The sequence below is a fragment of the Triturus cristatus genome, chromosome 10 (assembly GCF_964204655.1).
Source record: "Triturus cristatus chromosome 10, aTriCri1.1, whole genome shotgun sequence".
NCBI classification, from domain to species: domain Eukaryota; kingdom Metazoa; phylum Chordata; class Amphibia; order Caudata; family Salamandridae; genus Triturus; species Triturus cristatus.
The window spans coordinates 1,195,164,703-1,195,435,642 of record NC_140593.1 but is presented as its reverse complement, the minus strand read 5'-3'; the positions used below and the strand labels follow the sequence as shown (position 1 = coordinate 1,195,435,642).

General features: G+C 45.8%; 2 protein-coding genes across 5 annotated transcripts; one reads left to right on the top strand and one right to left on the bottom strand.

Moving 5' to 3' along the window:
* The first annotated feature begins 62,467 nt into the window (after positions 1–62,467).
* Positions 62,468–206,359, top strand: LOC146797025 (catechol O-methyltransferase-like). Of its 4 annotated transcripts, XM_085629628.1 has the most exons (6): positions 62,519–62,648; positions 118,892–119,000; positions 166,880–167,165; positions 168,127–168,320; positions 197,313–197,444; positions 202,607–206,359. In XM_085629628.1, the coding sequence occupies exons 3-6, from the start codon at positions 166,892–166,894 to the stop codon at positions 202,784–202,786; spliced, it is 780 nt and encodes a 259-aa protein (XP_085485754.1). In that variant the 5' UTR covers positions 62,519–62,648; positions 118,892–119,000; positions 166,880–166,891; the 3' UTR covers positions 202,787–206,359. The 4 variants fall into 4 exon arrangements, with proteins under 4 accessions (XP_085485752.1, XP_085485755.1, XP_085485754.1 ...); XM_085629626.1 differs by lacking the exon at positions 118,892–119,000 and having other exon boundaries at positions 62,468–62,648; XM_085629629.1 differs by lacking the exon at positions 118,892–119,000 and having other exon boundaries at positions 62,473–62,625.
* Positions 206,360–231,432: 25,073 nt separating this feature from the next.
* Positions 231,433–250,398, bottom strand: ABT1 (activator of basal transcription 1). Its single transcript, XM_085629616.1, has 4 exons — positions 250,228–250,398; positions 245,613–245,850; positions 233,739–233,914; positions 231,433–232,770 (listed from the first exon to the last, which is right to left on the bottom strand). Exons 2-4 carry the CDS (start codon positions 245,842–245,844, stop codon positions 232,375–232,377), a joined length of 804 nt encoding a protein of 267 aa, XP_085485742.1. The 5' UTR covers positions 245,845–245,850; positions 250,228–250,398; the 3' UTR covers positions 231,433–232,374.
* Positions 250,399–270,940: the final 20,542 nt, after the last annotated feature.

The following is a 270,940-nucleotide window of genomic DNA, read 5'->3' as shown; positions in this document are numbered from 1 at the left end:
GAATTCAGATCAAATTCTACTTGTTCTTAAACAATTAATTATGAAAGGATGGAATGGAATTGATAAAAAATTTGTGAATGATGACTTGCGTGGTTTTTGGGAAGTTCGGAATGAACTGAGTCTTTCAGACGAGTTTGTTTTACGGGGTGACAAAATTGTACCACCGAAAAACTTAAGGAATAAAATAATTAGTTTAGGCCACGAGGGGCATTCAGGAATCACTCGCACCAAATTGCGTCTAAAAGAACTGTATTGGTGGCCTAAGATTGACTTAGATGTAGAAAGGTGTGTAAGATCGTGTGTTAAGTGCGAAGTTTCGGATAAAACATTGAAAACTTTCAATCCACCTTTAGCTTCTCCTAGTTGCCCCAATTTTCCTTGGGAAGTTGTAGCTATTGACTGCATGGGACCAATTTGTTGGCATGATAATTCGCAGAAATACATTTTGGTACTCGTCGATACCTTTTCACGATGGTTAGAAATGTGTGTTGTGGATACCATCACTACCAAAACAGTGATAACATTCTTAGATGATATCTTTTTAAGAGAAGGTTTCCCTAAGTTTATCTTATCTGATAATGGTGTACAGTTCAAATCCTGTGAGATGAAAAATTATCTGAGTGCTTCTGGGGTTCAACAGAGATTCACAGCATTATATCATCCTAGTGGCAATGGTATTGTTGAGAGAGCTAACCGCAGTATTAAGGGTGTCATACAACTTGCTAACAAAGGTGACCTATCTTGGGAAGAAGAATTAAAAAAACTCCTTTGGGCCTATAGAAGTACTATTCATGGTACTACTGGTAAAAGTCCTTTTTCCTTAATGAGAGGGAGGATTCCCCATTCAAAGATTAATCCAGGATGGTTGAATAAAAGTGGGATGGTTTTGTGTGATATTCCTGTTGTAAGAGAGAATATCAAAGATTCTCAAATGAGAAACAAGTCCTATTATGATTTAAAACATGGTACTAAACAAGTTAATTTACAGAGTGGTCAATGGGTTAGAATTAAAAGTGCTAGGAAAGTGTCTAAGACTGAAAGCAAGTTTAGTGAGCCCAAATTGGTTGTCAAAGTTATGAATAACACAGCTTTACTTCAAAATGGTGAGGTTTGGCATTGTAGTCGTCTGGCACCAGTTTCATATAGTTCTGAATCTGAAGAGCGGAACAAATGCAAGAATTTTTGGTGGCTAGATACATGTAAATTGTCACAACATATTGATGATTCTAATCCAAATGATGAAAATGTTAATCAAAGGATATCTTCTGATGTTAATTTGGAGGTTTCACAAGATTGTAGTGTTGTTCCAGATAGTGTTCCTGTTCCAGAGGTTCCATGTGATGAAAATGTTTCTCTGGGGGGCAATCATCAAAATGTTCAGGATCCTGTTTTACCACAAGTGTCTTGCGATGAAAACATTGTTAAAACGTCTAGTGGTAGAATTGTCAAGAAACCAAAATTGCTAGAAATTTTTGATTGTACTTAATAATATGTAGATTTTAAGTTACATTTATTTATTTATTTATTCATTTTTTTTTTTTTTTTTTTGTTTTCATTAAAGAAGGGGGATTGTGTAGTATATAGCTTTAAGATGTATAAGAGTCATACAGTTCTAGATTGTAGAATGTATTGTGTGTGTGAGTTCTGTAGTAAGACAGTTCTGCTGTGGAGACTGTCAGCGTTGGTGGTGTTATTCCCGTGTGCGGGGGGCTGTAATAAAGAACTCATCTTATACCATACTTCTTGAGTTGGACTTCATTTATGAGTATACTACAGTATACTACACAGGCCCTGGCCTCCAGGGGCCCTGGCACTTTCCTTTCACCACCAGCTGCACTTGTCAGCAGGGCTCCGACCTGGCCAGGCGCCCCGCCCCCGCAGGTCGATGGGCCACGCCCCTTCACACCCGATGGGCCACGCCCCTTCACACCCTTCATGAATGACTCCGCTTGGCTCCATACTCGCTAATTGGATCGCCTGCAGCTCGAGGTGCGTAATCTCCATTAGCCAGGCTGATCCCGACACAAATAGACCCGGCATGGTTGTGTTTCCTGGTCCGTCACAGCGCTTACACATCCGTTCCAGGCGCCTCCCCACACACTCGAGCCATCCCCGAGGCCTGCACTCTCGTTTCTTCTCACTCACAACTTGAACATCCTTATATCACTGAGGTGCCCTCCATTAAGGGGCGCTGTGGGGAGACCCCGTGGGCACAGGAAAGCCAGCTCCATGAGCAGAAAGAATTTCCATCGGCCTCCTTTATAGGGGTCACCCGGTGAATGACGTCACAGTGGGTGTCCAAACCCAAGCAGACGTCATCAAGCAAATCCATAGTCTGGAGGCTGAGTGGTGACTCTTAGCGATGGAAAGAGGGTAAAAGGAACGGTCTTTTCTCAGCACAGGATGACCCCTTTAATCTGCCCCCCGGTATGTTTGAAAAGCATGCCTCTGTCGTTGGGTTTAGTTACTGTCCGTCAGGGCTTTAAGTGGCATGGAAAAACTGAGGGCGGGGGTCTCTCCAAGGCGCGTGGCTGGTGAAATTAAGGGCGTGGCTTAAAAACATTTAAGGCTGAATATCTCTGTTTAGCATAGTGTGCCGCCGGACTAGTATTTTGCTGCCAGATATATAACACAGCACGTAACATTACACCTACAACAAGCCAAGACGATTGGCTTCGTCAATGGTTATTTGCATAAGATAAGTAAGCAACAATTATGACTTCGTTGTATATAATGCTAAAAAAAGCTTTCGTTTTTGTGGGAGAGGGTGCGGCGTAAGGGTTAGAGCTTCCGACTTTGCAGCAGGTTCAAGTCTCCGCGTCGGCTCACCAGCCTATGATTCTGGGCAAATAACTTAATCCCCCCCCCCTCTCTACCAAAACAATATGAACATGTCTATGTACTGTCTTGTAAATCGCTCCAATACCTTCGGGTCCAGTTCGTGCAATATAAAACTGCAAAACAAAGTTACATCAAAAGCAGGCGACTGCTGCAGAGTTCAGATTAAGGTAAAAATAATGGAGACCACGACAGGGACCCGTGTCAGGACTTGCTTTTTAGAGCTGCAAATGCGGAGTACCGGCAGGACCCGGCCCACTTAAATCCCTGCTGTCTGGCAACACCGCTGAGTATTAATGTTATTTGGTAAAGAGATGAGTGGGCGAGGCTAAACATGACGATGAAAATTAGCGCGTTTATTCCATGTTATTTTCCGTGACATTATCTAGGCTTAAAGCCTCGGCCCATTTGCCACGTGGTTTCCCGTGATGTCATTATGGGCCTCAAGGTCACGCGACGACATTCTTAAGCCGATTGGTGGTTTTAGAAATATATCAAATCCCACCTCTATTTGCCCACAAACTGTTGGTCAGCCCCCAGGGGCGCCGAGCAGTCTCCGCCCCCCGTGCTACTGCAGTGCTGACCCCCGTCCCTGGCTGCCCTGAGTGTCTCCTGCTCCTCTCTGCGGCCCGAGGTGACCCCTGACGTCCAGACGGTCTCTCCCGCGTGTGGCTTTCTGCGGCCTGAGATGGCCCGAGCCTCGCGCCGCTCACCCAGCTCGCTGTCTGTTGCCTTCCCTGGCCCACTTTCACTCGGGTTCAGTGACAGACGTGTTTGAGATAGACGTATATTTATTTAAGCATTTGTATGTAGCACAAATGGATCCCAAAGGAGTCAGAGCGCCTCACAGCAGACAGATGTCGTAACACGGACCAAATATTACCAACTGTAGTTACATCAACTCCAGAATTACAAAATTGTAAATCGTTTCAAAAAAGGGAAACAAGCTGTATAATAGGTATACACACCAGTGAAAAGGTTGTAATGTAAGCACCTGATGAAATGGAGGTAGAAATGCAGTGCTTAATTCGAGCTGGTGGGTTCCGGTTCTCTGCTCCTGCAGTTAATTGTCATCCTGTGGCACATGTCACGATCTGCCACAAGGTGGCGCTGTCTGGCTAATTTGGAGATGACCACAACAACAGTCGCTAATTCAATATACATTATAAATGACTATTCCCTGCCACCCAAGCCATTCCAGTAGCCGAGGGCCTGGGATAGTGTTGTCACTCTTGGTGGGGTGTGATGGTTGGTAGTTGTGTTGTGACTATCAGGGGCAGCGCTGGCAGGGGCAGAGTGTGGTGCCAGCTGCAGGGGCCTCCTGGTGAGAGCCCTGGCACTTATTATTGTACAAATAAACTCTCTGGAGGTAGGGCAGGTCGTGCCAGAAAGTCAGAGAACGCGCTCTCAGTGGAGAGGGGTGGCCTCAGCGGCTTCGCCAAAGTATCGTAGAAGGAGGAGGGCTTAGAGCTCCGTTTTGAAGATCGCCAGCGAGGTGGTAGTGTGTAGGTTAGGAGGTAGTGACTTCAAAATTCTGGTTGCGCTACCCAAGAAGGATTGCGCCAGCAGTTGTTCCGTTCTAAAGGTTGGGGGTTCTAGCGGCCAAGCTTCAGAGTTGTGCAGTGGTTTAGAACCTCCTGAAGCTTGCGTCTGTCCGTCCGGTAACGGGGAGTGGATGTGTGTAGGGCTTACGGGTGATGCCAGCAGGCTTGTGTACAGCCCTGGCTTCCATGGGAGACCAGGAGAGAGAGAGACGCATAGGTGTGATGTGGTTACCCCTTTTGGCCCCATAGACGGGGTGTGCTGCTGACTCTAGGATTGATGTCAAGGGGGTGAGCTGGATTTGGGGGCGACCAGTTAAGGGAGAGTTACGATAGTCGACTCTGGAGAGCTCCAATGTACGAGCGAGAGATTTCAGATCTTGCCGTGGGGTGTAGCAGCCGATCACCCATAGAAGATGCAGTTGATAAGGCGCATTTCCGGCCAAGGTGCTGACCTGAGAGTGCAAGTTGAGGCTGACCCGGATCTGACCCCGCCGCCCCCCAGCACCTTGAGACCCTCACGGGTGAGTAGCACGCTTCACAATTCCCTGATTGATTGATTGAAGTTGAGCTTCTGGTCTAAGACGACGCCTAGGGACTTGACACTGTCAACGATGGTGGGTTTACTGTTGAGTATGTTGAGTGTGTCCACCCAGTACTGGAATGGAAGTGTTCACTTCGAAGGGAAGATGGGGAGGAACTCAGTTTCAGGAGGGTTCAATTTTAAGCGAGGAGAAGTCACCCAGTGTTGAAAAGAGTTTATGGTAATTGTGAGGCTCGAGACGTCGTTTGTTGAGGAGACCTTTACAGATAGTCTGGTGTCATCATCATATTGATGACAGACAATCCCCACTTTATTAAGGAGGACTCCACGAGGCTCGACGTACAGATTGAATACGGTTGGGACAAGGATAGACCCTTGAGGGACCCCATGCTCGACCACCATTGGTGGCGAGAGACCGTTCTCAACTTTTATCCTTTGCGATCTGCCCAGAGTAATGATTCAGACCATTTAAGAACCCTGCCATCAATGCCCATTCGACTGACAAATCCCACCTCTTTTTAACCACATAATTTTGGCCTGCACCCAAGGGCGATGCCTGATCTCTCTGGTTCCTCCTGCTGCCCTCCGTACCTGGCCGGCCGGAGTGGCTTCGGTCCCCTCTCTGCTGCCTGAGGTGACCTCTGTTATCCATTCTCTCCACCCGCGTGTGGCTCTCAGCGCCCTGAGGTGGCCCGAGCCTCGCGCTCATTGACTCAGCTGTCTTTCTGTTGCCTTAACTGGCCTTGTTTACTCTTGGGTTATGTTACAAAGGTGCGTGAGACAGAGGTATATGAAAGCCTCTTTACTCTTAAGTTGCAGGATACAGTTTAGCTGATAGGAGCTGGCATCCTTTCTCCTCAGTGCGGCTCAGAGAACACTCTCACCGCATAGTACCACATCACATGAAACACCACCATATGCAGAGAGAACAGATGACACCGGACAGGAAGCCGCTCCTCCCTCCTTGCACAGAATGCAAACCCAGAACAGCAAGCAACACAACAGAAATACCTCCGAGTAAAACACAAATGGACACAAGGTGTTTGTACCACAAAACCAAACCTACTATAAGGGTTACGTGCTGTCTACACATAATCCAGGCACTTCACACAACTGGAGCAGCCACAAAGGCACACAAGATACAGAATTGTAATGACATGAGTTCCTTTCCTGTTGTTACAACCACAATACGGAACAAAGCACCCCCTTGAGGCACACAAGTGCAGCAAACACAATGGCTCCCTGCCTTCTTATTTTGGCATGTTCCTTCACAGGGGGCAACACAACTCCCATGAACCCCACAACGGGCAGCATGACCACAGGCCTGCGCTGTTTCCATTTGACAGACTCTGAGAATTATGGGCTACCTAAGGTTTAGCATGCTTCCCATTAATGTATAGACCCATAATCACCTCTTTCAATCCAAAATGCTGCACATGTATATACTTAGAACCCAAAGCATTTTGCGACTCTGCCCGTCATCAGGGGAACATTTATCGCAGCTGTGACAGAGCAAAAGAAACCATATATTTAACCAATTATATCGCAAAGCATTATTCTGTTTCAGTTCTCACCCTCAAGACATATTTACCTGGTGATGAAAACTAGTATACGCAAACCTAGAAAAAAACATCCACTAGGTCCCATTATTAAATAAAACAATTTAGATTTTTTGTAAAACTGTGGTGAAAGATATCCAACAGATTTGCTAAAACCAGAGAGTAAAATTAGAAACATTCTGAATTGAAAGCTTTTAAAAAACCTGCCAAAAATAAAGAAATGATCTTCAAAAAGCTGCACAGCTCAGGCTACCTCACTGATGGGTAGAATGTGGTACATCAATATGATGTTTATACTCACTGAAGAACAAAAGTATAAAAAAAATTTCAACAGACTTGAAAAAAGAGATTGAAACAAATGATTACATTGATATATGCTTCCTGAGCAATCTTTCACATGAAAGAGGAACAAAAAAATGATGCACACAGTAAACAGAAGTGATTACACTGATGCTTTGTGAAATACCCAAAACGCACAAAAATATGCACAACTTGGCACTTTGTTAAAAATGCAATACAACTGGTGGTATCCTATTGAAACTGGAGGATTGTATGTGTGAAGATAATAACAAAAAGTACACATGTCATCAGTAAATCTTTATAAAAGTGTACTTCACGAAGAGGGAAAAGAAACCCTGGAAGAACTGTTATTAAAGAATGTCGATCAAAGGAAGGAGATTTCCTTTTACAAACTTGAACCTGTACACTCATATTTCAAATTTGGTAACCAGTTCTTCCTGCAGACAATTGGAGTGTCAACAGGGTGGAATATGTCCCCTTCAAAATGCAAATATTTATATGGACACATACAAAGAAACTGAAAAAATACTTTGAAATGATATCTCGAATAGCCACATCATAGGATGTTGGTGATATATAGAGAGCACATATCTGGAAAGGTACTATGAGCCATTTGAAAAAAATTGACGAATCCCTTAACGGATGTGATGACAGCATTACATTCACTCTTAAAACTGGAGGACCTAAAAAAGATTTCCTAGACATAAATATATCATCAAAGATGAGAAATGTATGATGTCCTGTTTATGAACTGAACAGAAAAATACTAATAAACTAAGAGAATTAGAGATGTGTGAAAATTTCCTTGGAGAAATTACAAAAGGAAAAATATACAAAAATCACAAGAACAGGTAAAAAAAAGTACAGAGTACGCTCCACAAAGTAAACCTATTGAAGAAAAAGAACAGAGAATTTAGATAATCCTACCTTGCTTCAGACAGAGTATCATTCAAATCACCTGTAAACACCGGAGTCTATTTGAACCCGATGAATATCTACAAACGTTAAGAGAAAATCCACCAATGGTGTTTATTATTCTAACTCAAAAGGTGTGTAGAAAGGGGGTAACCCGATGGACCCGGGTATTGTACGGTACACAAATAATAGTCACAGTGGTAAAAAATCATGCAACATAATGATTCCGAATTAATCGTAGAGAATCAAGAAGATTAGACATCACCATAAAACATTACCATCAATGGTTGTGATTTTATTTCATCACGTAGTCATGAAAAGCAAAGATAAATCAAGGCATAAACACATAAATGTACAGTTGAACGTTGTTTAAGGATTGGTGCACAATAAGCAAGGTGATAAGTGCATGGGAAGGATTTGTGATGGTGAAGGGAAGGTGGTGTACAATATTTACATCAGCAACACAAATTTCCTGCCTATCCAGTCCGAAAACCGGTAAAACATGTTTTAGAACTCATAACACAAGCAGAAAGACAGATATATAATCTCTGTCCTTGACAAAATGAAAGAACAGTGTCGACGTTTCGACCCCTAATGTTATCAGGTAAGTCTGCGGCTGAGCAGGGGGTCTTCATCAGGACCAGGATGTGGTGTGGGGAAGGGGTGGCACCAATGTAAAGCAGCAAGACACGTTCAACTGTACATTTATGTTTTTATGCCTTGATTTATCTTTGATTTGCATGATTATGTAATGAAATAAAATCCCAACCATTGATGGTAATGTTTTATGGTGATGTCTAATCTTCTTGATTCTCTAAGATTAATTCGGAATCATTATGTTGCATGATTTGTTACCACTGAGACTATCTCTAACTCAACAAACACTAATCAAGGCAGAGAGCACATTGGAACTTTGACAGAGTTTTTGGGGAGATTAAGTGAGCTATTGCCCAGAGTCACATGGGGACCACTTTTAATTTTGGGTCTGGGCCTATATTCTGTCCCAGTCCGACCATGAAGCCAAATGCACACACTATTCCCGGATTCAGCTTTTCAACCATAGGAGCAAGCAGCAAAATACAGAGCCCCTCATTTATGAAAAGGGACGCATCGCTGCGAGAAAACAGCGATGCGTCACTTTTCATTGCGCCCTCCTTGCGACACCAATGATGTGTCATATTTACTGTATGACGCATCATGTCTCAAGGAGTTACAGATAGTCAGTATTTCTGACGGATCTGTAGGCGCAAACATGACGCATCGCTAGGGTGTCACAAAAGTGAAGCAACTCCAGTAATGGGTCATTACACATGGGCAAGTCCCATGTTAAATGTGCCTGCATCAATATACGCCTGCCATGAGGCAGGCGTAAGATATTGACGCATTTGCGTCCTAGAAGTGGCACAGTGAAATGCGTCACTTCTACGACCCTTTCTTGCGTTGGAATGCCCCCCCCTGCATACATTATACCTGGCACAGGTATAATGTGGCGCAGGGGTTTACAAAGTGATGCTTCTACCTAGATGCATCACTTTGTAAATATGGTGCAACATGGCGCATTTTTTTACGCCGCTGGAGCGTCGCAAAAAGTGACGTACTGACGGCGCAAAAGTGACGCAAGGCCTCATAAATAAGCCCCAGAGGGTGTGGTAATGTTTTCAGGTGAGGCACATTTATTACACAACCAGACCCTGGCACGCAGAGGACTTAAGTGATGTTTCTTTGTTCCTTGAAATCAGTTACTCTACAGGCATGGGGTTTTGCAGAATTATGAACAAATCCTCAGAGTAATTTTGTTTCAGGAATCTTTCATGGGACAGTAGCCAGGTAGTCGGTGGCAGATCTATTACCTTTCACCACATCTGGGTTTTGCTCAGTGAGCACCCTAGGCAACACCAAATTTGGCATCCCCTGCCATTCGTCCTCTTTAACTGTGTGTGTGATGAAAAAATGACAGGCGTAGTGGGAAGGTGAGGGGGCAACAGAAAGGAGAGCCATGAGAAGACAAGCATTGGCATAGCTAATAAGTCTCATCTATGCAAGAGCTATTGGCTTTGGCAACATGTTTTAGCCATGTTGTACACCAGTGTGGCTGCTGTTCAGCATGGCTAAAAGTGGCATGGATTAGGGTGGGGTAGATTGGCATAGAGTGGAGTAGGGGTAAACTGGGGTAGAATGGAGTGGGTGGGATTGGGAACATTGGGGTGGGGTAGATTGGAATTGGGTAGATGGAAGAGGGGTGATTTGAGTGGGGTACTGTGGAGTGGGTTGGATTACAGTGGGGTGGAGTAGAGTGGGGCAGGGTAGAGAGGGATGGGGTAGATTGCAGTGGGGTCGGTGGAGTGGGGTAGAGTAGGGTAGAGTGGGGTAGGTTGGAGTGGAGTAGATTGCAGTGGAACAGATAGGGGTAGATTAGGGTGGGGGGCCCTTTCTGCTCCTCTTGGTCATTCTGTCTAAACATTATACTGTTTCAAAACAGTTTATTCTTTTTCAAAGCAATATAAGACAGTACAAAAAAGTATTGAAACTGTACAAGCAATAGAAGAACTAATGTACACTTAGAACAGTCATTTATAAATGTACTTTAAATAAATAGTTGATTGTACAGATGAAACAAACCGCAAAATAAAAATAAATAAACAAAGAGCTACTGTGATTGTAATCTACATTAGGATAAGGTTATTTTTCTCACAATAATAAAACATTTATTACATATACATCAACATATATTCATCTTCTAGTTTAAAAAACAATTGGAAAAAAAGGGGGTTTTACGAGGAGAACCAATAATGGATATTGTTGCATCTTGTCTAGTAAAGGGTATCCAAGACCACCAGCTATGAACAGATGATAAAGATGCATTTTTCTACTTGGATGTAATTGATTTAGAAGCAAAAGATAATAGTCAAATAATTTATGTGAAAACCAGACATTGAATGAGTTAGCATATGAAATTTAAAGGTAATCAATTATAAGACAGAGTATCAGATATCAAAAGTATTTTAGTAATAACATGCCAAACATCAGTCCAAAAGTGAAAACAAATAACACATATATCACGTTTTAAAGAACTGTCAGTTTGATTACAATGCCAACATAACAGATTAGCCAGAGGTTTGGCTTTAAATAAGGTATAACATGTCCTTTAAACAGTTAAATAAGATCAATATATGTGTTTGATATAAGGCAACAGAAAGTCAACAACAACAAAAAACAGACTTTTCTGCAGGTGTCTAGAGAAAGTGTTTAATAGAGTTCCATTTTCCAAAAATTGCTCATAAAAGATACATTTGCATCTCCAGCATTCTAAAGCTTTTCATAGATTTTAGAAACTGTATGAGTAAACATAATAAAAATGTTTAAACACAATTCTGAATCAGAAACGTGTGCAATAGGTATATTCTTTGGGAAACTTTTAATTATAGAATTACATAAAAGATGATCACATGTCTGAATTATATAGAAAATCATATTTATAATAATCTAAAGAAGGTAGCAGAAATGTACACTGTATTTCTGAAAATGAAATAAAATACATGACTTTCTCAAAAGTCATCTAAAGAAATTATTCTAGGTGCAATCCAAGATTTCCAAAATTTAATATTATGCTAAAATGTTATCGCGGGATTGTGCCAGAGAGAATTTGTGGGGGAGGCAGAAATAGATAGATGGAATAAATAATCAAAATCTTGTAGTTAATATGATAATTGTAACTGTAGTTAGTTGACTTGATAAATGTTTAAGTTTTTATAAATGTATTAGAGCTAGACATGGACAATAATGCTGGTAATGAGAACGGATGTACTACATTTTCTTCAATTTGAAACCATTTAGGTGGAAATAAAGGATCAATCTGCCAAAACCATAAGGAGACTTGTTTTATTATAAAAGATTTATGGTATTTATTAAAATCAGGTCCACCAATAATTTTATCAATTTCGACTTTGGCATAAGCTGTTCATGGGTGCTGGAAATTGGATTATGGGTTAAAGGAGGTGAAACCCTACTTAAGCTGGAAACACTAACTCTGTCAGAGTGAAACTCATGCAAATCCTACATTAACCTAAACATAAACATAATCCTGTGCTTAACCCTCTGGTAGCTTAGCATAAAGCAGCCAGGTTTAACTTAGAGGCAATGTGTAAAGTATTCATTCAGTACGTCAACCAGTAACAAAGTAGAAACACAACACAAGAAAAATCTAAACCTTATTTGAGAAAAATAGAGTAAAGGTTAGTGAATTCTATGATACCAGAATGACAAAAATCTAACCTGCAGAACAGGAGATATGCATTTTTAAAGTTTTAAGTAAAAATAGTGCCTAGAAGCACAAAGCGCCAACTGTGGTTATCTGGTTCAGGCTGACCATAATGGAGCGCGGACCGACTACTGGGACCAAGTTCGGACGCCTGAACAAAAGTCCCTTAAATCCTGGTTGTGGAATGGTGGGAAGTACCACATTGAGGATGCATTACTCAGCAGAGGTGATGCAAGGTCCTTGCGTGAAGATGCACTGTGCAGCAGCGGTTTCAAGGGAGCTGCTGTGGTGATGCGAGGTCCAAACGTGGAGCTGTGTTGCGTAGCTGCAATTTCAATGAGCTGTGGTAGCAATACGATGTATTGCATGGAGATGTGTCATGCAATGACAGTTAAGAGGAGCTGCGGTGGTGATATGATGCGTTCTGCATTGAGATGCATCACACAATGGTGTTTTCAAGGGGTTGTGGGCTGCGATGCAAAGTCCTGTGTCAGGAATGTGTCATGCAGCGGTTCTGATGCGGAGTCTTGCGAGGCGATGCATCGTACTGCGTTGGTTCTGCTCGAACCACAGAGGTCAGGCAAAGCACCTTCAGACCCACTGCCAAAGATGCAAGACTGGGGTGGCCCCACTTAGGGGGATGGCAGAGTCCAGGAGCTGGGTTCAAGCTTGTTGGGGCCTGTTCTGTCCCTAAGGCTCTAATCAGGAAGCCAGCTAACTGGCCCTTGGAGACACTCTGGTCCTGGGTTCAAGATGCAGCTCCAGTCCTTCACTCAGGCAGGAGGGCAGTAGGACAACAAAGAAGCAGTCCTACCTACAGAGAGGCACAGCAGTCTTTCTGAGCGTTCCAGAGGTGTACTGAAGAGTTGGGTCTGAGGGTCCAATATTTATACCTATGGCCAATTTGAAGTTCCTAGTTTCCCCCCAGAGGTGTTTGGAATTTCCTGCCTCCCTGCCCTGGCCCCAGATTGTCTGGGTTTAAAACAGACTAGTGTTAAACCCTTTGCGAATGTGCTCAGGTAGAGCCTTTGTGATGTGCATGTGTGGTAGGTGACAGCTCCTTCCTCTCATCAAGTCCGAGATGGCCCATCCTGCCAACACGTATGGCCCTTTGTTTTACTGTCTGGGAGCAACATGTAAATACCAACTGCCAAATACACTTAGACATGTGACCCAGGATACAGGCAGCAGACACCAAATGGTTAGGACAAGAAAATGTAAACTTTCATAAAGTGTCATTTTCAGAATTGTGACTTAAAATCCAACTTTACCATTAAAAAGGGGTATAAATTAAAATTCTTTAGACACCAACCTCAATATTTCTACCTGATCCCAATTTAAAGTATCACTTAGTAAATGTAATAAGTTTACCCAATGTTATCCAATGACATATGTATTAAAAAGGACGGTTTAGGCTTGATATAAGGTTTATTTTTCTAGGTTGAAAAGGCAGTTTAAATTACACACACAGGCTTCAATGACAGGCCCTAGACGTCTTTAAAAGAGCTACTTAAGTGGGTAGCACAATCAGTACTGCAGGCCCACAAGTAGCATTTTATTTACAGGCCCTGTGTACATGTGGTAGAGCTTTACTAGGGACTTATAAGTAAATCAAACATGCCAATTGGATGTTTGCCCGTTGTACCATGTTTAAAGAAGTGAGCACTCACACAGTATCACTTGGTAGCTGTGGTAAAGTGCACAGAGTCCTAAGGCCAACAAAAACAAGATCAGCAAAACTGGAGAAGGAAGGCAAAAAGTTTGGGGGAAGACCACCCTATTGCTGTTGGGTCTAACACTGTAAGTTTGTCGTTCCAAACTAATTTAGAGATAATTCTGTCTAAATTCTTATAAAATTTGAGAGATAATTGTGAAAGAAGCATAGAGAAATATATCATTTAGCAGCAATGACCATTTTAATATATTCAATTAACCCCACAAATTAAAATATAGTTATGACCATCAATAGATGGTACGCCATTTTTTAAATTAAGCAAACAATTCAGATTAATAGTGTTTGTGTACGGTTTGAGAATTGAATACCAAGATATTATTTAATTTTCTCTTTTTTCTACCTGATATCTGTGTTATTTAACTTGTCAGAATAATGAACATTTACAAGAAAAACTCTGTCTTATTATTCTTTAAAGCAAACCCAGAAAAGATAGAAGTATCATGCATGGGATTTAGAACAGCAGGAATAGATGCAGCTTGGTTATTATTAAATAAAAGAAAGCCATCAGCATAGGCAGATGTTTTAAGACTAACGTTTTTATTAATTAAGCCTGTATTTGCATATGGGTTTTGAATGAGAGAAAGAAAAGGCCCTACGGCAAATAAAAAAAAGAAGAAGAGACAATGGACATCCTTGTCTAGTTCCCCTAAAAAAGTTAAATGAAGAAGAGGAATGACCATTAATACAATGTTTGCAGAGGGGTAAACATAGAGAGCTGAAACCTTTTAAAAAAAGGAGTCACCAAGTTACAGGCTGACAAAACTCAGAATAAGAAATCTTTGTGATTTTTATTAATTGCCTTCTCAGCATCAATTGCCTGAAGGCCAGAAGGCAAAGGTAACAAAAGCTTAGCTTCTATTCCATGACTTAGAAGACTGTTCTTCATAACCAAGTGTCTACCTTTCATAAAACCTGGTTTGGTCTGTCTGAACAATAGTATTCCAAATTCTTGATACTCTAGTGGCTATATATTTGGCACATATTTTACAATCTTGGTTTATTAGTGAGATACGGTGGTAATTGGATACTACAGGGTGATCTTTATCCATCTTCGAAGGTACAATTATTGATGCTTCTGTAAAAGACCTTGATGCAATACTAGTAATGCTAAACCCAGTAAGTACATGAAATAAATAAGGTGGGAGATGAGTAGTGACGTTTTTTAAAAATCAGCAGGGGTACCATCGTGTCCAGGGGACTTTCTTGGTTTCAGGGAATTACCAGCAGCAGTAATTTAATCACTGGAAATTGGTGAGTCTCGATTAGACTTATCAAATTGTGAATGGAGCATGACGTTATAATAGTTCAAAAAAGAATCTTTAATATTAATATCAATGGTTTTGGTTTTATTTAATAGCGAAGAATAGATTTCTAGAAATGTCTATAGCAGAGAACGCAAATTTTCCATCCTTCCTACAAATAGTATGAATTAAAATGTTGTCTTTTTTGATAGCGAACAAACTAGCTAATAAATTCCCAAATCTGTTTGCATTAAAGTAATGTTTAGCTTTCTCATTTGATATTTGCAATCCAGATCTTTTGATAAGTAAGGAATTATACATAAATCAAACTTTCTGTAACTTAAGCCTAAAAATATAATTAGTGGAAATAAATAGACGTTCAATGTTTGCAATTTCTTTGTCTCAGATATTTCAGAGTAAAACTGCTTGCTTTCGTAAGCCATGATGGACATTGTTATACCTCCTATATATGATTTAAAAGCATCCCAGCATATAATAGATGTAGCATCATCAATGTTGAGAGAAAAATATTTTTTAACCGCAGCCAATCTTTTAGCTTTATCATTTTTAAGAGTAATGTCAACATTCATAAGCCATCTAAATTTAATGTCAGCCCGGTTCCTCAGAAGCAATGCTATCAAAAGGCCCTCCTTCTGGCGGCACCGAGTCTGCATTTTATATTTCGCCAGAGTATCAATGTGGCCAAATGGGGGAAGGGAAATTAGGGTGGGTACTGCAGGGAAGGAGATCTGGAAAGAGAAAGGTTAGTCAACAATTCTTAGTTCTACTTCCTTGATGAATTGTGTTTATGATTCACACAAGAAAATGCTGGTTGTTTCCACTAAGAGAACAAACTCCAAAATTTCAGTTCTTATTTTGAATAACACAAAGTTCTTCAAACTCCTGAATCAAAAGCTGTAATAGTTCTTTTAAAGGTTCATTGCTAATTCCCAAAACTCTAAAAGTCTGTATGTCCAAAATTAATTCTCTCCTGAGGGGAACTAGGACTTGGCTCCGAATGTGTCTCTCATGCTATGGTTGAGGGATTTCCCCTTGACCAGCCCCTAGTGCAGGGCTAAATGTACACCCCCTCCCCCCAATTTGCCACCTTACTGATGTGTTGTTTTTCCCTATTGCCTGGAAGAATTCCTGCTCCAGCACCAGAAGGTGGTACCTCATCCGAACATCTGAGGAGGGTGAGCAGGGACTGAAAGCACGCAGAGCCAGAGAACACAGTCTCAGGAAACACATGCAGCCTTGATCTGCGCAAAGACCAGAACAGCTCTCCTGAAACGAGAAAAACGTTTGGGTCCTTGATGTGGCAGCTCATTTCAAAACCGAACACGAATAGCAAGCACGGCTGAAAGGACACACCCAGTTTAAATAGAGTTGTCGTCCCCGAAGGCAGTGCTCTCAAGCATGTTTTTGAATTTGCATGTGCTGGAAAAAGGAAACAACAAATGAGTCATTGGTCAGCACAAGCAAGTGAGTGAGCAGGGTCAATACAGCTCAATTGAAAATGTTCCAGAATTGACACCTGCTTCCAAAGGAAAACCGCAAATGAGCCATCAGAGACAGTACAAACAGCTGAGCAATTGTGGTCAGCAGGTCACTTGAGCATGTTCCAGAACTGACACATGCTATCAAAATGAAACAGCAAATGAAGCAGAGTCAGCAAAAACAAATGAGTCGTGGCATGAATGTTAAAGCTAACAAAACAATGAAGACATTGCAGTAATAATAGACATTGCGTTGTTTAAGCATTGGAACATTATTGGTACATACATGCTGATGGGATGGGCTTTTAATACTTGTGGCAAGGAGTTTGTGTAATGTATCTACATAGAAGATCATAGTATGGTCTGAAATATTAATATTCCCTACTACTGGATTACGAATTGAGAGGCACAGATATTCAATATATGAAAAAGAATTATGAGGATTAGAAAATAACATAAAATCTTGATGGGTTGGAAAACTGAAAGCTTTATTTAGATCTTGGTGGATGGAATGGGGAACAACCTTTACAACGCAACTTTTACAACGCACTACCATTACAACGAAACTGTTACAACGCGAGTGCATTGACAACGCAGGACATTACAACGCAAGTCTTTACATCGACTTGCACTAGATGGCGTGCTAACATTAAAAATAATAATTTACTATCCCAACACCTTCCCTACTGTTACGTGGACTGGAGTTGGAATAGTAAATTACACTTTTTTAATGTTAGCACGCCATCTAGTGCAAGTCGAGGTAAAGACTTGCGTTGTAATGTCCTGCGTTGTCAATGCACTTGCATTGTAAAACTTTCGTTGTAACAGCATGCGTTGTAACGTCATACATCCGATGGAATACTCAGTCACAAACATGATGTATATCCTATCTGCCGTATTATGATCTCCGTGGGATATAATGGGGGCATATTATGACGAATGGGATATCTGTCACTTTCGTGATGGAGTATTCACCTCGCCAAGATCTAAATCAACCCCAGAGTCTCCAAATATCAACAAGTTTGCCATTCCTAATCAATGTTTATAAGAACTGGAAAGCTTTAGGGAGTCTACATTTAGTAGATGGTGGTCTATCAAGAAGAGAGTCACCTATTAAATTAAAATCACCACCTATTATAAGGGGAATGTTGCCTAGTTTCATAATTTCTGTAGTGATATTTCTCCACAAAGCTTGGTCATCAGCAGTAGGGCCATGATTATTAACTAAATGTAGAACAAATGCATCTAATTTGACCTTAACATCTAAAAATCTACCGTCTGCATCAGGACACGTATCTAGTATTCGAAAAATGGAGCGTTTTGGAAAATAAAATTGCAACTACATTCTTCTTCCAACAGTAGGAGAAGATATAATACCTATTTCTATTCATAAAAAGATAAGATCTTATCCTCAATATGAGTCTCTTGAATTACACAAATATCAGCTTTATGAAACTACTGTAGGGGTGAATATGGCTGGGGTTACGATAGCGATCACCCACAATCTCACACTGTTATCCCTGTTGAATAGATTTATCACGGTGCTGTCAAAGTTGGGGGTATTCAGGCTTCTCCCTATAGATAATGCAATCCAAAGGACCCCACAAAATGATTCTGTCAATACCTCCCGCACACGCTCACTTATTAGCCATGCTGTAAAACACATTTTTTAAGGAAGTGACTTTTTTTCATTTTTTCTTTTCTTTACTTTCTCTCTTCGTTTTAGCCGCCAACACGTGTTTCGTCATGACGGGGTGTACCCTGGGACTACTTCAGGGCTACAATTGCAATACAAAATATAGCGTACTTGTTGCAGTGTGTACGTGTATCAATAATTATCACAATTTAGTTATTGACATCATTGTTCATTTCAGACAGATGTTGTCAAATATCTAAAAATTGTGTGCAGGAGATATTGACAGAAATATCAGCTTTATGTCCAGCAACATAGTCTAATATTTGTATGCGTTTAACTGGGTTTCTTTAACCCTTAACAGTGAAAGAAATACTTTAAGCTGATTTGAATGATGCATAAAGTAGATGAGTAACAAGGAAAAATGTAAATATTCTGGAAAAATTAGACCACAAAAAACAAATTAGCCCTTACAAATAGTACACAAACCAAACAAGACAAACAGTACAAAAGAAAGTAAAGAAAGTACAACATAAATCACAATTTTGAGGCACACCTGCACATGTACAAGAGTAGCTAATATACAATCTCTCAAATAGAATATGTAAAAAAAAAAGGTCTGCATATTATGAATATAAAATGTATAGAGCGCTAACTTAGCCCAAGGGCATCAATGCGCTATAACAGAACAATGTGCGGACAAGACAGAAACACAGTCAGACAGGGGTAGTTGTAAACAACCAGGTCTTTAAAGCTTTGCGAAAAAGGGAATGTGACACCTACCCGGAGATTTCTTCCGGGAGGGAATTCCACAACTTAGCTGCGGCTGACGAGAATGCTCTACCTCCCCATTTCATCTTTTTGAACCTTGGTACTATGAGGAGGTTTTTTCTCGCCGATCTAAGCTCCCTAGTGGGTATATAGCGCTTGAACATGGATTTGATGCCCTCAGGTCCCAGACCATAGTAGGCATTGTGAGTCAAACAGAAGGTTTTGAAAAGGATTCTGCGAACCAGTGGCAGCCAGTGGAAAGAGAAGCCGATGCTGAGTGGTACTTTGGCAAGTCCATTACCAGTCTGGCAGCGGCATTCTGCACCAGTTGTAGGCGTTGCACCAGTCCCTTGTTAATACCCAAATAAAGAGCGTTACAATAGTCCAATCTGGACATTATTAACGCGATGACAGCTTGTTTACGGGAAGCAAATGATAGGAACTGAGACATCTTTCTAATGGTTCTGATTAAGCCAAAACAAGTCAACACTGTCCTGTTAATCTGTAAACTCAAAGAAAGGGAATTGTCCACTAGGACTCCTAAATTGTTCCCATGGGAGACAAGACTTGGACAGTTACCTAGCGAGTCTGGCCACCATTCACTGGACCAGATATCCAAATTATTCCCGAATTTTAAAACCTCGGTCTTATCACCGTTTAACTTCAAGAAGTTTTGCATCATCCATGAGGCGACCATCAAGAATTTTTATTGGCCCTTAGATAGGCACTGAGGTGAGAATTTAAGTACTTTGCTAAGATCTTGACAGGAAATGGCAGAAGAGAAATCGTCCGGTAATGTTTTAGTTCCATAGGTTCCAATGAGGGATGTTTTAGAAACGGCCTAATAACTGCAGCCTTCCAAGCCATAGGATATTGCCCCTCTGAGATGGCTAGATTCATGACCGTGGTAAGGTGGGGTATAATAGCTTCTCTGCCACTTTTAAGCACCTTCAGGGGACAGGGATCCAAAGGGGATCCAGAGGTGACTCCTTCTAGTAACTGGTCAGTGGTCTCCAATGATATGCTAGGAAACATGAGCAATCTAGGTGTCTCATCTTCAATAGCACTTTCATTCTGATAGATTAAGGGCTGAGTGGCTGATTCCCTTTTTAGATTGGATGCTTCCAGCTGGGTATAAATGTCCGAGATTTTGGTACAGAAAAAAGCAGAAAGTCTATCACAGAGCTCCTGCGAAGCCTTTGAGGAATCTATGACCGGTTGGGAGATAAGGGAATTAATAATATTAAAAAGCTCTTTGGGGGATTTAATCGACTCTGTTATTTTAGAGTAATATCTTCCCTTTTCCTCCATTATAGCTGCCTTATATTCTTTCAGGCATTGTTTATGCTTCTCTCTGCCTGCGGGTGCTAGATCAATACGCCATGCCCTCTCTTGTTTCCTACACATCTATCTCAGCTTTCGAAGTATGTCAGTAAACCAAGGAGAGGATGGCTTTTTTCTTGCTGTATAATGTCTTTTTACAGGTGCTAGGGTGTCCATGACTACTTGCAGCTTTTTGGATAATTCTGCTGCAGCCCGACTAGCATCCAAGTGCTCTGGGAGCTGGAAATTTTAGAGGAGGTTCACAAAAGCCTCTTTTACTAATATGATTGAGATTCCGCCTTTCAGCCATTTTCCTATTTCCTAATCGAGTTTTGGTTGATGCCAAAATCCTTAAATTAAACAGAATGGCGAAGTGGTCTGACCAGGCGAGTGGAAGAGGCTCTCCCACCTTAATTCGTTCATCATTTGTAAAAATCCCATCTAGGATGTGGTCTGCCACATGAGTGGGCGAAGAAACTAGCTGAGTAAACCCCCAGCACTTCATACTTTCCAGCAACATTTGTGTGTCATGACTTAAAATATTATCCAGATGGAAATTAAAATCGCCTAGAAGTGTAAGATTAGCACTATCTAAGTAGGCCTCCAGAAGATTACCAAAATCTTGACTGAAAGAGGTCCTAGAGCCAGGTCGGCGATAGCAAAGAACCCCAGAAAAACTTTCTGTGGGATGGGTATTTATAGAAAAATATAACGCCTGGTACTGATCCAGAGAAGAAGTGAGTGATTCTGAACGACAGATGAATGGGTCCTTGTGCAGAATACCCAACCCTCCACCCAGTCATCCTATCCTATCAAATCTAGCTAAACTATAGCCAGCAGGGATTGCTTTTGCTAGATCGGGGCCTGAGCAATCATTGGCCCAAGTTTCTGTTAGGAACACCCTATCCGGCTTCCGTAGGGAAACAAAATCTTTAAAGGCCAGTTTGTTTTTAATTAATGATCTAACATTAATGAGGTAGCCAAGGATCAACTCGTCAGAGGGGGGCGGAGTAGTTATGTCCTTATTAGTGACAGTGCACTCCCCTCTTGACCAGACCGGACAATGACCACGGAAGAAGCAGTCCGGAAAACCATTCCCGACAAGGCTTTCCGGGTCCAGTGTATGGTAACATGGAGTTTCAGCCTTACAAAGATCTAGGAGTTCTTTTCTAGAGTACGTAATCCCTACCTTTGGGGCTGGCAGGAAAATACTAGCATCCCTGGCGGAAGACGCGGTCTTGGCGCGGATGGGCGCAGACGGGCTTGCTTTGGCGTGCCGCCGGCGCGCAGGGCATGCTATTTAAATAGTTTTCGCACACTAGAGCGCTGACCGTCTGTCTCCGCCCCCCTCCAGCTATTAGTAGCTAGAGTACTGCAAAACCTATTTTCAGATAAATCTTTAACCTCATATGTATCCATGATGATAGAATTATGGTTATCAAGCTATGATCGAAGATCTTCAGTATGATGAAATGCTTTAGAAATAATGTCTTTCCAAATTGGTGTAGTCGTCAAAAAGACCACATTTGAAGCCACAGTTTTTCAGTCTAGGTAATAACTCTGTGCATCCTTTACAAATGGTTACTGTTTCCTTTGCAAATTATTGATGTATAAAAAAAATGATCCTGCCGTTGACTAATAAAGAAGGAATTTCACTTGCAGACTTTTTAATCACTACTAGATGGTTATGATGTAGAACTTTAAATATGACTTGTCTGGGTTTGTGTTGATTTTCTTTGCACTGTGAAGGAAAACTTTGGGCCTTATTAATCTCAATCTCTGAATTTCAAATTCAGGAGATTAGGGGGCCCATTAGGATGGCGGGCGGATCGCCCCCGCCGGGCCGGCGGTAGCCACCGCTAGCCCGGCGGGGGAGATCCGCCCGCCATCCATGCCTGAATGACCCCCCGCCATATTAGTATGGCTGAGGGGTCCGCAGCGGACGGAAAGACCAACCGCCGCTTTTCCACCGGTCGACTTGTCGACCGGGCAGAAAAGGGGCATGATATGGTGGCGGTGTCTGCAAGACACCGCTATCCATATCATGATTCAGGCAGAGGTTCGCCTTTCCATGGAGGCGTTGCCGCCATGGAAAGGCATGCAGTCTTTTGTGTTGGGGGCCTGTTGCCGGCCCCCGGGGTGTTGGAGGGGTGGGGGGTGCACTTGGGAAGTACCCATGGTATCCCCCTACATTTGCCTGCACAAGGTGGCAGGCACCGCGCGGTGCCTGTCACGTTGGGCATGCAAATGCACAACATGCATTTTTTACATTGCAGCGTGTGCTGCTCACAGCACCGCCCGCTGCAATGTAAAAAATGCGGGATGCGACCGCCATGGTGGCAGTCGCATCCTGGTGGGCATGGCGGGACCGTCGCACCTATTGTGGGCGGTTCCTTTTGCCGTTGTGGTCCGCCCGCCATCGTAATGATGCCCTAGGTTGCAAGTTCTTCAAATAAAATCTGCCATCTGGACCTTCTATGTATTCAGATAAATTGAAAATTCTGAAATTGTATTGTTGTTTTCCGGAAGTAATTTATTCATAGGAAGATTTTTTTTGCTGTGACGGGAAGCAGTTGTTCCAACATAGTTATATTGTATCTGATTTCAATTTCGTTATCAGAAACTTGAATTGACAAACATTTCTTTGCAAATATTTTTAACCTCCACAGTATTATTATCCGCTTTAGAAAGCATAGCCTGTGTTTCTTCCAAGGTTGTATTAAGTGATGCTCTGGGGAGTCAACAATTTTAGATTTATGAGGAGGTAGAGATGCTGTTTGTTTATGCGTATTATATGTAGCCAATTGACTGTGTCAAAAACCAACGAGGAACGAGGTCATGACTTCTTTCAGCAGAAGGACAAGACTTGTGGAAGTGTGCTTCTCTACAACAAGTAGCATTCTTAGAAGAACACCATCAGGAGAAGGCAACGAGTAGGGGGACTTAGAAAATCTTCTGGGAAATGCCACAAATTGGTATTGAACCTACTATATAAAACTCTCAAATAAATAAATAGATAAAACAACTGAGCAAAATGTTCCAGTGTAGGGGAAAGCTGAACCTTGATCTCTTTTCAACCAAAAATGTGCCGGCCAGCATACAAAACCAGGTTTGAGAGGAAATGCATTTTGGTAGCATGGTAAGGGACCTTTGCCTATTCTTGTCTGCTGCTTACCCTCATACGAGGGTGGTCATCAGGTTGAAGAGAAATCCTTATTGGATAAATATGATCGCTCCATTGCAAAGGCCAAGTCCTACATCCGAATCCAGTATCACTTTCTATGTCGGCATAGATCCCGTGCATCACGAGTGATACCGCCTAAACATTCCCCAAGACTTAAGGACTTATTGTATCAGACCAGAGTAGTTTACACCTACAAGACCGCCAAAGCAAAATTGAAAGGTGTTTGTGTCTGGTGCAAAAACCATGGTCTTCACCCACTCCCATCTTTACCGTGTCAAATGATGTGGTATCTTCTCAACTTGACAGAGGCAGGTTTGCATCACACCTCAACTAAGGGGCATCTCTGAGCTATCTCACACTTCAGGGATCAGCAGACCGCCCGTCTCTCTGGACCAATGGAAGATTCTAAAGAGTTGATCTGAGGACGTCAGTGCTTTTTCTCCTGTATGAGACCACCTGTGTTTTGGCAACTTATTACCCGGGGACACTCGAATTATGTGATTATTTATTTATTTATTTACTTGAGTTTTATATAGCGCTGGCTAGACCCGGAGGTATCAGAGCGCTTTACAGAAGGACATAGCGAGTTACAAGTTGCAAAAGTATCACAATAGTTGCATAGTGGATAAATAAACAATACAGGAGTAGATTAGCGAACACGAAAGTCAGGATAGGAAAGATCAGGGACAGCAGGTAATCCACAGGAAGGAGACAGCAGCGGGGAAGAAAACGAGACAGATGTCCGAGATCCGGCTGGGTAGGTGACGGCCATAGCGGTGTGCCAGGGCCAGTCTCCCCTTTAGCTGTCGGTGCAGCTCCACCGGGAAGCGGCCATGTATGCGTTTAGGGCTCCGCCAGAGAAGAGTGAGGATCAGGATGTGATTGTGCAGCTGCTGCATTTTCTGCTAAATTAAAGATTTGCCACATAATCCATCATCTGCTGCATAATCTGCAAAAAATAAATTTCTAGCTGAAGCAGCTTGAAAGGTTCTAAAAATGCAGCGACACATGTTGTAGCCTAATGGAAGGTCCTTGGCCAAGATGGACTGGTCACCTTTCTGTTGCTTATTGCTATATTGGGGTGTTAAACTTGTACTAAGGAGGTGCAACCAATGCCCAAACCGTATAAAAGTAACGAAATAATGAAGTAATATTATAACAAAATGTGCCACATTACGCCGCAAGATTTGCCTTTTCTTGCTGCACAATTTACTCAACCCTGCCGCATAATTTGGCCCTGGCCTGCCGCATTATTCCAGTGTCCCTGCACATTACTATCTTACTACAGTTGATGAGAATTCCTTTCGAACCAAGCAACAGAGCAAAAGTGAAATCCTTTTTTTGGAAATGGCAATGACGCAAGCCAGAAAATTCAGCTACATTTCGTCCTTCACAAAATAAGATATTTTCTACAGTTCCAGAAAGACAGAGCTATTTTGAGAACCGACTGCCAGAAGGCGGTAGTACAGAAAGACGCAGCAGTTTGTCAAGCAGTTCTTAGATGTTTTTTGCCTCTCTCTCTCTTTCCCTGGGCCTCTCTCTATTTATTCACTGCTTCTTTGCCATTTAATGATGAAAATGGGTATAAGTCTGTGTATATATGTATATGTATGCATTTGGTATGCACTGCTTGTTATCCTGATTCAAGCATTTGAAGCTCTGAAAGAGCCTGTGCGAGAGAAGAAAAAAGGTACTTCTCTGTGACACCATTTCTTCAGACTTGGTATCTTTTAGATTCATCTGCAGCCCGTCCTCCTCCCGTTAGAGTCTCACTTACCTAATATTATTCCACACTTGTGATAGGGATTCTCAGGCATGGTGGCCTCTCTAGCAGTAGTGGAGGCTCAGCTCTCACCTTATTGGCTGTAGTTTGCATCTTTTTTAATGACTTGGATAGGCTACTAAAGAGGCAGTGTTTGAAGCCTTTCCGGGCTGTGATTTGCATTTTGTTGCTTTTGATATATACCACGAGACACCGAGCTCAATGACTAGGAAGATTCAAGCATGTTTATCTACGAACGATACCACCTTTGGAGAACCATTATTACAGGTAAATAAATGTTCTTGCATTTGAATGCCTTATGCAACGATTAATCTTCATTCAAATCCAATAGCACTTCGTGGAAAATGAAAACCCTTCTCCCATAACCAAGGACTATTTCCTTCTCAATAGTTACAAAACACTAGTGGGAGCGAGAAAAATCTTAGGGGAGCGATTACGATCCCGTTCGGAAGGGCTCCGAATCGGACTCAGGCTTGCCGAATCCGATTTGGAACCCTTGTTTCCGACCGAATCGTACCCAGTTCCGAATGACAGATTACGAGGCCCGGAAACGGTTCGGGCTGCCCAAATCACTTCTGAAAGGCATTTGTACAGGTAGAGCCTTTCGGAGCCGATTCGTACAGCTCTATGCACGCGGTTTCCAAGCAAGCGATTATGATGACAGATTCGGACAGCCGTGCCGATTTGGTTTGCCCAAGATGAAATGGCTGCCGGAATCTGTCTTTGGGGCCCGTAGCAGGCCCCCCATCACCCGGGGCCCTCCAAATCGGGCCTGTGGGGGCACCCAAAGGACACCCTTTTCCTACCATGCACAGTGTGGCAGGCATCAAGGGGTGCCCGCTACAGGGTGCACGATTTCCCCCAGAAACCCCTTTCTTCAATGGGAGCCTGTGTTCTCGTTCGGAACACAGGATCCCATTTAAGTCACTGGTAATCTAACTGAATCGTATCCGGAAGCATCCGGATGCATCAAAATCGATTGGTCGGACTCCCCCAATCCGAGTCGACCGGAAAGCATTCCGGAACTGATTCGGTCGGAATGCTTTCCGGACAAGATCGTAATCGGCCCCTTAGGGGTCTGGTCTATCCTGTGCACTTTTCTGTCTGTCTGATAGGGCTATTTCCGCACAGTGGCACTGTGTGTTTCCCTTTTAAGAATGTAAATGTCTCAAACAAATACCCCAGCTCTCATTCCCACTTTTTAAATGATTGCTTTTTATAGCATTTTTCTGAATATCTGTGCACCCCTTTGGTCACCCTATAGGCGCTGTCCCAATATGCCAGTGATGCTCCAGTTAGCAACAGAACCCACTTTATTGAGAGCCATCCTATTGCCCCCATCTCGCTCCCTTTCCAGCCTCCCACATGGTTGAGCCGCTGAAGGTCATGTGACATCACTTCAAAATAACAGCAAATCACCTTCTTGTTTGGTCACTTTGAGGCCACACCTCTCACTGCGGATTGATAAATTCATCCCACCTACTCCATATGCTTAAGTACTTCCACCACTTGCTTCTTATTCCTGAACCGACAAATTGAAGGCCCACCGAAAGAGGATGTTTGGGCTGTCATTTGAAGGGTGGTTACCAGTATAAGGAATTCCTTAACAAGGGTAGGTCATAGCTGTGCCTCTGGTATGTGGTTGTGACTATAACAGTAATCTCTTAATTTGTTACAGAATAAGTGCTGGGGCCCTGAGTTTTGCTCGGAACCCTGCGGCTGGCACTATTGTATGTCAGCGGGCCGAATACCAGGGATTGGTGGTCTCGAATCCACCTCAGGCCTCTTCAATGCACCATCAGACATGCTCTGCCTCTTTATCTCACTCCTGCAGGTTCCTGCTTTCTTCCTTTGTGACATTTATTCTTCCTCCTTTTCTCCTTGTGTGTTTTTCACTCTCATGCTCTGGGTCAAACTGATGAGGAAAAATAAGCATTGGTCCCCAAAAATGAGTGCTGGTGGGCCCCACCTACAAGCAGGGGCTCAAATTAAGTACAGAGAACATTGGATAACTGAAGCTTTACAATTACAAAAGGTGGTCCTGCGCGATTCATCGACCCAGGTGCTTGAGGTGACATCCTTGGTTGCAGCTGCCTTCCTTTCTTTGGCCTCTTTTCGTTTTAAGAAAGATTGTGCGACTCGCATTATTCATTTAATTTAGAAGGGCGATTGCAGCTTCAGAGAACCCTTTCTCCAGGGGCCCAGGCAGGCTGAACCTGTGTTTTTAAAGGCCTGCTTTAGATATTCCACCAAGAAGTGATTGCTGCAGAATCCTCTGTTTTTAGTTCTTACCCCGACAGCTCACCCTGTCTGTCCATCCTCAGTTTTATAAAAGCATCCATCATAATTCATATTGTGTGCATGAGTGTCATTCACAGCTTGCTTGCGCCCAGCACTGCGCACAGGCGGAGGCGATGCTCACCTCAGCCATGGTCTCGTTTCTCTGCACGTAACCTCACTTTGCTTGTACATATCCTCCTAAAAATTGTGTTCAGTGCAATTTTACTTTTAAACTTTTAATGCCTATTACATATGTTTGCAACCCAAAAAAAAGGCAGGCTTGACTGAGCCAGACCCATTAACTTAGCAAAGGCTTGTTGTATTTGCACAAGAGTTCCCCTCGCCTATGCATGTGCTCCCCCTCCTCACTCCACACACCTTTCTTTCACGAAGCTGCACTTCCCTTGGACGTCTGTTGTTGTGAGGAGTAAGAGGGGCAGAGTAAGGCTAGAAGAGTGGAAGCGGGACGCGCAGTCATGGAGGAGGCCTTGACTTAAAATGAAGTCGCCATTGGTACTCCCCCCCCCCCGCCCGCCCTTTTTTTAAAATAAATTTGGGGATGATGCCCTCTGGATCTGGTTTCTTTCCAACAAGTAGGTGTTGATTGAGGAAGGTGCTGTGGTGCTTCTGGTGTCTTCATCGACAGTCAATGCGCAGTAGCGTAGTAGACGCGTAGCAGTGCGGCGAGCTATGTGTGGGGCATTTGCAAAGTGCTGATGTTGAGTCCCTTGATGTTGGATGTGGTGTAGCGGATGGTGTTCATTGCTCAGAAGCGATGGGTGTAGCCGAGTGTGGTAGTGGGTGGTGTGGTGTTGGACGTATCTTTGACTGGTGATTGTACGCAGCATGGTTTCGCGTGAGAAGGTCTTGTAATATGTCTCATGTTGTGGTGATAAGTGGCGGGCTGTGGTGTGACGTGAAGTGATATGATATGGTATATTAGCTGGTGTGCTTGTGTGTGTAGTATCATACAGAGAGATGGGTAAGCCATCAAATTAACAGGGAGAGCCGAGCCAAGAACAGCTCCGGCTCCAAGACTGCACACAAGCCGAGCCGTGAAACTATTTGGCATGGAAATCATAATACAAACATGCAAAAAACATGATAACCTCTCCTCAAAATTCAAAAAGGGTATTTCTTTAACACGTGGAAGTGTTTCACCCTAGTACATCAGATTATTTCTCTGCTTTTAGAATTATTAATTAAAAGTGACTTTTAGAACATGCACTGAGAAACATTCCTGCCGCGCCCTGATGACAACGCTATTAGTGAAGTAAGAGGCAGGCTGCTTGTCATGTGTACCTTGTACGCTTCTTATTATACTTGGAGCAACATGCAGGGGCGTAGCTAGAGCTTCTGGCGCCCGGGGCTATCCCTCAGATTGCCGCCCATGGCAGGTAGCGGGAGTTAGGGGGTGCTGGGTAAAAAGAACGGCGAGCACTTGAAAGAGGTCCTAGAGACACGTGATATCGCCGCTAATAGTTACCTCGATCATGCAAGTTACATGCACATACATGACTCACGCCAAGGCTACACAGTTGAATACACCGGCAGTACAAAGACATACAATTGATGGACGGAATGCAGAACAAATCAAAAAATTCACCCCCAGTCAAGAGATCAGGGTTAAATCCATCATTCTTTTGCTCACCATGCAACCCCTGTTTAGACTTGGTCATATGCAAATCAAGACTGATTTGCATATGGCTGGGTTCAAACTGGAATGGCATAGGGAGCAAAAAAACTAAGGCTTTAGGCCCAGATCTCTGTACTGAGATGAATGTGTGACATTGTTCTGCATTCTGTCCATCAATTGTTCTACAGTTCTACAAGTACAGAGGTATCAAGGTTGACTTGTTTGCAACCTCCAGCATATTTAACCAAAAATATGACCAGATTCCTATATGCAGTGGCAATGTGTTGGTCTGAATAGATGTTATTACACCTTCCTAAATTGAGGCTATTAATAACTCATCACAATTTCTTTCTGCTTTTGAGCACTCCTCAGGACTTTAAAAAGTTCATGATTGTGTTGTATGACTGTCAGATGCTTGCTAACCAAAATGATTTCAGATCTGTGCTGTGTTTATTCTCAATTGTGGCTGCGACTCTCTCGGTGATGGCTCACAAATATGACTGGACACTTTCAGTTTCATGCACACTGCGTCCCCTGTCCAACTTGAGTACCTGATTTCCCACAGCTTGGTGTTGGCTTTTTGTTCTTGGGAGATTATTGATGCAGGAGTTGCTCGCTGTAGAGCCATTGTCTCCAGCCTGGGTCAGGCTTGCCCTCACAGCAGCTCACTTGTAGTCAGTGTCCAAGGACAGTCAAAACCTTGTCTTGTTGCAAACCATTGCAAACCTGTAAGAGGAACATGTCCAGGAATCAGATGTCACTTTAAAGTTTTAAGGTCCCACCTTCGTGTGTAAGTGGCCCTAACATCCAGTGTCACACTGAGAAAGCATGAGTGGTTCTTGCTGGCCTTTGGTGAGAGAAAGTAAGAAACCTTTGTAAAGGCAGCTGGTTTCCTTTCCTTTCTTTTGCACCCTGCATTCTGAGGAGTGACTATGGCTACTCTAGAGCCATGCATGTAAAACGTGACTTGCATTAACGTAGAACACATGCTTGTACATGCTGATCTCTTGTGATGAGCCTACACACATACTAGACCCAAAACTTCACTTATAAGGTGGTGGCTATGGAAGATCAAAATAAGGAGAAAAGATACCTATTAGCATGTATTTGATAACACAAGTAAGAAGAGTAATGGTTTCATTCTCAGGAATGTTCTAAGATGAAATTGTTCCTATCACTTGTCGACAACACCAAAGACCGCAATCGCGAATTTCGACGTGAAGCAAACTTCAGTTTCTTTATCTCCTGCTGTTCGGTGCTCAGAAGCATGGCAGGCTGTCTCCTAAACCAAGGCTAGCTTGAAACCTATGGTAATTAATTCTGTATCTGGGACCCCATGCTTCTTTACCCCTTTCAGTTCTGAGTTTTTACTTGGAGATCCATAGATAAATTTAACCATACATAATAAATAAAGCTTCTTAGGGAGTGCCAGTTTTCCTGTTAGAGTGGGAGTCAAAAGCAAACCAGCCGAATCCTGGAATGGCTTAGGTTCCTCTCACAAATTAAGTTACTGAGGGAAAGAATGAAATTTTAAATGTGGCCGACAAATAAGCAAGAAATAATCTTTGTGAGATTTTTAAAAACCGATGGAAACTTCATAGCTTTACTTGATCATCCATAGGGGATAAAGGATGTAACGCACATTTTATAAACCCCTAAAAAACACCAAATAGCTTGTTTTAAGATTCAGAGGTCTTCACAAATAGGGTTAAACCTAATAGTGAAACATAGAATCCTAACAAAACCAGGTGTGAGAACAATTGAGAGCTCCTTTAGGCATACATGACAGTAGACTCACATAGCCCCAACATCAGACTACAAGTGTCCTCTGCAATACCGGTTGTTTTGTGTTCAGAAAGTTACAGCCGGTAACTGTATGCACACAAATAACAGAAGGGAGTAGTCCTTTAAAATCTAAAATATATTGATATATGCAGAAGTCGATCAGTGAGTCAAAGTTGATACAAGCATGAGTGTACATCAGTAAAAGTTGCAAGGATCAGGTGCCTTTAAGCACACTGTTGGGTTCAAAACAGAGATATTAGGATTACATGCATTAAGAAAACGATGAGCCATAGGCGCAAAAATCTGGTCACAAAGTACTTGCTGCATATTGCGAACAGTTAAGATTTTTAAGAAGTGCTGTAGGATTAATCTTAAAAATCTAAATCGTTGTGGGTCAGAATCTGACCATCCTTATGAAAATTAAGGTAGATCACAAATTGCAACACAGTACTACTGGAGAAAATTACAGGGATGGTGGCCTGCTGGGGTCAGCAGACCACCATGTCTGTAATTACTTTTTAGTCAATTACATTTTTTGTGCTAAGTGGTGTAATATGCCAGTGGTCAAACGTTTTGATTTACGATTGCAAATGCAATAGGTCTCGCAATTGTTTGATTTAGAGCTATTGACATTGCAAATGTTATTGTATATCTGTAATAAAAAAAAGGTAAATGAAGCCTTTAAAGCATGCAGTTTAAATACATGTAACAAACAGTTTCCATTAAAATGATTGTGAGGGCCCCTGAGCAGCTGTACTGTACAACTTCCTCCTCCCCCGTCACTAGCAATCACCTCAGCGGCCTGCTCCAAATATAATTACCACTCTCCTCACAGTCAGATTTTGTGCACAAACATTTCTCACATCATGTATAATCACCTGGTTAATTATCAATAGTAGCCCTTTTTCCCTTCTTGGGCCTCTGTCTTCGGGGGGGCTGGTGCTTGTCCGCGCTTCATAAAGATTGTCTGTGCTTCGCCACGTCTTTGTGCTCAGTCGCCACTGCCTCCTCATGCGCCGCTGCCTCCTCATGCTACTATCTCTTACAGTGAGCCCTAGTTCTTAGGCCTCGCAGCAGTGGCTGCACGATGTAACTAACTTGTGTGGTGTGCGGAGCAGGCCCTTTTCTTTTCCTGCTGTTTGGCCCGGGCTCTGATACGATGCTCCCAACCTGCCTTTCAGTTCCATGATTCATGTGGCCACATCCCGACATGGAAGGCGTAATCATCATTGGCACGGAGAGCAGTGGTGTAGCGAAAGTTGAGGGGGCCCCCATGCACAGTACACGGAGGGACCCCGCTCCGGATGTAACATAGTTGCCAAGGTTTCAGATTGCTATGTGTGACATTTTCATAATTTCAGTGTAATTATGAGTGACATTTCAACGACTATGAGTGAGATACTTTCTCGCAAGCAAATCAAGTAATGAAGATAAGGGAAACCTATTAATATCAGAAATTACACCCATTAAAGCACATCTGCTAATGTTTCAGATTGCTTATGTGTGACATTTTCATAGATTCAGTGGATTTATGAGACATTCAGTGACTACATTTGTGACATTTAAAGTGACACTTTCTTGCAACCAAAATCCCACAATGAAGTCCATGGAAACAGACAAATATCAGAAAACACACTCATTTGTGCAACATGAAAGTCACACTCTACAGCAGGTGCTTTTAAAGCTATTTGTTAATTTCTAATTAATTAGCATCCTCCGCCCCAACCGCAGCTCCAGGTGAGGCTGAACCACAAGTAACAAAGGGAACTCTGTGACAAAAGCGGCAACCCACTGAGCTATCCACATACAACACAGGTCTGTAACATGCTGGTAGACTTTCTTTATAGCAGGCATATTAACTGTCTGCGCTACTTTATGGTGAGAGTGAAAACTATCAGTAGAAAACAGTATGACCTCTGTCCAGTGGGATCTTTAATCACCCGATTTATATGTGACTTTCACTTAGCAAGTCTCTTAGTGTTGCGAAAATAAAACCTGCGGCTTCGTACTGTCAAGCAAAGATATTAAACTCTTTGAACTAATAAATCAGTAAATCAACTGCTAGTTTAATTAGACAAAACTACCACCTTAGATGGCTCTGTATTTACAGCACAGACAACTTTAGTGTGGATTTGCACGGCGCTGTGCTGTGCTGGGGCCCCCTCCCCATTCTCGTAACAAATATTTTAAAAGGCAGGAATAAATTATATTAAAATGTGCCTTACTTAGTCTCTTGATAGAATGATGCTGCTGGCGGACCCTGGAGATTGCTTGCCTGTCTCTTCTTCAGTCAGGGCGAGCAGCCTGCGCCGCCTGCTCCCTATGGGACTCATCCTGTGAGTGGTGAGTCCAGGGCACAAGTTAGGCTCTGCCTGGGCACAGCAACAGCCCATGGCGAGTTCAGGAGGAGGTGGTCGGTTCTCGACTCGAACACCGGCTTCCTTCTTTTCTCGGCCTGGCCATGCAGCAGAACAGCAAGTAATTTCCTGGGTGCTTGGGGCCCAGCTGGCGGGCAGGAAATTGAACATCCTGCTACAGGTTGGGCCCACCGGACACGGCTCCTGCCCAACCAACAGTGCGTCCACGTGGGACCTGACAGACTCCGGCTCCTTTGTGCCTCCGCCCGTCTTATTGGGGGCCGCAATTCTCCTTCTCTCAGGCGATGGGCAGCGTGGGTAACGTAACCTCTCTAGTCTTGCCAGGTCCGTCACGTCAGCGCGTGGCGGTGGCTCGCGTTACTGCTGCATTTTAGAGGCACTGCGCAGGGGCTGTCCAAAACATGACGCCCAGGGTCGTCATTCGTAGCGCTTTCGCGCGCTGCGTGATTGACGGCCCTGGGAGCCACATACAAGGTTATGCCGCGCACCGCACCACCGCCACTATGCTAGGTGGTGCGTGCGTGCACTGCAGGAAGCCAGTGCGCTTGCAGGCAGTTATTGCAGTCACATGTGCAGACAGCGTTCCTTCGCGACAGACTCACAGTCGCGTGTGTGGGGTGGGTGCTGGCCGGGTCGGTGACGTGTATGTCAGAGTGTGACAATAAATGCTGCCGCCGTGTGCCACCAGGGTCGCGCAACCCTTGGCCGCCACCGCCCCCAAAATAGTGCCGCCTGGGGCGGACCGCCCCCACCGCCCCCCCCTAGCTACGCCACTGATACCACCTAAATAACCCAAACATAATGCAATTTTTCTGCCGACGTTCATGCATCTGTTATGTGTGGTAACTTAATATTAGATGGGCACCATACAACTAACTCTCTTTAGGGCTTTTACCTGCAAGCTGGACAACTTTCGCCAGCCTCTACATTTCTCCCCTGTTCTCAGTTAGTTTTTAGCTCTCACCTAGGCAGCGGTTCAACTGTCTCTTCGAGGCATGCTATATTCAGGTATAGACTTTAAGCTCCACCCAATTTGCCCACCCATCTTTTCAATTGCTCGCTGTTTCTGTCCTTTGTAAATAGTGGCTTTTGATTTGTGAATATGCTTAGTAGTCCCTCCTTTTGTCATGTTGTAACCTCAAATGAGGACTGCCCCTCTTACATATGTTGTTACTCAGTATGTTTTATTTGCAGTCTGTGAACACTATTTTCTTACATGACCTTCTCCTACCTGCTGTTGCAGGCACAACACATTCTCCCACAACTTAATGACTTTTTTGTTTTGCAGCGCAGCACATCGTGCTTGGACCTTAACAATGGTGGCCCGCCCCTTTTCCTTTGCTGTTTGCGGCTCCATTTTTGAAACATTGTATGTTTCTTTTTTCCCAGCGCTTCATGTTTTTATTTTAGCAATGATATTTTCAAAATGCGCAGCTCGCCCTACTTGTTTTTATTAGCAATGGTGGCCACACATGATATTTTCAAAATGCGCGGCTCGCCGGACTTGCACCTTTTGATTTAGAAAACATGGTGTTTTGTATGCAACACGGCACACTATAACAATAGTGATTGGGTGCCTTTCTTTTCGTCTGAGTAAGCAGGCAATGGCAGCCGCACAACTTTTTTTTCAAAATGTGCGCCTCGCCCCACATGCACCTCTGCTGAAACTTGATGTTTTGTAACAAAGTTTTTTTGCAGCGCGGCACACTTTAACAACAGTGGCGGTAAGCAAGGGGGTGGGACTAGTCCATCGCTACACCCTGTAAAAAAGTCCAAAAATTTGGGCATCATCTTTGATGATAAATTATCTTTCATACACCATGTCAATGCAGTGGTCTCCTCATACTTTTATGCTTTAAGAATAATAAAGAAACTGCTACCTTTCATTCCAGCTAATACCGGGAGAAAGTAAATCTGTGCTCTAGTCATGTCGAAAGTTGACTACTGCAACAGCCTTTTAATCAATGCCCAAGAAAGAGTCCTGGGCAAACTAAAGCTGGTACAAAACACAGCCGCTAGGATACTATCGGGCAGCCCCAAGTTCAAGCAATACACAGCATAGGACCAGACTGTCTAAAGACAGCCTTCCGAGCCTATACACCCAGCAGACCCTTGCGCTCAGCAGATGCCAGTCTGCTGATTGTTCCCAGAACTAGGAAAGCCACCTGGGATGACAGAAGTTTCATAGTGGCTACATCTAAACTATGGAACTGTCTCCACCTTCAGATTAAGGCTAGTCCCACGCTGATATCATTCAGAAAACAAATTAAAACTTGTCTTTTTAACCAATACATTTTTCCGCCAGCATTTGCGTACCTCCAGCTCACAGCGCCGAGACGCCCATGGGTATTTGTTGCGCTCTACAAGTTGTTAAAAATAAATAAAATAAAATAAATAAAGAGGAGCCCTCAAAACGCACCCGAGGACGCTGCTCCCTGCTCTCCTCCAGGGCAGCCAACGCTGCCTCAGAGCACTGCCAGCGCCGCAGCTCCTCGGCATGGCATGACCACATACCATTATGTAAGGGTTCTTTAAATAGAGCAGGCCAGCAACGAGAGCGCTTCCTTCCTGATGCCACCATTACCTATCCTGAAAGAATAAACATTGGTTACCTTATTGACCTTGAGTGATGACATTAGCGAGGAAAACAGCTTCAAAAGCACTATTTTGTGTCGCGCACATTGATGCCTAGCCTGCCTTTAAGCTTCTAATAGTAAGGCCAAGTTTCTCACAGCTTAGCCGCTTAATCATTCCTCTCAGGTTCCTGGGTGATCTTGTGCAAATTTTATATATGTATTCATTTTCTTTCTAACTCAAAACCCTGGGGATTACGGGGCATATTGACAAGGGCTTTATATCCGCTTTTTTGGCTTACACAAAGCCAAAAAAGCAGAGATAAAACCAGCGCCCTATTTACAAGAGGGTGCTAACATGCATAATCGCAAGTTAGCACCCTTTTCCCCAACGCCTCACTTTGATTCTCCAATGAGATTCAAAGTGGGTGTTACTGGGTGTACCCAAGATGGACTACCTTGCAAATATCGCTGATGTTTACATCACGATATTTACAAGGCAGCCCACATGATTTTAGCACACATTAGATTTTGGCAAAGACGTCCGTTTTCGTCAAAACCTAACGTCTGCAAAAATCCTGACTTAGCCATCCCTAACATAGGGGGTGGATTATGCTGATACGACCCTGTGGGTCGTATCAGCAAGGTTATCGCCCTTTTGCAGGGAACATAGCTGGAAAACCAGCGATGTTCCCTGGAAAAGGGCGATAACCTCGCTATCTCTGGAATCTTTATCGCCCTGGAGTAACGCGTTGTTAATAACGAGCTACCAGGGTGATAAATACCAGAGATAGCCTGCGATAATATAATTATCGCTAAGCACGGCCAGCGATAATTATCGCTGGCGGTTGTTAATATGCCCCTACATTATTGCTTTCAAACAGTGAAACTATTGATTTTAAAACAGATTCTTTTTTTCCCCTTCGTACTGTGTTTGTGTTCATACATCCACTACACTCCAAATGAAAACACATAGATAAAAGACATTATCAGTTACAACGCCAATAGCTCTAACTCTGACAAATGCGAAACCTGTTGCATTGCAAAGGCTTGTTCCGTTTGTTTGTTGGTGGTTTTCTTTTCTTCTTTCATTTTTCATTCCTTCTTTCTCTTTCAGACCCTTTCTTTCTGCTTTTTCAACTTTGACCTCGCAGAGTCTCTCTCTTAAGGCCAGCGATGGGCTATTTGCATTTAGAGGAAGCAGCAACTCTTTGAAATAGAGAGGTGTAAACCGAGTGTTGCAAGGGGAAAAAATGATAGGCTAACACAAGCGGTTGAGTACAGCGCTCACCCTGACCTCACATATCTGAAGGTGGCCTCTTATATAATAATTAAAACAGGGAGGCTAAGTAAAGAAAAGTAGCTCAGGATCACACAACTTGGTCGAGCTGGGATTGGTTCCGGATTTTCCAGCCACTAGACAGGTATTTTTGCATCTTTTATATAGCGCGAACTCGACCCGAAGGTATTGGAGCGCTGTACGTGAGCACCGTATGTACATTACACATTCAGGCACGGGGAGATTAAGGGATTTGCCCAGAATCACAGGATGTGGACGCGACCTCGAGGCTCGAACTCTGGTTTCCAGCACCAAAGTCGGCAGTCTAGTCTAACACCGAAGTTTACCACTGAGCTTGGGTTGCAGACAGAATCCGCCTTTTATTTTTGGCAGTTTTACCGAGAGCAAACCTTGCCCAAGAACAGACATAGACTACTACAACTTTTTGTTGTATGGAAATTTGCGCGTCACCTTGTTCCAAGGCCGGCATATGTGCCCCACAGGGCCTCATCACCTCCCATGAACATTCGGCTCATTTTGGGCCCGAGGTTCCAAGTCCACCTCGAGCCGAGCCAGAGCCAGGCTTCTGGCTCCAGCCTCTGTAGCTCAGCACATCCAATATTAGAGGCGGCTTGCATTGCGTTTTGTTAGACTGTGCTGGGGGAGGGGAGCGATAAACCTGCCTCCTGCCTCCCTTCTCCTGGCTTCGGAGTACGGCAACCATTTTCCGAGCCCGCCACCAGCCCGCTGCGCGTGGGAGAGGAGGGATTAGGGCCAGCGTGAAAGGAAACAGGATTAGCGCTCCGTGATCGCCTGCTCACTCGAGGCACAGTGAGAGCCGGCGTGAGGTCACTCCCAGCCCTGGCCCTGGGTCACCCCGCGCTGCCTGCCCGGGGTCATCGCCTCAAGGGGCCCGGCCTCGCCTCACCCTGTGCCCGCAGGAAGCGCGCCAAAAAAGGGAGCACCTTTTCATCTTCTTTGCACCCCAAACCATTCTATCACGTTTCAAGAAGGTTTCAGAGGAAACTGAAGACGTGGGAGCTGTGAGCTGCAGGCTGGTGGTTTTGGGGTTCCCACACCCCCTTTTTCACTCAGGAAGTCCGTTTCAGTCTGTAACAGGTATGAACCGATGGGGGGGGGGGGGGATCAGGGAATAATGTAACATTTGTGTACGTTGTAGCGGTAATTATGATATGGTAATTGCCCGCTACTGAAGTTATGCATCTGAAGGAGATGGTGTGTAAACAAGGTGAGGGCCAATTATATAAGAACACGCTCTCTCGGAGCATTAGTGGCTTAGAAAAGTCCTTCAAACAGCTTAATTTAGAAAAGCTAACGTGACCTGCGTGCGTTTGTCTAATGTACCTGTACACACCGCTGGTTGTGAGTATGCTGTACCTGTGCCGCCATAATGCACTCCTTGGAAGCAGCCAATCAGCAGTAAAAGCCGCGAGACTCGCAGCATTATTACATCACACACCTCGGGGGCATGAAAGCAGGCTTTTATTGCATGTTAGTGCCCTCACTGTAACAATTCTCATTGGTCAACCCAGGGATTGCAGCTTCTGATATCAGCTTAATACAGGGTGGCCCTGCCCAGCGCAGCAGCAGGGGTTTGGTACCTATTATGATTTTCAAGGGACTGCCCAAATTTCTGGGGACGACTATAGACATTTTGCCATCTCGGTCCGTAATTCTTTGATCTTCTCTCTCACGATTCAATGACATTGTAGACTTTCCCCCCCAAAATCCACATACTTTCCCACGAATGATGACACAAGCCTTTGCCAGCCGTGGCAAGCCTACATAAGTATCACACCCAGGTGCAGACTGAGTCAGTGCAGGCAAAAGTCCATTTACAGCTCTCGATTTGTAAGGGTCCCATTGTATTCAATGGTGAAGCCACGACTATGACAGGCATCTGTCCTTGGTAGCTCTGTTAGCAGAGAGGTCAGACATTGAATGGGCACGAAATGAATACTGAATATGTATTTCCCCTTCGATAACCTGTCGAAGTTAACTTGTTTCACTGCTACTGCCCATACATTATCTGCCCCATGTAAGGGAAATGTTCGTTGTTACTGCGTTGTGCCTGTTTGTGTGTATGTGTGTGTTGTAAGCGTGCCATCTGCTGCTAGTGGTGTTTCTCTAGGGTGAACGGTAGAGTTCTACACTGCTTCTCCCCAACAGTCCCTCCTGTGTGTACGGAGGAAGCTTGCACTGCTGCTCCCCGTACTGCTTTTTCTGTTATTAGTACATGAGTGAAGCTTGCCCTCTGCTGCTGGTGGTGTACCTCTAGGGTGCACAGTAGAACTCTGCACTGCGTCTCCATAGCCGCCCCTCCTGTGTGTGTGAAGGAAGCTTGCACTGCTGCTCCCCGGCCTGCTCCCCTTATTCTTAGTATGTGAGTGAAGCTTGCCCTCTGCTGCTGGTGGTGTACCTCTAGGGTGCACAGTAGAACTCTGCACTGCGTCTCCATAACCACCCCTCCTGTGTGTGTGAAGAAAGCTTGCGCTGCTGCTACCCGGCCTGCTCGCCTTATTCTTAGTATGTGAGTGAAGCTTGTCCTCTGCTTCTGGGGTGTATCTCTAGGGTGCGCAGTAGAGCTCTACACTGCATCTACGTAGCCACCCCTCCTGTATGCATGAAGGAAGCTTGCACTGCTGTTTCCCGGCCTGCCCCCCTTATTCTTAGTATGTGAGTGAAGCTTGCCCTCTGCTGCTGGTGGTGTACCTCTAGGGTGCACAGTAGAACTCTGCACTGCGTCTCCATAACCACCCCTCCTGTGTGTGTGAAGGAAGCTTGCGCTGCTGCTACCCGGCCTGCTCGCCTTATTCTTAGTATGTGAGTGAAGCTTGCCCTCTGCTTCTGGGGTGTATCTCTAGGGTGCGCAGTAGAGCTCTACACTGCATCTACGTAGCCACCCCTCCTGTATGCATGAAGGAAGCTTGCACTGCTGTTTCCCGGCCTGCTCCCCTTATTCTTAGTATGTGAGTGAAGCTTGCCCTCTGCTGCTGGCGGTGTACCTCTAGGGTGCACAATAGAACTCTGCACTGCGTCTCCATAACCGCCCCTCCTGTGTATGTGAAGGAAGCTTGCACTGCTGCTCCCCGGCCTGCTCCCCTTATTCTTAGTATGTGAGTGAAGCTTGTCCTCTGCTGCTGGTGGTGTACCTCTAGGGTGCACAGTTGAACTCTGCACTGCGTCTCCATAACCACCCCTCCTGTGTGTGTGAAGGAAGCTTGCGCTGCTGCTACCCGGCCTGCTCGCCTTATTCTTAGTATGTGAGTGAAGCTTGCCCTCTGCTTCTGGGGGTGTATCTCTAGGGTGCGCAGTAGAGCTCTACACTGCGTCTACGTAGCCACCCCTCCTGTATGCATGAAGGAAGCTTGCACTGCTGTTTCCCAGCCTGCTCCCCTTATTCTTAGTATGTGAATGAAGCTTGCCCTCTGCTGCTGGTGGTGTACCTCTAGGGTGCACAATAGAACTCTGCACTGCGTCTCCATAACCGCCCCTCCTGTGTGTGTGAAGGAAGCTTGCACTGCTGCTCCCCCGCCTGCTCCCCTTATTCTTAGTATGTGAGTGAAGCTTGCCCTCTGCTTCTGGGGGTGTATCTCTAGGGTGCACAGTAGAGCTCTACACTGCGTCTACGTAGCCACCACTCCTGTATGCATGAAGGAAGCTTGCACTGCTGCTCCCCGGTCTGCTGCCCTTATTCTTAGTATGTGAGTGAAGCTTGCCCTCTGCTACTGGTGGTGTATTGTGTTGTATATAGTTAATTAGTTTTAAGTATGCATATGTCTTTAACAGAGAATGCTGTCTCCAGAGTTCTGGAGTCGTGATGTTTGATGACAGAGGTAGATTCCTCCCGAGTCAGTTGTCTGCTGGCTGGAGAGGGAACACCAAGTGCAGTGTATCCTGTGCGCGCAATAAACTCATGGTTCATAATCTATGGCTGTGAGCATCTTTGGAATACAAGATATCAATAGGGTGTGCAGTAGAGCTCTGCACTGCTTCTCCCTAGCCGCCCCTCCTGTGTGTGTGTGGAGGAAGCTTGCACTGCTGCTCCCCGTGCTGCTTTGCCTGTTCTCAGTATGTGAGTGAAGCGTGCCCTCTGCTGCTGGTGGTGGACCTCTAGGGTGCACAGTAGAGCGTTGCACTGCTTCTCCCTAGCCGCCCGTCCTGTGTGTAGGAAGGAAGCTTGCACTGCTGCTCCCCGTGCTGTTCCCTTTGTTCTTAGGATGTGAGTGAAGTGTTCCTTCTGCTGCTAGTGGTGTATCTCTAGGGTGTGCAGTGGAGTTCTGAACTGCTTCTCCCCAGCAGCCCCTCCTGTGTGTACGGAGGAAGCTTGCACTGCTGCTCCCCATGGTGCTTTTCCTGTTCTTAGTAGGTGAGTGAAGCTTGCCCTCTGCTGCTGATGGTGTATCTCTAGGGTGCACAGTAGAGCTTTGCACTGCTTCAACCCAGCCGCCTTCCTCTGTGTGTGAAGGTTTGCACCGCTTCTTCCCGACCCCCCGCCTGTATGTATGTATGAAGGAAGCTTGCACTGCTCCACCCCATGCTGCTTTTCCTGTTCTTAGTATGTGAGAGAAGCATGCTCTTCGCTGCTGGTGGTGTATCTCTAGGATGCACAGTAGAGCTCTGCACTGCTTCTCCCCAGCCGCCCCTCCTGTGTTTGTGAGGGAATTGTGCACTTCTGCGGCCTGGGATGTACCCGTTCTGTGTGAGACATGCTTGCACTGCTCCTGCCTGTACCCGTTCTGTGTGTGAGGGAGGCCTGCACTGCTGCCTGTGTGAGGGTGCCGTGTGTGAGAGAGGATTGCGCTGCTGCTACCTGTGATGTACCGGGTCTGTGTGTGAGGAAAGCTTGCAGTACTGCTACCTGTGATGTACCTGTGCTATGAGTGAGGGAAGCTTACATTGTTTCTAACTGTGATGTACCAGTTCTGTGTGTGTGAGGGAAGCCTGCACTTATGCTGCCTGGGATGTACCGGTTCTGTGTGTGAGACATGTATGCACTCCTCCAACCTGTGATGTACCAGTTCTGTGTGTGAGGGAAGCATGCCCTGGTGCCTGTGTGAGGGTTCTGTGTTTGAGGGATGCTTGTACTGCTGCTACTTGTGATGTACCGAGTCTGTGTGTGAGGAAAATATGCACTGCTGCTACCTGTGATTTACTATTTGTGTGTGAGGGAAGCCTACACTTCTGCTATCTGTGATGTACAGGTTCTTGTGTTAGGTGAGCTTGCACGTCTGCTGCCTGGGATGGGTCAGTTCTGTATGTAGACATGCCTTCACTGCTCCTGTTTGTGATGTACTGGTTCTGTGTGTGAGGGAAGCCTGCACTACTGTCTGTGTGAGGAGTCTGTGTGTGAGGGAAGCTTGCAATGCTGCTTCCTGTGATGCACTTGGTCTGCATGTGAGGAAAGCCTGCAGCGCTGGTACCTGTGATGTACAGGTGCTCTGTGTGAGGGAAGCCTGCCCTTCCGCTGCCTGGTGTAGCAGTTGTGTGTGTGAGACATCCCTGCACTCCTTCCTCCTGTGTTATACCGGTTATGTTTGAGGGATAGCCTGCACTGCTCCCACCTATGATGTACTGGTTCTGTGTGAGTGGGAGGCCTGCACTTCTGCTGCCTGGAGTGAACCAGTTCTGTGTGTGAGACATTCCTGCACAGCTCTGACCTGTGGTGTGCTGGTTCTGTGTGTGAGGGAAGTTTGCACTTCTGCTGCTGAATGTACTAGTTCTGTGTGTGAGACATGCCTACACTGCTCCTCCCTATGGTGCACTGGTTCTGGGTGTGTGGGAAGCCTGCACTTCTGCTGCCTGGCCCTGGGGTGAACCAGTTCTGTGTGTGAGACATTCCTGCTCTGCCACGACCTGTGGTTTGCTGGTTCTGTGTGTGAGGGAAGCTTTTCTGCTGCCTGAATGTACTAGTTCTGTGTGTGAGACATGCATGCACTGCTCCTACCTGGGGTGTACTGGTTCTGTGTGTGTGGGAAGCATGCACTTCTGCTGCCTGGGGTGAACCAGTTCTGTTTGTGAGACATTCCTTGACTGCTTCGACCGGTGATGTACTGGTTCTGTGTGTGAGGGAAGCTTGCACTTCGGATGCCTGTGATGTACCAGTTCTGTGTGTGAGACATTCCTGCACTGCTCCTACCTGTGATGTACCAGGTCTGGGTGTGAGGGAAGCCTGCAATTCTGCTGCCTGGGGTGTACCAGTTCTGTGTGTGAGACAAGTCTGCACTGCTCCTATCTGTGATGTACTGGTTCTGTGTGTGAGGGAAGCTTGCACTTTCTCCTACCTGTGATGTACCAGTTCTGTGTGTGAGTGAGGAAGGCACTTTTGCTGCCTGGGGTGTCCCAGTCCTGTGTGTGAGACAAGTCTGCACTGCTCCTACCTGTGATGTACCAGTTCTGGGTGTGAGGGAAGCTTGCACTGCTGCTTCCTATGTGATGTTATGTTCAGGTAATTTACATGTGTTCTGGAGGCTGTTTCAGTGCCTCTCGCCAGGCCTAGGGCAGCCACTTTCTTTACAGGTAAAGTGGTCTCCATGGCCTGTGCTAACTCTTATGTGAATGTTAGCCCACAAAGGTTAATTTTGAACCCAGTGCACACTTAGAATGCAAATACTAATACAAACCCAGGCGTACTGTTATTGACTACAGTGCTTAATTTGAGCTAGTGGTTTCTGGTGCTCTGCACTGGCACATAATTGTCAACAGCGGCACTGATGGCAGCCTGCCATATAGTGGCGCTGTTTGTCTAATTTAAAGGTGAGCGGAACAACTGATGTTTCTTACTTCAATATACATTAAAATTACATTTTTCTGCTTCCCAAGCCATTCTTATAGCTTTGGGGGCCTTGAATAGTCTGAATTGTCACACTCGTAGGAGTGAGGGCTAGTCGTTGTGTTTGTACTGTGATGAAGGCCCTGACTCTTATGTTTTTTACTAATGAAGCACCAAGTGATTACTATTATATTGTCAAAGTACATGCATACAGGGAACTGTGGATTTTCTGTTCTTAACTCAACATCTACCTACATGTGAGGAGGTAACCTCATACATGAATGCACACTCTCGGCACGCCTTGCCCTCCTAGGTGCCACACAGCAGACCCCAGCACGGTGCACTTTGTCTCATCACCTTGGAGCAGGACGAGTCTGCTCATCACTCATGCCGGCATCTTTTGTGTCCGTGAAGGAGGCTGTAGGAAGCTGGCTCTTTATGTGATATATCAATAATCTGACATACCATGTAAAGAGTCCAGGGGTTCCCTTATAAGTAGACCATGGCTTGCTCTAGCAATCCCATCCCAAGGTGCTCTACTAAGAGTAGTGAGGTCAGGCAGCCTTAGGCTTAACACAGAGGAGTGCAAGACATCTGAGAATACACGCAATAATCAATAAATGATGCACACGGCTCAATAAGAAGACCCACGCCAATTTATAAAAATAACATGTATCTTTATATGTATTTAGGCACCAGATCAATAACGAGCATTTACAATGCAACGGTCTCAGCATTGTTAAAGTTAGAGCTATTGGCATTGCTCATGACATTATTTTTGTTTATGTTTTTGTTTTTAAAACATTTAAAGAAACGGCATTGTTATTTACAATGTCAATAGCTTAATCACTCTCAAATGCGAGACCTATTGCATTTGCACCCACACACAGAGCCACACACACACAAATAGAGCCACCCACACACACAGAGCCACCCACAGAGTGCCACTCACATAGAGCAACCCACACACAAATAGAGCCACCCACAGGGCCACCTACACACACACACACGCAGCCGGACACTGGAGCACCGAGGGAGCCGAGAGCAGGGGGAGAGGACGCCATGAACACCACCGCCTTTCTCCGTGGGCTTTAATCCCTTTAAAGTAGTAAAAGCAGAAAACTGTGTATAATATGTTGACCGTATATTCTCATACCAGAAGGCTTTCTCAGTGGGTTCATTCACCTGATGCGAAGATCAGCCCTGCAGGAGCACGTTATAGTCCCAGTGAAATAGCACAGGTGGCTGATGTACATGCAAGCGTGACGTGGGTGTAACCTGTAGACCATATGTCTGAATTAGGGAAAGTTCTTCTAAAACATTAAATCTCGCAAGCGAGACCTAAAAAGGCATCGATTCCTCCAATTCCCACGACTCTCCGACAGGAGTGACCCCTGCTAAAGACACCAAAGTGACCTCAGACAGCGTTCACACCCGCAATCTTACCGCAACGATGTGCTCCTCAAAAGCAAAGTCTTCCGCAACGCCATCCACATACACTGAGCCGCCATGTCTGACCTGTCACACAGCGCACACACGCCAGTCAAACAGCACCTCCTCCGACGCAAAGCAATGACGCACTCCCGAGACCAACTATTCATTACACTTACAACTGCTACGACATAAACCAACGCCGAAGCCATTCACTCTCTCCAAACAAATAATAAAGTTGCCATTGCAAAAGCCGCCACTCGGCTGAGCTAAAAACCTAGGCGAGCTGCTGCTTTTGACAAACAGTAAAGTTATAAAGGCTCAAGTCTTATCCGCAGTTGCATATACCGCATATCTTTACAAACTGTGCGAGTGTGGCCACAATTTTACACCTTGAATTAATCTAAAATTTTCCAGTCTTCTGCAGTGATTCATAAGAATATACATTTTCTTACGTGTAACTTTGTGACTAAAGTTGATATTGACTGAATAACTTCGAATGTGTAGGTTACCGACAGTTTTCGACAATACGAAGGAGGGAGCGGAAGGAGGTAAAACGTCATTTTAGAGTTAGCGGCCATCGCAGAAAGGTGTTTGTAACAGTGCGGCTAACTCGGTCATAGTCATTACCTTGCAATTCCAGATTTCCTTTCATTATGTTAACCTTTAAACTCTGCAAGTTTTTATTATGTTTTACAACGCTTTATTCAATAGAAAGCATACTTGTATGGCTTAAAATATATCGAATACGCCAGAGATAATCTATTGTAACCTCGTTATATATTTTTAATAGAAATACTGGTTTCCGAGGCATATACATAGGCATAATTGTTAATTTAAAAAAATAAAAATTTGTGAAAGAGATCCTCGGACACGCAGAGTGCCACAGAAATCACAAAGCAAAGGAAGGAATAAAAGACAGCCGGGTAGAAGAGGCACTGGCAAATACCTACGTGCACAGCCTGAGAGGACAGGGGGGAGGAGACCAGAGCAGCAGCCGAACACGGGAACCGAGAGCAGGGGAAGAGGACGCCATTAACACCACCGCCTTTCTCCGAGGTCAAGCAGAAATGCCTCGGAGAAACGCAGCGGCGTTTTCGGATTCGGGGGCGTGTTTTTCTTTCTCTCCTCTTGCCATTTGCTGGAATGTTTACATTCCAGAGGAGAGAAAGAAAGTAAAAAACACGCCCCCGAATGCAAAAAAGACGGGGCTTCTTTGGAGAGACAAAGCTCTTCTCCAATGGCTGACCAGCATTTAAGAGGCCAGCCAATGGAGAAGAGGGAGGAAGAGGGGCGGGTTAAAGCCCCACTTCTAAAACGTTAAATCTTGCGAGCGAGACTGCGCAAGCGCAGCCTTCGCTAGCCGAGACCTAAAAATCAAGTAAGTACGTTTTTCAATGGAAATTCGTTTGTATTCAAAAGTCGACATTTAGTGCATTTTTTCAGAAGGTGCAATGTTATTAAGTATGGCATTCAGGTACAGTACAGCGACTTACGGGCTTCATCTCCTGGTTTTAAGGGAAGTGGTGGGCAAGGTCCAAGTCGGCACCAGCAGTACACCACCAGCGACACTAGGGCGGCTGGGTGCAGGGGTGCAAAACAGTGTTGGGTGCCCAGTGTTAGTCTATGGGGATCGGTCATCACGTAAAGAGGCTGCAGGCTTGGACTCGGAGGCCAGTCGACCTGAACAAACAGGGGGCTCTGGGACATGGGGACATCTTTGGTCCTCTTCTCCACTCGCCAGGGGCAACGGGTGCAGAGGTGTCCATAGACGTCGGGTTTTTCTTACTGGGAGGAGTCACAGTAGAGTGGGCCAGTGGAACAGAAGCTGCAGGCGACATCTGAGTGTTTTCACGAGAGATGAAACTACAGTGGACTCTGTCGGTGGAGGGCTAGGGAACTACGTAGCGTTGGCACCGTTGGCCCACTTCAACTCGGGCGTTGGGTGACGGGTGTGGTGGGATCCTTAGGCGTAAAGTTTTCACAGTGTTGGAGCCCTCACAGGTCTCTTTGGAAGCCTGCAGGATACAGGGAAGCAGGTACGCAACTTCACAAGAGTCCTTGGGTCCTGGGTAAAGTCTTGGCAGGTCTCCCAGGTTTTCGAGTCAGGCCAGCTGCAGGACAAGTCGGCTTTTGGTGCAATTGTCAAAGTCAGCAGACAGGCTGGCAGGGTTGGTGCCAAGTCAATTGCTGGATCTTCTGTTCTTGCTCTTTCTGACTCCTCACGTCTGTCTTCTTCTTTCCTGTCTGCAGGATCTGATTTTCTGGTGCCAGGGGCTCCCCTAAATACTGAATTTAGTGGGAGTGTAGGGTAGTAGCCTATGGGATACCTACCCTTGAGGTCACTACGCCCTCTATATGACCACTCTCTGTGGGAAGTGGGCATAACCCTGTCCCAGAGTTCCTAAGTTTGACATCACCAAGATGACCAACTAAAATAGTGCAAGAAGAATTTCTGAGATAATAAGCAATCGGAGAATGTAAGCTGTAAAAGCAAATACCTTTATACACAGTGCTCCATATATGGGACAGACCGCTCAAACTTGCGATTCTGCGTGTATGCATTATTTAACCATTGAGGTCCCTAGCCTGTTGTGTGCCGATCCAGGACAGCCCTTTTAAACATAGTCTGGTGTTTCCCAACCGTGGCACTGGGTCTGCACGCTGCCCAAGGGGAGTTGCAGCTGAAAAAAGAAAGGACTCATTTAAAAATCTTCCCTCGCTATTCTGCTTTTAGAATATTTATTAGAAGTGAGTTTTTAAATGTGCACTGATCAACATTCCTGCCGCGCCCTGATGACAACGCCATTAGTGAGCTAGGAGGAAAGACAGTTGTCCTCTGTACTTGGTATGTGGCCTGGATTCTTATTATAGATGGAGCAACATTTTAGGCTATTAAACACTAGAGGGTTTGTACAGCGCACATGCTGAACTCACGTATTTGAACGTATTCTGATATATGGTAAAAAGCACTGGCAAAGACAATAGGTTTTGCCCTTGTGACAGGTATCAGTTTTTGTTTTTCCACAATGTTTTATAATAGAACATGCTACTACGTTTTTTGTTCAATTTTTGATAATGGTAATTTTGAAGTTTGTTTTAAAATTAACCTTTGTGTTTTTTATTTGCAAACTGAAAAGTTTTTTTTTAATGAATAGTTAATTGTACCATGCAGTATATAAATACATACATGTGGTAGATGGTTGTACGATAGAAGCAAGCATGGTTAAACCACATGTTCCTCTACCACACCACTCATGCGTCTTACCCACGCATTCCTTTACCACACATGCCTTTACCATGAAATTTCATGGTATAGGCATGAATGGTGAAGTGGTATGTGTGGCTAAGTGTGCCACTATCCCTCCGCACCTCCTCCCCCTGCGATGTTCTTTAAATTACCCTAACCCCTTCCAATGCCCTAAAACCTACCCGACCCCAGCCCTAAAAATGACCCCATCTACCAATTTCCCTCCCCCTGCCCTAAGGCCTAAAACCCTGCCCCTTTACATACACTACCCACCCCCAACCGTCCCCCAACCCCCACGCTGTCCCTTAAACTACCCCCACCCCTTACACTGCCCTAAAACATACCCCGACCCCCAGGCCTAAAAACTACCCCATCTACCCATTCCCTCCCACTGCCCTAAGGCCTAAAACCCTGCCTCTTTACGTACACTACACTGCCCTCTGCCCTGCGCTGTCCCTTAAACTACCCAAATCCCTGCCACTGCCCTAAAATTTACCCCGACCCCCTTCAGCCCTAAAAACGACCCCATCTACCCCTTCCCCCAAGCCATAAATTACAATCCCCCTACATACCCCCCGCCCCAGCCCTAAAAGCTTAACTACTCCCCAAACCCAGCCCTTAAAGCTACCCCAACTCCCTCCTCCCCTGAAAGCGACCCCCAGACCCGGCCCCGGCCCCTCTTAGTTGTCCGAGTCCGCCTCCCGTCCCGACGCTCCTGTTAGCAGTCCCTGCCCATCCCAAACACTAGAGTGCATTTGCCTGAACCAATCATATGTGTGGTTTAGGCAAATGCGTTGTTCGGGTTAGCGTGGTTACGCTTGCGAGCTTTCGGAACTCGTGGCTCTGGACGTGTAGTTTCGGATGCTACCTGTGGTAGATAGAGATAGTGTTGTTGATGAGATCTTTTTACTTTTAATGGTTTTTGATTTCTATGTAAACATTACAACAGTGATATAGTGTTTGTATGATGTTGACACTCCTAAAGTAAAACAAGCATTTGCAATGTAATCGGTCTCGCATTTGTGAAAGTTGGAGGTATTGGCGTAACAAATATTATTTTTTAGTTATGTTGTTTGCAAATAAAGTTGCGAAGTGTGAAATAATGTATGGATTAGTTTGTGAGCTAGAACGCGTCAACGGTCTATGAGTTTTAAAAAAAAGTAAATAAATACATCTTTAAAAGAAGGCCCGCTATGCTTAGCTGCAGCAATAAATCATGTAGCATAGCACGATGTGCGGTTATTTGTTTACAGAATTAACTGGTAGCTCTGCCATAACACAAACGTCTGACAAGTTAATTCCCTCAGTTACGTACACGCAACCACTGTTTTCCTCTGCCAACTGATTGCCGCAGCGCCATTTATTGGTTTGAAAGCAAATGTTAACAAATAAATCACACCCAGCTTGCTGCTGCCCCACCTGCTCTATGCGGCGCTCAAGAAATGAATGGGAGCACACAGAGGACTGTTGTACTTGAAAATAACTTACCAGCGTCACGTGATGGAACATATGCCCCGAATTTTACCAATGCTCATCACATTATATGGGGACTCCCTGGGGAGCAGGGGGGCTCCGACCGTACAATGGGCAGTGACTGCTTCACACACAGCTCGAAGGCAGGCAGATAAAAGCTAGAAATAAATACAGCCATTTGTTTATGTTTTGGTGTTTTGTAACAGCTGAGCATGGTAGGTGAAAAAGAAGCCAACAGAGTGGCCCCAGCTCTACTCCCCCCTCCAGCAGAACTTGGTCAGGTGTGGGAAGTGTTCAAAACAGTGGTGAATGAAAGCCGGACACAGTATCAAAATGTTGTCTAACGGAGAGTGGTAACATTTGAGCGGTATCCACGGCACCCTACTTTCAAATGTAAAATGTGCATGACTACAATTATGCAATTGCACCTAATTTTAGCTTACACCCACTTACATAGTGTGATGTCACATAACATATCCCCCAATTATTTGTAGTCTGTAATACCTACAAACACAGACAACAACAAAAACAAGCACACACACTACCTCCTTGCAAGTAATAACAAGCAGCGATGGAAGTGAAACGCTGCATTTGTGCTTTGAGGGGGAGGGGGAGGGCAGCAGCAGCAGCCTTGGCGATGAGCTCCTTGTATCGCAGCGGCATCTCTTGGGCTCTCGCCAGGGATCAGACTTCTTAGTGGCCAAGGTGGAGTGGGGATCCCCCTGGGAGAGGAGGAAGAAGGTCGGGCAGAGCAGTGAATGCTCCTGGAGGAGGAGGGAGGAAGTGTTGCTGTCTGATTAAGGCAATTGCTGTTTGTGCTTGTAGGGTGGAGGAAGGGCTCATAATTCGAACCAGGAGGGTGGAAGCAAAAATAAACTAGCAGCGACGAGTGGGTGGTGGTGTGGGGAGGGCACCGGGGAGATTAACTGATTAATGGAACAGTGAGCAGCGACAGGCAAGAGATAAGTAGGAAAAAATGAAAGCGGCTGACTTTGAAGCTCAGAGGTTGGCTCCTCTGGTAGGCTAATAAAAATGAAGCATGTGCATGGCGCTCTCTGAAGAAAGGAACCGCAGCTGTCAGCTGATTACAAGCTGATGCAAGCAAAAAAGAGTGCTCACAAAGTGTAATAAATAACATGAAGAGTAAGAGCACATGTAAATGGCAAATTAACCAAAGAAAAACGGGTATTTACGAAGAACAGTTGAAGGAGCCAATTAAAAAGATGGGCGTTGCTTAAAGCCCATATTCTAGATACAGCATGTCTAAAGAGACATCGCATGTGCTGCCTAAGCGAGACCTAAAAACAATGCAACCGTTCTTGGGGTGGTTTGTGAACTGGCAGTATTTACTTTTAATGTTGGCTCGGTGTTTGTGATCCCTTACACCAGTTCATGTTATTGTATATACTGGGGGAGGCTTCATAATGAGAAAGGTGCTGGCAGTTCATAATCCACCCCATTTGTGTCTCAGTTTACATTCTTTACTTTCAATGTTGCCTCAGCCTACATTATGCTCTAAACCTGTTTCGTCCTACTATACGTACTGGTCGACGCTACAGCATTAGAGGCCAGCTACCTGTTCATTAAGTGCTACATCAGCCACTAAATGTAAAGGTATTTCCTGTTAATGTTTTTTCCTGGTGCCCTTTTGTTTACCAAATATCAGTCTTAAGGAGGAGACGGCTGATATGTCCTTTCGCATTTCTGGACACAGTGCTCTACAAGCTCAGTCTGTTTTATCTTATGAATCTGCCGGACAAACGAACCGATCTATCCCACGTACGATATTATTACGCAAATAAAGTTGCATATTTTACCTTGTTTATATAGAGTGGACAGTTACACGTATACCTGGGAGACTTCAAAGTATGAAAGTGCATTTCAGTTTTGGTGTCTCTCCCAACATATCATAATGTTGTTTCATTCACACTGTTTACAGCCCCTTCACTGTTGAGACTTCAGCAACTGTTTTAGCACAAGATACGATCCCTTCCCTTTGAAAAGTCCACCAGCTTGTTACAGTATTTTAAGAATGGTTGAGGTTTTTTTTTTTACTTTGCTGTGTCAAGCAGACGCATTGGCCTTAGGGCTTTCGTGGTTAAAAAATAAAGCGGCAAAATCATGCTGCCAGGAATGTATCGCTTAAGTTGAAAATGACTCCATCTTCGGTTTTGAGAACAGCGAGCTAAACAAATAAAATGCATGCAGTTGCTAATCGTGCATAAAAAAAATAAAAGCGGCAAAATCACGCTGCCGGGATTGGATCGCTTACATTGAAAATTACACCAGCTGTTAAATTACAAACACTTTTACGCCATAAAGGATCCCCAATGTGCTAATAATGCAAGTCTTGAGTTCAGGTATTGAGAATTCCACTGGAAAAAAGGTAGATAAAAGTCCTGTTCGTCACCCCTCTAACTTTACTAAGATTCTCTTTCATCCTTTTGTGAATTTAGAAGCCCGCATGATATCCTTCATCGTGGCAATATTTTAAAGTCAATAGCTTCAATCCCGATGCTTTCCCACCTTACGGCCGATGATCTTAAATCGTACAATTCAAGAAAGTATCTTTACAAATTTAAACGAGAATTTACCTTCACCACATTGTCAAATAATGACATTACGAATAAGGTATTTGAATGCAGAACACATTTTGCAGAATGGGGAATTGAGATTAGGAAATAAACTAATTTGAATTACCAAACGTTATTGATCCCGACGGTGGAAACAAAGAAGAAAGCGCTGCTTGGTACAACTCCAGCCAAGAGCTCCAAACAAAATATTCCACTGTTAGGGGAGCTATTGGCCCCCTTTTTAATCCTGTGAAATCATCAGTTCTCACAATCGCAAATTCAAGTTCAGGATGACGCACCTGTGAACAAATCCCAAAGATGCAAGTTCTAATGGAGGATTAGGCACGGCTCACAACAATCCTCACAAAAGTAAAATTGGAAGCTGAGGACTAATGGTCGAGTACCGCTGCCAAATCTCAAATGCCCATAAATCTATGTTCCAGGAATGCGTACGGCCTTGTAAAGTTTAATAATTCCGCCAAGCCTCAAATACCCATACATCTATGTTCCTAGAATGTGCATGGCCTTGCGAGGCTGCTGGAAGACCAAGACATCATATCCTTTTTGCAAACCTCTGAAATCTTGATGTTCCTGGAAACATGAAAGGATGACAATACTCCAATTATTGGGTACCAACAATTCACAATTTTAGCCCCTCCTACAGCTCTACAAGGCCATAGCAAAGGATCCCTCTCAATATATACAGCCTCAGAACTGGATTTCTAGGTCCAAGAGATTAATCGACATCTGACTTGACGGCAATGTGTAAAAATACATTTTGATTCTCCAATTCTTTTATTGAACATCTATTTGAATAAAAGGAGATCTACAAAAACAACTCAGCTTGTCATCATGCAGGACATTATCAAAACACTTGCTTATCAATACCCAGTAGCAAGGCTAATTCTTTTAGGCGATTTCAATACCCACTTATTCTCCATAAAATCAAGTTGTGTCACAGCTCAGTCTTGTTGTGATCTTTTACAAAAACTAGACATAATAATCTCGAATGATAAATCCTCAAATGAACTGCCAGCAATGCCGACTTATAAAAAATCCATGCATCATTCTATAAAAGACTATACTATAATTTCCAATTTCTTGGCATTCAATATCAGTGGGTAATTTGTTACACCGTGTGTTGGAATTGATCATAATCTTCAGGTATTAACATTAGACTTACCCGTACAACTTCTACCGAAACCGAATACGCTCCATCAAGTGACATCGTCTTTTAATTTGAAAAGGCTGGTCTCGCAGTCAACGAGACAGCCGGATATCATACATTTGTGGAAAATCAAATCCACGCAACTTGCTCTGGTGTACAAAATGAAAGACCTAAGGTGGAGAAATGGAATCATGTCTGCAAATTCTTAAAGAAAATGTTTCGGCTAAAAACAAACAAAAGGGGATACCTATTGTTACTACCCACAACAGGTGGTACTCGTTTAAGCTGTACCAACAATGAAGGCCTTTAAGAAGTATTTATCAATACTTCCTCTTCAAATACAAAAACTGAAATCCTTGAAGGGCATTCAGGCAACAAATATGGAAGGCAAGCAGGGCATACCATGAAGAGCTGTGGAACAAGCTACCTCAGCAAAATAAATGACATCAAGGTATTTTGGGGAATTATTATGACCTGGGACATGGTGGTGACAGAGGCAATAGTGCCAACATCTCTGAATCTGTCTGGGCGGCCTCCATCTCTGACCTGGTATACGACTCGAATCGCCTGCAGAATATGGAGCACAGTGGAAAACATTTTATTTGGAAACATCAAGTGACCAACGGGAACGTGGGGACGACAGAAATCTGTACAATCTTAGGAGTTCGTGTTCACATACAGATATATCATCATCATCTGGAACTTAGTCAATGAACAAGGAGACTATATCTGCCAATCTCGGAGGGATTCGATCAAATGGAGCGCCGGATCCAAACGGTCTTCCCAATGCCATTTTTAGAGTAATCCAGTCCTGGGGTCAGAGGTATTGACCCCATTATTCGAAGAGATTCTACTGAAGTTGGTCCCAGCCTCATGGCGAGGGCCCATTCTACAGCCCATATATAAAAGTGACCCTCTGACAAACCAGCAACTTATTGGCTTGTGGCCCTAAGAGAAGTTGAGGCACAGGTGTTTGCCTCTGGCGTACTAGAAGAATTGGAAGAGTGGTCATCATCACATCACATGATCCCTATTTATCAATCGGGATTCATATAAGGACAGTCAACAATTACCAATTTATTGACCTTTGCCGTTTTGGCCAAGAGAGTAATTTCCAAAAGGCAGCAACTGTAATCTGCTTTGTTGATCTAAAGGCGTCCTTTGACACTGTTCCGTGCGAGCTGCTATGGAAGCTGCTAGGGGCTTGGGGAATGCCTCGTAAACTTCTTGACTTGGTTATCCTCCTCTATACCGACACATGGGTTCAGGTAAGGCTGGGGGATGGCACCAGCTTGACTCGGCGAATCAACACCTACAGCGGCCTCGAGCGAGGATGTGTGCTTGCACCGTGTTTATTCAACCTCTTTATGGCCGACCTATAGCAGCATCTGGCTAAAGTTAATAGACACTCGCTTAATTTGCAAATTGCAATTTAAAATACCTACAATAGGCTGAGAATACCATATTACTCAGCCATGCGCCTATAGGTTTACAGTGGTTAATTAAGTCTTTCGATGAATACGTAACAGCTCATCCCCTGGAGCTGAATATTAGGAAAACTAAAAGAATGTCAATGGGGCCGCCCACCCTCCGACCACGAGTGCGGCAAGTAAGGGGGGGGTCAGTTAGGAGTTACAAACACCTAGGCATTTTATTTGATGATAGAGTCTAGTTAAAAGGACATTTTTTGTATTTTAAAAGCTAAATCTGCCTTCTCCTTCTTTGCTTTTAAGTCATTGTGGAACAATTTAATGTGCCCTACCCATGGACACTTAGTAAAAGTCATGAAGGCTGAACTGGTTCCTGCGATAACCTACGGCTCAGTCATCGTTCGAGGTCTGGTCGCTAAATTATTGGGCCGGCTCCAAATCAAGGCTTCTAAATCTGTCTTCAAGATTCCAAAGAACATTGGCCGTGCAGAAATTTGTTTGGAGTTTGGTCTACAAAGCCAAGTCTTAGTGAGACGAGCTGGCTTTCTAAAAAGCGTATACGCTTTGCTTCTATCCGAGCCTGCCTCGCGAGCTCACCTGTGTTGGCAAGAAATGAGCGACTCTGCTTGTGCATGCCCTTGGAGATCTTTCATCAGGGTGCTGCCACACTCTTGACTACCAGCCACCCAGGCTTCAAGAGATTATTAAAGTTTCCTTTAGGAATCTTTTAGAATGAGCAACAAAGCTTCTCTCCTTTCCAGCTGATAAAGATGACTTGGCAGTCATAAAGTATGCTTGGACTGTAAAAAACTGGAGGTCCGGCCTTACCTGCGGTCACACTCGGGGGTGGCTCCTCTGTTGAGGCGGAAGAGCGTAGCCCCACTAACCAAACTGCCCCCAGATATGAAAAAATAAAATGGTAATAAACTTCATTTATTACCATTTTATTTTAACAAACCCCGTCCCGAGCCGAGCGGTAGGACGGGGAGTGGTTTTCTGGTTTCTGCTGCTGCCAGTCAGGCAGCAGCCGAGAGAAGTGATAGGCAGGACACTTAGGTTTAAACTGTGCATGTCTTTTTGGCCGGCTGTCTTGCGACGGCCAGCCAGACATGCTCAGTTTAAACCTCTCTAACTCAGCTGTCTTAGGCAGCTGAACCAGAAACATCATAGGGCTTCGTGTCCTCGGGAGCTGCGAGAGAGGCCTCTACCTCCAATCCCACTGCTGCTTTCATGCTGCATAAAACCAGCACCAGGATTGGTGGCTGCAGCTTCCTGGTCCCGCACTGGAGCCGCCTGGACCCGAGTGAGGAGAACGTCATGCCAGGATCGAAGGTAGGTGTATTTTTTTTAATTTATTTATTAGTAACTTCTATTGTTTTGCCTCCCGCCCTACTACCATCCTTACATGCCAGCCGCCACTGGTCACACACTCCACCTCGCATGAGGGATGCATTTCTCAAGTTAAGACTGGGCAGGTATTCAACTAAGGACGGTCCCCCGAGGTGGCTGTATCAGTGGCCAACAACCTGTTGCAGACTTTGTGGTTATACAAATGAATCCTTATTGCACATAGTTTGTGTTTGTCCACACCTACTACAAGCACAACAAGCACTGTTAAAAGCACTGCTCTTAAAAGCAGGTGGAAGAACTTGCCGCCAGGCCGCTATGCATTGTTTGTCGGGCAGGTCAATACCTTTAATCTGCCAATGTATCAAGTTGTTAACCAAGGCGGTCAGCATGTTGACATTGAATTCTAAAAGGCCAGCCTTTATTTTTGGGAAACTTTTAGCTGTTGTATGGAAAATGTTTGACCTTTGGTAATATGGATAGGAAGACAAGTGTTTTAGTACTACCATGAGTATGTTTTATTGTTTTACTATTAATATGCACTAGATTAATGGATTTTTGTCACTGTGAAAGTAATAGAGTATGTTTTATTGTTTTACTATTAATATGCACTAGATTAATGGATTTTTGTCACTGTGAAAGTAATATTTAACCAGACTCTCTCATCATTGGGTGTAGGAATTAGTTACAAAATCTAACTGAATTTGGTTATTGTTCAAATGACCTATTGCATCATCTTTTAAAATGTCTACAACGAAATTACAAACTCTAAGCATTTTAGTGTCATCTCGCACCGACTACAATCGGTATTGGTTTTAGGAGTTAATTATTGACTCATTTAATAATGTCTAGACTGTACTGTAAAAAACGTCATCACTTTAGCGTTAACCTGCACTGATGCTGATAATGAAGCGAACACATTTATTATTTTGCTCTAACTATCAATCTTGAGCGGTGTTGTTTTTAGGAGTAAAGTTTTGTATTATTTTAGATTGTTTAGAATGTACTGTAAAAATTGAAGCACCTTAGCGGTACCTTACACTCAATTCTGGCTCTGATTGATAATGTTTTTAGAAGCCAATCCCCATGGATTGATGAATTTGTACATTTTTCTTTATTAGACGAGATATGTTTGTAGTCAAGCACTTAAGTTTTAGCCTGGTTAGATTGTGGCTGATGTATAGTCGTGAAAAGGTTGTTTTTGTACAAAGTGTTTACATTATAATGATTTTTATTAATGAGACAATAAAAAATTATTTTTGATTGTGACTCCAACTTCGGTTTAGAAAACAACAGAGTTGCACAAAAACATGCACGCAGTCGCTAATCATGCATATTTATTTGAGAGTTTTATATAGTGCTGTCTAAAAAACTAAAGCAACGAAATCACGCTGCAAAGAATGGATCACTTACATTGAAAATGACCCCATCTTCAGATTTTAACCCCTTCCCTGCTCATGACGGAACCGTTCCGTCATGAGCCACGGTTGGCGTGTGCTCATGTCATGACAATCCTGTTGGCGGCCGCTCCGCCTCCGCGGCGCTGTTTCCCCGCCTGTGCGAGGGGACAACGCAAATGGGCGGAGTCATGACGGAACCGTTCCGTCATGAGCACAGCTCAACTGTGGCTCATGACGGAGCGGCTCCGTCATGAGCACAGGCCCACCGCGCTGCCCCCCTGCCCCCCCCCAGCGCTGCAGCGGAATGTCCGCAGCAGCGAAGGGGTTAAAAAACAGAGCTACACAAATAGCGTGCATGCAGTTGCCAAACACGCTGTAGTAAGGATTCCCTTAAATACGTACATACATTGTTAAGTTAGCATAACCACGTTAGATGTTAGAAAGCCATCTTGCTGCTTTTGCGCACGACACTGCGTTCACATGTTATTGCTTAAACAAACTGCTGACTCGAGTTTTGCCTCACACGAGAGCAATCTGTTGTTACCATCCAGAGCTCTGCGCAGCGACCTTGGTCTGTACATGATGTGACAAACAGTCTGGGTTGTTAGACAATGCATGTTTTTCACTCTAGGTTGATCGACCCACTATTTAGCCATAACACACGGGCAGCTGCGAATTCCTGAAAGTTGGTGCTTTTAATATTGCAGACATCATGTTTAATATTCAGACTGAAGACGAGCCTTCCTGCGAGAAGACTTCTGATGCTCCTGTGATGTGATTTCACTAAGCTGATCTTTGAGGTATGGGGTCCCCTATTCAAGCCTAAGAGACCTTCTATTAGCATAATAATAATATTAGCTTCTTAGTAAAGGGAAGGTGGTAGTATCCACTGTCATTATAACATGATCACTCCTTTTATATTCTATGGTATTGTAACGATGCTGATGGTTTTGATTATAATCATTTGTCTGCTTGTATTAGCCAAAGTACTGCATCTTAGGACACGTGGTCTATAAAAATAAACTCTTTTTATTTTCACCGTGTCTCTGTTGATTCTTGTTGTGGACTGATGTGAGAATAATATACGAACAGGTATTTCCGATTCCCACCATTCCTGAGATTATACTGAGTCGCTTGTTCTGGGTTGTCTTTTCATTGGGATCGCCGAGCTAAATCTCGGATAACGAATGGGACACTTATGCTAGCCGGATACTGGGTTCTGGGTTCTGAGGTGAGTTTCTGGTACACCACAATTCACTGAGGTCCTGGGGTTCTACGCATAGTTCTGTATATAAGCAGAATCCCTGCAACAACGCCTAAACACACACAAAAAAGTAGGACCATAAAAGGCGATAGAAATGTTCAAAAGGAGTACTTGGTCCAAGCTCCACTGATAAGAAAATGCACAAAGAGAAAGATGAACACAACAGGAAATAGCATGCTGCAACCAACAGCAAGCAAGGAAAACAGAGTGACGAGCATACAAGCAAATGGAAAGTGAGGGCGGGCTGTAAGCCCCTTTTAGGACTTTTTTTTTATTACAAAAGATTTCAAAAGCACTCTGCGGGCGAAATCTAAAAAAGGGAGCTCAGTAAAACAAAGTAGCCTAGGATCACACAACTTCCTCAAGCAGGGAAGCTGAGATTGATCCCAGAGTTTCCAGTTTCACACTGTGCAATTCGGCCACTGGATTGGTATCTCTTTCTGACATCGAAGCTTAATGCTGAGTTTAGGTGACAGAGAGAATCCAAATTTTAATTTCGGCAGTTTCACATGTAAAGGGCACCTGACAATAAATAAATAGTATATTCCACCTTTTTTTGTTAGCGGGAGATTTGCTTGGATTTGAACCCGGGTCCCTTCGATGCATGGTTGTCAGCTGTAGCCACAAGCCTCCCCAACTACTCACGGGCACACAGCAAACCCCTGAAGACCACGTGGCGACCAGATACCTTCCTCACCTAGAGTTGTTTGCAAACTTAGTTCACAAGCAGAACGTCATGCCACTTTCATGTTATAGCTAAAGGTCACACCCCCGTCCCCTCATGTTTTGGGCCACTCCATGGTTTCTGAGCAAGGCCTGGTTGGATATGGCACACCTGACTCCAGGGCTACTTGAAAGGTAACAACAGTGAAAGGCTGACGTGCCCTGGGGTGAGAGGGGGTGGGCGAGGTTAAGGGTACTTACAACAATGCCAGATTCTTTTTCCAGTCCTGTTTTTTTTTTCTTTTACAAATCATTGTTTCTAGGAGCGTAATTCCAACTAGCTTGCGTGAAATTAAAAAATACTACAACTCCCAGAATGACCGATTCATTAAACGAAAGACCAGGACTAAAATTGAGGTTTGCCACTGACATGGAGTTATTAGTGGCGGCTCCTCCACTAAGGTGGAGGAGCATCGCCCCACTGCTTTTTTGCAGCAGTGAAAGAAAGGAAAAATAAAATGTTAATAACTTGATATTATTATAATTTTATTTGTTCCAGCTGCTGCAGCATGAGAGCGGGAGGGGCTGCTCCGCTCACAGAGCAAAGTGAGGGGGAGTGGTAGGCACACTGATGTGCGCATGATGCTTTGGCCGGCCATGGCTGGCCAAACAGTCATGCGCACTTAGCATGTCGTACAGCCTGGGTGAGGAACATGCCCAGGCCCACAGTCCCCGTCTGATTGCCGAGCTACAGCGTTCAGACCAATCACAATGCTGCATTGCAGCATTGCGATTGGCTCAGGGGAGCCTGACTGCTTCCTGTTTGGCCGACATGGAGGAGAGAGACTACGTGGGAGAAAGCGGTGAGGAGGTAAGTGTCTTTCTTTGTTTACACCTTCTTACCCCTTTCCCCCCTGCCCCGCAACCCCAGATCTGTGCCGGCTGCCACTGGGAGTTCTCTTTGGTATAGCTGCAAGTTAATACTGCATCATAACTCGCATGTTTAGCCAGTCTTGCTTTTCAGGTAACAAGTTGCATTCTGGGTCTTGTAGTTTAGCTTTTAGCACTTTAAGCATTGAGTCGGATATACCATCTAGCAATTTGTGATTTCTGCTTCAATGGTTGACGGCGTTTAACGTGACATGGCGATGAAATTCTGCAGTCTAGAAGATTGTATCCACAGGTCGAAGTGGGTGGGATTGGAGGTGGGATTGGAGGCGTACGACGAGCCCATACCGTGAACCTACCTTTGTAAAATGACAACCGCCCCAGGGCGGTGAATTCCAATAGTTTTAAATACTTCAGCGGAAGTGTCAGTCAGTGAGTCTCCTGTGCTGTGAATCCGAAGAGGAGAGACGGCTAAACAGACCTCACCAGGGTGGCGGCTTGCCCGAAAGAAATGTAAATGTACGCTCCGAGTTAATCTGCAAATGCAAAAAGTAATCTTCAAACGTGAAGGACGCTGGAGGGCCTGGACTGGCTTTAATTGATCGAATCGCTCAGGCTTTATTTGTTCTTTTTGAGCGGTACTGCCCAGAGTTCACAACTAGCTGTGAAGTGCGTGCTTTTAATTGTAATTGTATTTCTATGGCGCCTACTACACCTGACGAGGTGTTGAAGGGACAGTTATGTAAACAATTGCATTACGTGCATACTGGGTGTTACTTAAATCTATTTTTTGGAAGCACCATTTTACCGAAAATTCTTTATGCGCATTTTGCAGCAGTCTTTCTTATGCTTTGTGTAAAGCAAGTTTAAAATCAGGACTTGCATATCCACAGTGCTTTCTGTCGCATGCTGTGACTTCGTAGCACTAAAAATGCAGAAGTCACTAATCTCCACTGCACCCACCAAGATTTAATTCTCTGGCTACATGCAGACCTCTTCGGTGTATTAACTAATATAGGTTTCATAGAAATACCTCTAGCCAGCCTCCCACAACATGCAGCAGGATGTGACGTCAGTCGCACCGCGGCAGGATTAGGAATCAATCACCGTTTCTGACGAAATACTCTGGCCCTGGCGCGCACTATTTAATTCATAAGGAGGCCGTGCACCATTTAATTTATAAAGAGGAGCAAGCAAGCCTCTTTATAAATTAAATGGTGCACGGCCTCCTCATGATTTAAATCAAGCAGCCACCCGCCCAAGCTGTGTGAGGGGGCCCCCGAGCGAGGGGGCCCCCCCGCAACGCGGGGGCTGCGGGGGCCTGTGTTACGCCCCTGTTTCATAATGTACTATATATAGCGCATTGAGTAACATCTTTCTAAATGTATTTTTTTAAAGATTATTTTATATGTTGCTACCTGACGGTGAAAGAGCTAAAGAACTTACAGAATATTTTTCTTTTTTTGCCACATCTTTGACCCCGCCCCCCGCTCACTGACCCCGCCCATTGCATGCAGCATCACAGTTACTATATTTCTTTTAATGCACGTCTAACGCTGATTGTATCTATCTGTTGCTCGTGTAGTCCAGTTTTTTCCTTGATCGTGCTCGTAGTTGCCTACAATTCCCAGAGTGCATCTCTGGACGAGCTGTCCAGGCATCTGAACACATTAGAGCCCTCGGCTCGGAATGGGGAGGTGACTGCACGGAAGGTGTAGCGGGGGAGGAGGGCGGGACAGGGTGTGGCCCAGAGGGAAAGGCAAGCACGGTGTAGTGTGACAGAGAGACGCATCTGACTCCGGTGTGGCGTTTATATCACGACAGCGGCCGGGCTCGCGCGAGGGGGCCGAGGAGTAAACACGAAGAGGCCTTATAGATCACCTGGCGCAGGTGTGACACTGATGGGTGCCGCGGTGAGTGTGCAGCGCACGAGGGGTGCTTTATGTAGAGGTGGCGTCGGGTCATGGGCAGTGCGCTTGCTGAGAGTGTGACATATGCTTGTTGCTGCTGAGAGGGCGGGGCTAAGCATTCTACTGTACTTACGGCACGCGGGAGGTAAAGTAACTACACTATGTCACGTGCACCGATGGTTTAAGAGACCGGTCTGACGGGACTCTGCCATTAAGTTGTCCAAACCAGATACTACGCCATGCAAACAATTCGCAATCGTGGTGAGGCGGGTCTTCCAAAACAATCTGTTAACAGCCCAAAAGTTTTCTTTTTGACCAAGTTAACCAGGCGGCTGTGCGCCCCCGAGGACGCTGTGCTCCGCTTCGGGCTGTTTGCTCAACAACCTACTGTATTTTTGAACTATTAGTTCCGGTTTACTTCAGTCGCTTCAGTGGAACAAAAAACACCAGAAAACCAATGATTTGTGTAAGAAAAGCCAAGGGCTGGAGCACTGTGCCTCTTGGCACCATGGGGCCACCAAGGAGCTTTCATTCTGATACCGAATATGTCTAGAATATGTACCCATAACTGACCATTGTGATACGAGCCGTTCTCTGGATGCAGGGAAACACTGCCCTCTGCTGCACAAACAGAGAAATAACCCATAGCTGGGCATATGTGCCACGAGCCACATCACTTGCCCTCGAGTCTTTAACGTGGGACATTTTCATCCAGTTGTGGCTTTTTAGCAAACAACATTTTGCTTTCTTTGATTTGTAGTTTAGTGTTTTGCCCTTGTGTGTGTAATCTTAAAAGCACAAGCACGCATAGCATTGTTGACTTAACATGTCACACATGACATGGGGTCGTTTGTCCAGTATTCACACAACACTTGGCATCCTCCTACTTCCAGACCCATTCCTATTACAGGAAAAGAAAGACTACAACCCCCAGAATGCCAAGTGCTTCGGCAAATAAGCTAGTGTCATTGAAAGTACGGTGCATGTGCAGCTGGCATGTGGTCCTTTATCATGTGACGAGCAGCCCTTGTCCGCCAATCCACGGCCCATACGTTATAAGGTATCAATATCAAGAATCAAGAATTAACTGTCCCAAAACAAAGAACCCCGATCACGGGGTTCTTTGTTTTGGAACAGTTAATTCCTTCTTTCTGCTCTTTTGTCTCTTTACTGGACACTATTCTGTTTTTTCAGTGAGTGGGCAACTGATGATATACGTGGGCATACTGGTGAGAACCTGCCAGTAGACTCCCTGGTGTTGCGTACGTGAGGTGCCCACTTACTCTTTCACTTATTTTTAGGTCTCGCCTTGCTATCGCGTAAGTGATCGCAAAGCGAGACTATTGTAAGGGGCTCCCAAAAGTGCTCAGAAAAGCGGATTGCATGGCGAGCACGTGCACAATCACATGCATCGTGCCGCCATGCAATCCGTTTGGCATCGCACTTCAAAGGGTCCGCTCCCCCGCCTGGAATGCGCCCCCCCCCCCCGCCAAGCGCGCGCGCCACGCACCGCCGGGCTTGTCTTGTTTACCACAGTGGTATAGCACACACTATTTCTCTTCTAACGACCTTGAATTTATGGGAACCTCTCGTGATCACACCCCCCAACAAAGAAAGAAAATACTCGTACTTCAAATCGAAGAACATACTGGTAACCAATAGGATTCAAAATAGACTGCAGAATATTTTAGATTGATGGCACAGTCTTGTTTACATGCATCAGCTAATAACAAAAGTTTGCCTCACCTCTCAGTCACATGCAGAAACACGAATTGAATGCTGGTTAATCTGTTTGTGCGCCCATAGCAACACAGGTTAGGCCGCACGGTTGCTGCTTTACTTGTTTTCCTGGTTATTAATTAGTACTTTCCGGATCTACTTCTCTTTTATTTATTTTTGCATAAGGTGGTAATAGTGACTTATGCACGACATGGTGCACAGCTAATACATATGACCTGAAGACCAGCTGGCCGTTTTGCACAATGGGAATACTATACATTTGATTCTGAAGCACATTTTCAACGGTCAATATGTTTTAATTTGCTGTAAGGACAGTGCCTTTGCTGGGCACAAGTTGTTTTCCTAGTGTCTTCTGAAATGTTGGGAAAATGGGGCTTATAACTATTGTGTACAGATTATTTTTATAGTACAGGGTGGAAACAGTAAACACTGAATTGCTATATCGTGCTGTTGTTTGAGTTTAGCTTGCAGTACGTCTGGCTTTCTTTAGCTAGCTCTCCACCTTCGGTTTTTCCTTAAGTGCAACTATGGTGTGGAATAAATCAGAAAAAACCCATTTAACACAGTTCCCCAGTTGGGGTTAGCGTCGCAAACCATAGCTTGCACAACCACTGTGCAAACTATTTATCCATAGCCGTGTCATTCATAACGTTAATTTGTAAGGTCCAATGTTTTGTCACAAGTAAAATTATTTCTGTCATTTCTGAAGTAATTTGTGACTGATAGTTTTTGTGGGCATCCCTGGTGTGCAAGCTATGTAACTAAGGAATTTAATAGACTTTGAGTTTTATTTCGTAATCATAGCTACATTTTAATTGTTTTTCAGAGAATTTCTGATGCTTGTAGATATGTACATGAAAGCTAACCACAACCTGGCTTTAGCTGTTTTTTTCAGTGAATTTGTGGGTTTTTAATGATGCACTACGTCTAGCATTTATAAAAGCAGCCCTCTCTGTGGGGGGCAACACCACTGCACAAGACCGAAGGCCATGCTCAGTAGGGGATGGTAGTAAAGCCTGACCTTTGACCTGGCTGTGTGTCCAACCCGGTGTTGCCCACAGGGCCAGACTTACATTGAGGCCCTACACTTAACCCCGGCAAGGGGGCAACCCCACTGTGCATGGCCATTGACCTTGAGCAGCATGGGTTGGCCGCTGGGTCTGTTCTTTGACCAGGGCTTGCACCCAGCCAACTTTCACTGCACATGGCTGTTTGTTCTGCTCAGCTGAAAGGCCTCAGATTGACTTCTTTCAAAAGCTCTTCAGGTTTTGCTGATTGAGGCCCTTGGCAACCTCCAAAAGGTGCAGACAAGCTCCTTGAATCAAGCAGCTGATCTGCAAATCCTGCAACAAAATTCACTTTTTATAAATTCATTTTAAGGTTGGCAGTCCATTTGTTTGCCCCACATGGTGCTCAACCCACATGCATCCTTCTTTTTATTCTCCCCAAGATAGTGCTTGATACCCTGTTTTGGGTTGTGGCAGCCAGCCAATCAGAACTGGTTGATTTGCGGATGCTTCTCTACAAATTTGCAGTGGATGACATGACAAAAAAACTCCCTCTTCCAGTGATATATCTTTATTTGTATATGGAAAATCAAATTTCAAAGCTTTATTCGACAGCATGTCATAAAAGCATGTTTACATCCTAACAATATCATAAATATAATACTATTTTTAAAAACAATGTACAATTTTTAAAATTACATTAAACCATGGTGCTGGCGAATAGTTCCGATGAATTAATACCATCAATTTAAAAAGCAAACCTTTGTAATAAAAGTAGAACAATAACCTTAGTGTCAGATACTCATTGTCCAACTTCTAGCATTTTTAGGGTACGCGAACGTATTATATGGATTTGTGCATCTTCCACTGATTAATGGTCAAGATGTGTCTATAATTTAACCCTGTGAATCTTGTCCAACACAGTTTCGTAATACAAATTCCTCAAAAACTACTGAACGGAAAACACACCTGTAAGTAACGTTATAATTCCATACCAAAGTTTGTGTAGTTCCGCTGAGAGTTTTTACTGTAGCGGAAAACAAAATTTCCTTTGGGAGTTAATTTGAAATGCTCATTTTTTAACCCTCCCCTTATTTTTCCCCACCTGTAGGATATGCTCAAAACATGGTTTACCAAACCTTAGCCACTTTTGCCATTTGATTGGAATGTTTCTTGCAGATTTGTCAAACGGGGCCAAAGTTCTAACCAAAGCAAAAATCGCTTTTTTGGAGTGGAAAGTCAGACCTAACCATCGCTCCAGCGTTGCTGATATAAATACATACAGTGGCTTTCTTTTAAGAGGGCTTCAGTGCTTCACTATCTTCATTGTGAGTAGGAACCTCTTGCTTATGGGCACCTACCTAAAAAATAGTCCACTTCAGTGTTAGCGCCGGATGGCCAATCTCTGTTTTCATTTTATGTTTTTTTTTTAACATTTATTTTTGTGACTTTTTTCAAGACTGTGGCAATTTTTTAAAACATTTTATTACTTTTGAATTCCTAAAGACATTTGCATATGTTTCCCAAAAAACATAAAATAAAATGTGTGATGGCCAGATGCACTGGCTTTGCTATTAAAAGTATTGATACTCCAAACACACATAAATGAGAGAGCCATATGTTCACAAAATTGACACTGCAATGTGTGTACGGCTTGCTATCTGATTTTGTGACCTACCACATCATTTACATTTAAAGACGGCCCAGAGGAGAGCAGTGCAATTCCCTCTTTACAGAGCCGCCGCACTGCTTCATTCTGACTTCCATCCCTTCCCAGATCTCCTCATGAGTCACTGAATCTGCCTGCTCCTTTCCTGACTCCTGTTGATGTTCACAAAGTCTCCCTTTCATTCATTTTCTGACCCTCCTGCTTTCTGTGTCTGTTACTGCATGTCATTCTCTGCATCTCTCTGTCCAAAAGTGCTCTCCTGTATGTCCTTTTTGACCCTCTTTGTTCTGTCACTTGCACAATCGTTTTGTAATCTGGACACACTTGCCACCATGTAAATCATCCCCCATTATTTCTGTCCTCCAAATTCTCCTTTTTAGGTCGAGCCTGGGCATTGTATGTGCTGTCTGCGAGGCATGCTGTATTGAGGTAGGGACTTGAAACTTCGCCCACTGTCTGCCCACATTTTGGATTGGCTCGTGTCATTGGCTACTGTAAACTGTGGCTGTTCATGGGTCAAAAGGCTAAGTAGTCCCTCCTTGTCTCCTTTTGTAACCTCCCATGGGGACACCCCCCTGTTACGTGTGTGGTTGCTCGGTAATCTTTAATTACAGCCTCCGAGCTCTATTTTCTCAAAATAGCTTTGTCGCAGGACACGCTTTCTCTAACGCTTTTTTGTATTTTTATAGCTTGCATTGCCAATGCATTAGGTCTCGCATTTGTGAGAGTTTAAGCTATTGGCATTGTAAATGACGATGCCTTCCATTATCTGTTTTAAAATCACCACATAAATAAAAGGCATTCTCATTTACAAAGTGAATAGCTCAAACTCCCATAAATGCGAGACCTATTGCATTGAAAATGCTTGTTTGTAAGTGTTCTTCACTCCCATGTTGTGGGGTAGGATCTATATTTACGGGTTGACTGACTGCAGTTCATTTTTTGAGACGTTTTGAATTGGAGGCTCTAGGACTGGAGTAAACTGGACATGTTGCCGAAGATTGGCTGGAGGTAGTTATCCCCACGTCAGAAGCCTGTCCTAAGATTGAAAAGTTATTGACTCTCTGTAGTAGCTCGGAATCAACCTTGAGACTTACAGACCACTGCTTTGCTCAACACTAAGCGTTTAACTCACTGAGTCAGGTTGGAGGCTTTGTGGCATTATGCCAGGTCAAACATAATGCCAGTTAATCTCTTCACAGTCGGTTTAGTTGCAACTCATTTGAACACTCATGTGCAGGAAGTGAATCAGATGAGAGTGCGGAGATGTCAGATGTCCAGTCTCCACTCTGGAAAAAATGCAGCCGAGGCGCTTTAACTCACAGCTATACATTTACACTGTGATGTTATTTCAATATTCAGGCACACGATCGCATTCTGTTGAATAGCATATACTGTGGATTAATAGTTTAGAATATTATTTGCCACAATTGTTCAGTGTCACCAAAGAACACGTTTTACATCATGTTGGTTGCCTACTGTGTACGTTATGTATGTATGTGCATGATATTTCTATAGCGTGAACCTTGCCAAAAAGCAGCAAAATACGGCTGGGTACACTGATGAGAAAATGGTGTGATGTCACTGTTGCTTTTATACCTCACTGCATTCTGGGATTTGTAGTCTTGGTTCATTTTTTAATTATTCCAGTTAGACCAACGCATCTGATAACAATGATAGATAAAAACAAAGCCCAGAAACAAAAAAAGTGGTGCCCTGGTGACATGGTGCCACCGTGTCAACCTACCAAAGAGGGTGACGCCTGCAAAAAGATGTTGCTTTAATATGTATGCTCTCATACTTCATGCCACAATAAAAAAACGCAGCCATCTATGGATTGCTACTGTGGGTTGGTTACGTATTACCAGGGCCGGCTTTAGCACTGTTGGCGCTCTGTGCGACAATACTTGTTGGCGCCCCCCAATGACCTAATTCTCCCCAAATTCCCTCACTACCACCCTCTAACAGTGCCCCGCAAGTCTCCACAACCACTCTCTCTCCTGTGCATTCCTTTTGTTTTATAGCTCTACTTCACCAGAGGAGGGTGCCAGAAACCTTTACATCACGCACACATTGTACAGAGAGAATTAATCATATGTGTGTAAATAAATGTATGGAAATGTTACATGAGACAAAGAGGACTCCAAGGTGCAGGTGTCACATGCCATCCATACTGGTAGGCAGTATGTTATAAGAGTGCTTGGTCTGGAGAAGCACAAACTCACAATTTAAAACCTAATATCGTGGTTAGGCGTTGATTTTACTAATAAGAATCGATTTCTACCCAAATGAACCCCTTTTGGCAACATTAGGATGATGAAGGATACAGGGGAAAAATCATACCGATCTAACCTGCACCCAGGGCCACTGGAGTTATACGGCTGTGCGGCATAGTTCACAGTATTATAGATTTGCTGTAGTTGCCACATATTTCCTTATCTAATGCGTTATCTGCTAGCTCAAACAGTTCAAAGGTTACTAAAAACGCAGCGACAGATGTTGCCACGCGGTGGAAGGCCCTTTGCAGAGGTAGAGTGGCCACCTTTCTGTTGCTTATTGCTGTATTTGGGCATTAAGCCGGTACTCGTTCACTGCAAACAATGCCCAGACAGTATTTACAAGTGTACAAATGACAGAATAATGAATACTATTACAATATGTGCCGTTGCATGCCACATAATTTGCCTGCTACATAATTTACTCAGCCCTCCTCTGCCACATAATTCCCGTGGCCCTGCCCATACCTTCAGTTTGCATGCAGTTCTTTGATGGCATTTGATAGCTGACTGTAATATTATAGGATTGAAACTTATAAACTGCAAGTAACAAAACCATCTCTCTGACAAAAGCAGTGACCCGCTGAACCATCTACAATGAACGCCCTGTAGTGATCGGCCTGGTATACGCGATTTGCAGCAGGTATATCAGCCCTTTGCACTACTTTATGAGAAGCCAAAACTTCCACTAGACACAATTCCATCTCTCTACAGCAGGCGCATTATTCACCAGAGTTATCTTGCCGCTTTAATGTTGCCTCAACACTGCTGAAGGCATGGAACTCTGCAGCAGGCGCTTTTACATCCAATATATATTTAAACATTCGGCGCCCCCTGGGGTGAGCGCCCGGGGCGGTGGCACCATTCGCACTGCCCTGAAGCTGCCCCCATATTACCTAAGCTCTACATACCCATTTAAACGGGCAGCGCCTTCTGACAGCTTCGCTGCGCACACTAGCAACACGAGCCTGGTGCCTGTGGCTAAGAGCATCGGATTGATGAATGGTGCGGGGTGACTGCGGTGCCAGGGTAGGATTTCGCTCCCCCTCTTTCTTTTATTAGTTTGGTGCCTCGTGGAACTGCAGCGCGGGCTCATTGCAACGCAAACAACTGGACTGACGCACCTGGGAGCAAGCCACAGTACAAGGAAAGCCCGGAACTGGAACGTACTGCCCTGACGGCGTGACGTCATCCAGTAAGCAACCTCATTGACGATGGTTCCTTAAATTGAAAAAATACAATATTATTGTAGTATAGTGCTACTGAGAAGTGCCGACTCTCTCCGCACTTGTGCTGAGAAGTGCCGGTGCTTTCTCTTTTAACTTACAAAAGTTTAGGGATCCAGTACTTGCGAATTCCGGCCCAATTAAAACACTCACGATTGGACGCTCAAAGGGACACCATTCCCGTGGCCCTACTCATGGTTAACAATTCACACCTCAGCTGTTACTCACTCGACACTTTCGCATCTGTAGGGCCACCAAGCGATGGGTGGAAAGTGCGAGCAGGCCCTGCGGACTCAGAGATTGAGGCGAAGCTCGCCAAGCCATGAGGAACAGTAAGAGGACCCGAGAAAGTCACTGAACAAGTGAGCATGGTCGGGGCACCATTACTGAGTGACTGGCACAGTACTGAGTGACTGGCACAGTACTGAGTACTGAGTGACTGGCACAGTGCTGAGTGACTGGCACAGTGCTGAGTGACTGGCACAGTACTGAGTACTGAGTACTGAGTGACTGGCACACTACTGAGTACTGAGTGACTGGCACAGTACTGAGTCGGGTAACAAACATTTGCTATTTCAGCACCAAGGTGCCTTTAAGGATGAACGTGCGCCTTGCACATGTATGTAATGTTATGTGTGATGCATATTTACTAGTAGTGCACTAGATTCAGGCTACACATAGGAACAGAGGCCTCGGGTCTTACTGCGAAACTTCTTTGCACTGATTGGGGAGTGAATGAGGGCTGCTTTCAAGAGGCGGAAGTGGGAGAAGGAGAAGAAGGGGAAAAAGCAAGTATTTTTAAAAGCGCCTGCATAAACTTCTGTGGGATACAGGGGTGAGACGCCCAAGGCAAAGCTGCAGACCGCGCAAAGCCCGTGACTCGAGGGCGGGCAGCAAGTCCTGGAGCTGGCAAGGGTTACCTACTGCCCCATGCCACACTGCGGGCCCTTGGCATGGCTGGGAAATAAATGTGACTTGACAGGACAGACAGCTGGACTTTGGACAGAAGAGAGGACACTTGACGGTTCTGATGGGATCCAGGCATCGTGTCTACTAAATATCTAACCCGTCTGCGGAGGAGATCACGCTCAAAGTGGAGAAAGTAGGGGCGTATCAATGCCCATTCAGAGCTTGGCATCTCCTTCGAGTAAACAGTTACACTGGTTGGTGGAAGGCTGTGATCGCCATATCCTCTTTTCCTATAGTTAACAACGAGGTGCACTTCGAATGCCCATTCCATCCTTGGCTTCTTTGAATATAGTGCACTTTACATGTCTTTTTGAATTCAGCACCTGCATGTCTTTGCAGCTAGAGTATGCCACAGTCAGGGCTGCCAGAACGTTCCCAGGGCAACTAGCAGCACCCCCCAGCAGTGAGATTTCCCACCCTTATCACTTTTATGAACTGTTTTGGTTCAATTGGGCCAAAGGAAGCACACAGCTGCAACTGCCGGAGTGCGTTGACTTGTGAGATGCAGACCCTGTACCAGAGATGTTGGTGCTTAGCACGTGTTCGGATCTCAGTTGCACACTTTTACAGGCATGAATGAAATGGGGCCGTTTTTGTTTTCTATCCCGAACATAAAGGGGATGTACAGCAGGGCCCCAGTTACAAGTTCACTGTTACCACCTGTTTAGAGCGAGGGGTAAATGGTTGGGGGGGGGGGGGGGGGGGGAGGGCTGTTTCTTTTGCTTGTGAGGGTTTGGATGGGCAGTTCTCCTTTTAGTTCAGCAGGAGAAATCTTCTGCTCCACCCCATGAGGACTGAATAATTCTAAGTCTGGACATCTGAGACAACTATACTTTTTTTTCTATAGATTTATATAGCGCAAACTCGACACGAAGGTATTGGAGCGCTTTATATGAGCACCAGTTACCTTACACAAGGACACATTATTATTTTTTCTTTTTTTTTTTCTTTATTAATACTGAAACTTCCTGTAGTTTCCCCAGTCGATGAAAACCTCACATTAGCTCTTGTGTCATTATGCAGATCCGCTAGGAACTCCACAATCCCCTTATCAATACCTTTGTCCCTCATGGTCTGCCACAACCTCCACCTGTTGACACAGTCGAAGGCTGAAGACAGATCCATGAAGGCAAGGTGAATTGTTCCTTTATACACAACGGTATATTTATTCAATAAAAGAAACAGGTTAAGACATTGAGTTATAGTAGAACGCCCCTCACAAAATCCATATTGAGAGGTCGACAGGATCTTATTTTCATTCGTCCAACTTGTTAGGCGTTGAAGTATAGCTCTCCCCATAATCTTCACCATCGAGTCGATTAAGGATATTGGTCGATAACAAAGAGCACTTCCCCTGTCTCCCTTCTTAAAGACAGGAACTATTGTTGAAAGACCCCAAGACCCCGGGCAACCCAATAAGGCCGCGGCATTAAAAACAGCAGCCAGAATGGGAGCCCAGAAATCTGGATCAGATTTGTAACGATCCGGCGGTATTCCGTCAGGGCCTGGCGCTTTATTGGCAGTAAGACCCATTATAGCGACCAAGACCTCATTTTTATAAAAAATAATGGCAGTGCTGTCCCTATCAGAGGGGACAGTAACCATGGTTTCATCTACGTCTGAATAATACAGACTTTTAAAATGACTCTCCCATTCCTCTTTGGTTATACAACAAACCAGTCCATCTCCCGGGTCCTCAGTCAGAAAAGGTTTCTTTACCAGGGCCCAAAATTTGGTACTGCTATTCAAGGTAGAGGGATCAAGCAGTTCCTCCCAGGCCTCTTTCCTCAAACTCCTTGCGGGCAACAATAGTAGCCTTATATTCCTTTCTACAGAATTTTACACCCTCCCTATTCCTCGGGGATGCTGACAAGGCATCCCTCAAATTACGGGCAGCTAGAGTACAGTCATGACTGAACCATCTCGGGCCTATATTAGATCGGGGTTTATTAGGGACCGATAGAAACGCCGATACCTTTTCCGTAATATTATGATAAGCTTCTAGAACCAACCTAGGTTCACCTCCCCCGTTCGTACAGACTTTAATATCCTCTGCACATCCTGCAGCAATATTCTTGTAGAGGACATCCGGAGAAACCATAGACCATTTTAACCGCCTCTTCCCATCTGTTGTACCCAAACTGCCTTGGCTAATGATAGTATTACCTTTTTTAAACCAAGGACAGTTTAAACCGATTATAAGAGGGTTATGGTCACTAAATTCACTACAGACAATGCAAAAAGAATCCACAAAAATTTGCATCGTCCGCGAAACAAGTATATGGTCTATAAAGGTACCCCTTCCATGCCCTTTGAAAGTAGGGGTATCAAAACGAAATCGCGGGTCTTTCAATGACATAGCCAAAGAAAGGTCATGGTCATTCAAAAAGTCATTACACAATTCCCCCTCCTTTGTGTGCTCCATATGGAGACAATCTGCACGATCACACACCATTTCTGGTAAACACTTATACAATGGGTCTATACAAGGATGCAGATTAAAATCCCCCATAATCAAGAGGTTATGGCCCACATTTTCCATAAAATTAGAAACAAAAGAATTTAAAAAATAAATATGATTCCTGCCTCCACTATCATAAACAGCGTTATAGAAATTCACCAGCCCTACACTGACATTACCACCGGTTAGAGTTAAGCCCATTACACCTGTATGGTGTTCTCCAATTCTTCGAACTTCACAGGGTATTAATATAGATACAAAAATTACAAGACCCCCTTTGGGCCTACCCCGCACAGATGGCAAGGCTGGCACAAAGAAGGCCTTATACCCTTCTAAGAAGAGGTCACAGCCCAGTTCCCAGGTCTCTTGTAAACAGATAATCGAAAATTGCTTGATGTAGGTCACCCAATTTACATCAGACATTTTAGCAGCAAGACCCGCAATGTTCCAGGAGACAACAAGACATCCTGGCTTTTTGCCTACCTGGTTGTCTGGATTAATAGGTTCACCTGAAGCCCTGATATCCTGAGCTGCAGGTGCTCCCCGTCAATCACACAGCTCAAGACCGGATAATACTTCATACCTATTCTGTGTGTATATGTTCGACCCATATTGATAGTGTCCAGCACTGATGCTCCTATTAGACGCACCAATGGGTCCACCTACACCACAGAAGTTAGTAATATTATGTAAAGGTTGAGTCTCTTGCACAGGAGTAAAAGGTTCAAGCCCCCACCTGGTTAAACTCTGTTGCGGTCGTGATTTGCACAAATGTGCATAAAAGTAACCCAAGGGGCGTACACAGATACTATTCGTGTTATATACCAGAGCAGAAGCTCTCAAAAGTACAGTTGCTACATGCTGGGGGTGTTTAAAATTTACGACTATACAGTCCCCAGACCCAGGCTTTTTGGACGGCCCCACCCAATTTACACGCCTTACGGTCAATATCTGGTCAAAATAAGAAATCGGAAAACCACAATTTTTGTTAAGCCAAGATACTGTCTTATTTTTCAGAGAGATAGGAGATTCATCATAGGGAGATGCAGGGTGGGTGCCACAAGGGGGCACATTAGTCAATACTACTACAAACGGAGCATAGTCTGGTGGTAAATTAAGATGACAGTTGTGCCTCGCAGAGCTGGAACCTCTACTGCTATGGGGATTTATGGATAATTGTTGCTGCGAAACAGTTTCCACAGGAATATCCAAATGAATAGATGTTACAGATCCTGGGACAGCTGCAACAGCAGAATCCCCCCTCCCCTTGTTCTGTATATCATTAAGTTCAGCAGTATCTCTCCTTTTCCCGCCCGAGTGTACAATTCCACTAGGCTGAGCAGCCTCCCGAGATAATAACAGACCACCCAGCCTTGTCACTTCCTTGGCTAAATTATCGATCTTAATGGTTAATGGTTTAATGAGCTCCTCCATTTTTACAATAAAAGAAGCTTCTAAGTTTTTTATAAGTGAGGCAATCAAATCCGAGTTTGGATTTACTCCATTGCCATTACCATTACCAGTACCATTGTTAGCCGTGAATACAAAAGGGGTTGCTATAGCGGGACTGGTAATCGACTTACCAACCTTCTTTTTTGGCTGAAAATTATTAAGTTTCCCATTCTCTCTTTGAGACCGTGATCTACATGATCTCATAAGTCTGATTTCAGGTTGGGTCTCATTCAGCACACCAGCGTCAGGACTTAACAACACCCGCGAATCCGAATGAACCTCCACCTCTACTAAATTGGGGGCTGGAAGGTCAGTAGGGATGACATCGCTCAGAATGATTTCAGAGTCTTGGGGCTGACTAATAGAAAATTTTTCAGGTAGTGTATCTTCTATCACAGTGCCTTTCCCCAAAGATACACGTCTATCATTGTTAATCTGTGTTACTTTCCTGACCAGAAAATTATCTAGGGTAGCTGGACCCACCATCGCTTTATCGGTTTTTGATTTAACCATTTTATCCAATTGTAAGGTTAAACTTCCACCCAGGTACCCTAAAATCTACCAACGCACTCACAAACAGGTCAATGAGATTAAAATCATACGAATATATCAAATATCTTAAGTGCGCAATGCACAATAAGAGTCCGAACACCACAGTGTAAAGTACCTGGCCCAGTCCAGTCTCTTCAGGCCTCTGAGGGCCACAGAGGGCCCGCCCTTTGCCCGGGCTTAGCCCGGCGCCGCCCGCGCGCGTCCCGCGACGCGGAGGAAGTCTCGAACTTTTGAGCGCCTCCGGGCGCGAAAGGAACCGGAACCGGAAGGTGGCCGCAAAGCAACCCGGGAGCTGTAGTCTCCCCCTGTCGCGGGCGCGATGGAACCAGGCGCCGACAGGGGAGACCCACAGCGTCAGCAGCCCTGGAGCAGCAAGAAGGTCAGGACACTCTTCGCAGGACCGCAGGTAAGTGGACCAAGCTCCGGCAGTCACCCCCGCTCCACTGAGGGAGTCTCGGACTTTTGAGCGCCTCCGGGCGCGAAAGGAACCGGAACCGGAAGGTGGCCGCAAAGCAACCCGGGAGCTGTAGTCTCCCCCTGTCGCGGGCGCGATGGAACCAGGCGCCGACAGGGGAGACCCACAGCGTCAGCAGCCCAGGAGCAGCAAGAAGGCCAGGACACTCTTCGCAGGACCGCAGGTAAGTGGACCAAGACATTAATTTCTTGGTAGGCAAGGGGAGATTAAGTGATTTGCCCAGAATCACAGGAAGCTGAGCCGACGCCGAGACTCAAACCTGGTTCCATAGCTCCAAAGTCAGCAGCTCTGGCCGCAAGGCCACCACCTCTCCCGGTTGTCTGTAGCAGTTTCCTCTAGTGAATACCAGAGCTAGTAATAGAACCCTCTGTGGTAAGCTTCACTCCCTAGGACTTCTTTCACAGCCCTTGGGTGTGATTTGCTAGACTATAGCGTTGCACCATACATAATAAGAATCTAGGCCACAATTAGGTTACGCGTGGCATCTGACATTCGCCTTCACTAATGTCTTCACCATCAGGGTGGGGACCAGGGCGGGTGGCAGGAGTACTTCTAAGGATTTTTTTATAAAACTATAACTTTTCGTAAATACCTCTCAATGCAGTGATTTAGTGTGATGTACTAAGGTGAAACGTGTCCTCATGTTAAACACGTAGTTTAATTTTCAAGGGACTTTGTCATATTTTTACATATTGTTTGCTGAATGATTTACATTATGAACATGTTCAGGGCTCGGCTTGTGCACAGGCTCTTAGAGCCAAGCCAGACCCTTGGCTCAGCTCTCCTTGTTATCTCGTTGTCTCAGCCACCTCATGTTAGTCAATAAGACATGTAGACATTGTTAATGCCAGTGAAAGAGCAACAGAATGCACTATTAATAAATAAACGCTCGTGTAGGCAGTCCACGCTCTCGGTCATATGAGGACGCACACCAGCCGCTACTCGGGGAATCATACTGTGGCCAAAGAGTACGGAGGTGAACCCAGGAGGAACAAACAGCAGCACTGGAGGAACAAACAGCAGCACTGGAGGAACAAACAGCAGCACTGGAGGAACAAACAGTAGCACTGGAGGAACAAACGGCAGCCCTGGAGGAACAAACGGCAGCCCTGGAGGAACCAACGGCGGCCCTGGAGGAACCAACGGCGGCCCTGGAGGAACCAACGGCGGCCCTGGAGGAACCAACGGCGGCCCTGGAGGAACCAACGGCGGCCCTGGAGGAACCAACGGCGGCCCTGGAGGAACAAACGGCGGCCCTGGAGGAACAAACGGCGGCCCTGGAGGAACAAACGGCGGCCCTGGAGGAACAAACGGCGGCCCTGGAGGAACAAACGGCGGCCCTGGAGGAACAAACGGCAGCCCTGGAGGAACCAACGGCAGCCCTGGAGGAACCAACGGCAGCCCTGGAGGAACCAACGGCAGCCCTGGAGGAACCAACGGCAGCCCTGGAGGAACCAACGGCAGCCCTGGAGGAACCAACGGCAGCCCTGGAGGAACCAACGGCAGCCCTGGAGGAACCAACGGCAGCCCTGGAGGAACCAACGGCAGCCCTGGAGGAACCAACGGCAGCCCTGGAGGAACCAACGGCAGCCCTGGAGGAACCAACGGCAGCCCTGGAGGAACCAACGGCAGCCCTGGAGGAAGGAACAAACAGCAGCCCTGGAGGAAGGAACAAACAGCAGCCCTGGAGGAAGGAACAAACAGCAGCACTGGAGGAACAAACGGCAGCACTGGAGGAACAAACGGCAGCCCTGGAGGAAGGAACAAACGGCAGCCCTGGAGGAAGGAACAAACGGCAGCCCTGGAGGAAGGAACAAACGGCAGCCCTGGAGGAAGGAACAAACGGCAGCCCTGGAGGAAGGAACAAACGGCAGCCCTGGAGGAAGGAACAAACGGCAGCCCTGGAGGAACAAACGGCAGCCCTGGAGGAAGGAACAAACGGCAGCCCTGGAGGAAGGAACAAACGGCAGCCCTGGAGGAAGGAACAAACGGCAGCCCTGGAGGAAGGAACAAACGGCAGCCCTGGAGGAAGGAACAAACGGCAGCCCTGGAGGAAGGAACAAACGGCAGCCCTGGAGGAAGGAACAAACGGCAGCCCTGGAGGAAGGAACAAACGGCAGCCCTGGAGGAAGGAACAAACGGCAGCCCTGGAGGAAGGAACAAACGGCAGCCCTGGAGGAAGGAACAAACGGCAGCCCTGGAGGAAGGAACCAACGGCAGCCCTGGAGGAAGGAACCAACGGCAGCCCTGGAGGAACCAACGGCAGCCCTGGAGGAACCAACGGCAGCCCTGGAGGAACCAACGGCAGCCCTGGAGGAACCAACGGCAGCCCTGGAGGAACCAACGGCAGCCCTGGAGGAACCAACGGCAGCCCTGGAGGAACCAACGGCAGCCCTGGAGGAACCAACGGCAGCCCTGGAGGAACCAACGGCAGCCCTGGAGGAACCAACGGCAGCCCTGGAGGAACAAAGAGCAGCACTGGAGGAAGGAACAAACGGCAGCACTGGAGGAAGGAACAAACGGCAGCACTGGAGGAACAAACGGCAGCCCTGGAGGAACCAACGGCAGCCCTGGAGGAACCAACGGCAGCCCTGGAGGAACCAAAGAGCAGCACTGGAGGAAGGAACAAACGGCAGCACTGGAGGAAGGAACAAACGGCAGCACTGGAGGAAGGAACAAACGGCAGCACTGGAGGAACAAACGGCAGCACTGGAGGAACAAACGGCAGCACTGGAGGAACAAACGGCAGCACTGGAGGAAGGAACAAACGGCAGCACTGGAGGAAGGAACAAACGGCAGCACTGGAGGAAGTAACAAACGGCAGCACTGGAGGAAGGAACAAACGGCAGCACTGGAGGAAGGAACAAACGGCAGCACTGGAGGAAGGAACAAACGGCAGCACTGGAGGAAGGAACAAACGGCAGCACTGGAGGAAGGAACAAACGGCAGCACTGGAGGAAGGAACAAACGGCAGCACTGGAGGAACAAACGGCAGCACTGGAGGAACAAACGGCAGCCCTGGAGGAACAAACAGCAGCCCTGGAGGAACCAACGGCAGCCCTGGAGGAAGGAACAAACAGCAGCACTGGAGGAACAAACAGCAGCACTGGAGGAACAAACGGCAGCCCTGGAGGAACAAACGGCAGCACTGGAGGAAGGAACAAACGGCAGCACTGGAGGAAGGAACAAACGGCAGCACTGGAGGAACAAACGGCAGCACTGGAGGAACAAACGGCAGCACTGGAGGAACAAACGGCGGCACTGGAGGAACAAACGGCAGCCCTGGAGGAACAAACGGCAGCCCTGGAGGAACAAACGGCAGCCCTGGAGGAAGGAACAAACGGCAGCCCTGGAGGAAGGAACAAACGGCAGCCCTGGAGGAAGGAACAAACGGCAGCCCTGGAGGAAGGAACAAACGGCAGCCCTGGAGGAAGGAACAAACGGCAGCCCTGGAGGAAGGAACAAACGGCAGCACTGGAGGAAGGAACAAACGGCAGCACTGGAGGAACAAACAGCAGCACTGGAGGAAGGAACAAACGGCAGCACTGGAGGAAGGAACAAACGGCAGCACTGGAGGAAGGAACAAACGGCAGCACTGGAGGAAGGAACAAACGGCAGCACTGGAGGAAGGAACAAACGGCAGCACTGGAGGAAGGAACAAACGGCAGCACTGGAGGAAGGAACAAACGGCAGCACTGGAGAAAGGAACAAACGGCAGCACTGGAGGAAGGAACAAACAGCAGCACTGGAGGAACAAACGGCAGCACTGGAGGAACAAACGGCAGCACTGTCACCGTAAGCAGCCTCTGCCCGCCCCCTCCCCACTCGGCACTTGTTGAACCCTCCTTCCAGCAGACAGCGGCTCTCCAAGGGGCTGAATCACCACACGGGGAGAGTGGAGGTCTCAGTGCCATTCCTTTTATATAACATGCACTAAAGCAGAACATGTGATGTGCACAGCAGGGCAGAAGTCCTAAACAAGCATTGGCATAGCCAATAGGTCTCGCCTTTGGGACCTTATAAGTATTTCGTTATCCAGCACAATATCCTTGGTGCAACAACATTAACTGTTGCATGGCTAAACACTTATGAGGTACCAAAGGCGAGACCTATTGGCTATGCCAATGCCTGTCTCATTTTTCTGCCTTCCTCTCTCTTGTTCTGCGTCTAAGCCTGATGACGAAAAATAAGCTCCAGAACCCAAAAATAAGTGAAGTGTCCACCACGTGCAACAGCTGCACAATGAGTCGTTCTGTTGTTACCTTACCACTAGACTGTCTAAATAGGCTGGTGGCCCTTCTCAACAGACTTAAAATAGAAGTAATAAAAGGTGCTGCTCACAGGCATCGAATGAAAAATTAGGCATCATTCCAATGTAGTATTTTTTCAATGATCTTAGAAAACAGATTTGCCGCCTAAACATCGAATGATCCAGGTTTCCTTTCCAGATTAAAAAGCAACACAAATGTACTACAATATTTTGAGTTTAGTTTCCAAGATGTCTTCACAATCCAGGTCCACTAATGCCCTGCTCCCCCTTCTACAATGGATAGCAGGTGCCTGATTGCCATGCATAAGGAAGGAGAAAGAGAAACATTGAAAAAAACGTGACAAAGGGAGAAAGCAGGAACCTGCAAACGTGAGATCCATAGTCGTGGAGTAACTGCTGGTGGATAAACGTGAGATGCAAATCCATGGAGTACCTGCTGGTGGATAAACGTGTGATGCAAAGCCATGGAGTATCTGCTGGTGGATAAACGTGAGATCCATAGTCATGGCGTATCTGCTGGTGGATAAACGTGAGATCCATAGTCATGGCGTATCTGCTGGTGGATAAACGTGAGATCCATAGTCATGGAGTATCTGCTGGTGGATAAACGTGAGATCCATAGTCATGGAGTATCTGCTGGTGGATAAACGTGAGATCCATAGTCATGGAGTATCTGCTGGTGGATAAACGTGAGATCCATAGTCATGGAGTATCTGCTGGTGGATAAACGTGAGATCCATAGTCATGGAGTATCTGCTGGTGGATAAACGTGAGAGCCATAGTCATGGAGTATCTGCTGGTGGATAAACGTGAGATCCATAGTCATGGAGTATCTGCTGGTGGATAAACGTGAGATGCATAGCCATGGAGTATCTGCTGGTGGATAAACGTGAGATCCATAGCCATGGAGTATCTGCTGGTGGATAAACGTGAGATCCATAGTCATGGAGTATCTAATGGTGGATAAACGTGAGATCCATAGTCATGGAGTATCTGCTGGTGGATAAACGTGAGATGCATAGTCACGGAGTATCTGCTGGTGGATAAACGGGAGATCCATAGTCATGGTGTATCTGCTGGTGGATAAACGTGAGAGGCATAGCCATGGAGTATCTGCTGGTGGATAAACGTGAGATGGATAGCCATGGAGTATCTGCTGGTGGATAAACGTGAGATCCATAGTCATGGAGTATCTGCTGGTGGATTAGAAAGGCATGAGGTGGCATTGACGCCTATGAAGCCTTGATATTTGTCACATTGACATTTAACAGCGCCAGGTCGCGGGCTTCTGAGGAAAATTTTGAGCCTCTGCATTTATTCTTTTACAAATTGAGCAGTGCATTACACTTTCTTTAGGTCTGGCTATAGACAGATTTAGCTGTGTCAGAATTCTTGTAATCACAAAAAAAGAATATTTAAAAAGCAGAATAGAAAGTGGGACTTTGGATCTGCTCCTATTTGATTGGTCTGCCTGGATAGTAGTGTTTTCTTTCCAGTGCATGGATGGTGAAGTGCCCATACGCTGCAATGGAGGTGGCACGCTCCATTCACCAATGCTTTGAAGTGCCCATACGCTGCAATGGAGGTGGCACGCTCCATTCACCAATGCTTTGAAGTGCCCATACACTGCAATGGAGGTGGCAAGCTCCATTCAGCCAATGCTTTGAAGTGTCACATACATCTTAGGTCAAGACCGGGAACGGCGTACATAGTGCCGACAATCATTGGGAAGAAAAAAAGCGTTGCTCAGGTAGGTGGCTGGCATCAATAAATTCTACAGTGTTACTCGAAGTACCAGAGTTGCGGTGCTTAAAATAATGGGTGCATTTGCTCCTCATTATCGGGAGTGTAGTCCGGCTCAAGTTCCAGGTTCATTCAGCTCTGCAATAGCCAGAAAAGGCAGGAGTCATTAGTGTTCTCGAAGCAAGATAAATGAGGATACTAATGCTTATGTGCAAGAAAGACGTTATCCAAAAATGTTTAAGAAAGAGAGAAAGCAGTGTGTGGATGCCCTGGGGGAGAGTAAAATCTATTACGTTGTACCTCGATTAGAACAGGTTTTCCTTAGTGACTGGTACAGTTATGATGCACATTGTCACTCGAGATACCAAGTTGCGGTGCTTAGGATACTGAGTGCATTTGCTCCGCATATCAAAAGAAATACCAGGCTCAAGTTCAAGCTACAGGCTATGTCAACTCCGCAATGGGCAGTATATGCACTACTCATTAGAGTTCTCAAAACACGAAGAACGGAAGAACTAATGCCTGTATGCAAGAAAATATTTGCAATATAGATTGGCGTTTCAGGAGGCATAAACTTACTTGGCATTTAAAGCAGAGCAGCTATCCTGGGTCAATCCCTCGTAACGAACGTCGTGGTGATCTAGCGGCGTTCGAGACGGGTGCCATCTTTTAATAGGCAAATCTATGGGCTATTCTTAACTGTTTCACTGCTTGGCGATGGGTGCCATTTCTTAATGGCCAAAGATGTAATTGAATGTAAACCGGTTATAATTTGCACAGAACGGTCTGAGGCAGTGCTAAAGTATCGTGGAGGGACGGATGTGAGACTGGGAGGGGGCAGCAAGCAACGGAGAGGGTAGTGCGGCTGCAATAATGAACACACTGAAAGTAAAATCACGTGCACGCGACGGTCTGAGGCATTGCTAAAGTAACGTGGAGTGAGGGACGAGGAGGGGAGAGGGCAGCAAGCAATGGAGCGGGTAGTGCGGCCGCAATAATGAACACTCTGAAAGCGTGCGCGCTTGACCATGACGAGAGAGGAAAGCCAGATGGTGCCTCTGCTTGTAACTGTGCGCGTAACCACACGCTCTAGGCCACACAAAAAGCTGTGGTCGGCTTTTTAAAGCCCACTCACTAAATGTCTCGCCTGAGCAGCGCATGCGCTGGCTCAGGCGAGACCTAAAAAATAAGTGGGGGGACTGACCTAGTTTGGCAGTATGGAAGTGACATCACGGCGCAGCGCATGACATCAGGCGAATGACATCACAGCGCACAACATATGACGCACAATATTACACATGGCATCACATGAATTGACATCATAGAATGCAGCATCACAAGCCACGACTTTACAGGATGTGGCATCAAAAGAAGTGACATCAGATCTAAACCCCATCACATATGTGTTTAGCAGGTCTATCGTGTACTTTTGAGCGCATAGCGATGATAATAGCACAGTGGAAGATATTATGTGACTTCTACACCTTGCAATCCCCCAGTTTTATGTAACAGATCCTGTACATTAATTTACAAACGTATATGATGTATTGTACATGTAATATGCACGTGTGGATGTAAAGCGCTCTGACACCCTGCATTGGAATGAGTAGGGCTATACAAGAAAAAATAGTGGTACTTAATTATTCCAACGCCTCCTCAGGGGAAGTAAGCTCTATATAAATGCAATTTGCTTTGTGTAAATACTGGGAAAGACCAACACATCTGACATTCGTACAGCGCATGCATATATAGTCAACAGAGACTGAACAACGTGAAAAGCTGCCTCTCTTAAGTATGTGTGAAGTGCTAGCTATGTGTGAGCCTTTGTTTCCCCTCCGCTTCATTTGCATCAGGTGTGAGGCTCCTGACTGCTCTCAGCCAAGAGACTCGAACAAAAGGAGGCCTGATGACCCCTCAAATTCGGCCTTAATTAAGAAAGCCCAAATTCCTCCTGCACATTGTTGCTTGTTGCAGATGGAAAGCAGACAACGTGCAGGCGCTGCTGAAAGTATCCGGGACGATTTCCGCACATTATTCACTGGGGCCCAACTTCTTGGCAGGGTGGACAGCGTTCACCCTGTGAAAATAATGGGCTTGTGCCGACTGTCTCAGGATGAATGACTGAGATGTTGACATTACAATAAATCAGGCTGTTGCATACATAGTACTTGTCGCCTCTCCTGTTGCCTTTTGCCCAAAGGTGCTGTCTGGCTTGGCTATGGCTTCTAATGTAAGGACGAGGCAAGGAAGGGAAAGAAGGAGGTGTAATGTTCATTTTACTTACTGGTAATCACTTTACTCCGTTTTTGTTTTGTTGATCCTCACCCTAGGCTTTACTCCCTCCCTTCTATTCGCAGCTTCGACCTAAGACTCTGGTGGTTGTACCAGGCTGTTGGTGAGGTAATAAACACTTATATATGGGTATCACAGGAGGGTAGAGGCTGCTTTAAATAATTAATACTGCTTTAAAGGATTTCTGCAGGGGGTGGGCAGCCACATCACATGCAAGCAGTGGCAACTGGTACTGGGGAGTTAGAAAGAAACAAAAAAGACTTACCTACTGGTCGCCAGCCTTCGCCTCTCCTCCGTCCTCCCTGTTTTTCTGGCTCCCAACAGCACCCAGACTTCCCAAGCCAATCACGACGCTGCTGTCACCAGCATGACCGCAGCTTTGTGATTTGGCTGAGCGGCCTGGTTCGGCGCTCAGACAGGGAGTGGGACCCTGTGCATGTTCTCCACCCAGGCTGTGCCAAACAGCCGGGTGGAGAACATGCTAAGTGTGCATGACAGTTTGGCTGGAACAAGGCGGTCGGCCAAACCGTCATGCGCACTTATGGTACATCAACCCCTCCTCCTCCCTCTGACGGAATCCAAGCCCAGCCCCTCCCTAACCTGGCTCCATACTAAAAATAAAATGCTAATAATGTTATCATTTTATTTTTCCTTTGCACTGTTTAGAGAGCAGTGGGGCGACACTCCTGCGCCCTAGCGGAGGAGCCGCCACTGCATGTAAGGCCTAGGATGAGGAAGGAAAAACCTCGGGAATGTGATCGCCGATGAGGGATCTGGACATTGGGCAGCACATTCTGTGGCATTATCGGACTTCTTTGACATTTTAACACACATTGACGCAAAATGAATCCTAATGCTATTAAAAATGTATCGATTTCTCACAAACGACAACATTCACAAACCTTTGCCCTCACCAATTAATGTTTTTGTTGTGTATGGAGACGCAGGACCTAAATTATTTTTGTATCCATGTCTTTTCACCTCTTAGAAAGAATAGATTGTGTAAAATGTACACATCTTCACTCACCAGCAAAAAAATCACATGTACACACTTCTCTTAATAAAAAGTGAGCCTTCTCTATGTAGCATTTCCCAGTTATGTTCTAAAATGAAGGCACACGGTTTCACGCACAGAGGCAACAAGTTCCCCCAACCATATAAGGAAGGGATGAATACTTGATTGAGCCCCCATTATTTTATGAATATTAGATTACAAAGTTTTGTGACTTGTAACTCAGGCCATGAAAAAGCACGATTAGCTTGCGAAACGTGGCAACTGATGGGATCCTGCTGTGTAATTGAAACTACAACTATATACAGAAGTAAATGTAAGCATTCTCTCCCTCCATCTTAGGTGGAGGTAAATATTCTAAAACCTGTCTAACCAGTTTTAGTACAAAAGTGCCTTCATCAGCCAGTTTTCATGAACAGCCAGTCCTACAAAACAGTAATCCACATGACATTTTTACTGTGTAGTGCCTCACTAGGACATGCTTTAGAATTCAAGACATGTTTGCGATTCTTCTGAACTCCTAAAATAGCTGCTACTTTCAGCGCATTACTCGCACAGCACTTGCTACTCGTCCCCTTTCAGCTGCTTTTCGATGTATTCCCTGAAGTATACAAAGAAACAAAAAAGTAAGAGAGTTGTTCACATATGCAAGCATTCATTTAATTAATTTTATAATGAAAGTTGAATTCAGTAAACATATATCAGCATGGGGTACAAATCTAGCAAGAGCCATACAATCACCATGTACAAATAACGCGCAGTCAAATATCTGTAGTGACAAAAGATAAATGTAGGACCAGACCGCTGGAACAAAGCAACACCCGACTAGGGTTAAACTGGTCCCGGGTTGCTTGTGCTCTGGTTCAGGGAGGACCTGGCCTGGCACTTTGGATCGGACTGTTCCGATTGGAGAAGGGAAATGATTTGCTTATAGCTGGGTTCGAACTGAGGTGGCATGGTGGGCAAAAAACAATGGATTGGGATGCGGTCAGAGTAATGATCAGTGGATTAGAACACTTCCATCTCATGATTCCATCCACCATGTTTCTTTATACTTAACTGCAACGCCATAAGTGGGACAGATTGACTAGGCCGGTGTATTGGTAGAGTTTGAATAAGGTGGTTTGTACAAGACAGGGTGATGCAACAGTGTTCAACTTCAAGGTTGAGGAGATGGGGTTGCAGGGCTATCTGGAAAATTTGTAGAGAGGGTGGTGGCTTTGAGATCAGCTGAGAGAACATTTCTAAAACATTTGGGGCCATCACTGGGGGGGGGAGAGCTGTAGATCTTTTCCATGGCCGGTGCTTTTTTTTTAGCTCCATGCTCCTGCTATATAATTAACTTACGTACCAAAAAAGCTTTGGCAAAGCCAATCAGTCTGTTATTGGGTGCCACTCTTTTGGTTTTGTCAATGCTTGTTTTGGAATGCAGCCCAGAGTGCTCTGAGCCCCCGCCTCCACACCCACCTACCACGTACGTACGTACCCTCGGCATCATCCTTGACCTCAATGAACCGCCAAATCAACGCCGTCTCATACTTCTGCTTCCACATGCTCCGAAAGATCTTTAAGGGGATCCCCATCGGATCCAGAAGAACAGTCACCCAGGCGCTCACCAGCAGCAAACTCGACTATGGCAACGCAACGCACTCTATGCTGGCACTACCCAGAAGCTCCAAAAGAAATTGCAAATATTCCAGAACGCCGCCGCAAGACTTATCCTGGACATCCCCTGCCGCAGCCACATCGCTGATCACCTGAGAAACCTCCAGTGGCTCTGGATCAACAAAAGAATCACCTTCAAGCTCCTCACACACGCCTACAAGGCCCTCCACAAAATCGGACCTGCGTACCTCATTCACCGCCTCTCCTTCTACACTCCCACCAGACACCTCCACTCCGCCAACCTGGCCCTGGCCACTATCCCACGGATCTGTAGGACCATGGCCGAAGGAAGATTCTTCTCCTACCTCGTCGCAAAGAGCCGGAACTCCCTTCCTCTACATCTCGGGCAATCCCCCTCACTACCTCAATTCAAGAAGGACCTCAAGACCTGGCTCTCTGACTGCATTGCAGAACCCCCCTCCCAGCGCCTTCAGATGATTACCTGTGCTCTATAAGAATCCTGATTGAGTGGTTTTATTAAACATTGTTGTGGGAGCTGCTGTGGCCTCATCAATCCATTTTCTTTTTTTTTAAATTGAAAAAACCGTTATTTTCGTGTTTTCTATTATTCTCCGAGTTTGATCAGAAAGTTTTTTTTTTTTTTTTTTTTAATTGTGCAGGTAGGAGTAGCAACATGGATGACATGGGGGGACGGAATCGGCACTGAAGGAGGTGGGGAGTAGAAGCAACAGGCGAGACTGGGATGGGTGGGTGAAGTAAAGTAACACGGAGGGCGGGAATGGGGAGAAGAAGCAATGGGTCAGAGAACAACGTGGAGTGGGCAGGGGAGAATCGCACAAGCGAGAAAGCAATGTCAATGTCGGGAAGCATAAGAAGACAAGCGCAACATGGGTAGTTGGAGAGTACACATGGGCAACAGAGAACAATACAGAGTGCAGGGGGACAGAAGTACAAGAGGAAGACGGGTGGAAAACACATGCAGTCTCATGGAAAGCTTATCCCTAAAGAAACAAGCGATGGCATAGCCAATAGGTCTCGCTTTTGTGACCTTATAAGTGTTTAGCCATGCAACAGTTGCATAACTAAATACTTATAAGGTCCCAAAAGCGAGACCTATTGGCTATGCCAATGCTTGTTTCTGTTTATTACTGCTCTGTAGTAATGGCGGCACCCGTGCTTTAGCTTAAACATCTTAAGCTAAAGTCGGGTGCTAAGATTGCTTCAAAAGTAAAGAATTGTCTATTTCTTTACTTTTGAAGCAATCTCAGCACCCGACATTAGCCTAAGATGTTTAAGCTAAAGCACGGGTGCCACCATTACTACATAGAAGTAATAAACAGAAAAAAAAAAGAATTGGCTCACGGAGAACATGTGAAAGTAATCGCGATCAAACATCAAAGCGGCCGTGCGGCTGCGAAAGTGATCGCCCGCGCACATGCACTGTAGCTCTAGGCTGGCTATGGTAGCACTTTTTTGAGCCCTCGCAGAAAGTCTCGCCAGACCAGCGCATGCGCTGGGTCAGGCGAGACCTAAAAAGTAGTGCTTGAAAAGCAGGCAGCAAAAGCATAGAAGCCAGCTAATCAAAAGTGATGTTAAAGAGGCTACGCTCCATGGGTGGGACAAACACAACAATGACAAGCTGGGACACAAAGAAGAAGCAGGTAAATTCGAGGGGCAAGGAAGCCTGCCAATTATTAGCAATGGGGGAGACATTGTCTCAACAGACAGCATATGAGCTTTGTAGAAGAAAAAGACAACACTTTACTCAGGAAATACCAGAATACACATTTATTTAGAGGCATCGAGGTAGTGTATTGACAGATGGCTAACATAACCCACCAGACTCCTGCTGAGACTGAAAATTCAAGCATTATATATATAAAACATGTATACGGTCAGAGAACATTAGGTTCCCTATAAGAAGAGGCCTGTACAACAAAATGGTTTACAGTTGAACAGATCTACGCAAAGACATTTTAAGGCATGGCAAAGTGGGCTCCGGTCCAGGGCCCCGGCCTTTCAGGGGCCCCCCAGATAGAGCCAGCTCTGTTCTACAGAGATTCGTTCCAATATGACCTGGAATAATTCTTAAACAGATCATTGTAAATCGGGTTTTCCTTAAATGTATTTTTCATATGGGTCTATTACAGACATTCTGCAGAGAAATGTTGTGTTTATGTTTCATGCAAAATCCATAAAAAAGTTTCTTATAGGTCAAAACAGGACCTCGCATATGAGAAATGGGAGGGTGCCACAGAGATTATTTGCAGTAATATTAGTGAGCTGCGGCTGTGTTACAATATTGGAAACACACCTCACTATCTCTGAATATTTGATGTAAACACATTTAGAATTTGGACGTGTTCCTGTGCACTGGCCAAAGAGGGCATGAAAGAACAGAAATTAGGTCATAAATTCAAAACTGTACCGAACAGCGGCCCACAAAATAAGTTTCGCCAATGGTCCCCAAAATCCTTAAGATGTCCCTGGATGTACAGCATATTTTTCGGAAGGCTTCCTGCAATTAGAAACTGTTCCAGCTTCCCAAAACACGATACTAAGTAAAATGCTAAACAGCCCTGTATAGTGATAGATGGTGAGCAATATGCAGGAATAGCAAATGTCTGGAAGCAGATGGAGAATTTCAGGAACATGTGGGGAGAAAAATAGCGCATGTGTCTGACAGAGACTCCAAATATAAGGGGGAATTTAGGAGTGAATGAGACCCTCTGGAGCCGCCCAGGTTCCCTTCCACAGACCTAGTACTGTTTAATTCAGTTTCATATTTTCAGAAATGAAACCTTCTCAATTATAATAATTCACAACAAAGTACTTCTAACTCATTCATTTTTAAAGCTAACAAGCTTTTGCAAATCCAGGAGGATTGACGTGTTTAAAACGTTCATCTGTTGTTTTATCTTATACTAGGATGCAATAGCCGATCCACAGAGGGGCACCCAGTTACTGGTCAGCTGGCCTGCTGTGTGAAGCACAGGGTTTTAGTTTACATGTTTTAGGCCACGCCCTTAGTGACATAGGCCACGCCTCTTGCAAAGGCTTCCTGGCGGTACTTCTTCGGCCATGCTGTTTTTCACCCAGCGTACAGCATTGAGTCTGGGACAAGTAGCTGGAGTGTGCAAAAAACAAGGTGGTGGTCATGTGGGCTTAGGGACTGACACGAGGTGAGGGCTAGTCAAGGGCAGTAATAAGGTGGTGTGATACACCAGGATTGCCTTGAAAGCAAATATTAGGACTTTTAAAATGACCCTGTTGCTGACTTACAGCCGTCATGTTTGTTTTAAGTGATAGCAAATGGGTGGGTTGTGATGGAGAGAAATAAACTATACTCCATGTTTGCAATGTTCATCACTTTGTTAACTGGGGAGAAGCTTGATCAGGCTGTTGCAATAGTTCATCTTGCTCATAACTTGTGTGTTTATTAGTTATGCGGCGCTATAGAATGCGCGATGAGAGTGGCTGGACGGGATGGACTCTAGGAGCTGTGGCCGCGGCGATGAATGATTTTAATCGCATTTTTAGTAATGAAATTACTCCAGAACCTCTGCCTTTGGTGGCATTTAACCCGTTCCGTGCGCGCATCGTCCAACGGCTGTCGCGAGCACTACCTCGCTAGTGCGGCGCACGTCCGTTGGCCGACGTGGCCCCGCCCACTCATTAAAACTCCCGCACCACTGCGGAATTTGCGCCGTGGTTAAGGAGTTAACAGCCTGTATTGTTATTGCTACATACATGCCAACAGACCCGATTCAGACGGGAGACAACTGATTTCTGAAGCACAAAAAATGGCTTAATCTTGGCCGACTCCCGCCTGAAATTGCCTCTGCTTCCATGGAAGTCAGTGGAGGAAATGCATTCTCCCGATTAAATTATTTTTTTTTAAGCTCCCACTGTCCTCTTCTAAAATGTTGGCATCTATGTTGCTAGCACAGGTATTGTTAGATTGTTCAACGTATTCAGGAAGAATGCTATATATATATAATATAGGCTCATAGCTTGCCACTGTTTGCTATGCTAGATGTTAATGGCCGCCCCAGCATTATTGGCCCGAGCCGAAAACAAGGGCCAATAACATGGGCCTCTTGCGTTGCTTCTACTCCTATATAAGGTGACACTGTCTCCCGCTTTCTATTCCCTGGTCTCCTCTATGCCCAGGATTCTCAGACCTTTGTTTCTTCTCAACCAACCTTGACATAGAAGTCTGTGAATGCCTCAGTGCAGCCCTGCGCCCTTGTGCACAACTGATGGAAGCCCACTTTCACACCTCCTCCTCTTCCTCTTCAATGAGCTATGATCCATGAATGCATCCCCTCAGTTCCCTGCCACCATACGACTGATAGATGTCCAGTCTCCCTTTCTTCGTCCATTTAGTTGTCCTTGGTTTAAAGTTTCTGAAGGGGGTATGAGGTGGAACTTAATAATTTATTTAAAACCCTCATTCTTTTTAAATATGCTTCAATAATCATTTATGAATAGTTCAGTTCACTCTAAAATGCTTTGGAAGTCATTTGTTATTGTATTGTTGTTTAAAAGTTTAAATTTCAAGACAGAAACATCAGCTTTTGCAGATTTTGCTCCGTTTTTAGGTCCCACGCCTAGCGGTGCACTGCGTAGCAGTGCTTGCGCAGCGCGAGAAATTTAGTAGGTGAAAAATGGGGTTTTAGCACTGACCTAGGAATCGCACATGCTCGTGCGTGTGCTTTTCCTTTTGTGCTACCCCATTGGCCTTTGCGTGCATCTTTTTTATAAAAGACTGCACGCAATTGGCCAAAGGCAGGCGCATTGCTCTGCCCACGTCCTATTAGTGACTATTAAGCGCTTGGTGCGCGTAATAGACACCAATAGGCCATGTGGTTTCAATTATCGTGCTCAGACAGGGGCGCGATAATTGAAACCACATGGCTCGAAGTGCGCGCGCCACCACTCACGGGCTTCTTCTTTTCGTGCTTTATTGTTAATCGGCGCCTCCCTTCCGAGAACAGAGCAGCGGGCAGGAGAGGCAGCGGCCGCGGAGAGCTGAGGCCTGGGATCGAGGGCATCACCAGCGGCACCAGGGAGGGCTGCAGGAGGCTCTGCTTCCAGGCCTCTCCCCGCCCCATCCCCGCTCCCGGACACCGAGGTCTGGCCCCAGGAACCACCTGCAACCACCGGGGGACGGGAGCAGGAGAGCCGGGCCGCCTGACCCGTCCCCCAGATCCTGCCATGGGGGAGAGCAGCGTAGCCCCCCCTGGGCCGACAGGCTTGTGATCCTCGCCCAGAGAAGTCCCTGCACGGGAGAGGTGAGTGAATGAAAGATGCGCCTCTATCTTCTTGTAACAAGTGAGTGCATCTAAGCCGGCAATCTTTCTCTTTATAACGGATCACAGCATTACTTTATTGTATTGCGCGTGCTAAACACCCTTTTACCCCCTTCCAGTTGCAGATAACTACCCCTGCAAAGCGCTTCCACCCCTATAACACTTAATATAGGCCATCCCTCCCTACAGCACCCACTACCTCTCTTTCTATGGCAGAACATACAGCACCACCCGCCCTTCAATACCCAGCCCCTACTCGCATAATACAGGAACAAATAGCGCCAGGAAGGATTCTCTGACATCTTCCTGCACGGGACACACTGGGTACCACAGCATCACCCTAGGACCCGAAGCAGCAGCGCACATAACCACAGCAGCCACCTCCATCAGATCCATAACACCGACAGCACATGCCCAGCAGAGGCAACGCGCCAACATCCTGTCCCACAAGATGGGCAGCATCGAGGCACACGAAGCATCCGAGATCCTTTCCTAGCTAAACCCACAGTACTACAGGGCAAGAACCACAGACACAGCGGCTTCCTCCTTGGCAGCCCCTGCACAGCAGCTCAGGAGATAACCGCACCGGCATCTGTGTACAGCACAGGGACATGAGCAGATTACATATCTAAGCACATGTCCCCGATCGAGGAGCACTCAGCACCAGAGCGAACATTGCAAAACACAGCATATGTGGGCACAAGGAGGGTACCGGAACACACACACACTACTCATACACCACTCTCTCACACGCGCGCACACACGCCACTCCCCTCTCACACACACACATCACTCTCTCTCTCTTTCACATACACACACACCACTCTCTCGCTCCCCCTCTCCCTCCCCCACACAGATGCACAGTATTAACAGACCAGCTTCACAAGGCAAGAACTGAGAGCCAAACACACCTCCATGTGCCTTCTGCACCAATACAACAACGGAGCAAAGAAACACAAATATCCCATTTTACCGGAGTCACACAACCGGCAGCGGAATACCAGAGTCAATGGACACACGGGCATCTTCCTGCACAACTTGCATAGCATTGGAGCAGATAAACACCCGGCATCCTCCTTCAGTAGGCTCACAGAACCGGAGTGAAAAGAAACACCCGACTGTCTTCCTTCACAAGCACAGCAACCGAGTAAATAAACACACAGCATCCTCCTTCAGTGGGCTGACAGAACCGGAGTGAAAAGAAACACCCACCTGTCTTCCTTCACAAGCACAGCAGCAGAGTACACAAACACCTCAGCAACCTTCCATCATGCGTGTCGAACCAGCACAGGTGAACAGTGCCTGAGCAGACAAGCATTTGCAATGCAATAGGTCTCGCATTATTAAAGTTTGAGCTATTGCCATTGCTAAATAATGCAACACCAATACCTCAAACTTTAATAATGCGAGACCTATTGCATTGCAAATGCTTGTTTTTATTGTCATTTGACATAAAAACATTGGCTATTGTTGGTGAAATATCAGCCAGGTGACAAATCTACCCCTTGACCTGTAACCTTGGTGTTGATGGAGCACTGGGCCCAAAACGTAATCTTAGTCAGGTTTTCAAAGACTTTTTCCCCATTGGTCATATGGACCTTTATCAGCTGACGTGAGGCACCGAAAGGAAGAAAATATCAACAATACATTTCTAACTTGTGAAGCTTATGCGACTCCACAATAAGGACAGGAATCGCCGATTATTGTTGAAGTGTTTTATTTTGGATTACCAATCAGTCCAGTATATACGCAAACAAATAATAAATTGAGTAAATGCAGCAAGACAATCGGTAAGATGAAAAATCTCAGTAAGTTAAGGCGCAACAGAAAGACCTCATCGAATTGTGATAATCACAATTGTATAGGCACAGATGAAAGCAAGCTGGCGTTCCATGAAGAAACTTCCCTTCTAAACCTAAGTCATATATAGGGCCATGGATCAAAGGACTCCAAATCGGGAGCTCAGGGAAGGAAGGTGTCAGCATGATCAGACTTCAGTAGAAGTCTAAAGAAAAGAGAAATGAATGTTTGGCATTAAGCCTCACGCTTGTAAGAATAGGGCAAGCAGAGAGGTCTGTACCTCTCCCAGTCTAAAGGGAGTCTGCTCTACCCACAGCTGTGGGAACACCAATTTAAAAAGAACAGGAGATTCAGAACATTCTCATCTCTTTCACACAATTGAGGACCAATCAGGTCACTGCTTGAGTGCATCTGCAACATCAGTCCAAGTTCTGAAGAACCTAAACTTCGGTTCTCAACCGTGAACATCCTGCCATCCTGATACATGATGAACAGAAGGCCTCTTCCGACCACAGTTTCTCCACGATCACTTATCAGCCGTCTAATACAGATAATAAGCCTTTCTCTCGCTAACGAAAATCATGATAATAAACCTATCAGGGAAGGAGAAAACGTGCTGGCGAAGCAAAATGCATTTCAACTGAGGCCTGTGTTCAGGCTAATCTAACTAAGCATTTAATGTGCACCAGCAAAAATACGACAATTCGAATAACAGGACACAGGTCTACGGAAATGCAACCGTGTGAGAAGTTGGAGATGTCGCCTCAAGTACTAGAGCAGGAACCTTGCTCGTTGAAGGTACATCCACTCGTAACGGAAACGTAATGCAAAGGCCATTACATAGCAACATCATAACTCACATTAGCATGGAAGATGTCACAGTTCGATCAAAGGGTCCAGACTCATGGGCAACATTTTAATAACAAATCAGATGGGAAAACACAAGCTGGGCCTTGCTGGAATAATGGGCTACCAGGGACTCCAGATCAAACAACTTTGCACGATGGGCAGAGACACGAGTTTGAGGGAAATAATTTGGGAAAGTAACATCTGACAGACTCGGAGCTGACCCCTGAATTTGAGACAAGAGGCCCGGGTGACATTTTAAATCGCTCATATATCCTATATCTCCTGTTGTGTATACCCTCATTGGCCTATTTAACATCAGCCCATCTTGCACCGGTGCACTTTAAAAATTACACCTGGATAAGCCATAGTGAGTCAACCCTAACAAAGTGGACCAACAAGCTAGACACTCAAAACATCATGGCGGAAAACGATCTACTCAAGGATTGCGGCATCCGTGTAGATAAATGCCCAACGGAAAAGTATCCCCAAGTACAATTATAAGCGGCGCCAGCAACACAGAAAAGTATACTAAGGGGCATAAGATCGATCCCGAGGCACATCTGCGACAATAACATTAAAATCAAGCTTCAGAAGGGCGATGCTACCAGACATTGCACGGAGGTAAGAGCATCTCAGGACGTCACATCAGAGGACTGGGCCTGGATCTCAACGGCACTGCATACCAACGGGAGGGCAAATCCCTAGCAGAAGAAATCTTCCAATCTTGCCCGGACTTCAACAAAACGGCATACTAGGGAAGGCTCAAACCAACAATTTCGGAGGCACACAAGAGGCGATAATAAGAACCAAGATCAGACTAATACGTTGGAACGTGGCAGGGCTCAAATCGATCCTAGCCAACAACGTTTCTCAAAACAGGACATATTCTATGCTTGTAGGAAACGTGGACGGTAACACCAAATTCCATTAAAGGCTTCCAGGCGATCCACACACTGGCCAACAAGAAAAACATATATTTGGAAGACCGATCAGTGGGGTTTCAGTCTTTGTAAAACTAAACCTGCAAGTACGAATCGAGGAATGGCCTACGCATTCACCTGACATTCAGATCACCACTATAAAAGGAATTGGATTAGAGGGTATCCCGACCATAATCACAGTAATTAACCTCTGTTAATCCAAGCAAAAATCGCAAACACCAGGATGATTACTGGACTGATTATAGAATATCTCTGAGAACCCATGGCACGAATGTATTATTACCGGGGACTTCTAACATGAGAGATCTGTGCCACCCAGAACAAAGCCAAGGGGATAGTGGAAGGTATATCATGGAAGCCTGTATCAACGAATTTAACCTGAAGTCCGTGAACCATGTAGGGCAGCCAAATAGGAAACAACAACCTACATTTAAAAACAACTCCCCGATAGATTACATCTTTTTGAGCAAGAAACTACTGAAGAGGTGTGAAGAATATAAGGTGTCACACACTACTGCAAGCAATCACCATCCACTATCCATCCTTGTCAATATAAGCACTATGATGCATGAGGAACACCTAACTGCTGGTAAAATGCTCAATTCAAATAATAAAACAGCACCGATAAAACAAATTAAATGGGGACCCATAAGCCAGGCCAGATACAACAAGTGGAAACCGGTTATATGCACAACTGGCCCTCAGAAAAGTTGGCCAGAAATCATATCCTCGCTATATAATGCTCTGATTGCAGGAAGGCAACCCACACATATAAAGGGAATTGCACCGGAAATGGGCCAGTCAACCTCCTCAACATCAAAGCATTCAGAGAGATCAAAAAGCGGTGCCATCTGGCAGAGTTACAGTATAGGAGAGAAAAGTGGCCATGGACGGAAACTCTCTTGGAAACATCTAGAAAACTGCATAAAAAAACTGTCTGGCAGTTGAAACAAACCAACACAGAAGAAAAATTGAAACACATCTATGCTCTGCTAGCACCCAATAAGAACAAGGAGTTTTGGAGCTATGTTAATGGTCTAAATAGTGTAAGCCACATCCATAACGCTGTACCTGCCAACAAATGGGCAGCCCACGCAACAAGGCTATATGTCGACCAAGACAAACCCACGGCAAAAACCATGGAGGTAGAAGACAATTACCCCTACGAGAATGAGGCTGAGGACCTTGTCCCAACAGAAAAAGAAATTCTAACCACCCTCAAGGGAATCGGGAAGGACGGGTCTCCCGGGACTAATGGGCTACAAGGCAGCATCTTGAATGAAGATCGAGATTTTTGTGCCCCCTATATGCACAGCCTATTTAACCACTGCTACAATGCCTCAGCAGTACCGGACTCATGGAAAGGTTCCATCTTGCAACCCATTTATAAAAAAGGGGATGCTTCACAGCCGGAGAACTACAGACTGATCGCATTATTGGACGTCAATGGGAAGGCATTTGCAAAAGTGCTCTTGAAAGAGTTTGAGGTATGGATAACAAAAAATCAAATCATGCCGCAATACCAGACAGGATTTCGGCCGAACTCATCGACACTGGACAATGCCAGTGCGCTATCATATCTGGCAACAAAGACCACAGAGGTCGCCAACCCTCCACTATATGCATGTTTTGACGACTACAGTACCGCCTTAGATGGCATTGACCGCAACATACTGTGGGCAGAACTCGCAAAGTGGGGTATTCCGAGGAAACTCCTGGCGGCCATCATGTCACTCCATACCGCCACTTGGGTTCCGCACCAAGCTCACACAGACATGTGCAACAGTCAAGATCTACACGAACAAGGGGCTAAAACAGGGTTGTGTGATCACACCCACACTGTTTAACTTGTATAATACGGATCTGGGAGAAGCACTTCTAAAAATCAACATCTTTCCGCTCAAACTGGGCCGTCTTAGACTTCCGATCATGCAGTATGCGGATGACCTTGTTCTATTGGATCAAACTAGAATAGGCATGCAAAAAGGGCATTGGAGATATTACATCTCTACAATATGGAAAACAAACTCCAAGCCAATGCAACTAAAACTAAGGTGCTGCTCTTTGGCCACAAACCCAAAAAATCACTACTGGGTTGGCATCTTGGCCCGTTAAGAATTGCTACTGCCACCAAGTCTTAACTGGGAGTATAATTCTCAGACACTGGCATAACAACACTGCAGGCCAAAGCACTTGAGGCAAAAGTGGCTAAGGTTACACATGCCTTATGTAAATTAAATCATAAGCTTCTAAGCCACTCAACGGAGGGCATTCGACGAGTAATGCAAGCCAGCTAATTCCAACCCTGAGCTATGGCCATCTTGCTTTCCCTGGCCTGTTGATCGACAAATTGGAGCGCCTGCACACCATGGCTTTTAGAAAGGTTTTTAAGCTTCCACACTCAACAAAGCGCACACTGATTCGCCTAGAGTTCAATATTTCAGCAATGGACATAGAATGTAAAAATGATATGGTTAAATTTTATTATCACGTGATTATGGCAGGTCCTGGTACAATCAGGGAAGCATTACAAATAGTCTTCACTGACAACGCTAGTCAATGGGCAAGGTACCTCTCGATGGCCAACAAGACATTGGGTCAGCCAGCTGATCTTCTAACGGACACTCAATTAACAATGGCCGGCCTAAAAAAACCTGCTAAAAAAAGCAGGGAAAGAACACTTCAAGAAGACAACAGGATCTCGAACGGATCAGATCTATTCGTGGCGCAGAGGGCTTTGTCTACTCACACAAAGCTATCCCATGTCAACTATACTTGAAAGCAGGATTGGGAAGGCAAGCCCTATACAATGTACTGAGGACCAGGCTCCCAACATTACCAGTACAGGATTACAGGGCTCACTGCAAAAATACACCCTCAAGAAGCAGTGGATGTCGTCTGTGACGATATCACACAGAATCTGCACAGCGTGTGATCTGCTGCTGTCCAGTTCTGTTGAGCCAGAGGCGCCTATATCTAAGAACTATGTTCATTCAAAATGGCGTAAGATCGTGCAAGGGGGCTCTCATGTTCATCTACACCACTACAGTGCCGATGGAGCTCGCACGAATTGGGAAGTTCTATGCGGGAGCTGGAATGACTCTGCGATCAACGCAAGAACTGATGATGACCCCAAAATAATACACGAGCCACAGATCACCAACTGTGGCAGCATCCTTGGCATCACGACTCTGTACTTCGCCCATTCGCACTATTATTCATCATTTAACCCTGTACAGATCGTTTTGGGAGGTGCTCTGTCCATCAACGTATCCCACATGCCCATGTATATAAAAATCACATGCGTGCTTCTATGACACTCTTCCGCGTGCTCACGCACTCATGCCTGTCAGTCCTACTCGGTGACGGAGCTCCGTCTTCTTTTTACGTCCTTTCATTGTTCTCTCGCGGCTCACATATGTTCCATTCCATCCGTCTGCTGGGCACAAAATAATCACACTTATGCCTGCATGGTATTGCATTGCACGTTTGCACGTCTACGCTCCCATGCCTTTCAGTCTCGCTCCTTTTTTCTGCTGCATTTCTTTTTCCTTTTTAGATGTTCTTATAATTTTTTAGACCTTTTAACCAACCAAATGTACTTATTTATGATGTAACATGTATTGTATTTGTAAATGATTTTAGGTAATCATACAATAAAGGATTACTTTTTTTTTTTTTTTTAACTTTTGATTAGAAACCGTTGATACACAATAAAATACAGACAAGGGCCTACAACCACCAGGGCCGGCCGCTATAGAGCCCGAGGGCCCGCAGTGCAATGCCACACATTCAAATGATCCAGAGGCAAAGCTCCCGGCAGTTCGTGAGCACATGTAACAGGCCGTGGCCATAGGCCAGGAGCATTCGGAATAAACAGTTTCATTTTTTATTAATTATAAAACACACTCAAGGCAATGAGAGTCTGAAATAGCAGCGTGCTCTTCCCAGGAGGGGGAATAACGTACAGTGTCCAAAGCAGGTCTTGTCTGGAAGCGGTAGAGGGGGGCAACGGGAGAACAAAGCATGGAGCACATCTCACACCATCCCGGGGAATGCGTGGTTGGGGGACAAAGCGATATCGATCTCTAATGGCAGAGGCGGGGTGCAGATACGTCCTCGATATAAATTCCATGGACCCCATACCTTAGCCCACTTCCCTGGCTTGCCTCTCGCCACATACACCGTCTTTTCCCTAAACATGCACCAGTCCATATTCTCCTTCCATACCTCGATCGTGGGTGGCCTCGGGGAGCCCCACAGCTGTGCAATGTTACGCTTAGCCACCATGTACCCCAAGGTCACCCACTGCGTCTGTGCCGCATTACAATCATTCGGTTCCCAGACATTCAATAAGCACCTCCTAGCCTCTGGCAACAGAGCAACGTGCGTGACCTCCTCCATTACGGTGTGGATACCGTTCCAAAATCGCACAACCTCCGAACATTCCCATAAGATATGGAGAAAGGTACCCGACAGGCCACATCCACGCTTACACTGTCCATCCATCGAGTAACCCATACGCAGCAAACCGGGCCCCGTGACATACACTCTATGAAGGATCTTCAGCTGTACGAATCGTAAGCGGGCCGGGATCGCCACCTCTTTCGGGGAGGCCACCGCCGATACCCAGTCCTCGTCGTCCAATTCCAAGCCATCGCCTGTCCAAGCGTCCCGCAGACGGAGCAGCAAGTCCGCGCGATCATTAATGAGTTTCTTATAAATCAGAGAAATAGTGCTGTCGGGCACGTAGCCATCCAACACTCTATCCTCCAGTGGGGAGTACTCGGGGATAGCAGCAACGTCTGGAAAAACCGAACACCGCGCATGGTAGACTTGAGCATACCGGAAGTACTCTCTATCGTTTAATTTATATTCAGTTTTAAGCATTTCAAACGTTTTGAAAGACCCCTTCGCCCAAAGATCACCCACCTTACATATACCAATCATATCCCATTTCTCAAAGCCTTTCGATCTCCACAAACAGCCCAACCGCTCAGAGGCATACAACGGCGTCGCCCGAGTCAAGCGATCCCTCCACCCCATCGCAGCATTCGCCGCGTGCCACACACGTACCGCAACCTGCGTGGGTCCTGTCAACCGCGTGCCCGGAGTCACCGAGTACAGTGCCCTATTATAGTCCCCACCCGGGAGCAGAAATTTATCCATCTCGAAGGCCGGATTCAAAGCAGGACCGTATATCCCGTGGTTCACCGCCGCCAACTGAGACGCCCAATAGTATTATTTAATATCGGGGAGGGCGACCCCCCCATCGTACCAAGGGAGCGTCAACTTGGCGAGAGCAATCCGCGGCCGCCCGTCCCAAAACAGTTGGCGCTGAAGACCCTCCACCTCCCGGAAATAACGGGCTGGCACGACATCTAGAGTATTTTGCAAAGCGTACAAGAAGCAAGGTAGTGACATCATTTTAAACAATGCCGCCCGTCCAAGTGGCGAGAGCGGAAGCCGTCGCCACCTCGCGACGTCGGCCTTCAATCGCTGGAGGGGAGGGAGAAGGTTTCGCTCATAGCGGACCGCAGGATCCAGTGAGATAAAGATTCCCAAATATTTGAACCCCAGGGTAGCAATCCGGATAGGGCAATCCCGTGGCAGGAGGGGGGCCGCACCCGAGAGGACGTAAACACACGACTTGGCCTAGTTGATGACTAGGCCGGAGTTGCGACCAAAGGAATTCAGTACGTCCACCAATACAATCAGCGACTGTCGGGGAGTGGTGAGATACAGAAGGATGTCATCCGCGTAAAGGGAGACACGGTCTTCAAACTCCGGCGTCCATCTAATGCCTCGCAACTTATATAGTTCGATTGGAAGACCATTCAGACCCACCGCCTTACCCGATGCGATCGAGCGAGTGGCCAGAGCGATCTCATCTGACGACAACTTCGCCTCCATCAATACTGCATCAGCCTCCGATAGGGTTGGCAATGCAATGTCTCTAAGCAACAGATGAGAATCCTCCTCCGAACGCACAGATACCGGAGAGTATACCCCGCGGAAATGAGCCGCGAAGCAGTCAACGATCTCCATCGGGTCAGTCACATGCACTCCATCCATTCTCTCCACAACGGGCACCACCCTGCTCGCTCTCTCCTTCTTATCCAACCAAGCAATCAACTTTCCGGCCTAAGGATTATTTATTTAATGTGCACTTGAATTCATGGTTATACATGCACATGTAACTTTAGGAATGAATGCAAAACGATAGTAAAAGAATACATTTTTTTTAACTGTTTTTTATTAATAAGAAAGAGCATCGTTGCAAATTACATACAATTGTATTGACATGTCCATAATTGAAAACAAGACATTGGCATCGTCTAAATACTTACAGCGCACAAAGTATGTCATACATTAGCTACCTCCGGGGAGGGCCCCAGTATATCCAGCGCATATGTTGGAACCGGAACCATACTTTAATTGTTTGAACTAAAGATTAGTGCACACGTCTGTAAATCTCTAGTCCCTACAGTGAATACATTTCAGTAATACGTTTAAATGTTTCACACGTGTGTGTGTGTGTGTGTGTGTATATATATATTCAGTGAAAAAACCATAGGTTTCACACATGTTATAGTTAGCTGGACATTTTACTGATAAAAAACCAATGAAATTCCCCCGTTCTAGTTAGTGCAGGCAACTATAACTCACGCGACCGCAATCCTCTGCTGATGACATATGTGTCTTTATGAAAAAAAAATATTTGTAATATATGTATAGCTAAAATTTAATGGAAGAAGACATGGGCAAATAAGTGTCTAAATACAGTATTAGCATCAGCAGAGGATTGCGGTCGCGTGAGTTATAGTTGCCTGCACTAACTATAACGGGGGAATTTCATTGGTTTTTTATCAGTAAAATGTCCAGCTAACTATAACATGTGTGAAACCTATGGTTTTTTCACTGAATTTGCAAGGTTTTTTAAATGCTAATTCCTAACTATAACGTGTGTGAAACCTATGGTTTTTTCAGTGAATTTGTACGGTTTTTTAAATGCTAAGTTACTTTACGCCATTCGTGGCGTGCGCGCCCACTTAACGCAGTTCGTTCCGTGCGCGCACGGTGCGCTTCGCGCACAGTGAACACGCGGTGCGCTTCGCGCACCACGCGCCCACTTTACGCAGTTAGTGCCGTGCACGCGCGGTGGGCACGCGGTGCGCTACGTGCACCGCGTGCCCACGTTACGCTGGATGGGTCATGTACGCACGATGCGCTTCGCGCACCGTCCGCACATGGAGGACATATTATGCGCTTCGTTGTGAAAGGTCAGCTTTTGAATTTTTTTAGCAAAGAATATGCCATGCAAAAATGGTGCTCTTCGGACACCATTTGCACATGTGGTGGGGAGATTGTGGATAATTTTTTTTTTTTAAATAATTTTTAAGCGTAATCGGCGATTTTTCAAAAAAAAATTAAAATTAATTTTTGCCCTTGGGGGTTCTTTGGGGATACATTCATCAAGGCTAGGTGGTTAGGAGCTGTCTAATAAGTCCATTTACATGTTTTTTGCCTTTGTTTTTCCTCCCCCCCTCAGAGTGCGAGAGAGAAAATGGCGGCCGCCGCTTCCTGGTTTCGAACGATTCGAATGTTTACTAAGATCTAACAGCCAATCAGAATCGCGCTCGCGCACGGCACCGTACGCGTACGGTAAGCTTACCGTAAGCGCACGGTAAGCACACCGTAAGCTGGCTCAGATATATATATTGATTTAAATGCTATTTTCTCAGGAACTACTGAACAGATTTACACCAGACCTACAAAAGGCACTTCCTTGACCTGAGGACTACCTCTCTGCCAAATTTCAAGTAACTCTGTTCAGCCGTTCGGGCTGTAGCTGTTTCTAAAGGTCCTATGGAAAAATGCATGGGAAAAATGCGTTTTGGGACCCCCCCTTTTTTCTCAGCCCCCGCTTGACGAATCCCCCCGAGACTTTCAGGGTAGGAGCGGAGCGTAGCGCCCCACCTATTTTGAAAATTTCGCGAGGATTCGTCGACCGGCGCCAAAGTTATTCCAAATAGAATGTTGCGGATTTCCTATGGTAAGAGGGTCCTAACTATAACTACCTACTGGCGACCGCCAGTAGGTAATATATATATATATATATATATATATATATATATATATATATATTTATTTTTTATCTTTTTATTGACATGCTCGGAATTCAACAATGCAAACCGATATTCCATATAGCATATTACGAGTTGCATGCTTTTCAGTTGACGTTTCCTAATCGATACACACAGACCTCTAGTCATATCCCTCCCTCCACACGCTAATGAAATTAAGACACACAGTGAATATAATGTCAAGTGCACGTACATAGTATGCAGTTTTGTGACGTGCGTGGGTGGAGTCTAAATTGTGCTGCTCCAGTGTATAGTTCAACTCCAGCAGGCAACTAACCATTTCCTCCAGGCTCCAGCTTCTAAATATTAGGGAAATGTGTCCGTTCTCCTTCCTCCGGCAGAAAAGTCACTTTAAATACCCCAGTGAGGAATAAATGACTGTAGTGGCTTACTAAGGGGCTCCAGCAGTGAGGTGTTTCTCCTCTATCTATGATAAAATAATTAATTTGGCAAAAAGTGCCCTGTTCAACTTTCCTCGACACGTGGACACCAGAGTGGCTGGGGCTGTCAGCCAATCACAGGGCTCAGTACAAAGTTATCGCCCGCCATGTTCAGCAACCTGCTACCACTTCTGAGCTGCCTGCTCCTCGTCGCTCACACTACAATCAGGTTTTCGCAACCTTCTGATGGCTGTAGTCCAGCTACACTACTTCTTCCCACGTGTTAAGTCATTTGAATTGCTCAGACTCTTCCTCCAGTCGCTTCTGGACGGAGACCTCCCTCCCAGAGTTCAAAGTCCTCCTTAAGACCCGCCCACTGAGGGCCTCGGTACGAGCGGCCTGTCATTTTGGTGTAGCAATATTACACACTTGAATACGTTTACTATGAAGTACCTTATTTGCCGGAAGTGATATTAATGCACCATTCTGAGTTCTGCACCTCAAAATTTTAAATACATCTGTAATACCACACGTTCCCCTTTCTGAGATGTGGATCTCTGAATACTTGCATTTTCCTCAGCACTATTCTACTAGGTTTTCCCACAATTCCTTCGAATTCCGTTTTTGCCTGAATAAAAATTTTTCAATTCTATTAAGGACACGGAGGCGAGGATTATGCTTCTCTTTCATTTACTGCAAACCATCAGCAGCCAATGAGAATCAAGATAACATATAACATAACATTCCCAGAATGCTTATTGTAAGAAAACAATAACAATAGAGACTAGCTCTATATAACAGTCCTCAAACCGGAACACCTCCTCTTTCTTTGCCCAACGAGCAGAGTCCAAGTCTATTAGCATAAGTCTGACAGCAACGGCGAAACATCCAAACCACTCCAAGAGGCTGGAACCCCAGGAAACGTAGAACTGGAAAGTGAAGATCATGGAACCAACTCTTCAGAGGACCACAGTCTGGTCTAATCTCTTTTCTGATCAGCGCCTGAAACAGAAATATCATACTCGTAATAATTGTCATCGACTGATAAATCAGGTTGGGTAACGTGACAATATGGATCATCACAAATATTCAGTTGTCCCTGGGCGGGATAATCCTCGCCTCCGTGTCCTTAATAGAATTGAAAATTCTTGGCGCGAATGCTAGCTAATCTTTTATTCTATTACAGGACCGGAGGCTTCAGATTATGCTAGTTTAACACTTATGTAACACCACAGAGGCTACATCGCCTACAGGTTTATAGTAAAACTGCTTGAAAGTAGAGCTGGAAGACCAGTCGGCCGCGTTCATGATATCTTGTATACTGGTACCCAGCATGAATGACTTGGAGGCCATAGCACCTCTCACTGAATGTGCACCAAACAGATTAACATCAATGCCTGCTTCTGACATAACAAACCTCAGCCATCTGGCAATAGTAGCGGAAGTCACCGGTTTAAACTGTTTCTGTAAGGCAATAAGTAACCTGGAACAACCAGAAGGGCGAAGTGATCGTGTACAATCCTCATATACCCTAAGACATTTGACCACACAAAGTTTTTCATTCAAAGGAAACGCATTGTAATCTATAGACCTGGAAAAAGTTTTAGTACGAGCCGTGATAACAAAGGACACTCCTTCAGGAGAAAAAATCCTGCCCTCCAAATCAAGCACTTTAACATCTGACACCCTGCGGCATGAAGATAAACATAACAGCATGGCAAGCTTAGCTGACAACTGTTTACGAGATAATAATTCATTACTAGGCCATGCATCAAACAGAGTCAAAACCTTTGAAACATCCCACAAAGAAGTATACTAAGCCTTAGGTGGATTGGAGACGCGAATTCCTTACAGAAGCTTACACACCACCGGGTGCATGCCTACCGGCCGTCCATCCAGCTGCGAATGCCCTGCTGAAATGGCGGAACGAAAATTATTCACTGAGCTGTAAGATAAACCTTCGGCGGCCTTTTGAGATAGTAAATTCAATATGTGAGCGAGATCTGCTTCCACGGGATCCAGGTGTTTCTCCAAGCACCAACCCAACCAGGCCTTCCAGGCCGATCTGTATCTCTTTCTGGTCGACGGGGCCCAAGCTTGTTGAATAAAGGTGGAAGCTTGCTCCGAAATTCCTGGCAACGACCACTGTTGCCGGAAAGCCTCCAGGCCATCAGGGACAGTTGTCCCACTAGAACCAGCGGGTGGAGCTCTCCCTGAGGGTCCTGGAGTATCTGAGGGAAGCAAGGGAGCCGAAGCGGGCAGTCGCACGCCATCTCCAGGAGAACTGGGAACCACAGCTGCGATTTCCAAATCGGAGTAATCAGCACAATCTCCGCTCTCTGCCAAGAAACTTGATTCGCCACCCTGGGAATCAGAACAAAGGGGGGAAATGCGTACTGAAGGTTCAGGGACCGATTCTGAGTGAATGCATCCGTTGCTCTCGCCAAGGGATACGGCCTCCAGCTGAAGAACGCTTTCAACTGACAATTCAGTCTGGAGGCAAAAAGATCTGTGTGGAAGGGGCCCCACAGCGATTGCATCTGATGGAACAGAGATGGATGGAGTTTCCAATCGATGTAATCCTTCAAGTGGCGTGATTGCCAATCCGCCACCGCATTGTCTCGCCCCGGAAGGTATTCCGCAATCACCGATATCTGATGCGCTAGGCAATAATGCCAAAAGTCTTTGGCCATCTCCGCCAACATCGGGGATCTGGTACCCCCCAGCTTGTTGATATAGCGTACAGCTGAAATGTTGTCCATTCTCAACAGAATACAGCATGAAACCTTCCTGGGGGAGAGGGTGCGAATCGCAAACGAGCCCGCCAGGAGCTCGAGACAATTGATATGAAGTTCCAACTCCTGGCGAGACCATCTGCCCCCCGTAGTGACCTCCCCGCAGCGTGCTCCCCAGCCCGACCTGCTGGCATCCGTTGGGTCCAACCTGCCAGTATGTCGGGGACAATCAATGCTCCAGACTCTTTGGCTTTCAGAGCCATCTCTAAGATCTTAGACAACGGTCCAATAGTGTCTAATAACTTATCTTGGCATCCGCGCCAAGCACGGTCGATGCCCTTCTTAGGATCCTTCTGGAACTTTTTCAAGAACGCTAACATGTTAGGGTCTATGTCCGGGGTCTCTGCGACCTTGTCCGGAACATCTGGACGGGGGCATTCAGATCTTAGGCGGTTCCTGACATCCCTGTCGAAACTATGACGCAAATTCTGATGGATGTAGTCCGCCACCTCCGGCGGAGGCACCCAATCCAAAGACCTAGGATGCACTATATCTTGTGGATTGAAGTCAAAGGGTGTAGAAGGCTGATAGACTGGGGGCGATTGAGAGCGCACCCCGACTTCTTAGGTTTTTTTCTTTTTGGGAGACATAGTGTGACTGGTGGAGTCCATGTCCGTGTCAGTATCTGTATCCGTGACCACCCTGGACTCCGCAGGCAAAGGATTAGGGGCCCCTGAATATGGGTGATCCCTGGCTGAAGGGGGAGGAAGAGTGGTGATCGTTTGGGCATGCGGCCAATTGGAAGATTTAGATTTAGATTTACCCCCTGAAGAAGTAGACGCCTGTACGGTATCTTGCTGCAACAGGCCATGCCGTTTGGCAAAAGTCTCCAGCTGCGCTGTAATAGGCTTTAATGCCGCAGCCAATGCTTTATTTACGGTCTTAGGGACTGCCACCTCCACCGCCTTAGTGACGGAGTCTTGAACAGAGGCGTCTAAAGCCTGCACAAGGTTGTCCTCGAGGGGGGCATGCTCCTCCTCATAGTACCCATACTCGTCCTCCTCAAAGTAGGCCCAGTCTTCCATGACCCCCAAGGGGAAGGCGGCACGTCAAGACCTAAAAAAATAAAATAAAAAATATATATATATATATATTTTTTGTTTTTTGTTTTTCTGTCAGCGTTCCGGGGTAGTATAAAGGGGAGGGAACTTGCTGAATAAAGCACTCATGCTTTAAAAGAAACCTCGTTCCCGGATTTTGCTTTGGAGTGCTCTCCGCTTTACACGTTTTACGTGTTGGTTGTTTCATATATATATATAAATCCCAAGGGGATCAGTCAAGGGGGAGCCACCCTAGTGCAAAACACTTTGAAAGTAAAAGGAAAAAAGTATGCTCCTCAGCAAAGCTGTACTCAATAACCCATAGGGCACAGAGAGCCTCAATTGTCCTACCAGCCTGCACACAGCTGGGGGCCTGCCACTACTCTACAGCCTGGGAAGGCGTCAATTGAAGAGCACTTTCCTGGACAACCTGTAGTTCTGACGCGCGAGGAGGAAAACCGAAAGTGGGCGTCGCGTAGCCCAAAAGTAGCCCAATTGGGCAATGCGACGCGAGGCTCAAATACACACTGCAGGCTCGAATGAGGGAGAGCACCGCCTGCCGCCGGTAACGCGGCGAAATGGGGCACAGAGGAGGCGCGATCGGAAGGTGAGGAGCGCATAATAAGCGGAACCGCCACCTTCCGATCGGCCGTTGAAGCGTGTGAGCACAGTGCGCTAAGCGGCAGATGAGCGCGAGACACTAAAAGCGCCAGCAGCAGGGGCGCGCGCGAGATGCAAAGCACTAGCAAATTGTCAAAATACACAACAAACCACACAATAAAGGCTGCAACAATACACTGAAATACCAAGCAAGAGAGAAGGGAAGATAGGAAATCGAACACTTAACTCTGTGAGGAGCAGCAAAGAAAGGGGAGGTGTTCCGGTTTGAGGACTGTTATATAGAGCTAGTCTCTATGGTTATTGTTTTCTTACAATAAGCATTCTGGGAATGTTATGTTATATGTTATCATGATTCTCATGGGCTGCTGTTGGTTTGCATTAAATGAAAGAGAAGCATAATCTGAAGCCTCCGGTCCTGTAATAGAATCTGGATTCCCACTGAGTTGGAATAGGCCTGGTCAGAATTTTCATATACGCTGGTAATTTGAGTAATTCTGTGTTAATCTTTGTTGCGTAGTTACCCATAATTATGCAATTACTCCTGCTCGCATAATTAAGAGTAATTTGTGCAACAAACCCTACTGCAAGAGCACATTTAGCGAGAGCGAGCGGCCACTTATGTTCGATATGCTTGTCCTGCTGCATTTCATTCTGTTTGTTAGCGCAAAATGGACGCCAGGATGCATTTTATGCTAAGAAAATAGCTCTAAATAGCTGTAGTAAATTGGGGAAAATCCTACCCCAAGAGCAAATTTAGCGAGCACAAGCTGCAAGCATGTGCTTGCTATTCGTGTTCTGTGGCATTTAGTGCTATTTCTTAGCAAAAAATGCATCCTCACGTCCAAAATCATTTCAACCCCTTCTCCCTCTGATCCCAGGCTCTCCTTAAATGCAGGTGTGATCCCCAGCATGTACTAGTACCATGGTGTAAATATGCAAAGCTTTGCACATATTTTTTGTGTGCCTCAAATACTGCTTATTTGCTCTGCTCAGGTGCATATATTACAGTGGAAGTGCCTCGCATTTAATAGTATGCCATGCCGCTGTCTATATCCGTGATACTCCAAATACTGCCTAGGGCTGCTTGCGGCCCTCCTGACCTTGACACGCGGCCCTCCTGACCTTGACGCGCAGCCCTCCTGACCTTGACACGCGCGGCCCTCCTGACCTTGACACGCGCGGCCCTCCTGACCTTGACACGCGCGGCCCTCCTGACCTTGACACGCGCGGCCCGCCTGACCTTGACACACGCGGCCCGCCTGACCTTGACACGCGCGGCCCGCCTGACCTTGACACGCGCGTCCCGCCTGACCTTGACACGCGCGGCCCGCCTGACCTTGACACGCGCGGCCCGCCTGACCTTGACACGCGCGGCCCGCCTGACCTTGACACGCGCGGCCCGCCTGACCTTGACACGCGCGGCCCGCCTGACCTTGACACGCGCGGCCCGCCTGACCTTGACACGCGCGGCCCGCCTGACCTTGACACGCGCGGCCCTGCTGACCTTCACATGCCTGCTAAACAGCAGCACTGGCCTGCTGTAATTTCTTGAAAGAGCACTAACATTCAGAAAGATGTTCAATAAACAGATAAGCGTTTATTTACACCTTAATAAAGTAAAAGAAGCAAATTAGGGGTCCTGCACCACTAACTAGACCAACACATTTACTTTTAAGATATCAAACTTGTACAAAATATGATAAATGCCTCTTAAAATTTCATACGTGTATTTTAATAACATGCAGTGGCTTTCACCTTAGTACATCAGAATATTTCAGTGCATTAAAAACAAGCATTGGCATAGCCAATAGGACTCGCCTTTGGGGCCTTATAAGTGTTTAGCCAGAGCTATTGACTTTGCCAATGTTTTCAAGCTGTGCTGTAGAGAAGTGTGGCTGCTGTGCAGCATGCTGAAAAGTTATAATAAAAAAGTGTCAGAAGCATTTTTGTTACCTTATATATGACCATGGAGGCATTATGTACAACTGAACGACCATATTAAAACAAGCATTGGCATAGCCAACAGGTCTCACCTTTGGAACCTTATATGTATTTAGTTATGCACTACAATATCCTTGGTGCAACAACATCAACTGTTGCATGGCTAAACACTAATAAGGTCCCAAAGGCGAGACCTATTGGCTGTGCCAATGCTTGTTTTGTGCAAGTTTGAGGCGTACCCAAGCACTGATTACACAGGCTGGGGAAAGAACAGGCAAAGGCGTGGCAGTAAACTGGTCACTCACAGCCTTATCACAGCTCAAGAGGAAAGACTGTAAATCACCAGGAGGAGATGAAAGAAACCAGGTGCCTCTCAAAGCAGCCATCGCTGGCTGCAACCGGGCTTTCTCCTCTTATTGGCCAACAGTGTGAACATCTGGAGAGATGTTGGCAAAAAAAAAGAAAACAACAATAACTAGGGAGGCCAGGAAACAGAGCGCCGAACTCCGATGGAACAGGGTAAACATGTGAACTGGGAGCTACAGGTATGTGGGTCTCGGAGATCTCTCCATTGAACATAGGGCGGGGAAACATCAGCCATAACCTCACAGGGAGGTTGCACCCATGAGCAGCGGAAGCAGTGCAAGAAAGGGACAGGCTTTCTCCAAGTGACTGGGAAACGAGTACTATAGATGGGATATTTCCGTTGGTACCTCGATCGGACATATTACTCCCCAGAAGACCCACACACATTGAACTAGGAAGGTTGACATACAGTCACAGGTTGTTTGTAAGGGCACAAGATATTTTACTCCTAAGCGGTAACACTACCAGACCTGACACAGGTTAGGCAGCGTGGCTCAAGACCCAAAGCGTTACTGCAAACTACCACGAAGAGACGATAAACTGTACACTTATCAGACGGACTGGAATGGATGGTCTAATTAAGTCTGCTGGCTTGCTGAACTGCTCATGATCACAGATTTTAATCTCGAAGGGTCCACTCAGCCTTTCATCCTTCAGAGGTCGATAAAATTAGTACCACTGAGATGGATAACAATACACGTGTAGCCTGCGCCAAAAAGCCCCAAGGGTTGATTTGAGCTCTTTACAAATACATGTTTTGTAAGACCCACTCGGCCCTTCAGGAAATACCTCTTTAACCCTTTCGCTGCGGCGGGAATTCCGGCAGGGGGAGCCCCATGGTGAGAGGCAGGGACAGACAGACAGTAAGAGCGAAAGAGAGTGGGCGAGAGACAAAGAGCGGAGGAGACAGGCAGTGCAAACAAAAGTAAGAGAGAGAGTCCGAGAGAGAAGTAAAGAGAGCGCGCGAGATGCAGAAATCCAAAGCCTCAGAAGAGAAACGAAGGCGAGAAGAAAAAGTGAGAGACAGGCAGATAGAGCCAAAGACCAAGAGATTACGAGAGACGACCACATAGTGCTGAAGAGTAAGAGAGACCTGGAAAAAGAAGGAAAGTGCAAGAGACGAATAAAGCAAGGCAGAGAGGTCTAAACGGAGCAACTTGTTTCTGCCTATTCCAATGGTTGTTTGTTGAAGCTTTTTTTTGAGGGGGCATAAACAATCGGAGGGTGAAGGTTGGGAACTAGTACCTGTATTATAACACTAGCAGCGGCCAGATGCTAGGGGAGAATCAACCGATGCCAGATTCCGAGAGCAGGCTGACGTGGTTCTGAGTGATGCTGAAGTGGTAGTGGTGGTGACTGGTGCGGAGACGATGCTGAGGTGATGCTGAATGATACTCCGGTCTTGATGAGTGATGATGATGATGTGGTGGTGTACTAGTGCAAAGGCGATGCTGAGTGATGCAGTGGTGGTGCTGAGTGATGCAGTGGTGGTGCTGAGTGATGCAGTGGTGGTGCTGAGTGATGCAGTGGTGGTGCTGAGTGATGCAGTGGTGATGCTGTGGTGACGCTGAGGGATGCTGTGGTGACGCTGAGGGATGCTGTGGTGACGCTGAGGGATGCTGTGGTGACGCTGAGTGATGCTGTGGTGACGCTGAGTGATGCTGTGGTGACGCTGAGTGATGCTGTGGTGACGCTGAGTGATGCAGTGGTGACGCTGAGTGATGCTGTGGTGACGCTGAGTGATGCTGTGGTGACGCTGAGTGATGCTGTGGTGACGCTGAGTGATGCTGTGGTGACGCTGAGTGATGCTGTGGTGGCGCTGACTGATGCTGTGGTGACGCTGAGTGATGCTGTGGTGACGCTGAGTGATGCTGTGGTGACGCTGAGTGATGCTGTGGTGACGCTGAGTGATGCAGTGGTGACGCTGAGTGATGCTGTGGTGACGCTGAGTGATGCTGTGGTGACGCTGAGTGATGCTGTGGTGACGCTGAGTGATGCTGTGGTGACGCTGAGTGATGCTGTGGTGGCGCTGACTGATGCTGTGGTGACGCTGAGTGATGCTGTGGTGACGCTGAGTGATGCTGTGGTGACGCTGAGTGATGCTGTGGTGGCGCTGAGTGATACTGTGTGATAGCAGGGCAGGGCCGTTTCATTCCGCGCCCCGCGTACGCATTGTCCTCCTTTCCAACCGTAGGTCAATAGATATTTAAAAGCAGATTTGGTTCTCCTAAAATATACTTCAAACCATCTGCCAGCTGGGGGCATTCGCAGACAAAGAACGGGCCCTTGAGGAGAACGAACTGCAAGAATGAGACTGCGGCAGAGAGATACGCCAACCCCCAGCCTGCAAACTCCGCCATGCACGTAGGTGCGCGCGCCCGCAGCCACACACAGCACAGACGCAAACTACGTGCACAGCAGGAAGCAAATGTGGCACGCATAGATAGGTAAATACACAGCAACTTACCCCACGTCAACACGAAAACCACATCACACAAAGCAAACGTGGAATGCACAAGAACACAAACACGCACACCCCGACAGACCCCACACAGAGAGACAAACCCCACTGACTATATGCCACATGAAGAAAAAGTGACAGTGAGACAAGCCTACCTTACATTGAGAGACACATCGACTAAACAAAGCAATTGTGCCATTCACAACTACACAAAGACGCACACCCTGACACTCCCTACACAGAGACACAAACCCCACATACAGTACATCACGCAAAGCAAAAGTGTCACACATAAACGGCCTACCCCACATCCAGACAAAATGCAGACTACACAAAGCAAATGTGGCATGCACATACATACCAACATTACCCACATACGAACTACACACACAGCACAGAAGGCAAATGCGACATCGCATACCACACATGAAAATCACTCCACACTCACTGCAGATATCAAAAATTATACACAGAGTGAATGTGACATACTTTAACACACGCCACATACAAGGACAGCAGGCCATAAGAAGTTCATTCCAAAAAGGCACACTTTACATAGGTCACACTAAATCCATCGCACATACTACACAGACTTATTTGTAAGCAAGCCACATAGCATAGATGTTACACACAGCAAGCAGCGCACGCTTCACATACCTCTCCCCACATCTGACACTAATCAAACTAATACACTAAGCGCAAAACACATAAAAACACAGCGTGCAGCACCTACGCGCACCACATATACCACACACACACAAACACACCACTTTTCCCAGCCAGACACAGACCAAACAACACGCCCCAGAATACACACACGAGCATCACATATGCAGCACAAACACACATAACATACATCATGCGCACTTACCCTCAAGTAGTCCACGCACGCATAGGGCCCCCCAGAATGCGCATCACATACATGCATACAGTGCTCAAACAGCACAAGGCACAGCACTCACGTAAGCCTCGAAGAGACACAAACATAAATATGAGACATGTTTGCAAATTCAAACTTTTTGTTTGAATTCATCATTTCAAGGTGGGAGTTGTACACCACTTCTAGGTTTAACACCAAAAGAACAAGACAGCTAACTAAGGTCAAGCACTTAAAGTTCCATTAAACAACAATATATGCATACGAGTGCAACAACTCCCAGTATCTGCTGTTTGAAGATACTTGTCTTACAAGAAGTCCATAGAGAAAAAAAGGAAGGTGCACTCCATCACAAGTCCTATAAGACCAACACCAATAGTTGAAATAATTTTCTTCTTTTATTCGTAATCTTGATTAAAAAATAGCACACAACCAACGCGTTTCGTTCCCTTGGGCCTTGGGAACTTCGTCAGGGCTGTAACAATTTATAGAAACATCCACATATATATATACATATAAAATACATATATAAATGACAATGTACAAAAATGAACAGGAATAACAATAATAAGGTAATTATAAAAAATAATATTCCAAACAATAAAAAGAACAGAAAACATCACAGACTCAGAATTTGCACGTTACAAACAATGACAAAATCTGATTTTGAAGGCTACCGTCACGTACAATATATAACATCCAGAAGATAAAGAGAATGCGAGAAGGGTGAAAAAGACAGAAAATAAAATTCAAGTTCAAAAAGAAGAACAAGAAAGAGACCCGAAAGAACAAGCTGAAATGCACATATTCTATCTTATCTATATCAAAAGTCTTCAATAAAACCCAATAAAATAGAGAAGTTCAGAGTCTGAACACCAAAATACCAGAAAAGCAGCCGAATAGCAAAAATTAAATCAAAGTCAAAACTAAGAGGAATGCCAGAAAAGACCTCTAGTGATGAGGGTGCAGGAGAATAAAAACACCCCCATGTCAGATAAAAATATCAAATGTGCTCGTGAAATGGAGACATCACGCAAAACGAAAAAGAATATAAAATAATAATCAGTTGTAAATCTTCCTTACCTTCCTATAGGTATCAGGAATAATCAATATCAACCGTATACGGATAGTTTAATCAATGAAAAATCAAGAATCTAGAATTGTTGTTCAAGAACACCAGTATATACGAGTTCTAAATAAAGAAAATTAGAAATAAAGGTAAAAATGAAAACCCAATATCTAAAAGAGCACAAATGACTAGTGTAGTGGCACAGACATCATAAGCACAGGTAATTACTACCCCAAGATGCAAGAGATTCATCATAAATCCCGATAATGCAACCAGAATACAAGCACAATAGTCAATGGCTAACTATACAGTGTATTATGTGCTATCAGGAAAACTGTTCGTACCAATGAGCAGGTGAAGGACCAAGAGTTCAATATTTAAGCAATGTAGTCATATGATAAGTCGACATGGCATAGTGATATTAGTTAATTCCGAAATTTATATATCAAAAAGCCACGTGGGGGATGCTTAAATTCTGTTTGAATATTAAAACAGATGCAAATACAGCGAGTAAACAGGCCCCTGCATTTGCGCTGCGTAAAGATAGAGATAAAAAAATATATCCTACAAGGCCTCTCACCTTAAAAAATATATATATGGATTATGCCTCCAACATAGCGCTACTTCAATGTTATAGCCTTGAACAAAGTCGAAAGGTCTCCAAAAGTATCTGTCAAAAAGAAATATAAAAATATGACCAAACTCAAGAAGGTCAGCTCGATAAAATCCGCAACGGCGATACACCATACCCAACAGTATACATATCTATATACGAAGAATTCGCAGGGCAGCACATACCTGTATGGTTTTTTCTAACGGAGGCGCAGTATGATAGCGGTTAACCTCAATGTCGGCAAAAGAGGCCATGAGTCTTTTATCCGCGTTAAAAAGACCCGTCAAAAAATCATGTAACCGCGTTCGACGTCGTGTGCGTTTGAACAAACATAAAAAAGGTACATTCTGAAACTATAGTCTCACCCGCATGGCGGCCATATTGAAATGGAGTCATTCATAGATAACAAGACCCCAAAATGTATGAATCCACCATATGTTACAGTTCGAATTCATACATAATAAAAAATAAAAAATACCCCAAGCAGAGTAGGGCAAATCCAATACACTAAATTAAGAAATATCCCCAGTAATAATCACAATATTGAACATCTCGTGAGTTGCAAAGGGGGATTCCCGTGAATAATCCCCAAATAGACCAAGGACCCGCTTAGTTGCAGTGAATGATAGGACCAAAAGTGTATATAATGTGTCCATCATAAACTGGCATATTTTAATCAGTCTCCGATCACAAGGACAAACAGTTATGTATATAAGGACTGACCCGACAGGGAATAGACGGTTAACCTAACCAGAAATGAACTGCTAAAGCCGACTATCCTTTAGGAAGAAAAGAGAATTATTTATACATTTTAAAAGAAAACATATATTATGGTGGACTCATATATATATATATATATATATATATTGCACCGAGGTCCTTTCCAAACATCCACCAGGAAAGAAAACGAGCCACACCAGTCTTGCAGAAAATAGTGTAAAGTTTATTTACACCAACAAAAGAGATGCGTTTCGGCTGACACGCAGCCTTGGTCACATATATATATATATGGTCATATACATATATATATATATATATATATATATATATATATATATATATATATATATATATATATATACATAGTGACAAAAACATAGAATAAAGTGCCACTATCACCACAAAGCATGTTATCTCTAATAGTAAATACCAATTCTTAGGCATGAGAAGTCCTACAGTTTTTCAGCAATGAAAGAGTCGTGTAAAAAAAATCAGTTACATGACATAAACTGTATCACACTGCAAATGCAGAGATATGTAGTGAATATCCATTGGCCAAAATGCCTGACAAATACTGCCACCCACCCGAAATCAGCTAATCATATTAGCCGGAACAACAGCCATATTCAGATGTAAAACCAGGCTGTGAGTAGAGCTATCAACATGAGTCTGAAAATCATTATATAAGCGGTACATATCTTAGTATGAAAAACCGTACCACCATAAAGTTTTAGCAATCAAATCAAAAAAGATATCGTCATAAAAGTTGACCAATTAAAGTAGAGAGGTGAAAGAAAGAAATTGATAAAAGAATATCAATATAGATGTAAACAGATATTTGAAATGTTCATTTGTTTCAATGCAATTTTAAGCCAAAATATTTTCTTAAAAAGCAGAAAAATAATGGTCAATTACCACAGAAATCCCAAGTCTTGTTGCACTTTTTATGTATTCATTATGACACCTCCTATCCAAGGAAGTAATGCAACTCCCTATCTGTATTGTGGCCCATTTGTGTAACTTTCAGACGGCAAATCCATCCAGAAGTATGTTGGAGGCATAATCCATATATATATTTTTTAAGGTGAGAGGCCTTGTAGGATATATTTTTTTATCTCTATCTGTACGCAGCGCGAATGCAGGGGCCTGTTTACTCGCTGTATTTGCATCTGTTTTAATATTCAAACAGAATTTAAGCATACCCCACGTGGCTTTTTGATATATAAATTTCGGTATTAGCTAATATCACTATGCCATGTCGACTTAAAACATGACTATATTGCTTAAATATTGAACTCTTGGTCCTTCACCTGCTCATTGGTACGAACAGTTTTCCTGATAGCACATAATACACTGTATAGTTAGCCATTGACTATTGTGCTTGTATTCTGGTTGCATTATCGGGATTTATGATGAATCTCTTGCATCTTGGGGTAGTACTTACCTGTGCTTATGATGTCTGTGCCACTACACTAGTCATTTGTGCTCTTTTAGATATTGGGTTTTCATTTTTACCTTTATTTCTAATTTTCTTTCTTTAGAACTCGTATATACTGGTGTTCTTGAACAACAATTCTAGATTCTTGATTTTTCATTGATTAAAATATCCGTATTCGGTTTATATTGATTATTCCTGATACCTACAGGAAGGTAAGGAAGATTTACAACTGATTATTATTTTATATTCTTTTTCGTTTTGCGTGATGTCTCTATTTCACGAGCACATTTGATATTATTTTTATCTGACATGGGGGTGTTTTTATTCTCCTGCACCCTCATCACTTGAGGTCTTTTCTGGCATTCCTCTTAGTTTTGATTTTGATTTAATTTTTGCTATTTGGCTGCTTTTCTGGTATTTTGTTGTTCTGACTCTGAACTTCTATATTTTATTGTGTTTTATTGAAGACTTTTGATATAGATAAGATAGGATATGTGCATTTGGGCTTGTTCTTTCGGGTCTCTTTGTTGTTCTTCTTTTTGAACTTGAATTTTATTTTCTGTCTTGTTCACCCTTCTCGCATTCTCTTTATCTTCTGGATGTTATATATTGTACGTGACGGTAGCCTTCAAAATCTGATTTTGTCATTATTTGTAACGTGCAAATTCTGCGTCTGTGATGTTTTCTGCTCTTTTTATTGTTTGGATTATTATTTTTTATAATTACCTTATTATTGTTATTTATGTTCATTTTTGTACATTGTCATTTATATATGTATTTTATATGTATAGTTATGTGGATGTTTCTATAAATTGTTACACCCCTGACGAAGTTCCCAAGGCACAAGGGAACGAAACGTGTTGGCTGTGTGCCTATTTTTTAATCAAGACTAAGAATAAAGGAAGAAAATTATTTCAACCACTTCTAGGTTTATTAGTCACTCTCAGACGGACCCACCAATTTGAGGAAAACAATTTCTGAGCAAGAAGGAAGCTTTCTGGTATTGTTTTATGAGCCTTTGGTGTAACGTGATTCTTTCCGGTACTATCAATTGAAACACAAGCATCACTGGTCCGACCAAGTTTAGTAAAAAGCACAAGGGGCTGCGTTGTGCCAGAAGCCCGAGGACCAGCGCGCGGCTTGAAGGCCGAGGCAACGGGTGCACGCCTGTGCTTACTTACCACAGCCCTGAGGACAAAGGCCTTTCCTCTCTCCACTCGCCCAACAGCGCCTACCTGCCCGGTTTATGTCCAGGCGCCAAATATCCGTGTCAATCTTTGACAAATACGAACCACGCGACTGAGCGTCAGTATCTAATTTGGAATGGAAATATTTGTTTATTGGCTATTAATTAGTATTCTGCAATACACCGGGTATTATTGTTCGTATAATAATAATTATTATTATTTTTGTTATTATTAGCAAAATAGTCATGTTAATAACCACAATAATGAATAAGAGCATGTGCTATATAGCATAAGAGGAGTGACCATAATATAAGAATAGCAGCGCTATACTAACACCATCATGCACTTCTTATTGCTACATTACTATCCTTCTCAGCACTTATATTAGTACTGCCATTCTTCTGATGTCTGAGCGCCAGTGTGCGCTGGAGCAGTTTATGTGAGAATATTAACAGTGAATGTGTGCGTGCCACCTCTGTGACACGAACAAATTTACAGATAATAATATTTGTGCTTTGCGTGCCACTTCTGTGACACGCACACATTCACCGAAAATATTCTATTTTGCGTGCCATCTCTGTGACACACACACACTTACTGTTAATATTCATTGTGCTTGTCACACTCAAGCCTCCGCTTCCTTGCATGCTACATCCGTTCATCACTGTGACACGCACACATTTTGTCTCTCAGCTGGATACAAGGACCCTATTGATGGTCAACATCAATTTCATGTTACTCTGAGCACTGCTTCTCTGCGTGTCACAACTGTGATACGCACACATACTAGTACATGTTATACAACTTTCTGTTGTATAAAACAGTTTATCTGCATTGATGACAAATTGATACATTGATATTGTCAACGTGCTTTGCTACATTATGCTTTAGACTATTGTTTTCCCTTTATTTCTTGCTTTCTTATTTTACTGTATATTATTTTTATTGATCTTTGTTCACCTGCATTAGAGGTAATTACTATGCAAAATGTAACTGTGCCTCCTTTCTTTCTCATGTCACCTGGTGAGCCACCTATTAAGTGGCAAAAATGGAAAAGGGTATTTGAGCGCTATGCTAGGGTTTGTGGAGTTAGTCTTAGTGCCGAGCGTAGATCTTCTCTTCTGCTTCGTTGTTTACAGTCCGTAAAGACGTTTTCGACCACCTTCCCGATCTCACTGATGCAGAGAGTACAGGTTTGAATGTATTTGGAATATGCATGAAGAAACTGGATAAACACTACTTGCCAAGAGTCCGCGCCATACTTGAAAGGTACCGATTCGCAAAAATAATGCAAAATGATGATGAGAGTGTTGAGAGTTACATCACACAACTTAGAAAACTCGCTTCATCTTGCAAGTTTGCCGGCTTGCTTGATGAAAGGCTTAGGGATCAGTTCATGCATGGGTGCAACAATGACAAGATCCGTGAGGAACTTTGGTTAAGTGATGAACCTGCTCTGGACGAGGTTATTCAGGTAGCAAAGAGGGAGGAACACTCTCAAGTGTGTTGACACTTTGAAAAAGGATAAGCAAACAGCAGTTCAAGTTGTTCATGAATGAGCTAAAAGTGTTTCCAAACCAAGTAGCATTCCTAAAACCAAAAGTAAGCCTTTTGTAGGCAAATGTTATAGGTGTGACAAGTTGGGCCATTTAGCTAACGACAACAAATGTCCACCATTAAATGTCATTTGCTCCAAATGTAAGAGGAAGGGCCATCTCTCCAGTGTCTGTAAATCCAAAAGTTATTCTTCTAACATCAAATGTGTTGAGGCTGAGATTCCTGAGGAAGACTTTGTCTGTGGCTAGATTGTAGTTCAAGTGGATTCTGGAAGGGAACGGAGACCTTCCCCAGTGGATGACATTTTGGTTGATGGTGAATCCACCAAAGTTCTTTTCGACTTGGGTGCCAAGATCACCATAGTTTCAAGGTTTTTTTATCAAAATAAGCTGGGTCACAAGACTTCTCTGTTGAAACCGGACATACGTCCTTTGGCTTATAGAGGTGAGCCCATTCCACTGCGTAGGCCTCATAGAGTACAAGAACCGTTACACCTCTGGGAAGATCTATGTCTCAGAAAAAGGTGACCGCATCATCAGCTGGTTCCATCAAGGGGAGCTGGGAGTTATGCTTGACCCAAATAGCAATTGTCCCATCAAAGTTAAGGATGATGGGAACACAGTTGTGTTAGGATCTGATCTTGACATTGAGACTACCATCAAGCAAAGTTTTCCTAATGTTTTTAAGGTTGAACTTGGATGCCTCAAGGACTTCAAGCTTGAAATACATCTCTGCCCTGATTTTCAACCTTCCAGTTGCAAAGTTAGGAGTGTTCACTTAGCGGTGAGGGATGAAATGAGTAGGGAATTGGACAAACTCCAGCAAGGAGGAATCATTGAAGAGGTTGAGGGACAGATTGGTTGGCGCCTGTTGTAGCTGCTCGCTGTTTTGAAGCTCCAGAGAACATTGAGAGCCCCTGCCTGCATACTTACCTGCCATTCCGGATTCATGCCGTGGGTGCTGTTGCCTTTTCTCCCTCTGTTGTCACCGCTGTGCTGCTGACCACGCGGCCGCCGCCGCACCCAGGGAAACTACAGTCCCCAGAATTCCTAGCTCCTGTGAGCGGGCCAGGTGAGGGGAATTACGCGCCCGGAGGCGCCATAAAAACCAGAGTATCTCCGGGGGAGCGGGTGCTGTTTTGAAGCTCCAGAGAACATTGAGAGCCCCTGCCTGCATACTTACCTGCCATTCCGGATTCATGCCGTGGGTGCTGTTGCCTTTTCTCCCTCTGTTGTCACCGCTGTGCTGCTGACCACGCGGCCGCCGCCGCACCCAGGGAAACTACAGTGCCCAGAATTCCTAGCTCCTGTGAGCGGGCCAGGTGAGGGGAATTACGCGCCCGGAGGCGCCATAAAAACCAGAGTATCTCTGGGGGAGCGGGTGCTGTTTTGAAGCTCCAGAGAACATTGAGAGCCCCTGCCTGCATACTTACCTGCCATTCCGGATTCATGCCGTGAGTGCTGTTGCCTTTTCTCCCTCTGTTGTCACCGCTGTGCTGCTGACCACGCGGCCGCCGCCGCACCCAGGGAAACTACAGTCCCCAAAATTCCTAGCTCCTGTGAGCGGGCCAGGTGAGGGGAATTACGCGCCCGGAGGCGCCATAAAAACCAGAGTATCTCCGGGGGAGCGGGTGCTGTTTTGAAGCTCCAGAGAACATTGAGAGCCCCTGCCTGCATACTTACCTGCCATTCCGGATTCATGCCGTGGGTGCTGTTGCCTTTTCTCCCTCTGTTGTCACCGCTGTGCTGCTGACCACGCGGCTGCCGCCGCACCCAGGGAAACTACAGTCCCCAGAATTCCTAGCTCCTGTGAGCGGGCCAGGTGAGGGGAATTACGCGCCCGGAGGCGCCATAAAAACCAGAGTATCTCCCGCGTCGCGCGCGCGGGCTGGCGCCGGGCTAAGCCCGGGCAAAGGGCGGGCCCTCTGTGGCCCTCAGGGGACCGAAGGAGACGGGACGGGCCACCCCCCTTTCGTCTTAGTCATTACCCTGGACATAAGAACTGAGGTGACTGTGCTATTTCTTTCACAGGTTGTACGAGTGTTTGTGTCGGCTTTTATAGCTGTTAAAGTGGTGCCTTAATTAAGTGTTCAGTGTTGTAGCCACTTCTTTGGTTATCCCGTAGAGAATGACTAAAGTTAGAAAGACTCCTGTGGCTACAAGATCAATTACTAGAAATAAAAATGTATCATCTACACCATTACCGTCACTAACAGCCATAGATCTAATGCTACAAAAACTATAGGAGCAGTTGCTGACGCTATTCAAAATACGGAGAGGCGCCTTTCACTGACTCCAAATATGTGCTTCCCAAATCTTGACATGCATACAACTGTTAATAATAATACTGTGGAGTCTGTTTCTAGCGTGGAGGATTCACTTCTGCTACAATCTTTCACTGGGTTACCTAGTGGTAAAAGTTGCATAAATAATACATCTTTAATTTCACTTGTTCCACCGATTAGTATAGAAAGTAGCCCCTTGATTGTTCCTAATTGTGGGGATAATTTGCGCCTATCTTATCTAGGAAACATGCCATCAAACTCTCTAGGGGAAGTACTTGCAGAAAGTTCTCCCCTAGTTAATAATATAATAGCAGAAAATTCATCTCCCCCAAAAAAGCTGAAACGGCGTTATGGTAAAAAAACAAAATCAATTGTGCGGAAAACTTATAGACCGCTAGGTAATCATAAGCCCTCAGCAAAAGACGTTTGGCAAAATTTTAAACTGGCTAAACCAACTATAAAAACACCTAATGTGATTGCAACATCTTCAAAGCAAGATGCATTATTGCCCAATGAAAAACAGCCAGAGAATATTAAAACTCTTATAGACCAGTCAAGCCAAACCGAAAGGGTGGGTATATTAGATAAATCATATTTAATAGAATTGGAACAGTTATTTAGCTCTCTCCTTCAACCTATAAGTGAAAAAATATCTAGTATTGAGCTATTTCTGGTGATATTGTCGACTCTAATTTGACATCTCTCTCTTCTTTGGGTGTAATAGATCATAATGTTCCCAAAACTGCCTATAAGTGAATACAATGAAACAGCAGTAGCGTTGACTATGCCCACCACCTCAGATGACCCAATAGTGGACAGTGATGAAAGCGAATGGGCTACGGAAGGTTTATCTCCTGTCCTATTTGATGATCAGACTGAACCTGAAAGGCCCATATTAACAGTAAATACAGCTTCTAAAACACGACCATTGCAATTACCTATGTTGTCACAACAAAATAAAAAACCCATTCACATTAATCTCCCTCCAGAATCTCACTCATACACCATAGTAATGATAGGTGTACCACAATTAGAAGAGGGTAAGGTAGAGAGATATGGGGATTTGAAAAATAAAGTTATTCATTGGTTAACCGCCCATAGACCGATTCCTCGCCATATTACTGGTAAAATAACAAACGTTAGGAGGGTCGATTGGGTGGGCCATAGATTTAAATCCACCGAGGGTGATTGCATTGTTGTTACCTTCAAGGATAATCGTGTAGCAAAACACGTTACCAGTTGGAAGGAAGGCCCGATTAACAGCCTGATTCGCACTATGGATTTAAGTTATTTTTATCCCTTAGGTGCTTATAGTTCTAAAAAACTGACTCCAAACCCTAATATAGAACAGGAGGAAAATCATGTTAACCGTAATTTATATTATAACGATATAACATCAATGAACTATGATCCTTATATCACAAGAAACCATAGACAGTATAGGGGTGATATATCAAGGGAGACTAGACAGGTTAACCACCCAGCACCTTACCACGAGAAATGGGAGGCCCAATATGGATTGCATTATCACCGTAACCATTTTCAAATAAAACATCCTGACATCTACTACAATGTACCTATTTCAAATAGGTTTGATGCCTTCCATGAGCAGAATGGCCTAGAGGGGGTTGACTGACTGCATGATACATCAGCTTTATTCACGTATATTGATCATAAGCTTAGTACTTCTGTCCATGGTGAAATTGAGTCCGCTCAAGTAGCAATTGTTCCACCCTTAATCGCTGCAATAGTTAGTAGTAATTATATAGAGCCAGATATAGACTTTTTAAGAGATAGCCTCGAATTAGTCGAACACGAGCACATTAGCACATTGCATTATCCGTCTGAAACTTTGAATCTTCATCCAGCCCGTGTAGAACCAAATCCTTCTACAATAGAAATCACGGGAGTTATATATGCTGAACAATCAAATCGTTTATCAGAACCTACTTCTACTGAAGTTGCCATTGGTATTGAGTCTGATGTTGTTTATAATGCGAGTTTAGTCTCTTGGAATGTAGCAGGTTTGGCTGATAAAATAAGTGACCCTGCATGGCTGGCATTTGTTGAAAAACCTGTCCTTATATGCCTTCAAGAGACATGGTTGGAAGATAACAATGCTTTCATAGAAGGATATCAAAGCTTTTTTAGACCTGTATCCCCCTCAGCTAGTGGTAGAGCAAAGGGGGGTCTGGTTATTTTTATAAATTTGGCTTTTTCCTGTCATATACGTAATCGACATTATGCAAATAGAAATATGCAAGTACTCGAACTAAAGAGAGGTAAACACGCTCGGACTCTGGTTAATTTTTATAATGCTATATCCAGTCAAGGGGAATGTAATATATTGTCTCTGAAAGAAATGCTGAGAGAAGGCGCAGGTGTATTGCCATGTAATTTATTGATAGTAGGAGACTTCAATGTACACCCTTGTGGTAATCCACGAGTCACTCCCATGGGGTCTCTGGGATGTAACAACGTGAATGGTTTTCATTTTGCCCACACTAGGTGTGGACTCCTTCTAAATGAGCTGATAAATGAAAACAACTTGTTTGTAGCTATGTCTATGGTGTCAGAGTCTAAGGTTTATGATGTTCCAACATTTAAAGGTTCAGGTCAGGGGTCTTTTACAGACCACATATTTCTATCCGCAGACCTTGCCAATCAGGCTTCTAGTTTTACTATTCAAACGAATATTTACAGTGACCATAACCCCGTAACTATTAGACTGGGTGGGGGTGTATTTGAACAGCGAAAGCACTGTGAAGATCGGGGAACCTTAAAATGTATAAATGGAAAACGTCGTCTGAAATGGCACCTGGTAGATCATGAAAATTTTTATAACGAAATTAATAAGTTATGTGGTCAGGAACTTGCGGCTTGTGTATCAACATCTACATCTCCAGAGCAAATCATAGTTATTTTTGAGGATGTGGTGACAACAGTAGGCTCTATGTTACTAGTTCCAGTGAAGGGACAAGTCAGAAACAATCCTAAATGGTTCGACCATACCTGCTCTAAGGCAAGCAGAGATCTAAGAAATGCACTAAAAATTAAACCTAGAGATTCAGGTCTAATTAAAAATCTCCGTTTGATTTATAAAAAATCACTTGATAAACGTAAAAAGGAAATTAAGGCCTGTACCTGGGAATCTTTGCTTGATCCTTCAATCCTGGGTAACAGCAGTAAATTTGGGGAAATTATCAATAAACCTCTGTTTGATAACCCCAGCGATACTGCATTAGGTACTAATATCCCAGAAGAGGATTGGATTAACCATTTTAGTGTAATCTTTAAAAGCAATGAGCAACGGGCAGATTATGATTTTTTAACTCCTAAGGAGAATTCTCTGTGCTTTTTGGTCAACGAGGTAGAAAAGGCCATTCAAGGGCTAACTGGTAATAAGGCACCAGGCCCGGATGGTTTACCTCCGGATCTTTTTAAATCTTGTACTTTACTATGGGCCCCTGTCCTCACGAATGTAATAAATGCAGCTGCGATCTATGGATGTCCAAAGTCATGGGGGCAATCGACTATAGTTCCCGTGTTTAAAAAGGGCGACCGTAGTAGTCCATTATGCTACAGGCCAATTTCATTAATTAATTCTGTAGCAAAAGTAGTAGGGGGTGTAATCTTGAACAGGTTAACAACATGGGCACATGAGAATAATGTTATATCCCCAATACAATATGGCTTCAGACCTGGACATTCAACAGTAACCCAGTGCCTGAACCTATACTTGATCGTAGGTAAATATACCTTGGCCCGGCAGGGAACCATTCATATGGCTTTTATGGACCTATCGTCCGCTTTTGATTGCGTGGACAGAGGTAAATTATGGGACATTATGTTAAAGATGGGCGTTGAGCAGAATCTAATTCACTTATTGGCTGATTTGCACTCTGACACAAGAGCTAATGTCCGTTATACTCAAGATTTGAAAGTGACGGGGGACATTAGAATCAATCGGGGTGTCGACAAGGATGTATCTTGGCCCCATTCCTCTTTAACTTGTACATTAATGAGTTAGAAGATTATTTGTTAAGAACAGGTGCGGATTACCCATATGTAGGCCGAAGAGGTGTTCCAGTTCTGCTCTACGCAGACGATGCTGTCCTGATTTCACGGACAGCAATCGGTCTCCAGACACTCTTAAATTCATTTTATGTTTTTATGGAGTCTCGTGGACTAAGTATTAATAATTCCAAGTCCTTTGTTATGAAAATTGGCCAAGGGTCACGAAATCCAAATTCTTTCATCATAAACGGGGAAAAAATGCCAACGTCCAAAACCTTCTCATACCTCGGGGTCCTCCTTGATGATCAATTATCTTGGGGACCTGCTGTTCTTAAAAAGAAGGGCGAGGTAACTCGCGTTAATGCAGCCATTCTTGGTTTCGCGAGAAAAATGGGCAATAGCCCCGTGGCTGCTTTGCTTAAACTATATCAAGCCAAGAGCGTTGCCGTTGCTTGCTACGGTAGCGAGCTCTGGGGCTATAGCCAGATGCGAGACCTAGAGGCTACAGAAAATAACTTCTTAAAGAAAGTTTTGAGGCTGCCAAGGGGAACCGGAAACTTCTCGGTACATGAGGAGTTAGGTGTACCCTTTCTTAGTGACAGAATAGCAGCAAATCCTCTATTATGTTGGATGAACTCTTGGCTAAACAATGATATACCTCTTACTCACGATATATTAAGAGAAGCCTTAACTTGGGATGGTAGGCTCAAGGTCCCGTGGCTGAAGTACATAAAAGATCGCCTCACTGAACTGGGACGGCCGGATCTATTCTCAACCCCAATTACTATAACTAAAGCAGATGTTACATTCGTGAAAAAAACATTTATGGCAACTAGGTATTTTGCTCGGGAGGAGGGTGAGCTTTTGAAAGTCAGTGTCAGGAAACATGTCCTACTTAAAACATGTTTACAAATGGAACCGTATTTATCATGGCCTATGTCTGGCTACTATCGTTTTCTACTGACAAGGTTCCGTTTCGACCTGTTTCACCTCTTACTGGCAGTACCAAGAGGGGCCCATCGGGGTCAAGTGTTGCCTGCTTGTGGCTGCGACGGAAAGTCTCCACAAGATATGGCGCACTTTCTATTTATTTGTCCTTATTACACAGTACCTCGGAGGCTATATTTAAAGCCTTGCTTAAAAAAACTAAAATTTACACAGATTAAACCAGCACTTTATTTCCTTCAACTCCTGAATTGTGACTGCACCCTATATGTTTGCAGTTTTTTGAAACTAGCCATTATTTTTAGGAAAAGTATGGAGGGATAACTATGCTGCTATTATTGCTGTACCTTTTAATCTTTTTAACTTTGTATAATTATTTATATTCTTAAACTTGTTCATCCTGCCTGTGCTCTTGTTTATAATGTTTATGTAATCTACCTGTCTTACAAATGAACTGGATAGCTCGTTTTTAAACTGTTTATGAAATATGTATATGAATGTATGTTTATGAACTGTGCTTTTATGATTGTAAAGATTACAATCGAATAAAGTTATTACTACTACTACTGCTCGCAAGGTCAACGGGTCCCTCCGTTTGTGTGTGGACTTAAGGCAGTTGAATAAATGTGTTGTAGTTGATCATTACCCTCTTCCAAATATCTCGGAATTGCTGGTGTTGCTTGGGGGAGCCAAGCAACACCAACAATCAATCAGCACGATTGATTTAGCCTCAGCGTATCACCAGATAGAACTGGCAGAAGCCTCAAGGGACTATACAACCTTTATTACACCTTTTGGGAAATTTAGGTTTGTAAGGATGCCGTTTGGCCTTGTGTCGGTGGCATCCGTCTTTCAGCGTGTAATGGAGAAAGTACTTAAAGGTTGTAAGGGGGTTTGTGTCTACCAAGACGACATCCTTGTGTTTGGGAAGGATCATAAGGCGCACTATGACCGTCTTAACATTGTGTTAGCGAGGTTGAGTGATGCAAGTCTTACCATCAAATCTGAGAAGTGTCAATTTGGTACGTCCTCCATCCACTATTTGGGACACACGATCTTGGGTGAGGAGATTGCTCCCAAGGCCAATTTGGTTGACACCATTACTCACATGCCTGCCCCTTTGTGCAGGGAGGAGCTTCTTAAATTTTTAGGAATGATTGAATATTATAATAAATTCATAGAAAATGTTGCCGAAGGCAGTGGTCACATGAGGGCTCTCTTGAGGAAGGGTGCGGATTTCAACTGGTCTAAAGAGTGTGATCAGGAATTTGACTTCAAGAGAAAACTCAGTGACGCCCCCAAACTGAAGAGTTTTGACCCCTCCAAAATGTCCATAATTACAACGGACGCCAGCCTCAAAGTTTTGGAAGCCGTTCTTCAACAGGAAGGTGAGGAGGGTATGAAGACCATCATGTTTCTTTCGCTGGGGCTCAAAGACGCAGAGTCCCGCTTCTCTGTTATTGAATGAGAGGCTTTGGCAGTGTATTGGGCTATTAAGAAGTTTAAAAAAATTTGGGGGGAACCAAATTTTTTGTAAAGACTGATCATAAGCCTCTTTGTGAGACTTTCACTAAAAAAGGAATTGACCTGATATCTAGCAGAAGTACAAAATGGGTCTTGCTCTCCAAGAGTATGATTTTGATATTAGATATATTCCGGGAGAACTGCACAGCTGACACTCTTTCTAGGTTAGTCGGAGAATTTGAAAATGATGCCCTTGATGAAGATTGATGAAGATTGTGAGGATGTTGATCTTCACGTGTGTGAAGTTGGTGAAGGAATCATTGATGAGTAACAATTGCGACTTGAGCTATCTTCTGATCCCATTCTCTCGTAGGTGTTGTCTCTCATCCACAAAGGATGGCACTCAAAGAGACAGGCATCCGAGGAAGCTACCAAATATTGGCGTCTTAAGGATGAGTTGGCTACTTGTGATGGGGTGTTATTACGTGGAACGAGACTTGTTCCACCACTTAAGCTTCGTCAAGCCCTGGTTGAGTTAGCTCACAAGTCACATCTAGGCATGTCTAAAACCAAAGAGAGACTGAGATCCTCTTATTGGTGGCCAGGTATGGACTTGCAGGTGAAGAGGGTTGTGAGGGACTGCATGGTGTGTGCCATGAGTGAAAAGTCTAAGCTCACTAGGGTTCAACCTCTGGTGATCAGGGACCTTCCTCATGGCCCTTGGAAAGAAGTTGCGTTAGACATATTGGGGCCAGTGCATGCCAATGGCCAGCAGGTTTTCATCCTGGTGTTAATGAATCTGTTTTCCAGGTGGCCTGAAATTTGTTTTACGTCTAGCATAGAAACTGTGTCTGTCATCAAGTTTTTAAAATCCCTCATTGCCAAAGAGGGATACCCCGAAGTCATTCTCACTGATAATGGGGTACAATTGGTCTCACGAGAAATGGAGGCTTTCCTTAAAGACTGTGGCATCAAGCACAAGAGGTGTTCTCTCTATCACCCAGAAACCAATGGAATGGTTGAAAGGTTCAATAGGGTGTTGAAGGAGACAATCTCTTGGGCGAAAAGCTCTGGTCTTAACTGGAAGGAAGAAGTTCTCAGAAAGGTTGAGAACTATAGGCTAACGCCACACAGCACGACTGGGAAGTCACCTTGTGAGCTCTTTAGTGGCAGGTCTCCCTGTACTTTGGTAGAGCCTCCTTGGGTTAGACATCTGGAAGAGACTGTCTCTACCTCTCTGTCTGAGAAGGTCTCTCCTGAGAGAAGAGGCCAAGTGTCTTTCCAGGAAGCTGCACTTTGATTCCAAGAAATCCACCAAAGAGACTGTGGTCATGGTTGGCGACTTGGTAGTGATGGAGCAGGTAAAACAAAATGTTGTATATCTCCTCTAATTTGCATGAAATTGATTACGTAATCATTCTAAAATTAATTTACAATACCGTGTTTGCAGTGGAAGTGTTACTAATCAACCTTTACACCTTGATAAACATAAATACACGTTGAACTAAATTGCTAATTGCATGGCAGAACAATTAATTAACTATAGTACGTAAAACTAACCGTAGATTGTGGTTAAATAGTTAAATTGCATGATTCATGTTGCTTTGTGATCATTTGTGCTTTAAAAGTTATCAAGTGGTGAGTATTATTGCTTTAAATGTTGCTACAGCTAGGAAAATACTAATATATCTTGGGATTAGTATGGGTTTGAACATCAGAACTTTCATTTCTATATTTTAATTGCTGTGATGTCTATTTCTGCTTAAGTTGACATTCGGGCCTATTAGGCCGCAGTACCCAAGATGGCGTTGACTGAAGCAGATTCTACCATGTGCACGTGATGACTTCTGCGCATGCCCAGATGGCTCTTGAAATCATGGGGTAGCTTGAACTCCTGACATCGTGTTGCCTGCCAAGGACGACAGTTGATAACTTGACCGCAAGCCAGAAGATGACCAAATGGGAGTCAAGGAAGAGACAAAGAGAGGACCTATCAGTGGGACCCTTTTTACCTTGGGAAAAGATACAACTACTGTTTCCCCGCCTGGGAACTGAACAGACCATGACGATTTGAAAACTTTGTGAAAAGTCACTATGAAGAACCAGTTTGCACTGGGAAAAATTAAATAAACTACTGATAACCCCGAACTGTCCAATCAGAACATTTGGTCTGCCCCTAAAGTTACTATATCTAAAATGAAGTAAGACAGAAAAGGGTATAAAAACCCTCTCATCAATCATTACGTGGCAGTCGGAGTTGGAAGGGTTGGTTGCAGCAGCGTTCGTTCGTTGGTTCGTTCGTTGGGTTTCGGTTGTGGCTGCCTATATCTTTGGGTTATTTCTTTGTGTTTCCTAAACTCTATGCTATCAGTCGGAGTGTGGAATTGGTCCATTCTCCGCATTGATGTTCGGATTTTGCTGAAGTTCTGAACTTTACTACACTGTATCCTGTATTTCGCACGCCGGTTTGATCCTTTGGTGAGGACTGGACTGCCTGTTCGAGGGAGCCTTCATTTGAGAATGCTGATAACTCCCTGTTTGACTTGAACCTTTCGTCATCTTTCAATTGGTAATGATTCAATGTACTTTTCTGAAAATCTGCGTCTAAAAGTAATTTCTGAATGTTCATATTTTCTCTTTAATAAATGTAATTATCAAATAATGAGCTCTAGATAATAAGTGCAAAAATGTAAGAGTTTAATTAATACTAAGATAAACAAAATTGAAATAATAAGAAATGAGTTGGTGGTTCTTAAATTAATTACAGAAAATATCAAATGTTTCCTGGGCTTTAATTGTGTCTTGGCTGCTTCTAATTCACCATCTACCAGGCCATCGCCCAAATAGTGGAGTGCCTTGATGTTAAAGTCGGGATTCTGAAGATGTATATGGAATGTGTATATAATGTAAAAGCAAATTGATCCTGATAGGTAATAGGGTACCCACATGTCCAGCGCTTTTCTCCTGCGAACAGATTCGAGTGAGACTGATTGAATGACGAGTGTGTTGGTGTTATGGGCCCCACCAATGAATGAGTGTATGAATGAGCTGTTGTGACTAAGAATCTGTGACATAAGGAGAATATGTCAATGTTGTCCCCCGCGCTGGATCAGTAGTCATCAGGCAACCTGGTCTCAAGGTTAGATTTTCCAATACGTGTTATGAAGATTTTTAAGGTTGCTGTTAAAACTCAGGATCACAGAGTTTGGAATCTGAACAGGATCTCGGTTTGCAAAGAGGCTGGCTGTTGCGAACCTTCTGTGGTTTGTGAGAATCCCAATCATACTGTTGTTGCTTCTCCACATTTGTCCTCTAGAATTGTCAAGAGGCCAAGTTATCGAAAATATTTTGTATCTTAATGGCTTCTTCTCGTGTTTCAAGAGTTACCTGTCTCCTGGGCACTTCTCCATTTTCTCTTTTCTTTCTTTCTTCTTCTTCTTTTTGTTAACGGGGTACGGTGTGTGGCATCTGAGGCATGTGTGCTTCTGATGTCACGCTGTCTTGTTTACCAGAGAACTTCAGAGAATGCCCTGGGGATAGAATGGTTTGTCTTTGAAATGGACTGGGCTTTCTGCTGAGCTGGCTGGGACCTGGATGGGTTACTTCTTACTGAAGAATAAACTTGCATTTCTTCATCATACCTGCTTCTGCGTGATCCTTTTTCTGCTATTGGGATCTTACAAGGCGCTATCTCACGATGAGCTGGATAACTACCAGTGAAACATCCCAACGAGAGGGCGGGGGGGGGGGGGGGGGGGTGCCTGTATGTGAAGGAGTGGGGGAGGTGGCGCAGTGCTTAATTTGAGCCGGTGGAGGGCACTGGCATTTAGTTTTCCTCATTAGACATTTCTCGAGAGCAAGAAACGGGATAGGAGGAAGAGAAGGGTGGAAGAAACGTTACTAAGAGAAAGCAGGGATGAAACATAACCTGCAAGAGCGAGGCAAGGACACGGCGAGTGTCTGGGGTGGACTAATGAGGATTGAGGTAGATTCGGGACGGGTCTCTCTGCAGCCTTGGTATATTCTGCGCGCTGACAGTTCATAGCGCCGACCGGGCTTCTGAGCACTGCTTGGGCACCAGCACTCATTTTATAAATGAAGCACTGGGGCAGGTGTGGACTGTTTGAGCAAAGAAGGGCTTCAAAGGCCCAGTCGCCCTGACCTCCACCCCCCCGCCCCCCCTCCCTCGCCCCCCACCCCTCGCCCCCCACCCATCTGCAAAGTCCACACTCCATTGTCACACGGTGAGAATTACCTTAAGGTTGGCTGGTCATGGTCAGGTGAACAAAAGGCACGAACAGTTCTTGCCAGCACAGACGAGACAAGGCAAAGCAAACTTGAAAAACAAACAAAATAAAACAACAAAGTCAGCACCGAAGCCGGCGGCCAGTAAGCACAAACCGTTCATGACAGGAGGCACAGCTCAGGACAACACAGAGCATTCAAGCCATACTCACTCACACAAACCGCCTCTCAGTCTCAAACACCCCTCCCTCCACCGCCCCAGCCCCCTCTGCATGCAGGGCTCACCACCCCCTGCAGCTCTCCAGCCCCCTCTGCATGCAGGGGTGACTGCCCCCCTCCCCAGCCCTCTCTGCATACAGGGCTCACTGCCTCCCCCCCTCCCTAGCCCTCTCTGCATGCAGGGCTCACTGCCTCCCTCCAACTCCCCAGCCCTCTCTGCATGCAGGGCTCACTGCCTCCCTTCAACTCCCCAGCCCTCTCTGCATGCAGGGCTCACTGCCCCCCTCCCCAACCCTCTCTGCATGCAGGGCTCACTGCCACCCTCCACCTTCCCAGCCCTCTGCATGCAGGGCTCACTGCCTCCCTCCACCACCCCAGCCCCCTCTGCATGCAGGGCTAACCACCCCCTGCAGCTCTCCAGCCCTCTCTAAATGCAGAGCTCACTGCCCCCCCTCCCCAGCCCTCTCTGCATGCAGGGCTCACTGCCTCCCTCCAACTCACCAGCCCTCTCTGCATGCAGGGCTCACCACCTCCCTGCAGCTCTCCAGCCCTCTCTGAATGCAGGGCTCACTGACCCCCCCCCCACCCTCTTTGCATACAAGGCTCACTGCCTTCCTCCAACTCACCAGCCCTCTCTGCATGCAGGGCTCACTGCCCCCCCCTCCCCAGCCCTCTCTGCATGCAGGGCTCACTGCCCCCCTCCCCAACCCTCTCTGCATGCAGGGCTCACTGCCCCCCCTCCCCAGCCCTCTCAGCATGCAGGGCTCACTGCCCCCCCTCCCCAGCCCTCTCTGCATGCAGGGCTCACTGCCCCCCTCCCCTCTCTGCACGCAGGGCTCACTGCAAACCTCCCCAGCCCTCTCTGCATGCAGGGCTCACTGCCACCCTCCCCAGCCCTCTCTGCATGCAGGGCTCACTGTCCCCCCCCCTCCCCAGCCCTCTCTGCATGCAGGGCTCACTGCCCCTCTCCCCAGCCCTCTCTGCACGCAGGGCTCACTGCCACCCTCCCCAGCCCTCTCTGCATGCAGGGCTCACTGCCCCCCCCCTCCCCAGCCCTCTGTGCATGCAGGGCTCACTGCCCCCCCCCAACCCTCTCTGCATGCAGGGCTCACCGCCACCCTCCACCTTCCCAGCCCTCTCTGCATGCAGGGCTCACTGCCCCCCCCCTCCCCCCCACCCTCTTTGCATACAAGGCTCACTGCCTCCCTCCAACTCCCCAGCCCTCTCTGCATGCAGGGCTCACTGCCCCCCCTCCCCAGCCCTCTCTGCATGCAGGGCTCACTGCCTCCCTCCCCAGCCCTCTCTGCATGCAGGGCTCACTGCCACCCTCCACCTTCCCAGGCCTCTCTGCATGCAGGGCTCACTGCCTCCCTCCCCAGCCCTCTCTGCATGCAGGGCTCACTGCCCCCCTCTCCAGCCCTCTCTGCATGCAGGGCTCACTGCCCCCCTCCCCAGCCCTCTCTGCATACAGGGCTCACTGCCCCCCTCCTCTCCAGCCCTCTCTGCATGCAGGGCTCACTGCCCCCCCCTCCCCAGGCCTCTCTGCATGCAGGGCTCACTGCCCCCCCACCCTCTTTGCATACAAGGCTCACTGACTCCCTCCAACTCCCCAGCCCTCTCTGCATGTCGGGCTCACTGCCTCCCTCCAACTTCCCAGCCCTCTCTGCATGCCAGGCTCACCACCTCCCTCCCCAGCCCTCTCTGCATGCAGGGCTCACTGCCCCCCCTCCCCAGCCCTCTCTGCATGCAGGGCCCACTGCCACCCTCCACCTTCCCAGCCCTCTGCATGCAGGGCTCACTGCCTCCCTCCAACTCACCAGCCCTCTCTGCATGCAGGGCTCACTGCCCCCCTCCCTAGCCCTCTCTGCATGCAGGGCTCACTGCCACCCTCCACCTTCCCCGCCCTCTCTGCATGCAGGGCTCACTGCCCCCCTCCCCAGCCCTCTCTGCATGCAGGGCTCACTGCCACCCTCCACCTTCCCAGCCCTCTGCATGCAGGGCTCACTGCCACCCTCCACCTTCCCAGCCCTCTCTGCATGCAGGGCTCACTGCCTCCCTCCCCAGCCCTCTCTGCATGCAGGGCTCACTGCCACCCTCCACCTTCCCAGCCCTCTGCATGCAGGGATCACTGCTCCCTCCACTGCCCCAGCCCTCTCTGCATGTCGGGCTCACTGCCCCCTCCACCTCCCCAGCCCTCTGCATGCAGGACTCACTGCTACCCCGGCCCCCAAGCCTTCTCTGTGTGCAGGGCTCACTGCCTCCTCCACTGCCCCAGTCCTCTCTGCATGCAGGGCTAACTGCCCCCTCCACCTTCCCTGCCCTCTCTGCATGCAGGGCTCACTGCCCCCTCCCCAGCCCTCTCAGCAAGCAGGGCTCACTGCCCCCTCCACCTTCCCAGCCCTCTCTGCATGCAGGGCTCACTGCCTCCCTCCACCGTCCCTGCCCTCTCTGCATGCAGGGCTCACTGCCTCTTCCCCAGCCCTCTCAGCAAGCAGGGCTCACTGCCTCCCTCTACCTCCCCAGCCCTCTGCATGCAGGGCTCACTGCCCCCTCTCCCCAGTCCTCTCTGCATGCAGGCCTCACTGCCTCCCTCCACCTCACCAACCCTCTCTGCATGCAGGGCTCACTGCCTCCCTCCACCTTCCTTGTTGTCTCTGCATGCAGGGCTCACTGCCCCCTTAACCACCATAGTCCTCTCTGCATGCAGGCCCCCCCACTCTCTCATGCTCGAGGACACCCATTATCCGGTTCAAGGGGAGGGGCGGTGCAGGCGAACCTCCAGAGGTACCGTCACCCAGGAGGGGCGGGTGTAGGGTGGAGGCACTGCCCAGCAGTGCCTGTCACGTGACCCTCAGCTTGTCCTGTGCTTCCCCATTCTGTGCCTCCCTCCCCCTTCCACGGCTGGAGAGAAACTTCTGAACTGGAAAGAAACTCAGTAGTGACGTGTGCCCCACCACTCCCAGAGGCCCCTCGGCTGAGGGCGGGGCAGGGGGGCCAGGCGCAGGCTGCCTTCCCGTCTCTGAGCTGTGCGTCCGCTGCCTGTTCCCAGACCATCTTTCATCACACTCCAGTCCACCCCTACTCTCCAATCCACTCCACTCCAATCCACCCCACTCAAATCCACACCACTCTCCAATCTACCCCTACTCTCCAATCCACTCCACTCCAATCCAATCCAGCACACTCCAATCCACACATACTCTCCAATCCACCCCACTCCAATCCACACCACTCTCCAATCCACCTCTACTCTCCAATCCACCCCACTTCAATCAACACCACTCTCCAATCCACCCCTACTATCCACTCCAATCCACCCCACTCCAATCCACACCACTCTCCAATCCACCTCTACTCTCCAATCCACCCCACTTCAATCAACACCACTCTCCAATCCACCCCTACTATCCACTCCACTCCAATCCACCCCTGCTCTCCAATCCACCCCTACTCTCCACTCCAATCCACCCCACTCCAATCCACACCACTCTCCAATCCACACCACTCTCCAATCCACCTCTACTCTCCAATCCACCCCACTTCAATCAACACCACTCTCCAATCCACCCCTACTATCCACTCCACTCCAATCCACCCCTGCTCTCCAATCCACCCCTACTCTCCACTCCAATCCACCCCACTCCAATCCACCACACTCCAATCCACCCCTACTCTCCAATCCACCACACTCCAATCCACCTCTACTCTCCAATCCACCCCACTTCAATCAACACCACTCTCCAATCCACCCCTACTATCCACTCCACTCCAATCCACCCCTGCTCTCCAATCCACCCCTACTCTACACTTCAATCCACCCCACTCCAATCCACCCCACTCCAATCCACCACACTCCAATCCACCCCTACTCTCCAATCCACCACACTCCAATCCACCTCTACTCTCCAATCCACCCCACTTCAATCAACACCACTCTCCAATCCACCCCTACTATCCAATCCACTCCAATCCACCCCTGCTCTCCAATCCACCCCTACTCTCCACCTCACTCCATTCCACCCCACTCCAATCCACCACACTCCAATCCACCACACTCCAATCCACCCCTACTCTCCAATCCACCCCACTCCAATCCGTTCCCCCAAAATGCTTCAAACAAGAGCTCTGCGCAGGCACTGACCACCCGCAGACTATGGGCCCTAGTCACGAGGGTAAGTTTGAATGTGTAGCTTTACTCATGCCTAAATTTACTCTTACACTCTGTAGTAACTTCACTAATGTTGACTCGTCACCATTTCCGGCTGTAAAGTTACTGAGAAGTGATGCTGAAGAAGGAAGCTTCATGCAGACATTTGAGAAGAACAAGCCAATCACAGTGGATAGAGATGAAGAGAGGCGCCTCACACGCCCAATGATTTACAAGATGTCCAAACACACCCTCCGGGCGCACGCCTTCCGGCCAGCCCATCCGCCTGGCTAGGGATGCACTGACGATGCCCTAGTCATTGCTATTAGAGATGGCTGCCAAGTAGTTGACCAGCTGTCCATCCGAAATCGAAGGGGTGCAGTGTCTGGGAGGCTAGTACAGCTGCCTTTCGAAAGTGAACCTTTCCTTGTCCCGGTGCAGACGGGCACCGTGGCAGCGGCGGCTGCCACCAAGTAGCACAGGTGGGGCGGAGGCGACAGCGGAGGAGGGGTGCCGTAGATGGGGATGGGATAGAAAAATATATTTTTTTTAAATGACTTACCTTGCTCCTGGACCGTCGCCTTGCCTTGTGTCGTCCTCTTCTGATCCTGCTTGAAGCAGGAAGCACAAACGGGCTCCTCCAGCCAATCACAATGCTGCAATGCGGTGTTGTGATTGGTCTGAGCGCAGTGGTTCGGAGCTCAGACAGGCAGTGGGAGCCTCTGCATGTTCCTCACCAGGCGATGCATTACTGCCTGGTGGGGAACATACAAAGTGCACGACTGTTTGGCCGGGCCAAGACAGCCGGCCAAGCAGTCATGCCCGCCACTCCTCCCCTTGCTGGCTATGACACAGCCAAGCCCCGCCCTGTATACTGGAAAAATAAAATGATGACATAGTGTTATTATCGTATTTTTCTTAAATCCACTGCTCAAAAAGCAGTGCCCCCCTCCCCCCCCCCCCCCCCCCAATAGCGGCACCATAGGGACACTGGTTCAGACCAGCCAGCTACCAGGAACCTTGCCCTCTTGCAACCCCAGAAGGCCTGAGACACTCAGAAAATTCAAAGTCCTCTTCGATGCTGCAACATATAGAGTTTGCACGGGGGGGGCAATAAAGGGGTGCTGTCTGTGATACTATCACAGCGTGGGGGAACACATACACAGTGTACCAGCACTTCCGGAGCACTGATACTTGCAGGCTCGAGGAAACTCCATGTCGCCCAAAGATCTCCCAGAGTACTGCTGAAGAGGAAAGAGGTGAGGTGTGAGGTATGCAGATGGAGGATTTCAGAAAGATGTGGGGAGAAAAAGGGCAAAAGCGTAAACAGAGAGACTGCAGAGGATAGTGGTGTGAATGGAAGAACGGGAGTGACTAAAACTGCGAGGACCACTACCCCAGTGGTTAATTTGTGAAAAATAGGTGCTGGACCTCTCGTCAGGAGGGAGCTTGTTTCAGCCCTACGAGTGAGGAGAGGATGGGGCGTAATGGACAGAGCTGCCGACTTTGGAGCTGGCAAACCATGTTTGAGTCTCGGCATAGGCTCAACATCCTGTGATTCTCGGCAAATCTCCTAATCTCCCTGTGCCTACAATAAAACAAGCATCGGCAATGCAATAGGTCTCGCATTATAAAAGTGTGAGCAGTTGGCATTGCTAATAATAATGCAACACTAGCTATTGGCTTTGTAAATGATAATGGCATTTATTTATGTGTTTGCTTTATAAAATAGATTAAAAAAGGCATGGTCATGAACAATGCCAATAGCTTAAACTTTTGCAAATGCGAGACCTATTGCATTGCAAATGCTTGTTTCAGTACTGCATTCTTTTTTAAAGTTTTAGTCACTACTCAAAATTAAATCCATTTTATCAGCGTTTCCAGTGCTCCTTTATGTTTAATACCATAAATGAAACACAATGTTCTAAGCAGATTGCTAAATGGCATCTCCAGCCCCGATCACAATGTCTCACTTCATGCTGGACAGTGGGCACTCTGTTTACATGCAGCGCCAAGACAGGGTGAACTAATGTGCAGACTGAGGTCTGTCAGCCTCCGAGGCTCAAAGCATTCCTTGCAACAGTCCGCTGTGTCAAGGTATTGCCATGTGTACAGCACACACTCTGCAACAGCAAGTGGTTTCAAAGTTGGGGGTGACTTCCCAAACTTTCCCGAGCTGTTCATAGTGTTTGGTGACAGCGTATTTATGCTGACAGCCCAAAAAACTGTGTGTGGTTGTGTGTGTGTGTGGTTGTGCGTGTGTGGTTGTGTGTGGTTGTGTGTGTGTGTGTGGTTGTGGTTGTGTGTGCTTGTGGTTGTGTGTGGGTGTGGTTGTGTGTGTGTGTGCTTGTGGGTGTGTGTGTGCTTGTGGGTGTGTCTGTGCTTGTGGGTGTGTGTGAGCTTGTGGTTGTGTGTGTGGTTGTGTGTGCGTGTGCTTGTGGGTGTGTGGTTGGTTGGGTGTGTGTGTGGTTGGTTGTGTGTGTGTGTGGTTGGTTGTGTGTGTGTGTGGTTGGTTGGTTGTGTGTGTGTGTTTGTGTTTGTGTGTGTGGTTGTGGGTGTGGTTATCTCTGCTCTCTGACATGTTTTTGATTCCTTGTCTTGCGGTGAATCGTAGAGAATGTGCGTAAGAACCATGTTGTCGTCCAGTATGTTGTCTCTGCCCCAGTCTTGCTTTACACCCGACGGTCCTGTGAAAAGTGGGACTGGACGAAAGGACAGACTCAGTAGTGATTTCAGAAGTTACAGTTGGATGCAGTGTAAATTGCAGTGAATCGATTTGCAGCCCTGACGCCCCCGCTGTGCCTGTGGTAGATGCACTGTGTAATTTATTTAATGCACGATTCCCTGTAGCATTTGCTAAACAACATCAATGTTATAACTAGTTACATAAACATAAATTACAATTCACTATCATGTAAGTAAAAAAAAATGACCTCCCTGTAGCTAAAATGAGGGTAGTTCCCCGTAGAACATCAAAGCGGCCGCGAAAGTGATCAGGCAGGCTGACAAATGGTGCGCGCGCCCGGCGCACATGCACTGTATTTGGAGGCCTGAAAAGCCACTAGTCTGCACTTCCAAATCCGCTTACTAAAACTCTCGCCAGAGCAGCGCTAGAGCGCTGGCTCAGGCGAGACCTAATGAATGTGTCCTAACTGGTCCTCATGAAAAGAGCTCCAATACCTATGGGTCGAATTCACGCTGGTGCTGACAAGTACGTGCTGTGCGGAGCACCGGCTCAAATTGAGCACTGCACTACCCCTCTCACAGGAATTAGTAATGCTTCATTCACAGTTTACCATTTTTAGAACTGAAATCTTTTCAATCATATTGATTCAGAACAAATTCATTATTACTCATGTATCTTATAAAGCTAACAAGCATTGACAAAGCCAATAGTTCTGGCTCGTTTTAGGTGTATATCTGTTGTGTTATGTCTCAATGAAATAACAGAAAGTGTACAGAAAAGCAGCAAAATACAGGTGGAGTTGCACGCTATGAGATGCACTGGAATTTATTATCCGGGGCACTGAGAAGGGGTTCCTAGCCACACTTTTAGGCCACGACCCTTTCCATCCCACTTAAGCCCTGGTGTCACTTGAGCACTTGTGAAGTGGTAACAAGCGGAGTGCCTTGCACTGGCTTCTAAGTGTTAGGCACCACACAGCTCCCCAGGCAGATTGGGACTCTAGAACATGACCCCGGATCCATGGCAGCCATACATGTCAACATTTTGAAACATAAAAAAGGGGAGTTTTTTGGAAGATTAAAAAAATGGGGTGGGGGTCTTTATTCCCCCCCCCCCTCCCCCCCATTTATTTACATTGTAATTTTAGGTGGAAAACTGCTAAACCAAAGCCATTTTTAGGTCTCGCCTGAGCCAGCACTTTAGCGCTGCTCTGGCGAGAGCTATAGAAAACGGGAATATGGAAGTGCAAACTAGTGCTTTTCAGGCCCCCAACTACAGTGCATGTGCGCCGGGCGCGCGCACCATTTGGCAGCCTGCATGTACATTTCGCGGGCGCTTTGATGTTCTCAGTGAGTCGCGTGGCCACTGAGAACATCAAAGCGCCCGCGAAAGTGCTCACCATATGCCAGCCTTCCCTGTGTTGGAGCTTTAAACAATTATAGTGACATCCTGTGTGACTGCAGTTAAATAACAGGCTATTTGCCAAGCTTTTGAGTCCTGCTGAAGCATTCAAATGCCAAGAAATCTTAGAGCACTGGTCCTCCTATTCAGGCCTGGACTCGTTTCAGTTTACATTAACAGCACCAAGATAAGAACAGTAGCCAACACGTGTTTCGTCTCGGGTAAGTTGCCCGGCGACTTCCTCAGGGCATAACAATAATCACATCCAAAAAATATGTTCATTAATCCACCACATCAATAATGTATTACAAGTAGGTCCATACAATTTTGAACGTCTGTGAACAGTATATATATATCTCCAAGGACCAACAAGACGGGGAAGGGAGAGTGCTCCGTTCGCCACCAGTATTCAAAGTACTTTGAATACTGGTGGCGAACGGAGCACTCTCCCTTCCCCGTCTTGTTGGTCCTTGGAGATATATATATACTGTTCACAGACGTTCAAAATTGTATGGACCTACTTGTAATACATTATTGATGTGGTGGATTAATGAACATATTTTTTGGATGTGATTATTGTTATGCCCTGAGGAAGTCGCCGGGCAACTTACCCGAGACGAAACACGTGTTGGCTACTGTTCTTATCTTGGTGCTGTTAATGCGAGCAAAGAAGACTAAGGAAAATAAAGAAGAATACACTTATCTTTGATTCACTGGACTCTGGATTATTCGTGTCACTCACATTGAGATTTACTGTTTAAGTGGCTTAATTGCCTTGTTTTTGCTCGGGAACGTCTATTCTGTTTTTTCTGTTTTTCCCCTTCACTTTGTGTGACGGAGAAATATTGGGGCATAGGTGGCTGTCCCTTTGATGTTTCCCTAGAGCACTTCTCTAATTCAGCATCATACTATCGACAGGATCTTGTATATGCGCGAGGGTGTAACCCTGCCATGGTTCTAAGTCTCATCGTTTCAGTTTACACTTCGCTCAGTTCATTGCTACCACACAGGCTGCATTGGTCCATTTTAAAGATGCCTGCTCTGAAATGTACGTGTGGTTTGTGCTTGGACGTTCTCCATTATCACTTCAGCTTTAAAATGGTTGGCTGCTGTTCTTCTTTCTTTTCCATGCAGTGTTCCAGTCTCTGCAGCCATTAGACTGTATGTCCTGCAGCACAGGGAACACAACAGTTTTCTCTTGCGTGGTTATGAGGTTTTCTGCCTCTGCCCTCTTTCAAGGTTACCTGACCTGGTAGCGCATTGAAGAGTACATACAGCACACAAGTCCAACGCCCTAGGACGGTTTTCGATTAAAGCCATCTGATTTATAGAAAGTTCCTTTTCAATTACCAAAATAACTTTCTTTTTCCTTTCGTACCTCAGAGCTGATCATAAAGCTTCTCTTATGACTTTTAGTATATATACATTCAGTATATATGAAATATTAATGATCTAAAATGACAAAACTGACAATATCAATTCCTGAAGATTTTCTTAAGCAAAAGCAAGAAGACCAACAAAAGGATTTAGAAATGCAGATGTGCCTTAACCATGTGTACCGCTGATGTCAAGAAAATCCTGTGCTTGAATGGACCAATGCTGAGATTCTTGTGCTTCCATCCCCTTTGAGCAGCCACAGACCCATGGAAGCCCACTCTGTACCTACAAAGAAACCAGCATTTGGCTGCCAACTTCTTGGTTTTCCCAATTGTTGTTTTCTTATTTCTTTTTGTAAACATTTACTACAAAAACAATTTTGTGTCTTCAAAAAGCACAATAAAACAAGTGGCTAAGCTATATGTCTGCGCAAACTAGTGTGTTCCTATTTTTAAAAGTTAAGAAAAGTCTTTATACACGGTGTTCCAAGGAGATGAAATGGCCATCGCACTCCCAACACAGGGAAGCATCGCTCCCCACAATAATGTACAATACTCCAGAGCTCCGTAGTGTGAAGTAACAAAGAATTCAAATTCATTCCAAATATAGTCCTTATAATTTTCTTTATTTTCGTCTTCTTTTAGGCATCCAACAAACGTTTTCAATTCTGTAGCCAACACGTGTTTTGTAATTAAGGTGCATCAACCAATGATTTCCTCAGGGCTACAACAATAAATTAACAAGCATTGGCATAGCCAATAGGTCTCGCTTTTGGGACCTTATAAGTATTTAGTTATGCAACTGTTTCATAGTTAAACACTTACAAGGTCTCAAAAGCGAGACCTATTAGCTATGCCAATGCTTGTTATGTTTAAAATATCGGGAGGCTCCCGCCTGAATCAGGTCGGTCGGCATGGCATGTATGATGTTAGCTGCAGAAACTGACACCCCACCTCCCCCACTTTCCTGCACTAAATGCATTTCCCAGGGGCTCACTTAAGGCCTGCAGCGCCCCCCTGTTCTGCACTGAGTATATTTCCCAGTGCCTCCCCTCAGGCCTGCAGCCCCCCCCCCTCTTCCCCCGGCGCTGAATGAATGTCTTGGGGCTCCTCTCAGGCCTGGGCCTGCAGCGCCCCCCTTTCCTGCACTGAGCGCCTTTCCCAGGGCCTCCCCTCAGGCCTGGGCCAGCAGCAGTGCGCGAAGGCCACGTGCGGGCCTTGGCTCGGCTCGGGGCCAGGAGAGGAGTTTGTTGCGCTCTCCCGCCCCAGCCCTCCCCGCTCTCTCCTCCCTTCCCTCCCCACCCACCCCTCTCCCCCGCAGGGCTGGCGGGCTATAAAGACCTCCTTGTTTACCCGTCCTCGGATCCTTCCTGCTCTCACTCACTGTGCGAGGCGGAGAGAGTGAGTGAAAGGGAGCCCGGGCCCTCTGTGGGACAGAGCACTGCAGCCCTGCGGGGGGAGGTGAGTACCCCCGCATACATGGCAACATATACAGCAATCAAGGGGGGTTTACTTGTGTGTTTACAGGCGTGCCTCAGAAAGAGGGATCGTTGGCACTGAGGGTCCGCTCTCCCTGCTGAGTTCAAGTCGCGAGGGCACAGGGGGGAGGGAGGCTGGTGGACCACACCGGTCTCCCTGACATATTTGTGTTTGATGGCACGCGCCCCCATATCTCGCAGGTCTTTGAGGGAGTTTCCCTGAGTGACCGATGACCTATTTGTGCTTGATGACACGCGCCCCCATCTGTTGCGCGTCTTTGAGGGAGTTTCCCTGAGTGACGGGTGACATTTGACTCGCCCCCACTACCCCATATCTCGCGTCACTCTAGTAGCCTTCCAAACGTCACTGAGAGAATGCTTCAAAGCCTCACAGATCTCCAAGAAAGGGACCCTCCGATTCGAGGCGCACCGTCGAATAGTTCTCCACAAACATGGGCACCCCACCCGCACTGCTGTTCTCTCTCACTCCTAAACTTTTTCTCAGCGCTTTGAAGCGGCCTCTTGGCGCCTATAGCTGTTATTTAGCCGGCGCCGTGCATTATGGGATGTTAAAAAACACTACGTAAAGTGATAACCAAGCTTTCTTGAACTGGCGGGATTTCCACCAGGTGGCCCCATGGAGGGAATCTGAGAGGAGCCGGCGGGCCTGGCTCCAGCGTCGGCAAGGAGGAGGGGGCGCGTCTAGCGTGGGAAGCTGGGATGTGTGCGCGCCTCGATACAGAGAAAAGCAGGGCTGCATGGGGGTGAGGGGGGTGACATGCCCGGTGATTAAAATAAATGTGAGCCACTTGGTGGTTTAAAAAAAGAGTGGCCCACATTTGTAAATATAGCTATTCTTGACTTTTTATGCCCACGTGTGTTTGCGCATGCTGCGGTTTGAGCGTATTTCAACAAATATTGACACGTCCCGGCTCTGCTACCCACAATCTGGTCCATGCACGCTGCTTGTGACGAGGTGACCGCATTCACCCCTGCACAGACAGTACTGCTTGTTACTGCCCCCACAGCCTTTATTAAAGATGTTTACAACACCAGCACACACCGCCACAAAACATGGTCACCGCACAGCCACAAATGTGACCCACCACACAACCTGCCCACTCACAGCCACAAAACTGGTCCACCACCCCGGAAAACTGCCCGCCACATAATCTCAAAACTGACCCACCACCCCACAACACTGGCCCCCACACAGCCACACTACTGGCCCCCACACAGCCACAAAACTGTCCCAACGCAGCCACAAAACTGGTCCACCACCACACCATAAAACTGGCACACCACACAACAAATCTGGCGCACCACCCCACATATCTGGCACACACAACATCCTGAATGGTACAAAACGTTATCTTCCCTAAGCTGCCAAATACAATTGCATATGTAAGTTCATTACTCAGCTAAACAACATTTACAGCTTCACAAATGTGCACGCCAACAGGCTTCTAGAACTGACCGTGTTACCACAACATAATTAGGCTAAAATCCCATATATTGCACAGTGACCCCTGCATGACCAGGCAGTCTGCTCTGTAAAAAGCAGGAATTGTCCTCACCCAGACAGAGAATTGCTTCCTCATCGGGCACCCTCTCCCCCTCCCTCTCTTTCTCTCTCCCTGTCTCTATCTCTCCCCTCTTCTTTCCCCTCCCTCTCTCTTCTCTCTCTCACACACTCACTCTAGCTCTCACCTCACTTCACCTTCAGAGCTCTCAGTATTTCAACAGCTCTGTGCACATCATTCACACACTTCCTTGTAAATTAGAACGTGCAGTTGGCACATGTGACCATAAGCCTGTGCGCTCTGCAGAGGCCAAGTAATGGATGAGCATGCACTCGGAAAATCTTTGTGACCCACTGACAGGCGCTGTGAGAAACCTTCCCCTTTTTAGGTCTCGCCTGAGACAGCGCTTTAGCGCTGCTCTGGCGAGACTTATAGTAAGCACTTTTGGAAGTGCAAACGAGTGCTTTCAGGCCGCCAACTACTGTGCATGTGTGCCGGGCGCGCGCACCATTTGGCAGCCTGAAAGCACTCGTTGTCTTTCACTTTCTCGGCCGCTTTGATGTTTCCGCTTCAGTGCGCTCTTGTTGTTATTCGGCCGCGACTGCTTCCACCCCCCCCCCCCCCCCTTTGCTCCTCAGACCGGCTGGATCTTGCAGGCTGATCTCGCTTCTTTATCAGAAATGTTATCGCTTGTCAGGATCACACTCTTGTTGTTATTCGGCCGCAACTGCTTCCACCCCCCCACCCCCCCCCCCCCCCCCCTTTGCTCCTCAGACCGGCTGGATCTTGCAGGCTGATCTCGCTTCTTTATCAGAAATGTTATCGCTTGTCAGGATCACAGTATTGCTTGTTCCTACTGCAGGCGCGACGTACTTTTGTTTACATTCAACTTTCCAAACAGCCTATCACGGTAGAGCGCTATTCCAAACTGAGCCTTCCTTTTCCCCAGCGAGCGCATTGCTCATCTGACCCCCCCCTACTGATTTTTTCACACATAGTTTTGCCTTAATTCCAGCACACTAAAATGAAATCACTCGGGCGAACTCTTTCACAGTGAGTTACATTTTTCTTTCCATCAGAGCTGTCAGCGCTTTCCTGTTTGCTTCCCAGTGGATATTCGGTCCATTGTGATCAGCGCGGCACGTCCCTTCTTGTTTACAAATCACCCCTCCCTATCTCCTCAGCAAACTTGGAGTTCCTCTTTGTTCAAATTACAGGGGCTCCTTGCATGTCACTTCCCAGGCTAGTTTTTTGGGGCAGCTTCAGCTGCATACAAAAATGGGGACTGCACATGCATTTTTTAAAACTTTTAATCAGCCCGACTAGGGCCAGGCTTTATCTTTGGCAGCCGCATGCTTTTGCTGCCTGTTAAATCTTTATAGAGAAAGCACGCTTCTTTAAAGATAACCCTTCCCTGGGAGCACAACACCCGATCCCCCGTCGCAGGCTCCCTGTGCGTTTACCTCCAGTGGAGAGACATGTGCAGAATTGTTTGTCGTGTCAAGATCTGGTGCCGCGTACTTTGATTGTGGTATGAGCGCCTCAACAAACTTAGTTTTTTAAATATATTTTAATATATTCGTTAAACATCAGGCACGCCTTTTTCATTTCATGCACCTGCTGTTTGAGCAGTGCTACAGGGAGAGGGCGGGTATATGGACACTATTTATTTGTTGTAACTCCCTCGGGCCGTCCCACTGCTCAGTCAGTGCTTGTGTTTTTTTTTTTTGGTTTAACAACATGGCACATCCACAACAATGGCGCCTGCTGCCCGCAGCCCACTCTGGTCCCGGGCGCCATGCGTTATTTAGGTTTCAGGCCCGCTTTTACAAGAACATGGGATTTCAGGACTACTTTGTTTGTTCGAGCACTTAAACGGAGCACCTATAAAGAAAAGCGCTTGTATTTTGCGAATCCAGATCTCAACAATACTGAGCGCTCCACTACCCCTTCCCGCCCCCCCCCTCCCCCACTGCCTCTGCAGGCTTCAATAACAGTAAGACATGCCCTGTCTGCTGCCATGCGCTTTTGTGGTTTAATGAGTGCCCGTTTGTTAAGTGTTTGTGAAATAATGCCAAATCTGTTAAAATAGTAGGTGTAGTAAGTAAGACCATCCAACAATTCTCCATCAGTTGGCAAGTAAGGGGCCATGCTGGAATGGTAAACTCCAATTCCGGACTACTTAACTATTGGCCTGCCCACTGTTTAATCTGGGAAAGATGGTGCTTGCGTGTGCCTGTGGAGAAGGGAAAAAATAATCAAAAATGTATGTTCGCGCGGCTCTTAAGTATGCACCAATAATAATTTTCATACAATTTTTAAGACCTAAATGTTCCGCTAAGGCACTTCGCATATGCTATTTGTACCCTCAAAGGTCCTTAGGCCCTGAGAAGTGAAAGGTGATTGGTGAGAGCAAGTTCTGCTAAGACATTTATCATTTATGGAGACCGCTGTCCTACTCATACTAGTTTGGGCTTATGTGGATGTTTTTGGGGAGCATGGACCAAATTGGCGGCCCAATGTACTACCCTAAGGTCACTGGTTCGAGGCCCTGTGGTTCCAATCAATCTTCAGTTTGTAAATGCTCAGTCACTACTGGTAAATAAATATTTGAGTGCGTAGACTTTAGCATGTGAACTGCCAGAGCCGCGAAGAAATGGAAAACAGGAGTGAGGATAGTATTTAATGTTCTTTGCGGCTCTTGTTCTGTGAGATTTCATGCAGCTGAAAGCAGCCCCGTCCTGTACATTTTTTCTAGGTGTCAGAAGCAGACCTGCTGGCTGAGACCCTCTTGGTTACTCAGCGAGTCTGTTTCATTTTTGAAACATTTCTTCCACCAGCCTGTTAATTTGTAAATGCATGAAGACAGGGGGAAGGTAAGATTCTTTCTGTTTCTCTTGTAAGCCATGGGCCGGACATTGGAGGAGGGGGAGGGTTAGAGCCGGCCACGCTATTCGAAACAAGAATAATCTTACCTCCCCCCTTGTCTTCATGCATTTACGAATTAACAGGCTGAAAGACAAAATGTTGCAAAAATGAAACAGACTCGCTAAGTAACCAAGAGTGTCTCAGTCAGCAGGTCTGCTTCTGACACCTCTGGAAACTTTCAAGGCAGCTCTAATCACTGTGCCTCCTGCAGAGCCCGGAACTTGCACAGTAATTATCTACCGAGTGCGGGAAGCACGAGTCACCTACAAAGCATTGTGAGGGAAGCCGTTAACAACAAGCATTTGCAATGCAATAGGTCTCGCAGTTACACGAGTTAAAGCTATTGGCATTGTAAATGACAATGCCAATAGGCATTGTTATTTGCAATGTCAATAGCTCAAACTCGCGTAAATGCGACACCTAATGCATTGCAAATGCTTGTTCAGCCTGAACTCCGGAGCTCTCCATTTGTGCCTGGTTGTGAGCACCCGCCCACAAACTGAACACACCCAGACACTGGGCGGTGACTCACATCACAGTATGCACTACACACGAGTCACATATTGCAAGAGAAAATTACAGAAACACACCATCTGGAAAAAGCAAATACCCCAGGCAATGCAAGAAGAGATAACATTGGTGACACTTACGAACGATTAGATTTAGCCATGAAAACTGTGACTGCTACAGGGAAGGGAGGTTTGGGGTCACTCTTAGCCCGAACAGTGTTTTTCCCTCAGCTTAAGCATCCCATGTCCAAGGATGGCCCTGCAAGACTCAGCAGGAGTTGAGGCGAACACAAAAGACACACCTTTCTTGCCGAGGCAAGAGGAATGCTTTGGCCAAGCGATAGCCATTCTTCTTCTCTGGGACAAAGCTCTCCTGCTCCTATTGGTACTGGGCCAGGCCATGCCCTTTTTAGGTCGGTCCTGGGCAGCGCATGCGCTGCTCTTCGAGGAATGCTGTATTCAGGTAGGGACTTGAAGCGCCACCCACTCTCCGCCCATATTTTTAATTGGCTTGTGTAATTGTCCACTGTAAACTCTGGCTGTTCATTGGTCCATAGGCTTTAAAGTCTCCCCCCCCCCCTTAGTACAGCCTTGTCTCATTTCCTAACCTTCCATGGCGACCCCCCTTGTTACGTGTGCTGTTACTTAATAGGCATTAATTACATTCTTCAAGCACTATTCTCTCAAATAGCTGCACTGCCTGCTGTTGCAGGCGTGACACCCTTTGCTAACTCCTTTTTTTCCCCTCCATTTTTTTTTAGCACGGGTGCGGGTATTTGCATTGCAATAGGTCTCGCATTTGCGAGAGTTTAAGCTATTGGCATTGTAAATGACAAGGCCTTTTATTTATCTGTTTTAAAAACAACACATAAATAAAAGGCATTGCCATTTGCAATGCCGGTAGCTCAAACTCTCGTAAATGCGAGACCTATTGCATTGCAAATGCTTATTGACCATCCAATCACATCAGTCACTGTAAGATCGCTGGTGTCTACTTGTAGCGCCTAGTGATCGTGCCGCTCAGCAGCTGCCTGGCGCTTTCCGGGACAGGAGCGGTGCTCTGCAGAGCTGAGAGCCTCCGCTCTCCAGAGACACCCGTCATGCGGCACATGTCCCCGCCAGCAAAGAATGACCTGTTCCTTGCACCTTCCACCAGTGCAGGGAGTTCAGGAAGTGACGTCCTGGGTGCCGGTCCTGCAGGAGACCTCACCACGTCTGTGATACGGTTGTGTCAGTTGCAGGACACCACAACTCCATCGGCTGAAGTAGAGGACTCTTCTGATGCGGGGTGTGTGATGAGGTAAGCATCACAGCTGCCTAAGGCAGCAGCTGTTCTGCTGCTGGTTACGTTGACATGACCACCTCAGCATCAGTGCTCGGTGGGTGGCCCTGTTTGTGGGGAGGTCGCATCGGTAGCACCCAAGTGGCTAATTCAGTGATGGGCACTCAGAGAACCACTGATTTTCCCTGTGACATCTGCATTACCTAATGCTGCAGCACAGGGCCCGCCTTTGCTAAGATGGCGCCCTGGGTGTGGGCGGGAGAAATGTGGCGCCCTTGCTGATGGTAGTGAATTAAATGAGGCAGCGGTGGGTCCCTTTTGTGTTCACTGGTCAGTACCTGGATGAGCAGGGGCTGTCCCCTGGACACACACATCCACGGACCTCCCCCAGCTCACCTGAATCACCAATAGCTGAGCTGCCTCGTGCAGATGATGGTTTCGTTGTGTGCCAGCAGGGGTCAGAGGGTGAAATGAGGGCAAGGGAGGGGGCTGAAATGGTGTTAAAAACATTGCCCGCCATATGATAATAAATGACTAAAACCACTTTAAACTAGCAAATCAGACAGAAACGAACAAGCAGGGACAAGGCTGCAGCAAGATGAAAAGGGCGCTGCTGTTGACATAACCTTAATGCACACAGCTCCATGCGCCCCTCACAAAAATGGCGCCCCGGGCCCAGCTAAAGGCCGGCCTGCTGCAGCAGCTCAGTGAAGGCCTGGTGTCAATCCTTCGGTGCTTGCTCGCGCTGCCAGGGATGACTCTGGTTAGGATCCCGCCTTCAGCTCAGTCCATGGCCGTCCACTTGGGTGAGACACCTGTGAGCCTGACTCCGAGGTTTCGAAGGCTCTGCGGCCCCCAGTAGCCAGTCCTTGGGAGTCACTGGCCCTGCACACCTTTCCCTCTCACACATCCCTGCTTACGTGGCTTCTGGCAAGGCCCCTTTACTTCTGCCTCGTGTCGTGTTTTCGTGGCTCCTCATCCGAGGAAGGAGTCCACACCTTGAACCATCCCTTACGCCTGCATTGAGGCGCGCCTGAGCCGCCATCTACCCCTAGTTCAGCCTGGCTAGGTATTCTTTGCTGCGCTAAGGGCCAGCCTGCTCTTCCCACCTCTCTCATGCTTCCATGCACTTCTTGTACCCCCAAACTGCACAACCTCCCCCGGACCCTCCTCATGTGGCTGGGCAGTGTACTGTTTTACAGGGCCCCAGAGAGCCCTCCCAGGCAGGTAGCCCAGTACCCCAACCCCTGTTGGGTTTATAGATGCTTTACTGCACTGTTGAACTAACCTGTGCCTGTCCTCAAGTCCAAATAATCCTGTTTGTTTGTTCCAGAAATGGTTTCTGGTTTCTCCTACGCAGTGATTACTGGTTTTACCACTGGTTTGCCCTTTTTGGTGTCTGCTGATTTCCTTGGCTATGGATAGTCCAGCACTACATTGTCATTGCAGGGAGGCTCTCTATTCAATATGTTCTTTCCACAACTAGGAAGACTTGTTCATCGCTGAGCCCAGCGTACGTAGCCAAGGACTCCTCCTTGCCCATGAGCGCCCAGAACATGTCACCCTCTGCTATACATAGTCTGCGGCACGGCATGGTGTCCTTTCAGTTTTTGAATGTTTAATGTATTTTCATTTATGGCTACTTTTATTTCCTCTCATTTTCCCACCCTGTCTCTTTCGAGGCAATTTCTTGTCATATAATGACCGAGCATCTACTTTGAAGATACAGGGGGCTGTTGACGAATGTAACTTACACTTGCGAGTAATTTACACATTTAATTTACTCTTACACTTTTGAGTAACTTTCCTATTTTGAACTATTCACAAAATTCTAGTGTGAAGTTTCTCGGAAAGTTTAAGTTACATGTACCCACCTCTTGAAAAAGAGGCTGGAGCCAAATTCATGACTTCAAGTTACTACTGCCAAAAAAGAAACAGTCCAAGTTCAGCATAACACATGGCCAACCACTCCTACAGCAAACCCCTCCCACAGAAAATATTGGAGGTAGAAACTGAAAACAGACACCCATAGGTAGCAATTGTAAAATACATTCTTTTAAATAGTTACAAATATAAATATAATTTGATACTACGAAAAAGATCTAAAAAGAATACATTTTATTAGTGAATTATAAAAATATTTTAACAAACCTTTTGAATTTAAAATGTAATGTAACATGCCATTTTAATAAAATTTAATTACAGTACTTTTAATTCATTCTAGATCACGTTTTTTATAATTGTTAATGCATATCTTTTTTATTAAGGTAAGAATTGTTTTAATTTAACCTTCAGCAAAATAATTTGAATTTAATATATTTAAATTAAGTAAAGATTTAATTCAAAATGTAGTTAATAGTGCAATAGCATTTTTTCTTTTGTTCTACATTTAAAATGAATATATACAAATAATTGACAATAATATTTAACATAAACATATATGTACTCATTTTTTTCAAGTTTAATAACCTTAAAAAAAATTCCCTGCACTAGAGGGAGATCTTTGCTACTGGAGTGCAGATCTGTACTTTACCTTACGAGTATCTCCGCACGAACTGCGGTGATAACTGTTTTGTAGTAAGGTTGCCCCATTTTTCAACCACTTCCTCTTTGTACCCTCCACACTTACGCGCAGTAGTAAACTTACATGTGTGAGGATTTCTCCATATACAAGTTAAGGGAGGTGGAGGTTGTGAGTTACACTCATAGGTTTGTGAATAGCATTTTGTAGTATTACTACTAAACGTAGAACCAAATGCAGTCTGTGAATATACTCTGGCATGTATTAAAAATAAAATGTAAGCACCTGTTAGAAATCCAGGCCTTTGATAGTAGGGCTACCCCTCAAGGTTGGACAGGCAGCAGATTCTCAAGTTTAAGAAATCTCTCAGGTTCAGGCAGCAGAGTGTAGTTTAGGTTGGCCGAGCATGGAAGCAAGCTTATTTCTCAGACAGAAGTTGTGAAAGGCAGCTGTCACCTCGGATAACAAAATCCGTCCTCCATAGCAGCATGAAAGTTATGCATTACAATAAGGACATTTTTCATACCCCCACCAATGTGTCTGTAAGTAAACGAAAGAGAGTAGTCGCGCTTTATAAGTCCTTAATTGATTGATCACTCCAACATAAGAAGCAGTTATGCAATAAAACTTTTCCGAACTATCGGCTTGTCATGTTTAGTAAAAACATCAAATTTGTCCCCAAATACCAGATTATACTGTTCTGTAGATTAACTTTGTGCCCTAACATAAATTGTCATTTTCTGAAATTAGACTTTTTGTCTTCAAATTCCAGCTTTTTGCTTTGTAAAGAAACTACTATTTGTCCCCCGCTTGCCTGGCGATTTTCTGAAAACGAATGAAGTTCTCTCTTTTCTGCTGTGCCACATGGACAGGCGTTGCCTTTAATGCCCCAAGGATCCTCCCAGGCACCTGCATTATATGATGAGAAGAGGTTTGTAGAGTGGCTCTCCCTGACCTCAGGGATCTCCGTGCCAAGGTGAAGGGGGTATTTGATGGTGAGCATAGCAGCGCTACCCCCCTGTCACTACTAGCCCCTTACGCATTAAGGTTCTGTTTAGTTTTCTTGAAATTTAAGAATTTGCCGCCATTGTTGGCAGCCTCAGCTGAGAGGCCTACACTTGAATGGGCAAGGGGGCTATGAGTTCTCTTCTCAGGCACAGCTGATTGGTGAAGGACATTCCCTTCTTCAAAGAGTGGAGCGGGTCAGTGAGGCACACATAAATACCACAGTGTGTAAACATAACGACGAGGAAGTAGCGTTGGGTGGTAAATTGTGAGCTTTTCCTTTAAGACCCCTGCGTTTTTGTCTAGCTCACAGGCGCATGCTTGGCAGCCTTGGGTGTCTGGTTTTTGTTTCAACACTATTGCTTTGTATCTCTTTAAAACAGACGGAAAGATTGAACAGCCAGTTGGCGACCTTGCATGAGTTCACCCCTCCATCACATGAGGACTTGGCTGGCTGGTCGAAGAAATTAATGGAAAATAAAGTCTCACTTATTGCCCTGACCAGGCAGTTTGTCCTTTTTGCCAACACCACTGTTTTAGTGGACAGGCTACTGCTTTGTTGGGAGAACAAAAGCGTCTATGTCATTGCAGCCCTCTGCAGCTTTTAGGGAAAGGTGTGGATTTGACCTGTTAGGAAGTGAAAGCCGGGTCCCCGGGCAGGCAGAGAATCCCCTCCAACTTGCCAAGACCCCCCTAGCCGCTCTCCCTGCCCTGCATGCCTGGCTGCAGCTGCTGGCGTGACTGATTGATAAAACTGCCCTGCACGGATATATCTGGTGGGAAAGACGTGCTAGTGGCATTTTGCGGGCCACTGACCTCCAAAGTACCACTTTATTTTCATTTATTTGTTTCTCATCGTGTTGTCTTGGTGCAAACCTCAGTGGTGTGTATTCTGACCCCTGTCCAATATCATGTAATGTGATTTCCTGCAATGTCCTTGGTGAGCCTTTGGTTCTGTCATATTATGGTATGCCAAGTTGGGGAAGAGCGACACCCCGTGGCCGGTTGTTTGTAGGGCGTGCCCTGTAGTACGCTAAAGTGTGGAAGATTCGTACCCTGTTGTGAAAAGTGGCGTGGGGGTGTATAATCTGGGTGAACTGTGGAGAGAAGTAACGTATCGGGAAATGTTACAAGTGGGCGTTCCTCGGAAAGTGGAAATGTGGGGGAAGTGTAGTACCCCGTGGAGATGTGGGTGATAGCCACAAGTATCACTGGAGTGCTGTGGGTGAAAGCCACAAGTATCACCGGAGTGTTGTGGGTGATAGCCACAAGTATCACCGGAGTGCTGTGGGTGAAAGCCACAAGTATCACCGGAGTGCTGTGGGTGAAAGCCACAAGTATCACCGGAGTGCTGTGGGTGAAAGCCACAAGTATCACCGGAGTGTTGTGGGTGAGAGGCAAAAGTACCATCTTAGTGCTGTGGGCGATAGCCACAAGTATCACCGGAGTGCTGTGGGTGATAGCCACAAGTATCACCGGAGTGTGAAAGCCACAAGTATCACCGGAGTGTTGTGGGTGAAAGCCACAAGTATCACCGGAGTGTTGTGGGTGATAGCCACAAGTATCACTGGAGTGCTGTGGGTGAAAGCCACAAGTATCACCGGAGTGTTGTGGGTGATAGCCACAAGTATCACCGGAGTGCTGTGGGTGAAAGCCACAAGTATCACCGGAGTGCTGTGGGTGAAAGCCACAAGTATCACCGGAGTGCTGTGGGTGAAAGCCACAAGTATCACCGGAGTGTTGTGGGTGACAGGCAAAAGTACCATCTTAGTGCTGTGGGCGATAGCCACAAGTATCACTTGAGTGTTGTTGGTTGTTCCAGGCGTCCTCGTGGCAGCAAAGATACTCCTTAGCTGTGTTTCTGCTTCCCGCAGAGTTAAGTTGTCTGTCTGTGCTGTAAATGCAGGGCCATCCAAGCTCGGAGTTTTGTCTAACTAAACTAGCAGTTTTGTCTGCATGATTTATTAGCACAAAGGGTTGTCCTTGCTGGACAGTGGCAGTATGATGTGGCAGGCTTTATTTTCCCAGCACTATGAGACTTGCTAAGTCAGAGATCAGTCAAGTGATTAATGTTCCCACTGGAGAGAGGTCAGAGTTTTGTCTACTGGCAGTTTTGACTCTCACCATAAAGTAGCATATAAGGTTAATATGCCTGCAGCAAAGAAAGTCTACCAGCAGATTTCAGAACTGTATCTTATGTGGCTAGCTCAGTTGGTTGCTGCTTTTGTGACCGAGATACCTTTACTTGTGGTTCAGCTGAACATGGCTCTGAGGTTGGGGTAGACAGCGCTGATTATTTAGAAATTAAACAATCTGTTTAAAAGCACCTGCTGCAGGGTTCCAGTTTCTTGTTGCTCAAATGAGTGTGATTTCTGATATTTGTCTGTTTCCATGGACTTCATTGCATGATTTTGGTTGCGAGAAATGTCACTCTAAGGGGCCGATTACGATCTCGCTTGGAAGGGCTCCGAACGCGATCCGGCTGGGAAAAAGTACGAGACTTACGTGTGTTTTCTGACTCGTACAGCTGTACAAGCGAGCAAGTACGATGGGAGAAAAGCAAAATCGCCGACTGAATAGATTCCGGGTCCGAACCGCTGAGTACATCTCGCCCGTAAGCAAACCATGCCATGCAATGGAGGTGATTTTCGACCGAGCCAGTACGATGCACGATTCGGACAGCCGGATCAAGTCGGAGCCTCCGACTCGTAAACGTTCTGGGAAGCGGACTTCGGGGGTCCGCACCGGCCCCCCCTTCACCCGTAGCCTTAAGAGTTTATCTCAGGGGGGACCCAAGGGTCCCCCCTGAGAGGGATGGGATGACATGAATGAAATGAATTAAAGGGCATGTGTAAAGCGCATGGCTACCCGGGAGTGTCCCAGCGCTAATATAGACGAGTGACTAGCATCCTATGAGACATAACGAGGCATATGAGACATAACGAGTGACTAGCATCCTATGAGAGAGCTCTTAGGATGAAGACAGTGAGTGCACAACACTGGGGGCCCTATTGTGCAGATCTGTACTTTACCTTACGAGTATCTCCGCACGAACTGCGGTGATAACTGTTTTGTAGTAAGGTTGCCCCATTTTTCAACCACTTCCTCTTTGTACCCCCCACACTTACGCGCAGTAGTAAACTTACATGTGTGAGGATTTCTCCATATACAAGTTAAGGGAGGTGGAGGTTGTGAGTTACACTCATAGGTTTGTGAATAGCATTTTGTAGTATTACTACTAAACGTAGAACCAAATGCAGTCTGTGAATATACTCTGGCATGTATTAAAAATAAAATGTAAGCACCTGTTAGAAATCCAGGCCTTTGATAGTAGGGCTACCCCTCAAGGTTGGACAGGCAGCAGATACTCAAGTTTAAGAAATCTCTCAGGTTCAGGCAGCAGAGTGTAGTTTAGGTTGGCCGAGCATGGAAGCAAGCTTATTTCTCAGACAGAAGTTGTGAAAGGCAGCTGTCACCTCGGATAACAAAATCCGTCCTCCATAGCAGCATGAAAGTTATGCATTACAATAAGGACATTTTTCATACCCCCACCAATGTGTCTGTAAGTAAACAAAAGAGAGTAATCGCGCTTTATAAGTCCTTATTTGATTGATCACTCCAACATAAGAAGCAGTTATGCAATAAAACTTTTCCGAACTATCGGCTTGTCATGTTTGTAAAAACATCAAATTTGTCCCCAAATACCAGATTATACTGTTCTGTAGATTAACTTTGTGCCCTAACATAAATTGTCATTTTCTGAAATTAGACTTTTTGTCTTCAAATTCCAGCTTTTTGCTTTGTAAAGAAACTACTATTTGTCCCCCGCTTGCCTGGCGATTTTCTGAAAACGAATGAAGTTCTCTCTTTTCTGCTGTGCCACATGGACAGGCGTTGCCTTTAATGCCCCAAGGATCCTCCCAGGCACCTGCATTATATGATGAGAAGAGGTTTGTAGAGTGGCTCTCCCTGACCTCAGGGATCTCCGTGCCAAGGTGAAGGGGGTATTTGATGGTGAGCATAGCAGCGCTACCCCCCTGTCACTACTAGCCCCTTACGCATTAAGGTTCTGTTTAGTTTTCTTGAAATTTAAGAATTTGCCGCCATTGTTGGCAGCCTCAGCTGAGAGGCCTACACTTGAATGGGCAAGGGGGCTATGAGTTCTCTTCTCAGGCACAGCTGATTGGTGAAGGACATTCCCTTCTTCAAAGAGTGGAGCGGGTCAGTGACGCTCACATAAATACCACAGTGTGTAAACATAACGACGAGGAAGTAGCGTTGGGTGGTAAATTGTGAGCTTTTCCTTTAAGACACCTGCGTTTTTGTCTAGCTCACAGGCGCATGCTTGGCAGCCTTGGGTGTCTGGTTTTTGTTTCAACACTATTGCTTTGTATCTCTTTAAAACAGACGGAAAGATTGAACAGCCAGTTGGCGACCTTGCATGAGTTCACCCCTCCATCACATGAGGACTTGGCTGGCTGGTCGAAGAAATTAATGGAAAATAAAGTCTCACTTATTGCCCTGACCAGGCAGTTTGTCCTTTTTGCCAAAAACACTGTTTTAGTGGACAGGCTACTGCTTTGTTGGGAGAACAAAAGCGTCTATGTCATTGCAGCCCTCTGCAGCTTCTAGGGGAAGGTGTGGATTTGACCTGTTAGGAAGTGAAAGCCGGGTCCCCGGGCAGGCAGAGAATCCCCTCCAACTTGCCAAGACCGCCCTAGCCGCTCTCCCTGTCCTGCATGCCTGGCTGCAGCTGCTGGCGTGACTGATTGATAAAACTGCCCTGCACGGATATATCTGGTGGGAAAGACGTGCTAGGGACATTTTGCGGGCCACTGTACTCCAAAGTACCACTTTATTTTCATTTATTTGTTTCTCATCGTGTTGTCTTGGTGCAAACCTCAGTGGTGTGTATTCTGACCCCTGTCCAATATCATGTAATGTGATTTCCTGCAATGTCCTTGGTGGGCCTTTGGTTCTGTCATATTATGGTATGCGAAGTTGGGGAAGAGCGACACCCCGTGGCCGGTTGTTTGTAGGGCGTGCCCTGTAGTACGCTAAAGTGTGGAAGATTCGTACCCTGTTGTGAAAAGTGGCATGGGGGTGTATAATCTGGGTGAACTGTGGAGAGAAGTAACGTATCGGGAAATGTTACAAGTGGGCGTTCCTCGGAAAGTGGAAATGTGGGGGAAGTGTAGTACCCCGTGGAGATGTGGGTGATAGCCACAAGTATCACCGGAGTGCTGCGGGTGATAGCCACAAGTATCACCCGAGTGCTGTGGGTGAAAGCCACAAGTATCACCGGAGTGTTGTGGGTGACAGGCAAAAGTACCATCTTAGTGCTGTGGGCGATAGCCACAAGTATCACTTGAGTGTTGTTGGTTGTTCCAGGCGTCCTCGTGGCAGCAAAGATACTCCTTAGCTGTGTTTCTGCTTCCCGCAGAGTTAAGTTGTCTGTCTGTGCTGTAAATGCAGGGCCATCCAAGCTCGGAGTTTTGTCTAACTAAACTAGCAGTTTTGTCTGCATGATTTATTAGCACAAAGGGTTGTCCTTGCTGGACAGTGGCAGTATGATGTGGCAGGCTTTATATTCCCAGCACTATGAGACTTGCTAAGTCAGAGATCAGTCAAGTGATTAATGTTCCCACTGGAGAGAGGTCAGAGTTTTGTCTACTGGCAGTTTTGACTCTCACCATAAAGTAGCATATAAGGTTAATATGCCTGCAGCAAAGAAAGTCTACCAGCAGATTTCAGAACTGTATCTTATGTGGCTAGCTCAGTTGGTTGCTGCTTTTGTGACCGAGATACCTTTACTTGTGGTTCAGCTGAACATGGCTCTGAGGTTGGGGTAGACAGCGCTGATTATTTAGAAATTAAACAATCTGTTTAAAAGCACCTGCTGCAGGGTTCCAGTTTCTTGTTGCTCAAATGAGTGTGATTTCTGATATTTGTCTGTTTCCATGGACTTCATTGCATGATTTTGGTTGCGAGAAATGTCACTCTAAGGGGCCGATTACGATCTCGCTTGGAAGGGCTCCGAACGCGATCCGGCTGGGAAACAGTACGAGCCTTACGCGTGTTTTCTGACTCGTACAGCTGTACAAGCGAGCAAGTACGATGGGAGAAAAGCAAAATCGCCGACCGAATAGATTCCGGGTCCGAACCGCTGAGTACATCTCGTCCGTAAGCAAACCATGCCATGCAATGGAGGCGATTTTCGACCGAGCCAGTACGATGCACGATTCGGACAGCCGGATCAAGTCGGAGCCTCCGACTCGTAAACGTTCTGGGAAGCGGACTTCGGGGGTCCGCACCGCCCCCCCCTTCACCCGTAGCCTTAAGAGTTTATCTCAGGGGGGACCCAAGGATCCCCCCTACACATTCATGTACGGTGCGGGTTGCACAGATGCGTCTCCACTACAGGGGGCGCCCTTGTGTGCAACGTACCTTTTTCCTAAATGGGAGCCTATGTACGCGTCGTACAACAGGCTCCCATTGACTTCAATGGGGCTCTGAGCGACCCAGTGTTCATCAGCGCTTGTTCGCATCGTACTCTGGCGCTCGGAGCCCCAGAGCCCGAGTCGGTCAGAAAGCCCTCCGGATCAGAGTCGGACGGAGCCTTTCCCCAGCGAGATCGGAATCAGCTCCTAAGTGTCACAAATTTAGGGGCATATCATCAAGGAGGCGATATAAAATTATCGCCGCTTTTGCGTCCGTTTTCAGACGAAAAGCTGCGATAATTTTATCGCCTTATCAGCAAGGTCACGCTATCGCGAGAATCCTTGCATTCGCTCCCTTTCCCGTAACGCCCACCTTTGCATCTCTAATGAGATGCAAAGTGGGCGTTCCGTCCCAAAATAACTGGAGAAATGTCGCTAACCGACATTTCTCCAATTATCAATGGGCACGCTAACAGGCATAGCGATAAGAAAAGTAGTGCTAACCTTGGTTATCGCTACTTTCCTTACGCCTGCTTTTAGTTTGACTTGGCCATGATATCCTATGGAAGGTGGATATCATTGCTAAGACTGCCCTGCCCTATCAACAAGCTATCGCCAAACCTTGTGAGATTATCGCTAGATTTCTAGCGATAATCTCACATTTGGCAGTTAGCGCTTGGAATTTTAGCGCTTTTGAGATGAGCGTTGCTGATAGCACGCTATCTCAGCGATAAAATTCCACGTTACCTGGCGATAATTATCCTAGCGCTAAGTGCGCTTAGCGATAATTATCGCCGGTCCTTGATGATATGCCCCTTAGTCATTGAATTCTCTCATAAATCCACTGAATCTGTGAAAATATCAGATATAAGCAATCTGAAACATTGGCAGCTAAGCTCAAATGGGTGTAATTTCTGATATTTATATGTTTCCCTTGTCTTCATTGCTTGATTTTCCTCGCGAGAAAGTGCCACTCGTCGTCGAAATGTCGCTCACAATTACACTGAAATTATGAAAATGTCACACATAAGCAATCTGCAACCTTGGAAGCTATGACCAGGCACTGTTCTTTCAAGAGCCGAAGACGTCGACAACCAGTTCACACAGTGGCAAAAAGTTTTTGCAAAGGCTTTAAGATGGATAACGTGGCAATTTACTTGGTTAACCTGCCCACACTAAAAATCAATGATTTAAGAGGGATGTGCACGGGCGGGAACATTGCATTAGGCATGACTGCCAAAAAGGAGGAATTAGAACATGCCCTCAGAGAATGGGAAGAGGCCAGGATGGCCAAAGTCCAGTTGGCGGGAGAAGTTGCTATTGATATTGGTGACGAAGGGGACAATGGCTTTACTCCTTTTGAAAGCGAGGGGGACACCAGAGTGAAGTCCCCAGTATCAGGTCAAGAAATTGCTCTTTATCTGGGAGTGAAAGAAGCTAAAGTTCCATAGGGCGATCCAAGGAACTGGATGACCAACTTGCCTTGCTAGAGATTAAGGAGAAAAAGTTGGAACTCCAAGCAAGAAAACTGGCCCTAGCCAAGAAGAGTCAAACCGATGTTAACTCCCCAAGAAGAGGGTGGTAGCAACATAGAACCAGAGTTAACCACAGGTGCGGCCTATGAATGATCCCAGGTTGCCCAACACTGAGAGGGATGGGATGGCATGAATGAAATGAATGAAAGGGCATGTGTAAAGCGCATGGCTACCCGGGAGTGTCCCAGCGCTAATATAGACGAGTGACTAGCATCCTATGAGACATAACGAGGCATATGAGACATAACGAGTGACTAGCATCCTATGAGAGAGCTCTTAGGATGAAGACAGTGAGTGCACAACACTGGGGGCCCTATTGTGTGAGTTACTACCGACAATAGGGAGAGAGAGATTGCTTACACTCGAGAATGAGATGGCAGAACCTTACTCCCACATGAGGCAGGCACTCATGGACCCCTGAAGCGTGCAGACAAAAGTTTAGGAACACACCAAAGGGGTCAACACCGACATGGGTGGACTTTGTAGATGCATCTGTGAAGTCACTGGAAGGCTGGATTCAAGGTAACAAGGTGGATACCTATGAGGGGCTTTACAATTTAGTAGTTAAGGAGCAAATTATTACCTTGTACCTAAGAGAAGTGACACCCCTCATCTGGTAGATTCAGAGGGTTCTAGTCCTCGAGAGTTGGGCAAGAATGCTAATGAGCCGGTTAGAACTAGAGTTCCCAAGAACACCCAAGGGTTGATCCCAAGGAAGGGGGTTTAGGCCCACAGAAGGGAAAGCAGGAAGGTGGTAAACTCACCAAAGAGCCTCCATCAGAGACCCAAAACCCCAAAAGAGAAGAGATCAAAGCCCATCCTACCTTTAGCATGCAGTGTAGTGGGGAACCGGGGCAAAAACAATTCTTAGGCAGGAGGCCTTGCTCTGACTGTCGGCAAACAAGGCGCTACAGAGGGGACACAGCTTGTCCCACTAGTGTAGCTAATGTAGCCTTTGAGGAGGCGTCCTCCGATGAGGATATCCTGGTTGCTTTTAACTTCGAAAGGGCCCAGATGGTGAGTTGGTGTTTTCAGAAGATTGGGGTAAACATTTTCGCCACCTCAATGTAAATGGGATCCCAATCACTACCCTGAGAGACAGAGGCGCCAGTCACACCATCGTGACGGACAGGTTAGTAGCCCCAGAACAATGCCAGGAGAGGTAAGGGGAGTAAGGGCTATCCCAAGGGAGGCCACTAATAACAGACCTATGGCCTTGGTAGCTCTAGAGAAGGGAGGTCCCCTTAGCTATCACAGGGTGGTAGTCAGTCTAGACCTCCCTCTAGAATGTCTCCTTGGCAATGACCTCCCAAAGGTTGGTCTGAGCCTAGAGGAAGTAGTTGCCCAGGGCACTGCCCGCCCTGGGATTCTGGAGGTCCTTTCCCTAAGTGTAGGAAAAGTAGGTCCAAGAGAAAAGGCAATATAAAGAAAGGTAGGAAGGGGAGGAAACTCCTAGAAAAAGACCCAGTGACACAAGGGAATTCTACCTCAGTAAGGGATAACCCCACAGCTGGCACTGACGAGGTCTTACTTGTTCCCCAAGAAGACCTGAGGTGTCAGGCCACTGTTCAGCAACAGGTGGGATCCATCTGATCTGACAAGAAGAGTGGAAGGAGGGTGCCTGCCACATGAAGTGATAGCCCCCCACTTCAAAAAAGCACAGGAGCACCAAAAACCCAGTGGAGAGTTACGGAAGTGGTCTGGGCACTCGCAGCTGTCAGTAACCTCTGCTGGGTGTTTGCCTTTATGGCTGCACTTTCCCTAGCATGGTGGGCAGACCCCATGTAAGGAGGTAAAACAGTCCCCCTGACCCTATTGGTCACAGTGGGATTACTCCAGTGTTGGGTAACCTCTGTGGGTAAGCTAGGTATTGCCCTAGCTAAGGTGGGTTTAGAGGAGTGAGGTACCTCCCTGCCCCGGGTAAAGATCATGCCGAGACAGAGAGTTAGCTAAAGTCCAGTTAAATCATTGTCATGTCTCTTTCTTGGTGTGTGACGTTCTCATTCCATTGTTTGGTGCTGTTACATGCTTCACACTAAGTTCCTTTGCCAAGCCTTACTGCTCGCAGCCACAGCTACCCAGGGTTGAGCTAAGGTTAAGTAAACAATGCTGACTGGACCCAAGACGATACCTGTGAGTGCACTCCATGATAAGGCTTCAGAGCCCTATCTTATAGTCCACCCAGATCCTCACAGCAGTCATTTGTGAACAGACGAGCCACGGGGCCACGAAAAGAAAACTAATCAGCTGCCTTAATCAAAGGACCCCTAGCGGATCGGTTTTTTTAGTAGGGTGCAAATGGACGGCCAAGGAGCCATCTACAGCAGTTCGTGCTTCGGCGGCACTTGAAGTAACGTGTGCACCATTAAGATATTCATATACACCAGGCACTCATTCCTATCTGTTGTTGGACAGGGCTTTGATTCTAAGTGACTAGAAGTTTTAATTTACAGGCATTTACTAATGTCATTGTCTAGCGCCTGTGTACGTTTTTAGGTGTCTTACAGTTATAATCTAAAGTCTTGTAGTAGTGCCTTTGTCTAGTGCCTAGGGAAGGATGTATGACGATACAACACAAACATTTACAATGCATGCCTTTACAATGCAGTTTTTACATCGCAATATCTATTACAATGCATGTTTTTACATCGCATGCCATCACAACACATTTTTAGAAACGACATTTACAACGTATTCCACTACAACGCATACCATTACAATGCATATTGCTTTTAGGGCAACAGTAGGGTAAGTGTTGGATAGTGTAGGGCTAAAAATTACTATTCCCACTCCATTGAGTGCAACAGTAGGGTAAGTGTTGGATAGTGTAGGGGTAAAAACTACTATTCCCACTCCAGTGAGTGCAACAGTAGGGTAAGTTTTGGATAGGGGAGGAGTAAAAATTAACATTCCCCATTAGTTATCTTATATCGCTTGTAGTGACATGCGTTGTAGTGACATGCGTTGTAATGACATGCGATGTAATGGCTGCATTGTAATGTCATGCGATGTAAAGGATGTTGCGTTGTAATGACAGCGTTGTAAAGGTAGTGCGATGTAATGACTGTGTTGTATAGGTTGTTTCCCCTAGGGAAGCTTGCTCTGCAATTGTCTATTATGAACTGTTATGTGTGAAGAAAGCTTGCACTGCTGTTGTGCATATTGAACCTGTTGTGTGTGAGGCAAGCTTGCTCTGCAATTGTGTATAATGAACTGTTGTGTGTGAGGGAAGCTTGCATTGCTGTTGTCCATGTTTAACCTGTTGTGTGTGAGGGAAGCTTGCACTGCTGTTAGCTGTGCTGAACATGTTTTGAAGATATAACTGTGCACTTCTCTTTTTAGGATATTGACACGATGCTGTGTGTGGCCACCGCTGTGTTGGGTGCCCTGACCCTTGTGTTTCTCCTGGTGCGGCACTGGGTCCGGACGGATGGCAACTGGGCCCTTTGGTGGCACGACAACGTATACGAGAAGTACCAAGACTTCGTGACAGGCCGGACACGGCCAGAACGCTTGCTACAATACCTGCAAAAGCATGGCACACGCGGAGACGCCAACAATGCAGTGGACACCATAGACCGGTTCTGCAGCACAGTGGAATGGGCCATGAATGTGGGCGGTGAGAAAGGTACAGGATGCTTTGCATGAGTGCATTAATTGTCTGTTAATGAATAGCCCAGGTCTGGGTCTGGAGACAGAAACTCTAAGCCTTTAGTTCTGCTCAGGAACTAATGATGCTGCAGACTGAAGCTTTGTTTTTTTACCACCAAGAGAAGGCAGCCCTCTGTATTATCAGAGATCTAAAGAGTGGCTGCCAGCATGGGGCAATGAAGAGGGCTGCACCCTGTGCAGGTGAAGGACTGATAGTGCTGGGACTGAACCTCCCTATATATAGACACTGAAAGCCTTAAGGAGAGGGCCCCTCGTTTGTGTCTGGTGTTCCCTCCTCAACCCAGGTTTACTGGTACAAGGGGTACTGGTAACTCTGGTGGAGGAGTGGGAGTTGGGGGTGAAGGGGTGGGGGTAGATGGAAATTAGGAATTCCCCACCCCGTTCCCCATGCAATTCCTCAGTTTCCCTCTGAGTTTCTCCCACAGTTGAAAAACACCAGACACCCCGGTGTTCCCTTGGAACTCAAAATTCATATGGGATGGGTAACCCTCATCACCGACTCCAAAGGAATTAAAATGGGATTTCTTAACCAGTCCTGGCAGTCTCTTTCCCAAGGACAGGAGAGCTGTAGACCTAGACTGCGATCGAGGACTGAAGCCAGTGCAGAGTTTACTCAAAGCCCAGAGGAGACACTGACCATGTGGGGAATGAAGCCACCTCTATATTCCAAGGCTGGGGAGACACTGTCAGTTCTTGAGACTGAAGGTCCATCTGTGTCCAAGGACAGGAAGGAGGTGACCTTGTTCACAACTGAAGCTTTCTGTATGTCCTCAGGACTTTCTCTAGGTCCCAAGATGAAGATGGGAAGGAACGAGGCAGAGATACTTGATTCATATGTGACCTGCTTGTCATGGACAAAAAATGATAATGTTTTTTTGACGCCCTTAAGAGATCACTGAACTTTGGTTTGCTTGCAGGGAAGATTGTGGACAAGGTGGTGCAGGAGACAACCCCCCGCACGATTCTGGAGCTAGGCACGTACTGCGGGTACTCGGCCGTGCGCATGGGAAGGCTTCTGGGGCCTGGATCCCGCCTGATCACTTTGGAGATGAATCCAGCTTATGCCAAGGTGGCCAGGCAGGTCATCGCCTTTGCCGGCCTGGACAAGCAGGTGAGCACCCCCTCTCCCTGATCTACCTTCTCTTTGTGACACTTTTGTGAAAAAGTTCTGGGTCTCCTGAGAAGAATAGAATATCATGGCCATTTATGCTCTCCGTCACCACTAGCCAGTTCCAGGAAGCCATAAACTGTGCCAGTGTTGGTGGTATTCTCACAGCTGATGAATGCAGCAAACCTGGCACAGCCAAGACCCATCTGTGCTTGCTCTTGTTTGAGTTGTCCTAGGCTTCTGGCTCTTCACCCCAATGGTGCACGTTTGCATTGCTAGGGTGGTTCACATGGCCCCAAATTTGAAACAGTTGTTTTCAGGACAGTGGACTAGATGTTGGTACTTACAATTGTCTGTTTTGCAGCATTATATCTGCAGAGGTTCATGGTAACCATCTCCATGATGGACAACTTTTTATTCTTGCCCCTGATAGATGCTTCTAACCACAGATTCCTCACCTGTAGACTATTTTGCAGGCGCCAGGCTGGAACTGGAAGGTTTCATAGCTGTGCTCCTGCACGCTGCCAGGGGTGCCATGCTTCTATGTGTTGACTTTGTTCCACCTCGGAAGTGATGGAGCAGATTCTAGCTGATGCTAGTTCCTTTGTTTCCACTCCTTCCAATGCTGGTCCAGAGCTCCGCTTTGTTTTTCACCAGCTTTATGAATCCTTCAAATTGAATTCTAGTGTACAAGATAACAATGACCCCATCTAAAACTACAGGGTTCAAACCATGCAGTGATTGTAATAAATAGACCTTCGTAACGTACCCATACAATGTGTACCTTTGGTGGTGGTGCTCGGGCATGACTCCAAATTATGCGATGATTGTGCCCTTATGCACCTGAACACAATCGAAGACCATGAAGCGAGGCTGTATGTCACCAAACATCGAAAGACGCCACGGACCTTGCGGAAGTTCTGCTCTTGCTCCAAGTCAAGGGCGTAGACCTGTTCCCGCTCTCGGGCCGATTTCGCAACAGGTCTTCTTCGCATTCTAAGCCATCTGTTATGATGAAGTCAAAGTTGAAGAGGAAATTCAAGAAGGAGAAGCAAGACTCGACCCCATCTTGCCACTCTCTATCTAAAGAGAAGTCACAAGGGCATAAAGGTGCCTCTCGATCTTGCTCTTGATCTCTGACTGAGGGCCATATCCCACAGTTGATGCCGATGTGCCCTGAACTCCCAGGGGCATCGGCGACAATATAGCAAGTTGAGGCCTTAAAGGAGACCGTCTACGTATTTTTGGCACTCTTTTGGCTACTTCTGGTGGATCTTCAAGCCCCAAGGATCCACAAGGGCCTCCAATTGGGTTACCACTGGTGGATCCATCCTTGGTGCCTTCTGAGCCTCTGGAATTTGCCTGGGGTTCTGCACCTATCCCATTGCTAACTTCCTTTCTAGCTCCAAGGTCTGTGCTGGTCCCTCCTTTATCGGAACATCACCAATGCTGGAGGTAGATCTGCTGTTGACTCTGATGCCTGACCCCGAGCCAAATCCGTCTCAGCCATGACTGAGGTTGCACTCCGACTCCACTACGGCACATCCGGTTCCTATACAAGTTGATTCGGGCAATATAGACTTCCACTAACACGGACCTGCCCTCAGAGGCTCCAGCAGCTTTTTGGTTTTGATTCCGACCAGAGCTTACCACCATTTGTGGATGACCATGGGGATGATTCACCCTCGCATTATGATGATGGCAGTTTATACACGGACTTACAGGAGGCCAGTGGACTTGACACTTCTCCTGATACAGGGTTACTTCCCTCCCTTGGGCTGCCAATGGAAGAGAGTGTTTCCTTTGGTGTAGTAATCAGATGTCCTGCTGAAGTCCTGGACCTACAACTACCTTCTCTTGAAGTTAGTACGAACGTCCTTATAGAAGTTCTGCAACCCGGACCTACTTCCTCTAAGCCCTTACTCTCATTCAACCTAGCCCTAATTGACACTCTTATGGGGATTTGGTCTAAGCCTTCCTCTTGCCCACCAGTGAACAGGAAGGTATCCAGGTGCCGTTGGCTGGCACCTGGCAACCCCAATATTCTTACTCCGCATCCTACTCCTGAGAGGTTGATGGTCCAAGCTTCCACCAGCAAGGCGAATCATAATTCTTATCCCACAACTCCCGTGGACAGAGAGTCAAAAAGAATTGAGGCATTTGGAGAACACATGTTCTTTTCTATCAGTTTATTCCTGAGGGCGGTCAATGCAGTTCACCTAGTAGGCCGCTACACGCACACACGCACTCTGGGGCATGGTCAGCAAGATCTTGCTGGCAGTCCTGGTAGGGCCTCTTTGGCGCAAACCATTCAGGATGGTCAAGATAATGCCAAATATATGATTCAGACTGGTCTGGTTACTACTGATCGCTTGTGGTGAGCACTAGTGTGTTGTTCCGTCACCCTGTGTGGATACTATCCACAGGTTTTTCTGGAGCTGTGCATGCATCCATTATGGATAAGCCTTTTGATGTATCCCGCCTATTTGGAGATGAAGCTGATTCTGCCCTAAAGAGCTTCAAGGAAAATTAGGTAACCGCACATTCTTTGTGACTTTTGACCCCTGCCAGTCAGTTTCCTCATCAGTTCCAGTCCGTCTGAGGCTACTTCAGAACCTTTGGCTTCTAGGCAACCCCAGGCCTCCTGTAAACCCTGCTGCTTTCACCTCGGGCCTTTTGTAACTGGAGACGGGGAGTAGACAGTCAATGACCAGGTCACCAGGGCCACTGATCTTACCTGCCCCCTCCCCTACTGCATCAGCCTCCAAGCTCCTTTAATTTGCCCTGAGCCATGTACAACCACCCTCTGGGAGGCAGGATCCAACATTTTCTCCCAAAATGCCAATCCATCATATCTGACAGAGGGGCCCTCCAGATTAACCAGCAGGGCTAAGCCCTTCCATTTCTTTTTGACTCACCACATCTTCTCACAGAGCTGCACCTACCCATCTTACTGCAAGACGTGTGAGCTCTACTGTCCAAAGAGGCCACCACAAGGCTGTTGGGCGTGTAAATATGCTATTTCCTCATGCCGGAGAAGGATGGAGGCCTTTTCCCTATCTGAGAGCTTCACACTCTGAATGCCGTCATGCAAAGACCAAGTTCACAATGCTCACATTGGCCCAGGTTGTGTCCGGCCTAGATTTGGGTGACTGGGTGGTAACCTTGGACCTGTATGACCTGCACTTTCATGTGCCCATCCTCCTATCCCTGCTGTTCAAGGTGGGCCAAGAGCTTTTTCAGCTTGCCATGTTCCCCTTACGCCTTACCACCACCTCTCGGGTGTTCACGAAAAGGATGGTAGTGGTCGTTGACAATTTTTGGAGGTTGGTGATACCAGTATTCCCTATAATTGGCTGTTGAAGGCTGCTTCTCCTCAGTCAGCCACAGACCACCTCCATACAATGGCATACCTCCTGTTGGAGTTCTCGATCAACGAGCTGAAGCTTCCTTATATAGGAACTGTTCAGGACACAGTGCAGTTTGGGGCCTTTCCTTCATTTCAATGATTCCTGGACTAGGATCCTCAATCCTGGATCTCAGTGAAAGAAGCTTTGAGGTTTCCTGGCATTTTGACTTCCCGCATTTTGCCTGCCATCTTTGCCAGGTGGCATATACCCTGAATTGAATAAAATTGAGCATCACCTCTTGAAAGTGGAGGGGAGACTCTGTGAGCTTGACCCCAAACAAGCTTTAAGCTTTTACCTTGATTGTCCCAAAGACCATTGGTGAACAATCATCTTTTTTGTTGGGTTCTCTGGGGCAAAGAAAGATAAGAGGGTGCAGAAACGGATTTTATCAAGTACATAGTCCTTTGCAATAAGATCTGCTACTATTTGGTCAAAAGCAGCCTCCAGATGGATTGAGGGCCCTTTCCTCCTGGGCCCAGGCTGCCACCATTGTGTTGGCATGCGAGTACCTGTTATTGACATCAGTCAGGCTGTGACGTCAGTGCATATGTTTATGAAGCACTACTGCCTTAGACAGCTAGTTCCTACAGGAATAGCAGTTCACTTGTTCGGTCTTGCAGGACTTTTTAGTCTGAGGCCATTCCACGGAACATCCACTTGGGAGGTCTGCTTTGGTATATATTCTAAAGGTGAGGAATCTGCGGGTAAATGTATCCTTCAGAAGATTTGGGGGCATATGTATCAACATCTCCATTTGCGATTCTCAAATAGCGATTTTTTGAGAATCGCTATTTGAGAATTGCAAAACGGGATGTATTTAAAAAAATCGCACAAATTTTGCGATTTCTTAAAATTCCTTAATTGCGATTAGCAAATTGCGAAATCGCAATTAAGGAATACCTTCCCATTCATTCCTATGGGCCAGGAGGACATTAGCAATGAATGGGAAGTCCTTCTCAATTTGCGAATCGCTATTTGCTAATCGCAAATTGAGAATATTTTCAAAGGTGCAAGGGTGTCATGATGACATCCTGATGCACCCCTGAAATCAGCATGTGTGCACATATGGCGCACATACATGACCTAAGGGCATGTATGTGCACCACATGGCACTTTGAAATATGCAAAAAAGTGCATATTTCAAAGAAATCGCAATTTACCACCAACTTGAAGTTGGTGGTAATTTGCGATTTCTTAAGGAGAAATCGCACAACTTGGGTGCGTGTTACATTGCATTTAAGAAATCGCAATTTGCGATTTCTTAAATGATTACGCAAACTTAAGAAATCGCAAATTTAGCGATTCCTTAAGATTACGAGGCTGAAATGCCTCATACATCTCCTTTTGCGATTTTGTATTCGCAAACGCTGTTTTTTTGCAATTCGCAGCGTTTGCGAATACAAAATCGTTTGATACATATGCCCCTAAGTTACTTACCTTCAATTATGCTCTTTCTGGTGGATACTCTAATCGCAGATTTCTCTCTGCCCTCCACTTCCCCATTCTATGGAGTGGTCTGTTTTGACCATCTAAAAGGGTCCTAAACTAGAAATCGAGGAACCAGAACTTGATACTGTCATCTCGCCCATCTCCATTTTACTGGTAAAATTTTAAAGTAAAAAGACTGTAATTCAGCTGAAAGAGCAGATTGACGTCAAACACTTCCTGCATGACCTCAGTCGCGCTTCATACTACATTGCTGCACTAGGACGGCCACTGTCCAAATTGTGGCTGACACACTTCACATTTCAGACCAACTTGTCCTACTTGACTTCTTAGCAGCCTTTGACAGGTGATGATCAACCCCTCCTAAATCTCTTCAGAACCCACATTTATTTCACCAGACACCACACTTTGCTGGCTTGCATCCAGTTTTATCGTTCAATCCAGACTCGTTCATGTGGCCCCCTCAAGCCCCACAAGGATCCATCCTCTACCCACCGAGCTTCAACCTGTATGTGAAAAGGTTTAGAACTCTCACTGCCAGCCGAGGAGTAAACACTCGCTAATATGTCAACATACACAACGATACAAAACATTTCCTCAGTCAAAGATCTGGACTGCTTCGAAGAATGACTCTTCATCTTACAAGCTAAGCGAAGCCATGATGAAATGTGTCCTCGTCGCCAATCACCTCAAAAAAGCTCATATCCAGGAAAGCTCTCCAGTATGGACAAAGGAGGATTCGCACCACAGCTCATCACGAGCCCCAAAATTACTTGGCTTTGCCAATCGAATGACTACTATTTTAACATCCAGCCTACCAAGAGCGTATGGAGTACTTACAGAGTGGTACTAAATCTCGTGTCTATGGAGTGTAAAACCTTTGCATCCAGATTTAGAGTTCAGAAGAGATGTAAAATCCCTGGTCTTCTCACACTTCACACCTGGCCGGTGGCAATCCCTAACTCGCCAGTGTTCCTGATTTCTACCCTAACCCCGTTGAAGAGCAATCTCTGCATTGCTGCACGTCTTTTCAGACTGCTGAATAATTTGGGACAAGTCTTCCATTCTGACAGATCTACATTGTCTGCTCCTTCCAAGCCTGAATACCCCTTAAGGCATTCTGCATCACTCACAAAGGAAGTTACCACCCCAATGGCCAAAAACTGCACATCTTTAAGATCCATTTAACACAAGGAGCCAGAACATTTCCAGAACAGAAGTGAAAAAATGCAAAAATGACTGAGACAAGCAGCAAACTAGCAGAAAGGACCAACATCCATGCTCACATCATACCCATTTCATTTATTTTCTGAGCTGTAAAGAAGACACCTCTCTTGAAAGATGATTACTTCCATCCTCAGTGGGTGCTTCTCCCCTTCCTCTGTCCACCCTCGCTCCTCTCAGATGGCTCTTGCCCTTCTGCTATCAAGATGATTGTACGTTCACTTGCATTGTTTCCTCACTATTTGGTGTAGCCCCTGACCTAGGTTTGCTTTCTATAAATATGAACGCAGAGATGCATCAAGAGTTGGAACTCTCTGTTGAGACCCTCTGGTTTCAAAAATTCAGGGAAAACCTATGGAAGATGAAGGCAGGAACGGCCATGGCCACAACATCGACCACCGGAGAAGGTTGCGTACAATACCAATGGAACTGTTTGTAAAACTTCAGCAAGAGCTGGGCACCCATCCCTCAATAAATCACTATAAGTACTCCCGTAATGGGGCCAGTCAGCAATAGAAAACTCTGCTGCCGGCTCAGGTGTTGGTATGCCCTATTTGAAGTAAATAACACCACCTAGGCGTGGGGAAGGAGGCAAGTCCTTTTGTTATTATTTTCCCTCACACACCCTAGTGGTGTCATGCTTCATCATTGGGACACGCCAACGCCTAAAGGTCAGGGTGGGCTCGACCAATATTTCAGGGAGCACTTGGTGAGAAGATTTTTGGCCAGGGGGTATAAAGATTAAAAATCAGCGTCAAACCCCAGTTTCCCTTTATTCTTGGGTTTGGCGCTGATGTTAAAAAGATAAAGAAAAGGGTTGCTAGGGGTATTATGGTCCTAGGACCCTATTGCCAACATGTTTCTGTTCTTAATGCCCCATAAAGGGTGCATGGACATGCATCCGGGCTTGTGCCCCCTGTAAGTTAGGGAAGAAGAAAGAGAAGTTCCCTATACTAACATCCAGTAAGGGCAGATAGCTGCTCCTTATTAAAATGTCATTCCATAATTGAAATCACTCCATCTGTAAAAAACAAAAAATGACAAACAACATATATAGCGCGTCAGTTCTTTTTGGCAAAGAGACATACCAACATTAAAAATGTGATCGTCTCTGCCCATTCCACATCATCATATGTGAAACCAAGAAAATAGAATGTGCGTGTGATTAAGGCATAACCACTCGTTTATGTGACACACAGCAATTTGGCGTGTATCTAGTTTTTTTGTGTGGCGGAATTTTCCGCATTCTATTTGCACTCATAATTATGGTGTCTGATTATCAAAGTGGCGGTACTATACCGCATCCTATTCTCACACATCCATTTGCGTGTGTTTATAAGACAACAGCCAGCCTTATCAGTCGAACTTCCAGTACACAAACACGAGTTTAAAACAAACCACTCCTTACTCACTTCCATGTCATGAATACAAATTCACTATAGTCTTATGGTTATGCTCACCCCAATTTAGGAGAGGATAAACGTCATGTGGGACCGCTACACGTGGGGTAGCCCTGTAGTCACACTCTGTGTATTCATGCCAAAAAATTACATTCAGACCGGTAGGTTCCCGATCAAATGACCGAGGTATAGGAAATTAGCCGATCATAAGGAGAAAATCCAATCGCACACATAGTGGCCGAGATATGTAAGGAAAAACAGAGAAAAGAAACGAAATTGAGGTATACTGATCGCGCATTCGTTCGTAATCATACTGTCTCTCAACGTGCTCTCTCAATTTCATCCAACACACGATTCCATGTTACTCACGCCACCAAGGGTCCTGCCCCGTGTAAACACCTATTCGATATGGGTTCCCACAGCTTGGAATCACTGTCGTAATCGTGGCCACGATTTTAAAGCTTGTATGCGGGCCTTGATTGATGCTTCCGTTTCTTTTCGGAGTCTCGGAACACCGCCCCATGCGGAAGTGGATCTTGCGCATGCGCCGTCAAGACGAATATAGGACTTGTAGTTTAGTATTGATCTGGGGTAGTTCTGAAGGTGCAGACTCGTTACTCAGAGTGCTTCGTGTCCCTATCTGTGTTAGAAATTTAATGAAGGAAACATGCTCCATCCTCAAAATAAGGGGCTCGATTTTATGTAATTTCCGATATTACTAAAAATTGATGTTATATTCAGGCGAGGACTTGTTATGGCTTCTTCGTGTTCCCGTTTGTAAATAAAGAGAGAGAGTGGAGGAAGAAGAAAAACACTACATCCTTATTGTCTGGTGCTCGTGTACATCTGATTACTAATATTGTTCCCATGTGGTGTTAAGGTCTTTACAGAATCGGGGGGGTTCCATCTACCAACTACCATAGAGCACGCGTAGTGGGGATATATATTTTTAATTTCCTGACCATAGGAATTAGCGCAGAGAGGGTTTTTTTATTATTTTTATATCTGAAGAAAGGATTTCAAGAGTCAAATGCAATGACTCATTCTCCATAGATGACAGAGTGACCCTACTACCAGGGGTACATGTATACAAATATATATATGTATATAAAGGTGCATTAATATACAGATATCCCAGGAACGCAATGTATGATCAGATGGGGGCTCATTCTATATAAGATTCTTGAATGTTTTAATAGCAAATTAATAAGCCTGAACCAGATGCATCACGGGGAAAGGGGTCGTTATCATTAATATGAGACCCATGTGTGAACATAGTAGTAGGGAAGTTATTTTTTCTTTTACAGAGAAAGTCTAGACTAACGTTTCTTGTTGAGTTGATTCCAAGGAATGTGGTCGTTAAGACCAGTTATGTGGGTTTTCAATCTGTGGACCCATCTTTGTTCTCGTTCTAAGAGGACCTTAGACATGTTACCATCCCCTTTAACTTTCTCGATCACAGACCACCAGAGGTCGCTGTCTGAGTGTTTTTTCTCTAAGTAATGTGCAGTAAGTCTAGTTGCTGTTATGGATCTTCTGATGGTACTTCTGTGTTCGTTAATACGAACTTTTATTTTTCTCCCTGTCATACCTATGTACAATAGTTGGCATGGGCATTTGATTACATAGATTACTCTCTCCGAGTTGCAATTGGTATGGGATCTCTGTTCCCATTTGTAATGCATGCCCAAATCAATTTCTTTGGTGTGTTCCGTGAATACACATGCCACACATGACCCACATGGATAATGGCCCACAACAGATGGTTGATTCCATAAGGTGCTTTGGTAGGTGGTTTTTAATTTTTGTAAGTCCGTGTGGATTAGTGTATCCCTCAGGCTTTTATTCCTTCTGAAGGAGAACATGGGTTTCTCAAATTTCAACTTGTTTGAAGTTAGTATTTGCCATTTCTTGTGGATAATTTTCTTGAACTCATTGGATGATGCATTAAAGGTAGTTACGCAGATGAGGGTATTGAGTTCCTCCTTTTGATGAGTCTCCAATAAAACATCCCGTGGAGTATTCCGGGATCGTTTTTGTGCCTTTTTTTTTTTTTTTTTTTTTTTTTTTTTAAAACCTTTATTTCGGTAAATGCACAATACACAGCGTCTGCCTACAACCCCTCGGGGCCGGCCGCTATGACATTGTAGAACATAGAACAATAATGTCAGGATAAGAAAAGGTTTAATTTTATGATTTTGTCGAGTACAATGTAGTGAACTATGAAAAGAGTCGAAGCTAACACTGACCAGGAGAGACATCACCGTTCACGGAGCTCCCAGAAGGAGGCGTTATATAGGAAGGCATTTGTAAGGAAACAGGTGGCCACCATCCGGGAACTAAGAGCAAACACTATACCACAGAATGATAGAACACAATAAACTCCCTACTAACACTGAACCCCGACCCCGAAGAAACAAAGAAACATAAAAGAGAAAGAAACCGAAGAAGAAGAGAGAAAGAAAGAGAAAGAGGGCCATAGAGACGAAGAAAAGACATAGAACACATCCCATCCCCCCACCCTGCATACCAGCGGAAGGCCACGGCCCCCCCCCCCCCCAATAGGCATGCCTGTCGCCCCAAATGAACCCCAAGTAGGAAAGAGAGTCTGGAGAGTGGGAAAGAACATCCCAGTCTCCGACTCCCAGAGAAGGCAGGAGGAGGAAATTTTACATACTCCCGGTCACCACAGCCCCATAAGCATCCCCCACCCTGAATATCATCAGCACAACTGAAGTAGCAAGCAAAGCAGCAGGTGGGGAGACTCCATTCCAAATGTGCGAATAAATCAGATAATTAGCAGTCCCGTCCTAGTCCCCGCCCGCCAATACGTACAGCAAACTAAAGGGAATCGCCCAGCCCTGGCCCGATCCTAAGTGGCCCCACAGATCCACCCCCGCAATCAACAATAGCAAATTACACACATGCGGCACAGCAAATACATAGACAAATATTCTAGTCCGGGTCATGCCAGGCGGTCAGGCAGGATCATCAAGGGAGACAACATCAGCCCTGGCCAGAACGCTGAGACCCCACCAAGCATGGCCACCGCTGGGAGTGTACCTCAGGCAGAACAAAGGAGCAAGATGGCCGCTCCCGGCATAGAAGACGCAGAGGGAGAGGAAGCGAGAGTTCCCAATCATAGACCATCACCACAGCGATAGTGACCAACACAGTTTTCCCCACAGAACGGCACACACTCCGGCGATGTTGAGGAAGCCGTGGCAACACTTGCAGAGGCAGAGTCTCAGCTTGTAAAGTGGAAGGGAGCTTTGTATCTGCAACTTTGTCATTAAAAGAACACTCGACACTGTAGCCAGGGAGAGGACGTTCCACAGTATCCCCCTGTCGCCACATTGTATCCGCCTCGAAGGGAATGAGAGGCATTGGGGGGTCAGACAACCGCAGTAGTTCCCTGGATGGCATAGCAGCATCGATCTTCCGCTCCAGTTCTCGAGTGGTTTGGCACCATGTCGCCCTCAAGTCTTCCAGGGCTAGAAGGATATCACCATAGGTCAGGTCTGCTCCCCGCTTCCGCATGTCGGCAGTATGTAAAGGCGCCACCGGGACACCCTCCAGCTCGACAGTAGGCAGGGAAGCTTGCGTCGGGGATATGGAGGCTTCCGTCTTTCCGGCGAGGTAGACCGGCACCGCCACCATTTTTGCAGTTAGCCCACATCGGAGGGGTGAGGGCGACTCCATAGGACGGAGGAATAGTAGTTAAGGCAAGAAGAGTTACTGCTCGCTATACGGGGCTCACACGATGGGAGAGCCCTCGGCTGTATTGCAATACGGGTGGTGGGCGCTCTAAAACGGATACCGCTCTGACCGCTGGTAGCAGGACAAAGGAAGGTTCGCCAGCCCGGACCCAATCATACAGGAATTCTCTCCGTCGCGAAGAAGGCTCCGCCAAGCCGCCCACTCCACCTCCGGTCACATTTCCCCAGGCGCCGGTCCAGCCCCAGGTCGTCTCACCGTACGTGATAAGCGGTGTCCGGTGGCGGTGGTCGGGCCAGAGTGCGTGGGCAAAGTCCAAAGTCGGCAAACTCTATGAATCCTCGACCAAAAAAGCCGGCGGGGACATCGGAGGAATGCGGAAAGTATCAGCGCATTCGTGGTTACATTTGCTCGCGCCGTAGGCAGGATTAAAGATCAGGATGTCATGTAAACAGCAGACGGGCTGCGGAGCCGGGAGCTCAGACGTCCTGTCCGTCCGCCATCTTGGCTCCTCCGTTTTTGTGCCTTTTCAATGATTCTTTTTGGATATGATCTTTCCGCCAATTTCTTAGTCAGGACTTGGGCCTCGTGTTTGTATTCTGTCAAATCTGAACAGTTCCTACGTATTCGTAGGAACGGACCCACCGGTAGATTTTCTCTTAAAGCACGCGGATGGGCGCTGTTAATGTTAAAATGTAGCAGACTATTTTTGTCTGTGGGTTTGGTGTATAGGGAACTGACAATACCATTGTTCCCAGCACTGATTGTGACGTCAAGAAAAGATATATGGTCTTGGTTGTGGGACATTGTGAACTTCAGATGTGGATTTAGGTTGTTGAGCCATGTATGAAACTGTCCTAGTGTAGTTGTATTTCCTTCCCATATAACAAGGACGTCATCAATGTACCGCCACCATTTCTTTATGTTGTTTGAAAATAGATTCGGGGTCCATATATGTTCATCTTCGAAATGCCCCATGTACAGACATGCTATGCTCGGCGCACACGTACTGCACATAGATGTTCCGTGGACTTGTAAATAGAGCTGGTCATCAAACCTAAAGAAATTCTCCTTCAGTGCCAAACGTAATAGTGTGATGACCCAGCTCACCGGAGCTTCCCAGGGCCAGTTCTCTTAGTTCAAGACAGTCTGAATCACCTCAATGCATTCTTCTTGAGGGATGCTTGTGTAGAGAGCTTCCACGTCTAGACACACTAGTACATCCTTCTCCGGGTTGTATGGCACATCTTGTAGGATGTTCAGAAGATGTTTGGTATCCTGTATATAAGACCGGATGCGTGTGACTAAAGGATGTAGAAACCAGTCTGTATACTTTGAGAGAGGTTCCAGGAGAGACCTGATACTAGATACAATAGGTCTAACCGGAGGAGGGGACTTGTTCTTGTGTATCTTGGGTATGGTATAGAAAATAGGTGTTCTTGGGTCCTCACAGTTCAGAAATGCGTGTTCCTTGTTGTTGATCCATCCTTCTCCCAATGCTTCGGCCGTTATAGAGTTTATAGTTTTCTTAAGCCGTGTGGTAGGATCTCTAGCGAGAGGTTGGTAAAATTTAGTGTCGGCCAGGAGGTTCAGGTATGTTGTGCGGTAGGCTGTGGTGCTCTGAATCCCTCAAACCATGGTGTTTGTTCTCAGCAGCAAGTGGGCGAACGAGATCCAGTCCTTCAACAAGTAGAAGAAATGATGGAGCAGACTCGTCCCCGTCAACTTCTTATCATGAGTCCAATGAATTCCCTCACCTCTGCCCTGCCACAGATTGCTAAGTTGGAGATGGTGAAGAGTTATGAGTTTCCTCCAAAACTGGATGAAAATAACTACAAGTAGGTGGGTACGGGACTCGCTTCATCATGGTTATTCAGAAAATGTAGCGTAAAACCAGCTCACAAACCTGAAAGGTGTACCTGGAGAAATATAATGGACATCAGCAAGGGGCCTATTCTGCCCTGGAAAATGTGTTGGACCCTGCACCCGCAAGCGCATGAGTCTCTGGAACTTATTCCAGATGTGTCCTGATAGGAAGAAAAAGAATTAAGTTTTAAAGCCTATTGTAAACCTTGAGACAATGACATCTGAAAATTAAAGTTCAGAATTCTCTTTCTACATTACTAATATTGTACTCGCAGGATGGAGCTTACCTAGCAGGCCACTAATCCCCCTCGCTCCCCCAGGCCTCGCATTTTACGGCCCCCTAAGCACCAAAGATTTCTAAGGGAGATGGTGAGAGAAACATTGAGGCACCATTTGGCTTTGTGGGGATGTTGCAAAGGTCCTTCACTGGTTGCAGCCCAATGCAAGGAACTGAGGTCAATCCTTGTCTGGTTTGGTGACTCGTTTGAGTACCACATTCAAAGAAAATTGCCCAAGAGTACCTGAGAATGTGCAGCTCCTACCTTAGCTAGGGTGCAAGTAACACAGAAAAGTCTTCCCAACATTGGTTCGAAAAGCATCTCATACAGACATACAATGGCACGTCGCGCCTCCCATCAAAGAGCATAACACACTTGCGAGAGAATATCAGTTTTCAGACCATCGCCAACAATTGTGGTCAGGATGCTAAAGACGCTTTAAGGACTTCTATGATTTTTTGGTACTCACATTGCCATGTTGTGTACACGAACCAGAAGATGTTGAATATATGTGCCAGTATACATATATGATCTGGGATACGTCGCTTTAAACAGGCATTCGCGGATACAGGTCTTCCTCGATCCCAGACTGTCGTCTTCAAGAGCCTGACTGGAGCAAAACTGGAGTCTACTGCCTTCTAGGAGTTCTAGCTCCCCTCTGCCACAGAAAACCAGACTTATCTTGGGCAAGGCAAATTTCAACTTGCAGAACGTCTAACCTTCTCAATGAAGACTAAAGAGAATTGTCCCACTTTGAAAGGAAGAAAACATTGAAGGGGATGTAATGGGCAGAAAGGACAATTAGGGTCACCTCGGTCTGTGATCCCCTATGTGTGACATTGCTGTTAAACTAGAATATTGCATTCAAACCAACTCTCTCTCTTTCATGATATAATCAAATGTTTTACTGTGCATCTGCTTTTACTCTGACCTTCATACTAACATCTGTATTTCTCTTTCTAACTCTGCTTTCCCCATGCCCTTCTTGGCTCTGGATCCCACTGACATCTGTGTCGCCTTCCTGTCTGGGCCCCAATCCCTCTATCCTCCCTCTTGCTTACCTTCCTTTCCTGACGCTCTGCTGTGAACTCTCTACCCCTTGGGTAATCTTCCTCCCACTTCCATTGTATTTCTCCTCTCCCCTTTGTTCATCTCTCCCTACCTCCAACCCTCCTTCCAAAACATTCATGTCTTATTATTGCCCTAATCACCATCTTCTCTTGCTGTCCATGTATCCTCATCTTCCCCCACATCCTTATCTTCTCCCTCTTTGTTTTCTCTCAACCCTCAAACTTACCTGTCCCTCATTCGTTTGTTCTTCTGCATACCTTTCTCATTCCCCCTTTAATTCCCTACTTCTACAATATTGCGTTCTTCCTTATGTCCCTTGTCTCTCATGCACTATACAATTATTCACCATGATTAACCCCCTCTTCTTTCTCAATCCTTCTTTTCTTTACTTCTGTGCCTTAATTACCTTTTACCTCCCTGCAACCATCTCACTTATTATTGACCTGCATTCTCCTTACACCTCTCCTCGCTTCTGTACCACTCTTCTCTGTTGTTCGTCATCCTTTCAATATGCATCCAATCTCTCTGATGGATTTTCCTTACTCTATCACCCTGTAATTCTCTGTCCTCTTTACCCTTTGACGGTACACCTCTTCTATCCACCCTGCCATTCCCTGCGACGGACCTACCTCTATTGTTCCTCCGGCACCCCTGCCTTCTCCCCTACTCTCACAGCCCTCTGTGCTTACCAAGGAGGGACAGCCTACCTCCCCTTTACACCAGCCATCCCACTCGGCTACCCATTGTCGCACAGAAAAGCTGGCTGAGAACCCGTTGCCGCCTCGGCGCTGGCGCCTGCAGGAAGCCCTGATTTTCACCACTCTGCAGTGCCTGCAGCTGCCGCTTCAGTTGTTCTCTCGCTTGTCACTGCCACACTTGACACCGCCACACTTGACACCACCCTTCCCACAAGAAGAGGAGGAGGAGGAGGAGGAAGAGGAGTGCAGCTGGGGGGAGGCTTCATCTGGTGGTTGGACACGCAAGGTAAGATTGCCCCTCTCAGTTTCCATCCTCATTGGAAAGCTGTGAGTTTTCAAAGGAGACTCCTCTGAAATTGGATAGGTGTCGATACATGTACATGAGTCTAGAATTAGTCTCTTGAATATTCTAGGTCATGGTTTTCACAGACACACACACACACACTGAAATTGTGGGTGGGCGAGTGCCCTGAACCACTTTCCAAAGACCTGTGAAAAGGGAATTTCCACCCAATACACATGTTCAGCTATAGAATGTCACACAAGACACAATCCCTGATTTGCCCATCATTTTATTTTTTACAGTATAACTTCTGTCACCTTTGGCCAACTTTGCCTGATGAAGTTAAGACTTAGCACTGCTGTCTTTCTACATCCTTGCTGTGTGCTGGCACATTTCAAGTGGAAGAGAGACTTGTGTTACTCTGTTGCTTCAAATGAATGCTTAGGCATCAGTGCTTCACATGAAGTAACGAATGGGCAGGTGCCTCTCTTCATCAGTGCTCCACATAAAGTAACAAATGAGCATGTGCCTCTCATCATAAGTGCTTCACATAAAGTAACAAATTAGCATGTGCCTCTCTTCATCAGTGCTTCACATCAAGTAACAAATGAGCAACTGCCTCTCTTCATCAGTGCTCCACATTAAGTAGCAAATGAGCATCTGCCTCTCTTCATCAGTGCTCCACATTAAGTAGCAAATGAGCATCTGCCTCTCTTCATCAGTGCTCCACATAAAGTAGCAAATGAGCATGTGACTCTCTATCAGTGCTTCATATTAAGTAACAAATGAGCATGTGCCTCTCTTCATCAGTGCTCCACATAAAGCATCAAATGAACATCTGCCTCTCTTCATCAGTGCTCCACATAAAGTAACAAATGACCATCTGCCTCTCTTCATCAGCGCTCCACATAAAGTAACAAACGAACACCTGTCTCTCTTCATCAGTGCTCCACATAAAGTAACAAATGAGCATGTGCCTCTAGTCTACTTGAAATGTGTTAGAACAGCAAGAAGCGAGATAGATGATGGCTGCTGAAGGTTAACTTTCAGCTAGATTCTGGTCATTGCTCAGTCCTTTCTGAAGATGTTAAGTACCTGTTTTGTTTATTTTTTGCAACCTTTAAGGATCTCTCCTTACAGTTCCAAGTTACAATCACCTTCCAGGTCCCAGCCCTAGCTCTCCCCGTGCTGCTGCATCGCTTTTGCTCCTATCCTTTCCCTGTTTTCCAGTGCTTTCTCCTTGCTTTTCCCTCATTTTCACTGCTTCCTCCTTGCTTTTTCCACTGTTTTTTAGTGCCTTCTCCTTGCTTTTCCCTCGTTTTCACTGCTTTCTCCTTGTTTTTTGCTTCTATTCTTTGACTGATCCTAGCAAGAACCCAGCACCTGCATATCCTCACAGGTGATTAGCTGCGCTCCACAAATCCGAGCTCATTGATTGATATTTGCTTAGGAGGCCTTCCCTCTTAAGTTTCCCCAAGATAGCCTACAGAGTGGTACGTCTGGACATGTCAAAAATAGACTCTGTAAATAGGGCAGACCTCATCTACCTCGAACCCTCTTTACTGCTTGTAGAGGCTGCAAAACTTCATTGCCGGTCTTCTTATGGGCCTGCTTCAGAGTATCGAAAAAGAGATCCTGTGCGTGGCTTAGAGAACTAAATTTGTAATTATGATCTTTTACTGAAAGTTGATGTTGGCTGTACTGACCCTTCCTGGGTGATTACCATAGCTAAAGGGGTTTAAGCTGACGTTGCATGTCTGATACTGCAATATTATAGAGAAGATCTTATTAGCAGATTGCCACTGTGTATTTATTTCTCAGAGGACGACTGAGCTGTACTCCTGGGTATCCACTTGCATGTCCTAACCCTGCGTGCATTTACTCTTGTGAGCTTGTCAGATGCATCTGACATGGCAGATCCTCCAGTTGGGGCAGAATGCCTAGAGTTACAGATCTTGCTCAACTACAGATCTATTCTTTTCTGGGTACAGGATGAGATTACGGTCTCTTACCTCTTGGCATTCGTTTATCTTTGGGGTTCCATAGGAACCTGCTCCGTTACTTCCCTTGCAGATGCCTCTCTGTAGCCCCTGCTCCAGGAGTTGCAGTCTATGGTACGTGTTACCTATGATACGACCACCTGCACGAAAGCGCTGGTCACAGATGCTCAATAACTAACCATGTAGGAAGAATAGGACACTTTACTCCACACGCATTTACAACGCGTACCATTCCTCCGCGTTTTTTACTCTGCAAAAATGTTTACAATGCAGGATTTTACAACACAATCCATTACTACGCGTTGTCCATTACAACACCATGTACTATTCTAACTCCACCGGCGTTGTAATGGGAAATGCGTTGTAATGGTTTTCAGTGTAAAGCCCTCCGTTGTAAAACTTTTTGCGGAGTAAAAAATGCAGGGTAACGACATGCGTTGTAACGCATGCGTTGTAAAGGATGTTTCCCACGTAGGAAGGAGCAGGGGTGGATAAAGGACAACTGGCTGCACTTTGTGGCAAAGTTCCAATCGTTTATCACCTAGGTGTGCAGAGCTCGTGACGAAGCATGAATCCCTTTTCCTTAGTCTGTGGGGTCGCGTCTGGCGCTGTGGGTGCTACGGAGCAGAGTGATACTTCTTGAAGGGATCACACGCTCCATATTAAACAGGTCTTTACATCTAGAGGAGAGAAGAAGATCAGTGAGACAAGATAATATTTTCTAAGTCATGCATTTCTTAGCTAAAGAGCATGCATAGTTTTTGGATTGTAGTTGCATCTATATGGTGCTTTCTATACTGGAGGAGGCAGCAAAGTGCTTTTAGCAGACGGGTAGCACACTACTCCATTAGTTACTCATGGTTGGACAAGCGTTTGTTTATAGAATTACCTATTTAGGGCGTGTTTTGGTGTTATACGTGATGACCAGAGGAGTCTTGTTATTGTCTCACATGTAGATGTGCTTTAGTGAGTGGCAGCGGGGAGTGTAAGATGGAATCGTGTATGTGAACACAGCGCCTACAATACTCCAGAGCACACCAACTACTTATGGTATGGGTTGAATTATGTTAATTGCTGTCAAAACAGAGTCATTCCAACAATCATAACACTAGAAGATTACAAGAATAGAACCAGTTTTACAGTGCTGAAGCTGAATGTTTGGGCTGAATGCGACAACTTTCAATAAGGTGTTTGCACAAATTGAATATTTCCCCTCTGGAGCACAGTCAATGCATAGGGAAGATATTTGTGTATAACTGAAGACTCCTTGGGAGGAGACACAGCCAAGGTGCTGACAAAAGTTGGCAGTTTCCTCTAGAGAGATACAGTTGATACAGTGAGAAGAGTTTTCGGACACGTTGAGAACTTCATAAATGGAGACACAGCCGACACGTGTTTCGCTGTGTAGGAGAGTAGGATCTGCACTTTTTTTCTGATGTATACACTGGTTTCTGGCTATAGTCTGGCTGGGTCCCTACTAATCAGGGCCCCAGTCTCACTGATCTCTCTAAACAACTTGGTGTGCATATTAGATGCGCTAGTGATTGGATACTGTGGTACCTTATGAGCCCCTAGTATATGGTACCTTAGGTACCTAGGGCATTGGTACTTCACAGGCCTACCAGGGGCTGCAGCATGTATTATGCCACCCCTGGGAAGCATTCTCAATCTGACACCACAGGCCTGCTACTGCAGCCTGTGTGCGGTAGTGTTAGCACTTCTCACTGAGGTATAGGTTCCTATATCTCACCTTAAACACACATATAAACCTATCAGCCACCCCTATTGCATGCCCTATCAATCCTGAGGGCAGGGTGCTTGGTTTACTATGTGAGGGGGTGCTTCTGCATGAGCAGGACCCCTCTACAGCTGGCAGAGTCTATTCTCTGCTGCTGTTTGTGGATGCGGTTAAACCATATACTTAAGTGCATTATAAGTTATAACCTTGCGGTAAATGCTAACTTTGGAATGACTGCATCAAAACATGTCGTGTTTGGTGTCAAACAACTTGGAATCATACCCCCACACGATCCCACCCTTCTAGAGGGGATGATGTGTACCCACTGTACTAAACGGTAGAAATCTCCAAGAGCCCTGGCATCACAAAATGGATGCCACCAGCACAGACACTGGGCTGCCCTCCTGCTGCTGACCGAAACTCACAGTGGAGGAAGCCCAACAAAAGGCATCCTGTCACAGGGAGGTGTCACCACCTCCCAGACAGGATTTAGTGTATTGGAGCTGGGTGGGTGCACTCTTAGAGTGCTTTGAAGTCCTGCACTGGGGGAGCAGTAGGCTCCTCTGTGCACATGCCAGCTTAAACCGGTTCAGGGGCTACCTGCCCCTGCTCTGGCGCGAAACTGGACAAAGGGAAGTGGGTGTAACCACCCACTACCCTCACCCTCCTAGAGGAGTGGTCATAGAGCTAGTCCCTCCCCTATCTTCACTATAAGATAGCAAGCATTGCCATTGCAAAGCAGATAACCCTGGACAACGCTCTACAAAGAAGAATCCTGGCCCTTCGACGTTCCACTATCTTTGGAAGACTGAAGAATCACCCTTGGAGTCAAGGAGTGACTCCCCTGCTTGGCAGGCACCAATAACTTCAATCAACGGTTGCAAACTTCACCACTCCCGCCGGAGTCCGAAGTCCCTGCGGCCCCTGATGCGGATTTCCTGACCTCTCGGCGGCCATTTTGAGTCCCCAGCGAAGTTGTGGCATCTGGACCCCAAGAGTGACGAGGAACGGCAATACCTGGGAAACGTGCACTGATTTCGAGTGCAAACCCTAAACAACGTTCTACGAACTTGTGCTTTGGACCATTTGTGGCCCAAGTCCCCAGCAGGTCTTGTTCCAAAAAATCTGCGGCCTACCCCGTCCCGAGTGACCGTGGGCTCCTGCGAAACTTTTCCTGTGGCGGCGTCTTCGGGATCACTTGCCCGTTGTCTAGTTGGTCCCCCGAAGACTTTCTCAACGATTCAAAGGGCTCTCCTGGTTGCTCCGGGCCTGCCCTCACTTACCCTCGCTGGGTAAGTCCATCAGACCTTGCTGGTCTGCATCACCGACTATCTTCAGTCCACACGAGACTTGCAGTTGCCAAGGCTTGTTGGCTCCAATCCAGTTGCCGACACCGTCATCAGCTGCAGACGTCGTGGGTCACTCTGAATGCAGCTGCTGGTCATCATCGATCCCTCCTGGACCTCGTGAGCGAAGAGACAAAACACCATCGACGACCTGAAGCGACGCGACATCTGTGGTCATCCATCCTGCTGGCCACCGGTCACTGGCAAGTGACTTTGAACACTGTCCCTTCAATTTTCAGGTCCTCGTCATCTTCAATCCACCTTCGGATTCCAGCGGACACCTCTTCAGTCGTCTCAAGCAGCAAGTCTTCATTGGTCTCCATTGAAAACAGCATCGCGACCCGACACCAAAAGACACCTATGCACCCGGCTTCCCTGGGTGAGGTAACTCGTGCACTCCGGTGCCCTAGTGTGTGTTGGCCCTCGAAATACTTACCCTGGAAGTGGCTTGCTTGTTGACTTCTTCGAAGTGCTCTAAAACTTTAAAATACAAACCGCGACTTGCTCCATTGTAACCTATAGGAAACCCGCGGCTGTGTTTAGACACTGCACACGTCTCCCGTGGGCTTGTTACTTACCTGCTAATACTGCAGTAGTAAAGCCCCAGCGATGCCCTAGGCTTTGTCATTTTCAAGTCAACTTTGTTAACCCATTTTTTTTGTATATGGTCTGGTACGCCCCTAGGGCTCCAGCCATATTTGTGCTTAATTTATTGAGAACTGTTGACATTTGAATGTTTACCTGGTTTCTAATCTCATAAAGAGATTAGTAGAGTGTGTCTAGAAATAAATACATATATATTTGATATATATATACCTGTGTGGTGTCCTTTTCATTTGGTAATTCAAGAGATTATAAGGTAAAACAAGCTGCTTTATATTCCTCTGAGACTTAGCCTGAAGGCTGCTCTCCACAGCTACCACTAGGATAGCTTTCTTTAAAAGGTTGTCTTAAACCTACCTACCATAAGAGTCGAATTGGACTGGTGCAAGGTGGCCACTATAACTAGTGACCAGCATATGCCAGGCCAACTTCTCACACGCTGGGAGTGTTTTTTTTTCTAGACTTTACTCCTGTGATAGAGAGATTTAGACCAGGGATGTTTTATTTGAGAAAATAAATTACAAAAAATCTTTGTAAGTGAGAAGACTATAATTCCCGTAAAGTGCTCTGCGTTTTTGTTAAGTGATAAAAGGATTTGCAGTTTCAAAGTCACATCTGTAATGGTACCCAGCGAGTAAAGGAAGGCTTCCTAAATGCTGGAGTACTGTAGGTAGTTTGTTGAGCGTGGTGTCTCACCGCTCCCTGTTGAGTATCCCTACGCTAGGAAAGATACGGTCCAATGAAGCTCCCATTTACTACATTTTCAATATGACTAAATTGTGTGTATTATTGTTTCTTACTGCGTCACTAATTATTGGATGTGGGGTTCGCGCGATCTACTGCTACCGTTTGTTAAGCTGTGATGCTTACACGGTGTCGTTGTGTATGGTTGGAGCACTATGGACTCTGTGGACATGTGTAATAATCTAAAGGTCCATCGTCTCATGTCGCTGTGATCATAGAGATGTGGTTTGGCGCACCAAGGAGGCCGAGATAGCTTCGTACATGGATGTATGACGTTAGAAAAGTGTAATTTACTATTCCAACTCCAGTCCACTTAACAGTAGGGAAGGTGTTGGGATAGTAAACTACACTATTTGTAATGTTAGCACGCCATCTAGCGCAAGTCGATGTAAAGACTTGCGTTGTAATGGCATGCGTTGTAAATCCACTTGCGTTGTAACAGTTTCGTTGTAATGGTAGTGCATTGTAAAAGTTGCGTTGTAAAGGTTGTTCCCCTTCGTACATGCTTGTGCTTACTATCTTGGGAGATTGATTCTGCCTGGCTGTGGTCTGGAGTTGTCTGTTGAGGGGAAACCAAGCCTTTCCTACCTTCTGGAATTCCAGATAGTCTTTGATCATTCTGGCCTGTGCTGGGTGCGATGTCCAGAGTTTTGCTGCCTGGACGTGGGAGGTTCCACTCTTGTGTGACTCCCTGCAGGGTTGGATGTTCAGTTGTAGTGCCAGGCTAAAGTGCAGGTACTAGCCCTTGGGTTTAAACTGGCACCCATGCTGAACCTTCCCTACTAGGAGCTGTGCCTGGGTGAAAGGTCCCTCTCTAGTCCGGCAGCAGAACTCTCTACTTCCCAAGTTTCTCGTAAACGAAGGATGGCCGAGTGCTGTCGACGGCCCAGTGCTGTTGACAACCCAGCGCTGTAGGTGGCCCAGCGCTTAGTTGGCCCAGCGCTACAGATGGCCCTATGGCAATGCATAAAGTCTTGAAGGAGAAGCCTCTGGCCATGGGATCCCGTGGCGGACTGGGAGGGCTGAGTGATGTGGTCCATTTCGCGTGGATGGTGTCGTTGTCTAGCTGAAGTAGGTAGAATGGTGCTTCTACGTAGAGTCTGTGTGCATAATCCCGGCACTGCAGATCTAGGGCAAGGTCCGCCTCATCGAAGGTGGGAACCCTAGGTGTGCGATGTTCCTTCGAAGAGTTCACGTGGTGACTTGGGTCATTCAGTGGTCAAAGTGGGCGGGATCTGAGGGGCACAACGTACCCACACTTTTATTTTAAGGACAACAGTCCCCATACTTGTTTTTAGTGCACTTCTGGTGAGTTGGGTCATTCCAAGGATGAGTGACAAGCTGTAGCTCATGATAACTTCCATGAATCTTACTTCATTCGGTGTCACCAGAGGTGTATTAGGCCCCATATGATGGGTAATTGATGGGTCTTCCATTCGTTGCAGGAATGGCCTTGGTTTTTAGGTCCAGCCTGGTAGCGCATGCGCTGCTCTGCGAGCCTTGCTGTATTAGAGTATGGACTTGAAGCTCCGCCCACTCTTCGCCCATATTTATCATTGGCTTGTGTCATTGTCCTTCAGAAATGCAGGCTTCTGATACATTAATAGGCTTGTTAGTCCCTCCTTAATACCACCTTGTCTTCATTTTAAACTCTCATGAGGACTGGCCCTTTTACCTCAGTTGTTACAGGGTCATCTTTTTTAGTCTGTAAGCACTATTTACTTTAATGAATTTCTCCTACTGTTATTTACAATGCCAAAAGCATAAACTCTCTCTAATGCGAGACCGATTGCATTGCAAATGCTTGTTGATGAGTGAAGGGGGTTCATCAGCATCCATGGCCCAGTGTGTGGCTGGCGTACATGGACGTCAATTCATAAGAATGCCAGTGGTAGCGGAAGTGACGTCACACATCCGTTCACCACGGAGCACTCCTGGTTGGCCCTTCACAAGCCTCTTATTTGCAGCCGAGGGGCAATGGTTGACACTACAAGAGTTGACTCTACAGGAAGTGATTGGTAGTTTTAATGCCTGGCTCTCAGAGCCTCGTATGTTCCATGCACACACCTCATCCTTCGTGACCCCTGAGAGTGAGACCAGGAGTAGCACGGGCAGTGCTGGAGTAGCAAAGAGCGATCCAGGGGCCGCAGCTGCTGCTCCCTGACGTCCATGGTGGTGTCAGTGTAAACTGTGTGTGCAGAGCTCGAGGAAGCCAAGAACACTGATTGCTGCAGGGGATGGTAATTAAGGAAGGAACAAAGGATTTCCGGTTATAGTTAATCTCGCGATAAATAATTCCCGGAATCGTGTAAAGTCACTTCATGCATCCATGTTATGATTGATGTAATGTATACACAGGAAGCAGGCTAAGGGAGAGAGGAAACGATGGGTAATTGCTGCCCTCTAGTGGCTATTTGGACATTTTTCGCCTCGTGAGTTCAACAAATGTGTCTCTCAATGGGAATTTCAACACGAATTCTTTCTGTAAATCGACCACCCTTTGGGGGGCATATTTACTTGAAAATGTTGGAGCGCAGAGCTGCACCAAATGGCGCACGAGGAGAAATGCTTTTGTTTCTCTTCATTTTTGTTTAGCAAAACGCCATTGTTGATTGTTTATGTGCAGGAATGTGCCCCTTCCTGCACATAAACACTCATTAAATATTGGCTATTTGCTACTTCTATGTGTGCTGCAGAATACAGCACTGTGAGACTTGGCATCTTTTGGCGTGTTTCTCCCGAGTTTTTGCTTTCTGTCCTCCCGGTTTTTACTCTGTTTTTTGCTGGTATAACGTTTCTGTGTGCTTTTCGCACTGCTGATCGGTGGTAAAGCGCTGGTGCTCCTGTGTTAAATTGTGTTCTGATTGGATGTGTGACTTACTTGTCAGTCCCCAGTAAAGGGCACTGCGGGTGCCGGGGCATGTGCGTCAACCGCTACTCGTGGGCCTCCAGCACAGATTGTGCCACCCTCGTACGTAGCCCGAAAAAGGTATAAGTGAATGAAGTTTGGGATGCCGGAACTCCGCGTCTAAAGACGCAGACTTTAGCGAGGGTGCCCTTTTTATTCTGAGTTCATAGAGGCCACTTTTAGAAAGTGGGTATTATTTTGCTCGGTCATCCCGTATGCCTCAGCTGAAATGTGGATTGCCTGTCTGGGTTAAAGAGAACAGAAGGCTGGGGGGGCCGAAGGGGCTCCAGGTGGTCTGGATAGGTCAGGAAAGGACTGATTAGATCTGGGCTGCGATGGGGGAAGGGGGAGGAATTTCCTTGCATCTCAAAGGGCCTGGTCTGCCTCTGACAAAGCCGTCTCCACCTCCTGCCAGGAATTCACGCCAGAGAAGGCCCAACTGGTTCTGGCCGGACACCGACACCCTCTGCCTGGCAGATCAAAAGATTTTTGTGTACAAATGCTGGGTCCCAGACCCCTGAATTTTAGAACTCACCTGGATCAAGAAGACTGCACAGGAGAAGCACCGGAGAAACTTCTAAGAGGAACGACCGCTTTGCTGTTTGCTTTGCTGGGCTGACCTGCAGTGGCTGCTTCTGTCGTGGGCGGTGAAAGGCCTGGACTGGACTTTCTGCAACCGAGTTGGTGAGACTCTCCAAGGGCTTGAGGTAGAGCTTGCCCCCTGTTCATGAAGTCTCAGGAACAGCAAAGACTTCAGGTTCTTTGACCCGCAGCACTGGGGACTGTGTGTTTTGTACTGCAACCTGAAGGACGTCTACGACGACCATGTCGAACCCGTGCCCTGAATGCACCGCAGAGGGCACCGCCGCAATGCGACCCTGGTCTCACCGAGGACGCCTGCTGACGCCATCACCGAGCCGCTGCTCGCGCCGCGACCTGTGGGCACCGCACTCCGCACCGCCTTGCTTCACGCCGAAGCTTTGGCACCGCAGCCACACCGTACCGCGACCCTGATCTCACCAATGACGCCTGCTGACTCCATCACCAAGCACGTCCTCTTACATTTGTGTTCATGAACAGAGTACCCTTTCTGTGCAAAACATCACTAATCTAATTGACTCGGCGATTTCAAATCACCGAGCCCTGGAATTTGGCTTATGTTCATGCTGTGTGTTGTGGTGGACGACCACCTGCTAGTGCACCAGGAGTGTATAGCGTCCTCGTCAGTGTGTGCTGCTAACAACTGCCCTGAGACTTTCTTTGACCGTGGAATGGGTGAGGGGGGACACCAGGGTGTTTTGGAACTACCCCATTTGTCCGAAAGGCCAGGAAACCCCAACCAAGGAGGCAGAGGGGATCTTTGTGATTCAACAGGCAGTGACCACTTCTGTCCTGCAACCGCAAACTCCAATAGCGAGAATAGACATCCGCAAATAAACCCCCAGTGAATTACTCAAGAGAGCGGATCTTTCTTTGAGGTTTGAAAAAGTCAGAACTCAATAGAACTTAAGGCTTTACAAAACAAATCGGTTGATTTTTTTAAAATGAACATGCTAAGAAAAATGCTTTAATATTTTTGCTAGTGCTACTGAAAACATGAATACTGTTGCAGAACTCACAACCTAGGTCAATAAGTATGAGGCTCTTCTCCTTGACCATACCCCCCCCCCCCGCACTGCCAAGTCGAATGTGCCCTTTGTTCATGCCACACTGTGGGGTTCTCTTCATGAAGGAAGCTGGTCTGTGTCCTAGCCCTGACTCTCAAGGTGTAGCTGAACTACCAACAAATTAATTTCTAGGTGAGTTGTCTTCCTTCTCTCTTACCTCTCCCTCTGGACCACTGTCTAATCTACGGTAACCTCTCCTCTCTTGAGCTGGTTTCTCATACATAAGTGTAGTTGTGTCGCTCGTTGCCTTTGATCTCTAGATGTTACTGGCATGTCACCTTGCCTCTCCATGTGAAGATGTGGAGGGTCAGATGGTCTGTTGAGCATCCTTCCAGATTGCCCGAGGCACCTCCCGGAAGCCACAGTGCCACCCTGCACAGATATATGTGAAAGGTATCAAGTGACTCCTTGAGAGGGTCACAGTTAGGCTGAGAATGCAACAAAGGGGTGAAAACTCATTTGGCCATTTTGTGATTGTTAATTGAAGATTACAGCCATGCTGGAGGAGTCAGCAGGACACCAGACTCCTCAAGACATCAATGAGTAAAGAGCCAGGCTAGGCCAAGAGAAGACCCTGAAGGACAACGATCCACCTCTGTGAAGCCAAAATCAGGGTACAAACATAGTAGAAAGGGGCTAAGATTGTGACAAAAGAATCCAGATTTGTGAGGTTGGATTGTGAACTTTAATGCCTGAATTTCTGGACCGACCACCATCTTGGAAAGGGCGGTTCATAATGCCTGATCATGCCTCTCTCTTCTAAGACATGGCATTGACTAAGCTGGGAGGAAGAAACCCAAGTTTGACATCTTTCATTCTCTGCAGAGCTTAAAAGTCGAGCTGAACTGTATCAGGTTCATTTCTACTTACTTTAGGTAAACTCTAGACTGTAAATCCGTATTTTCTTCCCATTTCTTCTGTAATGGTCCTGTCACTATACACCTCAGGGCCTAGTCACAAACTGCAATTTATAGTATGTGTTGTACTACTATAGTAGATCTACAAACCTACTACAAAATACTATTCACAAAGGTATGTGCAGAATGTCACCTATTCCATGCCTGTCTTTTTCTGTGTGGAGATCTCCGCTCCGAGCGCAGAATCTCTCTGCACATTTGAGAATATGTTTTAGTAGTAAATGTGTGAGGGACAGAGGGTAGTACCTCGAAAATGAAAAAAACTGAAAGGGAGATACGGTAAGTGTTTAGAGAGTGACCGTGAGCGGGTTTAGGGAGGAACATGCACTCACCCACAAAAGAGTATATCCTATTGCTATTCACAAACTGTCCTTCTAAAGTTACTACAGCCAAAAAGGAACCCAAACAGTAGTTAAGTATTCCAACTCATAGCTGAAGTAAGTCCAGCACCGTACATGGCCAACCACTGGAAGTGCAAAACGCTCCCATCGAAAATAATGGAAGTGTGTGTGTGTGTATATATATATAAGTACATTTTATTATAAGATAATAGAATGACTTAATTATATACGTCACTTTTAATCATGGTTAATGCATAATAAAGCGTGTTATTTTTTACTTTAGGTGGGAATTTATTTTTTAGTTTGAAATTCATTAAAACATTTTTTATGTAACATATTAATTATAGATTGAATTCAGTTTATTAGTTCTGTAGCGTGTTTTCTTTTGTTCTACATTTAAAACAAATGTAAAATTAATTTATAGTTATATTTAATGTTAGCATATTTTAAAAAACAATTTATTTAAAAGAAACTTTTTTAAAAAAGTTTTCCGGTATGTTTGTGCTTTTAATGGGTTGATTAGCACGGCTTAAGTCTGCTTCGGCCAGGCTAAAGTAAGTCTGAGGGTTGGATGTGATCTAGAGCTGCACTTGTACTCTTGGCCTCATTCTAAATTAAAACTGGTAAATCTATTGTGGGAATACCACACTTCCTCTTTGAGCACATTTTTTCAAGTAAAACCTAATGGAATTTGTGCAGGTTCTGAGTTTTGCAACGTGAAATGGGGAACACATCCTGTATTGTGGTGTTATCCTGCATTCTAAAGTTCCGAACTCTGAACGTGGAGGTAATACCACATCTGGTAAATACCACACGAAGGGGTTTCATTGTTTATTGACTGTGGTATTACCTGTGCAAATAACAGGCCACTGGCATAGAGGGAATGTGTCAGTAAAAGGTACATGCCTGAAATTGGTAGCTTCTCATTTGCTGTCCCTTCGAGTCATTTCTAAGCCCAGTTCATGTATAAGTAAAAGAGATGTACATGATTTACTGTAGGTAAATGTAAAATAGATGCTGTTCCTCCATTTCCCTGTTTGGTAATATTTTTTGTTTTTGTTGCTTTTAAATAGTGCTGCTGCAGTCACGAGGCTGCTTCAGAGCACACATGATGTCCACCTCCTCTTATATTTGTTCCTATGCAGTGACATGTGCATGATGAATTTGAAATATGAGTGAATGGAAACGAAGAAAGCGTAGTTTGTTAAAACGACCTCTTCATTTGTGCGTTTTAGGGTACTGGGGGGCAGCCGTTTCCCAGTCACCTGAAGTATGATAGGATAATTGATAAAAATTCTAGGTCTTTCTCGGCATAGCTCATCTTTCTTTTCATCCTAGGTTGAGGTCCTTGTGGGATCCACCACAGAGCTGATCCCGCAGCTGAAGAAGAAGTTGGACATTGACACATTCGACATGATCTTCCTCGACCACTGGAAGCAGAGTTACCTCCCGGACACCAAACTTCTTGAGGTAATGAGTCTCTCGCCCCCCACGCCCTCCCCAGGCTTGCACATTCTTGTGGTTTGTGGGACTCCTTTAGTACACCACTGAAGCCCAACACGTGAGGCTGTTGACCCACTCTCCCCTCTGCACCAGGCAGCAAATGTTGCTATTTTTGAGATTTGTAATTCCAAGAGATTTTTTTCCAAAATACCTGAATGTGTGCTCTAAGATATAGACCTCTTCTGCTTTTTACTCTGGGGGTTTGACGTTCGCGAATGGACCAAAAATGTAAATAACCAGTTAAAAATCTGAGGTTGACAGACGTACAGACGTCCAGCACATCCTCTCCGTCCGTACACCTCACCTCTCAGTTTTTTGTTTCCACTGGACATGTAGGATTGGACTCTTTAAAGTAACGTTGCAAATTATGGATCATCCTAATACCATAGATGGCGTCCCTATAATGCTGGCAGAACAGAGAGAGAATGCAGAACTGCAAATACATTCTTATGCCTGGCTCTCACCGGGCGTCCCTGTCGTGAATCCTAGATTCTTAAGGTGGTTATTTACTACGAACACGTGGCGAAAGTGGGAGACAGCCTTGAAACAAAACATTTGTAATATACTCCGACTACCATTGTATTGCTTTAATCTTGTTATGTATCTTCAGTTTCCATCAAATAATAATGAAAAAAAATCTGTTTGCCTCACTTTGTACATAAAGATGGTTTCTCTGAAATCGCACAAGTTGTGGTTGAAGGCACTCTATTCTCTGAGAATAAATGTTAAAGGAGTAAATTAAAATGGCCACGTCCTAAAGACCCAGAACCTGTGACACGAATTTGAGCCCACCTTGGTTTGAATGAAGAAGTTTGCCTTCAAACCGGGACAGGATCAGTGTGGCTGGAGGTTTCTGAGAGGGGCGCTCGGCCGTCTGATCCTGGGGTATAAAGTCCTTTTGGCATCAGCAACTTCATGCGCATGGAAGCCTCCCTCCTTCACGGAATCACTTTGCAAACATTTGGCTGATGGAGAAAAAGCTTAAGTACCACAAAATATAGAGGCCAATCGATCAAAAGTGCACCCGTAGGGGGTCTCTTTGGAGATCTTGCACACACAATGTTGTTTTGTTTTCTTTTGGTTGAAATTGACCTGAAGTTAGGGTACTCAAGCTTCTAAAATGTAGAATATTTTTACATAAAAATAGCTTTGGTTCCAATGCGTATGATTCCGGTTGACTGGCACATTTGTGGACATCGAGGCTTGTGCGATAGGCGGTTGGATGGTACTTCGCGTTGTTGTGGTAGTGTTTATTGGCACTGGACTGTTCCTTAGCTCAGCGACAAACGGTGTTTACATCCTCTGCTCTGATTGATTAACGTGAAGAAGTCCAGTTCTCTGTAGCTAGCACCTCATTATGAGAGGGAGACCTCTCTCCTCATTGCCATATGTGGTATTTTGTTCTCAACCGTGTACCTTCTTCTCCCGATAGACAATTCCACCATCATTGTGAAATGCTTTGTTATTCTCTACTCTCTACTCTCAGTTCTGCTTCTGTCACCGTTGTGAGATTTAGGGTTTCTTCGTCTCTCGTGTGCATGTCCCAACTTACGAGAGATGCTCTAGTCCTCTCAGAGCATGAAAGCTCTGCCTCTTTGTCGCTGCCCACGCGTGGTCTCCAGTCATGGACTTGACCATCCCTGTGTCCGCTGCAGGCGCTTCCTTTGTTGCTGTTGTTTCCTGCAGAGCACCAGGTCTGCTGGCCAAAGAATGCACCCTAATGGTACCCGAACCCATAGTCGAGGGTGGCGACTGTGCCCTCTGGCCACACTGCAGGATCAGGAATGCGGTCCCTTTTCACCTGCATCCCTGGCGTGGAGGAGGTTTACTGACCCCGCGTTGAAAAATCCATTCATTCCCCATACTTGGGGTCATTAAGCAACACCACAGCCAGCATCGGCACTGAGTGCATGTGTCTGACATGCTATGTGTGCCTTGGAGATTGCATGTTGTGTGACTGCTGTCCTTTGGAGGGCATGATGAGTGTCACTTTAAGCCAGGGGTTCCCAACCTTTTCAATGCCCCGCACCCCTAGAAAATGTTCAATTATTCTTCACACCCCCTACACATTCTCACCAGATTCCTATTATGCATACAGTACATACTCTCCCTCTTTGCCAACCCCCCTGAAATGCCATGAGGCACCCCAGGCTGGAAACACTTGCTTTTTAGCACCTCTTTCCTGTGTTGTGCTGGGCATTGCCTTGCAACAGAGGGTTGTGGCTTTGAGAGCCTGTTTTGCCTCTCCCTGAAATCCACAAAATAAGCATCTGGATGCCTCCCCTGCCCGCAAAAGCCAAGGAAATTGCCTGTGAAGATGCATTTGGCTGGGTGTGTTTGAGATTTAACAATGTACAGGTAAGGATAACATGCATTCTTTGTTGTTGGGGGGGCTGTGCCAGTGCTCACAAAATAGAACAAATGCGGATTCGCTAAAGCCAGTATTTCCTGGTCAGCCTTATCCGCATAAAGTGAGGGATGATGTGGAAAGGGTAGTTGTGTACCGACAAGCCCCAGAGCCTCATGCAGCACAATCTTGGGTTTAGTTCTGGTGAGCGGGGCTACAATTGTGAACTTCACTTTGAATACAAGAAGAGTCTTTGCGGCAGTAGTTCAGAGGGATGTCTGCAGTGAGAGACCTCTGCGTGTTTCTAGTGACCCTACAGGTGGAAACCTAGGACTGAAGATGCCTAGGTGCCCCAACCTGCCTTAGATGCTGGGAAAGCTGTGCTGCCCAGTGTGGTGGACAGAGAGCAGCATACGCTTGACAGAAGCCTGCATGGAGGTCATCTTGAGAAGAGGACCACCAAGGCCCATGAGGATCTTGCAGCCCACCTCACCAGAACTTATCAGAAAGAAGCATGTTGGAAGAAGATTGAGGGCTTTTAGGGGGCAATGCTGCCCTTCCCACTTCATCCCTCACATTGTCCTGTTGCCAACCTGAGAGGAATATAGAGATTTTTCCTTTTTACTGGAGGCATCAGGCTGATCTGTTCGCTCCATCACGCGAGAGATGCTTCAGTCACCATTGACATGTTGGTGAATTGTTTGAGGCTGGGATTCCAGATCCATTTGAATCATCGCTGCAGCCCATGTGATTCCAGTGATATTGTAGGTTGATGTGTCATTTGGATCCAGAACCTAAGTCCCAGTTCCGGATAGTAAAAGGGAGGTGTACCACGTGACGTGCTGCGTGTGGACCCGTCAAACACAAATTCCAGAAGTGATCATCTTCTTTTAAGAAAAGAGACCATGGAGTTCGTACACTTGAGGAATGGACTTGGGGTGCAGTACAGCTCGATTATTCCCCGCGCTAAAACTAAAGCAAGAGATCAGATGGTCTCCTTGAACTAAGAGTTGGTTGCTGGTCCTCAGTCAGTTTGGAGACACAAAAAATCTAAAAAAATGGTGTCAGTCACAGCTATACTCAGTTTAGATCACCAAACGCGTGAGACTAGGATAAAATACAGAGCCAGTGTCAATAGTTATCTTTTAGTTGAATAAATTGCAGTTGTAAAATAAGATATGAGTATTTTTTTTGTGAAAATCTTTTTATTAACTTTGCTCGAGGTCTCATACATTACACAGCAGAGTTCAATTGGCTTGTAGAAGAACAACATTACATTGTACATTTGAAGACAAACTTGGCAGTAGAATGGGCCGGTTACAACTGTTCCTCCTATCCAACCCACCCCTCATGGCTCGATACCTCTGCCAGGGACCCCACACCCTCTTCCATTTCTTAGCACATCCCCTGGACATATAGATTGTTTCTTCCGCCCTCTGGCACCAATCCAGGTCCTTTAGCCATTGGTCCCATTGTGGGGGCGCCTGCGCCCCCCAGCAAATGGCTAGATTACGTTTTACCACCCCAGCTGCCGTAGCTAACCAGATCTCGTTGTACCTGGACCAGGCCGTGACGCCTTTAATCATAAGTAGTAGCCACCTGGGTTCCACCGGGACCGGCGATCCCACTTTTGTCGCCATTGTGTGTGCTACTTTGGTCCAGAAGGGCACCATGTTCGGGCATTTCCAAATAATATGGAAAAAAGTACCCTCTCCCTGACATCCCCTCACACACAGAGGAGACAGGCTCCTGCCCCATGAGAACAGGTGGGTACGCGGGTAATACACCCGATAAGATACGAGTATTTTTTTAGATGAATGGTTATGGTTGGGTGGCTAGATTCATCCCTGCATCATACACTCACTGATCAACTCGCCTCACTTATTCATCCAGCCATACACTCACTCACCCATTTATCCCCTCACAGCGTAATTTGTCCATCAGTCTTCTCATCCAATCACACATGCATCCATTCATGTTCATATTTATTCATTCAACCTTTACACATTCTCATCCCACCCCACTCACCTGCCACACAACCACACGCAGAAACATGTCGATCAACGAAGAATCATTTTCACTTATAAGTTGTTCAAATGTGTTGACGGTCAGAACTTTTGTTGGGAAGAGGTGGTGCAGCAACAATGTTAATTGCAGTATTTTTACGTTAGTTTACTGGACTGGAGCATGTAGGATAAACAATACCTGCAGCCTCCTACACGCGAGCTTGGATAAGAACATGAAGGAGAGCTTACTCAATCCGTAAACCGATCCTGATAGGGTTTGAGTTTCTGTGGTTACTTCTAAGTTGTTGTTGATGACTAATTCTTCTAAAGTTGGCATGCACTATGTTTCTCTCTATAGCCACTGGATTAAAACCGGATATGATACCTGGTAAATTCACTGGAGTGCTTCTGATCATAACCTAGGGTGTTAGAATCCTTTTAGGTCACCAGCCGAGGGCCCCGGTGGGTAAGTATTGTAGGGTATGAATATTTATTAGTTGAAGTGTGTCTTGTATGAGGGCATATCGACAAACTTGTTTCCCTCAGCTCCTCCCTGCAGTGCGCTCCAACAGAGCTATCTTGAGAGTCTTGGGTTTGTTTTCCTTATGAGTTACAAAGGGTACTTTGGTGTAAATGGTTCTTATGACTTCTTTTATCGCTTTGAATAAAGGCACCAACAGAGGGGCCAGAAGGCATCACTCGAGTGATTCCATAAAACTTGTTTTAAATTATTCGTGCATCCATTTCAAGCTCTTTCTTTTCTTCCTTACTTGCAGGAGTGCGGCTTGCTCCGGAAAGGAACCGTGCTCCTTGCTGACAACGTGATCTGCCCTGGCGCCCCAGACTACCTGCAGTATGTGAGGAACAGCCCAAAGTACCTCAGCCAACACTTCCCATCAGTGCTGGAGTACACCAACGCCCCGGATGGCTTGGAGAAGTCAGTCTACCTGGGCTGAGGCCAGAAAACTGGGCCTTCTGGAGACCACCCTGAAAGAGAGCGAAAGAGGGCTTGGTGGGCATCATCTCTGCCAAGGCGACCCGGTCCATGCTCAGGACTTCGAGGGCATGCACCTACTTGGTTTACGTTGGTCAACATCCATATGCACACTTTACTTCTGCCGCAGCAATTACCCATCACGGGTCCTCCAATAGATGATCTCTTTATGGGGCTTTACGTGGACCAGCATTTCCATCGTGAAATCTAGGCCTTCTCTTCAGTGACGCGAGCTACCATCTTGGGACCGGGCAATTGTTGCTCTCCAAAAACAATTACGGAATCTGATCTTCGAGGAGTAAACAATGTTACATCAGATCTCTGAAATGAAGTCTCCGCTAATGGAATTGTGATGTTCAGCTCAGATGGAAAGTGTAAATTTGCAGAATTTTAAATTTACCGCCAGGTGTAGAAGTTCATACATACCCCTTAGACTAAAAAGACCTCCTAGGAAATTGTGAATTAATCTTGCTGTTTGATCTAGTCTTCCACAGTGGTGGAATCCTTTCCCCTTAGACTACATGGAGTTAGCTTGAGCGAGAAGCCCCATCAGAAGAGGATCCGCCACTCAAGTCGGGCAGCAGATCTCTGGAAGTGAAAAAATGTTTTCCCTAGTACAGGAAATAACTGCTCATTCAATAAACACACCCTATTAAAGAAATAATTACTCGCCAGATGCCTTAAAAGGCACGACCAGCTCTGATGGGAGAACTCTACTGAAAATAAGAGGGCTCATAACCTAAGCAGGAGAAGGAATTACAATAAAGACACATATCCTAAAGGGACAGAAATAAAAGATTCAGGCATTTTTTTTTTTTATAACAATACTTTATTCGTTTGGGTATAAACGAAGAAGAGCAGGCACACATATAGCGGGGCCGTGCAGCGGATCCCCATAGCGTTATAGCTGGTTTCCACAATTAACCCGCTCCGAGTTCATGCTTCTGTGGTGTACAGTCCATTGTGTGTCCAGCACTTCCCCCTTATCCTCTGGTATTTCCTAGGGCACCATTGGACTAAGTAAATCGGTACCTCCAATTTAGCGGAACTGTCCATGCCTGACCTCCGCCCTCCGGGATGGGCGGCCATTGACTTCCAATATTTGGCTGTGTACCTTTAGATCCAGGGAGCTTTAGACTTCACTCACACTCTGGTCCCTACAAACATCTGAACTCCCTAATTTGCAACTGTGGAACTTCTATCTGCCACTTTTCCACATCACAAAGAAGCCTGGAGACCAAGATCTTCCTTGCACGTGCCACATTCTGTCTTCTGCTCAACAAGCTGACACACTGTGTTTGTTTGCACCTGATTTGTTTCTTACCAGTGAGAGTGGTCCATTTCCTTGCCCTTCTTCTCTGATAGAGTTTGGATCCACTAAAAACCATCAGACAGATGGTGGGGCTAAGGCAGAAAGTAAATGGCAGATGTGCTCCAGGAAAGCCGAACAACTCGTATAAAGCCACTTGTGAAATGCCAAGGCTGCACTAATGTAGAATCTAGTCAAATTAATCTACCAGACTCCGTGCTCTTCTGATAACTGGACAACTTCTCTCTCCAGATGCCCTTTCCCCCATCACCTATTCTGCAACATGCACGTCAGCCTCTTTTTCACATCTTCACAAAGAGAATATTTGATTCATTCAAAATCGTGATGCATTTCTCTTCTCTTCGGATTGACCAGATCTACTCACCGGGGACAATGGTGGCAGCAAGCAAGGCCCTTCCCCGTGCATGCTTCTAATGCTCAAGCTCCTCCCTGCATCGCGCTCCTCCTGATGTTGAACCCTAATACGCGGTGATCATGTTTGCGCTTACAATGGTACGAGATACCGGCCTTCCCGAAATCTAACTCCTTAACTCATATGAAAGTCCTTTTGAGATTCTGGTGTCAATGCTTCTTGACACAGAGAAGAAAGTTTTAAGCATCTCCTTCCTTTACTGTCGCAGGAGTAGTTTGATTTATTACTCGAAAAAGGCCAGGCGTGTTTAGAAAATTAACAAATAGACCATTAGAATGCAGGGCGAGAATGATCTTAACAACCATGCACAATAAACTTTGAAGATATGTATTTTTTATCAAAGAAATGTAGGTCAACCCATTGGACACCATACTGGACATACCCATGTCTCCAGTTGAAGTAACCCCCGCCAAACTGGCAATTGTGATGAGGGCACCCTCTTCCACTGAACCATCATTTGGTCCACACTGGGGTTGTCAGAGATAGAGAAACTATCTTTGCCACTCTAGGTCAAGTGGTATTCTACCACCCTCCCCCTTGCTGTGTGCGAGACCATGTGACTTGTTGGAAAAGGCATTTGTGCCCATCCTGGTGGTACCTCTGGCTGGCACTGCTTTGCTAGAGAACCAGCCCTGGGCGTTAAGATACCATCTACTGTCTGAAACGAGTCCGCTGTAGTGTCCTGTATATATGAGGTGATACCATTTGAAGACACCCCATGCTAAGACAGCACACAAGTGAGGTTAGGTTTGTGTGGAAAACATGTGAAGCTATTTGTGAGAATTTAAGAAATAAATGGTAATTATGGAGTTTAGGAAAGGAAATCTGAAATGCTTTCGTCTGTTCAGTACAATGTGAAACTATTAAATATTAAGCATGTTTCGGCCAAATATGGCATGGGCTTCCTCAGAACAAAAATGCATTTGGTTGATCTAAAAGGGTATCTTGTGAGAAATTTCATACGTCTTCCTGATTGATCAACTTGGATCATGTGGCACTGTATTGGGAGAATATGGCTCACACCTCGTCTCCCTGGAGAATTGTAAGTAAACCTGTCAGTTTCATTTTTAAAACATCCGAAATTTAGCTGGTAGGCAAGGTCTATTAGGCAGTGTTGCTGATCTTATGCAGGCATCTTAGTGTGCCTTGTAAATGTTGGCGGTGTATAGATACTACTGCGTGCCCATTATCTGTAGAACTCCAGCTTTGCTAGTAAATAAAGAAATGCAGCTTGTTGCTGCAATGTTGAATGTGGATATTAATGTCACCTTCAAAGTTATTGCCCAATGTAAATGAAATATTTTGGAATGTTTTAAACCCATTGAAATGTGAATCGCTCTCATGCCCAGCTGGGACACACGTCGTAGTAAGTACTGTTAGGGAAGAAAACAGCACTTTTAGAAAGTAGATGAGTTCAAAGCCTGCTCAGTATTTTTTATTAACCTATTACTTTAACTAAAACTAGTTGAAAAGATTTTATATGCGTAGGTGAAGTTCTTTGGGAGGCTGTGTAAATGGACACCGGGACAAAAGAGAACAAGCAGGTTGAAGGCGCAAAAGGCGTTCTAGCCGCTGGGTTTTCCTCCTGAAGGAAGATGTTGGGCAAACGTAACTATTTTGTATCCTACTCCGTACCAAGAAAATGCTGTGGGAGCGTCCCGCGTCCGCGAGGCACACGCAGTTTGCAGCCAATTGTGTATGAAGCTGGAAATGATTCTACTCTAATCAAAGGAGAAAGGCTTATTTCTCTTGCTTTTTAACTTCCTCTAATAAATGATGGAAAGTTCTCAGAAGTTGTGGTGGTGATTAATGTTGGAATAGTGTGTGTGTGCCTGGTTCTGTGGTGAGGCTGCATTTGAGTTAGACCGCAAAGAACAGCTTAAAAGGGGAATGACACCCGGTGGCTCCAGGGTGGTCCATATGGAAATGTTTCGGGGAGACATCAACGCGATGTGAATCTCTTGAAGCTTAATTAATGAAGTTTAAACTTTTACTTCAATGCATACACATTCATTCTTCAGATTATCAATAACTTGAGGATTGCGCTTCCAATAACAGATACTATATTTTCAGGCCGGTGGCGTGTCCATGACGTTGACTGATTAGCATCTCCCTCTCAATGGTCAGTCATCCAAAACTTTGCAACCTCACAATCTGGTTTGTCATGGACCCTACAGTCTTGGACAGTGCTTAATTTGTAAAAATTAAATGCCAGGGCTCTGGTCTGGAGGCCACTGCAGCTTGCACCATACATTGACCCCCACTGCCATGCTGCCAGTGATAGTAAGAAAACAACTACTAGCCATTACACTCCCACTAAGTGTGACAATTTAGAGTATATCAGGCCCCCAAGAAATAAGAATGGCTTTGGAAGCCGGCAATAGTCATTTTTATTCTATATTGAATTAATAATTATCTGTTGTAGTAATCTCTCAATTGGCCAGACAGCGCCACCTTGTAGCAGACTGTCACAAGTGCTGGTGCCGAGCACCGGAAACCCCCCGGCTCAAATTTAGCACTAGTCCTGGCAACAATCAGAAATTGACCGAAATTAAGAACTTTTGTGGTGGCTAGACTGACCGGCCGGAACTCAGTCGCCGGGCGGCTTTCAAGCTTCTTCCTTACCTTGTGCTCTGACCGGGCATTGTTGCCCGTGATTATGGCTGGCGGTTTGAACTTCTTGCTTCAGTCTGGACCAGTAGGAATTGACTAGGCACGGCTCCCCCCCCCCCCCCCCCCCCCTCCTCTAAGCGCTAACCAACCGCGTCTACAGCAGCACTCGTGGGTTTTTGGGAGGACAAGAGGCGCATGTAGATCCCAGTTCATGGAGAAGGGGTCTCTGTGGAGTCTGGTTCAATGCGGGATGGTGCCCTGTGGGGAGGGAGAGTGGCCCTCTGGGGACTTGGAGAAACATTCAAAGCAGCTGTTCAGGTGTCCTCCTCATTATATTGACTTTACAGTCTCACCAAAAGGCTGCTTACTGGACACATTCCAAATGACTTATATCTGCCAGCATTGGCATGCCTTTGTTTGAAAGCATCAGCACCTTGAAGCTAAGGCAATTGGCTATTCCAATGCTTGTTGGTTATTGTGGACACTTCTGTTTAACATACACTTTTTTTGTTGGCATGAGGTGATTAGCAGGCTTATAGACAGATCGACTGCATTAAACTGCTGTGAAAAGTCCAGTTAAACCTGGGGCACCTTCCAAAGGGACGAAATGCCAGCTTGAAGGTTACTGACCATGACCCCAGGGGGCAAGCACAGGAGATCAGGCTGGGGGGGGGGGGCAAAGCTGGCGTAAGCATAGCTCCAAAACAAAGGGAGACAGAGAATAAACCATTCTGTCTGCATAGGCCTCATTAGCCAAGTCATGCAAACATTATTTTAACAGGAGACCTGCCACTTTTACCAGTTTCTTTTCTTTTTTTTAACAATCTTGTATTCCCATGTCATTTGTAACCGAGATTGCACGTGAAGAGAAGCCGCGCCTCCTGAACACCAGCTACCGGAAGTAGCTTCCATCGTCGTATGGTAACACAGGAAGCTGTCAAGAGTGACACGGTGACGGGCGTCACAAAGACTAAAACAAGACGTATTGTTCCAGTTTTCTGGAAATGCTCCAATATCAAGTCAGTTTTTGGAAAACACGACAACTCGTAGCATGTGCGGCCGGAACTAAACATTCACTTCCTAGTGTAAGGGAGAAAGCACTTCAGAAAGGTACCGAACTTTATAAAACCACATAAACTGTCACATTCCATTTACAAAGACAGATCTTATGGGGTCACATGTATCACTGGACACACATGTTGCATGCAAGAAAAATAAACCCCGGCAGAAAAGGCCAGAGTGTGACCAACCACAAGGAACTACTTAAAAAGCAACGGATATATCCCTCTCATGCGCCAGGGTAGGGTTCCTGATGAACGACTGCCAGCGAGGACAGCACCGCGTAACACTGCGGAGAGCTGTTGTGCATGGCTTGAGTTAGATCCGTTGGTGATGTGGGGCATGGTGTGAGCTTTTCTTATGTTTTTTTGCAGTTTTTAGATAGCATGAACTCCACCTGAAGGTATTGGGGCGCTTTACATGAGCACTAGTTATATCACACAAGGACACATTAATGTTATTTTTTGGCACAGGGGAGATTAAGTGATTGCCCATTATCACAGGATGTGGAGTCGACGCCAAGACACGAAACTGGTTCCCCAGCTCCAAAGGCTGTAGCTCTGGACCCAACACCACATCCTCCCTGAGTTGACTTGTTTGTGATACACAGGGCCCTGATTGGTCTGAATGTGACACTGGTATGTTGAGTTGAATGTGTGCGTCACGAAAAACTGTGAGTTGGATGTGCATGTGACCAGGGCTTTAAGTGGGATAAAAAAAGCGGTGTGGCACTACTGCAGAGTTAAGATCTACTCTATCGCCCTGAGGGTGAGAGCAAAAAGGAAGAGCCCGGTAGCGACCCGTCTCAGCAGCTGGACCACTTGGAGCCCTGCATGTGACACAATAAAGCAGGCCTGCTTGTGGCATAAAGTGGCATGGTGTGACTGCTTCCGTGCCTGCAGTGCCACCCCAGATCCATGCCTTCCAGTAGCGGCTGGCATGGATCTGGGGTGAGTAGGGGGGTGCAAAAAAAGTAAAATACACTTACCTCCTCGCCGCTTGTTTCCCATATCGTCTCTCCTCCGTTGGCCTACCAGGAAGCAACCAGGTTCCCCTAAGCCAATCACAACGCTGCAATGCAGTGTTGTGTTTGCTCTGAGCGCCATCATTTGGGGACTGGGGGCCTGGGCATGTTCTCCACCCAGGCTGTAATGCAGCCTGGGTTGAGAACATGCTAAGTGCGCATGACTGTTTCGTCTGCCTGAGATGGCCGTCCAAAGCGTCATGCACACTTGAATGTGCCCACCACTCCTCGCCTGCCTCGCCCACATGCTGCCGCATAGGAAGAAAAAAATAAAATATCAAGTTATCATTTTCTGTTTTCTTTCCTTCACTGATGCAACACAGTGGGGCAACGCTCCTCTGCCTTAGTGGAGGAGCCGCCACAAGTTCATGCAACGTTTACAATAACATCTCTGCTTCATAAAATGTGTTTCAATCTGGGTGTAAGCTTTGCCTCATCAGCAAGGATATGCTTGGAATAAATCCGGCGACAAAAGCAAAAGAAACAATTGGTCCCAGGATGCTTGTTTCCAGTCCGAGGAGGAACAGGCCTGGCAGTTCAGGCTGGACTGTTCCCATGGGGAGCAGGGTCAAGACTGATTTGCATATGGCTGGGTTTAAACTGGAATGGCATGGTGAGCAAAAAACAATGGATTTAGGCCCAGATCTCTGTACTGGGTGTGAGTGTTTGACATTGTTCAACATTCTTTTTATAAATTGTTCTTTTTTGCATTTCTCACCCAGAGTGGCCCAGGCGTGGGCCCCATGTTCTCCATGCCACTGGAGTATAGCTAGCCTGGCTGATGAGGGGGTGAAACCCCAAAACCGGTCCCGGGATGCTTGTTTCTGGTCCGGGGATGACCTGGCCTGGTAGTTTGGGATGGGCTGTTCCCATGAGGCACAGGGTCAAGACTGATTTAGGCCCAGATCTCTATACTGGGGTGAATGTATGACATTGTTCTGCATTCTGTCCATCAATAGTTCTTTTTAGGATAAACATGGCAGCATTAAGTAGAAGTATGGTAAATAAACCTGGCTGAAGAGTCATCGCCTGCGAGGGAGCACCGTGGAATGCCGGCATCTGCGTCCCCGAGCAATGGCTTCCAGTGCAGCAGGCCAGGCTCTTCCTGTGCAGTTGGTGAGCCACCGCAATAAAGTGTTATGCCAAAGACAAATGCAGGAATAGCAGCCATCACAGAAACAAACTACTTGTACACCAATCACCAATGCAGATTCTAAAGCTGAACAAGTCAATCAGCAAAGTGCTGTGAGATGACCCAAAATACGATGGACCCCAATTCAATCAATGGCTGGAGAGGTCCCCGCCCGACAGGTAAGCGGATGAATGGGTCTGACCTACAGCCCGCTATGTATATTGTTTGTTCTGTGCTGTGTTGAGATGAACCCCCGCAAAAAGCTAATGTCTGTAGCCAGACCTTAACAAGCATTGGCAAAGCCAATAGGTTCAACCTAGGAGAGCTTTTGGCAATGTTTTGTAGCAATGCTGAACAGCAGCATAGATACTTTACAGGGCGGCTTTTTTTTTTGTTAAGAGTACATTAGCGCTGGATGCAACATATCCTTTTGTTTTTATAGCTATGCTGCAGAACAGCCACACTGCTATGCAGCAAGGCTACAAATAATTGCCAAATTTGGCAATGCCAATGCTGTACTGCAGGAACAAACGGCAGTGGCAGGGCCAATGACCTCAAAGACAAGATTTATTGGCTTTGCAAATGCTTGTTATATCTTGGCACTACACCCCAAGATTCTGAGCAAATGAATTAATCTCCCCATGCATGAAATAAAAAAGCAATATTTGGCAAAAAAAATCCAATGAAATAAAGAAAGCAATTGTGCCCATGTTTTACTGAAAATACATTTGGAAGTAGATGACGTCTGTTTTCACAATAAAAGCAGATAACATCTGTCATCACAAGCATTCGTTTCAAATGAGAAAAGGGCTTCTTTGAAGTGCGTGTGGCATAGGGAAACAGACACAAATGACAAGAGGTTCAACAAGGACGACAAGCAAGAGAAATAAATAAAAGTAGTACCTCAATCACAGCATGATCTGCGTAAAGACAACAATCAAGCTGAATCAATCAGTACTTGGTCCATGCTCCAGCCGAAAGAAGAGGAAGTGAAGCCAGTACACACTGCCCAATTAAGAGGTAGCAAATAAGAGTGACAATGAAGTCAACAAATGGTAAGCAATAGGTGGGCTGCAAACCCCTTGTACCCAATATCTCTTGCAAGCTCTGTTGCAGGCAAGACCAAATTACTTAATACTGGGTGCCCTACATACCTATAAGCAAACTATGTGTCTGTCACTTAAATGAGTGGATCCTTTGCAAAGCTGCCCTCGGATTCCAGCCAGCCAACTACTGGGGTGCTTTGTGCGGGCACTCAGGCTGCTGAGATCAGATGTCTCAGGTTTGCTGTGTGAGTCCTGCTTTTGGGCAGTTCTCAGTGTCCCAAAACTGTTTTCCAAATCACATCTTTGAATTAGAACATTGGAATGTGGAGCACTCCATTGAATACAATAGAGTGCTATAGGCTTCTACGGGCCAGTATAAGCCCGCAGAGCAACATTCCAATGTTGCTTTTGTTCACAGCGGCTGCTGTGAACAAAGGCCTCTCGGAGCCCGAGGGGATTTAACCCCCCTCGGGCTCCAATAGGCCTTTGTTTTTAGTAAATAGAACATTCTGCCCTTTAGGGGCGGAATTTTCTAATAGCTTCACCTTCGGCTCAGGTCTTTAACACTGGAGCGGGCCTTTAATGGCCGGTAGAGCCCGCTAGGTCAGACTCTAAGGCTATATTAAACACATCTGGTGGATAGAGAAAGAAGAGGCATTTCTTTTCTCTCTCATCTGTGACCTAACCCCACTGATATTCATGGAGAATGGATACCAGCTTAAGCTTGACATCTGCCATATCAGATATCACGCACTCCACATAGACCAATTGTGGTAAGAGTTGAGGAACTGCACCGCCTGCAGTAGGTGGCCACCCAGCCCTAGCCGCGCGATGGCCCCTCCCCACAGCCAATATCAATGTTGAAGGAGAAGAGTGATATTGAAGGGCCCCAGGGGGACCTGACTGAATGGGACATAGATCAGCTTATGTGCTGGCTCTCCGATGACGTCACACGCAAGTGTCTTTTAATAACACGCCGACGTTCTGTGTGACGTTTGTGTTACTGTGCAGGTAGGTGCACAATAACTCACTCTCTTCTGTTGACTCCAACTTCTTGCTGCACTATTCTAGCTTTGAGTGAAAGAGAGTGACGCTCCAGGGGCTCAGTCAGCACACTGACTCACCTCTTCCCCGGGCGAAATTCCCTCAGATGACAAGTTAGAATTTGTTGCTGTTTTTATTATTACTTCAGCCATTTGGCGGCTATGCCGGCCATGGACACTGGACTAACGATGAGAGGCAGAAAAAAACATAAGAAAATGACCTACTCTATTTAAAAAACATATCAACTTAACACCCAAATGAGAGGCTGAACAAATCAAAATTGTCCTACTTTAATAAAAATACCTACTTAACATCACAGACTCCCATGAAAAACAATTCATGACATCGACAAACCAATGTAAGATGCAACTGGGATTAAAATATTAAAATCACTTTTCTCTTCTTGCGAGGAATAGGTTCAGGTGGTTCGAATTAGGCGACCCCAGCTCTAATTTGTAAAGAGGTTAGGTGTTCACAGCATATTTTGAAAAGCAGATGCACAACTACAATTGCACACACATACAAAAGTCACGAATAGTGAAAATGCGTCAAAACGGAGGCCTGTGGGGTTTCCGCCCTTTATATAAAAAAAAAAAAATCGGAAATAGTTACTCATTTTTTTAAAATTAAAAAAAAACACACACAAAATGGTGGTGGGTGTTTAAACGGAGTGCTGGGAGAATGCTGGTCTTGTTTTGCGCAGACGTGAGTCTACGTTGCCTAGGAGGATTCACAAGGTTCTCTGTCCACCAAGAATTTTGTTTGAAGATTGAACCAATTAGTGCATTTATCAGCACAATTTCCAAAGAATTTGGCCAGCAGCCTATACACTTTCAAGACATTTCTAGGATGTATTTTGGATAAAATCAAGAATTGGTTTCCAATTAGATGCTACAATTACTACCCAAATCAATGCAAACTCTAAGAAAGAGTTCTCTTGTGTATCACCCAGCCTGCTTGAAATGATGTTCAGGAGACCTGACGGAAAGAAACCTTTACACAGGCTTCGGATCAGAGGGGGGGGGGGGGTGCACTCACTGGAGAAGATTCCGCTTAGTAAAGGCAGCCAGCACATTAGCACCTAGATGGAGATGGTGTGGAAGCCCCTTATGCTATCTAAGCGAGGAGCATTATTAAAACGCGGGGGTCCAGGGTTGTAAAGAAACCAAGTTACATAAGGTCCAGCTTGAGGTGCCTTTCAAGAGTTGGGATGGCACAGTTCAGTATATAGAGATGTTTGAGGTTTCCTGGAGTAATAACAGGAGTCTTGAAGTTTAGGAGGGAGGGGTATTTTTTGGGATTATGTAGGGTTACTTAAATGCTGAAATAGCAGATACTCAAATTGTAGACGAGATGAATTGTCAGGGACGTCTTTTTCCCAGAAATAGAACAGCCGGGGTGCTGCATGTGAGGGCACTTTGAACTGTGACTTGTGGAGTGCTTAGGTAAGGAGTTCTCAGCGGCATTGTAAAAAGTTTAATCTAGGATTGTGTTTGCATGTGCAGCAGCTCTATGGCAGGATGACGAGTAAGAGTGTAACTCTCCGGGTTAACTTGAGTGCTTTGAAGTCATGTGTGCAACCTTCAGCCACTTGTGGCTTTTCAGTCGGCGTTTATAGTTCTAAATGAAAGAATGCACAAGAGTTAATAAATTCCAGTATTTAAGTGCTGTTGGCTGAAAAGACAAAACTTGGCCAAAGCCTCACACATGACAGACCCTGCTTAAGAGCACTAAATAAATGCCAAGTTGAAGATAGGAAGGATAGGCTGTAGGCAGCTGTGTTCAGGGCCGGACTGGCCGTACGGGCACCGGGCAATTCCCCAGTGGGCTGGAGGGGTGGGAAGCCGGATTTGTGCCCGTGGGGGCCGGTTCTGCATCAGTGCTGCATTATTGGACCCCTGTAACAAAAGCGGGAGCGGTGCTTCTTGCTAGCACCCTCACCCCCGCTCTCAGGGCCAGTCGAGCAGCAATCTGCCAGGGCTGGTTGCTGTTCCCAGTCCGTCCCTGGCTGTGTTTAATTTTAGCAGGGAGGTGCCTTCGCTCAGTAGCAGACCGCATCACTGTGTGTTTGATACAATTTGATCCAATGGGGACAAAGAAGCTGTATGCACACAGCTGGCAGGCAGTCGGTTGTGCAGTCTTTAGTTATCCAACAGGGAGGACACCTGATCTGGAAAGCCCAGACATGTCCTCGCTAATGCACCCTTCTGTTAGCTCTCTAGGCTCATAAGCAATATTTAATTAGCTGATAGTTAATGAGTGACTAACAAAGCTGTAGGTGCCATGCACGGATTACCTTTAACCACAGTTGCTGACCAGCAGTCCTTGGAGGCCAGCTACATGAGCGCGTGCTTCAGCGATTCTACCCAAGGAGCTGTCTAGAGCCTAGAAACGGATGCCAGCCTTTTGCATGCCTCCCACCTGTACAATGTGCGAGCCGGCCATGCCCTGCAGAAGAACACTCGGTCCCAGACCACCTCCAGGCCACTGAGACGGGACCCAGGGGAAGGGCTCTTGAAATAGTGCGCTGTCGCAATATTCAGCGGCGGGCTTGGCAAACGGGAGCATTAGAGGAAAATAATTTTTGCAGACGGGTCTCTTTCTCTCGATTGTCAGGAGGGCGGAGACACCTGAACCTGCGAAGACGGGGACAAAGGTTTGCACAAAGGAGTAACTAGGAAGGCTGTGGCTCAGGTACAAAACAATGTACTTCTACTCGGGGACTCTGGTCCCATAAGTGTGACCTGCGTGCATGATATTTTTTTTATCTTAAAGTACTCCAAGGGAGCTTAACCTCATGTGGTGCTGACTTTAAATGCTGCAGCACAATTCAAATGGTAAAATACACAAGTACAACTGCTTGCAGACTATCCATCCACTTCCACCCGGGTCTCAGCATCGAAACCGAAACATTGAAGTTCTGGAATGTGTTTCAACATGTGTTCGATAAGTGAGACTCGTGTTATTATGGATCAGTTGATTGACAGCATTTATGTAGCACCCCTACAGATCAACCTGTCAATGGAGCCATGCAGCGTGATCCTTCGTGATACCAGGGCCTCCAAACACCATTATGAGGAAGACCTGCAGATATACCTAAAACCGTCAATCACAAGGGACACCCTCGCTCACCTCAAAAAAACTCATATCACAAGGTCTTGGCGATTTCTTCATGCTCAACACTCAAAACACAGAATCATTCCTCTTGTCCTCCAAATTTAGGAATACATTTGACCCTTCACCATGGTATGTTCTAAAAACCAAAGATTGTCCGCCTTCACCTTTGCCACAATTAAATATCTGGACTTTATTTTAAACTCCACACTCGCGGTCATCTTAAATATCAAGCCGGTGACGGAGTCTTCGAGCTTCGAATTCCACTCTCAGAAAAACGTAATCTCCCCGGATCAATGATCTGGAAAGTGCAGTTCAAGCGCTTGGTATTTCAAGACAACTTCAAAAACACTACTCAACCTGGTGCTGCCTTAATCAGAACGATACTACACAGTAGCCAGACCGGTCACGGACACCCAAAAAGAAATCTTCACCATCATGATACTCTGTGATCTGCCCTGCCTTTTGATAAAAAGAAACAAATTCAAACAATATGGCAACACTTAACAAGCCAAACAATTTAGTAAAACCACCTACCCAGAGTACTCACCATTTCTGGTGTATGAAGGAAACTCAGAAGTTGAAACCCGCTACAACTTGAAGTGAATACATTCAATACCAGTCTTGCTTAGAAACTCTTGTTCTCCAGATCTGCAACTACTGCTTGGGACTTGAGCCCTTGACCTCAGAACTAATATCCCTCATCTCACAATTTGAAAACACCTAAAACCCCACCTGTGCCATTTCTTGAACTAATTGTTCGTCTATCTCCTATAAGACAGTACAACATTAGCGTGCAAATTATAAGCCCCAAATTTACCAACACTTTGTGACTTTTGTGACACAAAATGGTTGCAAAGTTTTGGAGCGTCTGGATTTGCGATGGGTGGTATCTCACAGTAGCATAAAGTTTTGCCAAGTGCTGCTTTGAATTACTTTGCGTTAAGGGGCATTCCATGGGTGGTGCATGGGTGTTCCCATGCAACCACCCATGGGGTTTCATGCAAATCCCCATCTACAAACATTTGTAGATTTTCTCCAAAATCTTACACCTCCTCAAGGACAGCATTACATAGCACACGTGCAAAGTGGGAAAAGCCTTAAAACTCAGTTTTTGTAGTGTACAGAATCTCTTTCAGTACAAACCTTATGCGTTTGAGAATGCACACACAGTTAGTTGGAAATTTGCCCTTTCTGGAGGGTCACCCCTTATTTGCTTTCTCTGGTTGTTAAACCCGTTTTTTTGCTGGCTATAGAACTCTGTGCACTTTACCGAAGTTAACCAGTGGTAAAGTGCTTGTGCTCCTCCTTTCAACATGATGAAATTGGCATACCTGCGATTGCCATATTTAACTTACCAAAAAGTCACTAGTACGGGTTACCCACAGGGTACCGAGGGCCTGTAGGTTAAATATTACCAACGTTCTGTGGCACTGATTGTGCCACCTATTGCAGTAACAATGCCAACATGATTCCAGGCCTGCCACCAGTAGCCTGGCTGTGCAGGTTTAAATTGCAAATTCGACTGTTTAAAATAGCCCCTTGACATGCCTGAAACTCTCGTTTTAAATATAAGTCACAGCTAAGTAAGCCTTACTGCCCATTAAGGCAGGGTGCATGATATTTAAAAGTAGGACATGTAAATCTTAATTCCAAACATGTCCATACACTAACTAGCACCTCAAAACTATCTTAACTGTAGGAGGGTTGGCTGTTCCATAAGAAAGCATTGGGGTACAATATTAAGTTTAATAAATATTAACCACCTAAGAAACAGCTAGATAAATATTTCAAGGACTCCTTTTAGGCGTTGAACAAAATCCAATTTAATGTCAAGGTTCAATTTTCTCTTGCCTGCCTTAAGCCCCTAGAGGCCGTTGGACGCTTGATAACTCCCTTGTGGCATGAATTGCTCCCAAGTCCGGGACAGTGGGCTGTGGGTGTAGGGAGGAGTTGTGCTTCCCTTGACAGGATTACCTGGGGGCTGTGCCCAGATCCTTGGTGCACTTCAAAGGGGCGTTCCCCCCCTGTCGCAGGCAGATGTAGCTCACGTCTAGGCATGTCTTCCCTTTTGCCAGCCTAGCACATGCCCCATTGGGAGGGACAGCTGCCCCGGAACGGATTTAGTGTGGCCTCTGGGGTGGGGATGTGCGCACCCTCTTTGACATTAAAGTGTCAAATTCTGCTTGAAAGTCACATCATCTGGGGTTTTTCACGTGACACTTGGGCATTCTTTAAAGAGACACTTCCCCATCACAGGCAAATGTTAGCTGACCGGGCCTGCTCTTACTTTTGTACCCAGGACAAATAGGTGGATTCCAATGGCCATAAGGCTGGTCTGTTAAAGCTACAGGTACATATCAAGCTACAAGAGGCCTTTTTCGGCAACAGCCCAGCTGACCAGTGGCAACTAGACCTGAGCTGGACCGTCATGTTGGCCTCTGCATGCCACTCTGTGAATCTCTAAGTGCATCCCCTGAGGGTCTTTAAAAGTGTACTCCTGTGGTGAATTAGGGCTTAAAGGACTAAAGTCAGAAGGTAAAATCTTAGACCAGGACGAACCTGGTTAGCGTATCCAACCTGCATCAACATGCATATATGTATTTTATTTACTTAAAAGTGTAAGTAAGTATGGAGTATCCAGACCCCACAGGGCTGTAAGGTGGTGTACAATTTAAAATGGGAAACTTAAAAACAAAAGAATCTTACGCCGCATTAAAGCCCTCATCACAAGTGGCCATTTAATACCAGTGGCGCCAGTACCAGCAGTTACCGGCCTCATCGGAATTATGAGGTCTGCAAGAACATAGAGGATTGGTGTATTTGAATGCAGCCAAAATCTCAAGATGAAAGTCTGGGCTGGCTGTCCCCTGCCCTCGAAGATACAGCCACCTGCAGTATCAGTAACTCCAGGGATGTTAAAATATGGGCCCTTTTCCCAACCATTCATTGTGAGCCCTTCAAGTGGCAAAAAAATGCATTGTGTCAAAATCTTGACCCCGCCCCCACTACTGAGCAAGCATTGGCAAACCAATAGGTCTGACATTTGCAGCAAGTCTTTTGGTTTTGTTTATTGCTTAATTTGCTTTGTCACGGTTTTTGAAAACCTTTGGCTAAAAGCAAAAATATATTTTTGTCTCAGGAAAGCAGCTATAGTATTTCCGGCACTTAAGGGGACTACTTTGTGTGTGGAAGTGCTCCCTGTGAAATGAAAGAATGTCAGTGAAGTTAGCCAATGTCTGAAGTGAGCTGACCCACTGCTCCATGCTGTAGTGGACGAAAGAAACATGTGAATGATAAACTGACCAATGGATGAAAAGAAGTGGCTGTAAGGAAGTATATTATACATTTAATTTCAGTCAAATCAAAAGGGCTGGACTAACACCATACCTAAAACAATTTCCACAAAAAATGAGTTTGAAAACAGTGACCACAAGTTGGGGGTAGGAGGGAATAGACAAAACATGCCTTCACAAGAATGTAGGGTCGAGGCAATGGCTTTCTTGGTGGTAATAGGTTTCTTTACTTTCACATAGCTCCAGCAGAATTAGCCTGAAAAGGGAAAAAGATGTGCGAATTGTTTCATTTTGTATATATTAGGACTTGTAGGGTATACTGCTCGCTGACAAGCACCAGAGTTCTGGGCACTGGGAAGAGCGCAATCCAGACTGTGGGCGTGTTGGGTCCAGAGGCCAGCAGCAGCTCAAGATTTACCTGTAGTAGGTGAGGTACATTTTCAGGTCTTTTCTCAAATGAGGGTTTGGTGGAGCAAGTCTGTGGTGGGATTGTCTCTCTAAACCCAGATCCCCAGGTGGACAATAACCCAGAATAGCTTTCCAATAGTGTAGGAAGGTGGATATCTGACTATGGTTACCCCCAACTTTTTGCCTAGTGTCTAGCTGGTTTTTCGACTTAGTTGGCCTGAGATCCTGCCATTCAGGGTCTCAGGCTGTCTGCTCTCTCTTTAAAATGGACTCCATGTACCCTAGGTACATAACCAATTGGTAAGGATCACCTTATTTGACCCTGTACAGTGTACCCTAGGTACCCAGGGCATAGGTGTACCCTAGGCCTCCCAGGGGCTGCAGCATGTATTATGCCACCCCTGGTCTGGCCTTCCAATCAGACACAACTGGCTGATCACTCAGCTGGGGCAAGGTTGTGTAATCACCCCTTGCTTAGATATAGTATGCCTATATCTACCCTTATATATAGACACATGTGTACCTATCAGTCACTCCTATGGCAGGCCTTAACAATCCTGGAGGCAGAGTGCTTGGTAACATGTGAGATGGTGCTCTAGCATGAGCTGAGCCTGTCTGCAGCTTTCGGAACCAAGTCCTTATAGCTGTTCTATGATATAGCCTACCATATACTCTTAAAGTGCCTTATAATCTTAAACGGTTATGGTAACTATGGTTTGGCTTTATCAAAACATGTCGTGTAAGGTGTCTAACACTTTGGAATAATACCCCCATACCATTTCTGGTGATGAGGATATTATTCCCCCCTTCTAGAGGGAGAGACATGTTAAAATCCTACTTTGCTGTTTAACTCTGACCAAAGCCTCAGCATCACAAAATGGATGCTGCTGCCACAGACACGAGTCTGACCTCCTGCAGCTGGGAGTGATCCCAGCCAGGGAGGCCTGGACAATAGGTTTCCTGCTTGGGGAGGTGCTAGCACCTCCCCAGACAGCCTTTAGTGTATTGGGGCAGGGTGGGCTGAAAGGAATGAGACATGCCTGGGGCACACAAGGTGTTCCTTGCATAGTCCAGTTCAAACCGGCGCTGGGGCACTCCAGCCCCAGCTCTGGCGCGAAACTGGACAAAGGGAAGTGGGTGTAACCACCCCCTCCCAGGTCCCACCCATAAGGCGTGACCTAGCAGGTATCCCAGCCCCCCAGATTAGTATAAGAGTGGGAGTTGGGCCTCAAGACTTTAGATTATCCTGAACCTGCGAAACTGAACAGAAACTCTGGACCTTCGACATTCGACGAAAGAAGAATACTGAAGAATCTCCCTTGTAGCCAAGGAGTGGCTACCCTGTGCAAACAGGCACCATCAAGAGACTACCCTTTGCTTTGCCCACGTTCTACGAGGAACCGACTGCAGAGCCTGACCAGAGCCTTGACTTCCAGACTTCTCCGACCCTGATCCACATCGACAGCAAAGCTGAGATCCGTGGAGGCGACGAGCGACGTGGGACCGGCTACCTGGGAAAAGTGGCTAGTAACTTCAAGCGCAGCTTCTGAGGTACCCTCGAAGTTGTGCACCGGGGATTGAGAAGCCCCAACCCCAAGCACCATCTGCACCGAAGATCAGCCCCCCACACTCCACGAGTCCTGCGTGGGGCCCTTCAGCATTTTCCTGCTTGCCGCGTCTGTCCGGTTGCTTGCCCGCTGGCTAGTGGCCTTTGTGGCAACGCACCCTGAAATCTTCTGCGCTGGTTTGGCTCCTCCAGACTGGCTCCCGCTTCTCTGCAAAGAAGAAGCACCCCAGACCTTCCTGGTCTGCACCAGAAGCAAGTCCTTCGTTCTTCGTGGGTTCCGCTTGCCAAGGCTTGGTGAGTCCTAGTCCAACTTTGACGCCGCCGACAGCAAGAGCCTTCGTGGGACAGCTCGCCTCCTGGTCGTCCACGACGCTTCCTGGTCCTCCTGGCTGCAGCGACAAGCTTCACCTTCACCTGCAATCTTCACGACATCGCCTGGTTCCTTCCTGGTTCCACGTGGTCACTGGCTAGTGACCTTGACTCTGTCCCTTCTGCTTGCAGGTTTCTTCTCTTCTTGATCCCAGCCTTGGGATCCACCGGACACTCTTCACTGACTGCCTGTCAGCATCTTTCTTCAGGCATCCATAGGAGTCGACGACGAAAACGACGCATCTTCACCCCTATGCACCCGCAGCCTGTGGGCTAGGTAACTTGGGTACTCCGGTGCTCATCAGGATAGTGACTATCCTAGTGTCTAGTTTTCAAGTCTTAACTTCCTAGCTACTCCGGAAGTGTCCTAAATCTACCGTTTTCTAAACTGTACTATTGCTATTGACTTTTACGCATTACGCGTGAGTGTTTCCACTCTGCACACGAATCCCGTGGGCCTCCCACTTCCTAACTAACGCTAGTGTAGTGTAGCCCCAGCGATTCCCTAGGCCTATTCTATTTCCGTGACAGTGGTTCTTATACCACTTACTTAGTATATGGTTTGCGTGGCCCCTAGGGCCTAACTGTATTACTTACCTGTGTGACTTAATGTATGCTTAAATAAGACTGTGTTGTACTTACCTCTAATCTCATAAAGAGTGCTGAGGGTTTGACTAGAATAAATACACTTTATTCTATATATATATCTGTTGTGGTGTCCTTTCATTTGGTATTCAAGGGATTATATATGGTATCACAGCTGGCTTCACATGCCATTCAGAGTTTAGCCTAAGACTGCTCTTGTCCATGCTACCACTAGGATAGCTGGTCTATAAGGTTGACTTTACAACCAATCACCATAAGGGTATTTGGACTGATATAAGGTGTACACTATAACTAGTGACATCATACATCAGGCCAACTTCTCACATTGGTGAGCAGCGGTTGGGATCTGAGCTTGCTGTTGTAATACCATTGTAATCTTGAGATACTAAATTGAAAGATCACACAGATATTGTCTAGGTACATATAACATAGATTATAATACTTAAGTCCTACTGGACTTTGTAGTTGTAGGCTGAAGGGAGTAACACACCCTGACTACAACTACTAGAGAGGTTTAGTAGATACAACTAGTGTAGGTAGGTGCACACACCACACCCTCACTAGATCATGTCTCTGAGAGGAGATCGAGTAGATGCTCCCTCAGGAGGATCAGGTCTGCAAAAGACCCCCTCTAGATATGATACCTTAACATTCCAGGAGATGAGACACTTGTGTACCTCCAGAGGAATAAAACAGGGTGCAAACCCAACCCTCCTTCAGTTAAGACAACTCCTAGAGGAGTATGACATTATTAGGGCATCTCAGGCAGGTACCCTAGGTACAGAGGAGGGTCTACCCACCACAGAGGAGTCAGAGGAGACTTCAGATGAAGAGGTAGACAGCCAGGGCCAAGTAGGAAGACTTAGCCAGGCTAACCTAAGCTTACATGGGAGTTTGAATGGGGTCCCCCCTTACAGACCCCCAAGTAGGCTTACACAGAGAAGCAGGAGGGACAGATCCCCTTCAAGGGAATCCATCCACTCCCATGTCTCTAACATCTCTAATGCTTCCTCTCACAGGGGAATGACTTCCCCTGAGAGAAAGGAGCATGAAGCCAGAATGAGGGAAGCTAATCTGAGGATTCAGAGGGACGAACTTGCCCTTGCCAAAGAGAAGCTTGCTCTGGCTAGAGAACAAAAGTTAAGTGGGTTAGAACCCACTGGTGGCAGCAACATTCCTAGAGATAGGGATAGGTCTTATGACCATAGAAACCTAAGCAAGATAGTCCCCCCATATCAGAATGGGGATGACATCCACAAGTGGATGACTGCTTTGGAGAGGGCCTGCAAAGTACAGCAGGTTCCCCAGAGTCAGTGGGCAGCTATCTTGTGGCTCTCCTTTTCTGACAAAGGTAGAGACAAGCTCCTCACAGTCAGTGATGAGGATGCAAACAATTACAAAGTCCTGAAGAGTGCTCTGATAGATGGGTTTGGCTTAACCACTGAGCAATATAGGTTGTTGTTCAGAGACACCCAGAAGACACAGACACAGGACTGGTCTGATTTTGTGGATTGTGCCACTAAGGCTTTGGAAGGTTGGTTAAATGGCAGCAAGGTGCAGGACTATACAGGATTGTACAACTTGATTATGAGGGAGCAGATCCTTAGTAATTGTCAGAACCAGCTTCTCCATCAACACCTGGTAGACTCAGATTTGACCTCTCCCCAAGAATTGGGAAAGAGGGCAGATAAATGGGTCAGGACCAGGATTAGGCCTAAAAATCAGGGTGGTGACCAAAAGAAAGATACCACCAAGCCTCAAGAGAAGGGTGGGGATAAAACAAAAGAGAAATCTTCCTCAGGGCCCCAAAACTCCACACAGGGTGGTGGGTCCCAAGCTCCCTCCTCTACCACAGTTAAAAAGCCTTACTGCCATGTGTGTAAAACACCTGGGCATTGGAAAACTGACAGCAGTTGCCCACAGGCTAAAAACAAAAAATTGTTCCTCCAACTACTCCTGTCACACCACCTATTACTGTCAGCAGTAATCCCCCAGGTGGTGGGAGTGCCCCCAAAAATTTGGTTGGGTTTTCTTGGGGAACACAGGGGGATCCTGGCTTAGCCAATTCCCCTACAGCAGCTACTCTTGTCTGTGATGGTGGCATGGGGTTTGCCAACTTCACTGCCTGTCCCAACACTTTGGGTAGGTACAGACAGGAACCCTACATTAATGGTAGAAAGGCTGAGGCCTACAGAGACACTGGAGCTAGCATCACTATGGTGGCCCATAGGCTAGTTCCCTCTGAGCAGCTTTTGCCTGGGTTCTCATACCAGGTAACTAACATTGATGGCAAACAGAACAGTCATCCCATGGCAGAGGTATGTCTCAGCTGGGGAGGGGTCACTGGCCCTAAAAGGGTGGCAGTGTCTCCAACCTTGCCTGTGGACTGCTTACTGGGGAATGACTTAGAACTCTCAGCTTGGGCTGAAGTTGAACAAGACACCCATTCTAAAATGGTAGGCCTTTTACAAAAGGGTAGTGGGGTTGTGCCAGCCACAACCCCTGTCCAAGTAGATTTCCTCCCTGAAAAGGTTGGAAGGGCAGTGGTAGCCACAGCCCAGGCAAAGACAGACTTCCCTGTAGAGATTGGCAGAGCTGTGACAGTCACAGCTCAAACACAAACTGAGTGCCTCCCTGAAAAGGTTGGCAAGGCTGTAATGGTCTCAGCCCATACTCAGACTGACTTAGGTGTAGTGAAGCCTGAAACTATGGATCACTCCACACAAACAGAGAGTAGTGGGGAGGAAGAAAAGTCTCCCTCTCCCCAGACATTAGGAAAAGGTCAGCCTCCTCAGGGATCTGACCTCACCCCTTGTGAAGGAACTGCCCCAGAGGTAGCCAGGCCTGGCCTGGCAGAGCCTCTGATGTCAGTGGCCCCTTCCAAGGTGGGACCCAGTCTGGTGCAGGTAGCCTGCCTCTCTCTACCCTGCCTCAGTCAGCCCAGGGCTGCAGAGGTCAGGGAGGCCAGTGGACCCCAAGAGGGCCCCTGTCCACAAGAACCCCCCAATCAAAAGAATGAGGATTGCCTGGCTAGTAGCCCTAGCCAGGTGATGGGTAAAAACATTCCTGAGGGATCCCCTTTACAGGTAGTTAGGGACCTTCCCCAGAGGGATTCTGTTGGGCACAGGCAAACCTGGGACCTTAGGGACCCAAACCTGACCTGTCCCTCCAGTAAGCCCACAAAAGGGACCCATCCTCCAGCTTTAGGTAGCCAGAGGCTGACCCTGAGAGCACAGTGCAACTCAGTTAAAGAAAGAAAGGCATCCATGGTGGAGAATGATTGGAGGAAGCTGAGGCCTCACTTTGAGGACACTCACTTCAGTACTCCATCTCAACACCAGCCTTTTACTTTGCAAAGACACACCCAAGGTAGAGATTCCCTATGGTGGAGACCCTATGATACCTTTAGGATGAGGGATTGCTTAGTGGACCATGAGACAGGGGGTAACCATGCCAGTGCTGGTTCTTCCTTATATGGCCACTTAGGCAATAGAGGCTTACCTTGTCAAGGCCAGCCTTATCTCCTTTCGTTTGGGGGGGGGGGTTGTGTAGGAAGGTGGATATCTGACTATGGTTACCCCCAACTTTTTGCTTAGTGTCTAGCTGGTTTTTCGACTTAGTTGGCCTGAGATCCTGCCATTCAGGGTCTCAGGCTGTCTGCTCTCTCTTTAAAATGGACTCCATGTACCCTAGGTACATAACCAATTGGTAAGGATCACCTTATTGGACCCTGTACAGTGTACCCTAGGTACCCAGGGCATAGGTGTACCCTAGGCCTCCCAGGGGCTGCAGCATGTATTATGCCACCCCTGGTCTGGCCTTCCAATCAGACACAACTGGCTGATCACTCAGCTGGGGCAAGGTTGTGTAATCACCCCTTGCTTAGATATAGTATGCCTATACCTACCCTTATATATAGACACATGTGTATCTATCAGTCACTCCTATGGCAGGCCTTAACAATCCTGGAGGCAGAGTGCTTGGTAACATGTGAGATGGTGCTCTAGCATGAGCTGAGCCTGTCTGCAGCTTTCGGAACCAAGTCCTTATAGCTGTTCTATGATATAGCCTACCATATACTCTTAAAGTGCCTTATAATCTTAAACGGTTATGGTAACTATGGTTTGGCTTTATCAAAACATGTCGTGTAAGGTGTCTAACACTTTGGAATAATACCCCCATACCATTTCTGGTGATGAGGATATTATTCCCCCCTTCTAGAGGGAGAGACATGTTAAAATCCTACTTTGCTGTTTAACTCTGACCAAAGCCTCAGCATCACAAAATGGATGCTGCTGCCACAGACACGAGTCTGACCTCCTGCAGCTGGGAGTGATCCCAGCCAGGGAGGCCTGGACAATAGGTTTCCTGCTTGGGGAGGTGCTAGCACCTCCCCAGACAGCCTTTAGTGTATTGGGGCAGGGTGGGCTGAAAGGAATGAGACATGCCTGGGGCACACAAGGTGTTCCTTGCATAGTCCAGTTCAAACCGGCGCTGGGGCACTCCAGCCCCAGCTCTGGCGCGAAACTGGACAAAGGGAAGTGGGTGTAACCACCCCCTCCCAGGTCCCACCCATAAGGCGTGACCTAGCAGGTATCCCAGCCCCCCAGATTAGTATAAGAGTGGGAGTTGGGCCTCAAGACTTTAGATTATCCTGAACCTGCGAAACTGAACAGAAACTCTGGACCTTCGACATTCGACGAAAGAAGAAGACTGAAGAATCTCCCTTGTAGCCAAGGAGTGGCTACCCTGTGCAAACAGGCACCATCAAGAGACTACCCTTTGCTTTGCCCACGTTCTACGAGGAACCGACTGCAGAGCCTGACCAGAGCCTTGACTTCCAGACTTCTCCGACCCTGATCCACATCGACAGCAAAGCTGAGATCCGTGGAGGCGACGAGCGACGTGGGACCGGCTACCTGGGAAAAGTGGCTAGTAACTTACAGCGCAGCTTCTGAGGTACCCTCGAAGTTGTGCACCGGGGATTGAGAAGCCCCAACCCCAAGCACCATCTGCACCGAAGATCAGCCCCCCACACTCCACGAGTCCTGCGTGGGGCCCTTCAGCATTTTCCTGCTTGCCGCGTCTGTCCGGTTGCTTGCCCGCTGGCTAGTGGCCTTTGTGACGACGCACCCTGAAATCTTCTGCGCTGGTTTGGCTCCTCCAGACTGGCTCCCGCTTCTCTGCAAAGAAGAAGCACCCCAGACCTTCCTGGTCTGCACCAGAAGCAAGTCCTTCGTTCTTCGTGGGTTCCGCTTGCCAAGGCTTGGTGAGTCCTAGTCCAACTTCGACGCCGCCGACAGCAAGAGCCTTCGTGGGACAGCTCGCCTCCTGGTCCTGGTCGTCCTCGACGCTTCCTGGTCCTCCTGGCTGCAGCGACAAGCTTCACCTTCACCTGCAATCTTCACGACATCGCCTGGTTCCTTCCTGGTTCCACGTGGTCACTGGCTAGTGACCTTGACTCTGTCCCTTCTGCTTGCAGGTTTCTTCTCTTCTTGATCCCAGCCTTGGGATCCACCGGACACTCTTCACTGACTGCCTGTCAGCATCTTTCTTCAGGCATCCATAGGAGTCGACGACGAAAACGACGCATCTTCACCCCTATGCACCCGCAGCCTGTGGGCTAGGTAACTTGGGTACTCCGGTGCTCATCAGGATAGTGACTATCCTAGTGTCTAGTTTTCAAGTCTCAACTTCCTAGCTACTCCGGAAGTGTCCTAAATCTACCGTTTTCTAAACTGTACTATTGCTATTGACTTTTACGCATTACGCGTGAGTGTTTCCACTCTGCACACGAATCCCGTGGGCCTCCCACTTCCTAACTAACGCTAGTGTAGTGTAGCCCCAGCGATTCCCTAGGCCTAGGCCTATTCTATTTCCGTGACAGTGGTTCTTATACCACTTACTTAGTATATGGTTTGCGTGGCCCCTAGGGCCTAACTGTATTACTTACCTGTGTGACTTAATGTATGCTTAAATAAGACTGTGTTGTACTTACCTCTAATCTCATAAAGAGTGCTGAGGGTTTGACTAGAATAAATACACTTTATTCTATATATATATCTGTTGTGGTGTCCTTTCATTTGGTATTCAAGGGATTATATATGGTATCACAGCTGGCTTCACATGCCATTCAGAGTTTAGCCTAAGACTGCTCTTGTCCATGCTACCACTAGGATAGCTGGTCTATAAGGTTGACTTTACAACCAATCACCATAAGGGTATTTGGACTGATATAAGGTGTACACTATAACTAGTGACATCATACATCAGGCCAACTTCTCACAAATAGGTAGACTGTGGAAAAATAAAATTAACATCACATATCCAAGCTCATGAATTATTAAATAAATAGAACAATCGAAAAGAAACTTCTTCGGGTGTTTTTGTGAGGTGGACATTGGATTAAATGAGTTCTTAAGGAGCTCTTCATTTGCACTAGAATTGCATTTCCCAACCTTCTTCAGAGCTGGTTTGCCAAGAATGCTTTTCAGGGGAAGTCTGGTTGTGCTTTTACAATCCACAATGATGTGGTGCCATGTGAAACCATGCTTTAAAATGCAGTTTTTACAGATAATAAGAATGTCTTCAAACATGGAACATGTACATTGTTTAAAGACAGCATTTGATGTGAAAAATGCAGCCCTTAGTTTATGGCTGAAATGTATTTTGCTGTGCAAATCACCTTCAGGGTTCATTTCCATCAGCTCAAAATAGATGGAATTAGGAAATGTTTTAAGAGCTGATGTACAAGTCCAAACTAACTGGGTATGATCCAAAGTGGTTAAATCACCTTAAAGTTGACACTGCACAATTAATAGGTTCTTGAATAAAAATAACTTTCTTTATCACATTGATTTTGTCAGCATCACATGCAGATTTTAAATAGGGAAATCCAATCAATGCCTCCCTTACTAAAGGAGACAGGCCAGATCCTCCCACTCCCAAAGAAACCTACACTAGACCCGGATGACCTCGTCAGCTGCCAGTCCATCAGTTACAACATCATTCATCAGCAGGAACATTGAAACAGCAGTTGGTTCAACTCAAAAACCTCATTAATGCTAACCTTCGACACCAGTGAGGTGGTACTCTTTGGAAGAGACACCCCTCACTGATCCCGTCTGGTGGCCCTCACAGTGAGGACACATCCCCACCCCATCAAACCAATCCAGAAACTTCCCAGGAACTTCGGGATCATGATCAACAATCAAATCTCGATGACCGCCAAGTTAACACGGTCGCCACCTCGTGCTTACACGCCCTTAAGCTCCTCAGGAAGATATTCAGATGGATTCAGCTCGGCGCTTGTAGAAATCACCCAAGCTCCAATTACCAGCAAGCTGGACCACGGAAATGCACTGTATGTCCGCATCACCACTCCGCTTACCAAGAGACTAAAGGTTATCCAGAACGCATCAGCTAGACTCGTGCTCAAACTCGCACTTACATATATACACACACACCTTCGACCTCCACTGGATCCAGGTTGACAAATAAACCCTTTAACCCCCCCCCCCCCCCCCCCCACTGCATAACCAAAGTCCTGCATAACTGAACAGCAGAATCAGCTTCAACAAACCAACCAGACACCTCTGCTCTGCCAGCCTCCTGCTCGTCCATATCTCTGCATCCAAAGAGGCGGCGGCTGCATCTTCTTGTACCTGGCACCTAAAGCCTGGACCAACCTCCCTCTTCATAGCAGAGCTGCTAGCTCTGTCCCAGATTCTGCAAATACTGAAAGCCTGGCTATTCCAATAGGCCCCAGTCAGGGCAGCTCCTCTTCTCAAGGTGCCAGGATACTCCTCCCGGGTGACATGTGCTCCATACAAATAAACATAATGTAGCGTAACAATCACCTAAATAACTCGCAGTCTGGCTGCAGCATGGAGACTGCTACCATACACATCGTAGACTATGCCCTCTTGACCACAGATACACATGAAACCTGCCTCCTGCTACTGCTGGACCTCTCAGATGCCTGACGGAGCAAAGCATCGCACCCTGGACTCTCCAATGGGATTCACCTCCAATGTCCTTCACTTGTTCTCCTAGTACTTTTCCAACTGGCACCAGTTTGTTCACAAGGGCATGTCCAGGTGATAAAAGATCCCCATCACCTGTGGAGTCCCCTAGGACTCTATGCTGTCTCCTGCCATCTTCACGGAGCCCCCTGGTGCTTTACTTAAAGATATCCTCAATATTCCCCAATATGCAGAGGTTAAAAAACTACTTGTAAGTCTCCTCTGCTTCAGACATCCAACACCTCAAACACTGCTTGCGCTTCATCCAGACGTGGATGTCCAGCGCTGACCTGGAGCTCAGTCCAAGCAAGACAGAGCTCCTGGGATTTTTCAAGAACAATAAACAGAATAATCATAGAAACATGGCTCAATAACATGAATCTGGATGTCTTTGAAACCAGACTTTCAGTGAACAATAAGTAACTTTGATTCACCCTGGAAATTAGTCTCAAGGAATACATTGCCTGGTACCAGCTTGCTCCCCTAAAGAATCTTTAAGCAATTCCACATTTTGGGAAACAGGAAAACAAGCTATGGGGGAGGTACATAAATGTGCCTATTATCACACAATGTGGTGAGAGCCGAGATATGAATTTAGGTGTGTGTCATATCAGGGTTCCCCCCCAAGGGGTGAATAAAGCCGTATGGCAGTTGTGTTTCGCAATAATGTATTTGTAATTTTTGGTAAACTGCAAAATACTCCATTACAACCATTTTTAGAATGATTCAGTAATCAGTCCTTGGTATATATTATAAACGTTGGGCATCGTGTCATATCACTAAAAGCCAGACCATATATTATGTTCAAATTTGCGCTTTTGATATGAACCCAGGACTCTTATTCACTAGGTCACTCCTGTTCCATTAAAAGTAAAGTGCAGCTCTTGGGAATTGCACACAACAAGAGAGGAAACATCAATGGCCCGCGTCTTCACTTAAGGGGATAGTTTAGTCTCACTGCTTGTTGTGAGGATTTCGCTATATACCCTAACAAAGAGCTACATTGATTTAAGTTTCTTTTTTTTTAGGACAGCGACACACAGCCAATCACCACAAACAGTTGCCGTGCTGCCACTCTGGCTGTGGGCGTGGGATTTCTCGGAAGCTAACTACATCTCTAAACATTTCTGCTTCTACTGCGGGGTAGTGGTGGTGGTGGCAGGGGGTACATGGGTGAGGAACACAGGGTGGTGGTGTCACTATGTTCCCCCTTAGCATATTACACCTTCCCCTAGAACTCCACCAAGTTTTTCATTAGGGCACTGGTCCGAAGTGGCTTTAAATGAAACTGTGGAGACTCAGTCTGGGGGTGCACATGGCACCCGCCTCTTGGATTACTATGCCAATGGTAAAACAGAATTACACACTTAGGTTTTCAGTATTAGTTCAAGGTCTTGCTGTTTGCACCCCCCTCAAAAACTCTGTCCTCCGCTTTTAACTTCCCATTTTATAAACAACACCAGGAAAAAGCACCAAAGAAAGATACATCAATACCTGGGCCAGCATTACTGACAAACGTAGTAAAATCCTCCAGCCCCCATTCCTGAAAGAAAGACCAATCACGTTTGGAAAAATATTTGATTTACTATTCAATCATGTGCCAATTCATAAAAAGTAATTGCGCCTCTATGCCTCCCCATTCCTTAAAAAACAATACCCTAGAAATGCAGATCTTTCCTCGAAAACCAACGTCTTTATTTCATTATATTCTTATTTTATCGTTTGCTTTCCTTTCTATGTCCCCTTCATTCGTGGACACGGCATTCGATACACGCAATGTTTCGCTTTGAAGTTGCTGTCCAGGTCAAATCGCTGCATAGTTTTTTTTGCCCCAGTTCAAGGTGAAAGACAACTGCATAGAGTGACCAGTCCATTGGACAACTGGGGGTGTAGGGTTTGGTGTAGGGCCTGGGGGCACGGACAGGTAGGACCACGTCCACTCTTTGAAATCAATGGAGACAAAAAAATAATCGATCGCATGCATGGGAGAGGAGGGGTGAAAAGTTAGCTGTTCTTTGTTAAATTTCTAATTTAAAGCGCTACGACTCCCAACTGTATTGACAAGATTCACCGAGGAAGATGCAGGCCAAAATGCAGCTTACCCAGGGGTGATGGAGGGGAGGACAAGAAGATACACTTGTCAAACGAAGAGGGTAGCACTGGGAGGGAGTCAAGACACTGCGAGGAGAAGCCATCTCAACTCAAGCGTCTGAGACAAAGCATGTTAGCCCAGGCTGAACAGAATACAGCTGTATGAATTCTCTGGTAGAACACTGGGGCAGATGCTTCTTGAGATCAGGGACAGAACTAGAGGATTATTCACTTTGTATTCAATAGTTGGTGAAGCCTGTGCAGCTCTGTCCTTGCGTACCCGTACTTTGATGTCTAGAGTCTGATGGTCCAAGTAGATCGAAAACTTGTTGGAACACCTCGGCCTGTCCTCATTCTACCGTCTCTGCCCATCAGCAATGTCTGAGAAAGGTAAACATGCAAAATGTGGTCCAAATTACTCCTGGGCCCTGCTGGGATTGAATATTTTGGCCAAAAGCGGACGGCTTGACTGCGATTTCTCCTCAAACTCCTTCACCTTGGCCAGGCGCTGCTTCAGCTGCCGCTTGTCACCCTTGTCCATCTTGCGAGCCTTCTGTGCCTGAATCTCCTCCTCGGTGCTACGCTGTGTGAACTTCCAGCTCCGCTCAACCTTTGACCCCACTTCCTCTGTTGCCTGGCTGGCCCGCTTCCGGTCCGCCTTGGCAAACTTCTTGCTTTTCTCCACGTTTTGCAGATAGAAGTTGGTCTCCCGCTTGGCCTGGGAAACCTCAGCCCTCATGCGCTGTTGCCTCACTTGTCGTTCGTACGCCAGGCGCTCGCTTAGGTGGGCCCATCGGAAGCGGTGGAGGTACTACAAAGAAATGAAAAAATGTTGAGTTAACAGCTGGACCTTCTGGGCTATCTTGTGCTCTCCCACTCACACAAACCATCAAGACTTGCTGTGGCATGGATTTTGCACTTCACCCCCCCCCCCCCCCCCCCCCCCCCCAAAAACCAGAATATCTAATTTAAAATGGAAAGAAACTGTGAAAAAGCCTCCTCGGAAATCTGATTTGCAGGCAGCAGCTCAACTTGCCTTGCGTTACTTTCTACATATCCTTGATACTTACTTTCCTCAACTGCCACAGCAGGGGAGGATGGTAGCTGGATGAAATAATTTGAGAACTCTTTCAGTTTTGAGGTTTCTTCTTTATTTGGTTCCTAAACCAGGACTACGGTGTCATTCGCATCTCAGAATAGGAAACGTTACAGAATCTTTTATCCAGAGCCTGCTGGACAGCTCAGCCAACGAGCTCTAAAATCACTGAATCTTGAACAACTGGCACTGGAAGACCACAGGGGCTTTGATGTTGTAGAAGTGGTTCCTGCACAACTGACATGTCACAGTACATTTTCCTCCTGTAATATCCTCTCCCCAGGCTTTTTCAGCCCCACTTCCAGCAGGCAAAGGTGCATTAGATACTCTGCCCGCACTATGAGAACAGGTTACCTGTTTCTCACAAATCAAATTCTTTTAAATCCAAGTGTGAGATGTTCAGAGAAACCACAATATTAATTGGAGGGAGAAAAGGAGAAGCAGATGCCACGGTGATCGCTCAGTGTCGCATTGAACATGCATTATGGATAAATAAAAGGCCGCATCTTGCCCTTAGTATATGATAACATTGTGGTTTAAAGGATTTTGGGGGGAAAGCGGTAAGAGTCAAAGTTCTGCAAGTTCCCTGCACTGAAAAACAGCGGTGGGAGGGTTTTCATTGCATAGTGGGGTCACGCGGCCAGTAAACCACCTCCACTGTGAGAATAAAATGGAAGACTCACCTTCATGTTCCAGAGATCATCGTGGAAGCGGTTCTTCTTGCGGGTGCCCATGGGGGTGTTGTTCAGACTGGATGCCACCAGCTTGGCTACACGCTTGTCGCGGAACTCCACCCAGCCCTCCGTGAAGTCCTTGGCATTGGTCCCCGCTTTCTTCTTTTTCTTACGTACAAAACGATCTGAAGAGCAAAGCAGAGGAGGGTTTTTCTTTTAGACAAACAGAAGCAGGAGTCAATTCGAGGTAATATGGTACAGAAAAAGAAGGTATAGGAGGGTGCATTACAGAAAACAAAAGAGAGCAGAAGGTTAGTAAGGGGAACATGAAAGAGACAACAGCAGTAAAGGGGAGCAGAGACAAAGAAGCCCAGGGTAATGATACTGGGAGCAGAAGAGATGAATGAAAGAAACAGGTGTGTTAAGTAAATGTGAACTGGCAGCCATATCTACCATCTGTTACCTCGAATACCAGCTATTTGTTTGTCAACATGGAACCAAGCTCTGGCAATGCGCAGGAGAACTGCACGAGTCTGAGCACTTTGCTAAATTGGCCAGATAGAATATTGTGTCTGGAAAAGATGTTGCAACTGTGGTGGACCCCATTTACAGAAATGTCATTATCACGTTTGTGAAGAGTTCAACAACATGCATTATTCGGTGTTGCATAGCTATCGTTTGCACTCTTCGTGTAGACTGGATGTTTATTTGCACAAACACTGCATCGTAAGAGCGGTTTATTGCCACTGGCTAGCATAGTGTTCTTCCAGATGCTCTTACCCTCTGCCCCTGCCCCATGTAACTGCATGGTTCCCAAACCAGATAACCAGAGTCCTCCCAGGAGGGTAGTATTAGAAGACACAGGAGGTAGCCGGGAAGAGTGAACGCAAAGACCCAGGAGCCTGCAGAGAAAGCCCTGAACAGGAGCGCGCTACTTTGTCGTTTCCTGCCTTCAGCTTGCATGGACCGCAACACATGGCTAAGAGTATAGCCTGTAATGTTCATGAGTTTTGGGACAGGCACCAGAACTGTACACTCGGAGCAGGTGCTGTACACAGGAGAATGAACAGCACACAAATAATTTGAGAGGCAAAGAGAACAGAAGAACAGTTAGTGGAGGCACTGTTGCCAAGCAAACACAAATGAGCCGAGAGGTTGTCTTTGGAGATGGTTTCTTTTATTTCATATGATTTTTGCAATACAGCCAACGCGTTGCGCCTGTAGCTGGGCTTCTTCAGGGCATCCAAAAAAGTAAAAACTCCTCGATATGAAGATTCAATTTCAAAAACTTTATTACAGTTAAAGACCCAAAGGCTGTATTAGAAGGTTAACATTTGCATCCCACTATGTAGAAGAGATCCAATTATTTCAAAATGAGGAGCTGTAGCTTTTTGAAAGTAGTTCATCAACAAGCTAGAGATGTGGCGCCATCAGCCACATCTAGGACCAAACCCGTATCTGGTTCCGGTATCCCATCTACAGGAGAATGAACACCTGATTATAAGGTGAACCCTTCTGTGACACCGAGCAGGCGGTTGATAAAGAAGTGAGTTACCGGCCATTAATTGCGGAGGTAGATGCCACTCTAGACGAGGCATGGGCATTGCTTTGACTGGGAACCATGAAAAAAAAAAAAAAAGAGGGTGCATGAGAGTGTTAAAAATCCACAGATCTCACTATTGCACACTGTTTTAGAAAAAATGTATTCAAGAAAGCTAAACAAGGCCTCAACATTCCAATCGGTGGCCGTTGTTAGTTAAAAAAGATGATTTCTTCAAAGTGCAGCTAACTTACCAAAATAACAATTTATTATAAAAAAAATAAACATAACAGGTACCATGTATGATATGGTCCCATATTGGCATCTCAAGGTTATAGTGACATTAACAAACCCTATCTGCTTTCAGGATTGTGGTTTATTGTGTCACCAGAACACCTCTATGGCAATTCTGGACAATATTACACAGTTGCTACCTGTTATATATTCTGTATTTATCGGTAAAAAAAATTTCAATTACATGAAAAATAAAATGGATCAAAGAATAGGTTGCTCACTGCAGTACTCAATACAGCAACTAAGACTGGGCCCGTCATGGGTGAGAATTACAGGTTGCATAAATGCTTTGTATGTGTTTGAATATCAGAGAGCTTCATTGGTGGAGTAACCATCGTTCACCCACTGTGAACCAGGATTGGGTTTTGGAAGTCTTTGGTGGCTCCACTTGTGAGTCGTACGTCTTTGGTGTTCTCTGTATTCGTGTATTTTTGAACTCCTAGTCGTAAGGTATCCGTTTCTAGCCTGAGAAAAGGCATGGGAGCAGCAAAATATTTGTGCAGGCGCTTCCCTTCTAAAGTCAGAGACAAGACCATGCTGTGGGCATCTCTGATACTCTACATTCATCTCTATGCAGAAAGCCTGTAGTTTCAGAAGCGGGGTCAGGAGCTCGGCAGCCACAGTTCATTAAACATAGGTTGAGAAGTACTAGCAGGAGTGTGAGACTTCTTGAAACTCGGGCTCCCCAGGTGTACCAGAGAGCTTGTTTTAAGTGACTGGCCTTATGTGTTCGGCCGGCCATGCTGAGGGCAGAGCAGCTGTAGTTGGGAATCTTCCAAGCTACTCGAGGTTGCACGATCACTGTGCACAGTGGAGTCGAACACTGCAGGATGCAGCGTGGGGTGCAACCAATGACCAGCTTCAGAGCGAGGCCTCAGTGATGGGTGATTGTGCGTGGGGTGCAACCAATGACCAGCTTCAGAGCGAGGCCTCAGTGATGGGTGATTGTGCGTGGGGTGCAACCAATGACCAGCTTCTGAGCGAGGCCTCAGTGATGGGTGATTGTGCGTGGGGTGCAACCAAAGACCAGCTTCAGAGCGAGGCCTCAGTGATGGGTGATTGTGCGTGGGGTGCAACCAAAGACCAGCTTCAGAGCGAGGCCTCAGTGATGGGTGATTATACGTGGAGTGCAACCAATGACCAGCTTCAGAGCGAGGCCTCAGTGATGGGTAATTGTGCGTGGGGTGCAACCAATGACCATCTTCAGAGCGAGGCCTCAGTGATGGGTGATTGTAAAGGAATAGCCTGAATCTCACTATTTTTGAGGAAGCTTGAAATACCTTGTACCACCTCACTTCGAAACATAGCGCTTCAAGCTTCAGACCCCAGTGCCTTTACCCTCCAAGAAGACAACACTTATCAACCCCTGAAAGGTGTTAACATCCTGCAGAAAGCTCCTTCAAACCGCTGTAACCAGATACACGCAGGAAGCTCTGGGAAGTACCTGCAGAGGACCAAGCCATCATGACCTACAAATGAGACAACAGGATGGACGATTCAGTGATCAGGTACAGTAAATAGATGCTGCAAGAGGCGTACCCTATCCCTTCTCACATACCCGATAATGTCGGCCAGTGTGCTCCTGGCATGATAAGCCAACATTCAACCAACCTGATGTAAAGATCATTCCGGTCCCAGGAAGCTTGTTGCCGGTGCAGGGAAGACACGGCTTGGCAGTTAAGACTGGACTGCTCTCATGAGGAACAGGGTCAAGACTGATTTGCATATGGCTGGGTCCAAACTGGGGTGGCAAAGTGAGCTAAAGAACGATGATGGATTCAACCCAGATCTGTGACTGGGGTGAGTGTCTGAAAAGTTTCAGCGCTCCATCCATCATCTCCTTGTGTTTTCTTTGTAAAGATCATGTCTTCAAGTGCAGAAACCGCCTTTTCATTTAGTTTGAAGACGTGTTCTTTAAGATGTAACAAATAATAAATTACTATTTCATCAAATGAACATTTCTGGCATGTGGTTTTATTCTGTAAATGTATAATGAATATGTCACTATGTTTTGATAAGCCAGATCAATCAAAACCAACGTTTAGTGACTATTTAGTTTAGAAATTGTTCTAGGAATGTCATAAATGTTATGACTACTTCCCTTCACAATTTTATTATTTTATCTATTTTTTATGACTTGCTTTAAAGCTCTTGTTTTTAGTTTTATGTCCTTGAACACCTAATGCAAACTCCATTTTGTGCAGGCCAAGACTTAATTTTGTCATAGCCCTGTCTAGAAAATGCCGGTTTAACTTTCTAGGTGTAAAACATGGTGCCCTTTTTCTTCCTGAGGGACTGTAAATATGTCACATTTTTTTGATCTCTAAATGTGTTATATCCTCTCGTCAATGACCGACAGAAACATCCAGTGCAACAACAGTATGGGACAGGTGTCTTTTCAAGATCAAATAACTACAAACCAAACAATGTAGTCTGTATTGACCTTATTAGTACATCTACTTATGTATATGATTATGCCAAGACATTCTTCATGAGGTATTAGGTCTAAAATACTGATTAGCACAGCACCAGAATCCTCTGACTGAAGAAGCCTCCAGCAAGACCCTCATGTTTATACCAGTGTATCTCAATGATGAGGGCTTTTGGACTTAACTGGTTTTAAACATTTAAAAGGCACTCCATAACTCCGGGAGGCCCAATTTCCTCCATTAGCTGCTCAACAGCTCTCAGTCAGCTCCAATGTAAACACCTTTGAATAAAAACAGCCATAGATGAACTAGAGGCACAATAACCGTATACAGTATCTCCTTCCGCTACAACTGACATACAAATGTGTGTCAGGTAAGCCTTGAGGAATAATTGCCAAAAGCAATGCGCCTGGATACGCTCAGGAGTGAATAGCTGCGCTTTACAAATGCTGATTGATTGAATGAAGAGGCTGCTGGTGCTTGGACTGCTGTGGTGACTTGTCACAAGGTGTGACCCTCAGGTCAGGTATTCAACTCTTAAACATACCAATACTAATGTCCCAAAGTTTTCCTTTACCTGAAACCACAAATTCTTAAGCACCCATCTCAAACACATAAAGTAGTCTATTTTGTTCTCCAAATACTGACTGAATGAAATTTTTAAGACAGCCTTTTTTTTTTTAAGACCAAATCTTTTGCCAGAAGGATTGGCTTATATTCTCTCTCATAGAACCAGGTGAAAATGCTGATCTGTCTCAAAGAACAGAAAACTTAATTTTTAAGTGTAAATAAGATTATGATCAAAATCCTTATGTCTGGATCCTCTGCCACACATTCAGAGTTACTCGCTCAGAAAAAAATTCACATAACATTATCTTTTTAACTGGTATTAATGTGAGGCTGAGGTACAGGCAGACCCTTGGGCACTGCTGCATGCTGTACAATGTGTTGAGTCTCGGTACTTGGGCTCTGCTCTGGTAACATGGTAAACCCCACCCTCCCAAGTACTATGTATAGCTGCACATCCCATGTTCAGAACCGGAAAGCTTATGCTTCCTCATTCAAACTGCAGGTGGCTAGATAACCTGCATTGTGAAGGAAGAAATGCAAACACAGCGCTGTAGCATAAGAAGAGGTGCTGAGCATCAACGCGTGAGAGGTGACGAAACGGAAACCAACTGTAGAGTGCGATCTACAGCTGGTTTCTTAACTAACTCGCCATACTGGACTAAAACTCTCTTAGGTGCTCATACCCTACAAACGTAGGTTCGCCATTGCGAGCGGGTGGGGGCAATTTGTGAGCTTTGCGGCCACACCTCTCCAACCAAACATACAACCAGTGCTTAATTTGAGCTGGTGGTTTCCGGTGCTCAGCACTGGTACTTAATCATTAACACCGATGCATGAGCACCAGTTAAGGACTCCATTTTTTAGTAGGCACAGGGAGATTAAGAGTTTTGCCCAGAATCACAGGATGTTGAGCCGTCACAGAGACTCGAACCTGGTCCCCCAGCTCTGAAGTCGACAGCTCTGGCCATTAAGCTACATCCTCTCCTCACTTGCCCTTCTAGGGTTTGTTGGTTCTGTATTAGGCAGCACTAAAAGGAGAAATGGACCGGTCGAAGCAGGCTCCTGAAAGAGCCCTAGAACTTATGTTCTTTTACAAATTAACCACTGTATGCAACTATGGCTGTATTCACCCGGAACAGTCAGAGTGCTATCATGCCACAGCAGTGGAAGTTGGCGCTTGACAAATGCTACTTAACATATGTACTACTGTGAGTCTTCTTTGGTTTAACATAGAGCAATAAAATTGATGCCTTTCTTCTGAATGGCAACGCAAGTGATTATATAAACAAGCCTTTCTAAAACCCTTCCATCTGACTCTTACCACTCCACCTCCCCTTTACTCATCCCAAAACCCCTCCTTCTGCTATGAACTCCAAAAAAGAAGAAAGAAAAAATTCTAGACCCTTTCCTCTTCTATTCCTTTTCAATCCAAACAACAGACTAACATGTCCACCACTCAAATTAATTTCATATTTAATTTCCCACTAATCGTGTTTGTGTTCCGGAGTAGCGTTCTACTCGCCGAAAAAGCACTTCGATGCCTTGTCAGTGGTAGTAAGCGCTATATAAATGCAATTACAATACAATACAATATGGCTGCCGTGCAACAGGTAGGAAGGGAATTGTTGGGCATCCAATAAATAGAGAAAGGACTGGTAGAAACAGAATTTGGTGGAGAAGTTGAATCCTCAACACACTACCACATCAGACTCTGTACCTTGCCGGAAACTAGATTTTTCAGACAATCAAAAACAAACAAACACACACACACACACTGGTATTTTGCAGGGATATGGTATCTCTTCTTCATATTTAATAACACTGATACATTGATGCTACATAATTTAATTGGTATTCAAAATAAAAAAAACATTTTAAAGCACGAAAGTTATACAGACTCTTCATACCCCCTAGGATGAGGGAGCCATGCCCTATTGGTATTTTTCGTTTTATAAAGCCCAGCGTTCGCCCATTAGGTATGTTGGGACTGTAAACTGTTACGTCCAAAATAAAAATAAAAAAGAATCATGGTCTTGATTCACTCTGCACAGCAGTGCAAGTAAGCGCTACAAGTCATGGCCCAACAATCATTGGCAATACTAATAGGTCTGACTTATAAAGTTTCTCTTCAGTGACTGGTGAGTTGAGGCACTCAGTAACTCATTATAAATGCACTCTGTTGCTCATCCTTGCCCTCATGCTTCCATTCATCCATCCACTGGCTCATTTTCGCATTCACTCACTCACCATCAATAAAACAGACAGAAACACAACATGCATATGGAAGATAAATTAAAAGACTACAAGAAGATAAAAGAAAAACCAGTCACTACATAAATGTGAGGGGCATATACAGTCAATAAAAAAATAAGTAAAACAATGCAGTGGGCAGCCATCTTGGAATGGTAGTGTGTATAGTGAACCATTGCTGTGCTGATCAAAGATGGCAGACAGGTTACGTCTAAACATGTTGGCCATCTTGTAGTGGCAAAACAGTGATATACAAGGGACAATACCATTCAAAGATGACGTCGGTATAAAAGCAATGGCATGCAGGAGGTTGTCAACTACAAGTGAGCGGCCTGAAAAATAAAATAAAAAGAGGTTTATAAAAAGGACAAAATGGAAAATTAAAGGACTGGTGCACAAGCCCTTGAACTGAAGCAACACACTGCAATTTCAGGGTGCTGTTCACAAGGTCAGACAAAATTGTGAGGTGGGGTAACCCTTTGTCGCATGCTGTGTGCTGTCGCAGATGGAAACGGAATTTGAATGACACTCAAACAGACCAATGTTTGATGAGGGCTGATATGTATTAATTTTTAATTACAAGACTCTAGATGACAACTAAAGTTGTGAAGCCATGTCGAAAAAGTACTTCACTACACACATGGCTAAATACTACACATAAAATTAGTAGACTTATAACGTTTATTGTTGGTTGATAACCTTAACAATCATGCCTACTGACTGTATGGAGCATAAGCTTTCCAACAAAACATAAGGTACACAACAAGCACTCTTTTTCCACAGAACTACACAACTTCTCCCCAATGAAATGCTCTAGAAAGGGAATCAAAGCAGCTTTTTTCCTTGATCACATAAGGTCTGGCGACAGCTGCACTGTGAAGCCAGACCTTAAAAAAAAATGAAAGTTTTAAAAAAGGAGCATGAGGGACAAAACCAAGGGCACCCTTTTCCTAAAAGACTATTTATGCCGATAAGCCTTCACAATGTCTAACAGTTATAGATGCTACCCTTCAGTTGTGATTACAGTGTGGAGAAACATATTGACTAGTGCGACCCCAGGCACATTTTCAGAGGGAACTGGGAACTTTCATACATAAAATTGAGGATACATATGCACATTTTCTGTGAACTGCCACACAAGATAGAGGATCAGCCTTACAGTACAAGTGGCCCCACTCATTCGGAGAATGCAGGGCCGACTAATGTGGTATAACAAAAGACAGCATGAGCACCCAGCCTGAAAGGTCACACACCGTGACAGAAGGACTACAATAATGAGAAACCCAACACACAACAGCCAGGTAACTCTGTGTACTCCTGGATGCTCCTATGAGGGGTCTCCTCTTTTTTTTTTTTTACATAGTCTTCTATTTTATTTTAGGAGATTTATATAGTGCTTACACAACCTGAGGGCTATCAGAGCGCTTTACAACACACATGCATAGAAACATGTACATTGAAACACCTAGATTTTGGAAGTTTCACAGTTCAATAGTTAGGAGGAGGGGGAAAAAAGTTCCTTTCAGGGAGGGTAAGGGAGTTCGGTAGAGGAGTTGAGGATCAGATCATCGAGAGGCTTTGCAGCAGAGATGTCCGTCAATTCGTAGGGGATTAACAGGGAAACATACGGTTCAGAAGTGAGTATGGTCATATAGTCCAAAACATGAAGTAATCCCTTGGGTTAAGTAAACCACTGGATTATTTGACTCAACCAGTCTATCTGAAATCATATCTCCCCGGATGTAGTCGTAGTTGGAGGATTGCATCTATAACGACTACACAATTCTAGGGCTTTTTGCAAAGGAAATGGGTGTAGCCACCCCTCTTTCCTGACCCTCCCATAGGAGGGTCCCTAGAGTCTGTCCCACCCCTTCCTTGGGTATAAGATAGGAACCCCTGGCTACAGGACTTTAGATTACACCTGGACGAAACTCTGATACTGAATCCTGGAACTTCCATGATCTACATTGAACTAGATGACTGAAGAATCTCCCTTGGAGTAAAGGAGTTACTCCCCTCACTTTACAGAAGCATCAGCTTCCCAACGACTCCTGCAGCTGAGCTTTGGGTTACTTGTAGCCCTGACCCGAGCAGCATTTTCACCGAAGATTGCCTTCCTACAGTCCACGAGTGTTCCGTGAGCTGGCCCTTTGTGTTTTCTCTCGAAGTCCCTTCGCGAACCCTAGTCCGTAGACTGGTGGGTCCCTGTGAAGGCAACTTTACTTCTAATTGGGCTTCCCTGGTTGCTCCAGACATGCCCTGACTCTCCATCGCTTGGGGAGTCCCAAGGACCTTGCTGGTCCGCACCGAAGCATCTTTTCTCTTCCTGCGTGGGTTGCTGTTGCAAAGGCTTGTTGGGTCCAATCCAGGCACCGACACCGCAGCACTCAACAGCCTTCGTGGGCCAGCTCGAATCCAGCTCCTGGTCTTCGTCGATGCCTCCTGGTCCTCGTGGCTGCAGAGTCAAGCTTAACCTCTTCGTACCTTAATCACCCGACATCGGTGGGCATTCGTCTATCGTGCCCCTGGTCACTGGCAAGTGACCCAGACTGTGTCCCCTCTGCTTTCAGGTTCTTCTGATCTTCGATGCAGGCTTGGATCACACCAGACACTTTTCTTCTTCTCGTCAGCAGCACTTTGCAGCAGATCGCCATTGAAATCAACGACGATTCCCGACAACATTTGAAACCTATGCACTCGGCTTCCCTGGGTGAAGTAACTCGAGTACTCCGGTGCTCACGTGGTTGCTGGCCCTGGAACCACCCCTCCCCCAAGTCAAAAGGGGTTGGCTCAAAGTCCTCTTCTAAGTGTCCTTAACTTCTAAAATTCCAACCGCGACTTTTCCATAGAATAGTACGGGGCTTGCGCCTGTGTTCACACTGCACGCGTCCCCCGTGGGTCTCCTGTGTCACTACCTTGGGTGGTTCTTTGGGGTCCCAGCAATTCACGTGCTCTAGGCACGGTGTCTAGTCAAGTCGTGGTTCTTATACCACTTTCTTAATATATGGTTTGGTCCGCCCCTAGGGCCCATTGTATATTGTGCTATTGACTGTTGTTTTAGAACTGTATTATTGTGTATCTTGGACTCTAATCTCATAAAGAGATAAGTAGGGAGTGTTTAGAAATAAATACATATATTTTATAAGTATCTTGTGTGGTTCTCCTTTCATTTAGTGATTGAAGAGGTTATAATCTGGTAAACCAAGCTGCTTTACACTACTTCAAGACTTAGTCTGAAGGCTGCTCTCCATAGCTACCACTAGGATAGCTTTCAATAAAGGTGGTCTTTAAACCTAGCATCAATAAGGATTGTTTGGACTGGTGCAAGGTGCCGACTATAACTAGTGGACAGCATATAGCAGGCCAACTTCTCACAGTAACTGTATGCAGAGAGAAAATTACATTGTACAGCACGTATACGCAGGCACTCTCCATGCACAAACTGCTCTGATTGGTAAGAACAGCGAGCTCTGAATGCCTGAGGAGCACTAAAGATCTAGGGCCTGGTTTATGAGGCCCCTGCGCCGCCGCGTCACTTTTTGTGACGTTGCGGCGGCGTAAAAAAATGCGCCACTCTGCGCCAGATTTACAAAGTGACACATCTAGCAGGTGCGTCACTTTGTAAACCCCCCTGCGCTACATTATACCTGCGTCAGGTATATTGTATGCAAGGTGGGCATTCCGACGCAGGAAAGCCACATAGAAGTGACACAGCAGAATCTATGAGATTTCACTACGCCCTTTCAAGGGCATCACTACGTCAAATCCTTATGCCTGCTTGAAGCAGGTGTAAGGAGTGATGCAGGGCTTTTCACATATGCCATGTGAAAAGACACATTGCTGGAGTTGCGTCTGTTTTCAGACACACTCCAGAAATGTGCCGATTTTGAACCTACAGGTACGTCAGGAACACTGACTTATATGTAAAGCTTTGCGACATGGAGCGCTGTACAGTAAATATGGCGCATCCATGGTGTTGCAAGGAGGGTGCACTGAAAATGTTGCATCGCTGTTTTTTTAAATATGGCCCGTAGTCCTCTGTTGATCATCACACTTCAGCACCCTGGGACTGTAAGCTCTCTTTTTATCACTCACATTGCATGCTACTTGCATCTGGCTGGAGCGTATGGCTATCTCTTAAAGCAATATTTCTGTATGGGAGTTTTTAACCCACAATTTGTTTCAAAACCCCCCCTCCCCCCCCCCCCAACATTTCAAAAACAGGTATATGCATTTCTATCCAGAGCTGTAATAGACTGTGACAAGGAAACAGATGCAAGGTAATGTTGAGTTCAAAACTAATGATTTGAGGATAATTCACCACGTTGCAAACACTGACTCTTTCTCAAATTCAGGGTTTTACCCTGCGGTATTTGCTGCATCTTTTATTTTTTAACGAGGGTGTCCTCTTTTACATCTGCTCCCCTTCTAATTAATTATGTGCTGCAGTGCAAGCGGCAAAATGTCCGTCGGCAGAGACAAAGTGTCTCGAAGTCCGCATACTGAAACTAATATGGCCTCAGTGCCAGTTTGTGAACAAATCACTGAGCAGATTTATAGATTTCCACATGCTAATTTTAAAAAGTTTGAAGAGGTGTACGTAAGAAATGGGATTTATGCACAACTGTAAATATTCTGTTGAGGAAGCAAAATTAGAGCACATCAAGACCATGTGTGGTCAACAGCAGACCATTGAGTTCTGTCACTTAGCCACCTTCTCCACTGAACTACCCACAAGGTCAAACACTAAATTAAAGTTAGCCTCTCGTTTACAGATGTTGAATGGTTTTCCAGACTCACCCTCTGCCTGTAGGAATATGCGCCCCACCTCCCCATGGACGCTCATCATGTTGCGTATATGCCGGGGACGCAGGCGGGGCGGAATGTGTCCCAAGTAAACGATGCCTGGGATAATCTTCTTGTTTGCAGTTTTGGGTTCCTCGTCATCCTCTTCTTCGCAGTTACCCTCATCTTCTCCCATCACTGGCATCTCCTCTTCAATTGCCTCCTCTTGATGTTCCGCATCAGACATGGTGAGCTAGTGATGCAAAAAACACAAAAAGAATTGCATATTATCCACTTGCTGACGCTGCTATGTATTAGAATAATTTGAGTAGCATGAAGTAAAGTGGCATAGAGTGGTGCAGAGCAGAGTGGCATAGAGCGGTGCAGAGTGGAGTATAGTGCCGTAGAGTGCAGTGGCAGAGTGCAGTTGCATATGCTAGAGTGATGCAGAGTAGAGTGGTGTAGAGTGCATTGCCACTGAATGCGGTAGTATAGAGTAGAGTGGCATAGAGTGCAGTGTTGCAGAGTAGAGTGTTATATAGTGCAGTGGCGTAGCGTAAAGTGGTGCGCACAGTGCAGTGGAGCACAATGGTGCAGAGTACAGTGGCGTAGAGTGCAGTGGCATAGAGTGGAGTGGCATAGAGTGGAGTGCGTAGAGTGTTGCAGAGTATATTGGCATAGAGTGCAGAGGCATAGAATTCAGCATCATACAATGCAGCATCGTAGAATACAGTGGCGTACAGTGGAGAGCAGTGGCTTAGAGTGGAAAGGTGCAGAGTAGAGTGCAGTGGCGTGGAGTGGTGTAGAGTGCAGTAGCTTAGAGTGGAGTGCTGTGGAGTGCAGTAGTGCATAGTAGAGTGGTGTAGTGTTCAGTGGCGGAGAGTACAGTGCTGCAGAGTAGAGTGTCAGAGTGCAGTGTCTTAGAGAGCAATGGCTTAGACTACAGTGGAGCAGAGTAGAGTGCACTGGCGCAGTGGCATAGAGTAGATTGTTTCAGAGAAGACTGGAGTGGTGTAGGGTAGAGTGACATAAAACAATGCTGTAAAGTGGTGTAGAGTGCAGTAGTGTCGAATAGATTATAGTGGCATACAGTGGATTGGCATGGAGTCCAGAGGCGTAGAGTGGAGTAGAACAGAGTACAGTGCATTGGCGTAGAATGTACGCAGAGTAAGGTATACAGCGCAGAGTGGCCTAGACTGCAGTGGTGTAGAGTAGAGAGGCGCAGAGTGCATTGGCATAGAATAGAGTGATGCAGAGTAGAAAGGCATAGAGTGAAGTGGCGTAGAGTACAGTGGCACAGAATACAGTGGCACAGAGTACAGTGGCACAGAGTACAGTGGCACAGAGTACAGTGGCACAGAGTGGAGAAGAGTGCAGTGGCGAAGAGTGCAGTGGCTTGGTGTTCAATGGAGTGGCGCAGAGTAAAGTGCAGTGGCGTGGAAAATGCATTGTGTGGTAGCACACTGCCATTACAAACAACACATTTTCAATTGAAATGACCATTACATTTGCACAGAAATACAGTTTTAATAATAAAAATATACAAGGCACAAACGATAATGTGTGGAAATGGCATCACCCAAGTGTATTGACTTGTTTTGATCATATTAAAATATTTGTTTCCAACATACTTCAGAGTTAACAGAAAATGTGCTTTATTCGTGCTTTGCTAATTCTGATATATTCGGATATACTTTCACAGTTCATTTAAATGTTGTGTGCTAGGAAAAAACCCTTTCCTCTATCCTAGTATTGTCAGATAAATCCTCTCACTCTGAAGTCGGAAAAAGAAAAGTAAACACCAAGCTCCATCGGAACACAGAGCCTGACATTTGACCTCTGTCTTTGAGTGCACAGCAAATGTGATACGATAAGAACAAGATTTACAGGCCTGTTTACAGAAAGGAGCACTCGTGGAAGAAAACAAGGAGAGGTAGTGTGAAAAGGATTTGCTCCTTGGGAGGGGCGAACTGAACTTGGACACCCTAAAAAAACAAAACTCAGGAAAATAGAAAGCCAGAAAATGTGAGTTACAAACCACAAATGTAATGGTAAGCAATGGGCAGAATGCAATACTATGGAAGGTTTCTGATTGTCCCCAAGATATCTTTAGCAAGCCAGACAGCTGCATAATCAGGTAGGCTTCGACCTAAAAACACATCTTTAAACCCCCAAAAAACCGATGTTTAAAACTCCAACTGAAATACCCCAGGACAGCTTCACGTGAGTGATATTTCATCAAAACACATCTTTCAAAAACATCCACAATATGGGAGTAACTCTGCGTGTTTCCCAGGCCAATTAGTGGTGTAACATCAAATAAAAGATTTCTTGCATTCCATGATTTGTCAATGACACATAGCTTTGGTTCACTGCTGTCACTCAAAAACGGACACTTTGCGTACCCCAGTAAAGTGTTTTCTGGAGCCCTCCAATGGGTGACAAATAGTGATGAAGGATATCTGGGGACTGACAATGGGTGTATTCATGGTTTTCAGCGAAGGATTTTTGGGACCTTCCAATGAAAGGCTTAGTGGATTTCCCATTGAGCAGTTTGTGGTACCCAACACATTGCTCACAGCGTCCTAAATTGTTGTTCATCACCAGTTCCATGCCTCCGTTTTATTTTTCCAGTGCTATACAACACTTTTCTTGTGAAGAGCACATGGAGCCTTTCCAAATTTCCTTATTCAAGTGGCCACTCTTAGCAGTTTTTCCCAGGGGCGTGTTATGGCAGAAACACAAATGATCCAGGAGTAGAATTGTGTATTTTAGTCAGGCAAAGGGAACCACAAGACTCCCGCTGAAGTCTCTGATGGCGTCAGCAAGCTCAATCACATGGGAATGAATGAATGAGGGAATTTGTAAAGTGCCGGAATCGCCCCCGGAGGGGTAGCTCCGTGCTAGAGGTGTGGGAATGCGAGGCCTGAGAATTCAGTTACTGAAAAGTTCTGTTTTCAGAAGTTTCCTGAAACAGAGGAGAACTGGGCACTTATATACATTTATAGGTAATGTGTTCCAGTACATGGGGCAAGGTATGAGAAATCTTTGCCCCCTGCACGGAGTTTTCTGTAACGGGGGTAACAATAGACAATAAGATAATGCAACTCCTTTTTGTGCACAGAGGAGTGACCGTGTATAATGATACTGCCAAGAGAGTAAAAATGATACCAAGTATATACAACCTCAAAGATGTATTACTCAAGTTCAGTTTTCTCTTTATTATTACTCTTTGATTTAACATCTAGGACGAGTTCTAACGGGGCATGTAGTGAGGCATGGCCCAGCTAAACAGAACAAATAAAACAGCATTCATGCTGCTAAAAGCAGCATGATGAAATTTGCAAAGGGAGACCACAAGCAGCTTTATCTGAAATAGCACAATACTTTAACTAATGCATTATAGAAACTGAAACATGCGCATGAAGGAGTTTGGAAATATTTATACTGCCCATTATGCAATATGCATACATATATACTGCTGTCATTAAGGAGGTTAGTAAAGTGTGCTGTCTTGAGAATTATGGAAAATTGGAACGTTCTAGATGAACATTATAGAAAAATGCTAAATCTGCTAGCTGAGGAATTATTGAAACCGACAACATGGGTTAACCGGAGAATTATGGAAAGTCACAAAGTGCTATCTGGAGCACTGGGGAGTTTGGCCAGTGTGCATACTGAGAGCATGATGGAATCTTTAAAGTAGAGAATGCTAACTCATGCATTACGAAAATGTGTTCCTTAAAATGTTGTGCCTAATAATTTGTGCAAATGTTGGTTTATTAGTGCTGTGTGGTCGTGCAGATTAGCTACTGACAATGGAACCTGAATACCTGGATTCTAAACCCAGCACTTGCCAAAAATCATGTGATGCTGGGCCAATCAGTTCATCACCCTGTGTCTAAAACAGTAAATATGTGTAAAATGTCATTCAATTGCAAATAGATGAAATTTCATGTCACTGTGTAATTCAAATCCATAGAACCTGCAACTTTTGTGCATAATCTTGAATCGTCCGTTTCTACAAAGCTACATTCAGGATCTATAAATACCAGAACGTAGATGCACTTAAATCCCACTATGTTTTGACAAATGAGTCTAAAGAACCAATTTGCCACTAACTTGTCCAAACATTTACTGGAGCAGAATCCTAAACATTCCTTGTATAACAGTATTAAGTCCTAACAAGTCGTACCAGTGTTCCAGACAAAATGACACTTAAAATGTATAGTTTTGCACTATTTTCTAAAAACCACCTTTGGAAAAACCTTTTGCCCCTTATAGATCTTTAAATCAAATACAAATCAGTGTTATTGGTTTTACGGGGCTTGAACGGATTTTGTCACATGCTTCCAAAATAAATATATGATAGAGGTCTACAATAACTCCCCATAACACTAGAGCTATTTGTTAGTTTGATTTTTTAGTTAGCTATAAACATGGGAGGCACATTTAAAATGTAGGTGTACCTCTGACCACTCCTTGCTTTACTCCCCTCTCATACGGTGGAGGCGTCATTAGTAATAGCAAATTTACAACCATAACGTAAAAACGAAAAGGAATGCCTAATAGCATTATAAATCCTACAGAATCAGCTGGGAGCGCTCAGGACACACACAACCTGCCTTACCTCAACAGCCCCGAACACCCGACTGTCTCTACTTCACTTCCAACGCCTCGTCAGGGGTAGCAAACGCTACATAAACTCCAAATACAGTACAGCTATTTAACAAACTGCAAGATGTAAGGAGCAGCGGTGTAAGAAAGCATGTCCCTAAATTGATTGACAGGCTAAAGGGGCGGGACGAGCAGGGTATTTGTGGGGTTACTTCTTTGTACGCCTTGCTATTGGTTGGAAATACTGGACACGCCCCAATTATGATGGCTAGAAACTTTCCGCCTACAGCATCGGAAGCGACCGCCCCCTGCACCGGAAGAGACCTCCTTGCTGCACCGGAAGGTATGGCCCAGCCGCAGCTAAGCCGCAGCTCCAGGCAATGTGCGTTGCTGCTGTTGTACCCTGCGCGGCCCTTTTTGAAAGATCAGCGCTGCAAAATCCAGACAGCGCCATGCGAGCGGGGCAGGGTCGGCGAGCGCCCGCCACCTCTTTCTCAGTGTTAGGCAGAAAGGGACGGGACGGCTCAATGGCATGCTTCAATCTCCGGTTCAAGGACATAGGCTTCAGTGACTGTTTACGAAGAGTGTTTATCATAGAAAATGCAGTGCCCCCACCTGCTCCCCCAGGCTGCAGACTGTGAGCTGCCAGGTGGCCACTCATATGAACCGCCTGGATTAGTCTGTCATACTGGAGGAACTGGTCATGTGGCTCCACAAATTCCTCTGTTCGTTGCAAAGGTACTCACTTTATCCTCTCAGAAATAATATCCCATACATTTCCAGACCATACCAGGACTACGAGTACGTCATTTACTGCGTTCTTAAATTGTTTCTTTCCCTGTAATGCTGTAGAGTGACTCCATCTTCAATTTTCAGCTCTTCGTCTCTCTTAGTGGACCACAGCTGATTGGGGTATGCTTAGCCATGAAGGAGACTCTTCCCAAATTAATACTGGGTACAGGATATCAGCTAATAGTATTTTCCTCTGAACCCTCTTCTGGAGGCCTTCATGGTGATCTGTACTGCAGACGCGCATCAGTGAAATAAAGTTCTATATCTCTGAGCCATAACTTCTAAGCTGTCGTATGGTTTCCTAAGTGCATGTAGTGCTCCTCTTGATCTTCCGTCACACTGGCTTGCACAGTATTTCGTTCAGGTATTGACTCCACTTTATACTGGTATCTCTGGAAGACTCCATGTTCTACTGAGTTTTTTGGAGACAGTACAACTATTTTACTTTGGACCCACCTGACCTATTACCATCAGTGGGAATCCGAACCCAACATTTTCCTTAGACTCTTGTGCTTGAATTTTCTGGAGCAGGTTGTGTTTCAGGAAGAGGAAATCTAATTCTTAGTCGGGCAGGCTCTTTCATATTTTTCCATGCCAGATCCAGTTAATTTTCAGTCTGGAGACCAGCCCAGATATTTTTTCCCTATTGTTAATGGCATCTTCCCTCTATAACCCCACTGTATACCAGATAACGCATGTAAGATATGGCCAGTACTTGCTGTTTGAAACTGGGTACGGGAAGGTTCTTTTCCTACTGCAAACATAACTAGTGAGGGATTGCAGCTCTGCCTCACACCCTTTGTCCCTGCCAGGCTTCTAACACCATTTTGCCTGTTGTGATGTGGTTTAGTAGACAGACCCAAATTCATCATGAAGGGCTCACATTTCATATGCCTTAATGTGCTGAGGAAGTATAACTTGATCCCTATGCAGAGAGTACAGAACCCATATCTGGATAAAAAGCGATACGTGGAATGCTTGAAATAGGTAGGGGAGGAATACTTCAAATAGGGACACCCATGTCTCAAGCTGTGTACCAAACCAACTAACATTAACAGCCTACTCCGATGTGACAGCTTTCATCCAGCAGTCCGAAAGATGACTTTCGGTAGGGATGGCTCCTTATGATCCATAGAAACTGTTCCACTAAAAATGAATTCTTCATAAATGTTGATAATTTCAAAACCAAACTCTCTGCATAAGGATATTCCAAGAAACGCGTGAGGAACACCTGCAAAAGAGCATGGTTCACTCCACGTGAGACTCTGCCCCTGCCAAAGTCCTGGGAAAAGTCATCAACCGCCAACTCATGAAATATCTGGAGCAGAACCTTCTAGACACCTCCCAATCCTGATTCCTTGTCAACCACAGCACCAAGACTGCCTTGATCGCAGTCACCAATGACATCAGAGCCCTCCTTGACTGGGGCGAACAGCAGCTTTGACCCTCCTCAACCTCTCAGCAGCCATTGACACTATATATCATCACACCCTGATCAGAATTCTGCTTCACATCGGTATCCAAGGAAATGCCCTTAGTGTATCACCTCCTTCCTCACCAGAAGAACTCAGGTCTGCCTTCCTCCATTCACCTCTGAACCCAAGGACATCGTCTGCGGTGTCCTTCAAAGATCATCCCTCAGCCTCTCGTCAACACCTACATGACCTCCTTGGCCAACATCATCCGATCTCATGGACTAAAACATCATATCCTATGCAGATGATACTCAGCTCATCCTCTCTCTCGCAGAAGATCTTGCCAACACAAGAACCAACCTCCACAGGTGCATGACTAGCATCGCTAACTGGATGAAGGGCAACTGCCTGAAGCCCAACACAGACATTGCTGATCTTTGGCAATATCACCACGCCTGGCAACGACTCCTGGTGGCCCTCGTAACTAAGAACAATACCCCGACGGACCACGCCAGAAACCTTGGCCTAATCCTGGCCAGCAAACTGACCATGAAGACCCACATCAATGCAGTCACCTCTGCCTGCGTTCTCCCACTTTGCATGCTACGAAAAGTCTTCACATGGCTCTCCCTGATCATCAGGCGTACCATCACTCGGGCCCTAATCACCAGCAGATTAGACTACGGCAACGCTCCCTTCCCTGGGATTACCATGCACATTCTGCAGAGACTCCAGACCATTCAGTACTCCGCTGGCAGACTCATCCTCACCACCCGCCTCAGAAAACTCCACTGGCTCCCCATACAGAAGAGGTGCCAATTCAAGCTGATGATCTACGCCTACAAAGCCCTGCACAACCGTAGGCCAGCCTAAATCAACCATCATCTGAATTTCCACTACCCTACCAGACAACTACCCTCCACTTCCCTCTCACTTGCTCACACCCCCCTCATCTACTGAAGCAACAGCGGAGGTGGCTTCTCCTACCTCACAGCGAAAACCTGGAATGACCTTCCTCTGCTGTTATGGACCTCCTCCTCTCTACTGGAATTCGGGAGAGCACTCCAGACCTGGCTGTTCGACTGAGTCACCTGAACCATCATGTCCCTCAAGCGCCTTTATACCCTCTTGGGTGTTTAGCGGTGCTATATAAATCCACTTGATTGATTGATTGATTGATTGATTCAGAAGAGTTTGAAACCACATGAATAAAAACTTGTGGTCTCTCTCCATTTAGCCCTGCAACAAATCAGTTCAAGACAAGCATTGGCTAAGCCAATAGGTCTTGCTTTCAGGACCTCTTGTTTTCTAGTCAAGCTGCACAGTATTCCCCATGCTGCACAGCATGGCTAAATAAGAATAAAAGCCTAGGATGCAGCCAGCTGTGCTCTTTTGTAGTCACACACACAATGCATGTGGATGCCTTTAAAATGACGTGGCGGTGGGTGCCTTTCTGCTTTAATGTGGCATGAACTCTATGGCTCCCTATGCAACAAGCAATGGGCTGTGTCAATATCTGTGTTGTTCAGTTGGTGTGGTGCAGTTGAAAAGAGTTCAAAAGAGAACAAGCATTGGCAAAGCGAATATATTTCACCTATGTAAGAGCTATTGGCTTTGCCAATGTCTTTCACCATGATGTACAGCAGCGTGGAGTGCAGTGGCGGAGAATAGAGTGAACTGGCGTGGGGGTGGTGTAGAGTGCAATGGCATAGAGTGATGTGGGGTGGACAAGTGGCATAGAGTAGAGTGGCACTGTGTGGAGTGGCATGGCTTGGAGTAGAATCGAATGGCGCAGAGTGCAGGGGTGCAGAGTAGTGTGCAGTTGCAAAAAGAGCTATTGATGGACAGAATGCAGAACAATGTCATACATTCACCCCAGTGCAGAGATCTGGGCCTAAATTCATAGATTTTTGGCTCACCATGCCATTCCAGTTTGGACCTAGCCATATGCAAATCAGTCTTGACCCTGTGCCCAATGGGAACAGTCCAGCCCGAACTGCCAGGTCAGGTCCTCCCTGGACTGGAAACAAGCATCCTAGGACCGGTTTTGGGGTTCCACCCCTTTTCAGCCAGGATAGCTTGATTCCAGTGGCATGGAGAGCACGGGACTCACGTCTGAGCATACCCATCCCACTCGGGGTGACAATTGCAAAAATAACCATTGATGGACAGAATGCAGAACAATGTCATACATTCACCCCAGTACAGAGATCTGGGCCTAAATCCATAGTGTGCAGTGGCATAAAGCAGAGTGGCGTAAAGTAGAGTGGCATATAGTGCACTGGGTGAGTAGTGTAGAGTGGTGCAGAGTAGAGTGCATTGGCGCATATGAGTGTAGTGGCCTAGACTGCAATGCGCACTACTCCACTGCACTCTACTCTGCACCACCCTACTCCACGCCACTCTACTCTGCGCACCGCTCTACTCTGCGCACCGCTCTACTCTGCGCACCACTCTACTCTGCGCACCACTCTACTCTGCACCACTCTTCTCTGCATCACTCTACGCCACTGCACCACTCTTCTTTACGCCACATAGAGTACAGTGGCATACAGTAGAGTGGTGTGGTGCAAAGTAGAGTGCAGTGACGTGGTGTGGAGTGCAGTGGCCTATAGTAGAGTGGTGTGGGGTAAAGTGCAGTAGCGTAGAGTGGTGCATAGTAAAGTGTTGTAGCATGGACAGGTGCAGAGGCGTGGTGTGGTGTAGAGTGCAGTTGTCTAGAGTAGAATGGTTTAGAGTAGAGTGCAATGGTGAGTAGAGTGGCATAGAGTGGTGTGGAGAAGAGCTGAGTGGTAGAGTGCAGTGGTGTCAAGTACAGGGCAAGGGGTGGAAGGGAAAAGAAGCAGCATGAAAGGGGAGACGGGTGAGATGGAATAGAAGCTGCATGGACTGGATATGGAAGACAGACTGGGAACACACGCACTCATATGGTATGCTTGAACACAAAGAAAAAAGAAGCTCTTGAAACTGGAGCAGTGGAATGACACAAGTACTTGGTCCATGCTACAGGAGAGGGCCAAACACAAGAAGAGGGCATGACGCCTGCATGCCTTGACAAACGGGGATGAAGTAAATGAGAGTGAAGCTAAATCTAACAAATGCCAGGTATGGGCGGGCTGCAAGCCCACTTTATATAAACATGTCTCGCAGAAGCTGAGCAGGCGCTGTCTAGGCAAATAAAAAAAAATGTGTATGCTGCAATCAGTATAATTCTGTAGGTGGCCAGGGAACAGCTGGGCACACACAACAAGCCCCTTTGCCCAATGCGTAGACAGCGTGCTGCTTTCAAGGCGACTTCAGAGGAGGAATCCGGAAAGGGCCTGACAGCTGACTGATAAGAATTTGAGAGACAGTTTTGTTTACAGAGATATTATCAAGTATCTCAGTATTGAGTGGAAGCTGACACTGGTAGCATGAGCTAGAGTGGAAACATGTTCTTCAGAAGCAGGTAAAGTGTGCATTAAGTGAATAATAATTTGTATGCGAGGAATAGCAATCAGTAAATGAGAAAAAATTAGCCTGTTAAACTGATGTTTACTTTTTATTTTTGTTTGCAGATGCAACTTCGATTGGAAAAGGGAAAGTAATGCTAAAAACCAGCTTTTTTTTTCTGCGAGGGTGTGGTCACGTGTTGGGAAGGTTTCAAGCAATGGGAGGGGTAGGGAGAAGCACATGGTAGAGGCAGAGGAATAAGGAAGGGGATCAGAGAACCACATGGGCGAGAGAAACAAAGAGTGAGGGGGTAAAGCATACATGGGAGACAGCTGGAAATGACATGCGCTCATGGAGTGCTTAAGGAAAAATAATAAAATAGTTCCTGGACAGCGAGCACTCGTGAAAGAATAGGAGTTGCGAAGGAGAGAGGGTGTAAAGATGTTATGCTCCACGGATGGGACATACACAAGCTGCAGAAGCTAAAACAAACAAAAGCAGCAAATAGAACGCAAGAAAACTTGAATGACGAAAGGCAAGCCAGTGGTAAGCAATGGGCGGAATGCATTCCTCCTTCAGTTTTTGGAATGTCCCCAAAATGTCTTCCGCAATCAGACAGCTCTGCTGTCTGGTGGGCTTCGACCTAAAAATTGTCAGTCAAAATTGGCATGTATTCCGCCATTTTCACAGCTAGTTCCATGCCAGATGTTTGCACTTAAAAGAAGGAAGACTATCAAGGATTACTAAATCAGGGCTTACATAGAGGCAATTAGAGGCGGCAAAAGAGGTAATTCGAAATGTTAAGGATTTCAGTCCTATTGAAGGACAACACAGTAGCGGGGAATACTCTGCTCCCAGACACTAAAAAACACAGAATTTAGGCATTCTGAAAAGAAGACTCTTCACAGAACCTTTTCTAATTGCAAAACAAAAAATGTAGATGGCGGTTATGAGCATGTGATAAACTTTACATTGGCAAAACTAACCAAGAAATATGCAAAAGAATATGCCAACAAAAATCTCATAGCAGATGTGGAGTACACAACGCTCCACTAGTGTGACGCTTCCAAGGAGTTCTCAAGACACTGAATTTGAGTGAATTGTCCTAAAAGTGATGAAATGAGATAAAAGAGAAGCAGGAGTCATTCACCTTTTTGTGAGCGATGCTCTTACCATCGTTACAGGCCGTAACAAAATGGATGAAGTCCAGAGCCTATTGACGTTCTTTTTGATGCCATCCCTACAGCAGCATCTCCCCTCTTTATTTTTATTTGAGGACTTTCCTTTTAATAAAATCAATGTCTATAGAATTTTCTTTACTTGCATTATAACAGATGATGTCTTTCAGAGTCCTCCCTTCCTAGATAATTTTCTACCGACCATTCCTAAGCCAATATACAAACAGGCTCTTATAATGTTAGATGCATAAATTGTGTTATGGAAAAGTACAATCCCTTCGATCCTTGTCCTACAAAAATCATTAGAGATGATTGGTCCAGGCTGCCGCTTTGGCAATTCCAATGTCCAACACATTTTGCTTACCTTAAAAACTGTGGTTGGAGTTTATATATTAAGATTTGGGAACCTCTCCATCTGATTTAATGAAATTGCAAAGACTTCTCCCCAGAACCCATTACTCGCTACCACTCACGATCTAAAAGAAATACACTTGCCATCATCCCTTGTGGCAAGACTACAATTCCCGTGATTCTTTAATCCGTGTTCGCATGCTATTGATCAAGATTCTAGGCTTCCAACTAGAAATAAACGCAGGACTAGAAAACCTGATTTTCAGCATTCGTTTTCTCTCCGTGGCTCGGCTGCTTAGCACAGGTACATGAGAGAAGAGATAAAGAGATGAATGGCAATCCTCAACAAATGATGGTCTCTTTGCCCCTTTTCTTAGACTCTCGAGGGTAAGTCCTGACACAAACACTTTTACTGGCTGCAAAAGTGCTCTCTTTTTTCATACTTTTGATATGTTGTTACTCATCTCATTTTTTTCTCAACACATTGCCCTGTTTTGTGGTGAGACCATTCGTTTTAAATTTGACTTGGATTCGTAGGACTAACCATTCCCATGAACATGGAGCCATTCACGGGCAATAAATGAGTTGCGTCACACTGTGGCCCCCAGCACCCATTCTTTCGCCCAGATAATAGTGTTCGTTTTTGCTTAACTTTGTTCTTTTCATATAGAATTATCCATGTCCCTTTCCTGAAAAAACACATTTCACATGCAAAAACATGAATTTTCGGTTACATGATAATAATGTAAAGCTAAAGTACAGTTGTGCTACTGGTGTCCCTGGCTATGAGAAGCAGGGATATGGTTTGGTTTGAAGCAAAATAAAGCAGTGAGAGAAAAGAAAGGAAAAGAGTAGGTAAATAAGAGTGGAGCAGAGAATCATAGGCATGAGTCTGGGTGAGGGGAGAGAGTAAAGTCACTTAGACAACAAAGATCTACGATTGAACACGGCGGCATATAAGTAGCAATCCTAACTAGAATTGCGAAACATATTCACATTTTTAAAATACAGAGAACAGTATGAGAATGCAGCACTATGAAGAGGAGAAAGGTACGTGCAGATCACAACTTTAAGGTCTTCTAAATAACACAATTCATGTGTTTGTAGAGGCACTCTCACCCCTTGAGACATCCATGCGGTGACTAAGAAGGGTGCATTGGTACTCATTTTATTGACATTGGAAGAATGAACGGCCGAATGGACCTGCCAAGATCCATACTTTGGCCATGAGGTCAAACACAGGTTTCCGGAATTGAGGCATTGGTGCTGAGAAGTTTTAAAGGCCCCGGGTAAAAGCACAAAAATTCATGTAGACAGGGCAGCGTTCCTTGAGAAAAGACCACAAAATATGCTCAAAGAGACAGGTCTGCTCATCTACTTTTTAAATCAGTCTTTCATGTGTGGCTGTACAAATCCGTTCGGTCAACCACTGGCTGTGTTTTGGGGCGCATGGCACTGTTCAGTGTCTAAGGATATTCATCTAAGCCACTGTCCGGCAAACCCACTCTTCTGGTGCAGTGTCATGGCATCTGTGCCATGTCATCAGTTTCATGCCATCAATGTCTTGGACGTCATGTGGAATAGCCAGTCATGCTGAGGGTGGTAAAACACAAGTCATTGATAGTTTCCACTACACTGGCCAAGTAAGTGTCCGTGTGTAAGTCCAGATAATTGGGCATGTACCAGATTGTAGTAAGTTAAGTCTCCTCTCTGGCAGCTGAAACGTGACGGAGTCTGATGCCAATTGTGCAGGAATGTAAAATAGCAGAAGTGTAACCTGCCTTCGGGTTTGCCATTTCCTATATCTTAGAAAAAAGTGCGACCATGTGTCCGTTTGACGCAGTGTCAGGTGGGTTTGCCTTCTTCGACTTGTATCTTCTTTAGTGCACTTTGAAAACGTGGAACAAGCGCATGGTGTCCGACAGATATTGTGCCGTGCTCTGAGGTCAGAGGTTCAGATGTGTGAGTGTAGGAGACACAGGCAAAGTTGGGGACCCCCTGGGCCTGATACACTACATGGCCTGTTATGCTTGTGCTCCAGCACGTAGGGGAAAATTTACATATCCTCCCTGCGTCCCAGACCCGTCGTCACACTAAGTCATTCACACACGCATCCATTGGTGGGGCCCATAACACCAACACTCATACGTCTCACTTCGAATCTGTACACAGGAGGAAGAGAAGCGCTGGACATGTGGGGGGTACCTTATTACCTATAGGAAAGGAAGTTCATTACAGTATATACATATATATTTACATAAATACCTATAGAATCCTAACCTTAACATCAAGGCGCTCCATCACTTGATCGACGGACCAATTAGTTGGACTGGTTGATGGTGATTTAGAACCAGCTAAAACACTTTTAAAGTTTTGGAATCTTCTAATCAATACCTTACTTCAAGAATCACAAACTCATTTTTTTGTTAATCAATGTTTAGTCATTTGCATAATCAACTTTGGTCAACAGAGAGTTCAAATTCGATTATTCAGCATCAATCTATATGACAATTTATATTTACCTAGATCTCAATATCGATAACCCTCTCTCAAACCCTGTTAGCTCTGCGTAAATCAAATCCCTTCGGGTGAAATCGTCCCAACCGAATGCAGGCTAATACCCAAATAAATCCGGAAAAGTTCTTTTCGCTCGCCACGACACAGTCCCAAAGATATCCAAAGGACCAGACAATCGTGCAAGCAATCGATCACGCAAGTTCGGTACACCCTTCTGGAACGCACTAGTCTACACCCTTATTTACAAACCCCTTTTTATAATAATTTCTGGATAACATGCTACATTTACTACTTTGGAGACGGCTTCCGATAGGTTGAGCCATCAAATTTGCAAATTCAAGAGTCTTTTCGACAAGTTCTTTAGTTCTCATGCTCTACGGAAGATGTCATCTATGGCTGGGACAGTTCTCATGTGAAAAGGTCCAAAGTATCCATCTTGTAATAGGTGTCCTTTGTTTTCATTTCAGTCATACTAGTGGAACCTTGGCAGTCCTCCATGTTCCTATCCTTGACAAGGAACACTGTGACTTGGGCAAAAGGACGCCTGGAGATCTTCGGTGCCATCCGAGTCTGTGCAGTAGACATCGCGCACACACAACGGTGGCCACTTCCGAACTCCATTTTGGATTTTGCGGCCTAGTAGGCCCGAACGCCAACTTAAGCGAAACAAACACAACGATCAATTAATATACGGAAATTAAGATTCTAATGTTTAAACCCACACTAATCCCTTTGTATATTAGTATTTTCCTAGCTTATAGCAACATTTAAAGCAATATTACTCCCCATTTGGTCCTTGCAGGAAAGCAAAACATCACAAAAAGCAATATAAACATGCAATTGTCTATATTAACAGAATCTACCGTTAATATGCGTACCACCGTCATTGATTAGGGTTATTTGCCATGCAATTTGCTTTTAGTCCCGCGTGTAATTCGTGATTACTAAAGTGCAAAGTTGGTTAATTTAAACACGGCACACAATTAATATACGTTAGTAATTAGAGAGTTACGTAATGAGTATTTTCATGCAAATTAGAGAAGGTACACACATTTTTGTTTTACTTGCTCCACCACTCAAAAGACTAGATGGCGTATGTGTGCCATCAGAGCTCTATGGGCTTGGCGGCATTTACCTCATCATTAATGATAAACACAGACGACTCCATGGCACCACACAAATATCATACAAGTTTCACATGTTATGTGTGTGGGGCTGTGCAGTCGACTGTTTACTGTAGCAGCCGTGCACACTTCCTGAGTTGAGATGGTTCAAGTTAGAATTTCAATGAGCAACCCCCTTAGAACTTTGTGGCATCTCTGTTCCAAGAATCTACTGTAAGTTTAAATCCCTGTACAGGAGACCTCTATTGGGAAAGCACCCATCGTAAATGAATTACTCCCCACTGAAAAACACAGCGGAGGGATACTGTGTGCAATGACGGAAGCCTTAGGGCAATTTACTGCTGCCTTGACTAGGAGCACCCGTCTCGAGCCCATCCTTTGTACTAGCTCCTCTCTTATAAATGAAAACATGAAAAACCCTATTTTTTTCCAAAGCATTGGTCAACCGAATTCCACATGGGGGGATTACAGATGGTGAAACATTTGGAATTTACCCAAGTATTTCTCCGGCAAAAATCCTAATGATGAGTCCATAAGGTTAACTGAGTGGAGCACCTCCTCCTGCTGCAGGGTCCTGCTTCTGCAAATCCGACATGTGGACCCCTCAAGCATGATAAGGGACCCAGCCCTCTCACCCCTCAGGGAAGGAACCACGGGAGCCCTGCTTTTGATTCTGGGGAAGTGGGGGCGTGAGGAAGAGAGGTGTATGTGTGTGTGTGTCTGTCTCGTGGGGGGGAGGGGGTGTCAGAAGATCAGCTTTGGAAATCTCCTCTGGTCCAGGCTGAAGCTCCAAGGTCAGACTGGCAGCCAGAATCACCAAACCTCAGTACCTGGTGTCAGGCTTCTGCAAGCCAATCACAGGCACTTTAGTACCTGGACAGAGCTACAGGTCAGGATGGAGGAGAGAAACATCTGACAAATAGCGCTCAGCCCAATGGCGCAGCCCCCACACAGCAGAGCTCAGCCCATTGGTGCAGCCCTCACACAACAGCGCTCAGCCCATTGGTGCAGTTCCCACTCTTGATCTCCCTTTCAGCAGTGGCGGTGCGTCCATTAAGGCGCTGGGGTGTTGACCTACAAGCCGCCCGCGCCCGCAGCTCACTCGGCGGCTCTGATTGAAGTAAACTGACAATGCATGTCAGTCAGCGTGACACTGGTCAGCCCACCCCCTTCAAAGTCTGAAGGGGGTGGGCGGTCCGGCGTCATGCTGACGGACATGCATTGTCAGGTCAGGAGAGCACAGCAGGCAGCAGTACAAGTGTGCATGCTGGGTTTAGGTCGGAGAATTTTTCCGACCAGCCCAGTGAGGAAATAAAAATTATGAGACCTATGTGTCCCCTTGGGCCCCCCCAACGCTCTATGTACACATGCATGTATCCCATGCATTTCCCCTCCATGGCCTGTCTATCATGATGCTTATGCTATAACGTGGCCTGCCATCATCCAGTCTCCCATGAGAGAAACGACAACTCTGCATTGAGGCCTACACGTTTTGCATCATGTTTTCCTGTACTCGTGTCATTTCATGAAAGCCCGTTTTAGTGGCTCAGCCAGGGCCTCAGACGCTCTGAGAGCTGCAGCTGCGTATCCTTGGCCTTGCACACTTGGGCCTCATCCAAAGGGGCCCAGTCCGGGGTGCCGAGACAGTATTGAGCCCGGTTATCTGCTTACTCCTACCGAAACCACATTCCTGCCTGGAGAAGGAGGGATAAACACGACCCGTCTGCAAAGGAGAAAGCCTAGCCTTTCTGTCTCTTTTCATGTGATTACAAAGCTCACGTCAGTGAAAAGCCCATAGCCCCCATGTAAGGCCCACGCAGTGAATAAAGAAATAGATGCCACATTGGCTCTTGGTGATGGGCAACCTATGTCACAAATCAGTCCCTGCTCCAGACTTTAGATATCAGATAATACAAGATTTGCTGGTCGTCTTGACACTGAAGGCCTAGCTTCCAGACTCCCCGGTTGCACAGCAACCCTTCCCCACGTCAGTTACACATCATGCTCGAGTTGAGCACAAGTAAGGCAAAGTTCCAGTAAACTTCCAGCTGATCACGCAACCCCCTCCAGGCATCCACCCACCTATGACACTCACCTATGACTCATCAAGTGGACGCCCACATGGATGCCCACCTTCACGCCTACTTACACGCCCACATGCTCTTATCTCATTCTCTCTTGCTCCGCCTGAAGCACTCCTTCTTACGTATAATATCAAATGTATATATACTGTACTCTGTGAATAAAGTTTGAGAATATTGAGAATATTTTGAGAATTCTGACCAGAAGACCCTTCCTGATCCCTTGTGGTGATGGAACTATTCTCCCTATAACTCGAGTTATTGGAATAAAGCCCTTTTGAACCTGATACCACAGACTCAGCCTCTTGCTTTATGCATGATCATATTGATAAAGAAATTATGAGTGCGTAATACTTTATTTACGACATTTAATGGCGCCCGAATAGGGACAAATCTCTTTTCCCACACGCCGGAGATGAAGGTCCAGTTTTGCCCCCTTCCACAGCCGTGACGGACTTCAAGTGCGCACGTCGCGGGTTTTCCCGCCAACTCCCTCAGGCCAACGAAGGAGACGGACTGCGACCAGGCATCCATACGAGGCGGTGAGGATTGCGGATCGTCCCGACCCAGAGCCCACCCTGCAAGAGAGCTGTGTCCGAGGTTTCTAGAGATCCACCTAAGATACGCCATTCCCTGCGCAGCGTCAAGTGTCCGAGGCCTTCAAGTTCAAGTTCTGCTTCCCGGTGAGTTTTTCATGGGGGTTGCAATAAAGACGGGTTCATTTAATGAACACGGTAAAGACGTGTCTCACTTGTGAGACCGGTATGTTCAAGAGCATGCATCAAGAATTAAAGAATTAAAGTCCAAGTTTTCAGGTGCACCGATATAACTGTATGAATGTTATTGTCTTAGTCAGGTTCAGTTAGGTTTGAATGTGTCAGGTTTTTATGTTAGTTTGTTTCATTGTGATTTTTGTTTTTGGGTCATTGTGATTTTTGTTTTCGGTTACATTCCAACATGCCGTTGTTTTCAAAACTGCGTAAGATATGTACCAGAAAAGGTGTACTAGAGGAACCAGTTAACATTCCGCCTAGAGACACACCTGGACATTTCATGTACTGTAAGCATGGTTTAGATGCTGTGTTGTTTTTAGAACTATGGGTAGATTACACGAAGGATTTAGAGACACAGTATAGATGGCCTATCACGGGAATGTGGGATGCGGAATGCATTATGAAGGTAGAGGAAGGTAGAGGAAGAGCTATGGAAGAGAAAATGTAGACCTGCTCAGAAAGATGCCATTGAGTTTTGGCGCAAGGAGTCACATAGAAGGACAGAGTAAGTGTTTCACAAAGCAGAGAGAAGTAGACAGGAGTCTGAAAAAGCCAAAGAAAATAACTTACAGGAGGAAGGGGAGCGGGTAAAAAGAGAACAGGCTGATAGAGAAAGAAATACTGTCGTTGCTGGTATTTATCGCGTCCTTTCAGAGGAACTAGCAAGAGTGGCCCCAGTAGAAAGACCAGTTTAGAGTGCCACCGCAAGTACCCCGATACATATAATAATGATATAGTAGCCCAAAGGTTCTTGAGCCTCCCACCAAACGAACAGCTCATAGCTGGTGTTTACATGGTCCAACATTTGATTACGTTGTCAAAGGGAAATTGAGAGGCGTGTACCTAGAGAAAGAGTAACACCTGTGATTTGATGACACCCCTAATGTACAAAGTGTTAACGAAAAATAATTAGTGATCGCTTAAAAGTTTAGCTTGAGAAAAATTGTGGGTATTTCGAATTTGCAAAATTGTTCCAGAATACAGGTTTGTGTTCTTGGTGGTTCAGTGAGCCAATGTGCTGGGTCCAGACAAATTGTATATAAAAACGATCTTTCAATAGGGCGAATTATTGCAGATTATATGGAATTGAGAAGACTTTTTGTCTTTGACAGCTTCAGAGTGAGGTCCGTGCGCACCGCAGCGGCCCTCCTACTCGTCGCGGCTTAGCCCCCGCTTCAGAGTGAGGAGAGGGTGGGGGCTGAATACTGCAAAGCAATGCAGAAATCGGAGACAGATTCTGACCTTGAAGCCAAAGTGGGGGCCGGAAAAGGAGCAGAACAGAGACACTGCTTAGAAAGCTTCTCTGACATAGCATCTGTGTAATGCCTGCGGCCGGAGAGCCTTGAGGGCCAGGAGTAGATAAAAAAAAAAACAGATGGCTGGCAGCCCAGGCTCAAGCCGCGCTGAGGGGCTATTTTTAGCTTCTCTGATAAGACAGGGCAGCTGAGAAATGAAAGTCGAGAAACATTTCCTTTGTTCGATTCTGTGCAAGACCAGTGCCCCGAGGAAATGTCCATGGAAGACTGTTGTTTTATTTTTTAGCAAATGTTACATTGCTTCTAGACAAAAAGTAAAATGATGCTCTTGCTTGAAATTTTAAGGGCTATATGCCTATATAAAAACGATTTTCAAATTCAGACAATTTTAAATTGTGGCCCAAAGCTGCCAACAGTTGGATTGGCAAAACGATCCAAAGGTTACAAGTATGAGAAGACACATGAGATATGCGCCTTCAAATAGGAAATAAGGTTACATTGTGTTGAAATAAATGTATTTTTATGTCATAACACCTTTCCAAAAAGAAATGTTCGTGTGTTTTTCATTTTTGAATATTTTTTCTGGTCCTATGTGTCAGAAATAACACAGTCAGTCCAGCTGACAGCTGCTCATCATTAAGATGAGCTTCTGTCAGATGGGGGGTGAGTAAGGCAGGAAAGGAAAATCAGTTATTGATAATAAGCCTGACAAATTAAGCAGGCCAGAATGTTCGCCTCTGAGCTGTAGGTACAGTAATTGCGCATCACTGCTCATTTATATATGTTAGTGTAATTGTCTATGCTTTCTGTGCTTGGTATACTGATGGCTTGGCATATGTATTTTATATATGTTTTGTTTTTGTGTCGTATTGACCAGTATGTTTAGCATTAATACAAGTTCTCCTGGGCGTTACAGAGATGGTCGTGGCGACGTAAATCTTTGCGCAGCGCTTGGCTGGAACTTGTTCACAATTACTAAATTTCACAGACATGATATTACCATTATCATGCTGTCAAAATAGCAGACAACACGTTATCAGTGTATGTCTAATTGGTATTGGAGATGAATAAAAGAAGAAAAAAAGGCTATGCAAGACTAAAATGTATCACATGACTGCCCTTCTCTTATAGACAGGCAGCCTCGGTCATATGTTTCCAGATTGGACATTAAGGAACAATTATGATCTGTACACTGGCATCTTAACACTTGAAATGCCTGTTTTAAATAAGGACTGCCACCCCAGAGTGACAACTCTGCCTTTTAGAATGTTGTAAATGGGTTTCCACAAATGAGGCTCGGTATTTAGGGTAATGAGAAAATATCTGACAGGATTTCCTTTTTAAAGTTTGCTTTAGTAAGCTCATTCTTGTAAATGGTGGCGCCAAAAGTTGACATGTTTTTAAATTAGGCTATTGGGTTTGAGCTTCTGAAGGGAGACGTTTGAATATGAAAGGCGAGGGATGCAGCTTATTGTATAGGTGGAAATTATTGCAAAATGACTGATTTCTTTAGCAGATAAATTATTAATTATGAAATTATCAACATTAATAAATGTTCTTAAACTTGGTTTTCCAAATATTTAGGAAGCTTAGCATTCCTATTAGGGCCTCCTAGCATTAATATTGACTTCAGGTTGGTGTAGGTTCACATAATAGGGACATTTGCATATGAGATGTCATTTGGCCAGCCTATGAGCTCACACAATGAGGTTTGTACATTTGCTAGAAGGATTTCTCGCCATTTCAAATGCGCTGTGCATCTCCTATAATTTTGCTTACGCCCAGTAGCTACACACAGGGATTAATAGTGTTGACAAGACACAGGGTTTGATAGTGTTTGACAGCAGTGAAATCTGTTTCAGATTTCCTCCTGTCAAAAAGGGGGGAAGGAGGAGAATATTGGCTTCCTGAGGAGAATATTGGCTTCCCGCTAGCCCCTTAGAAATTAGCCCCCTTAGAAATTAAGCCGAGGAAATAGGTTTGTTGCTCTTCCCTTTTCTCATGTTTTATTGTGATCTTTCAGGGGAATTAGTTGTGAGCAGTTTTTTTTTGTTCTACTAAGCTTAGGCGACTGACACCAGAACGTATTCAATTGATTTCTGGCCTTTCACAGCCCAAGACACAAAAGGAGGTACGTGCATTTATTAGCCTCACTTCATATTGCAGGCAGTGGATCCCCCAGTATGCTTACATAGCCAAGCCCCTAATACAGTTGACGACACAGGAGGCAGCTTCTACTAATGTCCTCCCTTGGACACAAGAACACACTGTGGTATTTGAAGAATTAAAAAGCGCTTTATGTCAAGCACCAGTTTTAGCAATCCCTGATTACAACAAATCTTTTATGCTTTTTGTGACAGAGCGAGATGGAACAGCACTATCTGTCCTAAACACAAGATCATGCAGGAAAACACAAGCCCTGTGCTTATTTTTCTAGTACATTGGACCCAGTAGCACAGGCTTTGCCTGCGTGCCTAAAATCTGTTGCAGCAACAGCCTTAGCCATAAGACAAAGTGACTCAATAGTGCTGGGCCACCCCTTGACAGTACAAGTACCACACGCAGTAGAGGTTCTCTTGAACCGGACACAAACACAACACCTGACTGTAGCGAGACTGACAGGTTATGAGCTGACGTTATTTCAACCACACATAGAGATCAGACAATGCAACATATTGAATCCTGCTACTCTTTTGCCCTCCAGTACAGAAAACGTTCCCCACATGACTGTGTTGAAGTAATACATACCGTGACTAAACCAAGACAAGACTTGACAGACGTTGCACTCCCAGACCCTGACCTAACACTCTATGTTGACGGCTCATGCATGAGGACGGGGGCGGGAGAATTAGTAGCAGCATATGCAGTGACCACTGCTACTGAAATCATAGAGACTAAAAGAATAGACATACTGTCAGCACAAGCAGCAGAGCTCATCGCTCTGACACAAGCATGCATAAGAGCTAAGCACCTGAGAGTAAACATTTACACCGATTCACAATACGCATTCGGGGTAGTTCATGACTTCAGGAGTACTGTGGAGAGAAAGAGGTTTCTTGACCTCCCACGGGGCCAAGATACAGCATGGCCCCCTTATACAAGCACTTCTGGAAGCGATACATTTACCAACAGCCATAGCTATCTTGAAATGCAAAGCACATACTAAAGCCACAGATACCATTTCTCAAGGCAATGATCTGGCAGACCGAACTGCTACACAGACAGCTCAGACCCCACTAGACATGACAAACTCACAGGTACCATCAATGACCAAAGCCATGACAGTCAGGGATCCTTCCAGGGATGTACAAGACATACAGACACATGCTACTCTAGACGAATTAAAGAAATGGTCGGAACAAGGAGGGGTACTGACTGATCAGGGTTGGATGACTAAGGGCAAAGAAACATGGTGTCTTCCTGATTCGATGGTACAAGTGATCATAAATACCGCACATAGTCCTGCACACTTAGGAGAGAAAGCAATGCTAGACAGCTTACAGCATATATGGTTCAACAAGCACCTGCGTGCAGCAGCGAAACAAAAAGTCAGAACATGTATGATCTGTTGCCAATTCAATCCAGGTAAAGGCATTCCGGTGGAACAAGGTGGATTTCTCTCCACCTGACCATCCTTTTGAAGTCCTCCAGATGGATTATATCCAAATGAACAGATGTAGAGGTTACAAATATGTCCTGGTACTCATGAAGCAGGTGTCCCTTCTGTTAGGGTATACCTGGAAGTTCCATTGTGTGCGACATCCTGAAGCAGCAGGCCTTGTAGAAAGACACAATCAGACCTTAAAGATAAAACTAGCAAAGATTTGCGCAGACAAAGGTGTAGATTGGATGGTAGCCCTGCCGGTTGCCCTCTTTTACATGCGAATGGTAGCCCATTCTAGAACAGGCTTATCTCCCTATGAAGTGGTCTTTGGTAGACCACCGAATATGTGGGGCACTCCGATGCCTAAAAAGATTACTGATGTTGATAGTAACATGCTGACAGATTGCCTGGCTTCCTTGATGTCTGCACTACTCTCTTGTCGTTCGCAGGTTGCTGCCGCCTTCCCTGACAACACCCAGGTCAGGGAACACTCCATCGCTCCTGGATGGAAGGAGCCGAAGTCAGTGCTCTGGACCACGAGGACAGCCATTAAAGTCAAAGGGCGGAAAGGATGGTTGCACCTTCACCACTCTTTTACAAAGGAAAATAACTTTTCAGACTTTGAGCACCATTTTCTAGAGGAGACTCCCCAGCAGGAGTACAAAGCTAAACTTAGATCTAAAAAGTCAGAACCCGTTTGATCAATTAAGTCCACTAGGTGGTGAAGCGGTTGAACATGTATTCTGGCTTGCATAAGATCTTGGATACTACTGATGAGAAAAAGAGCAAGATGAAGAGCAAATACTGTAAAATATTACGTGGTAGATGTATAGTGACTTTGATTTTTCTATCTCTTCTGTGCATCACGATAATATGTATCAGCTTAATACTACATGCTATTTTTCCTTCTATTGCCTCACTCTTACACTCCTCCACTAATGATACCATAAAGCACACATTTAGTGATCTGCCATCCCATGAGCTATCATATCGACTTGCCTTACGCAACAATACCTTTATTCAGATGCTGCACCATTCACATCAAACTAGCAATGCTACAGACTGCTGGGTCTGTGGCCGACTTCCCCCGTATCAGAAGGTGAAGGGAGTGTTGCCTCTTTTCCCTTTTCCGTTCTCCCATAATGGTTCTTGCGGAGCATGGTTTGCCTTAATGACATCCATCAACGGTGATGCCAAAGAATGTCAAGACAAGGAGTGTAGAGGCGACTGGGTATGGGGTAACTTGAATAAAGTCATGAATAAAGCATGTTTCCCAGATGAAGAAGGTCTTCCCCAAAGGAAAGGTACAGATCTAGAAAATGAAGAGTATCTGCAAGGAAATGCGACCCTTGACTTTATAGTGTTGAATGTTAAGCCCATACACAATTTAGGTCCATCCTCAATTACAGTCCTGCCACTAAAAGGGAACTTGTGTGTCAGAAAGGAAGGCTCAGTACATTTGGGGCACAGCGAGTGTGATACTATAATAGTGTTTAAAGACAAAGGAAAGTCCTATTTCAGAGCATCACGACACACCTACTTTATTTGTGGCCAGACAGCCTATGTACAACTGCCCTTAGACTGGGGTGGGACGTGCTACATATCATTTCTTTTATTCCTAATAACGCACCGTCTGTATACAAAGCAATAACAAGGCTCCACAAGATTGCCCAAAGCATACACCAAGACCCAGGCACGTGGACTTGGTCCAGTTGGCTCTGGGGAATAATATCGGCATGGGGATGGAAAGTGTTGACCGTCTGTGGATTAATACTACTAATGACATTCAGTTGTTGTCTATGTCTGCAGTGTGGCCCGGCCATTTGCGGCCTGTGTGCTACTGCATGTGTTCCACATCCCCATTTACAGAGCATTGAAAATGGAAAAATAATGCTGCAAGAACAGATCAACTGTCTCATGAGAATAGATGTGACATGAGGGTCCACTAGGGGACAAGGAGGGAATGAGGAAATAAAAATTATGAGACCTATGTGTCCCCTTGGGCCCCCCCAACGCTCTATGTACACATGCATGTATCCCATGCATTTCCCCTCCATGGCCTGTCTATCATGATGCTTATGCTATAACGTGGCCTGCCATCATCCAGTCTCCCATGAGAGAAACGACAACTCTGCATTGAGGCCTACACGTTTTGCATCATGTTTTCCTGTACTCGTGTCATTTCATGAAAGCCCGTTTTAGT

What these genes read in the sequence shown, in the direction of transcription:
- LOC146797025 (XM_085629626.1), top strand. An exon ending in GAATGTGGGCGGTGAGAAAG is followed by an intron (nt 167,166 to 168,126) that starts GTACAGGATGCT and finishes GTTTGCTTGCAG; the next exon opens with GGAAGATTGTGGACAAGGTG. An exon ending in CGGACACCAAACTTCTTGAG is followed by an intron (nt 197,445 to 202,606) that starts GTAATGAGTCTC and finishes CCTTACTTGCAG; the next exon opens with GAGTGCGGCTTGCTCCGGAA.
- ABT1 (XM_085629616.1), bottom strand. Translation starts at nt 245,844, where the DNA reads ATGTCTGATGCGGAACATCAAGAGGAGGCAATTGAAGAGGAGATGCCA. An exon ending in CATATTCCTACAGGCAGAGG is followed by an intron (nt 233,915 to 245,612) that starts GTGAGTCTGGAA and finishes TTTGCTCTTCAG; the next exon opens with ATCGTTTTGTACGTAAGAAA. An exon ending in ATGATCTCTGGAACATGAAG is followed by an intron (nt 232,771 to 233,738) that starts GTGAGTCTTCCA and finishes ATTTCTTTGTAG; the next exon opens with TACCTCCACCGCTTCCGATG.